This window comes from Uloborus diversus, chromosome 4 (genome assembly GCF_026930045.1).
Source record: "Uloborus diversus isolate 005 chromosome 4, Udiv.v.3.1, whole genome shotgun sequence".
NCBI classification, from domain to species: domain Eukaryota; kingdom Metazoa; phylum Arthropoda; class Arachnida; order Araneae; family Uloboridae; genus Uloborus; species Uloborus diversus.
The window spans coordinates 136,184,630-136,409,972 of NC_072734.1; the positions used below are offsets into that span (position 1 = coordinate 136,184,630).

Genomic DNA, 225,343 nt, shown 5'->3' on the forward strand with positions numbered 1-225,343 from the left:
CTAAGTACTGCGGCCGGCTCTGGTAGTAGTAGTAGTAGGCAAGGTTGACAAGTGCCGCCCCCCTGGTCTTAATAACATAACATAATTTAAATCATTGAGCATACTTTCAACATACTGCTGCAACTTGAGCTGCAAAAAAAACTAAGGAACAAATTTGAGATTTTCTTTCTTTTTTTTTGCCTCCTTACATTTTGCCATCATGAAATCTGCTGTCCCTAAAATCTGCCACCCTAGGCAGTGGCATAGGTCGCCCACCCTCAGAGCCAGGCCTGCTGTACCATGGTTTCTCCCAGATATAACATTAAAAAAATTATTTTTCCGAAAAGTAGATTTGCAATTAAAATGTTTTTGAACATTAATTAGAGTAGCACAAAGAAAAAAATGATTTCTTTTTTTTTTTAATCTGGAAAAATTGAGCTTTACAACTTATAAGTTCAGTTTGAATATTATACCTAATAAAAGCAATACATTTAAAACACCTTAAAGAAATGAACCAAACCATTCACAAATTAACATTGAAAAGATTTGAGTTAATTACCTCAGCATCAACTAATCCACCAACAAGAGCTGCAATCTGATCTGGTGGAACAGAACGAATCTGTAACCAAAACAAATTATGAGATTTGAACTTTGGTAAAAACATATTTAAACAATGTATAAGATACAATTTATAGTCACAAGATAATGCCTATTGTAACTGGAAGTATCATTAGGTAGTTTCATCTTGAAAGGCATAAATAAAATTTTGCACCACCTTTAATAGCTTTAAATTTTGAATAACCTTTTAGGCATGGGCACCCATATGCAAAGTTGCAAGGGGGGGGGGGGCTCAAATATTTTCCCAGCGGTTTAGCTGGACATTTTCCCCGTGGAAACTGATTTCAGGACAGATTAGAGTCATTAAAATTTGACATTTTTAATAACTTATTCATTAATGGCTAGAGAAGAAATGTTTTTACAATTTTGCAAAGAAAAAAGTACTAAAAACACGGAAGTTCTAATTTCGAAAGGGGGCTTGTACCCCCCCCCCTTGCCCCCCTATATGTGTGCTGTTGCTTTTAGGATGTAAAAACTTCTAATATTCGAGCACAATCATTTTAAGGGAGAAATATAAAAGGATAGATGACAAAATACCAGCTGCAAAGAATTCAATCCAATTGAGCTCAAAAAAGATATTTTTATAAAAGGAATAAAAGTTTAAAAGTCATTTATATCAATTTCCTTTGTTACAGTAAAACTTACATACATTAATGTTAACGAAAATAGCTCTGAAGCTTTCTTTTATTCTTTTTTTTTCTGAAGACTTTTTTTTTTTTTTTAATAATATTTTAATACCCATTTAAAGACAATATATTCCATATCGCTCATTTGGAAGAAGAGAGCCCCAACACAAGAAATGAAATTTTACAGGAGAAGCATTTGTAGTGTAACTCTTCAGGAAATTTGCTGTAAGAAAAGTAAATTTGCTGCGCTCTTCAGTGGTAAATACGAGGGCTGTTTTTTTTTCAACTTCCGATCGTGCCACTAGACGGCAGGGTGAGCGGCATCGACCAGCAATGCGCGGCAGTCGACTGCGCACCTCTCCCACTACAACCTCACTCGTTTTCGGACTTCCAACACCATCACCAGTTTATCTAGCGACGCATAAACATGGCTACCATGATAGAATCTCCCGCCAAGTGTGAGATTCACCATAGAATGAAATGAATATACAGTGAAAGCTTTATGAGTGACAGTGCAGTGCGTGATTGGTGTAGGAAATTTAAAGCTGTACGAGGTGACATTCATGATGAAGGGGGCCAAGGACGAAAGTCGGTCGCAAACGAAGACCTCGTTGATCGAGTTGACCAAACTGTAAGAAGCAATCGGAGGTTCACGATTACGAACCTATCTGATCAGTTTCCTGAGATTTCAAGGTCAGCCCTATACACTATCGTAACTGACAAGTTAGGCTACAAAAAACACCGTAAAAACCCATCTCAAATCACTGGCGGCAAACTTCTATGAAGAAGGTATTAAGAAGCTTGTACCCAGGTATGAAAAATGCCTCAATTTAAATGGCGATTATGTTGAAAAGTAACTAAAAATGTACCTAACTTTTGATAATAAATTTATTTAATTACTCTCTCTAGTTTTATTTTTATACCACATCGGAAGTTGATAAAAAAAACAACCCTCGTATTAGAACAAAAAATCTCATTATTTTCCAAGGAAAAAAGCATCATTTGTAGCCTTTTTAGCGAAAAAAAAAGGAAAATTAAAGAATTTAGTACTGAGGCAATCTTCTTCCAAACGAGCGATATATACCTATTGCTCCTAAAAAAGAGACGAAATTATTTCATACCTTTACCAAGTAACATTTAACAGTTAAGCTACATATGAGATTCAATGAAACCATACCTGTTTTGCTGCTTTCACTAATGCTTCTTCCCAGTCACAAGGAGTCAGAGAACCAGACTCTGATTTGCACATTGGAGTTACCAATCTTTGAGCCTTCAAGCCATCATATGCAAACCTAGTTTTGTCAGATATCCATTCTTCATTAACTTCCTGAACAAAATGGAATTAATATTGAAAATCATCTATCGCAGTGTATTTATCAAAACACTAAATAAAAATAATGGTAATACGTATTGATTTAGGACCAGCTTAGCTATTCTTCAGAACCTGTTGCTGCTCATCACTTTTGTATTGTACAAAATTAAATCAATAAATATTGAACTGGAAAACTTGAATGCTTATTGAAGAAAATTCTGCTCTCTCTGAAGATACCACTTGTAATTCTTGAAAATATAAATTAAAACGGATGTTATTAAAATTGCATTTTCTTATTGTTATGAAAGAGAAAGTAACTCTTATCCGTTGGACCCGTTCAGAATGAAAATGTGGCTAGAGTTGTAGTTTGTTACTGTTTGCTTAAAACTAATTTCATACATGGATGACCACAAAGCAAAAACAGGGATTGACATCTCTTCCAAGTTTCAAACATGTTTCCTTAAATGTAAAATTTGCAAAAAAAAAAAAAAAAAATATATATATATATATATATATATATATATATATATATATATATATATATATATATATATATATATATATATATATATATTTATTTATTTATTTATTTATTTATATATTTATTTATAGACACCACTTTTTAATTAAATTGAAATTGTAGTTTACGTAATATTGTCAACACAGTATCTTCATACTTCCATCTCTCTGCTGATGAAAATAATGCCATTAATGAGTTTAAAAAAGCCTTTGTCTTTACAGTTGTTGATAAAGCCAGTTCTAATTACTCTATCTGCTACAAAAAATTATATGCTAATATTTTGAAAAATGAACTAGAAAAAACCACCACTTATAATTCCTCCAAACTTAATGAATCCTCCATCATCAAAAAATTTGCAGCTGCTTACAAACTTTTTAAATTGCCACGTCCTGATTCTGTTAACTTACCTTACTTATATGCAATTCCAAATTTCATAAAACACCCGTTGGGTTTCGTTTTATATGCTCTGCCACCAACACCATCGGAAAAAATCTGAGTGTAAAACTTGAACAGTTTCTCAAAAAAATTCTCGAACAACTTAAACTTCAACAAAAGAATTGGTTTTGGATTGTTAATAATAGTGTAGAAATGATCAATTTACTTAATATGCTTGATATAAATAACTTGGATACATTTGATTTTGAAAACCTCTTCACCAATATCCCACTCATTGAACTTTTTTCCTCTGTGTCAGAACTTTTTAATTCGGTCAAGGATTCCCTTGATTTTAATAAATTGTTTTTTCTTGGTCTTTTTAAATTTTGTATTTTCAATAATTTTTTCAAAAATGGTAATTCATGTTTTCAACAAATTAATGGCATTGCAATGGGAGCTAATTTTAGCTCTACATTAGCCAACCTTTTTCTTTTATATTATAAGAGAAAATATTTAATTGACAATCCTTCCTCTACACCTCTTTGTTGCAGGCACATCAATGACCTTTTGTGTATAAATTTTCCGAATTTTTCTGAACTTAACAAAACTATTTATCATAGTTCATTAACGCTCAAAAAGACTAGTTCTAATCAAAATAGCTTTAATTTCCTGGATATCAACATACAAATTGACTCAAATTGTTCCACTACAATCTATGATAAAAGACGCAAATTCATTTTCACAGTTAACAGCTTACAAGATTTTTCCTCCTGCTTAAGTAAAAAGGTTTTTAATGGCATCATTGTTTCGCAAGCTATCAGAATAAAAAGAATTAGTAATACCATTTCTGCATTTAAGCAAGAAATTTTAGTACTCAAAAACTTACTTTTTAATAATAACTTCCCTAAAAATCTGGTTGAAAACATTTGCTTAAGTATAGCCTTCGATGAGCATTTCGCTTCTTTTGAAACTGTTTAACTGTGTAAATGTATGATACAACTGTGACAAACCATTTTTTATGAATCACCGGGGTGGATGAATTTTTACACGTGGGAAAAAGGCGACTTGTATGTCTCTGGATTGATCTTCTGGATATGATTTTATTTTTATTTTTATTTTTACGTTGACAACTGGAAAGGATTTCTATCAGGTTGAACAATAGAATTGGCTCTTTTATATGGATTTCAAGGTAAGATAATTTTGTTATAGGCAGGTACTGTCCCGTGGATGACTAATTATTGGAACTTGTTTTCCTAATTAGTCAAGGCGAAACCCCTTGCTTTTAGATTTAGGTTTGAGCTCTAGTTTATTGTTTTTAGTTTAGCAAGTGGTGCTTTTGCCCAATGTTACTCTATATTGCATGTACTGGAGCTTAAACATTCTCTTTTAGTTCATAGTTAAATTTTTGGTCTTTTGATCATAATTAATGAATCCTCCATGGCTGATGAGCTCTGGATTCATACTTTATCTTTTCCTATTTAATAGCTGTTTGCAATTTTCCTTTTTATCATCATTAATTATTTATAATTTGTTTAATATTTGAAATTCTGTTTGCTTAATTTTATATTTACTTGGCTTTTTAGTTTTGCTGCGTCGCGCATCTATGGACTTTTGGTGTGGTCAATATTTTTCACTTTTATTATATATATATATATATATATATATATATATATATATATATATATATATTGGGGAGGAGGGGGATTGGCAAAAAAAAACAATAAAAAAACTAAAACTTCCAGAAAAAAAAGGGACAGAAAATCACGGATACAAGAAATCTCATAGCTGTGAAAAAAAGTACGAATTTTTTTCCCCTTCCCCTTCCACTGCTAATTTACAAAACAGTTGCACAATCCTCAGATCAAAAAATTGGGCGATTTTGTACAACTGAAAATATATCTCACTTTTTCAGCTAAAGTTATATATTAGCACTTGTAAAGTAGGTTACTACAAAAAAACATCTCATGAAGCTCCTTACTTCATTTAAACGAGGGAGTATTCGCAAGACTTCTCCTGTTCGAGTGCTCACTATTATGTTGGACCCCAAAGCATCTAAAACATCGATGGATTCCGTTTTTCTAGAAAAGAAATAAGCATTCAAAATTTGTAATTTTTTTTTACTTTAAAATCTTATAATTTTTTATACTGCAGAAAACAAACTAGAAATGCACAATGAACAAAAATGTTTAAATAAAGACAAAAGTACAAAACAGAAAAACAATTTTTTATAAGAATAAATTATGTCATTGAAATTTTTAAACCACTGAAAAATTTAAAGTCTGATTAGAAACGAGAAAAAAGCAGCAAAAGATATTTCATTTTCATTGTTACAATAAAAATGCTTTTAATTCATTAATGCATGAATAAAGGTAAAATGTAATAAAAAATAATACATCACACATAGCAACAATTTTCAAAAAATAGACCTATTTATTTTTTAGTACAGTATAATATTGAAAGCATCTTACAACTAATCAATGGTTTAAAAAAGAAAAAAACCTTGCCTTGTTTCCCAAGGCCTGGCAGTAAATGCATATGGCTTGGATGTCAATGCTCCTACAGGACATAAATCAATTATATTTCCAGAGAGTTCAGATGCCAAAACTTTCTCAACGTATGTTCCGACTTGCATGTCACTTCCTCTTCCAGTAGTTCCAAGATCATCCACACCTGCCACTTCACTGGCAAATCTAATACAACGTGTGCAATGAATGCATCTGGTCATTATAGTCTTCACAAGAGGTCCTATGTTTTTATCTTCCACAGCTCTGAAAGAAAAAAAAAATACCAATGAAACTACATGATAATTTCCTCTTTTTTTTTCTTTCCACTCCATGAAAGTGGCACACACAAGGGAGGGTCCAGGGAGGTCTGGACATCTGCCATGGCCGTTGAGTTTTTTTAATTGACTATATAATCTTATGCATGTAGTACGTAAAATAATTCCAAGCAAAGGTAACAATAATTTCAGATTTAATAAATGAAAAAAGTAGAATTTATTTTCTCTTTTTCTTCCCTACAAAATCGAACTGTATGTGAACATAAATTGCTCTAGAATGATGATTTTGCTTCACTGTTTTTATTTTTAACTATGAGAAAAGTAAATATTCATTCTTGTGCTTTCTGGTATCCTTATATATTATTTCTGTAGCCTGTTTTTGGTTTCTACGCCAGATTTTCTTCAATTCTTGATCGATTTCTTTGATTTACGCCTTATTTTAAAGCTTATGGTGCTGGCTACTGACGAAAAATAGACCCATGGTCTAAAAATTGTTTTTTTTCAGTTGAAAAACCTGTTTTAAAGAACTAGAATGAGGTTTTCGGTTAAACTTATAACTTTAATTTGCGCTATGACCGACAGAGCTGAATAGCTTGATCGGCAGAGCGTTCTCTTCGTAACCAGGAGAATGCGTGTTCGGGCCCACGTCCAGACCATCTGCAACAAAAAATTAGAAAAATATCGCGCATTACATGAACACTTAGTTAAGTGTATAACAACTATGAAGAAATAGAATAAATGAGAAGGAAGCGCTCCTTGCTGATATGAAAACTTGAAGTGGCTTTGTGCTAAATTATTTCTGAATTGTACGGTTTTTTTTTCTTTTTAAGCTTTGGCTCTGGTAAGAAAATTAAAGCATAATGTAAGCGAAAATATAAGTAACAGGTTTAAGATTTCAGACTACGATAGAATTGTTTTTTGTTCAGAAAAAAATAATAAATCGTGTATTGAAATATATATTCTTCTAATGAGTTTTTGACTCTTTCTACAAATAAAAAAATTACTACCTCCATTTGAAGGGTAAAATATATAATTTTTCTACTTTTTGCAAAAAAACAAATAGCTTATCACATTTTTAATACATTCGAAAAGCTACGCTTAAAAAAGAGCATAGTTGAATTTATTTAGTATTTTAACCATGCTGTTAAATGATGAACACGTGCTACCATCTAAGTTATAACGGTTCAAGCAGCCTGCGGTAACAAATTGTAAAAATTTTTAAGAATAAAAAAATGTTTCTTCAATATCTTATCTTATATATTATTCCCTTCTCATTTTAAAATTTATCAGGCTGGCTAATGAAGAAAAATAGACTTACGGTCGAAAAATCACGTTTTAGAAAACGCCCCTTGCTGTTTCAAAATTTTGATGCTGCCTGTAGTTCTTATGCATTTTTTAAAAGCAAAGTTCTAATGCAGATTTCTATTTTTTACGTCGCTTTCGGCAAAAAAATAGCCCGTGTTTGTGTTCATATTTTAATAAAGCTTAGAAGCACAGGACTTAGTTGTTCGGTTAAATTGATAACTTTTTTTTTTCGGTAGAGCGTTCGGTTATAAACTATCTGAACTTCGGGCAAGTTTGGGATGTCCGATATAATATAAAATTTATATTAGTATTACGCATTACATGTACTCATAACATACAAACGTAATAAAATAAATGCAGTGGGAATGCTACTCGGTGTTTCGACTCCTTTATGCAGGCTACAGTTATCATTCGGATAAGTTGATTGTTAATCGAAGGGTGTTCTTCATTTTTTTTTTAAGCTTTGACTGCATCCAGACCACTCAGCATAATGTAAGCATAAAAAAAGTATTATATTTAGCTAAAGGAAATCCTTTTTGTGCAGAGAAACATTTTCATTATATGCTGAAATGTAGATGTTTCTAATAGTAGTGTTCGACCTTTTGTACAAATGAAAAAATACTACACCAAATTAAAACTACGAGTTTCACCCAGTAAACCTTTAATTTTTTATTCGCGCGAATACGATATAAAGCATTAAAATTATTATCAACTTCATTAGCAAGAAATCATTTTCTACTCCTCTGCTTTCTGCTGAAAAAAAAACATTTTGTCTACGTTCGAAAAATTACACTTAAAAAACGGACTCAGTTCAACTGGTTTTGGTTTTGAATTTTAAGTGTTCGATTAAAAGAGAAACATGTGCGGGCATTTAAGCCGTAACTGTTAAAGCAACATTTTCTATGTGAAATAGTTCAATATTCAAAGATAAAAACACTTAATTTCAATCTAATTTATTACTTCTCTAGAATGTTTGTTTCAATCGCTACGTGAGATCTTCGTCATTCTTCAATCAAATTCCATGCTTTTCGAATAATTTTAAATCGTATCATGCTGGTTAATGACAAAACATAGAAATATAATCTTATTATTATTTTTTTTTTTGGCAAAAAGCTTTTTTTGCTGTTTTTTACTACGCATTCCTTCAATGAATAGCTTTCGGAATGGAAGGCGCAATTGCTAGGTTTGTTGGGGTGTCGGGCTGTTAATCAGAATGGCGCCAATTCGAATCCGTGCTAATAAATATCTCTTCAATGTTTCTTTTTTTCCCGTCAGATGCTCACATGGGCAGGACTGTATTTGCCACAACCTGTTTTTTTACGTGCACAATTATTGCTTTTTCACGAGTCACTCAGCCACACTTTTAATGATATTTATGTTTGAATTGAAAATATGTACGACCGAAAGGTGAGCGATGATCAAATTATCACAACTTTGTATTTAACGAGGTTTTGTTACTGATGTCTTTAAATTACATGCCTTCTCTTTTGCGCTTACTTTTTTTTCGGTTCTTCTTCATAATGTTCCTGCTTTGAAATTCTTAAAAGCGAAATACCTTATGAAAGGATTTGAAGCACAGTGCGGAGTTCCGCACGGGTCGACTAGTTTTAAGTATTTGTTATCCATAAATTTATTTTATTAACTAAAGCTAAGTACATATTCAATATTATGTTTTTTAATGTTTTTCCCTAACAACTAATAAAATCAAAAGAATTTATTTAGATGCATGTTGGAGTATGATATGAGAACCTTCAAACCTAGACCCCCCCTCCCCCCCCCCTTTTTGAGAAATTCTTGTGTGCGCCACTGCTCCATGCAATCTACCAAGACACTTAGCTTAACTTTAAACTATGTAGGTAACTTGGCATTAGGACTGAAAATACACACTTGCTACATGGTGAATATAAACTATATCAAGTAGAGATTTAAAAAAAAAATGAGCACACAACTGGCAACTTTTTGATTTTTTTAAACAAATTTTTTTTTTATGTTTTTTTCTTTCCCTAAATTTTTTTTTCTGCTACATGAACACAGATGGGGTGATTGAGACAAATACAGTTTTGTTTCATTATACAACATGCTAACCAAAATAATTAAATAAGAACATATTTATTCTAAAAAATGAATTTGAATTCCAGCTCAATGCTTCTTATTGTATACAATTTTAATAATAATAGCAAATATCGTAAACTGAAAGTAAAAGATTGCAGAAAAATTAAAGAAAAATGCCAGTATTACATTTGACACATGGCACCAGAGAAACACATAAGGATCATTCTCAAGAAAACGTAACTTTTGAATGCAAATATTTTTCAATTTTGAAACCTTTTGTTTCATTCTTACATTAAAGTGTTACCTACTAGAAGTAACCATAAACAATGTCCCGGCTAAGTTTCAATTATTTTACTCATAAATACAAAAAATTAAAAAATGCTTTGTTCATAAAAATAAAAAAAAAAAAGAAAAAAACTTTTAATGTTAAAAAATTGAGGCTAATTTAATATCACAGTAGTAATTTTGTTAATTGTGCAAACAATCAATTATTTTAATGATTAGTGGGAACATAATATTAAGCTCTCTTAATTAAAAAATGGCTTAATTAGTACTTTCAAATGTATGTTAAAAAAAGTATTTAGTAAATTTGAGGATATACTGGCAATTTATAATTTTGGTAGAATGCCTATTATTGATATATTTCCCCTCCATCATTTATTTTCACCTCAGAAATTATGACATGGATAAAGTCTGTCATGGAGGTGAGATTCACAGAGGTGAGGAATTTCCATTAATATAGGCCTAATAGATACATTTTCCAAGGAATTTTTTTTCTCTTCATTGCTACAATCTGCACATGTTAAGCATATGAAAACATGCAGTACACCGCCAGCTCAGTCAACTGTATTAGCTACCAGTTTATTCGGAACTCTTAGCTTCCTTAAGAGGTTTTCCACCTCCAGCTAAGTCACTTTCCTATGCCAGGCTGATAAGTGCTAATAAGCACGAAACTGCAGTCCTCGGCTGGAATTGACTGAGCTGGCGGTGTATTTCATGTATTTCTGCCTTAGCCCTGGCTATAGGGCGGTAACTTACTAAATATATGAAAACATGTTCACTTCTTTTTTTACTTAATTTACATCCCAGAAATTCAAGTTCACAGAAATGAGAAGCAAGAATAACCACACTAAGTTTTTAAAGCAAAACCTCTTCTTGTTTTTCGACAAAAATCTCACAACTTCAACTATGGCTGAAAATAAACAAGGGGGTTCCCTGGAATCATGTAAAATAAAATTTGATGTCAATACTGCCACGTGTTAATGAGGAATGGCATTTTGTGCTTAGGTAACGGAGATGACAATTTATTGCGTGGCATGATACCTTGTCCTACTAAAACGAACTAGAACACAATATTAAAAATTAAATATACTTAAACAATTAGTATTTGAGACACTTACGAAAGGAGCAATAAATAAATAAGTACATACTTTTAATTAAACAAGTTATTACGCAACATAAACAGGCATGTCACAAGGAGTGTGACATGCCACAGAGGTGAGAATTCACATGTTGTGAACCAAAAATATACTAAAATGAAAATTATTATTAAAAAATTGTTAGCAGGTTTAAATAGATATATTTTTGATGAAATTAAAAAGCATTGTTATATGAATTCTTCCTTAAATATTTTTCTGTAAAAGGTGTGTGACAGAAAAGTTACACTTTTTGAAGAATGACCCATAAAAATATGCCAAACATGCACAGTATTCAACATGTAAAAACCGAACACGTGTGTTAATTAACATTTAAGTTGAAAGCATTGGCTAGGGCAAAAGGAGGGGGGGGGGGTCTTTTGTTTATCACAGTGATAGTTGCTACTTGATCTAATATTACTCTATTTGAGAAAAATGGCATGCAAGTATTAACTACTGAGCACTGGCTTTTTTTTTTTTTTTTCTTCTTCTTTTTTCCCCTAGGTCTATTTGAAGCCATTCCTGTTTTATTTATTTTTGTTTTACTTCAAAAGACATTGTTGAAGGCCCAATACTGCAGTTTCCTGACAAAGTTATGGGATCCGTTTTCAAAAAGGATTTACAAATAAAAGGAATGTATATCAATATACCTTTTCCCTGTGTAATATATGTCTTGAAATCTGCTGCGATCAGAACCAAATGCCATAGATTCATCCTAGAAAAAATGAGATCATCTTACTAATATTATATATGCGAAAGTTTGTCTGTATGGATGTATGGATGTATGGATGGATGTATGGATGTTTGTTACTCTTTCACGCAAAAACTACTGAACGGATTTTGATGAAACTTTGCAATAATATAGCTTATGCATCAGAATAACACATAGGGTAGTTTTCGTCCCGTTATGGGGGGCAAAATCCCCTTAGGGGGGGAAATAAAACACAATTTTTGTATAAATTCTCTAATATTGGGATGAAAAAATACTTGCACATATTTACATTATATGTCCATCGAAAGCTCTGATTTTTCTGCTGAAGATGGCACCTGTTCGAAATTTCTAAGTAGAATAAAAAACGAGTTATGAGCTTTTTAGATCCATGTTCGAAGGCTTTCCTCAACTCAATACAGTATTTAGTGTATCATCTCAACTCCCTGTCGATAGCGACAATTGTTGTATTGTTGACTTTCTTTGCTTTTCGTGATTGTTCAAGGCTTTTCTCAAGTCAAATCTTGAAGTAAGATTTTTGCACAAGATTGGCAAATAATACATGATTTGGCTGATGACTTTCCATTTAAACGGAACTTTAATGTAATTAATGGTTTTTATTATCATTTATGCTGATTGAACACTTACTCATTATCCAAACAACCAGCAGATCGCCAAAATTTTTGCAGAAAGATTTCCGTAGCTGATGCATTTGGCAGTTTTTTCAACGTTGCTGTTTTTGAAGCCGAAGAATACGTCATAATGTTTCTCAGTTTTCACCATGTAAACAAAATATCGCCAATCAAAGAATTTTCAAAAGACTTTTTTTACTATGTTAAATAATCCAGCAACTAAATTAGGCAAATCCATAAACGGCACAAAAACTTCCATTAATTTTCCTTTTTGCACAATTTCAAACAATCACCAAATTTTATTACTTATTTTGGTAACATTTCGGATGAAACTGTTTAGCGCCATTTTATGGTGACCAAAAATATCTCAGCATCTGGCGACGATATCTCTGTAACGAAAATTAATATCATATCGTTTTAGAAAGTAAGGAAAGAATGGGGGAGCATCATCGAAGGTACCCCGAACCGACTTTCGCAAATTTGGTAAAATCGCACCAAGAGCCACAATGATTGAAATTTCCCGAAATAACTAAAGCAAGTATAAGGGGATTAGGAGCGCAGCTACTTTTTTTAAATCACTTCGTACTTCATTAGCCATACACAGAAGGTTTTAGACTCCATGTTAAAAAAAAAAGTATCAAAAGATTAATCTTTTTAAACATGAGAAGATTAATTTCATGTTTTTTAAATTTGTATATGCTTAAATATAGTGCTTTCGTTTCTAAATCAATACTACTTTGTTCTTTATTCTTATTGCTATTTTAGTTTTATGGGTAAGGAAGAAACTCGATTTTTAATCACGTCAAAAAGATGTGTTTTAAATTCTTTCACTTAAAACAGAAAACAAAAGCAAGTAACGATTTTTTCTAAAAATTATTACTGACCCAGGCAACGCCGGGTATTTTTGCTAGTTAGTTTATAAAATAACAGCATAAAAATAAGATAAATAGAGTAGAAATTTTGACAGCAAACAAACACGAAAACTAATACAATGTTTTAAAAAATATGCAATATAAGAAGGAAGTCAGAACATGTATAAGAGGGCCGTAGAAGGAAATAAACAACATGTGCTGCATGTATGTACAAATCAATTATTCTTACCTTAAATTATTTACGCCATAAGCTGATATTAAATTTACCTCTGCATAAAAAATTAAACTTTCTCAATTTACTAAGCCACAGTTGTCAAAAATGCTTATATTCCACTTTAAGATTTAAGTTTCTTAAAATTTTACAACTAAATATTGTTATCATTTAGAAGATTTTTTTCATCACTGCCTTTTTTTTTGAATGTTATTACCCTACAAAGTTTTTATATAGCTTGACTACGGAGACATGGCGGATGAACCTGGAAGCAGAGACTTCATTTGTACCATTTGTTATAGGTAGAATCAGGGCGAATGCGGTTATTATTGTTTGGCATGTTCTTATTGATGTTATCTATTACAAATAATAACAAACAACCTATTACAAATGATAAAAGTGATGTTTCCACCTCAAGGTCATCCACCATCTATCTGTGGTCAAGCTTTACTATGCTCTTTAAAAAGATAAATAAATAGGGAAAAAAAACCTCAGCACTCATCTTGATGATTGCGCAGGACTATCGTGCAAATCCGGCCAGCTCATAAGGAGTGGGCTTGGTTGGGACTAGACGAAGTCTCCATGCTTTGCATCAACCACGGAAAATCCAAGTCGGACATAGAAAACAGCAAAGTCGACCGAAGACACATCATGATAGACGTAATACCTTCTTAAATAACATTGGAGATTTTTATGCTTTACTGAAGCACGTGGACGGAATCTTCTAACATTTAAGGTAGAAAACTTTTATGAACATCCCTGATTGATGAGAACGAAAACACTCAACTCATATTAAATTCTATCCACTTCCTCTTTGTGGAAAAATAAATTAAGAGCCCATGACTGAATCACCAGGTGCAAAATGTCAGCATCAAAACTAATACCAATCTACAGCAGTGGCGGGTCAAGACCAAAAAAAAAAAAGAACGAGTGAAAAAACTCTTTTTATGGTTACAGTTATTACATACGTAACTACATGACACACAGCATATTTTGCATGATCTTATCTAAAATTACATCTCAACTCTCAGAGATTTTCAACCGTGAAAACTTTCAAAACTATTTTCCACATCAGCATAAGCAGCCTGTAACTCAACACTTACATTGTGACGTCATACGGCTTCCGCCGGTAAACACCCAAGTTACAAATGATTCTCTACACACTCGGGAGTAAACATTCACGTACACCGGTTTAGGAGAGTGGGATAATTTACCAAGTTAGATACAAAAACAAGTTCCATAATTCAAAAACACTTCTTAGCTTGCTAGAAATTTCTCCAAGAACTAAAATGGAGGCATTTTTCTAACAGTTCTAATTTGGAATCAGTTCAGTAACGTTGCCAAACTTCAACATTTAAAACAGATAATGGCAGTAAATTCAAAATATGTACAACCTGTATTACATGGAGCAAGATATGAGTAACTCTGATTCGTCCTACATTGGCAAAAAGTTCCTCATAATGCTTTCAAAACAGTAAAAAATATATAAAAAAATCAGTTTTGCTGACCAGTTCAACTTAGTGAGAATTCTCAACAGCATGTGATATCAACTCTTCCCAACTGCACTTTTTACCTGCAGCAAAATTGTGAATGAGAAATTCTCCTACAGCTGATGTAACTTAGATTAATTGCACTACCCAACACCAAAAATGCATCTGGTTCAAATAACCATTTCCTAACTTAGATTAATTGCACTACCCAACACCAAAAATGCATCTGGTTCAAAAAACCATTTCCTAAATATTTTGCCACATTAAACGTGAAAATCACCATAAAAAGTTAAGATTTGCTCTAATTCTTGCAACTGGCATCAGATTAAAATCAAATTATATTCTAAAAAATATGAAGGGACGCTGTTCAATCCACATGGATCAAAGTTACCCTAAATGACTGCATTTAAAGGATATTTATTATGTCATTAACTTCAAATGATTCTTTCATTTTCCCTGAACTCCACAACATAATGCATAAATAAATTGGGAAAAAAAGTACCTGTAAATCACATTCCCCTCCTTGGTCACAAATAGGGCAATCTAAGGGGTGGTTAATTAGCAAAAATTCCATCACTCCTTCCCTAAAAAAAATTTAAACAAGTAAAGTAAGTAAATAAATGCATGCAAACAAAATAAAATAACACCTTAGAAGATAACAAAATGAAATGCAAGTTAAAAGTTATTCACAGTTAAAGTATTAGTATTTATCAATACTTATTATTTGTTGATGTGGTATGTTTCCTCATATTGATAAGTTTGAATATGTTTTGTAACCAGGCCTGGATTACCCAAAAGGTCACCCTAGGCTATGGCCTAGGGGAACAATTCGAAAAGGGCGCACATCACAGTGAAAAAGAAAATTAATAAACAGCTTGTTGAAAAAAAAAAGTGGTGCGCTAGTAAAAATGAAGAAGCAAAGTTCAACTAGAATAGATTTCAGACAACCTATTAGGCAGGAAAAAAAGCAATTAAGGGTAAAGAAGGGGTGTAATGATTGAGTCGAGTTCCATTTCTGATCAAAGCAGATAATTTTAAATGTCTTTGACTTGAACAGTATTTTCTGCAAAATAAAGCTTTGCCCAGGGGCGGACTGGATCTTTCAAGAGGGTGTCAACCTTGACTTCCAAAAGGGCGCACAGGTTCAAGGGCGCAAAAAAAAAAACAAAAAACTAATTTTTACAAAAGGGGGGGGGGGGGTGAGTTCCCGAACTAATCCCTTTCGTTAACATCATCAAAGATAACATACAATTACGTATGTAGGACTTCAGTTTGCGAAAACTTTCTGGGCGAGTTCCGAATGCCATTACTTCCCATTAAATAGCCGTAGTCTGCCAAAAAATGCATGTCTAATGCTTCAATTTCAAAAATTTCCCGGGGGAGCACCCCCCTCCAAACCCCTCTTTTGAACATCCTCAAAGTTAAACAAAGAAAAGAAGTGCATCCCTCATTTTGTCAAATGGTGGGGGGTGGGAGCCCAAAATCTGTAACTGTCACTAGATACTACTACGCCTCTGGTAATGGCTGGGGGGGAGGGGGGATGGGAGGGATACGATTTCGATAGACTTCGGATATGTGAGGTGGGGCGCAATCTTGAAGTTCGGCCTAGGGCGTAAATAGATGTTAATCCGGCCCTTTTTGTAACTGAGAATGAAAAAAAATATATTGACACACAAATTTTTGTAGTGATTATTGAAAATCATATTCAATAATGTATTCAAGGATGGATCCAGCTTTTGCATTCGGAGGAGGTCATTACCAGAAGCGGGTAAAATAAGTGTAATATTCAAGCATAAATAAGGGTGTCTAGGGCAATTTTTTGAAAAAATAATTCATTCAGTAATGGAAAATTATTGATGAATTAGGAGTAAAAACTAGGGCTGTAGAGTCATACTCAGACAGATTTTGGAGTCAGTCTGAAAAACACTCAACTTGAAGTCCAGGTTCTTTTTTTAAATTGTTGGCTCTTCTACACTTTTTTTTCTTTTTGAACTGACAACCAGTTGCTAGGTTATGTAACTCTGCATATGAACAACAACAAAAAAAAAAGTATACAGTAAAAACAGTTTTTGAATTGATGGATTTTTATTGATGAAAATCTCCAAAATCTAATATTTGAAAAGTTTTAAAAGGCAAAAATCTAATAATCTTTACTTGCTTTAAGCAAGCTTTGAAATTAATTTCTTAACTTCAATAACAATGGACTTCAAAATAAATACTATTCAGTTTGTTTTTGAGTTGAAACAAAATCACTCACAAATATAAGTTCACAAAATGTTGCTTTAGGCTGTCTTTCTTAGAGGCTTAAAGGATCATGACTCCAATGATTCCCTCTTAATCTATGCTTGAATGGATTCCATACATTGAACACAATTTATTACTTTAGTAAAGTAATAAAATTGTTGGAAAAACCATCGTCTCATTCTTTTTTCTTGTTTTAAAATCTTTACAGAAAATTATAACAAGGTTGAATTTTCACTGTAGTAAGATAAGTACTGTTATCCATTATTCACACAAATTGTTTGAAGCATAGCATTTTACTGAAGGTGAGAATTTGCTTTCAACTGAAATTCTTTGACCTATCAGAAGTGGCAATTTACATGTTTTCTGCTTTTCCTTCTAACTTCCTTTGCAGGCCTAGTTTCCATTTGCATCAAAGCAGATTGGGAATTCCAAAGCTTTAGTTACGCCTCTTTGATAGGAAATGAGACATTTAGTTCAAATGCCATGATTCTCCTTCAAAGGAAAACATTTTCAGCTGATATCTTGCTCATGCAATGGTTTTAAACCGTGTGAGAAACTTCATATCAAAACTTCTAATAAGGGAAGAAAATACAGTGGAATCTGTTTAATTGGATCAACCATTAATTGGAACAGCTGTTTATTTGGATCAAATCTCAAAGAACCAAAACAAATTTCATTACACAAGCTTAATATTGTTCACTTATTGGGACCGAAAATCCGTTTAATCAGATGAAGGAACATGAGTTTCAAGTGGGTCAATGAACTTATAATGGTTAGTGCAATAACAATTAATAAACCCAGCAATATTTACAGGGAAAAAAATGGTTAATGAAACACCATTACATGTCGACACTGTTCTGGCAGATATCAAAATTTCAGGGAAATTTCAAATTTCTTAAATTTTGTTCGCACATTCAATAATACGTAAATTCTATTTTTAAAAAATTTTGCAAAATATGTAATTTACAATTTATTGGAATTTTTAAATGCCGATTAGTTTTGTTTTGCACTAATTTTTACAATCGCACATTTTTTGTTACTTCTGGCTACTGAATTGAATGGATACTGACTGGAAGGAATAACTAACAGTCTGAACAAGTTGTTGAACAAGTGTAAGTAAGTTGTTCAAATTATTTAAAATTCTTTTAATGGAAAAATTTTGTAAACAGCAGTAGTTTTTCTTCCTTGTTAGCTCACCATACATATGGGGCTCACAATAATCGTAATGGCATTCAAATGTTTTGAGGTTATAGTATGTTCGGTGCATTCCAATGTGGTGCTATTAACCGGGATCGACTGTATATAGCATAAGATCACTGGCCATTTAAAGCAAGTTTGCAATATCTGTCATTGGAATTATAACATTTTTTTAAATGTATTTCTTTCCATTATTTTGTAACACTTACATGCTTCTATAACTCATCCCCTATCAAATATTATTCTTTCTACCATTCATATATTAAACGATCCAAGAGCTAAGAACTTTTATCATCAAAATACAGGGATACACAACATAAAAACAGAATTATTGACACAAAATGAATGTCTTTTAGCAAAACTCAACTTCCGATCTCTCTCTTCATCAGTAGAATATATTTGCACTTTTGAAATCAAAGATATATATTTTCTTTAATTTTAACCATCGGTGATATTAGCTTTATTAAATAGCGGTTTAGTAATGTTTTAACACTGATTTGTCTCCTGTCTTGCTAATTAAATCAGAATATAACATGTAACTACAGGCTGAGTTTATTACAGTAAAACTTGTAAAGTTGACGACCCTTGTAAGTTGACCACCATTTTCAGGCACAGAATTAGATCTATATCCTATAATTCAACCTCTATAAGTTGGCCACCTGTTTAAGTTGGCTACTAAAGTAGTGCACTGCAAGTGGTCAACTTACACAGGTTTCACTGCATGAAGATGGTACTCTATGATGGTATATGAAATACAAATACATGAATACAACAAAATCATAGGTTTAAAAACAACTAACTGATAAAAGGACGACAGAAACATTAACAAACCTTGCTTTCTTTGTCATGTCTGAATTTGTTTTTATTCTCCAACCATTCATCACAGGCATTGCACAAGCAGCAACAGGCTAAAAACATAGTTAAAGTTTGATTTTTATTTACAAAAAAAGAGACAAAACAAATTTCATAAAAAATTAATTGAAAATTGTGAAATGATCAATTTGAAAAAAAAAACAATCAAAAGCAATCCCATTACTAGCTTTTCAATTTCCACCCGATTAAGAGTGTAAAGGAAAAACTAAATTCTGAACTTCAGATCAAATTTCTGGAGAACACCAGTTGTTCAGTCCCAACATGTGTGTGTGTGTGTGTGTGTGTGTAATACATTTTGTCAAGAGAGTTTTTAAGGTGTCAAAAATGACTTTATTTTCTTCCTGATTTCCTTTTCCATGCAGATTTCTTTTTATTGTAAAAATCTTTGGAATAGTCAACTGATTTTTTAAAACTTTGGGAACAGATAACAAAAAAAAATATAGGAAATTTTCAAACTGAAGCAAACTTGCTTAATTTTCTTTCATTAACAACATTTAGCAACATAAAAAAAAAATTTAAAAAAAAAGAAATTGTGTCGAATAAAAAAATTAAACATGTCAGAAAATAATGTCAGTATCTAATCCCATCTCATTCATAATTTCTCTGCCTCCATATGTACTAATAAAAACTTATGAAAAACATATTTTACAATTCTGTTGTAAAAAAAAAATGGCCCGCTTTAGAAATTAAATTGCTGCCAAACAATCTTTTTTATAAGTAAATACTGACACTTAAATATCCTTGTCAATGTTTTAGATATGATTATTATTATGATCTCTAAGAGTTGTTTAAATATTAAGAACTTTTTTTGCAAGATATGGCAATAATCAAAGAACTTAAAAACAAATAATAATAATATCATACAAGCAAAGGTAAATAATAAAATCAATTTCTTTTTTTTTTCCACAGTGCTATTTATTACAAATGCTTTAAATATTATATCAATGCAAAGGCCTAGTTAAAATTAGTTATTAAAGTGAGAGTAGTAGAGAACTAAAATGTCTTTTTCCACAACTTTTTGTGCACAACTCATGAAGACACATAATGTTTTAATGTTAAAACATACAAACCTTAGGTGATTTTTCTACTTCAACTAAGCACATTCTACAATTTCCAGCAATAGAGAGTCTTTCATGATAGCAAAATCTTGGAATTTCCACTCCAACCATTGCAGCTGCCTGAAACGTGAAATGCATAAATAATATGCTTCCAGCAAAATTTCTTTTAAAAATGACATTATCAAATATATGTACTAAGAAAATAAAATTCTTGTCTGCAAAAGTTACAATTTTAAAAAAGTTTATAGAAATGTTCAGAAAGAGTAAAATGAAATGACATCATTTGTTATTGAAAGCAGGACATTTCATGTCAAATCATTTTATCATAAAGGGGACATCCAAGACTGGCAGATTTTAATAAAACTTGGTGAATCTTGGTGCCCTAGAGTAGGCAGAACAGGTGGTAGATAGGTGCATAAACCAGTTTTAATGCTTTTACATAAATTAGCTTATGAAGTCAATACATTAAAGTTATTAAAAGAAGCATATAAAACATGAATTATTTACCAGATTATCATGTATTGCATGTTTAATTCAACATTTTTCCCATACAACATTTTTTTTTAAGGTAGAAAGTCGATTATGCTTGGGTTTTGTTCAATACTAATTGGAATATTTAATTAGATTTTGAATTTTAAACATAAGAACAGCTAAAAAAATCTTAAACAAAAAAATATTTTTGCTTAAAACATTAACTAGTGGCTACAAAGCACTCAACAACATAAAGCCTATCTTGAGAAATCTTTTAACTATTATGCTAGTACAGCAAACTTCACAAGAAAAAATTGCGAAAAGTGGTGCAATAAATTTAGCAGAGATTTGGGAAATTCATTTAAAGATAATCAAAATCAAGCTTTTAAAAAATACTCAAATCCAACACAATTTTTAAACTACTAACATCATATAACATGAAATGATTAGAGTGTTTTTGTACTCTATTAACAATTATTCCCAGGGCCGGATTTGGAAGTGTGGAGGATCCGGGGCAACGAAGGAGTGGAGGCCCCTAATCAGGGTTCGAAAAGATCATCATATTTTCGAAAATATCTGAATACTTTGATATATATCCGATATTTTCGACAAGCGGTGAAAGTTAGGATATTTTGTAAAAATTTTACTGTGGGGGGGGCCCTTTGTTGTGGAGGCCCCGGGGCAGTAGCCCCGCCTGCCCTCCCCTAAATTCGGCCCTGATTATTCCCATGATATTTGTTAAAGTTATGATAAACCTAAGATGAATACAACATTAGATATTAAATTTCAATTTCAAATTTTTTAATAGTTGCATAAGTAAGATTTCTTGAAAATCCAGTTTTTTTTAAACTGAAAAGGATTAATTTGCATTCTTTTTAATGTTTAACAAATAGATGTTGATCAAATTGTGTGCTTTCAATTTTTGAAAGCAGTAACTGGGAGAAAAAAAAAAGTTTTTTTGCTAAGTCAAAAAATCTTTCTTGAGAGAGGGCAGTCTGCTCCGGTTGACACCCCAAGTTAATTTCAGAGTTTATGAAAAATATAAATACTTTCATTCTGAAAATTTTCTTGAATAATTTTTAAGTTACATTTCATCTATAAAATTTCAATGAAAAGAGGGCACTATATTGCAGGGAGAGAAGAGGTACATATATGTTTGGTTTCCGCTCAAGTAAACTTGCTCAAGGTATACATTCCTTTTACTATTTTATAACTGAGATCAAATAAAAAATATATTCTTACTTTTATTTGAAAGTAATTTCTTAGAAATGTTAGGCGACAAAACCGTTTGCTGACTATTAGTTAAAGGAAGTTATAAAACAAGCTTATTTTCTTATTAGTCAATCTTTATACATGTAATGGAACCAAATGGATAGTTAGTTTTTTTTTTAATGCAAGGAGAGTCAGTGAACATTTAAGAAAAAAAGCCAGGAGTCGGAGTTGTCATGTTTTCTAATGACTCCGACTCCTTTACCCCAAAATCCTAACCCTGACTCTTTGAAACCACAGCCCTGAACATAACCCCTGCATAAAGCAAGGGTCTACTGTACACTAATTAGACAAACATTAAAAAAAAAAAATACCTGTAAAACTGTTGTGCCTGGATCAACAAGCACAGGCTTGTCATCAATAAAGACTTCTACCTTCTTTGGTTGAGCCTGCACAGCAGTAGTTTGCTTTGCTGTAAACATTCAAATTTTATGACAACTTAAATGATATAAAACAATCAAAAAGCAAAATTTTAAAAAGTTATCTTATATGGCTGAAACACTGATGATATAAGAAAACTCATCAATCATAGAAAAATTATGTCAAAAATATTTTTTATCAGAACAGACATTGATAAGCATTGGTCTACAGCCAGATCAAAATTTAGGATTATATGGCTTTAAGCCAACGGCTTTGTAAAGATTTAGTTTAAATAATTTTCCTTTACTAAAACATGTGAGCAAGTATTAGAACAAAGTATAAGAAAAAGTGGTGGACAATGCAAAAAAAAAAAAAAAAAAAAATTGTTCTTCTACTAAAATTTTGTAAAAGAAACAAAAACATCGTTTTCACTTTCAGTATGCACTATGTTTTCCAAAACTTTAAGAAATGTACTAACTCAAATTTTTGTGTTTTTCTCCAACCAATTCAGCAAAGCGTTGTTATGGGCTCTACAAAACACTGGTGGAATTGACAAACAGAAATAACACAAAAAATGTCATAGAAGACATCAATTTTAATTATCATGTTTCAGCCAGTGAAATTCTTCCTGATTTCCTATTTTTCAAGCCGAAATCATAAATGAAAACTTGAATACATTTTTTCATAACATTGGAGTGGGTTTCTTAAAATCATTCTTTCAGCTGGAATAACACTGGTAATTATTAAACAAAAAATCTCTAAAAGGCTCTAAGCAGGAAAAATTGAGTTGAATTTCAAGTATCCAGATTCTGTTTTCAGTAACTTAGCAACTAAACTAAACTAGATTAAATTGTTTTTTTTTATACACAGCAGAATTAAATGAAAAAAAATTAGTTAATTTACACTAATCATAGGCGAAACAATTTGAACTTGCTTTGTGAAATGAATGATTAGAAACAAAAACCAGATTTTATTTTTATTGTCCTTCAATTTAAATAGGACTACTTAAAACAAAATATATTTTTAAAAAATAATGGAGCATAAATGATAAGGTTCCCTTTAACTTGGGGATATGGTTGAGAATGTCCTAGAAATTAGATAAAGGTTCGGAAAAGGGAAACATTGTAGTAAATTCTATCTAACAACAAACAAGTTCTTAAAACCACTGAATTTGTTTTACTAAAGTATGATGTGTGAATATAACTACATAAAATATCCTTAATGAACATCATAAAAGCATACTAAACTGAAACTAATAAAGACATTTTCAATTTTTACAATCAACCTTACATTTCTGTATAAGCCATGGCAATAAATTTCTATGCAGACTTTGTTTTCTGAAGACCAAAGCCATGGTACTCATGAAGAATTCTGTAAAAACAAAACCTACAAATTATTATGCGTTGATTATTAATTTTTAAAATTAGTACAATAGTAATTTTTGTGATGAACTAATAAATAAAGGGTAAATTTTTCAATGTAACTTAGAAAGGCATTTCAAATGTTTAAAGAACCTCTTTCTCAGCAAAATTTACACACTACTGATCACTGAAATTGCTACACCAGGAAGAAAGGAAGATAACAATTTATATTTGTTAGACAAATATATTAGACTATAGTTAGGGCAAACCTAACCTGGAAGCATGCCTAGACTAAGGCCCCTATAGTGGAGGAGCCGACACATCCGCCATTTTGGAGCAAACTTGATCCAATGCTTTGCAGCGATAGCATTGCTGCTGATACATCTCTTTAGCATATGTTAAATTGAGTCAAATGGGTGGTTGTTTCGGCTGCTAATTGTGCAGCTCAAAAAAAGGAATTCAACTCTTCAGATTTCCAGCAGATGCAGAAAGAAAAAATAAATGGATAATTAATTGCTGACAAAGGGACTGGTCGCCAACCGTTTTCAAAATTTCGCCAGTGTTTACCTTTGTTCTCTGGCTCTCTTGTGTATCAATTTTGGAAAAGAATGTTGTGAAGTTGAATGTAGATTTTTTGATATCTCAACTCTTATTCCTCGGAAAAGATGTTTTTATGAAATTTTTATATTGCGTTTTTTGTCCCCCAAATCTGCATACATGCAATTATAATTAGCTGCTTAATTTACAGAAATCAAGAATCCTTTTAAACATCTAACAAACTGATTCTAAAAATGTGTTTTGAAACTTGCATGAATTACAAAGGTGCCCATCCCTCTTACAACATAATATATTGTATTACTTCCCCTTTTATTTTAACAAAAAATAATAGCTCTTACATGGGGAGATTTATAAGGGGAGGGGGGCATTGCCTTCCCAGTTATTTTTGGATGCAACCAAGAAATTCATTAATAAAGTTTACTAGAGTGTGCTCCCCCCCCCACTCATTTTTCCACCTAATCATCCCAGACCCATCAATTGAAGGCTATCAACCCCCCCCCCCCCCCCCACGGCACAGGTTATGGAATGTACTCAATGAGCCAGTATATTACACCAAAACGAAAAACCACGTCAATGAGATGACATCTGCCTCTAGCTCGGTTATTCACTAATCCAGACTGATGAGTTCTAATTAGAACAAAACTGCAGTTTCTGGGTGTGATAACCAATCTGTCTGAGATATTGCATGCGATAAAAATCATAACAAAATAAGCAAAATGATATAAATTAGCAATAAGCATTATGGTTACTTAGAAGTAATATTTACAGTTGAACTTTGATATCTCGAACCTCCTTATCTAAAAACCCTTAATGTCTCGAAAACATATTATTCCCCTGCATTTTCCATAAAAAAACCCTATGTATTTTCCATAGTTATCTCGAAATTTATTTTTCAAAATCCTTGATATGTCGAAATTTTTGCACAGAAGCTAGTTTCAGTTGTCGTTTTTCTTTGGCAATTTTTGCTGTAAAACCAGTTCCAGTGACCAGTTTTCATCTCTCTTCTTGGAAACTTTGTGATTAGGGTATTGAAGCAAGATAATAAGGAAGTGTTGGTATGAAAGGGGTGCTGTGTTTTCCCCAGAGTTTAGAATCTTTGTGCATTTCTCTCGAACATGTTGTTCACTTTGAGGAAAGGGGGCTGATTTTTCGCCATTCAGTTTTCAAGTTAAAGCGGAAAATGCGTTTCTCATTTTCATCATTCTGCTTTTTTAATCTCTACAAAATGGTTGCTGAAAACTTTTTTGAATGTGGGGTAAATTTTCAGGTGAAAAACCAAGTTGAAATTGTTCATTTCAAAATCTCTTCCTGTGCACTTTCGACAATTATAAAATTTCAAATCTAGTAAAATATTGAAGACTACTTTATAGACCATAATTCAAAGTGGTCTCATAGTACATATATAATTTATACAGCATACGTGTGTGTAATTGTGAGAGTTTTTAGTGTTTTATTTATTTTCTAAACCTTGATAACTAAAAAAGTCGGTATCTCGAATTTTTTTCCTGTCCCGAGAGATTTGAGATATTATCGAGGTTGTACTGTAGTGTTAAGAATTTCACATAAAAATCTGAGTTGATTTTTAAAAAAAAAAAATATGAAACAGTTGATTTGATAAACAAAGATTTTCTCAATACAATGCAATAGATCACCCAAAAGATTTACAATCAGCTATTTGGTAATGTTTTAATTTGTCAAAATCAAATTGAAATGGTTTATAATTTATCTTTTTTTGAAGTTTAAATTCACTCATTTGCCGTTTCAACTGTTTTCAATGTCCAATGCGTATATTAGTTTAAAATGGGTACTTTTACGGCGTAAATTAAGAATTCAAAGTATTTTTTTTCCTTAGAGGAATCAGTCAAGCAAACACTGTAAGCAATTTAATCTTGGAACGTACGCTTTTGCGAGAAAGAAACGCGGCGCAAAAGTTTCCTGTTCACTGTTCAAATGATTGCTAATTAAGGTAACTTTCCCTATTGTGCGAAAAGTACGCTTGCTCCAACAGGGCTTATGCGTCGGAATCTCCAGTTATAGGGGTTTTAGCCTACACTAGTAAGATTCCCCCACACAGAAATAGTTCCTCAGGAAGTAAATCATTAACAGTATTTTTTAAAAATTAAAGATGTTTTCAAATTGAGACCCAAGTCATAAATGTTCAATTAAATTACCGCATTTTGTGTTTTTAAGGAACAGTAACAAAAAGCTTAATTTTATGTCATATTATTTTCTGACCAGCAAGATTTTATGTTTGCTTGGCGAGAATTGGGCTGTTTAAATTTTACAGCAACCCTTGTATCTTCCCTGTTGTGAAAGAAAACTGTTTGGATAATGAAAGGCAATACTTTAAGTTAATTAGTTGGTGACTGTTTTATAACTAGGCAATAAATTATAGCTTAATTTATTTCAATATATTTATTTGATAGATTATTCAACATTTGAATGGAGTTTTTAATGTTGATTTATTTAGCTGGTTGGTTACTTAAATCAAGCTCTTCACTTTATTTAATCATTCCTTTTCTTTCATGGCAAATTATTTTTCACTTTAATGGAGCTCTTAGTCTTGTTTTATTTAATTTACAAATAATGGCGGCAATGATTAAAATAAAATAATCTCCTAGATTAAAAATGCCTCACATAACATACTTGTAGCAGAAAAGTACCAAAGCAGTCTTTATGATTCTTATTTGTAGCATAAAAAAAATCAATTTTCAAATAGCATCAGACTTCTGAGGTACAACACGGCATGGGCGCCCATATGCAAAATTTTAAGGGGGGCTCAGATATATTTCCCATGGTTTAGCAGGATATATTTCCCATAGAAACCAATTTCAGTACAGATTAGTGTTATTAAAGTTTGACATTTTTAATAAATTATTCATTAATGGCTGGAGATGAAATGTTTTTACATTTTCGCAAAGAAAAAAGTACTAAAAGCAAGGAAGTTCCAATTTCTAAGGGAGGGTCTTGAGCCCCCACTTGCCTTTCAACATGGGCACCATTTTAGCATGGCGTTCCTTATAACCCTACTGATTCCTGAGAGACCAGATTCTGCAGAAAACCAAAGGATTTCGGCCGAGGTCAGCAAAAATACTATGATACAATTAACTGCAATGCCACAAAGTTACATTCAAAGCTCTATCAAAGTTAAAAACATACTGGTAAGCATTCATCCTTCATCTACAAGGTATTACAATAATTTTTCACTTTGATAAAAAATGATTTATGGATAAGAAACCTGCTGTTAAATTTCTTCAGTTAAACACATTATAAGGGGCACTTCTGCTGCCTATTTTACATGAATGCTTTGAAAATCTATACAAACACAAGTGTGACAACTAACAGCAGGCTAAGGGGCTAGCTAGGCTGGTCCTAGTCAATTTACAAACCCTAATTACAGAAAAAAGGGTGTTGGTTGGTTGGTTGAAACGACTCCTCTCGGGTTGACACATCAATGCTCAATATTGGAAAAGGAATTGTTGGAAAGGAGTTAATTGTCTACCAGTACAGTCATTTTAACCCTACTGGCACAAGGGCTGCGAAGTCGCAGGGAAAACGACCGAATCCAGCTACAACTCCAACCTTGAAAATTTTAAAACCTTCGATTTTGGCTCCTTTACCCAAAAATCAATTCGATCACGACTTTAAAAGCACTGGCAGAGTTGCCGACTTTGCGGCAAAATGACCAACTATTGGAACTTTAAAGCTTTGACTCCCAACTCCAAGCTCGATCATGTAATTTTGTTCATTTCAATTCACAGTATTTTGTTCAAATGTTGTGTCTGCAACATGACACTTTTTTGCCATAATTATTTAATTGACTGTTTGATTAGCACAAAATTTTGTTCTAAGTTATCAACATATAAACACAAAATAAAACAATGTGCTAATCAAACAGTAAATTAAAAAGTTATGGCAAAAAAGTGTCATGTTACAGACTATACATTTGGACAAAACACTGAAATAGCCCAGAGGCAATGGGAGTTCACCATACCCTACCAAAAGTTCGTACTTGGCAAAATTACCATCATTTGGTGAAATTTGGGGTTCCATTCGGAAAATTGAGAAATTCTGCATGCCGAAAAATTTGAGTTTAGGGCAGCACCCTTGTTTACTATGGTGGAATGTATTTCTAACACATAAACTTTAAAAATGGTGGCAGAAGACAATTGCAGCCTGCCTCATAGGTGATGAGCCATGTTAATGTTTTAGCGTCAAAATTATGTACTAGAGCTGTTAACAAACATAAAAAACTCGAGCCCCAATGGCACTTTAGAAAAACACAACCTGCAGTACCACAGAAAGTTGAGTGTTCGCTGAAAAAGATCGTACCTTTTAACTCATTAACTTGTTTTATATTAATTTTTTAGCAGAACTCAGCGAAACGAACCAGTTTACACCGAGCTTGGTGTATGTTGGTCCAGGGTCACATTACGAAAACAACTTCTATAACAATAAATAAAATATTGTTCAATATTTTTACTAACTTATGTTCTTTTGTGTTATGCATGGAAAAAAAAGTTTAAAAAACAATAAATATAATACATTAAAATATTAGACCAACTTCTACTTTTGCACTTTATGCTGGAACTATCTATATTTTCTCAAGAATCAGAACAACTTAGGTCTTCATCAACTTCAGTGTTGCTATTATAAGATTTTGGTTTTCCTATTCTTCTAAAAGTCTTTGTTTTTTGTGAGTTTTCTAAAAGAGGTCCAATGCACTCCATGTAATTAGTCAGAAGAAATGATGTCATATCTATTTCTTTGCAACAAAAAATAAAGAAACTACAAATAACTAGGAACTAAATACTTTTGGAGAGGAGTTCAATTTATTACTCCATTCTTCATTAAAACCATATTTAAAAAAACGCAAAGTTGCAGACTTATGAAAATTACTCAGTTCAGCAATAAAATTTGTTCAATATTATTTACGTGTGATTTTGTTGATCACAAATGAAAATAAAAAATATTAATAATCTTAAAGTTATTGAGATCGGTCTAACGTGCGCCCCGCGGTTCAAAAAGCCCCAACTCTCCCTACAATTGTAATGAATTATAAAGACAATACAAAAGCATCTTCGCTCTACATTGCGTCGAAATAAAACACAATTCAAAAATGTAATTTTAAAATTTTCCACAACATTATTCGGCTTTAAAATACCACTTAAGGTCACGTTCTACAGATAATTCATTCTTTTAAAAAGTATGTAGGCATTAGAAACAAGAAAAATCAATTGATACTTGGTATTTTCTTAAATTAGTTGCTATGCTTTCTTGAAGACAAGAATTGAAGTACTATGAGCTATGAAAGAAAACTGACACAAAAATAAGCACGGAAATTTATATAAAATTAAATTCAATAAGACAATCGTAATATCTCACCAAATATTTTGACCAATTTGTCTGTTTACCTACAAATCCAAGGTCTCCTCTTTTATAGTTACAAATACAGTGAGAAGATAATAGTTCGCTACATGGAGTCAGCATATTCACCAAATTCCAAGCCACGCTTACTCTTTTGAACACTAGGTGGCAGGGCTGCACGGGGTCACTCAAAACTTCCGGCGAAAGTCTTATTTGTATTGCTTCTTACGACGAATTGCTCTGTTTACGTATCTGTAATTTGATTGAATTTTTTAAATTAATCATGAATTTCAAAGGCGAAAAATTTTCGTAAAAAGAGCGGATGTTGTTCTGCTTTCGGGTACAGCATGAGGACAGGAGCAAATAAGATGTCAGAAATAAAGATGTTCAAATTTCTAAAGGTCCTGATGGTCGAATCAAAGCCAATGCTTTAAAGCGAAAGGATTGAATCTTAATGAATATTATGTAGTAAACACACTTTGTGCGAGGTATTTACGAGCTGGAAACACTCACCTTAATTTCATCAGCTTTGTATTTTTGCTGTAATGTATGAAGATCTATATTGATCTATATTAAATTGATTATTAGAAAAACTCAACCAGAACAATTTTTTATTTGCTTCCTGCAAAGCTGAAATTTTCCTGTGCTTTGACGGGTTTGAAACAGTTTGATTTGTGTGATTAAAGTAAAGAACCACTATTCATTACCTCATGAGAAAAAACTTCCCATAGCTCGAACTATCAATAACTCGAACCATTTAGCCCGTCTCTTGGGACTTCGAATTATTGACGGTACTTTAATATTAAGGGCTCTAATTGTAAACAAATTTAGATACTCGACAATCGGTAAACAAACACATTAAAGTTATAGTATAGTATAATAGTACAGCTATTGGTATTACATTCAAAGCAATTTTAACGCAGGAGAAAGCACTCGGAGATTAAATTTAAATTTTGTTATCTTTCATTTTTTTTATGCCTATCTTGCTACAGAAGCAAGTTGATTAAACAAAAAAAAACAAAAAAAAAAGTGATGAACAAATATGTAATAAAATATATTAAATATCAAACCTGAAAATTAGGTATAGCAACTGTAAACCAATAAGTGTGTGTGAACTGAAAAGCTACAACAGGAGAATTGATTGAATATGACACCAAAACTCCCTGTCATAGCCATTCTGTGTGAACACAGTGCAGAAAAGCTTCCATCTTTGAAAAAATAGCTTCAATTTAAGAATAGGAATTACAATTCACAACGTACTTGCAATCCAGTAGATTTGTGATTCTTGAAAGCAGACTTTGTATCAACTTTATTTCTGTTTAGGAGATATTCATAAATGCTTATCATTGAAATTGCGGCAATGATCGACAAACAAAGACTCGTTTTTTTTTTTTTTTTTTTTTCTTATTTCTGTATTTAAAGGATTAGGAAAATCAGATCCGTTGATCGACAATTTTTGAGAATAGCAAAGCCTATTATACTCATTTCATGCATTAAAATACGCAAAAGACATGACTCTACCTAGAACTGAAAGAAAACAAAATTGCCTGAACACTGTAAACATCAATCGTTAGCAATAGATTCGCCATCCATCTACTAAAGGATCGGAAAGGTCACAGCCATTGAAAGATAATTTTTAACAATAACTAATTTTGTCTTTCTCATTTAATGCATTGAAATACGCAGAAGACATTATTCTGCTTTTTAAAGAAGCACAACAAAATTGCTTTGAACACCTATCTCTAGCAATGGAGATTGGCGCTTAACCGGAAATAAGACTCGCTACTTCCGGTCTACGTCAGTGGTTTGTTTGTTTATTTAGGATATTTGGTGAATATGCGTGATCTCAGCATAAAAGGGAACGTTTGAATAGAGTTACTGGCTGAGAGCCAAGGAGGAGCCCTTGTCAGATTGGCGCCGGACACCTCCCTTCATAAAACTCTTCGGGCACAATTTCTGGCTAGACTGACATGGCCTCTGATCGGCCCTGTCAGTTGGGCCATTTTCTAAGTATGCATAAGGAAAGAAAATTATTCTTTCTTTAAGTGAATCATACTTTATTCCTTAAGTGATGTAGATAGATTTGTAAGTGTTTTCACCAGGTCCGTTGCGCAGGACCTGAGACGAAATGGGAAGATTGTGCGCCGCAGATTGAGCGTCCAGGTTTTGAGCGCTGAAAATGTTGAAATATTAACTACTGGGTTCCGAGACATCAGCTTCCTACGTGGATGAGTCACGCGCAAGGATGTCGTGCTGTTCAACATCCTGGAAGCCAGTTTTTCTTTGAAACAGCGAACCCTTTTGAATTATGCACCCCCTCCGCCCCCCCCCTCTTACCAAGAACAAATAAATCTTCAAAAAGAACGAAAAAACGTAAAAACTTTCATTGGCCCAGTGTACACCCTGATCCCTCCTCCATGGAAACTCAAAAAAAAATCTTGCTGCCAAAGATGACGTTCATGTGAAAATTAAAGCAAAAATACTATTAAAAGAAAAAGTAAAGTTGAAATAAAAATGCGAAAGAGTTGTTTTCATTGAAACGAGAAACGCAATAAATATATGTGTGTTTTTTATTGTTTGCATTTGTTGCTGAGTTATTTCTCTCGAATTCCCGAATCGGTTAATTTAAAATTTTTCTGTTTCGATTTTTCTAATTTCTGTGTTACGATTTAATTATGTCAAGTTATGCAAATCATCTACAGAATTCTTACGGATATATGGTGGTAGTTTTCTTTTCAGTTGATTGACCATTATTTCTTTTTACTTATCGAATTCTGTAAACTTACTACTATTTTATTCCACTCATGATAAAAATTAAAAATGGTTTAACTTAAAACGCGAAATCTCGCCAAGGCTACTTTGCTCGCACAATACTAAAACTATAACCCTAAACAATTTTGGCGAAACCTTTCAGCTGAGAATAAAAGGAATAAAGTAAATTCTTTCTCGGTGAAACATTTTTCATTTTGTTCTACGATAATATATTCAAGAAAATATTTTGCATACCGTCCATTTCAACTAAATGCTGCTGTAAAAGATGGTTAGTTAAATTAATTTAAGATTAAAAAAAAAACTCATATTATTACAAATTCATACAAAACAATAAAATTTTTCACCTTGTATAACGTTATTCAAGTTTGTTAATCCAGTTTTCGCTTTCACAATTTTCAATCAACTCGTATTTTAGAAGGAAATAAGGAAAACTAACATTATTTTGAGAAGATCGAGAATATACTACTAAGGGACGAATTAATTTCTGTAGCTGAAAGCAAACTAAGACTCATCGATTGCGTTAATAAATACTCAGAACAAACTGCCTGTGTTTACGTCAACAAACACACGTGGAACGCAACGTGGCAATGTTTTAGTTTCATCGGCAGTTTTGTAAATCACCGCAAGGTAGCGTATTCGAGCGCTGGAGTTCCGAATTTCAAGTAGTAGCGAGTAGCGCAACGAAAAGATGTTTATTATAATACAAAGCTTAAATACAGTCGAACCCGCTTATTAATGGAATAGCCATTTTGCCACGAAAAAATATTCTAATAAGCGGGATATTCCATTAACCGGGATCAAAATAACACATTACATTGGTTTGGTACATTGAAAATATATTACATTAAGCGGGATATTCTTTTAACCGATATTCTAATAAGCGGGCTAAAAACAAGTGCGGGAGTCTGAGTCTTCAGTAGTTCTCTTTATGCGTAAATACTCCGAGTTCCGTTATAGTGCCTAGAAGGAGTACAAGCACTATAGTTCCATTTTATAGGTAAAAAAAAAGCACGTTAAAATGAAAGTGCGGGATTTAGCATACGTGCGAGTTCCTATTTGAAAATTAAACTCCGACTAAGCACGAAGGATTTTGTGACTTCATAAGTGTTACATAATTTTTTCATAAGACGTAATTCCTAACTTTAATTAACTTTAAGTTTCGGCTTCCTAAGATCTGCAATAAAGACAGCCATCTGTCTATCTCGATAAATAAATAGTTTAGAAATTTACCCTAATAATAAGAGCTAAAACAAGGGTGCATATGTAAGGGGGATGGGGTCATGGCACACACTAAAATTTTCAGGAAAGTTCTTTTAAAATAATTTTAGTTAGTTTCTTCATTAGGGGATCGCAGTGGACGAACACTCGGAGTTATGGTCTGGGGTGGCATAGCTTATCATGGAAGATCACAATTGCAACGAATTGTGGGCAATTTGAACACTACCCGATAGATAAACTTTCAAATTATCTTTAAATAAAGTGAGAAACAAAAATAAAATAAGACACTCATTAAAATGAAATTACTTTACTTCTATTCGATGATGCAATCTTTGCCTGCGTTTTTTTTTTTTTTTTTTTGCTGCACCCTGCAGGCACGTAGCTAGAACTTTGTTAAGGGGGGTTCCAAGGTTGCACGAACTTCAAAAGAGGAGGCATGCTAAAGCAGAATTAGTAGCTGATAATTACACAAGACTAAGATAAATCCAATTAAAACTGATCATTAAAATATGATAATTAACTAAAATTAATTAAATCATTGAAATTAATAGAGTCATTAGTTAAAATTAGTTAACAAAAAGTTTATGTTAAGTGGTAATCACATACAAAGTTTCCAAATATGGGTGAACCTCTGTCCTCCTGAAAACAAGTGATATATTTTCTATTAATAAAAAGGGCACAAGAAAAGAAAAACGGAAAACGAAAACTGTTCTAGAAATTACTTGGAAAATGCATGCGAAAATTTAATAGAATATTAAAGCTTTGTAATATATTTCAACAAAATATGTACATATGTACTTATGCCATTTTATTTGAAAACTAGAAAGTCACCCGTCAAGGCATGACGGGTGAAAATTGCTTCAACTCTTCTTCATTTGAACGAAGCAATTGCCTGTTTGGTGATATTTTGATAGTTGAAATTTTAACTCTAACACCAGTGGATTAACCCTAAACTCCAGTAGATAGCGTTCATTGTTTTCGTTTCTTCATTCCTCTGATATGAGTCGTACCAGTAAAACTGTTCAAGTTACCGGATTGAGTTCAGCCTTGTCACAATAAAGCCTTTCCTTGCATGTTAAACATTACCAAAACATATTATCGAATTACATATCATGCCGTGGTGCGAATTCATTGTTGAAACACGCGGGTTACTCGATCATCGGCACTATTTATATAAGGATAAATAAATCTATATCTATGGAGTCGAATGTATAACTATATGAATGTTACATTACGTAACCCTGTCCGATTTGAACAACATTTCAGGCAAAATCCCACAACTCTCTCAACGAAAATATTAACAAGGTTTCATTTAAAAAGCTTGAATTAGTTTTTATTTATTTACATTTATAATATTCTTTTGATACCACGAAATAGAATGATATTTCCAATCTTACCCGTTTCCTAATTATCATTCCTAATCATCAATTAAAAGCTTGAACAAACTATTAACTCTTTGGGGGACGGAGGCTTCCTTTGTTGCAACCATTTTTTATATATATATTTTTTCTTTCTTCAGCCAAACTGACACAGTGATTTCAGTTAGCTGAAAAAAAAGAGAAGCAAGAAATAAATGGTGTTCTCAAGTGAAGTCGCTATTCCTCAAAGGGTGAAAGCTGTTCGAAAAAATTTTAAATATCGGAAAAGGCGTATTGCCGTTTTTTATCATTATTTTTTTCTTTCTAACGGGGCTGTGTTAGAGGCTTTAGCCTTTTGCGGAACAAGTGCGAACCAACGATATGGCATCCAGTCATTCATATGCCACCATTAAGGCGCGGATGTGAAAGTCACAGGAAAATTTGATGCCCCGTTTCCACCAGATGGAGACACCTGAGCTCTCTTCGATGCGAAACTGCAAAATGAATTTAATTTTGTCAAGAGTATTCACAGTCAACCGACCTAAGGGATCTTTTACATGCCGATTAATGGAATGTATACCTAATGAATTAAATTAAGCATCTGTGTAATTTTATATTAACAACATGTTGTTAATTTTAACAACAATACATATCATATTTTACGACACAGGTAATGATTTTTTTTCTTCAATACGATGTTAGCAAAACACTCTATTGCAAGAAATAGTAAATATCTTTAGCTTGAAGAAAATAAGTGTTTAAAAAAAAAGGCAATATATAACAGAAAAGCTCAAAAACATTTACCTCATATTCACCTTTTTTTGTTTCTTTGCTTGCAACGCAATAAATAGCGGTAATTTTCACCTAGTAATTTATAGCATACCTGCCAACTCTACTGGTTTTTCCGGGAGATTTCTAACTTTTGATCATTTCTCTTGATTGTGTATAAGATGTAAGGAACATTTGGTTCTACTAAGAAGGTTAATAAAAAGTTACTTTATTTCCTATCCAACAATGAAAAATCTGTCGTAAACACCTACTGGATTTTTTAATGATCTACTGGATTTTTTCCCAGTAGATGTTGGCAGGTATGTATATAGTTAAATGCACATGCCTGTTTTTTGTTAATTTAATGCTACCTTCACAATTTACTAAAGATGGATGCATAGATGCTAATTAAATAACTCCTTAGTACAAAGCCAGTGAATAACAATCAGAAAATGTGTTCCAATGATGCAAATACAAATATGTTTTATGGAACAACATCGAATAAGATTTTTTTTCGTCAATTAAAAACTAACTGTTTTTCTTTTGGGATCATAGAATCACAATTCAGTAAGATTTAAAAGTAATAATTTCTAATAAATTACTTATTACATGCGTTAATATGGCCGAACTTGTAATTTCATAAACTAATCACAGTAAAATATTCAAGTACTTTTCAATTTAATTTTTCTATAAAATTTTGATACCGTAAAAAGTTTGTTACATCAACTTCAAGTTTTATTTATTCATTTAATTTATTTATTTTACCTTCAAACACGAATTTTTTTTGGGCATTTAATATGTTCCATGATCACGCTTAAATATTGGGGGGAAAACATCAGTAAAAAATCTACAAATTTCTTACTCAGAAAGGAGAGAGATGCTAAAAGTAACCTAAAAGTTCAAATAAAATTTTTATCAAAATATAAAATGAATCTGAAATGAACCATGCCAAAAATATAGAGTTAAAATGCAAAAAAAAAAAAAAAAAAAAAAACAATAATTTTTCTCATCCTCAAACACACGAAATGTGTAGAATTTCTTTTTTCGCTGCTGGCTTAGAATCTAAAATTAGTTTTTAAATGAAAAACACATTAACACGTAAAATTGCTCGTATTATCAAGAAAACTTTAAAAGGGAGCACTGCGACTTAACTAGTTTGGGTAAACTTAATTTTCTTTTGCATACAATTTTGTTCAAGATATGTTTCCTATAAGTATAACGTAGATAAAAACTGCATGTTAAAACAGAAAAGAATCGGAATTCAATTACTGATTCACCAGGAACGCACCTCACTCTGGCTGTCTTTCGTACAACATGCGTCTACAAAATCCACGAAAATCCAAAAAGAAAAGAGAAAGAAATAAAGAAAACCACGCCAATGAGCCTGTGGGATACAGCGGAAGTGGCAATAAATGCTTGTTTTTACTTTGCCAATGGCAATTTGATGAACCAAGGAGAGGGGCTGAATTTCAAGGTCACAGGACCAAGCTGGTTTGAAAGTCGAAAGGGACATTTCCCCGTTTCGGACGGAGTAGGCGACACAGCAAAAAGCAGACGAAAATTGGGAACCTGCAGTTGTTGCACGAGGTTCTCGTGATCTGCATTGACTCAAGCACTGAGAAAATTGCCGATTAATGGGAATATTTAAGGGGAGAGAATGCTGCGTTTTATAAAATCATTATCTTTCGGAAAAATTTTGTTCATGCGAGATGCAACAACTGAGAAAAAAGGAGAAGGGTCTTTCGGGAAGGGGGGGGGGGGGGTCCGGACCCCATGGACCCCCCCCCCCTTGGCTACGTCCTTGCACCCTGTATACTGCCGTGCTAAGCACAAAAGTGGAATCTGCAGTTGAGCTCAAGCTGAAATATTGTGTTTTAAAGTTTGGCTCTTCCATATATTTGATTCAGATGTCATTATTTATTTATTTATTTATTTTCAGATTGAAAAAAAAAAATAGTTCTTGATTAAATGACCCCTAAAACATTTTATTTATTCAGTAATTTGAAATAGAGAAAAACTTAGTTATAATAACTCAGTGTTGTTCAAAAGTGCAGATATGACTATTTTTACTACTGTGCTTAGCACAGCCGTATGAATTAACTGAACTTCTAGTTTAAATTTTGGTTCAGCTTTAGAAACCGTTACGCAGTTTTGGTTTGTGGTTTCTGTTGGAAAGAAAAACAAAACTCAATTTAGTTTTGATTTGGACTTAGACTGGATTGGAAAAAATCAAAACTCAATAGCTTTCATTTTTAGACAGTTCAGTTACATTGTAAAAAAGGGAAAACATACTTATTTTTCTTTCAAACAATATCAGTCATGTTTGAAAGTCAAAAATTAATTATTATTTCAAGTTTCAAAGGCAATCTAAAATAGAAAATATAATTGTTATGATTAGATACACCTTACCCAATATTATTGGTTGAACAAGGACTTGACTTATTTCTGATGCTTGACCAAGAAAGCTTTCAGTTATAAAACAAGGTTTTTTTTTTTTTTTTAAACTAAAGTTACCTTTATGAGAAAAGGAAGATGTGTAAATTGCATACATTTTTAATGCTTAACCCCTTATATGTTCCAAGAAACACGGAGCTATTAAGAAACCCTATTTTTGATCATAAAAAATCAATTTTTTCCATTTTTTTTCCCGAAAACAACAGGTAAAAAATCGTTTTTTTTTTATGTTAGAGTTGGATTGAAACCTCAAGCATATGCATTTATTGATAAACTATGTACTCAATTTTGGCATGCTGCCAAACCAGCAGCATATTTAAAATCAAAGTCATGAAAACTTTGGTATGACACATTGCAGGTGGGAGGGCGGGGTCTATTAAACTACTGGGCCCCTTCCAACAGTTATTCCTGCATTCGCTCAATGCCAAACCATAAGTTTCCGTTACACAACACAGAATTTAAGAAAACTCAGTATCCAAGTTATTAACTAGATTTATAAAATAATTTTAAATTCGATGAAACAATAATAGAGAATAAATTTTTTGTGATACATGTGCAAGAAATTCATTTAAAATCAACCCCCCCCCCCAAAAAAAAAAAAATCTGAATTTTTATGGATGACTTAAAAAGAAATGGGGAAAGGAAAATTAAGGGTTGAAAAAATTTCTTTAACCAATTTTACTGTCGATTTCATGGCACAAATTCAGAAGAAATCTCCTGATATATTCAATTTGATTAATCTTAACAATTTACAAGCAGCGCCGGCCATAGCACATGCTGGGTCCGGATTGGAGAATTCTGGCGAGGCTCTTTACAGAATGATTATACAAATTTGAGAAATGTCGATTTTTCCGAAGTGGGTGAGGATTCGAAACTACCGCAATTATAAGACTTCCTTCAAATTTCTACATCGCGTTTGATTTTTACTTATTTTTATGCTAAGAAATTAATGAATGAGTATCTGCAAATAGCTCTGAATTCAGTTTTTTTGCACATTCATAGGCGGTTTTTGCACGAAAAAAGTGTGTGTGTGGGAGGGGGGTCAAAATAAGTGCAGGGGTTAGAGAGCGGCGCCCAATAGTTGTTTTTTGTAAAATCAGACAATGGGATTTTGAAACGACTGATTTTAGGCCTCCAAAAAAAAGTGGCATAAGGCCTTCAAAATCAGGACGGTGGCTACCGTAGACTTCCCGCTTCCAATTCAAAGTTCGATTTGTGAAAGAGAAAAGTCCATTTAGTTGGAATATTTAGTTCTTATATTTCATAAAATAAATTAATCCCCCAGTAAAAAATCATTTTTTTAATCGATCACGCTGAAAAGTGGAGGATAAAGACCCTTCACTCTTGGAAGTGAGTGGGCGATTGCTGTTGCTCCCCCCCCCCCCCTGTACAAGCTGCCTCTATGCTCAATTTATATCTTTGATGGTAAAGTAAAATGCACAAATTTTTACCAGCTCTAAAAAAACATTTTTAGACTGTCTTTGGGATGTCAGTAGTAGTACGCAGTTGCAGGGAACGTAAGAGCTATTCTTGGAAAAATTTCAAAATTGAAGTTTAAAAAAGCAGTTTTGGTACGGAGATTATCTTGGGGGTGGGGGCGTTAGAGGTCAGATAAACAGCCCACGGTCCAAGGAAGAGTCTGAAAAGTTGACATCTGAAATTGCAAATTTCAACAATTTTTTGTAAATTTAAAAGAAAGGTTTGGCAGGGGAGTGGAGGTCCCCTGCCAACCGAATTATTTTTTAAATTTAAGATAAGTTTAGGCCAATGTTGGTATTGATAGGGAATTGGGGGCATAAATTTTAGCCTCAGTTAGGTGATGCTTGATGAAGTTGGAGAAGAAAGGGAATTCGGTGATCTCCTGCGGAAAACTTTCAAAATAAGAGGCTTTAAGGCACAATTTCAGACTACTGTCAGTGACATTAGGGGATTCGGTAACTCTTCAAATATTTTTCAATATTGAAGTGTTAAAAACGCAGTTTTAGACCCTGTTTGGTAATGATAGGAGATAATTTTTTTCAAAACCGAAATCAATTCATGATGTCCAAAGAAAGGAAGGATTCAAGAGTTTTCTTGTGGTAGTAGTTTCTAAAAGGGTAATTTGAAACTATTGTGCTGATGCTAAGGAAAGGGGTCAATAGTTAGGAAAATGGGTTCAGACCTTCATCCGGAAATGTTTCCAAATTTAAATCTTAATATATTTTAGACAACCTTTGGAGACATTAGGGGAGAAGGGGAGGGTTGTGAAATTTATGAATCTTCCTTCCTTGGAATTGTTTTAAAATGGGAAATGTAATGATGTAATTTTTGCCAGTTTTTGTGATAAAGTTAAGATAAGGGTGGGCTTTTGAGTAGCCTCCTCCTGAATTTTTTTGAAATTGAAGTGTTGAAAAACGCATTTTCGGTCTCGTTAGAAGATATGTCAGGGTTTGGTGGCTCGGTGGCTGCTCCAGAAAATTGTCTGACATCAAATATTTAAAAACCAAATTTCAGGATTAACGATAGGAGATGAATGGAAGCTATAGGCAATTTTCGTGCTTTAGAATTGTTATGGAGATGTTTTACTTATACGAATCAAGCACGCATCATTTGAGATTTATTATTTATTCAATTATTTGTATCTCGGAATTGCACCTACGTTAATGTTAATTGTTTATTGGAGAAATTGTCACTGCTGCTGAGTTTTAGCATTTAATATCAATGCAAATAACGAAAGTTAAAAAAATAATAAAAGTAAATATGTGAAATAAATGAAATCAATAGCTTTGGAAATTCCTAAAATTTAGGGTCCTCGGGGCGATTCCTGCATTATCCATGTGATAGTAAGATCCTGGGACTTACCCGCAGCCCTTGGACCTTATGCAATCGCTTATTGTATTAATTGCTGATAGTCATAAAATTTGTGCATTGGTTCCCACCATCTAGTTCTTTTCCTTTGACCGGTATAGGGTACGGCCTTGGATACAGATTTTAAAATGTTCAACTGGCTATATGTTTTAATTATTTCTTTCGGAAATTTATTTGAGACTAGTAGTTTTGGAAACATTTTGCTAAATTTAATAGGGGTGATACAAGCTTTAGGAAATTCTTTCTACTCCCTTAATCGCACTGAAAACAATTCAATACTTCCACGTTAAATATCAGTTAAGCATATTAAAATTAACATCATTTAAGTTCATTGGAACTTTTTATTTCATTATTTTTTTCTTATCTATTTTTGTGAGGTAAGAGAAAGATTTTTTAGAGCGGGGCCCAATTGGGTCCTTTTGATCTAATCAGCTTGATCCTAGCGTCAATGACCAAACTTTTTTCTTACTCTCAATAACCGGGTACTCATTTCGAAGATTTAGAGCAGGAAAAATTTTTTTATGGCACCTCTTCTATTTAATTGAAACATTTTCTTCCACCCTCATCTTGGGAAATGTGTGTATCCTGTTTTTACTAAAAAACGAATGGCTTATTGTTTATTTTATGTTTACGTTTCATACTAAATAGCCTGTTGGAAAAAAATATGTTTCCCCAGTTTTTTGTAATACTGAATGCCTTAGGTCTTACACTTTGGTATTTATTTCATAGTGAATTCGTATTTTATTTATGTATACCAGTGATGTTCAACTTACGGCCCATGGACCTTATGGGGCCCACGAAGATCATACATGTAGCCAGTTGCATCGAAAAATATTGTCTGTAATTTTTATCCTCACTATCATTTGCTCAACCTTTGCTGTCATCTGACATTCGTAGGAATACTCAAAAAAAAAAAGAAAAAAAGACATCATATATTCCAACTGAAATATTATTTTCTACATATCGAGTGACTCGAAGTTCCGAATTCGGTATGACTAACAGTATGTTCGTACATCAACGAAAAGTCGTAATATTGTTTTACACTTCACATCAATAACAAAAGCAACTCTGGAGCAACCAAAAATCACAACTATTTTGTGTTACAGTGAAAGCTGTGTAAGTTGACCACTTGCGGTGCAGTACTTTGGTGGTCAACTTAGACAGGTGGTCAACTTATAAAGGGGGCAATTTTTTTTTATTATTTCTAGCACAATGTATTCATTTTTTGACTAATTGACACTTACTCTTTCCATTCAACTCAATTTCATTGTTTAACATTACTTTAAAACAGTAATTTAAAATGTTATTCAAATATTTTTAGAGGTTATTTTCTCAGAATGACGTATATTGTGTCATGTAAATTTAAAATTTCAGTAAATTAATCGAAAAAAAAAGAAAACATTGTTTATAAAAAGTTATTTGATATTAATAGTTCCTAAAAATTCATAGCTAATCAAAAATAACGAATTTTTCGATTATTTTTTTCTCACATACATTTAATACATTTATAACCATGATGATCTACTTTTCAACAAAATAACTCCTTATTGAAGTTTGGCGCACTTATTAGACACTAATTTTGGAAATTCCATATGTGTCAGCTAATTTTCTCTGGATTTCTTCTCCCTTTTCAATTTTAATATTTCATGCTTTTTATCAATCTCAAGTTCAAACTAACTTTCTTTTTGGAGCCATTTTATGTAAAACTATAACACAAAGAGCAACAAGCTGGACTCTCATAGTTTTAAAAGGCAGTTGAAAATGAAAATATCCTACTTCTTAATCCCTTGCACCAGAAATACTGCAATGCAAGTAACTTTTACTCTAGCACAATTCCAGTGTTGCCACAAAATATTGCAACTGGAAAAAAATACTTTGTACTTTTTTACTGATACATGTTTTCATTCAACAGAGAGTACAAAAGGTATTCTCAAATAGAACAACAAAAGAAAAACAAGTTTGGAGAATAAAAGGGTTCTTAGTAGTTTTCCAATGTGTTTAAAATTACAAGGAGGTTTAGTTATGCTGCTGTTTTATTTAGTTGGTAAAATGCTGGTCTGGCATCAAGAATATTCTTGGAAAGCTATAAAAAAATAATAAAATAAAATAATTTTCTAAATTAAGTTTTAAAAAATAAACCAAGTGATCAACTTACAAAGGGTTTTTTTTACAATACTTCAAACCAAATTTGGGGTACATTACTGGTCAAGATAAAGAGGTGGTCAAGTTACAGAGGTTTTCCTTCATTATACAAGATAGGACTAATTCCGTTTCTGACAAAAGCGGTCAACATAGATAGGTGGTCAACTTTACAGGTTTTACTGTATAACAAAACGAAATCTGGTGTTGACACGATTGATCACCTTTCGATAATTTCGAAGCATCTGATTGAATGGTAATAAACAATGGGTGTAGTGCCCTCTGAAATAAAATAATGCATTAATCCATATTATGACTACACTTAATTTCATTTAAAATCTTAATTATACATCTGTAAATATAATTTGAATAAATTTCAATAATAAGGAAAGTTTCTTCGCGTCTAAGATCTGCAGTGTGACTCGTATGTAATATGTAATGTTTTCATGTATTTATTAATTTTTATTTTTTTACGCATGGAAAATTTTTTGGCCATGAGAAGCGAGTCCAATACTTTGGTTTTACACCAAGAAAATAAGTGAAAAAAATGAATAACGAATCTTTATAAAAAAAAAAAAACGTTTATGAGGATTTTATAGAATTTTTAAGGGGGGGGGGACTTGCTTGAGAGTCCCAACTTGCTACAAATGTTCATACTTTTGAACTATACACTTCTCTAAGCCTTTAGAAGAATATTAATTGTGAATACAATGCTGTTTTCCCAATCAAATATAAATAATTGCTATGTAACTGCCGAAAACTAAATAAAATATAGGGCGCGATGTTAAGGGGGGGATGGGGAAAATGGTGGTTCATATTTTGATTCAAGGGCTGATTTATATGACAGGGTGCTGACAGGAACTGTGAAAAAAAGTTCCCAGACTTTTCCCTGATTAGGTTCACCAAATTTCCCTGATTTACTTTACCAATGATAATGGTTTTCTTTCTTTGCTCTACTTGAAATCCATTGTATGTTTGTATAAAATGCAGTATTTTAAAAGTTTTAAGTTGTGTAAAGTTATTGAACTAAAGATATATTTTTAAAGAATGCTACTTTTTAAATAAAATGGTTTAAAAAAAACATATCAAGTCAATTTTTTGGGGGAAAAATCCTACAAAATAGTATATTAAATTTTTCCACATGGAAAGATTATAGAAAATTTAAAAAAAAATACTTTACTTCCAGAAATCACTTGGCATAAGAATTTCAAGAAACTATTAAAATCACTCTTAAAAACATATGTGTATTTAATTTATGATAGAACTAAAAAGTAATTGAAATTATTTTGAACTAAATTTTCGAACAGTATAATAATTGTTGCAAGAATAACAAGTAATAGTGAAAGAATAGATATAATGTAGTTATTCTTATGTAATTAATTGACATATTTATGCAAAAAAGATGAAACCACTTGAGATCCATTCATAGGGAGCTTTTCTCTAATCAAGAACATAGATTTTAATGAATGAATTCAGCATTTTAACAATAAAAAAAATAAAGATATTTACTTAAGTACACAAGTTAACTCTATTTCAAATGATTTCAGTATGTAATGAAAAAAAAAACTTAGATTGCTTTTCTAACAAACAACTTTGAAATGCAAGAAAAAAAAAGAAATAAAAAAGCAATTACTTAATTTCAAAATATATAAAAGAAGAATACAACTTGGCTATGAAATAAAAGAATCACTTAAGTCTGAAGAAAAGAAAACCTTTATAATCTACGGTGACAACAAATAGTATAACGGCAAAAAACAAAGGTTTTTTTTTTTTAAATTGAAAGTACAATTTTAGCAATTAAATAAAAGAGGCGAAGATGTAATAAGCTTTTATAGTATTAATTCTAAAACCAAAGATTTCTTCTTGAAATTGTGATTACAGTATGCTAATTACTTAGAGACAATGGAATAAAGGCAAAGGAGATAAGGCATTAATGAAGGCTTCATCTTTGCCTGTATGGTTGTTTATTTTACGTAGCATTGAAAGCGTAAAAGGAAATTTCAAGCTAGGTAAAATAAACCACCTAACAGACACAGAAGCAATCTTAGGAAGTTCATCCTGAGGGGAATAAGTAAGATTCAATACTTTGACGTTGAGGAAAAAAGATGCACAAATATGCGGCAGTGTATAATCGCACCTCATTAATTTTACTTTTTTTTTTTGAACAGATAATCGGCGGTTAATGCATAGGGAATTAAAGTACTTATTTTTGTTAAAAAAAAATTTTTTTTTCTTCATAAAACCAATTTTCCCTGATTTTTTGTTATTTTTTCAAAATTCTCTGATATTTCCCTGACTAATCAAGTTCCCTAACTTTTTCCTGATCTCCCTGATCTGTCGCCTCCCTGCATGAGAATCATCAAAAATCCTGTCAGAAGCATTTTGAAGGGGTATTTTTTGATGTGCAATATAATGGGTACCCAGGTACCTGGTTATTGAATGTAGGAAAAAAAATTTTAAATGCTAAAAAACTCCCCCGAAAAACGATTCTTTAGTTCAGATTCATGTAAATGACAATTATTAAAAGCAATTTTACCAAGACCTAGTTAGAAAGGGTAAAAGTTATGATAAAAAGTCGCAAAAAGGTACCCGGTCATTGACACTCGAGTTAAGGCCAGCTCTGTTTACAAGTAAGATAGGGCAATAAATGATTGCGAAACTATAAAATAATGTCGGCAAAAATTTTGCTCAAATATCAATCTTGCGCAAAAAAAAGTTTATATTAAAATGGCAAAATTTTACAAAATGTTTAAAATCAGGAAATTATAAAAAATAATTGTAAAAAAAAAATCGTGAGAAATAAACTGAAGTGAGGGAGTGGGTGATTCAGGTTAAAAGCAAAAAGGCCAATTCACATGGCGACCGAACCGTCCGTCCGTTCCGATATTTTTGCTGCCAAACTGGTTTTCGGAATCCGTTGCCATGACAGCACGCCGAATTTCTCGGCTCCCGTCACGTTCTGGCGATGCTGGATTTTGACGGCCATCCGATTCGGGGAGCGAATGTGATAGCCAATCAAAAGAGAGACGCCGTTTTTACTTTTGCGGGAATATTTCTCGTTTTGTTTACTGCTAGTTTCGTACAAAATTTGTGGTTATTTTTCAAAAGACAGTTGATGTTTTTCAAAATGAGAATGCCTTAGAAGTTATATGAGGGTTATTACTCAATTATCTTTATTTTGCGTGGAATGCTTAATTAGATATAATTACGTGAAAATTTAATTTTGCAATTTTTTTCGTTAAAAAATAATTCCACAGCTCATAGTAACTTGCAAAACCAGCTTCTAACGCTAAACATTGGCAGTGGGACCATTAACGAAACCCATTATTATTATTATTATTTTTCAATTAGTCAGTAGAAGTTTTTGAATCTTTGTTTGAATAGTCATTGTTTCGAAATGTGATGAAGCAAATCATATTTTAACCAAAAAAAAAAAAATCATACAAGTTAAATCTTTTATGGTTACGCGTTAAAATGTCGTCAGATCCTAATGATATTAAACTGTATTAAACATTTGCTGGACTTTTCAAACTTTTGAATAAATAGGCTTTGCCACAAACTTATTCATGAATATAATATGTGCTATTTTGTCAGAAATGTCCTGACATTTTCAAAAATTGTCACTTTTTTGGATTTCTAGATAAATATAATAATCGAATTTTTTTGTAGCTTTTGTCATTTTAAGAGTATGCTTTAGCTCACTTCCCAGTAAAAATTTAGTTACGCAACATATTTAAGAATCCAACAACAAATTGAAGAAATCAAAGTTTTTTATCGATCATCCTGAATCGTAAAAAGAGGAAATTTGTACCCAAATTTATCTCACTATGAATATTTTAAGAACACTGTTTGTAAATTTAAGAAATAAATAGTAATTCAAGTGAAAATCCATGTTAAAATATAGAGAAAACTCCTTTATTTAAAGAACAATGTTTATATATTTAAGGGTTTTTTTTTTGCTATTTTTAACAACATTTTTTCAGTTCTTAAGAGCATTTTTATAGATTTTTTAGGCCATCAAAGTCCGGGATCTAATCATATAACGCTCAGTTATTACTAAACGATTGAAATATTAGACCAAAATTTTTTTTAAATGTTTTAAGAGACGAAGAGTGCTCCAGCTTGAACTTATATGAAATATCAACACCTATTGTAGTAGCATCGAATCGAAGTTTCATCTGCTGCATGCCTAGATTAATTTCAAACTAAATAGATTTTTTTATGTATAGTTGTCATTAAATTTTTACTTTTTTGCGAAAACTTCAACCAGCAAGTTTTTTCAAAATATTTGAACATTTAATCTTTCTCTCATATATTCTATTGAAGATCAGGGGGGGGGGAGGGAGGAGTGGAATGTAGTACATATGTTTTTTTTTATGTACAATTCTCATTCAATTTTTACTTTTTTGCTAAAACTTCAACCAACAAGTTTTTCAGAAAAAAAAAAGTATAATAATAATAATAATAATAATAATATTTCTCTCTTAAATTCTATTAAATATAAGAGGGTGGGGGAGGTGTGTAAACACGTTTTTGACAGAGATGTTGCAGACAGAAATTTGATAAATTTTCTGTTACACTACTTGCTTACCCTTATCATTCGGCCATTTTCATTTCTACTGCCCCAAATTCTTTTAAACGTTCAGAGTGATCCTACTAACCGCTTGCTTGACGTTCGTGAGAAACAATAATGTATTTTTAAAAGGCTTATTGCAATCACAGCAACATCGCTTATAACTTCTTGTTAATTTTATTTTGATTAGGAGAGCGACAAAAGAACGGCATTAGATCCGCGTTCTTCACCCCTAGCGGGTGAACACCTTCACGTGGCTATCGGACGGAGCTAGTATGAATATTGCAATATTTTCACATCCATCCGTCACGTCCGATAAATCGGAACGGGCGGACGGATCGGTCGCCATGTGAATCGGCCTAAAGTCTGTAACCAACATCGGGAAAGGCAACAACTGTTAACTTAGCTATATTTACTGAAACAAGATGAATATCAGTTAAGTCATATATGTACATGTTTTTAATTGTTTTTCACTCTTCAAAGCTAAATTTAAATTTAGTTGAAGCCGAAGACGACAGAGACACAGCTACTGCTACAAAATTAATGTTTACATAGAGGGTAAAGTAAGCTTGTTTAAATCTGGATGAACTTCCTATTAAAATGACAAATGTAATAAGACTATGGAAAAATTGACACTCAAATTTTACTCACATTAATTCAGAATAAATGCAAGAAAAAGCAAAAAACGTAATAGCGAAACAAACCCTTTACGAGATTGCAAAAACAAATGTTTCAAACATGAAAACAACACAGTTCCATCGTAAAGATGTGTATTTAAGAAACTAACTAATGACTTAATTGGACGTTAGATCTGCCAATTGTTCAATCAAGAAGCAATCCTATTCAGAGCCCTCTGTTTACCTGAATCACACTCTGCTTGCTTACAACTTAAGTTGACAGTGACGTCACGACGCCCGGAAGAAAAACAGAGTTAAAAGATAAAAAGTCACACTTACTACCTACCCTACCTGCTTCGCAAATAAGAAAAGATCCTCACCAGTCTATGAGCTACTGCCCCACCAGTCTGGTATGCTTAATTCAAATGGATGTAAAGTTCCGCACTGCTTCGCTCGTAAAATTGAAATATTTATCGATTGACAGGAATTATGACAAACGAGCTGATGTGTGCATCACATGACTTCCTTTTACTCCAATTTAATGTCATTTCCCCATTACTGGCAATTTTAATGTGATTCAATAGTTTACTCTATAAATATCACCAACAGTGGCCAGATTGAAACAGATTTAAAAAAAAAATCGTCAAATTTGTCGCCAAGTTGGCGACCAAAAGACAGACGATACATCTCCAAGAGTTCGGCAAATTATAATACCACTTGAGTCTACATCGAAATTAACAATGATCTTCCCTCAAAAAGGAACAAAAGACCCCTTTAGAAACACCCGAATGCAACCAAAAGGGGAGGTGCACAATTAGACCCCAATAGGAGTCTATGTACCAAATTTCAACTTTCTAGGACTTACCGTTCTTGAGTTATGCGACATACATACGTACATATATACATATTTACATACAGACGTCACGAGAGAACTCGTTGTAATTAGCTCGGGAATCGTCATTATGGATATTTCGTGTGTCTATACGTTCTTAGGCACTTATCCACGTGTGGTCGAGTCGAAAAAAAACTCAATATTCATTCGGAGGTGAGTAAAATGGAAATTAAGGTCGATTTTTGAGTGAAAATTTTTTCGCAAATACTTCCTTTTTTGTAAAAGGAAGTAAAAAGGTTACGTATGAGTTGGTCTAACTAACCAATCTGGTTTCCAAAATGAAGAGCGTAATTTCACTTTGTTATCGGACAAGGCACTAGGAACTATTTCCTTCGCCTGGTTTCAGCTTATTTCTCATTGTCAAGTAAGCTTGCAGTCCAGGATAACAGAATAGATAAAAAAGAAAGTTAGGGAGGGGGAGATGATATTCGAGCTGGCGCCGGTTGACTAACTTTGATTTCATCTAAAAAAGGATTCTTGCAAAAAAAAAAAAAAAAATGTCTCTTCAGTGCTGGCTGATATCTCCAAACTAATGCTTTGCGCTAAAAATGAAAGTGAAGCAATTGAATAAAATGAAACACAATTCTAGGTTTTGTTAGTTATTAGGACATTTTGTAAGCAAAATGAATTGATTTCTTTATCATCAAAATATTGCAAACATCCTATTTTTGGTTATTATTGTTTTGAAAAGAACCATTTTTATCCAAAAATAATCAAACTTGATAAAAGGGGAATGGCAATGAGGAGCCATCTACTGCTGCAACTAATGGGAAAAATGGGATTTGTTGTAACAAGTACATAGTGATTCTGGTCTAGAAAACGCCAACAAAAACCACCGATTTTCCACTCAGATATCCAGGAATCTAGTTAATGAGGCTATGCTACACTATTCTTGACCCTAAGCATTTTCTCTTAGTGAGAAAAATATTTTATTGCTTCACCCCCTTAAAACAATCAGCACCAGTTCACACAGAGGTACATACAAGTACCAAATTTTGTTTTAGTCCACGCAGTATTGTTTGAGTTAGGGTGGCACAAAAAAATGTTCAAATATGGACAGACAAACAGTACATGTACATTAGCAGCTAAAACTACAGGATCATACTATTCAATCCATTTGAACTGTAATTACTGATTGCAAACAATTACTAGCTGCTGAGAGATGAGTTGTCCCTCCTTTTTAGAGCTCATTTGCTTAACAAACTAGGATATTTCACTAATTTTTTTAAACTGGTTATGGATTCCAAGTTAGGTACACACCGAGATAATGCATGAAAATGGGACACATTAAGAAATGGTCAGGGGATAATATGCCACTGTGTAGCTGACTTTTCAAAATATGTTTAAACTTCTTCTTTTGGGAATTACACCCATAAGATATAATGCATGATTTTCATTGCTTAATCCATTAGGGGCTGAAAATTACTTTAATATCCTAGAATTAATGTAAATTCAATAATATATATATATATATATATATATATATATATATTTTTCACAAAACGGCCTCATGCCGAAAGGTCTGGACAGACTAAGTCTTGAAGAAATATTTGTGGTGGTTCAACTCAAAGAACCAATGAAATACACAACTCGATCATTAAGGAACAACTGTTGGAATAAATGAAAAGAGATCATTTTCCAATTCGAAAGTCAATGTAACTTTAATTCAGCCAATAACAAATATACATCACAAGTAACAAAATTATAACATCACAGAATAACATTGCTGCTTACTGATTTCACTTTGGTTATCCGCAATCTACACCAACATATATTATTGTAAATAAAAACTTTTTTAAATATTTGCAGATGTCCAGTGAACAAAGTTATCTTCCCATCATTTGTTACGACACATTGATGTAGTAAATAAAAGTTGCTTTTTCCCTTTTTTCTTCTTTGATTGCTTTTGGTTCTTATCTGTGAAGGGGGGAAAAATCAGAGTTTTAATTGCTACAAATTGGCGACAATAGTATTTCTTAAAGCAAGCATTCAGCAATTGGTATGGTAGAATACAAAGCAAATTTTGGTTACTATTTGCACAATAGAAGTGATACTAATGGGGACATTTTAAAACACCACAAAACAAAAATGTAACAGTACTTTAGCACATCAGATATCCTAAACTTAACCTTAAACTAAAGTAGGATTAAAAAAAAAGAAAAACTCTACCATGTTTCAAGGACAGTCAAATATTATTCCAGATACTTTTCTCATTTACTTTGTTTTTTGTGAAACTCCATGACAACTGATCAAAACGTTCCAGTCCTGACTAATGATCAAGTTAGCACAATGCACTCCAAAAAAAAAAAAAAAAGGATTTGGAAGAGGTACAATAGTAAAAGGGAATTAATTAGTCGTCAGTATGTTACAATGTGTACATTGAGGACAGCATGTGAAATCTTGACTGCCTATAACATCACCTGTGTAGTTCACTTTCTGATCTGATATGGTACTGAAAAGATCCTTCAATTGATGGGTCAAGGGTCGATCCTAGTTTTGAATTTTAAGTCCACATTTTGTGAAAAAAAGAAATTTTTGTGAACTTTTTTCTTTTGTGAAAAGAAAGAAAAGGGGGGGGGGGGGACCAACTACTGGGCATTTTTCTTTCCTCTATTTTTTTTTAAAAAATCCTGTCACATCATATACATAAGGGGCTCCTAAACTTGATCCATTTACGTTAAGAGCCATTATTTTGAAGTTCAGACAAGGTGTGGCAGTGACCATTTTTAATCTTTCTAATTTTTTTATTTGTCAAAGTTGGTCATGAGAAGTGAACATTCTGAAATTTTTAGCCTTCCAAAAAATTTTTTTCGTTCGTTAAAAATTCCCAAAGTTTGAGGTTTTGCAGTGCATTTTTAGAAAAATTCTAAAAGTCGCATTTCAGTGCGCTATAGCTCTGTACAGAAACACCACCTCACGGTTATGTTTATATTTATTGGTTGTACTGTATCTATTCATGATGACTTCATAGTTATTTTGGTTGGGGGTTGCTGTTTTCTTCAGATAAGGGGTCGCAAAGTATGGATTTTATCCATTTTCGCGCAAGTTTAGCCTGCGTTATTTCCCCCAAAAAACCACCCCCCGAAAAAAAAAAGTAACATATACTGAAAGTTAATACTATGAAGAGAGTAAATGGCACAAAATTTGTTTGAGGTTAATTTTTTTTTTAGGAGAAAAATACCCTGATATTTTTCAAAAATTGTGCTTTTTTGATTGCAATTAACTCAAAACAGCATCACTAGGGAAAAAAACCTTTTATATATTATGGTACCTGGCTATGTGTAAAACATCATGAAAAAGAAAGCAGCATGGGATCTCTTCTTGTTTTTCAGAAAATTATTTTTTTGTAGCTCATTTTATGCGTTTTCTCGTACGTAAAACGTGTGTCCAGTATGCAGATTAGATCTGCTAAAACTTAAAGGATGTAGTAAGAATATATATGTGTGTGTATAGAGCGAGAGAGAAAGAGACTAGCAATACTTTATTTTTCTGATTTTTACAAATTGATGGTATTTTTTAATAACGCAAAAACAATATGTAAATTTCAGAAAATCAAAAATATAAATTTATATCATTCGGTGGAAATAAACAACTCGGGATTAAAAGTATGGCAGTATTTCGACGTCGGTAAAGGAAAGGAAATTTCATTTACAGAAGATGCTTTATTTAAATCTGGTCACTCAGTTATTTCGGAATTCTCTCCTGCGGAATATCAACGTCTACAAAGCATTGTCAAAGCACAAAAACGATGAACATTGGACAGGGAGTATGCTGCTTCCTATTTCTGCTCAGAACCAGATTGGATGAGCACATTTCTCAGAAAAGATGACTACGAACAACACATTTACTCTGGAAAACACAGTTATGTAAAAGTAGCAACATCGTCTGATGGAGTAAAGAAAAACCACGTCAACATGCTGCAAGGACATAAAAGTTCTGTTTCTTATGGTCTTGGTCAGGCATCTACCAGTCATCAAGGAGAAAACAAAGAAGAAAACATTTTGGAAATCTCATGTGAGGGGTGGGCTCGCCCAACTTGTAAAAGTACACGATTTTCATTGAAACAAAAAGAGTTTCTTTATGAAAAGTTCCTTTATGGTGAGAAAACCGGAAAACAGACGCCCGACCAAGTAGAACATGCAATGAGAACAGAGATGATTGAAGACATAAAATTATTCCAACCGAACGAATATCTGACAAAAAGTCAAATTCAAGCTGCTTTTAGCCGATATACAAAGCAAAAAAAAAAAAAAAAAAAAAAGCGAATAATACTGAGTTATGAAGAATCGACAGCCTTTCAGAGGTATTTAAAGATGACATAAAAAATAGACATTTAGAGGAAAGTGAAGCAAATATTGTTAATGAAATTTCTTCCACTGCTATGGACATAAATACGAAAGGATTATTTTGGGATTGATGCGGTAAATCAATACACACACACACACACACACACACACATATATATATATATATATATATATATCGATTTATCGTTTTCTGATTTACCTGCAATTAAAATACCATGAATTTGTAAAAATCAGAAAAATAAAGTATATTGCTAGTCTTTTCCTCTCTCTCTCTCTATACACACATATATACATTCTTACTACATCCGTTAAGTTTTAGCAGATCTAATCTGCATACTGGACACATGTTTTACGTACGAGAAAACGCATAAAATGAGCTACAAAAAAACATTTTCTGGAAAACAAGAAGAGACCCCATGCTGCTTTGTTTTTCATAATGTTTTACACATAGCCAGGTACCATAATATATAAAAGGTTTTTTTTCCTAGTGATGCTGTTTTGAGTTAATTGCGAACAAAAAAGCACAATTTTTGAAAATTTAAAACATATCAGGGTATTTTTCTCCTTAAAAAAATTAAACCTTAAACAAATTTTGTGCTATTTGCTCTCTTCATGGTATAAACTTTCAGTATATGTTACATTCTTTTCGGGGAGTGGCTTTTTGGGGGTAATAACGCATGTTAAACTTGCGCGAAAACGGATAAACTCCATACTTTGCGACCCCTTATCTGAAGAAAGGAACAACCCCTAAACAAAGTAACTATGAAGTCATCATCACTAGATGCAGTGCAACCAATAAATATAAATATAACCGTGAGGTGGTGTTTCTGTAAAGAGCTATAACGCACTGAAATGCGACTTTTAGAATTTTTCTAAAAATGCACTGAAAAACCTCAAACTTTGGGAATTTTTAACGAACGAAAAAAACTATTTGGAAGGCTAAAAATTTCAGAATGTTCATTTCTCATGACCTACTTTGACATATAAAAAAATTAGGAAAATCAAAAATGGTCACTGCCAAAATTTCCGTTTTTTGTCTGAATTTCAAAATAATGGCTCTTAATCTTTAAAGAACTACAATTTTGCACGGCACCATAGTTTATCTCTATTATATTCTTATAAATAAGGGTGTCCTAAAAAATAAAAGTCGACTTTTCAAGTTGCAGACTTTATATTCTTCCTTTTGGGTCAAAACAATAGTAAAAAAAGTTTCATACAATTTGAACAATGGCAAACCGTGCCTACTTGAGCCTGAAAGTAAACCAGCACTATGCAAAACTGAATTTAAAAAAAAAAATTTTTTTTTGGAAGTTCAAAATTTTATGTTGATAAAACTTTGCCCCTATAGCCCCTCATGTATCACAAAAATATTTATTCAAAAGGTAATTAAGTGTCTAGCAGAAGGCCTAAAATTTAGTTATCTTCAAAAAATTGATTTTTTTTCTATATATTTTTTATAAAATGTAAGGTAAATTTTGAGAAGTTATCAAAATGAAAAATATAAATAGTAAAGTTGATAATTTGCACTAAATAGAAATTTTTGCTCTCTTGCAATAGTTAAGTTTCCCAAATGGTACTCAAAAAATGGATTTTTTCACTTTTAAGTTAAATTTTTCATTTTAAATGCATTATCTTTTTATTATACATTTGGAAATGTTAAGTAGAAAATGTTTTGGCAAATAATTTTTGAACTTGATAATTTATTTAATTGGGGCAACGTTTTATCAACATGAAATTTCGAAACTTCCAAAGAATTTTATTATTTTTATTTGGCCTTGTACACAACTAGGTTTACAATTTCTGGTTCAAGTTGCCATGGGTTGCCATAGTTCAAATTAGAAGAATTTTTTTTTTACAATTGAGTCGACCTAAAAGGAAAAATATAAGAGGGTGTGTGAAAAATCGACTTTCTCTTTTTTTCTGGGGACAAATTATTGTATATATGCAACATGCTATATCACCAAAAGTATTGTGACAATTTCAAAAATTCATTTTTATGGATTTTACAAGAAGTAAGAGACCAAATGTTCCATAACTTTTGTAACACTAAACTATGCTCTAGCTGTCATTTTCCAATAAAGATTAAATCACCCATTCATTTAGGGGACCAGCAACAAATTGAGAAAACAAAAAGGTTTTCGATCATCATTCACTGTAAATAGCTCGGAGTAAGCCATAAATATCAAAAACAAGTTTACTAACTATGTCAACTTAAGTTTTATACTTTTGTGAAAGTTCTGTCAGCTCTGCTTAATCAGGTAACAGATAAACAAGTATCCCTCCCCTCTTATATGAATAAAACCTCTCGAAACCCAATATTTAACCGTAGATGCAATGTTAAAATCCCCACTTAATCAAATAATTTCCCCGAAAAATCGAAGCAAATATTTTTGTGGAATTCTTTTGAATAAATTAGAAATAAGTGAAGTAAGAACAACTGTTCATGTAAAAATATAAAACAACATTTTTCGCCTTCAGCGCCCGAGAAGAACAGTCAATGATTGAATTAAATAATTCAAAGAAATATACACATTCCAGATAATAATAAATTGATAAATGGATGTCTCAAATGCCAATACAATTAACTCCACTTTTTAAAAAAATCCTCATTTCTGCTTTAATAGTGCTTTATCAATGCTTAGCATGTGAATTTACATTAAAGTTTTGGTTCAGTACATTTCTGACCACGTGATGGCATAAAATGTACCACCAGGGCAAATTTTCTCGTATGGATATATAACACCATCTTCGTCATAACTATTCTCTACTCTTTGTTCTATAGAGTTAGTCAATTTGGCAAGTGAGGCATCCAAATATCAAATGTAAAACACACAGACGAGAAGGAAAGAAAAGGACTTATAAAAGTATTCCCAGAAGATCTTGTAGCAAGCAACCCAATACTACAGATTTTTTTCAAAAAAATATTGTACTGAAATAAGATGCCAAAACAAACATTTCATAACTCAAGTTGAAAGTAACTTTTTTATTATTTTCACACGTACTATAATATATGTACCAATTATAAAACTATTATTTTTTTTACTTAGTTTATTTCAAAAACTTTTTACAAATGCCATTAGTTATTTCCTTTATATGGCTATTGATTTATAATAATTACATTTTAAGACAAATGTTGTCAATTTAGAAACTTAAAGAAAATTTCCCCGATGTATCGAATGATATTTCTTGGAACTGACGATATTCAATTAAGCTGGACCGACAGTAACACTTATACTTGCAAAGATATAAACATATCTTTCGAAGGTTTTCGGCTTCGAAGGAATCTGAAACACTTGCCTGCAATCGTTCAATGTGATTCACGATAAAAACAGATTATTTGCAAACAATTCCTCACGATTTGTCACCTATTCAAGAATAGTTGAAATTCGGCTCATTAGATCTTGATATCTTTCTAACTTTGGGGACATGCAGGAATTATGTTTAAAAGAGACAAACCCATTGAATAAATAATTACAGGGTTAAACTTTAAAATTTTGCATTCAAACGTACTATGCAACTTTAAGAACTATACTGCCATAGGCAGGTAAATGTACCTGCATTAATGTTGGAATTAGAAGTATTTTTGTGCTTTTTTTTTCAGCAGAAATCAAATACCTAAGCTTGCACAAAACTAAAGTGCAGTAGATGACAAAAATGCAAATATGTGAAAAATTTGCATCTACTGCCTTTCACTTGCCCATGACAGTGTATCTAAAACTAATTTCAGACACTGCTTTATGTAATGTAACAAAAAATTACAGTATAAAATTGAGATACAATGTTAGAATAAATAAGGTTTTTGGGCTCATCCTATTTAACAATTGTTGCTTGCCTTATTATTTTTAAATTAAAAGGGAGGGGGAGGGAGACTACATGGTTAGTGAAAAATAAAACATACCAGAAGAATCTTGAATCGAAACTGAATCCAGAGCCGCTTGGATAGCATCACTAAAAGACTGATGATATTCAGGTGCTGGAACATACTCATCCGCATCTGAATCATTGTTTTGCTGTGGTGGGATGGTAGGTGGAGGACTTTCTTTATTTTTCTCAAATATTTTAGAAAATGTTTTGGGGCCATCTTTTAACATCTGTAAAAAAATATGGGAATGAATTATTAAAATTTAGTAAGGGCATAAAAACTAAGATGTTTTTTTAATACAGCAATTTAGTGAAATATTTTGCTTTCATACATTTCTTTAAAAACATTTACTGTGGGAAGGGATATGTTGTTGCCTTTGCCAAATTCATTTCGTCAGTTTGGATTTCAATAGCTAATATCAGACTTGGATTGATTACAAAAACGGAATTATGATTACAAAAATGGAATTATACTTAACTCCCGATTATTTGCGGGGCCTTATCCGAAGAGCAGATCTTCCACGTTCTTTCACTTATCACTGATGATTAGTTAAAAGTAGCTAAATGCACTCATTTCAACTTATCAAGTGCAAAACCCATTTTCAGGGTTGAGTTTTGGACTGTCAGAAACTGGTTTAGGACAGGTGGATTTTACCGTCCAAAATTGCCTAAAACTTTTGGAAAGTATGCTAAAGGAGTGTCATCTCACCAATTCAAATTTACTGCAATATTCATAACACACAAATATAAATATTAATTAGATTTAATTAATGAGAATTTCATATTTTTCTCCAAAATATTCATTTAAAAAATACTTTACTTTCAAAAAATATTGCCAATAACTCTACTTCATAAAAACTTCCTTATGTAACAGTTATTAGAGTTATGAAAGGAAATTCACAACACTACCAAGACAACTAATTTCAGTTCCATTTATAACTCAAAAGAATGTTATTAAATGTGCAATATTTAGGAGCAAAAAATAAAAAAGCTTAATTTTGTAATGGTTTCTGCAAATAAGTTTTACATGATATTTTAACTAAATTTATTTTTTAAATCACAGTTTAAAGAACAATAAATTGGTGATTAAATATATGCAATTATATTTTTAAACTTGCGCTATTTCTTTTTTTAGTTCATATTTTTAATATAATACACGCATTGAAGGAGATGACGACCATCTACAATCAAATTTAGTTTTCCCATGCGGCTCATTAGTATTGACTGATTGGAAAGCTGCAAAAAAAGGACTTATTGCCCTTCCTCATTTCTTCTTGAGTGAATAGAGACATCGGGAATGGTGACAGCTCGTATGTGAAGAACTTCTTCAATTCTTCGTCAGACTGCTTCAAAACGCATATCCTGTGAAACTGCGCAAGTGAGTCGATAGTCACTTTCCTACTACCAACAGTAATAGTACGAAGAGTAGAAGAAAGAGACACAACTTTTGATTTACGCTCCAATTTAATGTCTCGTGCAGAAATTATCTCCTACAATCTTCAACATTGCTTTCTTCCCAATATCCCTGATGGCCATGTAACAGTTGACTCCTTTCTCTCCTACAAGTCTACTGTTTAAGGACATCATAACATTAACTTTACGAAATGGAGAGTACTTAAAAGAATCAGTCAAACAGCTTCTTTGTATCAGCTGCATGTATGATAAAAAAAGGAAATTGATTGAAAATTTCCAAATTTGGAGAACTTGCAAAACTTTGAAAAGTCGTATCTCGAAAACTATTAGTGCTAACAAGCCCATTCCGGTGTCAAATTGTAGCAAATTTAATCTAGTTTCAATGCATAAATAATAATGACAGTCAAAAACGTGCTTCTTCATGGTTAAAATGGGGAAAATCCAAAAAAAAGTATGAAAATTCAGCAGTTTTGGAGATTTTTAAAAGTCAGACCCCGAAGTGGTTTTTGGGGGATTAAAAATAGGAAATAAGGAATCAAAAATTAAAAAAGTAGGAAAAGTAGGAAAAAAATCACTTAAAAAAGTAGGAAAAAATAGGAAGAGATAGACCTACACACGTCAAGAAAATACAAACTTAGCGAAAATTTATTTCTAATGTAAAATAAACTAACAGTATTTTTCATTTAAAACTGTCCCAAAAATAAACTAACAGTTCTTTTGAAGTATTAAAGGGACTTAATGAAAGACCGAGTCGCAAAAACAAAACGAAAGAAACAAGCTGACAATCATAAGTATGAAAAATAAACTGGTAGAAACAAAGATATTAATTACAAAAATATGAAAATAAAATCCAAACAAAGAAACACCTTTTAACAATATAGTAATAAAAAGTTTAAGTGTGAAAGAATAAAATGCACTATAGTAATCTCAATAAATAAATAAATAAATAATAATAAAACTCATATTTTGGTGCAATAAAACCATTTTTGTTTCAGATTTGTTTTGTCAAAAACAAAAACATTCCTTCGAGAGCATCCATTTATCATTTGAAAATACTAACACTTTCAGCTCCTATTATCATAAACTATGATAAAAATATTAAATTAGTTTTAGTTAAAAAATAATCAGCAGCTGACATGCATTCTTGCATAAACAGGGGCTTATGTTTGAATTTGAAACGAAAGGAAAAAGACTGAAAATGCAGAACTAAAATTAATTTGTTCTTAAATATGGGACATAAAATTTATAATAAAATAATTAAACTAAATAAATAACGAAATATGTATTTTTAGCATTCAACAGAATTTTTTTTTTCAGGCACGTCATTTATTACGGGTCAGTTGGGTCAATTTCTTTCAGTATGCACCCTTCGCTAGCCACCCCCGGGGAAAAATCAAAATGACAGGCCAGTTTTAATTTTAATCAAGCAATAAAAACGAATATTGTTTTATTGGTTTGATGATTTTTTACTTCCTTCTTGATCCAAAATTTTTGTCACGGAAAAAAAAAAGGAAAACTCCATGCATGGTAAACATGACATTCTTATCAAAGACAAAGATCAGTTACTAATGTTTGTCTGGGCATAAAAGGGAAGGCATGTAGTTTCTCTCAATCCTCACCATACAACAAAAATATTCATTCGGAAACTGTTCACGAAATCGAGAGTGAGGGAGGAGCACCTGGGATCAAATGCCTGCATATATCCCATCCCCCCCCCCCACTTCCTTTGATCAGGCGCCTTGACTACAATAACTTACAGTAGATACACCGCATCGGTATAGTTGCCGCACCCCAAAAAGAGTAAGTTTTTAAAATGTTCTGAAATGCCGCATTGCTATAAATGCAGCTCATAAAAATGATGAGCAACTCCTTGATATTGATGATGTATCAGAGTAGAAAATACCCATTAAAAAGAAAAAAAATACAGTACATATCTGCTTGTTGCTCTATCCCCCAACTTTTAAAAATGTGAAGAAATAAAAACCGAATCTCGCATTTAAATTAATTTCCGATTTTTCACCAAAAATCAGGAACGTTTTGCCTTTTTTTTTTAATCACACTCTTTGAAAGGAAAGAAAATGAAATTTTATAAATTTTATAATTATGTTTACGATTTAGAATGAACAATTATGATATTTATGTATGAAAAAAGTTAGTTTCCACAATTCTTTTTGAAGTGGTCCGTTTTTGTGAATTTCTGTTACCTGTCGCTTTCATTTTGTACTAACATCAATAAAATATGTACAGTGTACAAGTTTTTCATTTATTGCTTCCTTACGTTCCTTTTAAGGTTTTACATTGCCGATTGCCTTTCTGTTTAAACAGAGGTCCATTTCAACTGTAATCATCTATACAAAAAATTGGCAAATAGGAAATTCAGCTTTTCCCGCACTTTTTGAACAGTTGGAATTTTACTTTAATTAAAGCTTCTAATTGACCGGTAAAGAATTTATAATTACATCAGAATATGCCAGTATCTATTTCTTCATTGTTTCGTTAAGACAGTAGGACTGAAACTGGGGCAATAAAAAGAAAAGTCGATCATAAACGCCGCAATGGCAAAAAAGTCACTTACAAAAATTTAACTTTTAAACACGCAGACGCCGCGACGTTCCTTCCAGAAATTATTGCAGTCAGTCAATGAAATGCTCAGGATCTGCTTGTTTCTTTTGCTTTTCAAAATTGAAACATGCAGACAATTATCGGTGCGGATTGTAAAAATAAGAATCAAAGCACAATTAGAAGTGCTATACTAAAGAAAGAAAAAGTAGGAAAAAAAAAGGAAAAAGTAGGAAAATAAGGAGAGAGCTCTAAAAAGTAGGAAAAGTAGGAACTCTTTGGGGTCTGAAAGTGTTCCGGGAGGTTAAGGAGGTCGAAAACTTGAATTTTGCATCTTGGTCACATTCCATACAAGAAAAAAACATGAAAACTACTGCCTCCATTTGATGCAACTTACGATGTACTAGGTTACAGGACTATTCAAGCAAACATTCAAAATTTTCCCCGCGGTTTTGGGGGGTGGGTGGTCATGACCCCCTCCCTCCCTCCCTGTATCCACCACTGACGGTGAAAACCAGATTTTACTGTAGTGTCCAAAACCTTGCCCATTTTTTGACATCAAACCTTCCAAGGACACCGAAACCTGATTTTTAGATCCACACTTTTTACTACTTGAGAGCTACACAACTTACGCACGTAAATGAGTGATCAGACCAGTTTTGCTCGAGGAAATTCCCCTCCTCGATACGTTTTTGGGGAAACATAGCTTGATCTGTTTCAATTAATCTGTCTGCACATTTTGCTGAACAAAAGAAGTTTCTTACAGAAAATTTCCTTTTTTGGCCTACCCTACTACACAGTTTTTAAAAGCAAGGGAAGGAACAAACTTTCAAATTAATGAAACATTTTTTTTTCTGATTACAGTTTTATATGAATTTTGAACATCTTATAAAGATAGAGATTAAGATAGAATTCCCCATACATCAGTTTTAGATAAATACCTGTGCAAAAGAAGCCATTGATGATGTTTCAGAAAAAGAATTGACTGGGCTGGAAGCATTATCGTTATTGTTTTCAAAATATGTATTCATAACATTCTCATCTGAAAAATTAGAAAAAATAACATTTGAATACAATAAGAAAAGGCAAGGATTAGCAAGTATGGAAAAAATTTATTTATTGCTGAAGATCTACTCTTATTATTATTTGTATTTTGATTATCTATTTTCAATCAAGTTACATGAAAAATTGTTTGTACCAGTGTTTTGTGCTTTTTCTGTACTCTGCAAATGTTTTTTCTTAACTTGCAGAAGGAAAAAATGGCTGAAAGAAAAATTTTAAAAAAATGCAGCTGTAACTTAAGCAAATTCTATTTTTGCCTCTTCGGCAAAAACTGGCAGAACCCCAATTTTTGCCGGCCAGAAAAAAAAACTGATTTCTTAATAATTTTTCCACCCATGGCAAAAAACTAGCCAACTATGATAAAGACAACTTCTTTGACACAGGTGTAAAATTCTGACAATACATCCTTTATGTACTTTACTTTAAAATTTTACAATACTTTAAAAAATCCTGGAAAACGTATACAACAATAAACCTAGCTATCTAAAACAATAAAGGTGAAAGGATACATAATACATACACTCAGATGTTTATTCAGCATAAATCAATTAATGGTTTAACAAGGTATGCGTGCTGGTTATACATGCTTCTTCAGATTAAAAGGGATTAAAACCGTTGTTTATTCACAAACAACTTTCGGAAAACCAGTTGCCTTCTAGAACAGCACGGGCTGTGGTGGCGTGTTCGGTAAGGAATCAAACATGGTGATTGGTGTGTGTTAGATCTCATGGTCACAAGTCGTAAAAACTCCTATTTCAACGCAATATTTTTGTGGTTGCTGAATCAGGATTTTTTCAGTCCCTAGAAAAATTTAAAAAAAAAACTACCTTTAAGATACCATCCAATCAATTAAACTCCCTGTAATGGTTGATACGGGGACCCTGTAGTATAGTGTACTGTAGATCATGAATACCCACCACAGGTAGGAGAACATTATCCTCCGTCTCATAGAACTGATGAAAGGAAAAAGAGAAACTGACTAATTTCACTGCTGAAATGTGCTCTTTATGTACTGAAAGGGCATTTGCACAGTGTTGAAACTTCATGAATAGTGGAATAAAATGAATGCTTTAAACAGCAACAGTCGGTTAGTTTGATCTTTGTTCAAAATGAGCTAACTTGGAAAATTAAGCCATTTGACAGTGAACTTTGTTTTTTTCCCCCTGCTACGTGGTTTTTCATGCTTAGACAAATGAAGTTGACAATCAAGACGCTTGATGTATATGACAGCTAGAGAAATGAAGAATCTCATTAGTTGAATAAATAAGTACAATAAAAAATTTTGAGTCCTGGAATGGGAATGAAAAAAAAAAAAAAACACCTTTGTCTGTTACTGCACAACTACCATCTTTCCTTGCCAAACTCGCTAGATGATTCCATAACCTTATTCAGCCTTTGGAGGTTACCGTTACTTAGAGGTAATTATAGATTTTACTGTATATCTGCATTTTTAAAAAATTTGCTACACTTAAAATTTAAAATAAAGTAGAAAAAAAAAAAGAAAGCAGAGAAAACAAACTGCAAAAAAGTAAATATTTTAATAGCTAATTCACTAAATTCAATAGTTTGATGTAGCAAAATTAAACTATATAAAACAAATACTTTCATGTTCAAGAACCAAAAAACCCTGAAATTGACTTACCAACATTTTGATTTGCTGAGCTATCAGATTTTGGCGGTGACAGTGACTGAAAGTCATTTGGATCATAAACTGGAAATTGATCAGCACTCTTTAAGTTATATGTAGCTTTGGGATCTGAAAACAAAAAAGAGTTCTAAAGGGAGAAGTTTATAAATGTTCAAAAATAGATTATGAATGAGAAAAATAAAATATAACACTGCAATGTATACAAAAGTTAAATTGTGATCCGGCCTGGATCTATAAATTTTAGGCCCCCTGAAAAAATTCAGTTAAGGATTTCCTAACCACCCAATGAATTACATGCTCCCCCAATAACAAATTGTTAATTGAGTGAATGTTATTTGTTTTTAATTGCATCAATATTTCTACCTTGAATTAATTTGGTTAGTTAGTTGCCAATTACAAAGATCACATCCTCTCCCAAATAAATGGTTAAATGATGATTTGACCAAGTTTAATACCTTTTAGTATTTTGTAAGAAGAAAGCTATTGGCAGTAATGATGCAGAAAGGGTAATTTTTTATAACAGCAAAAGCTGAATGTTCTGTTAAGAAAAAAAAAAAGATATATATATATATACACATATACCTGGATAACATGCTGTCGCCTCAGAGCAACAGTAAGATATCTAGTGTTATTTTTGGGATGTCTTACTGTTTTAAAATAAATTTGTAAATAGTTAAAACTTCATGCTTTCTGAGGAGTTGTAACTACTAAAAAACTATGTTTCTTTTTCGTGTAAAAATCAATTTTATTAAATTTTTATAGAAAAAAAAATAGAGAAATTGTTACATAGAAAAAATGACACTTTTTAAAAAAAATTGACGGAAATCTTACATTTCTAATACAGTTGTTTTATCTAATGGTTCTGAAGTTAATAGTTTGGAAGCATTATTGAATGCTGAGCAGTTGTTAGAAGCTCATCCGACATTGTAATATTCTACAAATGACTCAGCAAACATTATCTCTTGGGAGTAAAGGAACGATATCTATGTCAATATTTTAGAAACATTGACGTTTTTGTTAAAACATCGACAAAAGCAAATAACAATGTTAGTACTTGCACAAGACTTTCTAAAAAAGTATGGAAACATATGGGAAAGGCAGATCCTTTCATGTTCACGAATTATATGAGACAATAGCTCAATTTTTGAACTTTAAAAGAAAAAAAGTACTAATTACTAAACAGCAGTAAACTGGCTTACATTTTCCAAGTTTTTTATTTTCTTCTTGTTCAATGAATTTTTCTCTCCGTCTTTCATCAGAAGCTTTTTTACTGCGAAGATGTTTTCTTTTATTTATTTCACCTGCAAACAGAGTCAATAAATAAAGAACTAAAAGCTAATTTAAGAACCACTGCTTTAACTCCTTTTACTTCACAATGCTACAAGTCCAGCACAACCTCAGGAGTTCTTTAAATGAGGAGTCAGTTCTTGTGAAAACACAGAAAATGTATTTACAAGTATATCAATGCCTCAGAGCTACAGTAAGACATCTTAGTGTTATTTCTGGGAATAGATGTCTTACTGTTGCTCTGAGGTGATGATATACAAGAAAGCTGTTAACAATTGCTATAACATCCACAATAATAAAGCAAATATTACAAAGCAATGTAAAGCAGTAAATACATCCAAATACGAAAAACACCGAGATAAAAAGCACAGCTCTAACAGCACACTGAGCAAAGCTCACTCCCAGACAAGTGAAAAACTAGACTAACCAATTTCGAAGCGACTTCTTATACATAGCAATGAAGGAACATATTAATATTTGCTATTCAGAAATATTCTAATAAACTCAAGAAGTTAATGGGGTTACCTATCAGGTTATATTTATTTTGTTAGGATTGAAATACTTTTTTTATCCTATGCCCATCTGCCTCATTTTTACAATTCATCGATGCACAGCCAATAAGATGAAGAAGAACAATAATGTGAATAAAATTTAGCGTCCTTAGAGTTGTCATTTAAAAAATTTATAATGGGACAGTTCCTAATATGATCACTGTCCATCTCACCCTGGCGACACAGAGGACAACAGGGCAAATCCTTTACTCCACTTCTACACAGATATTTTGGTTGAACTACTGAAGTCAACTTGGCTAAACCCCTTAAATTTCTCGCCGATGTCATGATTAAAAGTAATGTTAGGAAAATGGGTGAGTGACCATGCGTTCCGGCACCATCCTCGCCTTTCATGGATGTGGCTACTGCACAATCGTCAAAAATGGTGCCGGAACGCATGGTTACTCACCCATCTTCCAAGTCAGAATTTCAGCAGAATGCGATGTTCCAGAATGGAAAATGTAACGCAATCTTAGGGAGCGGGGACTAGGCCAAGTTGACAATTTAAAAAGATAACATCATCATTCACTTCAGCGGATTTGCCGGTACGAGCAAAATATAGAAAATCAAATGGACATCGACATTTCTTTTTTTTCCCCCTCTGGGTTAAAAATACATCACGTATTGGACTACACGCACGTCATTTCGGTCAGACACAGCTTCTCCTCATGGGAGTATTTATTTTCCTAAATTTAGCTTGGAAAAGGCAGATATAGAGGGATTGATAATCCCCTCCAATAATCTTCAGATCGTTACATTCTCGTCCATCCACTGCGGCTCCCGAAACGCACGTCTCACTCCTATCAAAACTAGCAACCGACTCTTCACGAAAATCACGGACCCCTAAAGAAAAAACTCACACAGTCGCGTGAAAACAAGATATTCATGCGCAGCGTCACTTACCGCAGCAAATGGGAATGCAGGAAAATGACATCACAGGACCATGACCACGCCTACAGCCAATGAGCGAAAAGGTGGGAGAACAACACATCGCGGGAAGAAGGAGGCAAAACATGGCCGCCAAAAACTCGAAAATGACGCCATTAAATTACCGAAATTCAGAAAATGCAAACATAGGGAAAAAAAAACGCGAATCAATGGAAAATATATGTGATTACTATATCACAATTACCAAACATTTGGCACAAAAAGATGAATGATAGTAAGATTAAGTGAGCATTTATTACTTACTTTTAAACTGCAGAATAACTGGCTTTGACAGTAGGTGAAAAAAATTTAACTCTACAATTTGAAATTCACATGTCAAAGGCAAATGATGAAGATAGCGAAGTCTTTTTCTTAAAACCTAAAATAATTTTTGAATACTAGAGGGATAAACATGAAACAATGAAATACTTGTAAATAAAGGTAGTTACTACATAATCATATATCCTCTAAATAAATTTTACACAATGTTCAAGCTTGTTGGCCTAGAGCCATTATTTTTTGTTCTTGGAGAAATTCCTGAAGTTTTAGAAGGTTTATAAAAGTTTCCAAAACTTACTTCCTTCTTTTTTCGAACTTAGAACGTCATCCCGTTATTTTGCCGGCGCACGAATCGTTCCCCAGAGTCAATATTCCCTGTATGCGTAGCATGCGTTTGTTGACCCGCCACGATGATGTGACGTCATTGTAAAGATGTTGAGTAGATTTTTGCCGTATGCATGTGGGAAACAATTTTAAAGATTTTAGTTTTAAATTGTAAACTGTGTTGAGTTGTTTCATCAAGATAATTTACGCATGATTTTTGATATGCGTCACGCCATCGCGTAGGGAGATTGGGAATGCTATTTAAGCGAGAACTCTCAATCAATCATTCTCTTATTGTTTTACCATGTTATGACTGCAGTCCGATGTTTTGCTGAGGTGCTGAGAGTGCCTGGGAGCTGTGTGCTCCAGAGTTCCACGTTGTATAGTGGATTCTTTTTGAAAGATGTAGGATGTTTTCGTTGAGCCCAGCTAGAAATGCGGCCATGTTCCAGTTGTGCCTTGAGATGATCTTTTTAAGTGAGGGATTTTCTCTCTATAAATGAGAGTTTCAATCAAGTCGTTTTTGCTGAGAAAAGGCCTAACAAACAGGACCATTGAAGGTCCACGCTGGAGAGATGGATTGGATGTCCGTTAGATGGATGGATGGTTCCTGTTGCCAGGGAGGACAGGTTTCTTTTCTCAATTCGGCATGGTGGCATGGAATGGCCACGGACGATTTTGATATGGGATCCAAATTAGTGGATCGCGCCTTCACATTTGTGCCAGCTTTTAAGGAAGGAATAGCTTGTTTGGTATGAACTTTTAACTCGTTCGTCTGAAGTATGCTGTTTTTGGCATAGGACTTAAGGTTGAACTTGTATTAAACTAGTCATGTGAATTTTACTGGAACTTTAATGATACTATTTTAAGAAATGTTTCCTACTGATATTTTTGGGGAGATTTTTTTAGTCTGTTGTTGGGGAATGTGAATTTTTATTCACACTTGTTAATATTTCCATGTTTTGATATATTTATTGTTCAATAAAATGTTTATTTAATTGCTAAATATGTGTTTGTAAATCCTTTCTTCCCGAGCAGATCATTCCACAAATTTTCAGTTGGGCTTGCTTGATTAAAACCTGCTTTTAGTTTTTGAACTTTAGGTTTTGATTGAGCTATCAGATTAAATTCCCAACAAAGATTTACTAAGATAAGCGGAATTTTATCTACTACAAATGCATGCTTAAAGCTTTTTTCTAGAAAAACTTTTACATACATTTACAATATTTTATTCTAAAACTAAAGCATTATACTGTTAGTTACAATTATATGTCACAAAAAGCATGTCAAACATATTGTACAAAACATTTATCCCTCCCAATAAGGCAGTAAGAAGCAAAGAGATGTAAGTAGACATTTTCAAGTTTTGAGTTAAATGCATTCTGGTCCTAGGTAGGCTATAATTCAAAAGTTTTTCTTAATCATGCTGTACAACAACATCTACCAGGACTACTAATACTATCTCTTGTCTTATACAGAGGACAGGTTTACCTACCATTTGTACTGGTTATCTCCAAATTTTTAATTCTGGCACTCACATCCCTTTGCTTCTCAGTACCTCAAATGTGAAAAGGTAACCAAGTTTGGTTGAAATGAGGTTTGGGTAGTAGGTGTACGCGACAAAAGAGTTCAGATCTAACGGGTACCAAGTTCCATAGCCGTTCCTCATAGATGTTGAATAGTCCCATGTTCTTCAATTCATTTAGAGAAAACATATTTTTTACTTTCTTAGATATCAGATTTTTAACTTGGCAAGCTACTTTATAATTGGAGGAGTCAAATGTTTTGAAAATATTTCATTGACGAATAAAGCTTGCCGCAAGTTTAAAATCCAGTTTCAAAGGAAATAGAAAACCTTTTAAAATGAGATGAAGAGCACGGGACAATGCAACACTTATGAGGAACTGCTATGGAACTTGTACTAGCTAGATCTGAACTCTTTTCCCAGTAACATATACTTCTCCAAACTGCAATTCGACTGAATTTGGCTAATTTTTCATTTATGTTTTGCTGAGAAATCATTATTTTTTTAAAAGCTAAATCAAAGGTTATGTTCACATTTGGACAGTTAAATGTAAAAGCATGTGCATAAACATGACTTCTTTTTTTCCCAGCTTTTACGGTGCACTGGTTTTCCTCTGTTAGTAATTTTGAAGATATTTCGAAAACTGGGGGCTTGGAGCGATAGCAAATTTTGGCCAATAATCATTTGTTTCTGCCACTATCAGCAAGGTTGAAGAAGTACATTAGCTCTTAGTCTTTGACATCCAAAAATTTGGCGAAAATTCGAAAAATTGCTAGGAATCCCAATTCTCAAAATCTTTCGGCAATTTTTATATTTCCTGGGAGAAATATAACATGGATCATAAAATAAGCAGAATTGGATAAAACATTTCTCCATTGCCGAGATTACTGTTGTCATTTTCGCTCCTCATGCTGTAATATTATATTTTAACTGAACTCAAAAGCTTTTAAATGACTTGATATATTTGCTGGTCCATTACTTTCCATATTAATGACTTAATTCGCAATTCAAACTAACTATGGGAGGCTCTGAAATTTCTGGCTAATTATGGCTGAATGAGATAAAACAAACAATTCTAGTAACTCATAACCAGCTTTTTAGCTTAGTTAAAGACAGTACTTTTTCTTCGTGTTTACTATTTTTTAATTTTTTTAAGCCAAATACGAATGTGACAACCAGCAACAGGCACGAGGCCAGCTAGGCTGGTTCCAATCATTTTAGTAATAGCCAATGAAGGTCAATGTCCCTCTTAAAGCTAGCTACCCATTTGCTCATTACAGTTTCTTCTGGTTAGCTGTTCCAAGTGCACACAATCCTACTAAAGTAGTAATTTTTCCTAATGTCCAGGTCTGAGATTTGAATTGCTTAAAACATTGATCCTCGTACTGTTTTCTTCGCAAAAATTTAACTAGTTAACATCTTTCATTTTGATAAATCTAAACAGCTGAATCATGTCTCCTCTGACTCTCCTATGCTTCAAGCTATACTTATTAAGCCTTTTATGTCTAATACCATAATCTACATCTGAAAGTCTCCTTACTAGCCTAATAGTCCTTCTTTGAACATTTCCCAATAAAAAAATACCTTTCTTGAAATAAAGAGACCAAAACAGAACAGCAAACTCCAAGTGAGGATCTACCAAATTTCTATACAAAGGCAGAAGAACCTTCTTAGATTTGCTTGAAATAGATCAATAGAAAAACCCAAATGCAAAGTAAGCAACAAACATTGGCTTTGTTGCTTACTATGCTGCACTTTGCTATGCTAACATTTTATCCCAAAAGAGGAATTGAATGCTTTAACTCTTTGGCTAAGTTCTTAAATCACCACAAGGTGACAAAATCCAAGCCCTAGATTTGCGAGTTCAATTATTTGATAGGCCATTTTTCATTTTAACGGAACATTAAGCATTGTTTAAAACTGGGGGAATCATTGGGCATTAGAACCAGGAGAGCTTTGGCTCCCGCAGTTCCAACGCCCCTAAATGTCTAAAATGCCATTAATCATATTTAAAGTATTTAAGTCAAATTCAAAATAATGATTTTTGTGAAGACAAAAACACTTACCTCAGTCATAGATACTCTTTCAATTTCCACAATTTTGGCTTTTATGATTGGTGGAGCAAATTCTAAGGATCCGTATTCTTTCAGAAGCATACGTACATTAATATTGTGCAGATAAAGGTGCTGTCCGTCTTCAGCTAGAAATTAAAACTGATAAGCATGTTTGCTGTATAACGCAGATTTAAAAAACATTAACTGATTGATTACAGTATGTAGTACTTAATAAATAAAAGCTGTATAAAAACAAAGGAAAATTCCTTTAAGAAAATAACTAAATAATCAACACATATTTTGAAAGCTTGAATGAACATTGCAAGTTTGCCACCTTTTTCTCAGCATTAATTATAAAAGCAGGAAAATGAAATGAAACAATATCAAAATGTACTAAGCCATACCTGTGCAGAAATTTTTTTTTTTTTTTTTTTTTCAAATTTGAATTTATCCTTTGCACCTTTTATGTATCATTTTAGGCCAAATAAGTTTTGAAAATTTTAATTTAGACTGGTAAATACTTATTATGAATAATTTATTGTACATTTAAAAAAAAAGATATAAAAATCAGTAACAGCTATTTAACAGTATTAGAACCTTATTGTACAACATTTTATCTTTTAATTTCTTAGGGTTTGGGAAAACTGTTAAGAGGGTTCAAATACTGACTGAAATGAAATGAAAACAATTTCAGGCCAACTTTAGCAAAACAATCAGTAAAATTAGGTTTCACAAAATTTTTTTTATTCTTTAGGATAAGTTGACAAAGGGGGTCGGGGTACCATTTCGATACACAGTTTGAAGTTATTTTTTTAAAATAACTTTAGGGATATAGTAGAACTCAAACTATCCGAACTCCCACCATCCAAATCGCCGATTATCCAATTTCTTTCAGAGTTTAGAAAAGGAGAAAATGTACTGCTATTCACAAAATAATGATTCGGTTTATGCGCAATAATCAAACAGATTACTTTGACCAAAATGTTCAGCAAGCAATGACTTTCATTGACAGTACAGTATGTACAAATTACACTGGACTTCACTTGCAAGCAAACTTAAAATAAAAAGTGTTATCTTTTCACTTCACTAATCAAAAGTTCTTTCTATAAAAATAGAACTTTTCTTCATTTTTAGCATGCATTCCGTAATTCATTAAAATAGACCCTTTTCTTTCAGAAATATCCAATTATTTGAATGGGGTCCAATCCCAATTGATCTGGATAATTGGAGATCTACTGTGTTAACTTATACTGTGACTCCGAAAATACATTAAATGGTCTTTGTAATGTTAAAGACGCTTCAATTATTGAGGATGGTTATTAATTACCTATTACTCTTTGTTTTTAAAACACTGAAAGATTTCTTAAAACATTCTGAATTGAGGATACACAAGAAGCAAAGCATCTGAATATCAATCTTTGAACATTATGTGTTCAATCCAATAAACATGAATACAAACTGCAGCTGATTATTTTTTGGTGCCAATTATGCAAATGTTGCGCCAGTTGAATGGTTTCTTGTTGAGATTCACTGCTATATTCCATGAGATAGTCCATAGAAATAAATACAAGTCGGTGTATACATGGACATCAAAAGATAATGACTCCAGTTGTTTTTTTATGGGAGGCGGGGGGGGGGGGGGGGGGGGCTGACAAATATTTTTCTTACTAACTTTCTTGAGTACGAAGCCAGGGTTGTATGAGTTAAAAATATACTGATTATACTGAAAATGACCAGTATCCACCGCGGCTCTCTGACATAGAGTCTTAAAATTTTAGTCAAAGATTAAAAAGTATGAAACTTCTATTTCAATACATAACTAATAAGATAAGGGGAAAGAGTTATTGCTAATTTGGATATTTTGCAAAAATTCTTACCTTGGTAAAAAAAACAATTTCCCTTTTTATCAGAGTCAAGCAATGGTTCTGGATTTTGATTCAAATTCAGAGGAATTTCATTTGAAATTTCAGAGTGCTCTGTCATATCTGCGAAAACGAATAACATAGCTAGATAATGACACAGTTTGAAAACTAAATTCAATTGATGATCATATAAGTTCAATTATGCAAAATTTAATCAGGAAATTTAGTTACATGAAAATAAAATTTCAGAACTTGGGAAAGCAATACTATCAGTTTTATGCTCTGCACACACACGAAACATTTACAAATTTTTTTATACAGTAAAACCTGTAAAGTTGACCACCCTTGTAAGTTGACCACCTGTCTAAGTTGACCTCTTTTTTCAGGCACGGAATTAGCCTTTATCGTATAAATCAACCTCTGTAAGTTGACCACCTGTTTAAGTTGACCACTAAAATAGTGTGTTAAAACCTGTTTAAGTTGTATATGATAAGGGCTAATTCTGTGCCTGAAAGAAGCGGTCAACTTAGACAGGTGGTCAACTTACAAGGGTGGTCAACTTCACAGGTTTTACTGTATTACCATTTTAAGCTTCCTTTAATGGATTATTAAAAACAAATTTTTCAAAAATAAAATAACTGAAGTCAATACACCTTTCAAATTATTACAAAAAGAATCAAGATTTAGTAAATATTGACTTTGGTGCAAGAAAAGAGTTTTTCTTTATGCCAATTTTGTGTGTTTCACATTGAAATATATGAGTACAATATTATTTAGATTATTAATAAATTCAAAATATATTTGGATTATTACACATATTTGGAGCATGAATGGGACAACATCTATGAATAACAATTACACATAGGTAAGGTATTTCATTAAAATATTATTATTATTTTCGAGATTTCTGAAACATTTTAAAATGTAGAGATGTAACTTTCTAATGCTGAAGTTTTCGATTTCAGTAAGAAGCAATTTCTGTCAAGCACGTTCAAACAAATAACCTACTAATGAGGGACCATGATAAAATTGATGCTTTTAAAACATGAGAAACAATTTCCAAAATAAATCTTTTAGAAAGACTAAAACTTACCAATTTGAAATATTTCATCATGAGAATCAGTTGAACTTAAAGATTCAAGATGTTTGCGAGCAACAGCATTCTGTTGAAATAAATAAAGACAACAGTAAAAAATGATTTTAAAACGAAAAGCAATTTTTGAAAGAAATAAAATGCGCAATTTCATTTAAACTACATTTTTGTTTAAACTACATTTTAAAGAATGACAATGCTTGCTGTTACGAACATGTAACATTTCAAAATGCATTAGTTTGCCGTTCATGCAATCCTTATTAAGATTCTGAATTTTATTAAAACCTTTTTTTCTTGGTACACGGCACTTGGAATAGATTTGCAATGTAGTTAGAGTTGGTTGGGGTAAGTGGAACCCATTATTTAGAATAGTACATTTTTGAAGCCTTATAAAAAAGTTTTGAAATAAAAAATGTAAACTTGTTGATTTATTTATCTTCAACTTAAATAACAAATATGAGTTCAGCATTATTTTCTCAAATAAATAAATAAATAAAAAATAAAAAGCTTTTAGGGTAACGGCATCAGTAACAGACATGCTTAAGACATCACTCTCAGGCTAACTCAATTTTCTGAGCCTTTTAATATATTCAGACTTTGAAACTATTTTTTTCTCAAATGCAACTACATCTCATCGAACATTTGGTTGCTTCTGGATCCTCTGAATTAATGAACTCATATTTTTATTTACTCAATTTCGAAAAAGGTTCGACCGACAGTAATAGACACCAAAAATTCTGATACCCAGTAACAGATAGGATAAGGAAGGAATGAGTAATGGACAAAATTCCTGTTTTCTCTTCAAAATGTGCAAAAGTTCTTTATTTCTAGATCTTAAACTTTATTTTCTTCAAACGAACATGGAACACCAACAAACCTAGTGATGTCTGTTCATAACCTTCTGTGATATAGTAATCACATATATTTTCTTAGATTCGCATTTTAATTCATGCGTTCGCATTTTCTGATTTAATGGCGTCGTTTCTGAGTTTTCGGCGGCCATGTTTTCCCTTCTTCCTCCCGTGATGCGTTGTCTCCCGCCTTTTTCGCTCATTGGCCGTAGGCGTGGTCTCGTTGGTGATGTCATTTTCCCGCGTTCCCATTCGCCGTGCTAAGTGACGCCGCGTATGGATATCTGTTTTTCACGCGACCGCGTGGGTTTTTAGCTTGATGTCTCATGAAAATGAAAAAAGAGTAGTGTGCTAGCCGTGATACGTGACTGAGCGTGGGTTAGGAGCGCGGACGCTTGACCTGAAAATGGGTCATATGCAATGGCGACGACTGCGAGGCAAAATCTTGATGCATCGGCATAAAAAAGGATGTAAATTGTAAAATAATTGCACAGGAGCCTAAGAGCCCTGTTTCTCTAAAAAAATGATAGTTTAGTTACGAATGAGATCCTGTATTTAATCAAGATTTTCTAAAAAAAAAGATTGAAAAATGTTCGCGTCCACGTGGAAGTAGCTCCGATCATGCACGGATGAAAACCCTTTCTTTTTACTCAATGATCATTGCATATGATCAGAGAAGGCTGGTGATGCACCTGTAGCTGGTGAGACCCGGATAGCGAAAGCGGTACGCGCGGTCGACATGAATTTAGTTCTGATTCCCGCAGCGCCTTTTTTTGTCCTGAGTAATGAGATTTCTCAGTCATCGCCGTGGTATAGCGGCCAGCTCCATGTGGTTTTACGTCATCTTTCTCGCTGATGTCTCTACGATGAGTTCTTTCACTGCAACAACAGGCCACACCTTTTTTTAAGCCTCCCCATTAGGGTGGGCCGAAATAAGCCGAAATTTTTTTTTTTTTAAATCAATTTTTGGATAGTGCGCAAAAGTTGCGTAGTGAGCTAGTTAGCACTCACAAAAAATTTCTTGGATATTAAAAAATATCTAGCCGGCGCTATTTGATACTGAAAAACCGAAAAAAAAGAGAAAAATGAATTTTTGTCGAAATTTTTTTCTAAAAACTAAATTCCAAACATTTTGCTGGAATGCACCGAAAATGTTATATAATGAACCAGTTCGAGCCCATAAAATGTTTCATTGATTTTAATGAGCATTTAACCGCTCCTTTCCGACATCAAAAATTGGAGAAAAATGAAAAAATATTGAATTTCTTTAAAAACCAATGTGAAAATTATTTTTCAAAATTAAATCATAGACTAATTAATTAAATTGCGGTATTAATCATAGTAATTATTATCACGCAATAGTATCATACATTTTCTACAATTACATATAGATATAATAAACTTTTGAAAAAGAAATCTTCAAATTTGATTTATAATACCTCATGCATAATGAATATTATTTTTTGGAATAATATTGTCCTTTTTTATCAAATGATGGAAGTTCTTTCCTAGCTTAAAGTTTGGCACGAATGTATCCATCTCGTGCAGTTTCACCACGAACTTTATTGCAGCTTCGGTTATTAGTTTCACACATTGTTCCACAGCTTGCGTGTGACAGGGAAATTTTTTGAAAGTGAACTCTGTAGGCTGTTCTTTGAACATTTCTTTCAATTGTTGGTCTTTAAGATGCATTGTAAGAGATGGCTCTGTTGCAACACAGTTTGCCCAATCAACTAAATCAACATAATCAACGGCTTCAAAATTAAGTTTAGGACGCTTAAAAAATCGTACACCATCCGAGCTTTTCGTCTTCTTATTTCTAGAGTTCAGAATGCACCTAACAGCTGATTCTCGAATGTATTTTCTTGAGTAAAACAACATTGTCAACAGTAGCTGTTCAGGATGAGCGAAATATGCATTATTTGAGAGAACTTTGAAAATTATCTCCTTAACGTTGTCTGGAAACTGCCTTGCAAGAGAAATCATTTTCCAAAAATGTTGGGCACCATACTGGCAGTTCGGTTTCATTTTTATTTCAAACCACATTGGAGCATAAACTAACATTGCATACTTTAGAAGCATTGTAAGATTTTCTGATGGAGTTGGAGTGCCTATATACAAGCGTAACAAACGGTTTGCAGTTGTCAGCCATCGCGCATGACTGAGTTTGCCTGGGCTACTGTCAGCCACGCTAGAAGTAAAACTACCATCTTTTACGGCAAGACAGATTCTATACAAATATTGTTGTTCAGTACTTAAATTTTTTATATCTTCCATGTCCAAAACCAGAAGAAGTCAATTTTATCAAATTTGACCACCGGATTTTTTTAACAATCTCTAAGAAGTTGTCCGATAGGTCCAGAATATGAATGTGGTTCCTTTGTGCAACCGTCCAGTTCCAGAATAAGATGCCTCAGTGGCAACTCATTAGTATGCAGCAATTTCTTTTGCACTTTCACCAACTGTTAGTGATAAATGACCGATGTACTTGCTACCTGTTTCTTCTATCAGTGCTAGATGTGCTTCAGATGCTAATTTTTGATGGCCAGATGTCTTTTGAAGGGTGTCATCTTTGCGGCGGTCAAAATACAAATTCTTTATAGCTGCCCCTTTAACTGCTCTTAAATCCCGTTCTCTTAGCTCGCTCCTTTTTTTTATCGACTTCCCTCCTTACTTAGTTTTTATCGACTATGTATTTTTGCTTTGTTTTGGAGAAACTAAGTCGAAATCAGCGAGAACTGCTGTAGCAATTTTAGCCACTGCTCTATTTGAAGCGCCAGTTAGATCTGCTGCTAAAGCTGTATGAGGCATAGAAAGTCTCATTTGACTTGTCGTTGTTGATGGCGCATCAGTTCGCTTACGTTTTCTTGAAAGCGGATAATTCAATTTAAAATCGTCATCTGTATTTTCTGTGCTTTCTTCTGATTCAAGCTCTGTTTCAGGTTCATTCAATGTAATATGACTTTCCTTAACCTTCAATTCACTTGTGCTGGGTACTGATGTCTTTCTTCACAAGTGTTGCTTCCAAAGCAACACTTGTTTCAATTTTCTGGCATCTTTTTCCTCTTTTTCGTAGTTTCTGGGTTGTTACTTTATCCACTTTTCCAATAGCCATTTTTCTTACTGATATTGGAACCCAGGATTAAAAAACTAGCATCTTATGTAACTATTTTTTATTTGAGTGTGTGCATTTTTTAAAATTGGCGTACAAATGTCGCATAAAATTGATTGAACTTTCACTGTTTTTTCTAAGTAACGTATTGCGTAACATTTCAGTATTACTTATTTCGAAACTACTTTATTTTTTTTATTTATTTTTTTTTTTCATTTTTCCGATGTTTCAGTCTTAAAGGAGCGTAGCTAAATATTCTACGAAATGTATAAAAGTCTTTGAGTATTCCAACTAATTCACTGACAGACACTTCTAATTTTTGCTAAAACTAGCTTCAAACTTTTATTTTTGACCCCCCCCCCCCTTTTTTTTTGAAAAAAAAAAGTGCATTTTCGCCCCTTTTTTCAGTTTTTCAAGGTCAAATAGCGCCGGCTAAATATTAAACAAATTTAGCGAAATTTTTTATGGGCAATAACGGGACCATATAGCAACTTTTCCGCACTATCCAAAAACAGATTTCCAAAAAAAGTTTTTTCGCCCCACCCTACTCCCCATATACAACGCACATCCCTCTGCTGTGACAACATAATTCCCTGCAATAGACTGGACTGTGAACTTAACTTACCTTAATTTTTCATATTGTAATCTTTTATATTCCCTTCCATGTTTTGATTACGCCGCGGGAGCTCCCTAGGATCTTGATATTCATCGTGTAAGTGATAATCATCAGAATAAATTTTCACAAGTGACGCGAAATGAGTTGTGCTTATTGTGTTTCTACTACATGGGGGTAAGTCAAACCTTTTCTTTGTATTCCCCGTAGGCACCAAGCATTGAGACGTCCTGGAGTTTTGCGGAATCACTTAAAATACGATCGGCCTAAAATTGTTTTCCTCATTTTGTTTTTTTTATTTAAGTTGGTGGTTCATGTTTTCTAACACATTCGAAAGAATTACCCACATTTCCACCACTGCCTTGTAAATACCCAATGGCTCATAAAATTCACTCTGATAACACTAGATGGTTGCACCATATTCATGGGTAGCAACAACATCAGTTTTACCCGCTTCAAACTCTTATTTAAATCCAAACTTATGACTGCCAGTTACTGGACCCTTGTCTGTTATTGGTGTTGTTACCCTATATCATGTGCACCCATATGCAAAATTTTAAGGGAAGGTTGGGGCTCAGAAATTTTCCCCATGGTTCAGCAGAATATTTTCCCAATGGAAACCGATTTCAGTACAGATTAGAGATATTAAAATTTGATTTTCAAATAACTTATTCATTAATGGCTGGAAAAGATTTTTTTATTTACATTTTTGTAAAGAAAAAACCACTAAAAGCAAGGAAAATCTCATTTCTGGGGGGGGGGGAGAACTTGAGCTTTCTATTACCCCCCTATATGGGCACACTTGCCCTATATTCTTAACAATTATTTTTGAAAAATCTGATGGGTGTCCCAGTTATCCGATAAACAAGAGGGTAAGTGGGCAACCAATATTTCATTTGAATTTGAAACAAGCATATCAAAAAAAAAAAAAAAAAAAATGAAATTAGTTGCATTTAAGTCAATTATTGCACTATATGAATATTTTCTTTTGCACACATGCATAAATGTTGTAAAATTTGGTTCATGGAAAAAGAAAAAAAAAAAAAAAAAATCCTGCATACAAATTAAAATTTTTAATGAAAAATTTAATTTCTACATAGCTAGATTAAAATCTGCTGCATAAATAAGTTACATAATATATTTATACTTGAATGTTCACATTGAATAAATATATTAGGTAGTCAAAAAAATAATTTTGATACTTTTTGTTCTGTTTTGATATTTTCTCGCAAAATATAGTTTCTCAAAAATTTTTGGACATAAGGGTTTTTAAGAGGAGGGTAAGCCAACTCTGCTTTCCATTTGCACACATGGATAAACATAGGGAAATTTGGTTACTAATATATTGGGTTGTTCGGAAAGTAATTTCGTTTTTTCCCGTCAGAGGACTTAATTACGTTTTTTCGAAACCAACTTCACACTTAAGCCGCATAACCATTATATGTCTTGAGAGCTGATATTGCAAGGCTTGTGTGTGAAAAAGTTCTATTAATTCTACGCAGTAGTTTTTGGTTGGTGCCCTTTTAAATATGGAGAGCAATGAGCAGCATTTTCGTCATATTTTACTTTTTTACTTCAGAAAAGGTAAAAATGCTGTCCAAGCGAGAAAAAAAATTGACGGATGTGTATGGAGAAGGCGTGTTAACAGTACGCCAGTGCCAGAACTGGTTTGCAAAATTTCGATCCGGCAATTTTGATGTCGAAGATGCACCACGGTCTGGAAGGCCGGTCGAAGCTGACAAAGATGCGATAAAGGCATTAGTTGATGCAAATCGGCGAATAACCACACGAGAGATCGGTGAGAGATTAAATTTGTCGAATTCGACTGTTTATGGCCATTTGAAAGGCATGGGCTTAACCTCGAAGCTCGATGTGTGGGTGCCCCATGTCCTTACGGAGCGAAATTTGTGTCGTCGCGTTGACGCGTGTGATTCGCTCCTCAAACGTCAAGAAAATGATCCATTTTTGAAGCGGATTATTACTGGGGACGAAAAATGGGTTGTATACAACAATGTTAAACGCAAGAGGTCATGGAGCAGAAAAGATGAACCGGCTCAAAGTGTGTCAAAAGCCAACATTCACCAAAAAAAGGTGATGCTCTCCGTTTGGTGGGATGTCAAAGGAATCGTTTTTTTTGAGCTTTTGCCGGACAATACAACGATTAATTCAGAAGTCTATTGTCATCAGCTGGACAAATTGAATGATTCACTTAAAGAGAAGAAGCCCGAATTAATCAACAGGAAGGGTGTAGTGTTCCACCAGGATAATGCGAGACCTCACACAAGTTTGGTCACTCGCCAAAAACTTTTACAGCTTGAATGGGACGTACTGCAACATCCACCATATTCTCCAGATCTGGCGCCTTCCGACTACTATTTGTTCCGGTCCCTGCAAAATTTTTTGGATGGCAAAACCTTTACCTCAAATGAAGATGTCAAAAACTACCTGAACCAGTTTTTTGCCAGCAAGGACCAAAACTTTTATGAGAGGGGAATTATGTTACTGCCGATGGGCAACAGGTGAAGAAAGATGGCAAAAGGTGTTGGACCAGAATGGCCAATATATGAGCCGCTCAGAAGCCAATGCGGTTAAGTCCATTTTTTGATATTTTCTAATTTTTGGAAATGTTGATGAAATAAATAATAATCTTCTTAGTTATTAAAGGATTTACTCATTGGTTACTTTTTTCTAGGTCAGACAGCCCTTTTTTTAATAGCTTCTGAATATATTGTATAGTAATTTAAGAAGCCATTGTGAATAAGTCCACCTTTTATCAATATTTTTTACATAAACTTTGAAATAAAAATTAAATTATTCTTCTTCTTTCAATATTTGTTGGCAACACTGAAAAACAAGAAATTCATAGTAACTGTAACCGTTACCTTCTAATTAGAATTGTTTGCGTTTTATGCATGTGCGTCAGAACACAAAAATATTACGTTGAAGTGTTTGCGAAAATTACTGTGTTATCAAAAACATTAAATAAATTTTATTTAATAACTGTAAAAACTCTGACTTTTTAAAATAATAAAAAAGATTTATTGTAAGGGTATAAAAAAAATGTCAATGGAAATGGAACACAGTGAAAGTGAAAGTGATACGATATTTCATTCTAATTGAAGGAAAATGCACCATATTGATTCTGATAGATCATCAAATAACGAAAATATAGAAAATAATCAAAATAACGGAAAAGTTGGTAGAAAACGCAGCAGGAATCCTGGGAAATGGTCGAGAAATGTTGAGAAACAAAAAGGATACAAAGTAAAAAAATATCAAAATAGAAATGAAAGAATATTTCCTGCAATGAAATTTGATAATAAACCTTGTAACTGTTTACAACTTTGTATTCGCAAGATAACCTTTTATCAAAGAAAACAGGCGATGAAAATTTTTTACAAGCTCGGTGATCATCATAAGCAAAATTTCATATAATTGATTAAAAAAAAGGTATACCAGTAAATTAAAAAAATATAACTCAACCTATATTGTACCCTAATGGCAGAACGATTTCAAGAGAAACAAAAAAAGACATCATGTAGTTATTAAAGTATATACCTCCAATTAAACACGACTTTACAGGACATTAAGGACAACACGTGGAGATCAAGATTTACATTTAAGTAACTCGGAAGAAGATTATGTTTGTTATGATGAATAAACATAAAACTTATGACAATAAATGTTATTTTATTATTTTTACATTAATTTCTTACTTTTTTCAGCTGCCAAAAGGTATAAGTCCTAAAATTTTTAAGATGCTGTCATTATTTCAATAAATATTTACGTTTTTATTTACACATCTTGTACATATCTCGTTTTTTGCAGGGTTTACACCTCGAAAAAAGACTTTATGCACTTTTCTAATTAAATTAATAAACCAAGAATTTTAAAAACTTATGTATCAAAAAACATTGATTTTCTCATTTTTTGTGTTTTGGACTTAACCGCATTGTCTTCTGAGCGGCTCATATAATTTAATAAAATATTTATTCATTATACGAAAACTGTCTTTCATGTTCCCCAAAAAAAAAACGAAATGACTTTCCGAACAACCCAATATTTAAAAAAAAAAAAGCTAAATAAACTGATGCATACAAATTGAAGTTTTAATCAAGAATTCAACTTCTATGTAACTAGATTAAAATCAGCTGCATAAATATATTGAATGTTCTCATTGAATAAATGTTCAGTATAAAATATTACTTTGATACATTTTATTCTGTTTTTGATGTTTTCTTACAGAATACGATTTTTCTAAAAATATAGTTTTGGACACTTTCAGACAGTTTTGGACACAAGAATTTAGGACAGGACGGTAAAAACTAGGGTTTTTACCACAGTGTCCAAAACCTTGCCAACCTTGCTTTTGAGACTAAAAGTGTGGCTGGGGCGAGCATGCAAATTTGCACACTTACCCTAAAAATTTTTTTGCCGATTTGCCCAACTCGGCACATTGAAATCAAGTTACACTAGTTTGGGAAAGGCTGGTGAAAATTAATCTGAATAAGATGTCATTTGTTGTGATGAAACAGGAGCTATCCAATAATAATAATAATACGTTTTGGGAATTTACTATTATAGGTTACAGAAGAAAAGAACTGAATATACAAAAATTTACTTAGACAGAAAAAAAAAATCCCTCAGAACCCCCCCCCCTTATACAGTGCCATAAACCTCACCGTAAGCACACTCACATTGGTGTGGCAGCTACATGACAAGTGACTCAAGAGCTGTCAAATCAAAAACAGGAAAATTACCATAAATTTGCCAATTTACCCCTTCGCATACAAGCTCTGGTCTCCCCATAATAGCCATAAAATAATTTCAGTTTTGGAGGGGTGATCCACTTATCTCGACCAACCCTCCAATTTTTGGGGAAGATAATTAAATAAATCATTTTCAACTGCTTCAATTTGGTCTTAGTCTAGTGCAAAAGCTGGATCTTTGTAGCTACATACACCAAAGATATTTTTCACTATTTGATGTATTAATAAGAATACTTAATCTTTTGTATTAAGAAAACATTTGGAATAACATACATTTAAATTAGTTACTTCATCAATATGTTTTTCAGTTCCACAGTTATTGAAAATCTGCCCATCCAAGTTGTTTTCTCTTTCTTCAAGCAGCTATTAAAAGAAAAAGTTTAAGACAAATGAATAAGATTATGTCTAAAATACTTCAAGGCCAAACTTAAGCTTTCAGAACCATGTCAAATGCGATAAAACCAAAAACGTAGTGGAACAAACTCTGATTAGGCAGAAATTATTAGCAAAACAGAAAATTCTCCAGAATTTCAGGAGAAAATACAAATATTTCCCTTGATACTCAAAATTACATCAAAAAATTCCTAAAAATTCTGCAAGGGAACATATGACAAATGAGTGTCTTATTGAACTTAACACTGAACTATAAAATTATATGTTCTTTGATATAAATTTTATATAGAAAAAGCTCATTAAAATTTGTCTTTGCTAATACTTATAAAATTTGGCTAATTTATTGGCTAACAGTTTTTAATCCCTAGCGCAGACTGATACTTTACTTCCAACTGAAATTCTATTTTTTTTTACTGTATGTATAACACTAGCATGAATTCTTTTGATATCATCAATCACCCATTAGGAGGCTAATGTAGAGCACCCAGCTATGATCCACAGCATGGGAAGATCTTACTGCTCTACATAGTAATCCTAACCTCTTTATTTTTATGCAATGAAATAATTTTGTCTTTCGAGGGATATCACATCACTGGGTTGAAATCCAGTTTTTAAAACTGAAGATTGTCTATATACTTTTCAGTTTTTTTTACAAACTTGAACTCAAACTGACCTTGTAATATTAATGACTAAATTAGCCCAGTGTTTGGATCTCTACCTCAATTTGGAAATTATGTTTACAATTTCAGTATTTACTAAATGCTTATGTGGTACAAACTTATAATATTTTGCAAGCAAAACTAAAAGCGCTGGTCTGTAACATTGTTTGCAACCTGTGCTTTCTTTATTGATTTTAATCAATACACTAGTCATTCAGTTTAGTAAAAAAGAAAAAGGTTATGTAACAATTAGACAAAATAGCTTCTTAAAAATTATATTAGTCACAAGACCAACTGGTCAATTATTTCGCTTTGCTTTTTTTTTTTTACATTTTTGTCATCTTTCCTACTTTAGTTTTATTGAGCAAATATGCATACTTGGTTTCCGCTGAAGACAAAGCATTTTTTTACCAGTGGCCTTCCTCCAAATTTCAATATTGATGTTGAAGGGATATTAAACACTTTTCTTCAATTATCCCTAAAGTTCATCTTTTGCAGATATTGATCTCCTCACAGCAGTATAGTAATTAGTTGGCACGTTTTACATTTTGAATGTTTCAGTTTGGAAAAAAATAAGCATGCAGATAAGTATCAAGGTTCTTTGAAACTATTTACTGACCTTTAATGCAGATTCAATGAAGCAAGCTTCAGGTGCATCCTTCTCCTTTTCATAAGCTTCTTTTAATTCTACAAATTCTCTGTTTATGATAGCTTTAATATCTTCTCTGTTAGCCAAAAGCAGCTTTTGGTATCTTGTAAGCAAGTCATCTACAAGGGAAAAAAGTTGACCAACATGAATTTATGAAATTTGGTTATAGTACACATTTTTGCTTGACTGGCAATCATCACATTAAGGAGACTGGGGGGGGGGGAGGGGGGATCAAGAGTATTTGGTGGAATTAGGTAGAAAAGATCATAATATCTTATTTTTGAATTAATGTTATTTAATAATGATTTTTAGTATAAGATTGTCCCAATTCTTTACAAAATGCTAAAACATGTGGAACAAAAGCTGCATCTACGCCCAAAATAAAAGATCTTCCTTCGTAAGATATGATTCAAAGTGTCAATGATACTGATGGGGCTGTCAATCACTAGAAGAAATAGAGCAAAATAGACAAAATTGGTACTGACATGTCTTTGAAGAAAAAAAAAAAATATTTACACAAAGGAGCAAATGCAGTGGCCAACTTTGACAGTAGCCATAAACAATCTGTGTAACTAGCTCAGGAGGTCAAAAATACTCATTTTATAACTTGAAATCAACTACCCACTAAGGGCAGTCAATTTATTTCCATTAACATTTAAAAGACAAAATATCTTTCGGAATTAACACTCAATTTTTCAGATTTCTCAAACAAGTTATTCATTAGTTCTCATGGAATAATAACAGGCGCATAGAAGTTAACAAAATAGAATTATAAAAGACAACCACTTTAATGGAATTAGGGAATGACTCAGAAAAACATTTCTAGCATTCATGATATCAAAGTTTTATTTAACTTCTTTTGTAATTCTGAACTCTGAAGTCATATTCAATACATAATCTACAGTAATAATACATTTGAAATTGTTAGATTTTTAATTTAAACTTTCACAAAAAGTGAAAGAATCACTTAATTTGAAAAAAAAAAAAAAAAAACATTAAAAATACGTTTTTGCATCATGCAGAATCAATCCTTTTTCGATGTAAACATTGCATCACGTTGTGACGTCATGTGTGCGATCGGTTGCAATAACTCAGTCAAGTGAATGAACTTTTGGGTTAACCGAGTCACCAGTTCATTGTATCTTATAACCGCAAGAATTTTTTTGTAGATTGAGTTACTTTTTGATTGGCAACATATCTTTAACTTTCTTTCATTGGCAACACATCTTGTATTTTGCATATTCTTAATTTGAAAGCCATGTGAAGACTTTAAATACTTCGAGCGATCTTTTTCGCTCTCTCTCTCACCTCACATAGCCGCAATGTGTTGTACGTGATTTCGTGATGTCTGCCAGTGCTCTTTACTCCTGGCAGAGCGTAATACAACGTGATGTCAATTTTAAAGTTATAAAACGCCTTAAGGCCTATTTTTGTGTATTACGGTAATGCCTTATATTCCTTGGAATCAGCATGTTCGTAAACTTAATGTTTCGTTGTATATTAGCGGCTAATATTTGTTTATTTTTCTAAATGTTTTTTAAATATCAATGAAGATGTTGTTCGTCAACTTTAGAAATCCTTTGAGGATAATAAATACAGATTTTCCTTGAGGAAAAATGCTTCACGTGTTTTTCTTTTTCTCCAACTTCAGGCTGTGGACATTTTTTTTTGCAAGTTCAATTCTACTAGCGGTGTAGTAAGTCTAAATTTCACTACACTTAAAGCTCACAGAAATTAATTCTCTCTATTTGGGAAAATACAAACTAACAATCACTTGTTACTTTGGGAAAAATGAAAAATAAACAGTTCTTGTACAGTATAAGAACCCAAAACATAAGAGGAAAAATACCAATACAGAATTAAATTATAAGTTAAGGTAAGAAAAAAGATGAAGGCTTAAAACAAATTAGAAAACTTCTAGAGAACCATGTTTTTCAACAATTTTTTTTTTTTTTTTTTTTGAGACACCCTAATGTTCATAGACATATTCATATACTAACCATCCTTAATATTGCAAATAAAATGCTTTGGGCTCTCATGAGTTACAGGAAGAGGCAGCAAAGAATCTTTAGCTCGCTTCATCAAGCACATCACAATTTCATCCCCAATAACGAAAGGCTTTCGGATTGTAACTGAAACACTAAAAAGGTAATGCTTCATTAGGATATTATGCCATAAATTAAACAAAAAACACAAAGTGCTTAAGACAGTAATGAATATAAAATAGAATATGTGAATAAATGAAACACACATAAAATGGGAAATAAAGAAAATATTCAATAGATATAGCCAGAAATACTAAAAACCAAAAGAAGTTAATGAAATGAAATAAAAGAAATGAAATATGGAAAAATACTTACCTTTTTAATTCATTTTTGTGAACGGCTTCAAAACATATAGGGCATTTTTGCCATGTTCGATCAGTTAAAGACAAATAGTGAAGAATGCAAGGCCAGCAATATATATGACCACATTTAGTAATCTTTGCAGCAACTGGGATATACAAACATATTGGGCATAATGGCACTTCATGGCTAGGCAAACGCTAGAAAATAATTTCATCCCAATGAATAAAAGCTCTCGACTCATGTCAAAAACAAGGTACAGCATTAAATGCTACTCTATTCATTTTCTCCTTTGTTGACAATACAAATGACATGGGTTTTAACTCAAACCCTATTATTGTATGCAAAAATGTCGGTTCTGTAAGACAATATTAGTTTTGTGTGATTATGTAACAGAAATTTTTAATTTTGTACCGGGTCCATTACCAACTTTGCAGGTTAAGCAAAAGGTTTGTTCTCCCCTTAAAGAAAATAAGTTTGTAGGTCCAAACATGTTGTGTAGTGTTGGATTCAGCATAATTTCTTTACAGCGTACTATAATCACAATTTCAAGAAGAAATTTTTATGTTTTAGATTAATTTTGATTGTAGTTAAAAAAATACATCTTCCTTTTTTTAATTTTGTAGCTAAAATTTTATGTTACATCAAAACTAATTTTTTTTTTTTGCAATCCTATTGCAGAAATATAATATGCTGCTTCAGCTTATATGCAGATATTTTTTCTTCAAATGACCTGCAGATAATATGCAGGAAATTAAGTTATACTGTCGTACTTATTTTACTTTGGAATTTTAAAGAATTATGTTGTTTCTTTTACTATTATTTGCTTTAAGTAATTTACTTCATTTGGTAAATTAAATCTGCAGGCTACTTTCATCTTGTAAATATACATTTCAAGAAAAAATCATTAGACAATTAGAATTCCTACCAATGCAAATAAAAAATTATCTAATTTCTTACGAAATAAAATAAAAAGTGCTATTTCTAAGCACTGATATCATTAAAAAAATCAAACTTACAATTTCTTCAATCAATGGCCATTCCACAAGCAAATCGGGATTTTTCTGATGCACCAAAAAGTTCCCATAATCTCGGGCAACAAACTGACAGCTAAAAAAAGGCAATTTTTGACAAAAATACTTGAATATTGGAAATAAAACAATGAGACTCATACATTTAGTTTTAAGATTTAAAAATATCTCTCATTATTTCCCCTGTTTAGAACAAGCATTATTGATTCATAAACTTAAAAAAAAAAAAAAAAAAAACTTTCCCTTTTTGTACAATACTTCAGAGCAGTGGTTCCCTAGCTAACAGCCCGTGAGGTGCATGTGGCTCATTGTTATGGTCAATATTATGCAGGTTGGGCACCACTGCTTTAGAGGACAGAAAACAGATTAAAATTACGAAAAATTTAAAACTTACTTTGCTTGTAAGAACAACTCCTTATTGTACTTAGGAAACTTAATTTTTCGATTATATATTCCTCGTCTTCCATTTTGTACATCCCTATTATCCATGGGTGCAAGAGTAAAATTTAAGAGATGATTCAGGTTCATTTTTTTACATCCTTGTTTGTTATGTGGTTCATCTAATACATCTACATCTATCTAAAAGGTCAAAAATACAAAATCTTACTGTCATACATGAAATACTAAATCCTACTAAACAACACACACACTCATTACATATCAGACTATACAATTAATCTTGGTAGTTACAGCAGTTTAAAAAAAAAAAAGAAAAAAGATGTACCCTTAACATTAAACAATTTTTGAACATGAAAAAAAGATTAGAAAAATGATGAATCATAATATTTTTATTGAAAAGAAAATCCAACTTACAAAAGCCATTCAAACAGTAGAAAATGTGCCTAAAATTTAACAAAATATCCATAAAAAAATAAATTATGCAATTTGTAAAAATAAAATCATCTTCCACTTCCTCCGCTTTAGTTAAAGGTAAAAACGTGAATTCTTTACACATCCAATGATGGTTTTTTTCATCAGTTATACTTAGTCTATGTCAGGGGTTCTCAAACTGGGTGCCGCGGAAATTTGGGGGGTTGCAGGGAGAGACAGGGGGGGGGGGGTGTTTCTGCGAAGTGTCCATGTTATCAATATATATGCTACGTGGGCATGCCATATAAGGTTCAAGTAGAGCAATAAGCCTCCCCCCCCTCATTTTTTGATGAAGCATAGTAAAAATTAGCTGGATTGCAAATTCATCATTATCATCAGAAAGTCAAACTGGTGACAAAGCGTTACTAACAACGCTTTTTAATAACCAGACAAAGGGTGTAGCAAAAACTACAGAAGAGTGATATAAAAACGATCTGATCTTATTTTCCTATGAGTTTAGCTTCTACATGGTTCACTGTAGGTTATCAATATAAAAAAAAATGTATTTATTTTTCTTGTAGCCTAATTTATGTAGTTGATGAATTTACAAAGATAAATGTCGTTGTCTACCGTCATTTTTTCCTGTGATTCGGTAACCTAGAAAAGTAGATTGTTGGCCTTTAAGGCCGAGGTTAGACTTCTTAGCTCTCCGGTGTCCTAACATGACACCAGAATATCGGTCGGTGGATATGATCATGTACTGCACATATATATACGAATTGTACATGAGTGGCGACCCCCCCCCCCCCCCAAAAAAAATTATCCGCTGTCTTGACAATGACGATTGGTTCTTTTCTCCTTTCCATGGAAGTACATAGAAATTTTGGTAATGTTTTTGAGGTTATCAATTGTGCTTAATGTACATTGATATTAAAGACTCTTTCAATTCAAATATTTCGAAGTACTTTTCGTCTTCAATTTTACATGAAGAAATACTTGCCTAGTTTGCCTAGTTGACAGAAAATTAGGTAAAATCAAAAATTAGCAATTTTAACTCATAATTTCAGTCAATTTTTAATATTTAGATCAATTTCAAAAACAGTCAGAAAGTCTTTTAAAAAAAGTAGACTTAAGCAGAAGCACAGAAAATTTCTGGTTTGGTTTCACACCATTTCCAGGGCTGCCATTAAGTTATGATCCTAAAAATAGTCGTTTCAGTAGCTTCTTAAATGAAAAATAGTCTGCAAAATAGTAGTCAAACAAGGAAAATAATATTTAAAATTGTCCCCTACTATTTTTTAAATAGTATTAATAATAAATTATGCCTCACATACTTTGACGAATACATATCTCAGCTGCATGATATATGAGCCGGATCTCCTGGGTAAGCGGAGCTCTCTCCATTTACACACAATTGGGGTTCCCGACACGGTTTCATAACTATTTTATTTCAATAACAAGAATGAAAGTTAGGCATACATTAGAGATATTTTTAAAACAATGAAAAGATTATAGTCGGTAATTACTTTTTTGAAATGTCTCAAAACATAATAGTTTGAAAAACAACAACACATTTTTGTTCTTTCAAGTACTAATTAGCCACTTTTATGTCTTAAATGAAGTAACTTTTCATCCCTACTACTCTGTATACCCATAAAACAAAGCAAAATGTTTACCAATTTTCACCATATGATATGATGGATAACCCAATAGTCTGATAAAAAACCATCTGCTGTCTACCACATCGCACCATGGGAAGGAAAGCGACACAGCTCAAAAAAATTCCATTGGAGAAAATCAAGGTTTTACGCATTAGTAGTAATTTTAAGCGATTGAGTCTCCGATACACGCAAAAGAATTATAATTTGATGTTTACTAGTCAGCTTTTGTCATGGATGTAGGAATAGCAGGATGGAGCACAGGGGGGATTTCTGGAAGCAATAACCGTAACCGGCCGCCATCTTGCGTGTATCGGGAAGCTGTGTCTGCCATGTTTAAGATACGGAAATTGTCGAACTTTCCTATCGAATTTCAAACGGATTTCGACTTTATGGCATTTTGTGTAGCCTTCAACTGCACTAATAATGCATGCAGGAAGGACATTCTTTGCTAATTCTGCATGAATGGATAATTAATTTCTTCCATAATATATTATTCAATAACAGATAATGATGATAACATATTGTGTCGTAAATAATCCTGCATTTATCTTACTTCTAAATACAAACCAGAGTTGCTTAAAATATCATTAAAAATTAAAATTTATTGATGTGATTAGCTGCTTCTCTTCGGTAACTTATAAAACAAGTCTATCAATAAAATTGTGAAATGAAATTCGAATCACTGTCAGATGCTTTTATATTTTGTTTTTAAGTGTAAATTAAAGTTTGATTACAAATATTAATTTGAAATAGGTTGTTTTTTAAAATCATTATTCATTATTTCATCAGGTGTAAAAATTAGAAATTGTAATGCTACATACAAAGTTTAAAATCCAAGTGCTTTTCTTTAAAAAAAAATAGCAGGATATTTTATTCATGAAGGTTACTACATCCATGATTTTAAATAAAAAAATTAGCAGTTAATGTAAACTAGTAATAAATTAAGGTTTTGCATTTATTACTAATTAAAATTATGAATTTTTTTCTGGTTAATGTGTGATATTTGTTAAAAAAGTAAAGCTAGTGTAATGTGTCAGAAGATTTAATAAACATTGAAAAGAAACAAAATTTTAATTTGAGGTCTGAGCGTTTTTTCAAACATTAAAATTAATTTAGTTGTGATAAAATTCATAAGTAAGAATTTTAATTAATATTGTGACATGGTCCAATTATACTGACACTTTCTTTCATTGCATTAAAAAAATGCTTCTTTGGGAATTTTTGAAGTTTTAAATTTTTTTACTATTCGTTTGCCGAATATTGAAGTACTCTGCCAAAGTAAATATTCGGTTTGTCTGCCGATATGCAGTATACCGAATGCCAACCAAGTATTCCGTGCATCTCTTTAAAAAAAAAAGAGAAAGAAAGAATGAATAATCAAAATTCAAAGAACTGGATGGGTAGTTTTTCAAGAAGTAGTTTAGAATTTTATGCTATTTAACATTTATTTACATGGAATTTAATTCCTTTTTAAAAAACTATTTAAGTTTTGCTACAAGTTTATTCTAGTTTTACCCTCATTCTGGCAACTTAATCAAAAGGCAATTTTTCATTTATGTTATTCCTTTATTTATCTTTGTTGATTTCTAGCTGCTTTTTTTCATTGTGCTGTATTCTAATTTTATAATATGGACATAGGCTGCAAAGTTTTGATAATTCTGTATTCTTATCTATGGGGAAAGTCATTGTTCTTTTATTAATAAAAATAGTATTTTAAAACCAGTTGATCATTCATTTGTCACTAAATTAATTTTAATTAACTAAAGACATTAATTAATCAATTAGTTTATTTTTTGAAATTTAATGCTTAAAATATAATTGCATTGTGCATTATTTTTTTATTTCTTAGGTAGGCAAAAAATAAATTCATTATTAATCGGATCGAGAAAAGTAAAACACGCGAAATTTTTGCCTGAGTAATACGAGTCTTTTCCCCCTTTCTCACCAACCAACATGGCCGCCACTCTCTCACAGTTACTTCAAACGCGACAATGGGAGTAGATACAGCATGTTCCCTCCTGTACTCCTACCTCCATGGTTTTTGTTGTTTAAATTAGTAATGCATACTTAGAGTTCGAAAGTATTTGTTCCAATTTATAAAAATTTAATGATGTATCCCTCTTGGTTATATCGTTCACACGAAACCACGCAGCAGTTACGTAAGCTAACTTTGAGCGAGTTTTGTGACAAGAAAGAGCATTCAGGGCTCATAGCAAGTGGGAAAAAATATATAGGAGTTTAAAAGGAAAAATATAGGAGTTTGATAGCAAAATATATAGGAGTTTAAAAGGAAAAATATAGGACTTTTGTAGAAAAATATATAGGAATTTCGAAAAAGTGTAGCATCTAATATGTTTGGAGCACTGTATTAAAAACAGCGCCAGTATCAATACAATTCTATTTTGCATGAGTCACAGATGTGAGAGCAAATGAATTTTTGTACCCACCGTCACTAAAATGAATCATGTTTGTTTAAGACAATTTTAATTCAATTAAGCAAAATTGTTCGTGTGTTTCTTTTTTTTTTTAATATGGAATTCTACATACAATATCAGAGAACTTACGAGGTATCATTAGAAGTATACCTTGCACCCAAAATATCCATTCTCTGATTATTTTAAGAATTTAATCACAAAACAGTATGAAAAAGCAATTACAAAATTTAGATTTTAACTTATGTGCTTCGAAAAATGCATCTCTTTTTGATTGCTAAAACTAGGTAATAATTAATTTAAACATTATTTTTTCAATGTCATCAATCTACCCGTAGTCCTTGGTATTGGTACCTCATTGTTTCAATGCTAACACTAATGATGAAAAGTCTCGTCGACTCCATGTCTCGAGACAATCGTTACAAAAAGAGTGCAACACTCTGCCTCCCCCTTGTTTCACTATTTACAGGAAAAAAAACTTATTTTACTAAACAAAGTCAAAGAAAAAAAGACTGCTCTAATGTATCACGATTGTCGCGGAGAGAGAGAGAAATGGTCAGTCTCATAGGCTTGATTCATTTAAGCGGCATGTTTGATTCAAATTTTCTGCAATTTTTTTATGTTAAAACTGGATTAATGGTTTTTTTTTTTTTTTTTTTTTGAGGAATTGATTCATTAAAGTGGCTTATTCAATTACCCGTCGCTCAGTCTAATGACATTATGCATAACTTACAGTTAATGTGTGTGTATATTTATGTGTATACACATGTATCAAGTTTGACCTAATCTGCCAAATGAAAGGGGTGTCGGAAGACTCAAGTGGTGCATAGAACTATCCTTTAAGAAGAGGCTTATCCTTTAAACTTATCCTTTAGAACTATCCTTTAAAAAAAGAATCAATTATCCTCTGCAATTTGTAACCGTAACTGAGTAGACAGGAAAACATGAGCCAAAAAAAAAAAAAAAAATTCTGAGATCAGGACCGATTTCTGAAATTTTTGGAAAATCTTTTCACAAAATGGAAAAATATAGGAATGTTTTTCCATGGATATATATTTGAAAAAAAGCAGACAAAATCCGATAAAATGACACTTATTTCAGCAATATCGAGATAGTTATTTTTTCAGCAAGCTATAAGCTTTGAAACATTTAAAGTACTCAAAGTTGAATTGGTACCAAAATCTGTACAAGGCATTTTCAAAAACAATCGTTTAAGCTACAATCGGTTATTTGAACTACATGTAAGACTATATGTGACAAAATTATAAGCTTTAAAAATCTTTACAGCAGCACACTTAAAGTTTACATGTTATAGTATTAAAATTGCAAAGTAAACTCATTAAAAGAAAAAGAATTAATTGAAAACAAGTAAAAAGTTGCAAGTAAAGCCATCTATGTTTTGTATGTTTCATAAAAATAATCAAACAGAAGTGTAAAACATATGCCAACATTAAAGATGTAAGAGTGCAAAGTGCAGAGGAGAAAGAAGAAAAATGGATCAAATGTTTTTGCATTTCTGAGTAGCATTTAACATCCGACAAAAAAAAATATAGGAGTTAGTAAGAAAATATAGGAAATATAGGAGAATATCTGACAAATTGTGAAAATATAAGAAATATAGGAGATATAGGAGGACTATGAGCCCTGAGCATTTAATTTTGATTTTAAGTTGGTAGTTATTTCACTTTTCTAAAATTTTGAGTTATGTCACTTTTCTCGCCAGGGTGTGATATATCAACTGCAGCTAAAACACTTTTCTGTTTCTGAGCATTGCTAACACACCCTTGGTTTTTTTATTTTATATGGTTCAACAAACTTTTAAATTTAAAAAAATCTCTAAACGGTGTTAGTTAATTCATAATCACTTATGCATATACAGTACTCAAAAGTTCTTATTTACATTTACTTTTATTCCTCTTCACAACATTACTATTGTTATTCTGAGGTTATTGGGGGGGCCATTCATTAATTACGTAAGGTTGATTTTGCAATTTTTGACCTCCAACCATGTAAGGGTACGTAAGATTTTACAAACCCCTCCCCCCTATTCTTATGTAAGACTCGATTTTGTTTTTCAAAATAATAAAATAACGAATCTTGCATCACTGGAATCAAAATTAAATTCACTATTATTAAATTAAACCTTTTTGTGCAATGAAATATTTACTAAAATGTTGGATTAGACAGAGTGTTTTTTCGACATTTTTTTGTATATGAGGCGATACTAATTAAAAATAAAACATGACATACATAACGCGATTTTTTCATTATATTTTACACTATTCATTCTTTGTAAAACAAATAAAAAACAACTCTCCCTAAAACGTTTTTTACAATCCAGATGCAAATAAAATATCAATCCTTGTCAAACCGCTTGATCGCGCAATTTCAAATGAAAAATATAGACTTGGAAAATATTACGTAAGCATGGGTTTGACCCCCTCCCCCAAAGTAAGGGTATGTAGAGATTTTTCTAACTCCCCCTCAGGACTCTTAAGTAATTAATGAAGGGCCCCTTATTGTTCTTCTAATCGGCAAGAAATCGGATGCCTGATGGCGCCAAGAGAAAAATATAAAAACAGCTGTTTTACTTATTCTTGGCAACAAATCAGGCCGAGTTAGCCCATTTTGTGGTTTTTTGAGTAATTTAGCAGACAAAGGGAGTTCAAAATTTAAAAAGTTCAGCCAATGGAACTTGAAGCAAAAGCTTTTTTTCTTTACATTTTTTTTACATCCCTCTTATTTTTTACATTTCAGTCGCTTTTAGGCCAAAATAGTAGCAGTTTTTTTACAAAATAGTCATTTTTCGCTTATTTTCAGCTGAAATAGTCGGCATAGTCTGCAACTCTTCAAAATCGTCGCAATAGTCGCTTTTTTAGTATGCAGTGGCAGCCCTGCATTTCAAACAATAGTGGAAGGCCTTGGAAAGCTAACATCAGGAAGAAAACTTCGGAAGTCTGGGGATGTCTCAAGCACCTGAAAGCTCTATGGAATTTTTGATAATCAAAAATGGAGCTTATATCTAGTTTTGAATTTGAATTTTCATAAAACTGCAAATTCAAAAAAAGTAAAAAATAATTGCAGACAAGTGTTTTGGGGTAATGTGAAACCCTGCTAGCAGAAAATTAGGAACTTCATATACATAAAACTAAAAGAGAAGTCAATGCAATTTGCGCTTAACTAACCTAAAGTTGGGCAGTTCCAGAGATACAAGTAGGTACAAGCAGGGGCTGCGGAGTCAGAAAAAAATAGCCAACTCCTGGATTTTGAAATGACCGACTTTTTTATTTATTTATTCATTTTTCCAAATCCCTTCCCCTCATGGGAAGGGGGGAAAACCCTTATAAAGGCAGATTGAAATACAGTGGATTCTATTCTGAACACTCATGGGGCTGAACAAGTGTTCAGGTTATGCTGGTGTTCACTTTGTAGGGAAAATGGAAATGCATGCATATGCATTCCGTTGCTTTAATAGACCATGTTGAGCATTTTGCCAAGTGAGCTATGCCAGTTTTTAAGATAGGGGTGCTGAATTTTGGATTGGCAGCAAGTGTAATGTCCAATTAAACTCAGTAGAACCTAAACTCTTGCATTTCTTTCTTTCTTTTTAATTTAAAAAGTTTTAACTTAACATTCAACTATAAAATATTACAATACAGTTATCGGTACAATACCTGCAAAAAAAAAAAAAAAAATTAATTCACTTTTGCATTGTGTATTCTTGTGCAAGGCAAGGGTGCCCACAGAGGGGGGGAGACGGGGGTTCAAGCGCCCCCCCCCCTTTGAAATTAGAACTTCCTTGCTTTTAGTACTTTTTTCTTTGCAAAAATGTAAAAACATTTCTTCTCCAGCCCTTAATGAAATAACTTATTAAAACATCAAATTTTAATAACTCTAATCTGCACTAAAATCAGTTTGCATGGGGAAAATATCCTGCTAAACCATGGGGAAAACATCTGAGCCCCCCTCTTACAATTTTGCATATGGGTGCCCTTGGTGCAAGGTATGTGTTATCATTTAATTGTTAAGCAAAACGATTTCCAGCGCAGCCATGTATTGCTTGTAGGTAATTGTACTTTAAAGGTCTTGAATACTACTTAATATAATGGTTGGATTCTTGAAATACACAGTTCAGTGGCAAAAACTTGAGGCTCATATTTCTAAGCTGAATGATTTTATGCAACGCAGCACTATCCGCAAAAATAAATTTTCTTCTTTTCCTCATCCTCTTAATGCTCTTCTATCATTGTGATAAAATTGTGGAGGTATTTTGGGTTTTTTAATTTGGTTCATAGAAATTTCCGAGTAAGTTCTAATTGTGAACATGTTCAGTATAGGTAATTATTGAAGGGGGTTAAAAATAGTATTCATAATACCGGGTTGTTCATATTATAGGGCATTCAGAGTACAGAGAGGTCAGCCTATGTTAAGTCTGTGGAGTTTCGCCGGGACCATCAAAATGTGTTCATAATATCGGGGTGTTCACATTGGGAAGTGTTCAGATAGAGAGAGTTTACTGTATTAATTCCTTTTTATGAAATTTTTGTTTTGTATTTAACTGTAAACCTAAGATGCATACAACGTTAGACGTTCCATATGAAAATCAAATTATACAATAGTTGCGATTTCTAAAGTGAGATTACTTAAAAATCATTTTTAGAAAAAATGAAAAGGATTAATTTGCTCCCCTTTAATGTTCAACAAATAGATGATGATCAAATCATGTGCTTTCAATTTTTCAAATCTGTAACTTGAGAGAGAAAAAAAACTTTTTTGCTGAGTCAAAAACTTTTCTTGAGAGGGAAGATCCCCCGCCCCCTCTTGGGTGACACCCATCTGGTGAGTGACACCTCAACTTAATTTCAGAGTCTATAAAAATTGAAATACTTTAGTTCTGAAAAATTTCCCCAACAATAAATCTTAAATTTTATCTTAAAAATTTCAAAGAAAATATTGCACTAGATTGCGGGGAGAGATTGGGTACATGTACGCAGGGGTGATTGTGACTCCATAAAAAAATATCTGAACTTTTTTTCCCCCAAGAAGAAAAAGTGTTTTGAAGGGCATATATATACACGTTACATGTATGCACACATTATTTATATGCATAATTATTTGTTGGGGCTAAAACTCGAAGTTTTAATTGGACTTAATACGTCCATGTGCATGGAAGGAATGAAATTCTTTTAATTTTTCTCATTTCTTAAAATTTTTCAAAGAATGTTTTATTTCCCTCCACTGTATCTGAATCCTTAACCATTAATTACATTCATTTACTAAAAGTGCATAAAGATTTCAGAATTAAATAAGTTTGGGGCAAAAGGGGCAGCATGCATTATGATCACTGTGCAATAGAGCTAGGCGATATGCGAATTTTAATACCACGATATATCGCTCTCCAAATATCGATATTTTCGATACAGATAGGTAGTTAAATTTCAACATTTTATGGGGAGGGGGGGGACTGCAAAGACTATACATAAGCATCTGCAACCGAGAAAAGCCATAGACCATCTTGGTGAATAGCTATAGCAAGGATTTTCATGTGTTTGTGTCGGGGGGGGGGGGGGGGTGATTATGAGGCAGATTATACCACAGAAACTTTTTAAGAAATTAATTTAGAAGAATTTAAGTCTTTTTATTAGTGGGTGGCAATTCTTGAGGGCAAAGGGGGCTTGGTAAAATTGAGGGGTGCCATTGCAGTCAGGGGGGAATGGGCACCCCTAATTACATCATCTGCATATTAAGATATGCAACAGAGAAACGCTATTAGTCATCTTGAAAAGAAAATATTAAGGGGGAATATCACGTAACCCTCCTTCCTCATCTTGACTAGCCTTTATTCCGTCTCCCACCCTAGCTGTTCTTCGATAATTACCATAGAGCTTGCAAAACATGACAGTAGCTTACGCTTTATGCCAAATGAAACGTCTTCAATTTGGGCTTTTGGCGTTTCATTAAACATCAACCAAAATTTTACAAAAGTGAGTTTTTTCCTGAAAATATAGGAGTTCCGGTATTTTCGAAGATGAAGATACCGGAAATCAAGATGAAAATACCAGAAATCCGGTAAAATACCGGAACACAATCACCCCTGCATGTACGTGTGGAGCAAATTTTACACAAAATGCGCTGGTATACAGCTTTGTTACGAATAGTGTTTACTATACCTACATTTCTTGGATTTAAAAAAACATTTATATTTTATCGAATCTTTTAGATTTGCGTGCCAACACTTATTTGAATTTACCAACCACCGTCAGAAGTTTCCCGACTTGCTCAAGCAATATTCCTTTTACTAATTAATAACTGAGATCGCGGTAAAAAATATATTATTATATTCAAATGAAAGTGATTACTGAGAGAATGGTAGGCAACAAAACTGTTTGCTGACAGTTGCTATCAGTTAAATAAAGTTAAAAAATAAGCAAACTAGGAGACTGCGGCATAGGTAGCTGTTACAGAAAGTTTGATAAACCATCTAGCCAGCTGTTTTACCACAATGACAGTTATTTTCTTATTAGTAGGCTTGTATGTAAATAATTAAATTAATTAGTCATTAGTTTTTTAAAAATTGCAAGGAGTGTCCAAGAAAATTGCAGAAAAAAGAAACCTGGTCGGCCTGTTTTCAAACGACTCCGACTCCTTTACCTCAAAATCAGTCAGACTCCGAGTCCACAGCCCTGGGTACAAGTTATACCAAGGAGATATTTTACAAATAACTGCGAAGTGGTTAAAAAAGTGCATTATATTATAACTACCACTTAAAAAGAAACAATCTAAAAAGGACTGAGAGATTGTTTAGCTGAGAAGAGGTTGGGGCCACAATTTTGATGCTGACGAAGAGAGTTGTATTAGAAAAGTTGTGGGAGATGCCCATTTTGCAATTGCACTTATTTTTGCGTGCAAGGAAAAAAATTATTACCTCACTCCTATATCTTTCATAAACAGCTCCAGTCTTATTTCTTGGTCTTTTATCAAATAATTCTCTGCTTTTTTGAGGATTAGGCTTCCTCCTGGTTTCAGTACGTGGTGATATGCTCTCTCTGAATCTTGGTAAACGTAAATATTTATTGGTAACATCTGCAAAATCATAAATCAAATAAATACATGATCAAAAGTTATGGTGTATTTACAATCAGTGTATTGCAATAGGAAATTTAATCAGGCACTGGGAAGAGAATCTGTTGTTCAAATACATTACATAATTAAAATAAAAAAATGGGAAAGATCAATTTCTTCCAAAAGTTACTGCATAACAAAACACTTCACAGTGATAAAAGTATGAAAGATCATTCATGCAACTACAGAATTGGAACGGGATAAATGTGGTTTAAATATAGTAATAAATGGGGGGATAGGCATGAAATTTATTATATTTAAAATCAAGTTCAGCATCAACGCAATTAAGATTTTAAATTCATATTTCAGTTTGCTTGGAAACAAAGTTTTTTCTCATAATGCAGCAGCAAAGTGTTTACAAATTTTGTTCTCAAGTCTCTTGGATGTCGAATTTCTGATTCTTTGGCAAGCTTCTTTTCGGAAAGAAAATTTTGATCCCCTAAACTTCTTAGCTAACATTTTCCACTTATGAATTTCGCCAAATGAAATAAAAAATACATCAAAGCTTGGATACAGTAGAGGAAGATGGGGCTCATTATACTGATCTCAATTTTAATACTATTAATATTTTTATTTCTGACCTAATTATATTGAACAAATTTTGTTGCTATTTTTTTCAGTGTAAGTCTGCAACTAAGTTTTAAAACTAGTTTAATGAAGAATGGAGTAACAAATTGAAAAGTTCTTTTCCTTCATAATTGTTTGCAGTTGAGTTACTTTTGTCCCCCCCCCCCCCCCCCCCATAAAAAGAAAAATAATGTTCCAGCATTTTTTCAGACAAAAAATTGGGCAGTCAACTTTTGACATGAGCAAAATTTAAGTAAATAGCAACAGCGAAGTTGAAGATGACTCAGTTTGTGCCAATTCTTGAAAAATATTGATGGTTTAGTCATTAATAGGGCAAAAATAGAAGTTGGTTAATTTAAAGTTAAATTGGTCATTAAACTTTATTTCTTTCATACTAAATACAAAACAACATAAGTTAGTCACAATATTAGGTGATACTTATCATTAAAATTCAAATAGAAGTTGTTTTTGTAACATAGCTCTGTTAAGATTTTAAAAAAGTCAATAATTTGAACATCTTCGAAAAATCTGGGATGATGAGAATTATGTAATGAAACTCATGGTAGAAAATAGAACTGCTAATACAATTTTTGGGGGATATTTCGATAATTGGGAATCTGGCGCGGTCATCTCATTTTTGGTGTAAATAATTATATTCTGGTAACCCTGCTGGTTTATAGTAACCCTATGTGAATCAGGGTTGGCAAGTTTCTGCCGAGGCGGTTAAAACCAGTGGTAGAAACTGGTTAAAACCGGCATGGCAAAAACCACTTTCTGCTACAGGGTGGCGACAGGAACCGTGAAAAAAAAAGTTCCCTGACTTTTCCCTGATTAGTATCATCAAATTTCTCTGATTTACTTACCAATGATAATGGTTTCCTTTTTTTGCTCTACTTGAAATCCATTGCATGTTTGTATAAAATGCAGTATTTTAAACGTTTTAAGTTGCGTAAAGTTGTTGAACTTAAGATGTAATTTTAAAAAGATGTTGTTTTTTTAATAAAAATGGTTAAAAAAAAAACCTATCAAGTCAATTTTTTGGGGGGAAAAACTGCAAAACAGTATGTTAAATTTTTCTATATGGAAATTTATATAAAATTTTAAAAAATACTTTACTTCCAGTAACCACTTAGCATAAGAATTTTAAGAAACCATTAAAATCACTCTTAAAAACATGCGTGCATTTATGATAGAACTAAAAAGCAACTGAAATTATATTTTGAACTAAATTTTCAAACAGTATAATAATTGTTGCAAGAATAACAAGTAATAGTGAAATAGAAGTAATGTAGTTATTCTTATATAACTAATTGACATATTTATGCAAAATAAATGAAACCTTTTGACATCCATTCAAAGGGAGCTTTTCTCTAATCAAGAACATAGGTTTTAATGAATGATTACAGCATTATAACAATAAAAAATAAAGATATTTATTTAAGTGCACAAGTTAACTCTATTTCAAATGATTTCAGTATGTATCGAAAAAAATCTTAGGTTGCTTTTGTAACAAACAGCTTTGAAATGCAAAGGGAAAAAAAAGCAATTGGTTAATTTCAAAATATGTAAAAGAAGAATACAACTTGGTTTTAAAATAAAAGAATCATTTAAACCTGAAGAAAAGAAAACCTTTAATAATCTGCGGTGACAGCAAATAGTATAACGGCAGAAAAAAGCTTTTTTGATTCGAAGTTCAATTTTAGCAATTACATTAAAAACGCGAAGAAGTAATAACTTTTACGCTTTTATCAGTATTAATTCACAAAACAAAGATTTCTTCTTGAAACCTTGATTACAATACGCTTATTACTTCGAGACAATGAAATAAAGGGAAAAGGAGCTAAGGCATTAATGACGGTTTCTTCTTTGCCTGTAGAATTGTTTATTTTACGTAGTATTGAAAGAAAGCAAACTTCAAGCTAGGTAAAATAAACAATTTTATAGACACAGAAGCAATCTTAGGAAGTTCATCCTGTGATTAATAAGATGCAATACTTTGATGTTGAGGAAAAAATATGCACAAATATGCGGCAGTACATAATTGCACCTCATTAATTTTGATTTTCTTTTTTTTTGAACAACTAATTGACGGAAAGTGCGTAGAGAATTAGGGTATACTTCATTTTGCAAAGCAAACAAATTTTTTTTTCTTCATAAAATCAATTTTCCCTGATTTTTTCGAAATTCCCCGATTAATAAAGTTCCCTGACTTTTCCCTGATCTGTCGCCGCCGTGTGCCACATTTGCGGCAGAAACTGGCAAAAAAAAAAAATTTAACTTATTGACATGCAATAGGAAGTGCACGAAAAAAATAATTATTAACCAAAGCACAATTTAATTATGATATTACCACAATTTAAAATCAAATGTTACAATGTTTGGGCTCTGCAGTTGCTTCTTAGAAAAGGTGGTTTCTAAAATCAAAACAGTTTCTCAATCTGATATGTACAAATTAAAAAGTTGAGAATATTCCTAAAACAGAAGAGCTAGCAGGCAATGCATGAAGGAACAAGCAATGTTCGTCAAACTTTCATCCATTTTTTTTTTTTTAACTGGTCCACCATATAGTAACTGGGGTAGTGGTAGAAATTCGAATGGAAAAATAAGTTTCGAGAAATAGGGTCAATTTGTTTTGCAAAGCTGTGACATTAGGTACAAAATCTATGTTAATATTGGCAAGTAAAATTCTGGCACTTTCTTGAAACACGTGATAATTTTGATCACAAGCAATTTAGATGAAGCATATAAGTGAACAAATTAAAATTAGAAATGCCTTTTAATTCTGTATGTCACTCTTCTTTCCTGAGCACCTATATGATTTTTCGTCCTTTGTTAGATTAATCCAAACATTATCAGCATCTGCTATTGAAAAGTTCCCTTCTCGAACTAAATCAAGGGCATTAGCATAGTATTTTATTTTTTTAAATGATGAAATGAAGTTTAATTTTTTAGTTCACTTAAATGAATATCATTTAAGGTTGCACTTAAAGTAATTAAAGATGTTTTTAAGTTTTTGCCAGTTTTTAACGGTTATAACCAGTTTCTGCCACTGGCACGGCAAAAACTAGTTTCTGCCTGCAGATAGCCAACTCTGATGTGAATAGATGTTTCGGTTCTCTTTGTTTAGATTTGCAACGAAGAAAAATATCTCTGGCACAGACACTGGAGCCAAAAATTGACGCCAAGGAAGAAATATCGCCAGATTCCCATTTATCGAAATATCCTCAATTTTTTGATCAGTAAAAAATGAAAAGTAGAAAGCGGACCACACAATGTGCCTTATCTCTCTCTATGACCCTGCTATAAATGGATTAACTTAGTTAATTCTAGAAGAATCATAAAACGGTTCAAACGTATAATCCATCCAATTAATAATTTTTGCAAGTGTATTAAAGGTTTTCCAGCAGATGTATTTATTCTATTAGCAGGTAACTTTTTTTTTTCAAGAAATATAAGAAATTTTAATTTTTATTGTCCGATTTTAAACTTTCATTTTGGAAAAAAAAAATGGATTCGAGCAATGACCTTGTTTGTTTTTGGCTTGAGTTTCTGAATTTGACTTAGAAGCTGATGAACTTCGTTGATTTCCTTTCTCCATTCCGCCCACTTCTGTAAAATCTGTGTCCAGGTTTAATAATGATGAGATTAAAAGTGAAAATAACTCCTTTTGGAGCAGAGTAGCAACTTTCAGGATTCATGTTAACAATGGTTAATGAGCCATATTCACATTAAAATATTTCAATATCTGATTACGTTTCAGACTTTAGAATAGAAATATTAAAGGTAATGAAAATATTATATAAAAATAAATCCAATATTTTAAAAAAGTAATGTGTAATTAAGATAATATATCATAAAATTCCACTCAGATATTGTAAATAATAAATTTTAAATGCAAAATAGATATCACAAAGTCGCTTATCGCGACGATTCACGATTACAGCTTCCCTTTTCGTCGCAATATGGCGACAAAATGTTTTCTTTTTTCAAGAAACGAAAATGCTGCTGCCAACTAGTAAGATTATTTTAAAATTTACATATTCTTTGATTTCAGAGTATCTATATTCATTTAAAAACTCCACATTATTTCAAATATTAAAAGACATTATTTTGCCTCAAATGCTAATAAATACCTTCTTTTTTTCAAAATAATTTTTATTACTATACTTTTTAATAATAAAACTTGTATGGCAACAACATGTAAAATAAGCACATGTTGTTTGTTGACATTGAGAAACCGCTCTTGTTGTTTTTTGTATTGTTTTAAGCTATTTTTATAATGAAAATTTCGATTTTAATGTAAACTGCCATGCCACTCATTGCCTAGAAACCTATCTTTGATGCAAATTCAGGGCTATGGATTTCTCACTGCTAATTTTTTGCTTCGTAATTTCCCTCATAACATACTTCGTTTTACATTACTTTGCTTATTCATCAATAGAAGAAATCGAGGTAATTAATGCTTAAATTGCTTCAACTTCTTTCACAAGCATAAATTTTCAATAAAAATGTTTCCTTTCATTTGTTTTTTTAGGTGGACGATGACGAGAAGGAATCGTTTTCCACTTCATGTGACATAATATATGGAACTCAGACTGGAAACTCAAAAGTACATTTACATCATTTTTTCTTCAGCTAATACTTATTATAAGTGCTTTGTTTGCGTGCTTGCCAACAAACTTTTTAAAATATATGTTAAAGTGCATTATATTATGTCACTTCCATGTTATTTTAATGGATTTTTTAAAGAAATCTCAGATGACATTAAATCTATCTATCAAAGTTGTATATTTTAAACTAGAAATACTTGGTAGAACCATGTTATCTCAAGTAAGGTCGTTTAAAATCTCCCCTTTTTTTCTTCTTTGTAACTTACACCCAGTCTTCTTTTTTTCTCTCTTGAAACTTTGACCCAGTCTCCCTTTAAAAAAAAAAAAAAAATACTATTTAATAAGTTAGCAGGTCTGGTTTTTAAAAGAATTTTCTTAATTTTTAATATATTGTATTGCAGAATATTATGTGTCCAAATATATTAACATAAATGTATACATTTATTAGGTTGATTATTGTGGCCCTTTAGCAGAAAAATATGTGCAAAATAAAGTGGTGCTTAGTATACTTTTTTGAAATGAAATGTAAAATATTTCTTAAATTTTCATAAAAAGTGGGCAATATTTTTAAAGTTTTGTTAAAAATTATTAATTGCTAAATAAGTATGCATACAAAAATTTTTAAAGGCATGACAAAATACCTCTACAAAAGGCAACTTTTCCGCATTATTTACTAAGGGTTTAATAGATTTTGATCTTTTTCACTCCATCCTCATTACATGCCGTGCTTGAAATTTCAATCCTTTTGCATCTTTTAAATGTTACAATTGTAAGGTATTTTACCATATGCTGTATTTTTTCCCTCTTGATTTCAGCTATATATCAAATCAAGGCCGTAGCCAGGATATTTTTTCGGGGAGGGACATGTAATCAAGGGGGAAAATAGCATTTAAAAATTTTGTTTGTTTTTTTTGCAAAAATTAAACTTAAAATAAATTTTAAAATTTGTATCAAATAATTATTTTAATTAATTAATTAGTTCATTATTATTTGATAGCTAATTTATACTACAAAAGTATTATTCATCAGGGAATAATGACACTTTTATATACGATCTATATCACTATCTGATGACAATCCAATACTCAACAAAATAAGAGCGCTGCGTACACATATACGGTCTATAATTCATCATATAGTGTTTATTATATGTTTACAATTACAAATGCATGCGACGGGGTTTTTTTTAGAAAAACTTTCAGACAAATAAGTGAAAATAGTCGCAGTTGGAAAAGTAATCTACAACCACGACCTCAAAAAATAATTTAATATTCTTAAAGGATACAAATATGCATTAATGAATTAACTAGCATTAATTTATTAAAATCTACAAAATTATTCATTTAATTAAAAGTATGATTGGATTAAAAATGGTAGTTTTGATCATGTAAATCTGTTACGTCTCTTGTTGAAGTGTATATCAAAGAATGTTTTTTAAAGGTTATTCGCAACAAGAGTCATGGACCAAAGTGTAATAAAATTAGAACTTTTCGAATTTTTTTAAAAATATGTATGTGGTATGGAGGGGCAAGTAGAAGAAGAGGTCTGACTGGAAAAATCTTTACTAATAATAAAGCGGAAAGTCTCTCTGGATATCTGTAGGATGTCTGTGACACACCTAACGTCTAGACCGTTCGGCTGATTTTAATGAAATTTGGTACAAATTTAGTTTTGTAGCATGGGGGTATGCACCTCGAAGCGATTTTTCTAAAATTCTATTTTATTCTTTTTCTATTTCAATTTTAAGAACATTTTCCGAAGAAAAATTATCATAAGATGGACGAGTAAATTACGAAATTATCATGACGTGGAATGGGAGAGCGAATGAACATAGTCAATTGGCGAGATATTTGTCATCCATTCTTTGTAAATATACAGGCGAACTGAATGACCTTTTAATTTTCAACTATGGGCAAAGCCACACGGGTGCCACTAGTATCTGCATAATAAAGGCGAGTGAAGGAGTAGAGGGAAGAGTTTTGATTATATAGTCTCTGTTTCTGTTTTTTAGAGAGGTTAAAATTTCGGGGGAGGATTTGTCCCAACGGTCCCTAACTTGTCTACGTCCCTGTATCAAATTATTGGTACTTTTTAAATTTGAATTATTAATACAGTGGCCGCCGCTTATATGAATCACATTTGTTCAGAACAGTTAATATTCCATAAAGCTGCTAATTCAATAAAGCTGGATTTCGTTCTGGTTTTGGCAAATTTGATTCATTAAAACGGTAGATTCAGCTAAGCACTGATTCAATTAACCGGCGTCCACTGTATTTATGTATATATATAAATATACATATATTTGCATTTCAAAGCATCCTGTTATACGTAATTATCTGTGTTTGATGCTTGCTTTTACAGTGATCCTTTTTGATTTACATAGCATAACTTTTATATTCAACCTGCTCTTTTCATGCCTAAAAGAAAGAAATTAATGTTGTGTTATGATGCTGAGCAATGATTTAGATTGTCTTCAACAGAATTGATAGAAATTGACAACAATTGAAATATTAAAGTTTGGTTTAAGTTGGTCTAATAAAACTAACTTTATAGTTAAAAAAACAGAAAATCAAAAATGCCTGAATGCATGAAGAAAATTGACAAACAAGATAAAAAGTTCTTTCCATATTCTGCAATCAAAGAATTGTTTATGGAAGCAAAAGAGGGAGGTGGCGAGAGTATTGGGGCATATGCTCTGTTGATAATTAAAACAATAATGTGCTATAATTTGCAATGTTTTGCCTTTTTTCTTAGTTATTTAAATTTTTAATTTAGCATTTTGCTGAACAACTGCAAAAAAGCTTTGAAAAACTGAATTGGGAAACAGAAGTTCATGACATGAAAAACTTAGAACCAGAAGAACATTTACTTAAACAGGTTTGAATTTTTTTTTTTTTTTTTTTTTGTAATAAGCTTTGTATTTCTTTTTTGTTCTATATCTGTGTCAGTTTTCAGCAGTTTATGTTTCATTGACTTAAAATTTACGTTCTCTTCCTCTTATATATGCAGTGGAGCGCCATAAATCTGCCAACTTGAAATCCACCACCATCCGAAATCCACGTTCATTTTTCCCCAATTATTTTAAACCTTTATTATTATTATTATTATTATTATTATTTTTGATTGTGTTACAAATTTATTTTCTATTCTTATTTTATTCCAATCTATAACAATCCAAATCATGATTATTTGCCCAAAAATTTGTTTTACACATAATTTGCAGATAATATGTTCTATTTCATTATTGCATTGTACATATGCCCAGCAATGTCATCGAATAAAAAGTTATTCATTTAAAAAAGAAAAAAAATGGGGGCAGTTCTCAAAAGGTGGGAACAAAAAAGTTAACTTTGAGCAATTTCAAAAATTTTCAAATTTGACATCAATTTTGCTTTTATTCTACAGCATGCATACCTAGAACACAATATATGAACATGAAAAGACAGCAGGTATTTGTAAAAATTGTTAATTAGCAAATCAAATCAGCAGTCTGTAGGTAACGGATTTTGGACATTGTTGTCCTGTAGGTAACGGATTTTGGACATCATCATAATGTAAGTTTCACCATTTTTGACAATTGTTAATCTGATTTTTAACTTTTCCAATGAAAATTTTATTTACTACTTTTTGAATTTTGAAATTTAATAATAAAGAGGATATTAATGAAGTACTTGAATGGCTATATACTGCTCTTTACATATAATAAAGTTTTGAAATGATTTTGAAGAAATTTATGAAAGGTAAAAAAAAGCTTCATGGAAATAACTATACAAACTCATAGCTTCTTTTATTAAATAACATTTGTATTTCTCTGGATTATTAACTTTCATTTCTGCAGATATTTTCCAAACTTCGAATGTACTTCTACCAGAACCTCACTTTTTGTTCTACTTCTATGAGACATAATCTCGTGTGAGCATTAATCTTTGTAATAAATCCTTTTGCAAATAGGTATTAAAAATCAATAATGACTTTAAAAAGCATATAAATACAGCACAAATTCCATAAAAGAACTTAATTAAATTGTTTAAAAGCACTTTTTCAAAGCATGTTGTTAATTCAAAAGGCTTACTATCTCTCAAATCTCAAGATAGAATGAAAATTACCAACTGATATTTGTTTACAAATCAACTGCAGACGATTTTTTTAACTCTAAAAAATTAAAAATAAAAAAATTGCTAGCGCAGGTGATAAAGTTGCCAAAACTGGTGCAGCTGACGATAAACTACATTTGTCAAACTGGAATTCCCCTCTGGTAACCTTTAGCTTATCGTATACTGTGTTGTCGCCAATGGAGGTTTGCTTGGCGATTTTAGCGCAAAATGGCTTTTGTTACGAACATAACCAGCCATGTTTCTACTGTAATTTATGTATTGTTCAATGTGTAACGTATTAAATATGCAAAATACCAATGGATTAAAGAAGATAACATTATAATAACCTTTTTTATTGAGGTTAGAAGACAGTGGATCATCAAAAATGATGAATAAATTGACAGAATTATCGGCGTCAAGATCGTAACGCCATTTGGACATCTCACATGTATGTTTAAGAAAAACTCATTTTTCTTCTAAGATACTGCATAAAAGCTTATGAAAACACTTTTAAACAATTAAAAATTGATTCTGAGGATCGATAAATACCTTTAAAACGAAAACATCATATACTTAGTTCTCAAATAATAGCATTGTAAAGATCGTAACTTTTGGACATACATCAAATTTCAAACTTGCGTTTTTTAAAAATCGTTTACAAAGTAAATAATCTATCTTTACTTTTGTTATTTGTGTAAAATATTAACAAAAAGTTATTCAGTGTAAGATTCATACCTTTAATTTTTTTTTTGAAACGTATGGAAATAATTAAAAAAAATTTTTTTTTGATAGTACATTTGCTCAGTTAACGTTTTGGTATGTCCAAAATTGTGCCCTTTAGCAAAGAAAATATTTTTTAAAGGGCATTTGATGAGCATTTTTTCCATAATTTATGTCAATTTGCTAATTTTATGCTAAAAGATTGCTGGAAAATTATAGCAAAACACTAATATTTCACATGACACTTGACATCAAAGAAACTCAAAAATAAGTTTAAAATACAAACAATTCAGCATGTAAAAGACTTGTGAAGTGGATGATTTTGGAAATTTCCTTTGAACACAAAAACTTAACGATTAAAATAAGTACAAAGTATTTTAAAAGTAACAGTTGAAAGAATTAGTTGTCATATATTTTTTTTTAACAAATGCAAGGTGCATTGCATAAGTAATGCAACCCAATTCATTATATATATATATATATATATATATATATATATATATATATATATATATATATATATATATATATATATATATATATATATTTATTTATTTATTTATTTATTTATTTATTTATTTATTAAAAGTTCTGTGCAGCTTCAAACTTTCTATGACGACACAGTTCTTGAGAAAACACATTAGATTTATTTACAGCTATGTACAAGAAATGTAGTTACAACTGCTAAATCAATCATCAGCAATTAAGCAAATATCAATTAAACACCATAAGCACGACGGTCACACATGTATTTACTTCCAAATATGCAAAAACACAGCGAAAAAAAAAAACTAATACACACAGAGCTAAATAAATGCTCTCAGCCCAACAACCCAGACCAGTCTGACTTTGAACTCTCCGCATGGCTATTTATAAACCTCGAAAGAGATATCTCAAATATTCCACAAAGTTCCCGAAATTTCTTCCATTTTCTTTTTATTCATTCACATACCTAACTCAGAAATGGAGGGCCATATACTTCATTCGGATGTAAGAGGGCTGTATATTCATTACAAGAAACTATTTACAGATTACGTTACTACAATAATTTTTAGATGAAGAATAATGGAATAGACACCAAATTTAGCCCGATTACAACAAATTAATCATAAAAATAATTGCTATTTACAGAATTTGTAACAATATATATATTGAATATATTTGTACAAGGAATCAAAAATCTTCAGATTAGCCTTGATACACTTCTGGAGGCAAAGTTTAAATGCTTAGGAGGTAACCTGAAAGGGTTTTTTAGGATGTCTTTTAGAGCCGATGACAAGCACCTGGATGCTTTCAATCGTGCCCCCATGGCTCCTTTTGACTGAGGAAACAAAGAAAAGTCAGCGGGAACCATGTGAGGATTGTACGTAGGCTGGGGAACCAATGGGGTGTGGGTTCTGCCCAGGAAGTTGTAGCCAATGAAGGTGCTGTAACTTGGTAGGTTTTCGTGATGAAAGTTGTGGCATGTCCTTGATTTATCTTCGGCAGTGCCCAACCCTCCTTTTCATTCTTTTGAGAAACACGGTTCAAGGGAATGCATCGAACGTCCTGTCTCTCCGGCAGCTTTCAGCCGAATGAGACTGGGTGCGGTTTGAAGCTAACATCCCCCGTCACCTAACCTAGCCAGTTTGAACCAGGGCTTCCAATCCTGCTCCGAATTCATTCTCTTGGAATTACGTGATTGCACCTGGGATCCCTCAGGATTGACTTTATTCTTCTAAAAGTTAAATTTTAAAGTCAAATAAAAAAAGTTGTGCTTTTTAGGAAGGCCTTTTTGGTACTTGAATTAGTAGTTTCCTCGAATTCCGTATACCAGTTGTAGAATACTATAAAATTACACACCAATTAACAAGTGTTGTTTGGTACACAAGAATGTGCCCTAAAAAGTTCAATGGGCGATTCTGGAAAAAATGTCCCGTGAATAACGCTAAGTTTTTAATTAATTAAATATATATGCGTATAATATATTTATATATATATATATATATTAATTAAATATGGTATTAACTGTTATGCTTAGTATATTAAAGCATGTATTATAATTCCCCAACAGCATTATTTTTTGAAGGCTTTGGTTAGCTGGAAAAAATTAAAAACTTAGCGTTACGCACGGTGCGCCCAATGCGTTTTAGCAGAGCAGTGCTCTTATGGGGGGGGGGGGGGCACAAAATGATTCACTTGTTGTAAACACAAGCCGTGGTCCCACTGCAGCTGGTTTTATTGACATTAAATAAGTGGACATTATTAAAATCGATTGTAAAAGTTTCTATTAACACTACAAAAATCTGCGGTTATCCCTTGCGGGCAGTGCAAAAAAAAAAAAAATAATAATGATTCTAAAGAAATAAACAGAAAGGAAAATTTTTAAACTCCCCCCATTACAGGAAAATTCTCAAACCAAAAGCAAGAAATTTAATTTATTCATACTCAAGAAAAAAAAATGCAGATATTTCTCCTCAATGATTTCTTCACGCTAATTAAAATTGAGCCTGTGGCAGACGATAAATATCTAACTAAAAATTAATTTGAAAAATGCTTCTAACTTTTTTCCAGGTTAATGAAGTTCTCAAATTCTTTCCTATAAAACTAAAATCGAAAGAATATGATAATTATTCATAGAAAGGGCTATTTTTCATTCCCCCTATGACTCTTCTTGGAAATTTGGCTGCAATTGAACATAAACTGGATAAAACTCTTTAAATACAGGAGAATCCTCGTTTTAGAATCTGAAATGACGGGAGGGGGGGGGGGGGCTATTTTTCTTCAAATTTCCAGTGAAGTTCATCTTGTGCAGATTTTTTAAGGGCTTTTAACATACTGCACAAGTCAAACTAGTACAAACCTTTTTCAATAAAATGTTCGCAAATTTAGGGTTTTCTTTAAAATTAGAATAAAAAACATGGAATAATTTTTTTCTAAACAGTAGGTACCCTGTGTTCTACTTAGCACCCATGACAATGTGTATACAAAATTTCATGATGATTGGTTGAGTAGCTGAGGCATGAAAATGTAACAAAATCATTTTCACATTGAAATATTAGTAAAAATAACCAATTCTTTAAAACTTACATATTCAGTATTTCCTTTAGCTATTTTTATAGTATAAAAACTAATTTAAAATGTAGGATTTCATCAATTAAAGTGCCTAAAGCAAGGGGGGGGGGTGCATAAATTGAAAACTTGTATATTAAGTAAAGTGATAAAAGGAAAACTTATCTGTTTTCTGGCAAGAGAGGATACTATAGCCTTGTAAGTGGCTGTTATGCTGCCTGATTTCAAAAACTTTTCAATGAAAGCCTACCTTAGGTTTGAACTCCTACCTGTTTTACTCGAAACATAAAAATGTCCACTTATATCTCTTTGTTTCTCACTACCTCAGTTTTTCTGTAACTACTATGTGGAGTATGAAGAATATATTTTTTTTAATTTGAAAAAAAAAAGTTGATATTGTAGACGCTTTATTCAAGTTTGTTTGTCTCTAGATCCCAAAGAACAAGTTATGTATTTTTATTATTTCAACATACATTGATGGACAACCACCTGAAAATTGTACATGGTTTTGTAAATGGATTGAAGACGCTTCTTGTGACTTTCGAGTCTCTAGTACATTATTTAGAGGACTAAAATTTGCAGTGTTTGGATGCGGAAGTTCTTTATATGAAGATAATTTCAATAAGGTGAGCAATAAAATATTTTTTATTTAATTCTTTTGCATTGAACTTTTTTATTGAAAAACTTAAAGAGCATAACTAAACACTCCTGCTCCAGCTCCAGGGCAATATTCAAAATAAATGCTCAGTTTCTTTTCCTAGCATAGTTGAATATTTATAAAATGTACCTTTTCTTTTTCAGGCTTCTGTTAACTTGCATGTTGCATTAAGCAGATTAGGAGGATCACCTATTTTGCCGTTGATGAAAGCAGATGAAAATTCTTCCAGTGGAGGTATTAGAATTAACAAAGTTTGAAGTCTCCAGTAATTACATTTCAATAAATTGTTTTGGTTTGTACTCAACTTAAAATTTTAAAAGCATTTCAGAATTTTTTTTCTATCAGATTTCTGTTTTTTTTTTTTTTTTTTTTTAAAACTAAACTAGTTGAGTTTTTAAAGCTTCCCATACATAGGGTGGTCTAAAAGAAACTTCTGCTGTATACATAGCCTCACCGCCAGTCAGCTGAACTAGTCGAGCCAAAATTTTAGATTTGGTTATTTAAAGGTATGAACTTGAGATAGTAATGATTTGAAACAATGCAGTACTCACATTTACATTAATACAGGGTGGCGACAGATCAGGGAAATCAGGGAAATATCAGGGAATTGTGAAAAAATAACAAAAAATCAGGAAAAATTGATTTTATGAAGAAAAAAAAATTTTTTTTTTTTTGCTTTAAAAATTAAGTACCTTAATTCCCTACGCATTTTCCGCCAACTATCTGTTCAAAAAATAAATAAAAAAAAATTAATGAGGTGCGATTATACACTGCCGCATATTTGTGCATCTTTTTTCCTCAATGTCAAAGTATTGAATCTTACTTATTAACCACAGGATGAACTTCCTAAGATTGCTTCTGTGTCTGTTAGGTTGTTTATTTTACCTAGCTTGAAATTTTTTTTCTACGCTTTCAGTGCTATGTAAAATAAACAACCATACAGGCAAAGAGGAAGCCTTCATTAATGCCTTAGCTCCTTTGCCTTTATTCCATTGTCTCGAAGTAATTAGCGTACTCTAATCACGATTTCAAGAAGAAATCTTTGGTTTTTGAATTAATACTATAAAAGTTTAAAAGTTATTACTTCTTCCCATTTTTAATTAAATTGCTAAAATTTAACTTTCAGTAAAAAAAAACCTTTGTTGCCATTATACTATTTGTTGTCACCGCAGATTATAAAAGTTTTCTTTTCTTCAGACATAATTGATTCTTTAATTTTATAACCAAGCTGTATTCTTCTTTTATATATTTTGAAATAAAATAATTGCTTTTTTTCTTTTCCTTGCATTTCAAAGTTGTTTGTTACAAAAGCAATCTAAGATTTTTTTTTCGTTACATACTGAAATCATTTGAAATAGAGTTAACTTGTGTACTTAAGCAAATATCTTTATTTTTTCATTGTTAAAATGCTGTGTTCATTCATTAAACTCTATGTTCTTGATTAGAAAAAAGCTCCCCATGAATGGATGTCAAATGGTTTCATCTGTTTTGCATAAATATGTCAATATTTATGCAAAGTTAGTTATATAAGAATAACTACATTACTTCTCTTCTTTCACTATTACTTGTTATTCTTGCAACAATTATTATACTGTTTGAAAACTTAGTTCAAAATAATTTCTATTACTTTTTAATTCTATCATAAATACACATATGTTTTTAAGAGTAATTTTAATAATTTCTTAAAATTCTTATGCTAAATGGTGTTTCTGGAAGTAAAGTTTTTTTTTTTTTTTTTTTTTTTTTTTTAATTTTCTATAATCTTTCCCCATTGTAGAAAAAATTAACATACTCTTTTGTAAGTTTTTTCCCCGATAAAAAATTGACTTGATACGCTTTTTTTTAAACCATTTTATTAAAAAAGTAGCATTTTTTTAAAATATATCTTTAGTTCAACAACTTTACAAACTTAAAACGTTTAAAATACTGCATTTTATACAAACATACAATGGATTTCAAGTAGAGCAAAGAAAGAAAACCATTATCATTGGTAACGTAAATCAGGGAAATTTGGTGAACTTAATCAGGGAAAAGTCAGGGAACTTTTTTTCACAGTTCCTGTCGCCACCCTGTAATAGTGAACAAATCTCAAAATTTTCAAAGGATAGCAAACATTTTTCCTTACTAAAAATGATCAGCATTTTTAAAAGCCACAAAAGACATTGGGACAATTGGTATGGGACGAAAATTGCTTCTTGTCGAATTCGAGCACCATACTGAAGAAACACTCATCCCACATTCAGGAGCGGATACAAGGAGAGGGCCATCATGACCCCCCCCCCCCCTAAACTGTTGACAATATTAGTAATCCATCATTATTGCTTGTGATCATAATTTAATAATTACATACAAGATGAATGGATGTGATATATTGTGCAAATGTATTATTACACATTGTATTCAGATACTTGATGAACAAAATGTGTTTACTGTAATGTTTTTAATATATTAGTTATTTAACTTTATGTTTGAAATAATATTTCCTTTCATTGTTTTGCAAAAACTATTGAAGTTTATACCCAAATACACTTGACTGCCTCTCCCCTCCCCCCCTCTTCCTCACCGATTTGGCACTTTTTTTTTTTGAACTGAACCATTTCATGCCCAAAAATATTTTAAAGCACCCTGCCCCAAATGCTAGTTTGTATCTGCCCCTATATCTACGCTGCATTTTAAAGTGCAAGTGTTGCCATTGAAAATTTTCCAAAATTCTTCCACTGTAACCGTAACAACACAAATGCACTATTTAAATTCATCTCAATCTTGAGTGCATACCTTGAAATAACCATAGCAAAATTTGTGGTTTGGTTTGTTTAGCAAATAGGCTGCTAGAGAGTATTATATGTAGGAACCTGGATTTTCCTATTTCTGAGCTAGACGCATGCTTTGATTGGCCAAATGGGGATGTGTAAAAGTTACAAAAAGTAAAGTGAAGCACTGTTTATAGGTTTCTCTTTTACATGTTTTTATCAGTTATATGTTTTTTAAATTGGTACCTGCAAAGTCTAATACACATTAACCTGTACCTATTATAAGTTATTTCATTTGTACGCTTTTTTCATACAGTCCCTTCAAAATTGTATAAACGGTCAGGGCTCCCAAATGGTCCACTTTTCCCGCCAAAGTCCGTTTTTTATGGTAAAGTCCGCTTTAGACCACTTTTTAGCATTTTGGTCCGATTAGTCCACTTTTATATTGTTTTTACTTAAATATCATATTTTAAAAGTTTTTCATTTCGTTAAAAGTTACTGTACACCCAAACACGCCGCCGCAGCGCGTGTTAAACAAGTTTCGTACGCCCATAAAAAACCTTGAAAAGTTCTTGGGAAAAAAAAGTCATTTTCAAGTGCTTGAAAACCTTGAAAAAGTATGAAAAGTTTCTTTATTGCTTGAATTCTTTCAAAAATCATTGGATTGTGCTTGTAGTTCTTTAAAAAATATTTCATTAGTGCAATTTTCTGGACATATATATTCGCTATGATCTATCGTGTAAAATTGCTTTCGTGTTTGAGGTTTCAATCCTTTTGCAGCTTGTTTACATTTTGATGCTTTTTACAATCCAAAGTGGTTTTGACACGTGCTTACCTTAGCTTAGCTAATTTTTCGTTTAATTTCAATAATTGACATAGGAATTATTTTGGAAGCCATGGCAACATTGAACTTACTCGGACTTGACGGAAAAATGCTTCTCGCTTTTGAAATTTCAATCCCTTTGCATCTTGTAAATATTTTGATGTTTACAACAATTGGAAGTTATTTTGACATATGCTACCTTAGTTTGGCTTATTTTTCGTTTAATTTCAATAATTAAAGAAGGAAATATTTTGGAAACCATAACAACATTGAGCTTATTCGGACTTCGCGGAAAATTGCATCTCGCGTTTGAAATTTCAATCCTTTTGCATCTTGTGAACATTTTGATGTTTTTGACTATTGAAAAAATTTTTGATATATGCTACTATAGATTAGCTTATTTTTCATTTAATTTCAATAATCAACGAAGGAATTATTTTGGAAACCATGGCAACATTGAACTTTCTCGGACTTCGCGGAAAAATGCTTCTTGAGTTTGAAATTTCAATCCTTTTGCATCTTGTAAATATTTTGATGTTTTCCTCAATTGGAAGTTTTTTTGGCATATGCTACCTTAGTTTAGCTTATTTTCCGTTTAATTCCAATAAGTAACGAAGTACATTTACGAACCAAAATATTTTGGAAACCATAACAACATTGAGCTTATTCGGACTTCGCCCAAAATTGCTTCTCGCATTTGAAATTTCAATCCTTTTGCATCTTTTAAACATTTTGATGTTTTTGACAATTGGAAGTTATTTTGACATATGCTACATTAGATTAGCTAATTTTTCATTTAATTTTAATGATTAACGAAGGAATTATTTTGGAAACCATGGTAACATTGAACAACATGGTAACAATCGAATGTTATTTTCCCATATACCACCTTAGATTAGCATGTTTTATGTTTAATTTAGTAGAAAATAAATAAATTTATTTTATGGGAAAAATGCCAACATTGAATTTGGTTCGTGAAAATTTGCTTCTCTGAGCTTTCAATCATTTTGCATCTTATAAATATTTTTATATTTATGTCATTAGAAGTTATTTTGACATGCTACGTCAGAGTAACTCGATGTAATTTTTATTTAAATAACTAAAAGATTAATAATTTTGTGTTGTTTAATTCAAGTTTATTTAGTTTTCCAAACTTAAAATTTTGATTATTATTAGCCTAGTTTTGGTCATTACTGTTTTTTTTTTTTTTGTGTGGGGGGTGGGGGTGGGGGGAGGATATTAAATTTAAACAATTGAGCACATAACATTTTAAAGTCGCGTTTGAATGTGAAACAAAGTTGAATTATGTAATTTAATGAAGTTGAATTTGTGTACATCATTTCATTGTCATAATGCCTGCTAAAGGGGAGAATTTGTTTTTCCTCACATAAAATTTGGAAGCACTCATGACCCTGCAATCATGGAGTATTTTTTTCATGTAAGCTTTATGATTCTTAAAAATATACTTTCAATATAAAAATTGCAAAACTAAGCCTCATGTGATCTGCTTCTCTTTGTGATTAAGCATTTCAGACATTTTTAGGAAAACTTTCAATACAGTAGATCTGTTTGGTGTGTAATAGATTCATATCGGTTGAGAAGGGATATAATGCTATTAAGAAGCACTACAAGACATAAAAACACAAAAATAATTTTAAACTAAAGAAAGATGAAGCACAGCTTTATCTATCCTTCAGTGAGACTACCAGCATCCCTGGTTCAGTTCAAAATGTATCATTACGATTTAGTTCTAAGGAGGTTGCCTTAAGTGCTGAGCTAAATGCCTCCCCCCCCCCCGTTCCCATCCAAATGTTTGTGTAAATAACATTATTATTCAATGAATAAAAAGATCAATTGTGCAGAAGGTAATAAAGGAATTGTATCATTAAAAATCAGTATTAACAAATTATCTTCACGGATTTAGCCCAGCAGGCAGCTAATTTGCCTTTTGGTGTTTCCTTGTTTTAAATGGGAATGGTCCTCCCGAGGTCCTCTTTTTAATCCTAACTGGTCCTTTTTAGTCCTCTTTTTGATTGAAAATGGTCCTCTTTTACCCTTTTCTAAAGCTAAAATGTGTTGGGAGCCCTACGGTGCTTCACCACGTAGTTTCTTCATTTTACTTTGAATCTAACTGTCTTGATGGAGATGTTGTTAATGTTGCTTCTTGAAAAGATGAATGACTCCCTCAAGTATAGATACTCTTCCTAGAGAATTGACAATTCAATGGCAGATTTCAAATTTTATGAATGTTTTCCAACATCATACACTATATGTGAAAATAGTTTGTTTGTCAGTCACAATTGCTACTGCTGAGTTGAAAAATCTTTTACTGCATTGAAAGATATTAAGGCATCTTTAGGTTCACCATGAGTTAGAAGATGCAGAATGGCGTGAGGGATTTGCATCACAAAAACTTTAAGGTAAACCCTGAAAAGGCTGTCAATTCATTTGGATTAATAACATGCTCAAAAATATATAATAATTATATGTATCTAAATCTATTAATTGAACTTTTTCTGTATTTTGTGTACCTATTTTATTTATTTATGTATTATAGTTTTTTTTTTTTTTTGTTTTTGTAATTACTTGCATAAGTCAATAAATAAATTCGTAAAAAACTAAAAATATGTTAATTTTTCTAGATCTGCCATTGTACCCCTGTGTTAGTGTATCCAGTTTAACATGTCTATCTTGAAAATCTTCCTATGTAGAAATTTTTTAGTTTTCTTCATTTGTAGCAAAAATTCAACGTTTCTCCCTATGTTTATCTCAAATAAATTTCCCCAAAAACCTCTTTATCTCAAATTTTGATCAGACTATCATTTTCAAAGTCTATTCTCCATGATCTTTAGCAACAGCAAAACTTGGGGACAAAAGCATTATTGCTAATTCAGGCACTCATATTTTTCTACAAGTCTTGTGGGACATACATGTAGCGTAGGTAAAACTATGTACAGGGAGCAAGATTTCTGAGAATTATATCCACTTGGAACATGGAAAAGAAACATTGTCGAACAGGGGAAAAGCTTTGTTAGTTAACTTTCAAGTTGTTAAGAAGTTATTTTGTTCTATTGGTTTATGCTGTTCTAATGTTTAAATTGTTTTGACTGGGGATAAAGTAGAACATATCAAAATTTTTAAATGCTAATCTTAAGTAATAATTTTCTCCTTAAAGGTTTGCATAAATTATTACATAATCACTAAAATTAGTGATATCTTTTAATATGATTAGTCATATAATAATATGTTCAAAAATATAAATACAAAAGAATTAGTTTTCCTCTTTGACTTAGTTCCAGTTGTTAATTGTTATAAATCAGGGATGAGATTTTTCCAGCTTTTGCCGGAATTCCGGCTTTTCCTGTTGGTTTTTAGAACCTTTGATCCTTTTCCTCTTTTTTTGTCTCTTTCAAGCCTTTTTTTTTTCTCTCAAAAATCGGAAAAAAATAAGATTTTTTCAAATATTTTGTCTCCGATTTCTTATTTTTTCTATTTTTCTCCTTCGAATCTTCATCCTCCGCAATATCTGCCAAAAACGTATGTTTTGGAATCTTGCCAACGACATCAAACACGTGCTGCGCCGAAAGTTGCATGCCTCGCTTGAGATTTCAATCTTTTTGCATCCTGCAAGTATTTCAATTATTTTTAATGTTGGGTAGTTTTTTACTATATGCTACCTTATATCTGCCTATTTTATTCATCATTTCAATAATATTGGCATGGTTACTTTTTTTTGTTTATTTAAGAAAGTGTAAAAAATATTTATGGTGAATCTCAAACCGTTTAGGCTTTACAGCCTGTTAAAAGTTTTGAGATTTCATGATTAAATGAGGTGACTTCAAGTTGTTCTTGTGATTCTAAAATCCTATTCGGAATTTTTTAAAGACAAATTTTGGGTTCCAATGCAAAGAAAAAGATAATCAACCGTTTATATACATATATATTTATTTATTTTCAATTCTTACTATGAAAAATATGTTCTACCACATTAAGAAATTTTAGATTTTTCTCTCTGTTGTAAAATTTTTACTTGACAAACAGACCTAATTTTAAAATTTATGTTCTCACTTGTTTAACAGTATAAACTCTAATGTTTTTTTCTCTAAAAAATATGAACACTATTGTGTGATTGCCAAGATTGACCTCTGACTCCCCCAACCCTTTGTGCAATAACTCAGGGGTTAGAAATTGTTGCCTCTTTTTCAAAATTTAGATTCATTTATTTATAAACACTCTTGCAAGAAATGGTACAATGCAGCAAACTGTACAGAATTATTACTTACTAGCCGCCTGCGGCGACCAGCTGGTCCGCCTTTTTACGCCTTCGACGGCTGCTTAAACAATTTAGCGACGACATTAATCAATGTTTTTCTCTATAAATCAGTATTATTATTCGTATTTTTACGCCAATGTTGCCGCCATCGGCGGCTGCTTAAATTAATTTCGTGGCGGTGTCAATCAATCTATATCTATCTATATCATTAATAATTTGAATAAAATATTTTCTAGATCAGTCTCCAGTTTCGTCGTTTGGAATATTTTTAAAGGAGGGGGAGGGGAGACACAAACGACGTACTCTTCATGCAAATTTTGTCGAATAATAACAAAAAGTACTTCCACTTTTATGTGAAAGCATTGTTTTTTCAAAGTCATGGTGTATGTGGGGGAGGGAGGGGGGCATTGACACCCAATGTGCAAGCAGCCACCTACGGCGGCTGTTTGGCTAACTTGTCATTTACCTTTTTACTTCAAGTTTGCCGCCTTCGGCGGTTGTTTAAATAAATTTGGCAGCAGTATTAATCAATCCATCTCTATCTTTTTTTTTTTTTTTTGTGCCATTCACATTTTTACGCCAAGATTGACGCCTTCGGCGGCTATCTACCTTTACAATCTATCTCTACATTTTCTTATCCATCTCTATTTATTTTGACCTCTTCACCCATTTCCTAATAAAAACAAAGAACACTCAAAAAACCGCTTTTTTCATTTAAGTAGAGCAAAAAAAAAAAAAAAAAAAACAAGCTCAAATTCCCCGTAGTGTGCAAAAAGTAGCGTTTGACAAAGATAAAAAAAATCTCGCTGTTTTCATTGAATTAATGCGCACAACTATGAAATGTAACGTAATATAGGTCAAGCGAAAGGTCCAGCTTGGGGGGGGGGGGGAATGGAAAAAGAAATAAATGCAGTCCCTAAATAAAACAAAAAAAAAAAAAAAAAAAAAAAATGGAAAGAAAAAAGCAAGCGCTGCCGAAAAAACACGTGGTAAGCTATATAGTAAAAAAAAAAAAAAAGATTAACATTGCTTGCGATTAAGATTCCATCGTAAATATCGAATCGAAATCCAAGTAGTGACGTCACATTCATAAAAGATTGAAGAACGCTTTTTTCGACTGATGCGTGAAAGGACATGATGTGTTCAGCATTAAAAATATTGTAAAAAAAAAACTATTGCGTATTTTTAAGAACTTTTTTCTTCTGAAGAGGGCGAAATGGTTTTACTATTTTTAACTTAAATTTCAGAAATGAGGCTTTGATACTTCTCGCAGGATGATATTAGAAAAAAATAAAACCCAGGAAAACATGCAAATTAAAGGTTTTTTCAAAAATTCATAAAAAATACAAAAATTGCTCTATCTTCAAAACTTTTTTGTTCATCATATTTAAAATTAAATTTCCGACACTATAATATCAAAAATATTTGTCTGGCGCGAATGGTTCGGGGTCTGTGAGGATAAAAGTACTAAAAAGTGCTAAAAATCACATAAAACATGAAATAACTTTTTTTCTAATTAAAATATCAAAAATCGAAGCCCGAGGTGCACAACTTCAGCAAAAACTACACCTGTATACCAAATTTCATCTTTCTAGGCCTTACCGTTTTCCCGGGATGCGCGCCACACACACACACACAAACATCTTATTTTATTATATGTATAGATACTTAATTAAATACGTATTACCTTTAAAACTTGTAAATTAGCCTTTTTTATTGAATTTTTGAATATCATGGCTTCCAGGTTCTATTTTGATGCGGTTTTGGATATCACCCCTTTTACGAAATTTTTTTTGGATTTCTTCCTTTTTGCTCTCTGACCACTCTCATCCCTGATAAATTTGTCAAAATCTCCTTATTTCGAAATTTTCTTCGATCCTGTGAAATTTGAGCTAGAGGAGTTCAGTTGTACATGCATAAAAATATATGTGAAAAACAAATGTTAAGGTCATTAAAATATCCTCATGCAATGCATATCTGTCCATTCTAGGATTAGAAGAATCATTTGATTTCTGGCAGAAAAATCTTTTATCAACTGTACGCAGTGATGAAGATAACAGTGTTCAAAATGAGATTGAGGTATATGCTATTTTATCATTCAGTTTGATTGAAGTATGTTTTTTTAATCTATAAATATAAATTATTATTTTTCAATTTTAGGATGATGTTTCCGAAAGTAGTGATGAAAATGATGTTATGGATGTGGAGGAACTTGGCCATGCTGTTAGTAGCATGAAGAAAAACCAGGTTAGTAAGCTTTTTTTTTTTTTTTTTTTGTATCATTTTCATGTATTTTAATATTTTACCTGTACTTATGATTTTTCTGCATAAACTTCATTTAGAATTTTCCACTTAATTATATCTGATTTTACAACCATGACCATGCAATTAGCAGTGATTTCTTTCTGACAATCAGAAAAAGCTCAATGATTTCAAATTTATTCTGTTGCCAGTTTCTATTTGTTAACAAATAGGTACTTGTAATTAATTTTAGTATATAATCTGAGGCTCTTAAAAGCACTTTCACTTTTCCCTGTTGATTCTGCTTTCTTGCCTAATTGCTGATTTTCTGCAGAAATGATCAATACGGTCTGAGATTTGAGAATTATAAGAAGGGTATAGAAGAAAGTTTCATGATAGCCACTACATACTAGTAAGATCAATTATCAGCGAAAAAAAAGTGTCTTTGTTTGGAAATTCTTTTTTAACTTTAACTGTTCTTCTAAAACTTTTTAAAACAAATATATGTAGTTCTGCCATTGTAAGGTAAAGTGCAGTATCTGCAGAAATGAGTTTTTGAGATATTTGAAAAAATGCATTTTGGATTCAATACTAAATGAGGAAACTTTGGAATTAGATGTTTTTTCAAGCTTTATTTTCAGCAAAAAACAAATAAGCAAGCTTGTACAATAAAGCTAAAGTGCAATAAATGACAAAAATGGAAAAAAATTGAAAAATTCCCAAATACTACGCTTTACCTTCCCTCGCCAGAATAATTCTGGGTATGTGTTGGATACAATTATAACAGGGGGCTCCAAATTTCTGATTTATGGTACCTTTTGGGAGAGCTAGAATTTTTTCAGAACACCCTACTCTCAGACTTAGATAAAATGAAAAGCTTTCTGCGAACACAAATCCTAACTGGAAAATTTTCTGCAAATAATTATTTTGCCTTACTCAGCCTTGAATAAAAAATTAAATTTATATTCAAATATGAAAGAGACAAAAAAAAAGTACTTTAAATCATTTATTTTTTTTTTTTATTTTTTTATTTTTTTTTTACAATAACATATAGTTTGCTTATTTTTCACCAACTGAAGGAAACTGCCAAACCCATTATTTGTTTTACACATGTGCTTTAAAAGTCTTTTGGAGAAAGGCTTTAACAGAACTAAACTCTGGGATTTTCTTAAAAATTCCCTTTAAAAAAAAAGAAAAAGAAAGAAAATTTTTTTTAAATCAACGTTTGCAGTTTGAAAAAAAGTTTCTGCAGAGCCAAAAATTTTCTGCGAACGCTGTTCGCGCGTTCGTCTATATTATGCAAGACTGCCTACTCTACCTCTGATTGTGTTGATACCACGGACATTTTGTGGCACCTCTTGCCCTTTCCTGCAGCACCCAGTTTCAGAACCCCTGATTTATATTATATAATGTATATCTTTGGATGTATTCCCTTAATTTTTCAGAACGACGGCAAAGAAGTTAAAGAAATGATAACACCTATCCTCCGAGAATCTCTCACAAAGCAAGGTTATAAACTTCTTGGTTCTCACTCTGGTGTTAAGATGTGTCGGTGGACTAAATCTATGTTGCGAGGCAGAGGAGGATGTTATAAGCACACCTTTTATGGCATAGAAAGTCACAGGTGCATGGAAACAACCCCAAGTCTTGCCTGTGCAAATAAATGCGTGTTTTGTTGGAGGTATGTCATTTTTTTAAAATAATTACAGTATCATCCCGATTTACCAATTGTCAGGGGACTGGAAAAAGGTATTGGAAAAAAAAGAATATTCTTAAATCAAGGAGCATATACATTCAATACAATTAAATCCGGATCAGTGTGAAATATATCATTAAATTGGGTATCGTTAAATTGAAATTATACTGTATTTGTGTACAATTTGTTATATAATTGAAAGAGGATAATATATTTCATTGATAAGTCTCTGATTTCAAAAATTTTATTCTTAATTTTGCTGAGTCTCATTTACATAAATTACTGTTAATTACAAAATTATTTTTCTTTTCCCTTCTTGTTCTTCAATGTATGAAAATGTTTGGGGCACAGTTCAGACATCATCTTTGCATTCATTTAATGTATGTTTACGTTGCAAAATTTCAAAACTTGTTCTTATTAATTTTTGAATTAAGATGGAAAACTTGAAAAGGACCATGAATAACTTCTGTTCAAAATCACTTTTCCTGTTAATACTTGCATTTTAATACAACTAAAAGATTTTCTAAGTAATTCTTTCTGATTGTGGGGAAATTTGGCTGGAAAAGTCGGAGATTTTTGTTGAAAACTTGGGAAAATCAGTTTGCTTAGTTAGGTGCCTCCTTTAGTTGCCATTATTGTTATTGTTTCCTTTGAGGTAAATATATGAATTACCTTTTTTTTTTTTTTGAAATGATATATTAGAAATATTTATTTTTTGTAGGCATCACACTAATCCAGTTGGAACTGAGTGGAAATGGAAAATGGACAAACCTGATGAAATTGTAAACCTTGCATTGAAAAATCATTATAACATGATAAAGGAATTTAAAGGTTTGTTTCTCTAGCCTATGAATCATAACCTTAATACAAGAACTGAATTTTGAATGCATTAATTAAAGTGTTGTTGTTTTTTTTATTTTTATAATTACCTTTAAGTACATAACATTATTCACAACACAGATTATTTAGAGGTTTTTTCAAGGCTTGAAAATGCTCCTTTACATTTTTTTTGTGGAGTGAAGCATATTTCAGAGGAGTGAAATACACAAAAAGAGTATAAAGACCATAACAATAATAAATTCTAAAAAAAAAAATTCTAAGAATGAAATTGTAGATGGGTGGGATAGAAAATAAGATGCATTACCATTTTGATTTTGTGCCCATTTGAATGTTTACGATTTGTAAAATGAAAATTTGAAAAAGATTCAAATGTAATATTGTTACAAATTCTGTTGTTGTTGTCGTGTGCCAGCTAGGCTGGCAATTTTTGGGGTGCGCTGCTTCACTTTTCCAACTGTACCGTAATTTGGTGTGAAGTCCGACTTCAACAGTACACGCATGCCGTAAGGACCCGTTTATAGGGTAGGCACAGCACATTCTCACAAAGAAAGGACAAGGACAGGAGAGAGAAAGTACGTCCATGCCCGAGCCAGGATTCGAACCCGGACCTTCCTGTCGCAGTCAGACATCTCTGACCTCTAGACAAGGCAGGCGGCTACAAATTCTGTAAATAGTAATTATTTTTGTGATTAATTTGTTGTAATCTGGCTAAATTTGGTGTTTATTCCATTATCTTTCATCTAAAATTATTGTAGTAACTTAACCTGTAAATAGTTTCTTGTAATGAATATACAATTCCTTTACATTCGAATGAAGTATATTTTTCCCTCTATCTCTGAAAGATAAGATTTGAATTTTGTGGAACTTTTAAAAGTAGTATAAAAGCAGTGTGGCATTTGAATGGGAGAGTTAGTTTTGCTTTTTAAACTGTCTGAGCGTTAGCTGTGTTATTGTGTGTATTAGCCTTTGCTGTGTTTTTGGGTATTTGGATGTAAATACGTGTGTAACCGTTGAGTTTACGGTGTTAACAGATATTTGCCTAACTGCTATGGTTGATTTAGCAGTTGTAACTGCATTTCCTGTACATAGCTGTAAATGAATCTTCTGTGCTTTTCTCAAGAACTGTGTCATCATTTAAAGAAAGTTTAAAGTTGGCAGCGAACACGTAAAAATATTTTTGAAATTTCAATTTTCCTTCTTTCCTCATTTTCCACAATGCTATTCTTTTATTGAAAATGCAAAGCACGAAATAAGTTTGTCAAGACGTTAAAAATATCTGAATCTAAAAATATTTAGTGTATATCAAAACGTACTAGCATAGTTAAATAATCATATAAAACTTGAAATAATGCTAAAATTTTCTAATTATTTTGCTATTTTAGTAATATTTTTGTTCGCCTTGGATATTGAAGAAATTGCATACATTCTACCAATAAGAGTTAAATGATTTAAATGTTTTGTGAGCATGTAGTCTTTTTTCTATTTTTCATTTCTGCGAGGTAGCTATTTTAACTGATTTTTTTTACCTTTGTCTTTAATTAAAAAGTATATCTGTTGCTAGATTAATTTTCTTTCACATAAAAGGTGTTCCTGGTGTGAAGCCTGAAAGGATTGCTGAAGGCTTGGAAGTAAAGCATTGCGCTTTATCATTGGTCGGGGAGCCTATAATGTATCCAGAAATAAATGCACTGGTTGAGTTACTTCACAATAAGAAAATATCGACCTTTCTTGTAACAAACGCGCAGTTTCCTGAGGCTATTTCAAAATTAGTTCCTGTCACTCAGTTATACGTATCAGTTGATGCCAGTAATGAGCAGAGTTTAAAGAAGATTGATCGTCCTCTATTTAAAGACTTCTGGAAACGATTTATTGACAGCTTGACAGCTCTGTCAGAAAAGGTAATTATTTCATCCTGTAGTAAATTTTAAGCATATTCTAGGTTTGAGTATTATTTCATGTTTGGAATATCAAGTACAGTGGCCGCCGCTGATATGAATTATGTTTGTTCTAAATAGTTTTGATTCTGTAAAGCGGCTGATTCACTAAAGCGGCCAATTCAATGAAGTTAGATTTTATTCTGTTTTTGACAATTAGATTCAATTTACAACTGATTCAATTAATGGGCATCCACTGTATTGGTAAAAGTTTCTAGCGAGAAGCCAGGGTTTCAATTTATTCTCATACTCGCGGCACCTGCACGGCTTTGCTTGTAGTAGAAAATCAAAAGGTTCATCTGGTTCGCCTGTATATTTAAAAAATACTGGATGATGAATATCTCGCCAAATGGCTATGTTCACTTGCTCTTCCCATGTTACGGTTCCACATTATGATAATTTCGTAGTTTACTCGTGTATCTTATGATAATTTTGTTCCTTAAAATTAGAATAGAAAAAGAACCACATCGAATTTTTGAAAAATCGCTTCGATGTGCACACCCCCATGCTACAAACTAACTTTGTACCAAATTTCATGAAAATCGGCCGAACGGTTCAGGCGCTATGTGCATCACAGTGATCCGGACAGAAATCCAGACAAACTTACAGCTTTATTATTAGTAGAGATACTTTGTCGCCTCAGAGCAACAGTACGACAACTATGCCTCAAAATAAATGTAAAATATCCCATTTTTGCTCTGAGGCAACAATTTGAAGATGGAACAAAGAGGTAAAAATTGCTGACATTTCTAATAGTAAAATAAAAATGAATTGAAATTGACCAAACTAAAATATGTAAGAAAATAAATGTAAGTAAAAAAAGACCCAAGTTGTAAATAAGTCAAAGATAATTGCCTTATTTGAGAATAAAAATGAAATTAAGGGGAAACAATGTCAAAAAATTCTAATTAAAGTGCCACTAGATATAATGTAAGAGCAAAATCTGAACAACTACAATTTGATTAGACATAGATCTATGTATGAAAGTTGTTTGCTAGATGTGCCATTTTCCACTTTCTGATTTTCAATATTCATTTGAATGATTCTACTGCTTTTCCCAAAAAGATAGTGCTATTTGACATGGCTTGCCAATTGTATTTTTTCCATATGCCTTCCATATACTCATTTGTCACCTTTTGTGAGCATGTCTAAAGATTTAAAATTTTCAAATTAACTTATTTAATAGCCATATTTTCTCAGAAAGCGTTAAAACATGTGAAATATTTTAAGATATATGCAATCCAAGTTATGTTATTTTGTCTTTTTCACAGAAATATACTTCTAACTTTCATTATTAAAAACATGGATTAGTTTTTTTTTTCAACTCACGAAAAATTAACCAATTTAGTCGAATTATTGATCAACTATTAATTTTGAGTAAGATATGATTTTTGTTCATTTTTAAATCAAATGTCTTCTCAAATTCGCCTCCCCCCCCCCTTTTTTTTTGTAAATTATGAGATTTTACAGAAAGTTGCCTTAATTTATTTATTTGCTGTAGAACCTCGTTTATCTGGATTAAATATCTAGAATTAAAAAATATATATACACTTAAATAATAACTAAATTATGATCACAGGAACGAAAATATAAATACTCCAAATATTTTCTTTTCATTTAGATTCTATTCACAACTCTCACATAGTTCTTAAAATAAATTATAGTAATTTAACAGACAACATAGCATACTTGGAAGTCACTCTTGTCACCACTGCAACCACTACGAGGGTTCCATACATGGGCAAGTAAGTCACTTCGGTGACAAGTACAAGGACCCTCAGAGAGTGATGTCAACACTGCAGCTGAACTGTGAATGTAAAAGTTTTTGTGAGAAAAGATTTTCAATAATTTTTTTACCAGGCATTGTTTTTTACTGCAATAAAAGATGATAAGACTGCTTATTTAAGAATGTGTTTTGCTAAGTACCATTTCACCCACATTATAGTTTTTCATTTATCCAGATTGCCTTTGGTCCCAGTTAGTCCGGATCAGTGGTGTTCCCATACGGTATACTCCATATACGCCGTATACTCTCAAACATTTTTTAGACATATAGCGTGTACCCTCAAGTTTCATAAATTTTCATATTATGAAAATGTACATGATCACATACACAAATTGTGTGTAATGGATTACGGGAGTATACCCTCAGGAAAATTGATAAGAACATCACTGGTCCGAATAAATAAGGTTGTACCATATTTATTTTTGAATTAAGTTTGTCACACACATTTATACATATAGATGCACAAATATGCATACACAATTACACATTTAATCAAACTATATAAAAATTTCCACCTAAAAGTTTCCACTACTTGATATCTTAATATATAAAAATCTTCTGTGCGGACATTTGTCACCATAAGGCTTTTAAACGGCTGGACCGATTTTGATCAAATTTTTTGCGTGTAATTAAGTTGTGGAAAGCATGGTTTTGAAGCGCAATAGATCGAATCGGAAACCATTTTGTTAATTAATTAATTAATTTAAAAATTGGATGGCTATATCTTCCAAATGATTAATATTGATTTTAATCTATTGTTGAGCGATAACTGGAATAAATATTTAACCCGTTGCCTAAGGACAATAAGAAAGCCAGTTCTTTTGTAATGAAATTTCCTACTGTGATATGTCCATGGCCGAACTTGAGTAGGACCATGGATATGTCAATGGAGAATAGATAAAATATAGAGAGAGAGAGAGTGAAGCCTTCATTTCTTGAAAGCAGTGATTTTAGGTCCCGAGATATATTTTAAAGTAAAGAATTGGTAAAGTAAAGTTCACGCAAAACGTGTGTTCTGTCGTCGTAGTTGAACGTTGAACCATGTGACCGGATCAGTGCTTTAGGTTTTCCTAACCAAATGATCAGAAAGTACCGTCCCCAGCAACATTTGTTTCTCGGCTCAAATCCATCTGAGTTTTGGCACCAATGTCAAGAATACTTTAATAATAAACTGATTAGTTTGATAATCCTTAAAGGAAAATATGATGGAATTTAAAGACGAAACAAATTTTATTTTCATCCAGATAAATTACAGGGTAGTTCTGTACACAAAAGAGGTGCAGTGGAAGATCTTTATCTTTGGTGAAGAGAACAAATTAGGCAATATTTGAAGTTTTAAAAGTTTTCATTCAAAAAATCGGACCGCTAATCGGTCAGAGTTAGCTTCGCTCACTGATCGGCTGGATTACAGTAACGTGGTGGCTTGGCGACTTTGGCTATAAACAATAGAGTTGCGTGATCATTTGTTTACATTTTAAAGCTAATGTTAATGTAATTTATTGTATTTTTTGTTTATTTGGCGAAATATTTCGAATTGCAAAGAATTGTTTTTCGTTTTTAAATAGTATTTCGTCACTTTGATTGAAGAATGTTTATTTTACATGGTGGGGGGGGGGGTGATTTTCGCTTATTCAGAGAACTGTTTTTACCTTTATCATTTTTTTAAACGATATCCTTTCGATTGTTTTATTCTTTTTCATATGGGGGATGTTGCAGCGGGATTTTCCGTTTCTTCTAGATGGGTAGTTAGTTTTCTACACTTAATATCTGAAGACGCTTCTTATCCTTTGAGTATGGCTGAAGGAACAAACCCTCAAGTTCAGGAGAAAAAAATAGTTAATAAAAACACTGCCCTGTGGGCATTAGATAAATCAAGTTGTAATAAATGTACACATTCTGACACCAAGCAGCTTAAAGCATTTTCTTTTTACTTATTTTTTTCAACAAAACGGTTTAAACACTTTATAGTTTATTGAAGTTTTTTAACTTTTCAATTTACAAAGTTTGAACAGTCTGTCAGGTCCTCTAGTTATTGATATACTAATCTTTGTTCTGTGTATACATTTACACTATTAATGTGAAAAGTAGCAAATATTACTTAGGTATATAGGGAAAATAAATTATCTTACAGCCTTCATTATCAAAATTACTATCTGTTTCAATGTAAGGTACTAAACATAAAGTAATTAATCAAAAAAAGCATTGGAATGTAAATATTATAAATTTCTTTTCTTTATTTAATATTCTAATTATAAAACATTATTTTGGGCTAGAAATTTCAACACTTTAAATTTTTCTCAAGTAGAATTAAACTTGATCAGGGAAAAACTCATCCCCTTCCCTCACCCATAATTTCTGGTTTTTTCCCCCAACCATTCCCAACTCTAAGCATGACCACATTTTAAGTTTCTTTTCCAGATTTAGTACACTCACATGCATGTCTCAATTTTAAAGAATAATTTCCATTTTTGAAAATTATTTCCCGTTATCTATGCAATTCATTCATGCTTGATCAATTATTTTTCTTGTTAATTCCAAGGAAAGTAAAAAAAATCTTGCTTTCTCACAAGTTCCAATACATTTGTAACGTTTTACCTATCAAATGACTTAATTTTCCTCATTAAATCCTGAATTTCGGAATATCTGAACTCATTGTAATTATGTTTTACTGTATATAGATATGAATGGAAAATAAATATAGAGAATACATGTAATGTAGGTAATGTGTTACTTTTAATATAAATAGGATTAAAATATTTTTTTCAACAGGGTCAAAGAACAGTTTATCGGCTGACTTTAGTAAAAGCGTGGAACACTGATGAAATTGAAGGTTATGCTAAGCTCGTTCATGTTGGCAAACCTGACTTCATTGAAATAAAAGTAAGTAAAACTTCTGATTTTTTTGAATATATTTTTGCCTTAGTCTAGTGTATTATTTTTCTTAACATCTATCCTGTTGGGGATTTGGGATTTCTATGCAGGTTTGATTTTAATTTTTATTTTGAGGTGATCCAACTAATTTTTTTTCCCTTTTCCTTATATTTTATGCAAGGAAATTAGAAAAAAATATTTAAATATTCAGTAAAAACTTACTATTCATCTGGCTCTCTATTTGCAATACTTGTTATTCGTCCAACTTGTTCAAGTAAAATTTTACTTTTCATTTGTATGCTTCTTCGCTATTCGGACAACGTCGATGAATGGAGATTGTCAAAAACTTTAGAAATGAGCTGACAGTTGAAAAACTTTCCAGAGTAGAAATTAAAGAACTGAGTTACCATTGGAAGAAAATACGTGTCAAAACATTGCTGTGGGCTACAGGAGCATCAAATTGTTCAACGACAATGTTATTAGCCAGAGGCAGACAACATTGGATAGGTTTTTAGAGAAAGAATCCCGAGATTCTTCTAATACAAAAAAGTAACACGTGAAAGAGAGAAAACACCTGAAGGACCGTTACTTGATGTTTTTATCGAAGGTGACTCCCCTTCCAAACAATAACATCAACATTCCTCCTCCTTCTACTTTTCATTCCACATTCCACCATCAGCTCAACTCAGGGCTGGATTTGGAAGTGCGGAGGCCCCGGGGCAACGAAGCAGTGGAGGCCTCTAATTAGGGTTCGAAAAGATCATCATATTTTCGAAAATATCCCATACTTTGATATATATCCAAATGTTTTGATATATATGTATATATCTGGTACTTTCAACTGGTGAAAGTTAGGATATTTTGTAAAAATTTTTTGTGGGGGGGGGGGGCCCTTTGTTGTGGAGGCTCCGGGGCAGTAGCCCCGCCTGCCCTCCCCTAAATCCGCACCTGGCTCAACTCAGTACAAGCAAACTGCAGTTAAATTTTCATGTATGTTATGTTCAATGCTGCATATTGGTTTTTCATAATTTTCAACAAGCAGTTATCTGAATTGAAACAGGATTAATTCAATTTACATTATACAGTAGACGCTCGTTTTACGTGGGTTAATTTTATGCGGTTTAAGATTTGACACCTTTATTTTATTTTGCGTGATGAGTTTTGGTTTTAGGCAGATACAGCAATGCAAACAAATAAAATTTTCCCCTCTTTCAAAATCCAAACTCCTAAACATTGCAGATTATGCGTAATCAACTGCATTTTGGCTTGCTAATAATTAAGCTTGGGCCACTGGAGACATTTCATGCAATTGTTTCCAGAGCTCTTTCCAGAAGTAAAGTTATTAAACTCGCACAGTTCAGAACTCACTGGAAAAAGAGCTATTAGGAGTGACAAAGGAGGCTAAAACCAACAAAGATACCGACATCGGTGATGCGCAACCAAAAACGTTCACGTTGAAAATTTTGAGCCATTCCTAGGCAATAGAAATGATCTTACTGATTTGTTAGTGAAGGAAGATTCTATCATATAAATGACTTAAGTGATCATGGATGTGTCAATGCTCTGCAAAGAATTACCGAGGAAAGTTCTTAATGACTGCCAAAAGACTATCATAGCCAGCTCTTGTTTATAAACAGAACACGATATTAATTTATGTGTTCTTTATGCATGTTCAGGGCCGTATCTAGAGGGTCTACTGTATCTTGGGTGCAAAAATGACTCGCTATTTTTAGCTATTCTGCCTTCCGGGGCGAGTTGTGTACGAATAGTGAGGTTTCACTGTATTGAACTTGCAACACAACTGTTTTTAAAACTTCCTAACAACATTAAAAAGTTAAATAATAACAAAAATTAGACATTTGTTTTATTGTTAGAAAAAAACCTATTTTGCATGCAGAAGAAAAGAGTTAGTGATGGCAGAGCCGGATTTAGCTTTTGAACCACTCCGTGCAAAAGGGAAAAATTGCGCCCCTTGTGAGCTGCATGTATAAAGAGCTTTCCCCCCAACAAATAAAAAAGTACATGCTCTTTTTTACATTTTTTGGCAAACGCATAAAATGTGTCAAAGTAACTTGGCAATTAATGTTAATTGTAAATATTAATAATAATTTTTAAATCGGTTGACAGATTTCATTCTGGTGATTTCCAATTTTCCATTCATGAGACAGCATCTGAGAGAGAGAGAGAGTAGGTCCTGACTAGAATATGAGCACACAAATTAGGGGACTTGTGTTACCTATGTGGAATCTGGAATTAGTAGAATTATGCTTATGTGTTACATGTATATTACTAATCCTTTTTCTATGTTCAAATAAATAAATAAATAGTTTGAATTTTGAGATTTTGAAATCAGATTATGTTTTTAGCAATCACGAATTGCGATAGGACCCTACTCGTTAGGTTTTACTCGTTGGGTTCTACTAATGGCTCTGATCGCAACGAAAATTGAAATTCAAGACTTTAAAAATCAAATGAATGCCAGGGGCTGGTTGTTATGTGCTGAATGCTGTGTGCTAGATACTTCTTCGTGAAAAAAAGATTGTGTACCAGTCGAGAAGGTCGTATAAATAATTCGATTCCGAGGCACGTGGAAGCCTGCATTATAATAGAAAAATAAAATCAAGGGACGGACATCGTTCAACGTTTTATTGAAAACAATAAACAATTCGTGATTGCTCAGAAAACGAGCTGATGTGTGCATCACATGACTTCCTTTTACTCCAATTTAATGTCATTTCCCCATTATTCGCTATTTTAATGTGATTCAATATTTATTCTCTAAATATCACCAACAATGGCCAAATTGAAACCAAAAAAAAAAAAAAAAACTCCGCCAAATTTGTCGCCAAGTTGGCGACAAAACTTGGCGACCAAAAGACTGGCGATATATCGCCAAGTGTTCGACAAATTATAACGCCACTTGAGTTTACATCGAAATTAACAATGATTTCCCCCCAAAAAGGTGCAAAAGACCCCCTTAGGAACATCCGAAAGCAACCAAAAGGGGAGGTGCGCAACTAGACCCCACTACGAGTCTATGTACCAAATTTCAACTTTCTAGGACATACCATTTTTGAGTTATGCGAGATACATACGCACATACACACATACGCACATACATACAGACGTCACGAGAAAAGTCGTTGTAATTACCTCGGTGATGGTCAAAATGGATATTTCGCGTGTCTATACATTCTTAGGCACTTTTCCGCATGTGGTCGAATCGAAAAAAAAACTCAACATTCATTTGGGGGTGAGCAAAATGGAAATTAAGGGCGATTTTTGAGTGAAAATTTTTTCGCGAATACAATACTTCCTTTTTTGTAAAAGGAAGTAAAAAGAGCAATGTGAACATTGCGTCATGGGTAAATTTTGCGCATTAACTGGGGGTTCAGGGGTTACACCCTGGAAAGTTTTCCGAATAGTAGCTCTGAAAACACTATTTTAGACAATCTTTGATGATATAAGGAAGAGAAGGAATGTTAAGGGGACCTTACTTTGGAATTTTTCGTGCTTGAAAGCTCAAAACAAAATTTTAAACGATTCGAAATTTTAATTCTGTAAACAAAATTTGAAAAAGGGAAGGGAAGAAGGAGTTGTCGATACGTCTAGAGAGGAAAATTCCCTCCCCCCCCCCAAAAAAAAATTGTAGTTATTAGCAATCTTTGTCTTTTTTTATTTATTTCTATTGGCGCTTTGTTAGAGAGGCTTTTACTTTTGTAGACCTAATTCGATCTCCCGATGTAGCATCCATTCTTTCATGTGGCACCGTGCCACGATAATATCGATTTCCAGTTTCCGTATCAGACGGAGGTACCTGTGCTCTTACAATGCGAAACTGAGCTGGGAATTTAATTTTTCCGAGAGTACTTCAAGCCAAACGAATAATCGAAGGATCTTTCACATGCCGCATTATTATACGACTTGGGCTCTGTCCATTCTATGCATCTTGAAAATCCATCGATTGGAGCCAGGTTTGAACCTGTGTCTTCAGGCGTAAGATGCCAATGTTTAACCGTTACACCACTCGGTTGGCAAGCAATACTTGTTGAAGTAAGGAAACAGGATGGTGTCTGGGATAATCCCCCATACATTTTTCGTACAAAATACGTAATTGTAAGCCATCTTAAGAGAAGGGATGGGATTGGAGAATTCTCCATAGTAAATTGTCAGAAGTTTTAATTTCCAAAATCACAGTTTTAGACGATCTTCGGAATGTTAGGATGAGGAGAGTTAAGTGCCTATTCCTTCGGAATTTTTCAAAATTGAAATCGTTTAAACAAAAGTTGATCTTTAATAGTGGAAAGGAAAGGTTCGGAAGAACTTCCACGAAAACTTTTCAAAATTGAAATTATAACTACGCAAATTGTAAGCAATCTTTGATGACGTTAAGGGAAAGGGTAAGATTCGCGCAACTTCCTCCGAAATTTTTCCAAATTAAAGTTTTGAAAACAACTGTACACAATCTTCGATGATGTTATAGGGATCAAGTTAGAGGGTTCTAGGGTTTCCACTAGTCCTAGGAACTCTTTCGAAATTACAGTCCTAAAAACGCAACATTATTATTTTTTATACTTCAACTCTTACCTTACATTTTAATATGTTTGAATTCAAACGCTTACAGCCCCAGTAGAATATTTCATTGTTTTGGACGGAGGTGTTTTTATTTATTTATTATTTTATTTTATTTTTGACTTTTGTGTGGTAACTATGGTCATTTTTTCTACTATGTTTCATTTTAAATATCGTGCCCAATTAATCTCCTGCAGAATTCTTGTTTTAACCTTCGTTTTTTCCCTTTAACCATTTAACAACTTCTGGTGCGACTTTTTATAACAATCGTTTAAATCTCACTTCTCTCTTTCTCTCTTACTTTGATTTTTTATCTGTTTGAACCATATTTCAGTGGCACATACATTTTTCAGCATTTAGCTATGAGATTTTCATAGTAAGAAAAAAAAATGAAAGTAAGAAAAACAGAAACAGAAAAACATCAGCTCCCCAGACGCTATCTTGTTTATTTATAAATTTATACATTTTTTCTCTAAAGCTTGATATGAGTTTCCAAATTGCACTGAATACTGTAAAAGCACTTTTTTCGCGAGTCTTTAATTTTCGCAACCCCGTCATAATCGAAAATTTTAAACCTAGCGAAAAACCTTTTTACGTCGGATTTTTCAACTTTCGCTTCTGTTTACAAAAAAATCGCGAAATCACCGTTATTTTCCTTTTCGTGAAAATTACGGCTCGTGAAATTTAGTCCTATAACAGTAACTTTTTTTTCCTGTTTAAAGATGTTTGAAACGTTCATCTCAGCGACTCTTAGTTGGTTTTTCTTATTAGTAGAGATGTTGTCTGATATTTTTCTAAATATATGTATATATATTTTTCAAATTTGCATTTTGTTCTCAAATTTTACAGAAAAAAATTGTAATTTTCGTTATTTTTTTTTCATTTAAATCTTAACCCCGCGAAGGATTTCCTTTCGTTACATAAGTAAAATCAAATTGGCTGCCCGTTTTCTGAAAAGCTGGAATGGTTATCCCGCTCCCCTCCCCCCTCCTGGAGACTATGGGCATTCCGATGGTCATTGTGATCTTCCAAAAAATTCATAATTCGGCAAATTTTGCCTGACGATTCTGCAAATTTGGAGACATAATTGAAACATTTAAATTCATCAATGTAACTATTTACTAGAGATGTAAGTACATGTGTGCATATTCATAATTTATCATTCTGCAAAGTTGGAGCTCCGTTCGGCAGAGAATTTTTCTCTTCCCAAAAATTTAAGTTCGGGGCGCCCCTGCTAGTGTTGATCCAACTGATGATTCCCCTTCGTTTCAAATGCTTTTAAAGTCTCTGTAATTAGTAAAAGAACTAACACCTTTTACTTCAAACTTGTGCAGACTACGGTATAAAGGGATATTGCGATGCATCCTCTTCATTTGTTGATGGTGCCAGTATTTTTTCTAGAGAACTTAGTTTTTTTTTTTTTTTTCAGCCGCTCAGTTGCAAGTTTTTCTCATTTTGATTTGGCAATTTTGCGCCCCTCAAAAATTTTTACTCCGTGCCGGGGCACGGACTGACGGAGTATTAGTCCGGCCCTGGTGATGGAAAGATATTCAACACAAGTCATTAGTTTTTGTTGTGCTCATTGTGTCTGTTATCTACTTTTCAACGTATTTCTAAAATTGTTTTTTTTTTTTTTTAATATTCAAGTTGGTGTAGCAGTACACTTAATTGAGTAGAGTTAATACATTTAATCATCATACCATGATACTTAACCCAAATGAAACACTCCAACAAAACTGATGTTGAGTTTTATGTTGTTCCACCTGATGAAATTGTATTGGTCTATTTAGTCTAAGTTAAAATTCAGCAATATAAATCAAATGTAAATCATATAGAATTAAATCTCGATACCACTATTTCTCATATTAAAAAACGAATGAAATAAAGTAATGATAATTTGTCAGTATTTTGCAGTATAACTTTCAAAATCAAATAAAAAACTATGTTTCTTTTAATGTATAATCATCATCATTTTGGCTATATGTATTGATATTGAAAGATAATTTGATTTATGAATTTTAGGGTGTTACTTATTGTGGTACATCTAAAGCAAGTTCATTAACTATGGAAAATGTGCCTTGGCATGAAGAAGTTCGTTCATTTGGTGTCAAACTTGCCAATTATTTACCGGATTATGAAATGGCATCAGAGCATGAACATTCAAACTGCATTCTAATTGCCAATAAAAAGGTATGTATGTTTTTAAGGTTTTAGATTTATTTTTAATGCTATTAAATGCAAACATTGTTACCATTTATATTCTTCTGCTACATTTGCTACAAAAGGTTTGTTTTTGAAAATTTTGTGCCAAATCTTGAACCTTTGTAATTAAATTTCATATATGATATTTATGATGGACAGCAAATCTCGTTGTGAAAACGCACCTTTTCAAGGCACAATCCTTAATGCAATTCATAATGCTACAGATATTAAAGTAATAGGTTCATGCTATTGTATGTCTATGTGGCGTTTTTGTCATTTTTTGAGCATTTACAGTACATTAATATAAGTTATAAATTATGTAACTGTCGTGTTTTTGCTATTGTGTGAATGTTTTAAAACTCTTTGTGGTCTGTAGTCACTTGAATGATGACACACATTTGAATTGCAAATGGGCTGGTTCCATTGATATTTAGTGAGTTAGTTTTGAGCAAATTTTTTCAAATGCATTGCATATAAATAATTATGCTTTTTGAAAGTTTAATGAATCAGGTCAAGAAAGACACAGACCACAAAGTGTTAAATGTACCAATTATTCTTCTAATTGAGTTTGCATCTTTTGTGTTCTTTTTTTAGTTCCTTATCAATGGGAGATGGCACACATGGATTGATTATGAGAAGTTTCATGAACTCATGAAAGAGTACAATAACTCTGAAGGTGAAAAAACTTTCACTAGTTCAGATTATGTGTCTCCTACCCCATCTTGGGCAGTCATAGGATCTGAGGAACAAGGATTTGATCCAGATGAAACTCGATTCTTTCGCAAAAGCAAAAAAGACATCAGTGGTTGCTGAGTTTTAATGGAATCAATGTATGATATGCATGTACATATTCATGAATGCATTGGAAATGCCTTATTTTAAATATTTGCATTTAAAGCTTGGAAAAGCTAGCCATTTCTTTAAATATCATTTGTAAACTTGGAAATTGATTTCTGTAAAAATAAATTTATATAAAATCTATTTGGAAATGTTTTTTTACCAAGTAGTAGTCATTATATGAGGCTCCTACACAGGCCCGACCCTATACATTTTGGTTCCCTACCTGCCTACGAGATTTTTATGTCACAAAAGGCCACAGGCCTTTTTAGTCGTGTGGGCCCCTCCTGAGCTAAGGCAGAACTACATGCAATATACCTACAGTTGGGCTATTACATCCAGAGACTGCAGTTTCATCAATTCATTCAATAGTGAATAATCGAGACCAGTGGTGAATAACCGAGAATCCGAGCCATGGTTCCGTTAGACTCTTAAATTGAAGGCAAATGAAGTTGCATCTGCCTCTAGCTCAGTTATTCACTGTTCCAGACTGATAAGTTGGGTGGGCCGAAAAGAGTGGTTTTTTTTTTTTTTTTTTTGAAATTCACTTTTGGGTAGCGCGAAAAAGTTGTGTCGCGAGCTAGTTTGCATCCACAAAATAAGTCTTGGATATTGAAAAGTATCTAGCCAGCCCTATTTGACACTGGAAAACTGAAAAAAAAAAAAGAGAAAATTTGAGTTTTTTTTCAGAAAAATTTTTTTTTCAAAATAAATCCTAAATATTATGCTGGAATGGAACAAAAATGTTATATAATGAGCCAATTCGAGCCCAAAAAATGTTTTATTGATTTTAATGAGCATTTAACCTCACCTTTCTGACATCAATAATTGAAGAAATTTTTTAACCAACTATTGGATTTCTTTAAAATCCAATGCAAAAATTATTTTTCAAAATTAATTCATAAAATGATTGTTTAAATAGCACTATTAACAAGCTATAGTATCATACATTTTCTAGAATTACATGTAGAAAGAATAAGATTTTGAAAAAAAAAATCTACAAATTTGATTCATAATACCTCATGCATAATGAATATTATTATTTCGAATAATATTGCCCCTTTTCATCAAATGATAGAAGTTCTTTCCTAGCTTGAAGTTTGGCACAAATATATCCATCTCGTGCAGTTCCACCACAAACTTTTATTGCAGCTTCGATTTTTAGTTTCTTACAACGTTCTTGTGACAGGGAAAATTCTCGAAAGTTAACTCTGTATGCATTGGCACATTTCTTTCAAGTCTTGGTCTTTTAGATGCATTGTAAAAGGTTGTTCTGTAACAACAGTTTGCCCGATCAACTAAATCAACGGCTTTAAAATTGAGTTTAGGATGCCTAAAAAATCGTACACCATGCAAGCTTTTCGTCGTCTTTTTTTAGAGTTGAAAATGCGCCTAACTGCTAATCCCCCAATGGATTTTCTAGAGTCAATTAACATTGTCAACAGTAGCTGTTTGGGATGAGCGAAATATGCATCATTTGAGAGAAAACTTTGAAAATTATCTGCTTAATGTTGTCTGGAAACTGCCTTGCAAGAGAAATCATTTTCCAAAAATGTTGGAGACCATACCTGCAGTTTGGTTTCATTTTTATTTCAAACCAAATTGGGGGGCATTAAACTAGCATTAAATTTTCTGATGGACTTGGAGTGCCTATATACAAGCGTAACAAACGGTATGCAGTTGTCAGTCATCGTCAATGACCGAGTTTGCCTGGGCTGCTGTTAGCTACGCTAAAAGCGCAACTACCATCTTTTACAGCAAGACAGATTCGATAAAAATTCAGTAAAATTTTTTATACCGTGGCAAATCATTAGTTCGCAGCAAACATATGTTCCACTGTAAAGGTCTTTTGACATATGTCTCAAGTAAACAAATTACTCCACCTTTCCATCCCGTATTTACATTTGTTCCGTTGCATCCAATAACCGATAAGTTGAGCACACAAGCTCATACTTTTTTGCAAAGCCTATACCTGGAAAATTTTCTTTTGCATTTTCACCAGCCATTAGCGATATATGACCGATGTACGTGCTGCATATGCTTTAGATGCTAATTTTTGACGGCCAGATGTCTTTTGATGGGTGTCATCTTTGCGGCCGTCAAAACACAAACGCTTCATAGCTGCCCCTTTAACTGCTCTTAAATCTTTTTCTCTCAGCTGGCACCTTTTTTTTTTATCAACTTTCCTCCTTACTTAATTAATACTTATTTCAAAACTACTTTTTAAACTATTATTGTTAAAAATGTTTTTTTTTTTTTTTTTTTTGTTTCAATCTCAAAGGAGCGCAGCTAAATACTCTACGAAATGTATAAAAGTCTTTGAGGGTTGCAACTGATTTACTGATAGATACTTCTGTTTGCAGGAACTAATTTTAAATTTATTTCCTTTTTGACCCCTTCCACCCCCCCCCCTTTTTTTCTTAAAAAAAAGGCACATTTTTTCAATTTTTCAAGGCCTAATAGGGTCGGCTAAATATTAAACAAATTTAGCGAAATTGTTTGAGGGTGACAACAGATCTATATAGCAACTTTTCCACACTATCCAAAAACAGATTTCCAAAAGAAGTTTTTCCGGCCCACTTGTGGCGGCTCGTGCCTTGAAAAAGTGAGGGGGCCAGATCATGGGCACACTTGTCCTCCCCCCCTCCCCTTGGTTTTTGAAAAAAAAGAAGACTTTAAAAAAAATATTTTTTTAATATTAAAACTTTCTTTATTATTTTTTGTTAAATTAATAAAATTAAATTCATTTTAGCAACTAAATTAAAATCGTGAAGAAATAATAACTTTTAAGGTATATTCAAAACAAATATAAAAATAATCTAAAAAATAATGATTGCTTCTTTAAATTGTCGCTATAGTATGTTAATTACTTGAAGACAAAGAGTAAATGGAGCAAACAGTATAATCTTATGCAAATGAAGGCTTCTTCCTTTACTGTATGTTGTTTATTTTACATATCCTGAATCACGTAAGAACATTCAAGCTATGTAAAATTAAGAGCATACAGGTAGGGTAAAGGTCTCTGCGAATCCTGCTGTAAATATTGAGGTTCAATATGTTGGTGTTGAGGGGGGGGGGGGAGGGGACACAAACACACATAATTTGCACCTCATTAATTTTATACTTTTTACAGATAATCTCAATTATAAGCAGGAAAATACAGTGCATTCTGTGTGTGTGTGTGTTTTTTTTTTTTCAATTTCAACCACGTATGCACAAAAAACGGAAAATAAATAAAAAGTTTCAAATTATTGTTTTCTGAAAAAAAGTGAGGGGGCCCGGGTCCCCTCCCACAAGTCGCCACTGCGGCCCACCCTACTCCACATAACAAAGATGACGCTGCAGTCTGGATGTGGTAGCGGAGCTGTTGGTGTATTAGATTGCATGTAAATCTGTTAAAAAAAGACAAGAAAATTCTTCAAAACAATCTTTAATAATAAAATGTACATCACTTTTTCTGTTTTGTTTTCCTAGCATTATTTTTTTTGGAAAAATTTTTAGCTTTATGATTATGCCTTTGATTTTTCATCTGTTCTTTCATCTTCTTCATATCTTTTTTCATTCTTCTGTCCACAACTTTGAAACGTCCCTTCACACCAGCAGGTCTACTTACTCTACGGCCACCACCCTTCTTAGCAACAACGTATGTCACATTTGTGTCCTTTTTCGGAATAGCTTTCTTGTATATCCTGAAAATATGAGTCAAAAGTTACAGTATTTGTATGTAAAATAAATAAAGAAAATGAAAACAATAAAAAACTTAATGAAAAATAAAGAAATTTCAGTACAAAATATGATATTAAATTCTGAGATGTAGTTTAGATTTGAAAAAAATACAATAAACACATTATAATCCATTTATGCCCATTTTCATATGCATTATCAATAGTGTTTTTTTTTTTTTTTTTTAAATAGGATTACAGAAAACTGAAAAAATGACCTAAAGGGAGAGTCTTGGGAAGATACCTGGGAGAGGGACTTGTTGGTATAGAATTGAGTTGAGTTACTCAAAGTCAGAGCATATCACATTGAAGATGAACAATTAAAAAAACATAAAAACCAGTAAAACATATGTTCCTGATAATGCATACCAGTCTTCAATTTGAGAATATGAATATGTTAGGTTGCAATTCAAGACTTTTTTTTTTTTTTGGAAGAACCCTATTAATTCTTCAATAATTTATTAAACTTCAAAGCATCATAAAAACAATTTTTTTTCACCACTTTTGGCAAAAAAAAAAAAAAAAAAAGAGATAATTCACCATTTGATGTGTTGGGGGAAAAAACATATATTTATTGTTCTTTATTATGCATTGCTTCAATGTATAGTATTCAAAAATAAAGACCCAATGATGCAGTTGGTTAAAGCATCCTGCTAATAATGCATTGATATTTTTAAAAATAATTTTTTGTTCCTGCACAAAGGACAACATTTTACTTCTTACAAACTTACGTTTTTAATTCTTCTGCTTTTTCTTTTTCACTCATATCTGGATGATCTGTTACTTTCTCTGCTCTTTTCTTAGCCTTTTCAAGTCTTCTCTCCGACTAATCAAATAGAATTTTAGATTTGTTTAGAAATTTTGACATTTAACATGTATTATACTGTACTTAAACATTATACTACACTACCTGTGGATCAAGATTAAAAATAAAGACAATAAATATAATCTTCAAAAAATAACAAAGCACATACCAGAGGTCTGTGAGTATACAGAACTTAATGTTGGCTACAACAACCACATTTTCATTTATTTAATTTTTGTTTACTCATTCGCACATCATTTTCACCATTAGATGAAACATTTGTTTTGTGACATTTGAGAAAGGCATTTAATGCTATTCTTTACTATTGAAACACAGTCAAACCCTGCTATAACGAACAGTCAGTGGACTGACTTAGGAGATTGCTACAACTGAGGGTTCACTATAACTGATTTTTCAAAGTCCACACTTGCTAAGATAATTCTATAATGAATCTTTATTAGCAGGCATTTCCATAATTGATTAGGATAAAATTAAGAAAATTTTACTATAAACTTTTTTACACAGTAATAAACAAACTACAGCAATGCATATTTTAATCCATATTTATTTATGTTATTTTTGGTTGCAAGCTTTTAGATATATTTTGCTGTCATTTTTTCTGTCATCTGTGGTAAAAAAAAAATTGCAACTTATTAATCTAGTTTTGTTGCAAACAAAATTGCTCAAAACATTGATAGAGGCTAGAATAAATATAGGAAGGAAAAATGTCTTGCAAATTGAGAATAGGCATTTGCTGCTTTCAGAAAAAAAATTTCTTAATCCCCTACGGAAATTTTTTTGGCATGCCTAATTTAGCTATTGGCAGTGCGAAGTTCACAATATTATCAGAGGAACGATAGGCGAGGAATGGTTTGGACTGTGGTAGTCTGGTGAAAAAGGAGGTAACTATTGTGAAAGATTTTGTTTGACTATGGAAACATGTTAAAAAATGCAACTGGGACAAGTGCTAAGAAAAGCTGAAAACTTGGAAAATTTTTGGATCACTATAGCTGATGTTCTAGCACTTAGTGATCGTTACAAGTATTCGAAAATACATTAACAACATAGGGCTTCAGTAGAGGAACAATTGAAAAGGTTCGTGGTTCATTTCAACCAGGGGATCAACTATAACGGGGTTTGACTGTTTAAAATAATAAGTATATTGTTTTTTAAAGCAGAACTGTAAGTATAAACAAGAAACATGCCAGAAACATAAGAAAGAATTGCATTTAAACAGATATATAGCTTTTCTATCAAATTCTACTACAGTGAAACATTACCTTTCTCTTTTTCCTTGCTTTGGCTTCAACAACTTTTTTGATTGGTCTTGCATTTATTTCTTTTAGTCTTTGTTTGTATTCAGCAACCAATTCCTGTAATAAAAGGAAAAAAAAAAAAACACCATGTTTTAATATAATGTGTAATTAAAAAATATTTAGAAGTTGACTGATTTGATAAGGGCAGGGATGAAAAGTCAAAAATCAATTTTGGAGCAAGTCAAATTGCATTTTAGAGCAGTAATTTGGTTTCCATGCAAGTGTTTCTGAATCTTTTGGAAATCAAAAGTTAGTAAAATGTATTTTAATGTTATTAGAATAACGTCATACTTCAAAAAAGAAAAAATACTTTGGATGAATTTAAACCAATTCTAATAATTTAACAACTAAAAAGCACACTTAAAAATACATTTTTTTAAATAAAAAAAAGTTAAATTAACTTAAATGAAAACAATTTCTAGCATTTAAAATTATTGAAAGACTTACAAGATACAATAGAATTGAAACCTCAGGCTTAGATGCAATTTTCAACAAAGCTATTTTAATCTTTAAATTCAATCAAAATTTTGTAAACAAAAAGTATTACAAGAAGTAATTGCTAACAAGACACTTGTTTAATTCATTAAAAATTGCATTCCAGTGCATCAGTTCGTAACTCATGTATGCATTTATTCTAATTCTAATACTGAAATGTTTAAAAAGGAATATTGAATGAAGTTTTTAATGATAATAATATATTAAAAATTAAAATAAAGCATTACCACAAATTGGTTTAATATAGCATTAGCTAAAATAGCTTTCAATAACCAAAATAATTGAAATAAGGTATAATCTCGATTTAGTGATTGTCAAGGGACCAAAAAAAGTTATCATTAAATCGAGGAGCACAGACATTTTTTCAGTCAAATCCGGACTAGTGAAATGAGTCTTAAAATTGAGGATTGAATTTTGATTAATGCATTGCAATGATCAGCAATGAATTTTTCCAACTTGTATAGTAATGTACCACAACAAACAATTCCAAAGTGACAATAAAATTCTTAATATCAATATAAAGCAACATTTTTAAAAAATGAGAAATTATTAAGAACAATTCTTAAAATCAGGAGAAATAAATTGTAAAGTTGTAGAGTGGGAGATTCGGCTAAAAGAAGGAGGTCTTCCCCGCAAATTGAGAGAGGTGGCAACTCCTAATGATATTGACGATTAGGAAACTTTTACAAACTTTTGACATTGAAGCTAAAAAATCTGAAGTTCTGAATTATTTTCAATTGGAAACTTCCAAATTTCTATTTCCGGCTGCAAAATCCAAATTTATGCTTTTGGAGCAGAATGTAGACATTTTTGATATCCTATGGGCAACTTTGAGGAGCTTTTGTAAACCAAACTTTTAATTTTTAGCACAGCCGGCTGCAAAATTGGCGAATTTCATTGTTTTTGAAGCAGGATTTCAAAATAGGAGCAGTTTGGCGCAATTGGAGCAGATTTTCCACCCCTGTAAGGGTTGTCAGACCCGTATTCAACCCATGTGCCCATGGGACAAAGATAGATACCGAAAGTTTTTGGAGGGGGCAATGAAACAATGGAGCTCTCTTTCCCAGCTCATACATTTTTTCATAACAAAGTTCTCATAAGGTACATGTTTCATAAACAAAATTGGAATTTTTTTTCAAGGAGTATTCCAAGACTGTTCTAAGATAAAAAATAGGTTTTCCAAGGACTAGTTAGAACAACTATTTGAAAGTGTGAACTTTCTTACAGTTATAAAGTAATAAGTGCTCTCTCTGATTTGGTTACAGTTCATACAAAAGTTTCAGCATGAGATAAAACCTTTTAAACCACACTATAAAAGCTTTAAAATCAATCTTTAATTGTGGGCACTAAGGATCAAATTGACTACCACTAACTTAACATAACAATAACTGAAATAAAAAAAATAAAAACTAACATAGTGCAATTAGTGATTTAAAAGCAATCAAAAGTGATTTCAAAATCGTTGAAGAAATTTGCTGTGCTATCATTATCAAAAAACAACATATGATGAAATATTTTCCCAATGATTGTTTGCCTTAAAGCCATAATTTTTGAGCCACAAAAAATAGGCATCTAATACATCGTTTTTAGTCACACGTGATTTAATAGTGCCAATACTTGAAGCTGCAGATTCGGTAAAAAATGGCGCTGATTGCTATGGTCAATTAAGTAATACCCCAATTCAAATTTTTAAAGCATAAATAAACTGCTACAATAAAAAAATGAAATAAGCAATTTAAAAGTAGCACAAGTTAAAATATCTTCTAAATTTTAAAAGATGCAAAAGGATTAGCAGTGGCTGAGTTAACAGAACTAAGCCACTGCATGTAATGATTTTCGAACCATGAGCTTGATCTTGAAAAGTTTTGAAAGAAGAGATTTTTTTATAAAGTAATTAATTTTGAAATTTTAGCCAAGTTCAAGTCTCAAATAATATGCAATGAATTTGATGCCGAATTTTCAAAATAAAAAGGAAGTAAGTTTCTCAAATAATCATGTTTTTCTGGAGAGAAAAATGGATTCCTGAAGTAAACAAATAAAATTGGGGAAATTCCACCGAAAATTGACAAGCTTTTTATTTCCATTTTTAAGAAATAAATCAAAAAGTTCGAGGATTTCTAATGGTTTTCAAGCACTTGAAAATGAAACTTTTTATTTCAAGCTTTTTAAAAACATAACAGTTCATGAGGTTTCCAACCAATCCTAACATTCTTTCCCCTTTTAACTGTTTGAGGACATAAAAAAAATGAGGTTCTTACAGAATCAGATGTTAAGTTTAAAATTTAATTTTATTTATTCTCATAGAAAGTGATAAAATACCCAACCCACTTGATCAAGAGGTTAGATTTATTAAACTATAAAATATTATGTAATTAAAAAATCATAGCATACGAGTTTTACAGATGCAGCCAGAAACTATTTCTTTATGAATTTCAAAGCAGTTGTTGCTTTGTTCATAAAGCCATAACGCAGTTGAGGTATTAGTTCTACAGTAATATCTACTTGAAAATATAGCAATAACAGAAATAACTTTTGCAGAGGGCAATTAGAATCCTTTTTTTTGGGGGGGGGGGAGGGCATTTTGAGAGTCATTTCAAGCATTCATTCAAACAACCAGAAATTTTGGGGATCCACTATTTAATTTTAGAAAATTTGATGTGCCATAGCACATCACCAGCAACCTTATTTCACAAATACAATGAAGTAAAAATATGTAGAGGACATTAAACATAAGATTGCTCATCATAAAATTTTAAGTTGATTTGAAAGTCCAATAAAAATTAAAATGCATACTTACTGCTGTTACTGGTAGCTGCTTTCTATAATGCTTTTTTTCATCACTGACAAACCAAGAAGGCAAATTTTCATCATTACTTGAATACCTGTAATATTAAGGAAAAAAATCACTTCAGTATTCTTACATGGGTCTCTTCCTCAGTCTTACAAACACAAAATGTTTTCGTTCCCCTAATTAAATTTTGTCAATAGGCAGAGATTTGTCAACATGATTATTTAAATTTGCACTTCTCACAATTTTTTTAAGCACATTTAGTAAAAAAAAAAAATCTTAATTTCTTGTATATAGTATATACAGTACAACCTCAATATCTCGAATCTCTCGGGATGAGAAAATTTTCGAGATATCGAGTTTTCAAGGTTTTGGAAAAAATGCACTAGTATCCCCCAAAATTACACACACATACGCTATATACATTAAAATAATATGGGACAACTTTGCATTATGATTGACAAGTTCATCATTTTTCTAGATTTGAAGTTTATTTACATTCTTGTTTTTATGTAACAATATCTAGTATTCAATTTTTTGACTGGTTCCTGTTTAGTTGGATGTTAGCTTGTTCCAAAAAAAGCAGCCTTCATAATTTTAATTTTTTAACAATTTCTTAAATTATAGTTTTTCTTAGCAATCTTATGATTTTTTCATTGCTGTTGAAAGTGTACAGGATGAAATTTTGAAATGAACTGCAATTTTGACATTTTTTTCATCTGCAAAGTCAAAAATTTTAATTTTATCATCAATCAATAGCTACATTAAAAAACTTTTCTGCAGCCATTTTGTAGGAGATTAAAAAGCAGAATGATGAGAAATGAGGAATTCATTTTCCGTTTCCCCATGAAATCTGATGAAAAATCAACCCTCTGCCCTCTAAGTGGCAACGTGTTCCGAAGAAATGCTCAAAGAGACTCTCTCTCTGGGAAAAACACTGAGATAAAAAGGACTATAGTACCCCTCTCATATCCACTTCCTTATTCTCGCTCATGTTCCCTATTCTCAAAATTTCCAAGAAAACAATTGAAACTTGCTTTTGTGCAAAAAATTTGATATATCAAGGGTTTCCAAAAATAAATTTTGAAATACAGTAAACTCCTGATTATCTGCAAGCGGATTTTCTGCGGGGCATAGTATCTGCGAGTCAACCGACAATCAGCAACATTATTTTTAAAAAAGAAAGAAAATGCAAATAGCTATTTTTTTTTTGTTTGTCGTAAAATTGTACATTTAAACTTTTTGTTTTAATTTACTTTTTGTGCTTTCTTCATCGTATATACTTGTTCGTTATTGATGTTAAGTTCTGTTGTGCAAAAATACAAACATTTTTACTGTACTGTTTATATTTTCAGTTTGTAGTTGGTATTATGCATCAATACAGATGAGTTTTTGAGGAAAGACAATTTTTACCTTATTTGTCCCTCATTTTAGCTTTTTGCGGCTTATCCACGATTTTTATTATCCGCGACACTTGTGCCACCCAACTCCGCGGATAATCGGGAGTTTACTGTAACTATGGAAAAACATAGGAGTTTTTATGGGAAATACAGGGAGAATTTATTTTTTTTTTCGAGACATCAAGGGTTTTGAGATAGCATGGTTTGACTGTATTCAACAGCTCAGTGTCACCAAAACGAATTAGGAAGTATATAGAGAGAAATATCGCAGGAAACCAACAGAAATAGAAACAGTCATGAGTTCCTCATTTTAATTGCTGTTTTCCCAACAGGATCAGTAAAAAAGTGAGAAGAGAACCAAGAATGGAAATTGCAGCTATTTGGTTATGCTACATAGAGCTTTAACATGTATATAGAAAAGAGAGATTCATATTGTATTTACACTTGATCACTGATAGAATATCAAAAGAAATTCATCAGATTAATTTCCAACGAAGTATTATAGTTTTTGCTAGCTAAGATTGAATTGAAATATAAGATAGTTCTCTAACTTAATCAATACTAAATTTCTTAAATATAACCATACCTGTTATAAGAATTTTCTATAATATCTCTTTTCATCTTTTTAGACTGCACCATCATTGAACCAAGTGCTAAACCTTCTGGATCCAACCGCACACGTTTCTTCCTTTTTTCCTCTACAAATGAGAAGTTAGTCATAACAAATTAATAGCAAAGGTTTTTAAAATTAAATTCAAAGAATAAGTTTAGGTTTTGTAAATTATATAAACTTGTCATTGAATGATATTCTGCGAATAAGGAGACAATTTTCGGGAAATGTGTGTGTGTGGGGGGGGGGGCTAAATTTTCACGAACCTGCAGTGAAATATCCAAGAGCTTAAAAACAATGTTAAACACAAAACTTTAAAAATAACATAGTTGTTTATAGAAAACCATCAAAGCTAGATGTATCTGACTAAGAATAATGGATAAAATTGGCAATTGGCATAAAAGGACAGTTTAATTAGAATCAGTCATTAAGCTTATCCAACATATATCACAAGCAATACAAAATAAGTTTCAAAAAGTTAATTGTATGATTCCTTTCAAAAGCCAATTTCCCCGATTTCAGTTTTTAATGATGCTCTCTTAACACTGCCATTTATCAACTTATGGTTGCCAGCAAAAATCAATTTTTTCCAAAGGTTAATCATTTCACTTTTGAGCAACCAATTGACCCTTATTTATCCCCCATTCTCTAATTTTTTCATCAGTCCTCCAGGAATTTTTGTTTATTTTCAGCACAGTTTTTAAAACCTGTTCCAAATTTGCGAATATTGAACTTGCTTATGATGAGAGTGAAGGGACTGATGGTAGCTTCTTATAACCGAGTGCTCGTAAAAAAAAAACGGTTCGTGGGAAAAATCATCATAAACTAATACGTGCTTGTATTTATTTCTTTTATACAATACCAAAGTCGATTAATTTGCTTTGAAGTGTCTTATTGTTTTTTCCTTGCATTGTTGTTTTTTGAGGCAACGTCCGACTTGGAGAATTATTTTTCTGCTTATGAAAAGGAGTTGAGTATGTGACGGTTTGTTAAGGTTGAAATTCTTTACATTTTTTTGCTTTTGTTGTCACTTTCATTATTATTATTTTTTCATCTGAATTAACTTGAATTTAAATTACAATATCCTATGAAGTATAATATCTTGGAAATGTTAAAAGAGAGTTACTCTCCTGTAAACTTGACATTATACTAACCAAAGCTTTCTGATTTTTCCGCTAAATATGTGTTTCCGTTAAATTGAGTTCAGCTGTACTACACCTAACTTACACTACGACCTAACACACACCCCAACGCTGACCACAAACAGAACTCTTTGCTAAATATTCTGCACCCAAGATATTAATCCAGGGCTTAGTTTATATAGGAGGGAGACAGATCACAGAAAACATACACTAGCAACTAGCAGTGAAATATTATCTTTTTTTTTTTTTGACTGATGATCTACAGATAAAAGATTTAAAAATCCGTAATTATGTTTTATTTAAAAGAATTAAAATAAAAACATGAAAAATGTATTGGTGAGTGAAGTAATAAAATATTTTTTTTAATAAAAAGCCCCAAAGCAGAATACTACTAAATTTGCGACTTACGTCGCAGAACCGATGCCTGAGCTGCAGAACAATCCTGTTCAAATGTGAGGAAAACTGAAAAATTTCTGCAGAAATTCTGCAGAAATTGCAGTGCAGAAAATCTGCCAAAATTGCAGTGCTAAAAATCTGCAAAAACTGCAGTGCCAAAAATCTGCAGAAACTGCAGAGTGCAGAAAATTTGTAGAAACTGCATATTTTCTACAAATATCTTCCAACTCAAGATAGAATTTGCAGAAATTCTGCAGAATTCTTAAAATGAGAAAAAAATCTAAAATTCTTGCAAATAACGATAATTTGGTGGAAAGCTCGCAATGTTGCATTTGATAAGTTCTCTGTAGGACTTTCCCAATCGATCTTCATCCACTGCAATATCTGCCATGCACATATGTTTTGGAAACATGCCAACATCGAAACACGTCCATCGCCGGAAAGTGCGGTCCTTGTTTGAGATTTCATTCTCTTTGCAACCAGAAAATATTTCAATTATTTAGAAAGGTTCAAGCAACCCAAACTCAACTCATTTTATTTATTATTTTAGCAATTCCTTTATTTAGTAACGATATTTTAATTGCTCCTTCATGCCACGTAAAATTAACCAAAAAAAGTGATTTGACACCTAGCTTCGGCTTTTTATAAAAATTTTAAATTGCTCTTTCTATACATTTTAGAAAGCATAAACTATTTTTGGAGAATCTCAATTGGTTTAGGTCTGACACCTCATAAAAGATTTTTTGATTCTATAGTTTTCATGATCAACTAATTTTCCAAATTCAGTGCTCTTTAATTAGTCATTTGGTTGAAAATTGTGATGTTTTTCGAAATATCTCATTTCCACAGAAATAAATAGCAACAGTGAAGTTCAAAAAAAAAGAAAAAAAAGAAATCCTATATGAAACGATTTTTATTTTTGGCACCCAATTTGTGGAAAAGTCATGTTTTCTTGCGTACAATGCTTGAAGTATTCGTAGAACAATTTTGGTCAAATGATTTTATGTTGCAGAATATCGTAAAGTATTCTGCTTTGGGATAAAACACTAAATTATTATAATATTTCATGGTTCAAAAATAATTAAAACGGAAAACCTTGAACTCACTCTTAGAAATAGTTTCATGTTTTTTCTTTGGTGCTCCAGGGTCCGATGCCCCTGCTGCAAAAGTAAAGATTCGAAATGCAATAAAATAACAAAATACAGAACAAAAAAGGTTTAAACAAAAAGGTAATTCTGTGAAAGTTTTTTAAAAAACTTTTTTAATGAACTAATCCTGTGACAAAGTGCTTAAAAAATAACTAAAAACCTGATAAATTACTCACTGGTCTCCATATCCTCCTCCATAACTGAATTCTCAGTGTTTTCTTCAGCTGAAAAAATGATTTCCTAATTTAATTTTTGCTTTTCAAGTACTGTAGATTGATTAAAAATATTTGCATAATAACAACTAAAAAGCTTTAAAGTATGTAGTTTTCAATGTCGAGTAGATGTTTTGACTTCCATTACAAAGACCAAAATTTGCAACCCTCAGAAGTTTGTTACAATGGGATGATTATTATTTTGTATGCATAAAAAAATACATAAATAATTTCTAGACAAATATGAAAAATGCATGTTGGATCATTTTAAAAGTTCAGAGAGCTTTTTTTTCTTCAAATGAAAATTACCAGAAAAGGGGTACAAAAACATAAATGTCTCTGGCTCATACCAGCATTGTTTTGTTAAAGGACTTTTGCTGTCAGCTGGAAATTTTTGTTTTGAAATATATGTCATCAGGTTTATTTAAAGGAGTTAGCAAGGTGCTGATTCAGTCTCGGAAGAAATGAGCTCCAAACCATTCAAAGAATTTTGTCCTGACATGAACAGCTACAAAAACCTTATTTGCCACTGAATATGGGAAGGGGGCAAACTAAAATATTCCAGCCATGCTCGATGTGTTACTTCATAACATTCACTGCCATATGGGTTTAAGTATTACCATCCTGGACAATAAAACCTTCATAAGTAGTTAGTTCTAGCCAGTGGTTAATTAATTATAAGTTATTAATAAATTATAAGTAAGGGAAAAAAATTGCAGGTGGGTAGATACAACAATATCATAACTTGCATAGATAACCGGAATAGAATCTCCCCTGGTACATATTTTAATGCTGAATTGAAAAAGAGATTAGATAATTGTTAATTTATATATTATACAAAAAATTATTATACTTTTTTTTTCAGTCACATCTTTATTTTTCATGCCTTTTTCCTGAGCTCTTTTACCTACGTTAAAGAATACAAATGAATAAGTACAGAAAGAATAATTTACAATATAGTAAAATGTATATGCATACACCTCCTATCTTTCACATAATCCTTGAATTTTTCAGCAATAGGCAACAAAAGAGATTTAGATTGAAAAAAAGCAAGAGAGAGCATAGTGTTTATGAGCTTTCAAAAGTCAGGAATAAATTCTTATCAAACTGAAATTTGATCATTAGATTCAAACTTTCATACATAAAAAAAAAAATCCATAACGTTTGAATGTAATTAGTTTAACATTAGAGATTTTACTGAGAAACAAAATTGTATGTTTTACAAAGAATTTTTTACAGCTTGTCATAGTAAGCATTTAAAAAATTCTGATACGGATCTAGAAGTTTTTTTTAAAAAGGGATCTAGAAAAGTCGAAATTAGATATCATATAAGGGAAATTAGTTTATGAATTAGTACATTGTTGTGATGAAAAGCAAACATAATAATAGGAATCTTTTGGTTACAAAAATACTTCAATTTTTTTTTTTTTTTTTTTTTCAATTCCTTAATCAAATGGCCAGTAGTCCCCCCCCCCAAAAAAAAAAATCAATGGCCACAAATTCAAATTGCAAATCACTACAACGTGCTTGTACAATGCACTAAAATTAAATAAAGGCATTAGAATTAGCAATAATTTTAAAGAACTTCAGAACAATTTTATTTTTCTCAATGAATTAAATGATTATTTAATAATGATCATTTAATTCTAATTTTAAAACTTTGTGGGGAAGCAAAATCTGTAGATTTGCAGTGTGCAACAGATTGGCTACAGAGATTGACTGAAATTTGTGAAGTTTACGAAGCTAAGGATACCTACAACGCTGATAAAACTAAATTTTTAGAGTTTTGGCAAATAAAATATTATGTTTTAAAAGAAAAAAGGGCTCTGGTGAGAAAAGTTCTAAAAAACAGTTAAATGCATTACTTGGTTGTAACTTAGAAAGAGAATTTGAAGTATCACTTGTAATTGAAAAGGCAAAAAAAACCTAGATGATTTTAAATCATGTTATCAGTTCAGTGGTTTTCAACGGAAAGTCATGGATGGCTCAAAATATAATGTGAGAATGGCTAAATGCTCTTGATGGGTGCAAAAAGAATAGGAAGATACCACTATTACTTGACAATTGAAGTTCACACCCACAAAATTTAAAATTCAAGGTTGTAAAGTTTGTTGAGAGATTCCTCGTTATAATAATTTTATTGTATTTTACAAGAGAAATGCTTAGTTGAAATTGTTTTTATTTAGTTTTTGTTTTCTGAGAGCTGGCAACAAAATATCTTTAGAATGTGCGTGCGATAAGAGTTTTGATTATTAGAGTTGGAAAGAGTTAGTTTGGATGACGCATTTTGAGTATTGAGAAGAGAGAAACACTTGAGAGATTTTATGAAATGAAATAGTGAATTATTGAGTTTTATTTTCGAGTTTTGAGCATTAGTTAGGCAAAGTTGTCATGAAATTATGTCTTGTGTAAATATTTTTTTGTTATGTGCTGTGTCCTGTGAATAAATGTATTTGTGCAATATGTGTTTCAAGTGTACTGATTCGAAATCCGATTAGAGTTTTTCAGACAAAGTTGGTGTTTTCTCCAATAAACACTAAGCCTATATTGCAGCATTTAAACTGAGGCATTTTTTAAGATTTCCAAGGTGGATATGGGAAATTGTTTATACTGACTGTGATATTACCATTAGTGATTATATAGAGATTGATGAAAGTTGGTGTTTTTTCCAATAAAAGCTAAATTTATATTGTAAAATCAAAAATTATAATGATGCGTTAGGACGTATCATACAATTGGATAAATTTTGCTGATAAATGGTGATAGTAAAGGTCTCAAACTGATTAGCATATTTAATAACTATGTACAGAAAATTGTTTATAAATTGTGTGCAGCAAAATAAACCCTTGTAACAAATAACTTCAAATAATTCCTGTAAATTCTTTTCATTACTAAATTTTTGCTAAAATTTTAATTTTTTAAATTTAAACAACTCTATATGGAATATTTCAAAATTTACGTAATAAAATGTGTTTAATATTTAAGCTTAAATGTTCATAAATGTTTGTTATTGAATGAAATTGCATAATATTAATACACTATTAGTTTACCTAAATCTTTACTGTTTTATGTCCAAAGGGACACCTCTATTTAAGGGGCAACATTTCAGTTTTCCCTCATGACCTGTATAGGCAGGTTCTACTGTATATTAAAATCCAAGTGCATTTCTATCCAGGTATGTATGCCACTTAAGTTTCTTGAGAATATCAGAGATTCAACAATCAAACCAATGAGGAAGGGATAAATTACGAATCTATTGGAATATAGATTCGTAATATTTTAGGAATCATGTTAAGAAAGGTTTCATTTTTCTATGACTTAAAAACCATGTAAGGCGAATTGGCCTATCAAGTCCAAATAACTTTCCCACTCTCCACCTTTTTCCTTTCTATTTGCCATGGTTATGGCACTATGAACTTTTTTCCAACGTTGCTTCTGCCACACAACTTTTGCCGAAGCAACATGGGAAAAGTTCACGATGCAGTAACTCTAACAACCAGAAGGAGAAAAGGGTGGAGAGTGAAAAACTTATTTGGCCCTTGGCACACCAATTCTTGTTACATAGACTATAACTAGAGCAGATATTGATTTAATGTTTTGATTCTGGGTCACTTTTTCACTTTCCAAAATTTTGTTTATGCTACTATTTATCACCTTTTCCCTCCATGGCTCCTTGTTTCCAAGGTTATCGTCACTGCTTGCCAATTATGCCCGGTTCAAGCGAAATTGAGTTAAGTAACATGCGTTTTTTTTTTAATGCAATGCATTTTTTCCTTTAAAGGAAAGGTATTCACGTCCCAAAAACAACAATTAAAATTCTTTAGCTAACTCAAGCTGCCTCAGGTGGCAAGTATGGGCAAAGCCCTGCTTTGACACTTTGGAGGAAGAGCTTGGCTTCAGTGAGTTAAATAAGATGCGCATCACACCAAAAATTAATGTTCTGCTAATCAATCAATGTACCTTTACAAGAGGCAAAGTGGGGGAAGCCCCTGAAGTACACCAGCCCACCATAGACAGCGAGGTTGAAGTAGCTGACTAAACGAGCCACCCTGGTGGCAAGTAAATAATCTAATAATTGATGGTGAGATTGGTAGATGAATCTAGTTGGTATGTTTTATTTTATTTTTTTGAAAGTATCGATACATAAAAGGAAAATGTTGATATAATCTATTTTTAAATAAAGAGATTTATAATTACCGGTGCTTTTCTTTTCTAAAGTTTCAGCAAGTAAATCTAATTCCAAATCACTGTCTTCGGGAGCATTCATGAATTCTTCCTTGTCAAACCATCTGTTCACTGTGTCCTTTACTCTGTCTGGTCTATCAACAAGGTCAACAACAAGGGGATTCTTTTTTCCTTCTAAAATTGCTTCTGTAGGTTCAGCATCACTTCCAATATCATCATCACTAAGTGAAAAAAATAACAACATTCAGAGCATATATTTTGTCTGACAAATTGCATATCTTTTGAAATTATAACCTTAAATTCAGAAATAACTTTTAGTTAATGCTTGATTAATTATAAGACTACTAAATTATTTTAACAGTAACAGCAAGAACTGCTGTGATATAGAAAAATGAGCTGAATTTCAATGCTCATTTATCGATGCCTCACAAGTTGTAATTTTGCAAATTGAAATTGTTTACACATAAATTGTAAACTTGACATTGATGACTATTTTGATTTTTCCCTTTTTTTTTCTATTGCTATTTAATTTTTATCGAACTTTACGACATTAGAAATTTTTGACTCTTTTCATAATCTTTTAGGAGGGGTAGGGACATTGAGTACCTGTCCAGTTGGAAAAAGTTGTATTTTCGCTTATCCGAGATTGAAGCCCTAATAGCAATTGCGTAGTAATCATAGGACTGGTATGCCTCAAGTTAAAGAACATTTATTTAAAAACTAATTACCTGATACATTTAATCTAGTTCAATTTTACAAAATTTTTGAGTTATTTTTTTAACTGAAAAAAAAATTTAATCAAAAATTTACCTTTCAAATTCAATGTCACTACTCAATTCACCATCACTGGAATATATACTTTCTTCTTTCACAGGCTCCTCTTCAACATCTGGCTCATTTCTGTCATCTCGATTATATGGAGTATGTAATTTGCGAAATTTGACGTCAAGGACATCATTAACATCATTATTTTGAGGCTCTAAACTAAATTCTAAATTGTCATCATCTTCAATTCTTGTAAGATCCTATAACATAATTACAGAACATAATACAATTAAAATAGGAGAGTTGAATCGTTATTACATTAAAAAAAAATTAATCTTTAAAAATATTCTTTATAAAGCATCAATAAAAACACGAGAAAATAAAGTGTCATAGCACACCTTGGGATTCTTTATTTGATCCAGTTTAAACAATTCTCTATCTTCTTGAATCACAGGCTCATCATCCTTTATTATCATTTTCAAATTCATTCTATCATGAAGTTTTTTCCTCTCTTTTAATATTTTTTTCTTTTTTCTCTTAGCGTCTTGAAGTTTTGACAATTCTATATCTTCGGCTTCTTTCACCGCTTCATCAATTTCTTTTTCTTCTACATCTTCAACTGGCTTTGAAGAAACTCTACAAAATAAAAGATAATTCTAAAACAATTGTATTCTGAAAAAAAGAAGAAGAAAAGGGAAGCGTAGGGTAACGGCACCAGTGACAGACATGCTTAAGACATTAATGAACAAGTGGAAATTGCAAGAAAAAAATCAAAAGATGGTACCAGTAAAGTGAATTCCAAATGAACATTATACAAAAATTCGGGCATGCCCAAAAATTACAACATAAGAAAAAAGATTGAGATTTGCTAAATTATGAAAAAAAAAAAAGTTTACTGCAGTTTGAATTGTGGTTTTGTAAACGTTAAAAACTCATCAATTAGCATTAATGTTCGCCTTTAGTATAAGATTCAGAATTTGACCATAAATAGATTTCTCTAGTAGCCAGAAATAAATATAAAAAAGATAGATTTTTTCCCTCAACTGACATATCCACTATGACTTCCTTTTATTTTAAAACCTTTCTATTACTCCGAAGAATTTTGATCTAGTGATCCAAAACTCCAGTACATTCCCAGTATAACAACTAAGAAATTTACATTAGCATTGTAGTGCCAAAAAAAAAAAAAAAAAAAAAAAAAGATAATTTTATAGCTAAAGGAAAAACAAAGTAAATTTGTGATGTTTAGTAGAGCAAGTTATTACAAAAATTTATACTGCTTTTTCTTCAGGGTGGCGACCGGAACTGAAAAAAATTCACCAAATTTAACTGATTTACGTTACCAATGATAATGGTTTTCTTTCTTTGCTCTACTTGAAATCCATTGTATGTTTGTATAAAATGCAGTATTTTAAACGTTTTAAGTTGTGTAAAGTTGTTGAACTAAAGGTATGTTTTAAAAAGATGCTACTTTTTTAATAAAATGGTTAAAAAAAACATATCAAGTCAATTTTTCGGGGGAAAAAACCCTACAAAATAGTATATTAAATTTTTCTACATGGAAAGGTTATAAAGAATTTAAAAAAAAAAACCTTTACTTCCAGAAACCACTTAGCATAAGAATTTTAAGAAACTATTAAAATCACTCTTAAAAACATATGTGTATTTATGATAGAACTAAAAAGTAATTGAAATTATTTTGAACTAAATTTTCAAACAGTATAATAATTGTTGCAAGAATAACAAGTACAGTGCCCACCACTAATAAAATCACTGGATTATAAAATCAGCCGCTTTTAAAAATCAAATTTGGAAGAACAGAATCATCACAATATCAAAACATGTTAAAACCATCCTTTAATAAAATCACTTTCGCCGTTTTATAAAATCATTTTGGATATAATTTGCCAAAAATTGATAAAGATGCACCAAGAAGGGAAGCAATCGGCATCTGAAGATGAGGAAATATCAGAGCTGAATTTACTCTCTTAATTAGATATCAGAAAAGTGCTTGATATTATACGATGAACTTTTGAGCCAAGAGGAAAATATAATGTTGTAAACTTTCAAACGATATTGTTCTTTACTCTGCAACTCTATTAAAATATTGGCATATTGTTATTTGATTAAGACCCTTGTGCAAATTAAAAAAATGTACCTCATGCTCAAAATAACTGTATTTTGAAACACTTGAAACAAAAATGAATGAAATAATTCATTTCGTTTTTAGAGTATTTGAACTTCAAAATCGGTAATTTTTTAAAGTGAGTTTTGGTATGCCGTTTTATAAAATCAGCCGCTTTATAAAATCAAATATCTTCTGAACCAATGTGATCTTAATAAGCAGCGAGCACTGTAATAGTGAAAGAATAGAAGTAATGTGTTATTCTTATATAACTAATTGACATATTTATGCAAAACTGATGAAACCATTTGACATTCATTCATAGGGAGCTTTTCACTAATCAAGAACATAGATTTTGATGAATGAATACAGCATTTTATCATCTAAAAATAAAGATATTTACTTAAGTACACAAGTTAATTCTATTTCAAATTATTTCTGTATGTAATGAAAAAAAATCTTACATTGCTTTTGTAACAAACAACTTTGAAATGCAAGGGGAAAAAAAAGAAATAAAAAAAGCAATTAGTTAATTTCAAAATATATAAAAGAAGAATGCAACTTGGTTGTAAAATAAAAGAATCACTTACGTCCGAAGTAAAGAAAACCTTTATAATATGCGGTGACAACAAATAATATAACGGCAAGAAACAAAGTTTTTTTTATTGAAAGTTCAATTTTATCAATCAAATTTAAAACACGAAGAAGTAATAACTTTTAAGCTTTTATAGTATTAATTAAAAAAACAAAGATTTCTTCTTGAAATTCTGATTACAGTATGCTAATTACTTTGAGACAATGGAATAAAGGCAAAGGAGCTAAGGCATTAATGAAGGCTTCCTCTTGGCCTGTATGGTTGTTTATTTTACGTAGCATTGAAAGCGTAAAAGGAAATTTCAAGCTAGGTAAAATAAACAACCTAACAAAGACAGAAGCAATCTTGGGAAGTTCATCCTGTGATGAATAAGTACTTTGACGCTGAGGAAAACATGCACAAATATGCGGCAGTGTATAATCACACCTCATTAATTTCTTTTTTTTTTTTGAGCAGATAATTGGCGGAAAATGCGTAGGGAATTAGAGTACTTAATTTTGTAAAGCAAAAAAAAATTTTTTTTGCTTCATAAAATCAATTTTCCCTGTTTTTTTTTTTTTTTTTTTCAAAATTCCCTGATATTTCCCTGACTTTTCACTGATCTGTCGCCATCCTGTTCTTCCCATACATACTTCTAGGTCAACCACTACATTAATGTTACACTGAACTGAAAAATAATGCAGTATTTAATGACAGTTCATTTCATACATTCAAGGGCTTTCCTTCATTCCTTACAGCTCTGCAGTTTATCCAACATTTTTTTTTTTTCTATTTATTTACAACTAGCAGTACCCGCACAGCGATGCCCGTGCTAAAAATTTTAATGGAAGTCCGTTGAATATTGAATAAAAAAATTGACGACCCCTCCCCGCCTGATTTAAAATAATCATTTTTCTTTGTATAAAATGCGTACACACCTTTTCAAAGAAAAAAAAACTATTAAAGTTTCTTTGGAATTTAAAACTTTTCATCAAATCATTAAATTAGATTTACAGTTTTACCTTTTGCAAGTGAAGTGGATGTTTTTTCAATGGCCCTCAATCCTTCCATGATCATTAACTATGGACACGTAAACAACAACAGTAGTGTCATATAAGTTAAAGGCAACAATTTTCAACTTAATTAAAAATATGATCTTTTTTATACAGGGTTCGCGTTTACGCGCTATAGCGGGTGTTTTACGCAAATTCGCGGGAAAGGGACGCAACTTCCGCGAAAAATCGGGTCCCAGGGACCCAGAAAACCCAAAAGATAAGAACCAGAAAAAAAATGGGAGAAAATGCTAAAGATCTATTTAGTAAATGCTTTTAAGCTTCAAAATGATCAGGAGAATCAACAGAAAGGGACTAAAATGACCCTATCTGTTTATCAGCTATTCAAACACACCCCAATTGTGGACCAGTCAATGGAATTTTAGTGATAAGACTGGAGCTTACAGTGACCTCCTGGGCAGAGCTCAGGGAGCAAGTTCACAAATAGCCCATTGTACTGTATTTTAAGAATAAGCTTTCCCTCAACTTTTATCTTGAGGAAATTCCTAAAAACAGAAATGAAGACTAAAAATGAGAGAGGTTTTCAATGCAATCTTCAGGATTAATACAAGACGATTGTACAGTAAAAATATTGCAATTTGGCATTCATGTAACCAGAATTACTTTTGAAAATCATCATTTTGCATCCCCAATAAAAAGAAGGGAGAAAAAAAATGGCGAACATTTTCCAGATCGCGCTAAACACAAAGAGCTCGGAACTTTACATTTTTCTTGTTAAATTGCTTATGAATACTTGAATTTTATACAAAAGCACTTTAACCTTGTTCTTTTTCTAATAATTCATCTCTTTCTGATGGGTTATTTTTATTTGGACTTGCAAAAGTCGGGTATGAATCGATCGCGCCATTTTTGCGCGCCATTTCCAAAATGGCGCGATTTTAAAAATAGAACAAAAATCAAAACAGATATTTTGAACAAGTCAAAATAAAGTCAAATATACTGATTTAAGATTGCAAATGAGCAATTTTCACACTCATATGAGAAAATTTATTATTATTATTATGTAATTTCCAATGATAATTGGGAATGGGAGGGGGGGGGGGTCTGTTTGCTTTTTTCACTAAGAAAAATTTCCAGGAAAACAAAAGTTAAGGGAGTGCTTTTTGCTTGATCAATCAGAGGCACTTGTTTTATATTTTATGGTAAAACCCATTTTTAAAGTAAATTTTGAGTTAATCTCATTGTAACTGACCAAATAGTTTCTCACATAACTGAGTCTTGCCAGTGTATTATTTGAAAATAATTTTACAATGATAAAATCACAAAAAAATTAGGGCAAAAATAACCAATTTATTTTATTTCATGCCTCCCCCCCCCCAAGTATAAATATTTTTATATTATTCATTTACACACTAAGATTTTCTGTTTAAAATTTAAGGGACTCATTTTTTCCACCAAAGGACCCTAATCTATTTCATTAATGGGTCCCTGGGACCCATATTACGGATAGTTGAGCGCGAACACTGTTATAGTAATGAATGGACTTTAAATCCACTCCACCGCAGTCATTCCGTCAAAACGCATAAACTTGAATTTGTCAACCTAGTTTATGAAAAATTATTTAATTTAACAGTTTCTTATTATTACTTCTCTAGCACGAAAGTATTCGTCAGTTAAAAGATTGAATTGTTACACAATTTCACAAAAATATCGTTTTGTTCTAAGAAGTCCAAAAACTTGGTTCAGAAAAGTGTCATTTCATCACGGAGCAGAAAATAGGAATATAATTTTTTTTTCTCAGTCTTGTTTTTCATATTTTAACAATGAAGTGCAGAGAAAAAAAAAGGTCATCTGAAATGAAAATAATGTTACACATGGAATTACTCTGAACTAAAAGGCATTATTTTCTCTACTGTAATTAAAATAGCAGGGCTGTGGACATTACCGAACGCTGTGCATCGTTGTAAAATAAAATCCCAACAAAACATAAATGTGAAAAGGAGCCAAGTTCGATCAAAATGAGGCCCTGGGTAGACGGTGTCACTGATAAAATAATTCAGATCTGAACGGGTACCAAGCTGTTCCTCATAGAATTTGGTCTGTCCCATGTTTTTCAATTCATTCAGAAAACATTTTTTTTATTTTCTTTGATTCCGGATTTTAAACTTGTGGCAAGTTTTGGTCGTCAATAAACATTTTCCAAAACATTTGACTGCTCCAATTATACAGTAACTTGCCAAGTTTAAATGCAGGATCAAAGAAAGTAAAAAATTGTTTTCAAAATGAATTGAAGAACACGGGGCAATCCAATTTCCATGAGGAACTGCTTTGGAACTTGTTATCCGTTGAGATCAGAATCTTCTCGGTGACACCGTCTACCCAGAACCTCATTTCGAACAAACTTGGCTACTTTTTATATTGATATTTTGTTTGGATATCATTAAGTTTTGAAAGCTAAATCATAGTAATTTTCTTCTTTAGAATTAAATGTAAAAGCGCGTACAAATACAATTTCCATCCCCCCAGCTTATACGATGCACTGGTTTCTTTTCATTAGTAATTTCCAAGATATTTCAATAACTGGGAGTCTGGCGCTATCATCAATTATGGGCTATAATTATTTGTTTCTGTCACTATCAGCAAGGCCATGGTCGAAGTACAGTAGCCCTTCGTCTTTGGCGTCCACAAATTTGGCGACAATTGGGAAAATTGCTAAGACTCCTAGTTTTCAAACTCTTCCCGCTATTTCTACATTGTCTGGGGGAATTATAATAACGTTGATCGTAAAATATGCAGAATTGACGAAAAAATTTCCCCATTGCTTATAGTTCCGTTGCGTCAAGTTTGCTTACCTTTAAGAAATTAAAATAAAGCGAAGCTAAAAGACTTAACCATGGCAATGCGAAACAAAACATCAGTAATTTTAATGGAGATTAGATTTATTCGAACTTTATTTTTAACGGCTTGTAACTTTTTTTCCTTTGGAGATAGAAAGTTATTTTTTCGACCATAGGTCGAGATATTTCTGGAGTAAAAAATGTCGCTTTTTCCAACGGTGTCAAGAAGAAAACTGCGAGAATTCCTTCACTTTTTATTGATAGATTTAATGAAGAAAGTATTGCCAAAATTTCAGCGAAGCCTAAAAAATTTTGAAAGAAAAACGCAAATTGCTCCCGTCGTAACGAAGTTAGAACATTGAAACAAATTGCTTAGAACGCGGAAAAATCTACCCTTTTCAATGATATAAAATATTAATATGTGCAAGCAATTTTTCATCCCTTTTATAGCCAATAATAGGCAATTTACATGAAATTTGGACCTAAATTGGAATAAAAAAAGAACTATTCATCGAATTTTTTTCGAATTATAGCCTATGTTACTCAGTAAGAAGGCACCTTTCATATAGTGAAGGAATTTTTCAAATAGGTGCAGTGGTTCCGGAGATTACCTCGAACATATAAACACACAAAAATCCGCCCTCTCTCTTTATAATATTAGTAAAGATAATCTTAAATGAAAAACTACAAATAGCAACTGCAGGGGTAAATTGCAGTAACACTGAATTTTTCAGAAAATAAATTTAAATAATTGTTTACATAATTTTATTTTTGCCTACTCAAACTGTAAAATCTTTCAAATTTAGCTTAGGAACTCAACTTGAGTCAAACTACCAAAAATCTCAATATTTTCTAGTTTTGATAGTTAACCTCTAGTATATAAAATTAATCATAATATAGTTACATTTCTTAGCTAAAAATATTTCCATTTGGAAAAGAAAAATGCTCATCAGTTTGAGTTATTAAACACTACAATATATTTTGCTATCCAGTTTACATCAATGCTAATGGTACATATTCCATTAATTTTTTAAATATATTTTCACAGTATTTCAAAAAAAAAAAAAAAATAGTACAGGGAGAAAAAGAAAACTCCAGTACCAGTGTTGACACTCAGTATCAGTTTGTAATAAAACATGCTAGCCACTAGTGACAAAATGGGATATAACATTTAAAATATAACAAAATCATTTTCTTTTTTTCAAACAGCTTTAATTTTGAATTGGTAATTAAATATTTTTTAAAATTGAAATAATATAATTACTTCTTTTGATCATCTGCACCCAAAATAGCAAGCCTCAGTTTCTTTCTCCAACTCAAAAGAGACCTACAATGTAATGAAAAGAGAAAAAATATAAAGAATTAATCTACTACAACAAGAACAAATATTAAATATACTGTTTTTTTTAAAGTAATGAACCCTTGTACATTGTATAAGTAAAAATAAGCGATTGTCACTTCCATGAGGCAATTTAAGTTGTAAAAGAGCAACTAAAAAATGTGTAATAGATCACTGCCTAATGCTTGCAATCTTTCTGCATAAATTACATGAATAGTTTTTTCTTCTTTTTTAAACTTCAAGTATTTATTGCACTTGGATCGGAGGGGAACTTTTTTGAACAAAACTTTTCTGGTCACCGAATTTGCACGTAAGTAGTAGAATAGCACATAAGTAGATCTAAAAACCTTGGTGACCTTGGAAGGTTTGATGTCATTGGATGATAGAGGTAAGAAACAAATATGAATGTGTAAAGGTTGATTTTTCACTTGCTTGTTGAAACTGGTGAAATTATCAACATTCAGTTCATCATGGCCAAAAAAAAATTTTCTGAAAGAATGAAAAACGGCAGACAATCTTCACCACGGTAGGTCACTGATCGAGGGTTCAGTGTATGTAGATAATCGATGGTTTACTGTACATTAGTTGATAATACTTAAATAGGATGAATAAGTACCCTTTGCATGGATCTCCCAGGAAAGTCTCATGCATAGTTATCAGGTTCTAAAACTGATCTATAGAAAAATGTGTTAAAAATATTATGGTGAGTTTAAATATTGAAATATATACAGGGCATCTGCAACTTTCAGAGTTTTGAAATTCATGACTTTTACAGTAACCACCACTTATAAAATTACTTGAATATAAAATCAGCCTCTTTTTAAAATCAATTCTGGAAGGACAGAATCATTATAATATCAAAGCGTGTTAAAACCATCCTTTAATGAAATCATTATTGCTGTTTTATAAAATCAAGTACAGTGCTTTTGTTTATGTAAATTATTAATTTATTATGATAATGTCAAAATGCTTTATTTAACAGCCCTATCAGCATAATTTTTTCAGCAGTATGCAACATAGATTAAAAAACTTAAGAATAGTCCGCAAGATGCACCAACATTAGCAAACATAACATAACCAACACTAGTAAAGGCATAAAATCTAAATCATGATGATTAAAAGTAAGATGCTAAACGTAAAAAGTACACAAGAGTACAGGCTACCTGTAGATTATATACAGTAAAACTTGTGAAGTTAACCACCCTTGGCCCTGTTTATGCACACTCCGGCTTCATCCCGGGTTGAAGCGGAAGGTGGTAAAAGGGGGATTGCAGCCGGGTTGATGGGAAGAGCCGTTTCTGTCAAATCGTGGATCCTCCTTTACGTTCCCTTACGCTTTCGTTTCGGTGCTATCCCATAGAATGCTGCAGTTGGATTTTTCCATAATTTGAAGAAATTAGTTTCGAAACAAAATCACCAACGCAAAAAGAACACGCACAACAAACACCAAAATAAATGCACACGAGGAGGAGACACGTGACCACGAAATGCACTGTGGGAAAAATCCGCCAATAATTCTTCAATGTAGATGGAGGGAATTCGCTCCTGCATTGAACGCGGCTTGAAGCCGGGTTGACGCCGGGATGAATCTAGCTGCATAAACAGAGCCCTTGTAAGTTGACCACCTGTTCAAGTTGACCGCCGCTTTTTTTCAGGCACGGAATTAGCGCTTATCATATAAATCAACCTTTGTAAGTTGACCACTAAAGTGATGCACCACAAATGGTCGACTTACACAGGTTTCACTGTGTTTGGAAAGTATTTGATAGAAATTTAAAAAGACAATTGTAACGATGTTAAAAATAACAACAGTCGTAATAAATTCTGAAGTAATGTCGCACCAAAAAGTAGAGAAATTGGCTTCCGAAGATGAGGAAATTGAAGGGCCAAATTTTTCCTCTTCAATAAATGTCAAAAAAAATGCTTGATGCCATACAACACACTTTAGAACTAAAAGAAAGTAATTATAAACTTTCATAATTTTTTATGAACTTTCAAACTAATGTTGAATCTGTATTTCAAATTCTGTTAATCAAACAAAAACAGCCAATATTTTCAGACTTTTGGGTAAACAAACGTCCCTATGCATGTTTAGTCAAAACGTCAACTGTGTTTTGAAACACTAAGAATAAAATATAAATAACCATAATTCATTTCTTTTTAGAATGTTTACATTTTAAATCCTTTTGTTTTTTTAAGTATAGCCATGCCGGTTAATAAAATCAGCCGCTATATAAAATCAAATGTCCTCAGAACAAACGTGATTTTAATAAGCGGTGGGCACTGTACCATGATTCACGGTATGCATTTTTCCAGAAAAAACTTTTCACAACACAAATTTATGGCACTTGAAAATGATCGACTTTTCTAAGCTTTTGGGCAATTCCACGGAAATGGGGAACTGATGACCAATTTTTCAAAATCCTTTTTTTCTCACAAATTAGGTATCATTTTGAAGCTTATGAGTTGAATTATATGAAACTAATGATACAAGCTTTTGAACAAAGGTGTTTTCGACATGCTGCCATAGTGGATTTTTTGATATCTTGTTGAAATTGGTATTTGAAATTATAGTTCAATTTTTTTTTCAAATTGTAACTGATTCAGATGCCTGCCACAACACTTTAGAACAAATGTAGCACAAAAAATGAGACCTAAATAAAATAGTTTTGTCTTTAAAAGCTTATAACAGGCACTTTGATAAAATTACGTCCAACATTAAATTGCCTAAAAGTTTGTGCTGTATAAAATAGGATGGAATATTTTACAAAACATTTTAACTGCAAATCAGAACATCAGTTACTATTGAAAATGTGCAATCCAAACAAAATTCAAGAAAATAGTTTTTTGTTATTTTATGGTGTCGGACGTAAAACAAAAAATTAATTATGTTCAACACCACATTATGTCAGACACGAAGATTTTTAAAATTATTACCTCATTCTGATTACAGAATATCTCTGATATATAGAAGGGATAGAGGACAGCAATAATAACATTTCTTTATACTTTAGTCATTAAAATGTCTTTATTAATAGTTACTCTTACTTAAAAACATTTTTTCTAAACCATGAAACTGGTAATTGATTAATCACAACTGGTCCAATTTGTTACTCAATTTATTTTTCTTCTAGACACACTAAACTTATATGGAAGTTTTTCTTTATTTTAAACATCTCAAAATGGGGCACTTTTACAGCAGAACGAAATCCAATCTGGCAGACTGGGCACATGCCATGCCCAAGCCACAATCTTCACATCCCATATGTCGATTTTTAAAAATTCTCTCAAACTTTTGCAATAATTTTTGAAACTTTGGATTATACTAAACTTGCTGTGCATAAATTTGTAAGTACACTAAAAATATACAAGTTTTCTCAGATAGACCCAGCTTACAATTTATGCAAAGATATCTATTAACAAAATTTTCATTTATTTGAGCAGAAATTCAACAAAAAATTAACCCGGAATTTATTTGCAGTGTTCCCTGGGGAAGGAGCTGTAGACAGCATAGTTGGTAAGATAAAAAAATGTATGGCATAATGTAAAAGCTGGAAGTAAAATGACAGGGGGAGGTGAGTTCAACCAAATCAGACCACCACTGCAACCAAAGGGCCATTGTACCAGAAAAGCTGGAATAGTGTTGAGCGGTATGCGACAAGAGTTATGCATCTGTGGCTTTTTCATTAATCAGCATTGTACTTTAAGTACACATATCATCAGAAGAGATCATCCATAATTCAGCAACATTGCACCAATACTTGAGAAAATCCTTGAACTGTTTGATCACGGATTATATGGAATTGGCAAACATCCAGTTAAGGCGACTCCATCTGAATGAGGGGAAAAATAAAAATTTTATGAGCATATTCCACTTATTTGAATGAGACTGCTTAATTTAGAGGCTAACATACATCTGCAAAATCCGACATCCCTGAAAACTAATAGATGCTTCCATTTCCGCGTGCAAACCGGATGTTTACCTTTCCATACAATCCGTGGTTAGACAGTAGCACTGCATGCACTGAGTCAAAGCAGTTTTATTGAATAAAATTACTATATCAGACACTTCCTCAAAAACTCTTTTGATAGTTATTCCATTTAAAGAAGAATTATCTGACAGTGGTGCATTGGATGAGTTTGAAGATATGGAATTTGTTGCACAACTTAAAGTACATAACTGGGTTGCAGTTAACTATGAGTCTATACATTATCCAGGATGCATTCCCTTGTTAAATGGTGAAATGATTGAAGTATCTGTGATGTATAAGACAGAAGGGCACTTTGACGAAAAGAGGAAGATAAAATCTTCTATACAAAAGAAAATATTAAAAAAAATTCTGCCTATCCCAATTAGAAGTGGGTGTTAATTAACATTTACAAAAAATATTTGATATTTAATGTTGTAATTATCTAAATATCTCATTTATTGTCATTAACATATTACTCAAGATTTAAAGCAAAATTAAAAGTAATTTAAATAGGTTTTAAACATTTTTGTTTACGTTTGACACCAATATCAAAGTCCCTAGTTGGGTACTTAATACCTCTAAAATTAAAAAAAATATTTATGAGTTATTAATATTTCATCATTGTTCTTTGACATAAAAGTAGTTACATTGTTGCAGATTAAGCCATTGACCTGAAACTTAGATTTTAGTTTTGCTAGTCTCATTTTTCAGATTCAGCTCATACGTCTGGCACCGTGAGTGAAATATTTTTATTTTCGAAATAAAATTTTTTATCAGAAATTCTTTTTATGCTTAATAATTCTTCATGCATTAGTAAGTATTTTAAAAAAAATATTTTGATCTGTTTCAAAATTATTAACCAAACTATGTGTTGTTTTTTTTAAAGTCAACTTCGTGCAATTTTTACGTCCAACACCATGGAATCGCCCTTTTACAAATATTGAGAGCAAAATTTATTAATAAATGGCAATATTAGCACTTTGTATGCCCACTATAACATTAAAACAAAAATTTGTTCAAAAGTTAAATTATGTCAAATTTGTGACAATTTTTTTTAAAAAAGGATTACTTTAAGTCAGCCTTTCCAAGAACTTTGATGTCTTTACAACACTGTCTGATTTCCTCGGTTGTCAATGTATGATCTCGAATGTCATCATCATCAAATATAATCTACATAAATAAATAATTTTTTTGAGATTAGGGATTAATTCAAATTAGAAATACTTCAACTTAAGTGAAAATTACAAAATTTAAGAGTTATGCTTCTAAATAAGTCTACCTCCACAAGTACAAGATACTTTATTTTCATAATTTTAATTATAGCTAAAGAAATCAAATCTAATAAGGTTTAAAATAACTAACTGGCAAAATTCAGGTTGTGTCACATTTACTAACTTCAAAAAATTGTTCTTCATGTATTTTTTTGAGCAGATTCCTAAATTGACCTTTAATTCCGCCATTGAATTGTATGTTAAAAAAAAGAAAAAAAAATTCTTTTCCTGCTGGGAGGTGGGACTTACTTTTTTACTTTCTTAAAATGCCTACATCAGTTCTTACCATATTGTGGTATCATTATATGCATAACTAAAAAAATGTCAAATTTAACTTCAAAGACACAGGTAATAAAAAATAACCAGACAAGTATTCTTGTAGTGTGTTTTGAAAAAATTAATTTATTATGTTTTTCATTAAGCACTGCTTTAATGTATTGTGCCCCATGAGTAGTGATGTGGATCGGGTAAATACATAGCAGGTAGGTAAATATTTTTTGGGTATTTACCCAAGGCCTGGATAAATACCCAAAAACTGGGTATGTTACAAAAAAATGCAGAAAGTGAATGGGATTTTAAAAAAAAAACCTCTAAATATGAAATAATTGGTGAAACTGATACATAAATATGTATTACACAGTTTATAATATTTTTTATTGAAAGAAGATGAAATTATGAAAGAAACATATCATTAACCAAACAATCTTTCATTTCAATATCATAATTGGAAAAGTATAAGCACTTCAATACTTCGATGATGAACTTCAGGATTTCAAAATCACAATCTAGGTTAGTATTCAAAATGGGGGGGGGGGGGGGGGAGAAGCATGAGGGATGTTTGGAAGAATAAACTGAGAAGTTATTAACACTATGATCTTATTTATTTTATTGCTGTTTTTGTGATAACGTGGCAACTATAGAAACAGTTTTCACATTAATAAGCAAAAAAAAAAAAAAAATCAAAATATTATTTTCTGTAGCCTTGCTCATTTGCATTTGCTCCCCAGTACTTCATGATGAAAATTTACTCAAACTATTTTTAATACATGCAATTAGTGATGTACGGTGGGAAGGTAAATATTTTTTTGGGTATTTATCCTAAGGCAGGGTAAATCCCCTAGTAATTGCACATTTTTCAAAAAAAAATTTAGGTGGTATCAAAAGATGATGATTTTCTTTTTAAAATATAAATCGTAAAATGGAAGATTATAAATATAAAAATTTATGTATTATATTTTTTTAATTAAATATAAAAATATATAAGTTCGGGATTCCGAACCACAGTTGTGCTGCTATATTAAAATTGGACAGCATAGTAGATCTCAATATATTGAGTGTTTTTTCCTCTGTAGGTGCTTCCTAAAAATACTAAATAAGACAACAAAAATAAGGCATCATTTTATTCTATTTTTCACTGCTATCGGCAAAGTATCAACAAATAATTCACATTGTGGCTGTTTTTCAAAAAATTATCGTTGAAAAGAATTGGATTTTTGAATTACTGCTGTGAAGCAGATGTGCTTCACATGCGTCTGCTAGTAATGAATAATTAATATATGTAATGAACATAAAGTAAAAAACAACCAGGAATATAATTTCAAATTTCTAGCTTCTGTAGAAATGATTAAAAACTTGCTAAAACAAAAACCATTAACATATACGAAAAATTACATTTCATACTTACTTCTGAACATTTACTAAGTCTTTCAAGATGATTTTCGCACATTATAAAATCAGATGCTTTTAGTTGAGCATAAATTAGTTCATCATCATATCCCTCAGGTTTTAATTTTGGCTTAACGATTCGATCTATGCTGTTTTTTGTTTCTTCTGTTGCTTGCACATCCTTAAACAAATATGAGCCATCGAGAAACTTAGGGTCAATGCGATCTGGTGCAGAGTACCCTTGACAAACAATGAAAATTTCAGCAGATTCATTTCTTGAAGCTTGAGGTTTAGTCACATGGACCTAGGAATCAAAGGAAAAATGCAATTACTGTTTGCGAAGATTTGTTACACAATCCTGGTTAAAGAACAAGATTAGCAGTCAGTACTTGCCACGTGGCAGCTAAAAATATCAGTATTTTTTGCCATCATGTCGTCCCTCCCCTTACCCTCACTGTGTTTTCAATTTAATTGAATCCCAATTACTATACTAAACATTACTTAAACAGATCATTTTTACATTTTAGTAACAATTTAAACGCTCATTTGTTGATTAGTTACTGTTTTCTGCTTTACTAAAAAAAGTGGTGACTAGGAAAAAACAGGAGTGGAGATTCCCAATCTTGATCCTTAATTGAAGTTCAGCCAAAGGCAAACCCTGTTTTTGGTTTTGAAGGATTAGGGGTGGGGAGGGGGGTTATCTATACTAATATTATAAAGAGAAAGGGCGGATTTTTGTGTGTTTATATGTTCGAGGTAATCTCCGAAACCATTGCAACTATTTGAAAAATTCTTTCACTGTATGAAAGGTGCATTCTTACTGAGTGACATAGGCTATAAATTACGCATATATGTACTTATACTAATTTTTTAAACCAATACTTTGTCTTCACCACCAGTTTATGTTTCGTACCGTTTTATTGTTATAAACCTGCAGTGATAGAAGAGTCAAAGGTTCTCTCTGAACTAAGTGCTGTGGGATGGAAACACGTGAAAGAAATAAAATCACGATGTCAGCATAAGAACTGACTAAAACTTTACAGGTATTTCAAATTGCAGAGGGTACAGTCTATCAGCTTTGAAAATTGTGAACCATTAAGAGTAGCAGAATTTTTATGCACCAAAATTTATATAAACGAATTATAACTGAGATTCGCTTTGAGCAAATTAATATTTCCATTTAAGTAGTGCAGATAGACAATATTAATCTGTGTTTTTAAAAGTTGTAATTTCGCATGCATTTCGGGCTATCGTTTAAGACCTTAAGGTTTCTTATCTATACTAATATTATAAAGAGAGAGGGCTTATTTTGTATGTTTATATGCAAGGGTCTGGCCAGAGGAAATGTAGGTCCTTTTAAGGACCCTTCACAAAAATCTAATTTGTTAAAAAGGACCCTTCACAAAATTCTGATTAGTTAAAAAGGACCCTTCACAAAATTCTGATTAGTTAAAAAGGAACCTTCACAAAATTCTGATTAACCAAAATGATCCTTTACAAAATCTCGATTGACCAAATCGGACATTTCCTGGACTCATTTTTCAATAAATGAGTACGCAAATCAGAAATCTAATCTATATTGATGGATAACTTTTGGTTTACAATTTGAAATTTCACAAAAAGATTTTATTTATCACAATATTTTTTTTAAATTTCACAAAAATAGGACCCTGTGAAAAATCCTGGACAGACCCCTGATATGTTTCGAGTAATCTCCGGAACCACTGCACCTATTCAAAAAATTCTTTTTTTGTATGGAAGACACATATTTTTGCAGAGTGACATCTATACTAATTATAAAGAGAGAGAGAGAGCGGAATTTGTATGTTTATTATGTTCCGGGTAATCTCCAAAACCTTTGAACCTATTTGACAAATTCTTTAACTATATGAAAGGTTGATTTATACCAGGGTTTAAGCTGGGTTCAAAAGTTCTTTAGCATAAAAGCTAAAATTGAAGGAAAAATGTTGGCAAAATGCTAAAATGTTACACATTCTCATATATTTATATATGCCTCAGTGTGTTTCAATTCCAGCTGAAAATAAAATTCATATTTCATTTTGAAATCTTTGAAGAAATAAGTACAACAGCAATAAAATAAAAAAAGAAAACATGATTGGTGTTTAGAACATTGCAGTCCCCTCCTCCTAATAAAGCAGTTATTGGGGGGACATAATGCTGGATAAGACAAATAGTTATTGAACTTAATTGTAGTTTAAACATCTTAGCTAAGATTTAAAAAAGATTAAGTTGATTATCGCCATGCACGCTTCCTCTCTAGGATCATACATTTCTTCTTTATTTAAAAAACTAATTTATTTTTTATTTGAGCAAAAAAGCGAAAATGCATTGCTTTATTTTTGCAATTCAGATAATGTTTTCGCATTATGCGAAAAATGCGACCGTAGCGGAAACCCTGATTTATACTGAGTGACACAGGCTAAATTATACATACCTGCCTTCATACTAATTTTTAAAACTAAAAAGTTATCTTTGCTACCAGTACGTTCGTGCTATTTTCATCTTATACTAGCTTATTACCCGGCGTTGCCCGGATGCTTCTCAATGCAACATATCATTTAGATAATTAAATGGATGAATTCTATCTAAATGAGAGTAAAAAACTGCATTCACACCATTCTAGGCTCAAATTTTCAAAAGACTGTAAATAGCACAGAAAGTTGAGCATTTGCAGGAAAAATAGCATCAAGTAAAAACGAAAAAGCAATGAGACATGTTATCGGGGTTTTATCAACGATATTCTTTGGTTCTGCCGTGTCCACTGGCACGTTATCTGCGGTTGAATCAGACGGGCGGGTACATCCAATGTCTTAATGCAGAGACAAATGATTGTCTTGCATATCTTGAGGGACAACCTTTTGCGTGATGCTTCAAATGCGAAAACCATTGTGCTGCCCTTGACGGTTTTGTATACCTCAAGACATTAAAGCATGCTATAGTACTCTTCACATACATTTTATTGTGGAAAAAAAAATCTTGGAGTGTTTTCCTAGAAAGAATCGTTAATAAATTCAATGGCTTTTATCATTTACAAATATATGCAAAATATGCCACCGTTACAATATTTTCAGATATGAAAATCATTCTCAATGGCCCAAAAGCTAAACAGATGTACAGAAACACTGTACAGAAAATAAGGAATTCGGTCGTTGTTATTAATAGCCGTTAACATTTCGTTTTACGGATAATTGGCAGTGTTTTTACTTTCAAGGTTTCACGTGTTAGGTAGACTCATTTTATAATTTTTTGTAAGTGTTCAGGAATGTAAGCACATTCCGTAGAAAATGTTCACTTAGTATAAATAACTTCACAAAATGTGTCTGTTTTCCCTTTCCGTGGCGATTTAGTAGCATGCCATGGAGTAATATTAGGTAAGTGTAAATTGCATAAAAAGACGTACGTCAACTACATTTTATTTCCTATATTTATGTCAAATTTCTTTTTTCGTAGGTAAAAATGACAGTTAGATATTAATACTGGTGTCTTGCAACGATTCAAAATTTGTCTAGATTAAAATTTTATTTCAAATTTTTAAAACCTCACACTTGCCGTAAATGTTGTACATGATAACTCAAACTGATGCAGGTAGTAAGATCACTTATTTAGGTTTGCTGCTCTGAAGTATTCCTTTTAGAATATCGAAATTTTAATTTGCAGAGACACAGTAGTCATAAGGGGTAGGAATGGTTCCACTGAATAATGGTTGCCATAGAAACAGTTACAGTTATTATTTTAAGATACATAAAGCATTAAAAATGGAGTACGTGGACGCGAACCTATGAAACGAACTATATAAAACCCGTCAATTGAACTGCCTTATAGAAAAGAAATAGGCGTGCACATTTTGGTCACTATCCACGTCGTTTTTTTTTAAAATTATTTGCAGGGCAAGAAATTAAAAGAAAGAAAAAAACCGTCTTTTTTCTACTTACAACTGTATAATAGACAATTCTTTTGTTTATGTTTTACAAAAACTTGTTGCACATTCTGTCCCCCATATCCGCAAGGAAATGTATTTCCACGTTTAGAAACGTAATACAAGTACTAAAAAGTTAAATTATTCAAAATTTTCTAATTCTTAAATTTAACTCAAATCTTGCTCCTAGATACAATTCTTAGTCCTCCTTCCAGCAGCAAAATGAAATACATTTTTGAATGAACCCAACCTTAAGCATGCAACATAAAATTGTCTATATGGGAAATAGGTTAATTTCACATGCATTTAAAGTACTTAATCGCCTGCCCTTCTGACTTATTGATCGTGATACAGAACTTAAGTCTCATTGAGATTTTAATATCTTGAAGTTTAAGAATGATGTATTGAGATTAGCCGATATACGTGAGATACAAATTGTTTCACCTTATCCCTCCACTGTGAACAGAGTTGCTTCTATAACACTGACACGTACCCGGTAGCAGAAACTGCGAGACGCGCGTCGCAGATTTTTCAGCGGCCTGCAGATAATTTTACCAAAAAACAAAAGGAAAGAAAGAAAAAAAAATGAATAAATAAATGAAAGGAAAAAAGTATGACTTTTGGCAAAGATCGTTTTTTTACCGGAAATGCAATGGATGCTTCAGCATTTCAGCTAGCAACACAGTCGCCATATTTGGTCATGAACAAGATCGAAGTATAAATAAGATGCTTATAAGTGCCAAAGTATTCAAAAACAAATCAGAATATTTAACTGAAAACTAATGAAAATAACTAAAATGTGCTGCAAATCGTTTTTTTTTTTCTGATTTTTTTTAAATAATTTTTTTTGAGAAATGAAAAATTTTCTTTTTAAAATTTCACGTTATTCCCATTGCTTTGGACGCAAACGCGCTAAAAACTTTTCAAGTAAAGTGTAGTCTCATGAGGATTTTTATTTTAAAATTATTTTTTTGCAACACTTTCAAAAATGTATACCTTAATTTTTGGCGGTGTCGCCATGATTGGTCATTCCCAAGATGTTGGTACACAAGACTCTTTAAGTGCCTATGTTTTCATATACAAAAATTGGATGTTATTGCAGTGAAAACTGTTGAAAATTATGCAAAGTGTGCCATTTTTTTCGGATAATTCTTAATTATTGTCTTGAGAAATGCAAAATTTTATCTTTAGAATATTATCTTATCTTCATTGCTTTAGAAGCAAATGTGCTAAAAACTGACTATTTTGTATAATTAATTGTAGTTTTTTAAGGGTTTTGAATTTATTTCTACTTCTATGTAACAAATTCAAAAATCTATTTAAAATCATGAATTTTTCGCATAGACGCCATGTTTGGTCATTCGCAAGATGGAAATAGACGAGACTATTACTTGCCTAAGTTTCCAAAAACAGAATTGGATGTGAACCTCAATACAAACTATTGAAGATAACATAAAAGGTACAATAAATCATGTTTTTTTTTTTAAAATATTTTCATGAAAAATGTGAATTATTATCTGCACAATTGTATTTGATCCTATTGCTTTGGAAGCTTTGCCATAAACTAAAACATTCATCTAAAATGCAGTTTTCTGCCAACTTCTCATAAAAGAGTCAAAATGAATAAATAAATAAATTAGTAAATTTACTAATTTATTTATTCATTCTTTGAAAAAAAAATATTCAAAAACCTATTTTAACTTAAATTTTCCATTTTTAAATGAATATGTATTGGATAATTGTTTTTCATAGTGCGTCGAGTTCTATTTATTTTCATGAAAGTAGTGAAAATTGCCCCCTCCACCTTTTATACTTTAAAACTCAGCGACAGTCGTGACCACTAAGTTTTTCGGGTCTAGTGGCCACTGGCCAGTTGGAAAATTTCTGAGTCTTAACCTTTACAAGGAACTTGTGTATTTTATGAAAACTTAAAATAAAACTAATAAAAATGCTGCAGATTATTTTTAACTCCCCAAAATAGTGTCGCAGACAGAATAGAAAGTTTCTGCTACTGGGGACACGTATCCATTTTTATCTTACAGCATTTTTTCAATGACGGTTGAATTACTTAGTGGTAGTTACAAACAGTAATATTTTTCGATTGTTTACAATAAAAGTTATCGAACTGAGAGTCTTGTAACTGGAAATGGAGCTTTGCTTAACTAATTTCCCGATGAAGACTAAAACGAAAGAACTTTATAATGTGGCGTAATATTTCATCATGCCCATTTCAGTAGCAATCTCTTCCTGTCAAAAGTTGCCTCATACCCGCTAGCTGGTTTAAAATTATTGCTAGTCAGCGATGATGCTCCTTCAGGTGTACTATTGCTTCGAGCGTTAAAGTAATATAAAATTTCAAACGGTTAAGAAATTTGTTCATGTAAAAATGGAGACATTTTATGCATTTTAAAAGTTTAAATGTAAATTAATATTTCTTTACATTTTTCAAACTTTAAACTTTTACCCTTCTAAAACTATGAATTCCGCCTTATTAAATTTTCGTGTGGTTTCGAGTCTAAAGGTGTACAGCCTTTTACTCTACCACACATTAGCAATCCTAGTATGATAGTTTATGTACATGTAATGAACCCCATGGCTATCCCCCTTCCCATTGAAAGATAAATTCAATCTACGCTACTATACACAAAAATGATTATTTTGCAATTCATTAGCCATATTAATATTTTTACCAATGGTCTCTGATAACATGGAGCAATTTCTGTGAAACTTAGGTGAACTGAATATGGTAAATCATGGAATAGTATAAATAACATATACATATTGATTTGTTTAATGATAATACAATACTAAATTATATTTCCGATGCAATGATGTCGTTTTAATATAAATTTAATATTCTAATTGTAAAACTGTTGAAGATTGTACTTCGATAATACATATCTCATTTTGTTATTTTCTGTGCTGTTTATGTATAGAAAATACAGATCAAAATTTCGTTTACTGTTACGGTATTATTTCTTGAAAACTTATTAGCGAAATGCGCAAGCAAATTGAAGAAGAAACACCGATGGTGATTTCAATGCATCCCTGTGTCTTTGCAGAGCGCAATTTAAGAACTACTGAAAGACAGAATTTCTTTTTCGTTCGGCTTTTTTGCCAAACATGCTATACGTTTGTCGCTAGTCGACATTAACAGCCATTGTTGAGGATACTTTTTGTGTTGATTGCATTTAAAATATCTCCTGGTGGTTATATGTTGTTAACCATTTTCATTTGCTTTGAACCAAATTTCACAAATACCGATATAGTTGAACCAAATTACTTAAAGATTCGACGTAAATCAAGCAATATTATAAAGAAAATTTACAAATTGCAAATTGGTTTGATGAGGATCATAGAACATTAAATAAAATTTCTGTTGCAAGGATGAAATAGATGTGGTTTTAATAAAAGTAGTCTAATGTTGAAACAGTCGAAGATTGTACGTCAATATTGAATGCAATACTATTACCTTACTCATGTTTGTATTTTCCTGCTATTAACGGGATAAACACTGATCAAAAATTACACGCAGCCTTACTGTTGTGGATTTTATAATTAAACAATATTTTTAAAATATAATTAAACGGTAACATCAAATTAAGTAGCACCATGGACCCCAAGGGTCCATGCGTAACATCAATGGATCCCTGGGGCCTCGTAGGTCGCAGTTTAAGAAACGATGTATAGCATCATTTATTATATCTACGGCTTTCTCGCTAAACATGCTTCAATGCTCATCGCTAAACGGTATTGACGGCCATCGTTTAGGATATTTTGTGTTGATGACATTTAAAATAGCTCCTGGTGGTTATATGTTGATAACCATTTTCATTTGCTTTGAACCAAGGTTCACAAATTTAACGATTAAAGTCAATCTTTGAAGAAACTTCATCTAGGGCAGTTTTTTACGGGCTTTTCATTTAGACTAAATTTATAACTATACAAAAATTAGTTCGTGCAGAAAAGAGCAATTTTATGACTCAAAATATGAAATTAGACCTCTTTGGGTGTTTTTAAAAAATTCCAAAAACCCGCCTATATGAATTCCTGAGCAACAATTTACCTTTGTGCCAAATTTGGAAGAAATCCGACGAAAACTGTGGATTTGTATAAGAAACTTACACACATACCCACACACCCACAAACATACATCCATTTTTATATATATAGATATGTTACTAGTGGTACCTGCACGGCTTTGCCCGTAATAGAAAAATTAAAAGGTCTTTTGGTTTGCCTGTATATTTACAAACAATGTATGGTGAATTTTCTCGCCAATTGGCTTGTACCCATGTTATGGTTTAACGTTATGATGATTTCGTATCTCGCCAAGTGGCTTGTGCCATGTTAGGCTCCACGTTAGGATAATTTCGTTATTTACTCGTCTATCTTATGATAGTTTTGTACTTAAAATTGAAATAGAAAAAGAACGACATTGAATTTTCAAAAAATCGTTTCAAGGTGCACACCTCCATGCTACAAACTAAGTTTGTGCCAAATTTCATGAAAATCGGTCGAACGGTCCAGGCACTATGCGCGTTCACAGAGATCGAGACATCCTCCGGACATCGAGACAGAGAGACTTTCACCTTTATTATTAGTAAAGAAAACCAATTCTGATTGAATATTTATATCTAGTAAAAAGTCATCTTCAAGCAATATGCTGAGGAAGAAAAAAGGAATACTATTGTCAGCTTAAGAAGCATCAAATGCTTTGTATGAATGTAAGGCCATGCTTCTCAGAGTTCAAATTTTGCATACATTGCTTCAGAGATTATATGCATACGAAAATCAAAATAAAAAATATCTGCTAATGAAGTCGCATAAGTTGCATTTAGTTTAAAAAGTTCTTAAGTCAAAGGGTAATTGAACATAGTTTCCATTCATTTACAGTTAAGAGTTAAAACTTTAACGAGCAAAGAACATTCAACATGAAAGAAATCACCAAAGAGGAGGAAAAAAGAAATAAAATTATATGGAGAATTATTCTTCATTATGACCCTATCTAAGCGTTTAAAGCGAAATAACAGCTTACAAATATCTCATCGAACTAAATGATAATTTTCCGACGAAAGCGAGTACAAGAGGTTGAATGACATCCCGGAACTGAGGAAAACTCAATTCTTAATAGAATATTTCATATTCATTCTACCAGCTAATCAGATTTTTTCCATTTACAAATTATTTTTTAACATTTTTGTGGTTCTTTGAATTTTTAGAGGACTATACCCTTTGAAACTAACCTTACTTGATGCATACAACTTTCAAACTCCGCTCCTAACTCAAAAAAAAAAAATTGTAAAAATTTTACTATAACAAACTGTTTGATCTTTCTGCTTCATGGCAAACATTCAAAAAATATCTCTGTGACAGCGCATTGCAAGGAGAGTAAAACAGAAAAAAATCCAGATAAGACCATGATAGTATGAAGGGAAAAATCACTCAGGGTATTTTGTTTGCCAGCGCCGCAAAGAACCAACAAAAACAATTCTGTAACAAAATTGATACATGATTGCAACCTACTGAATACGCAGGCTTCTAATCACGCAACCAAATTAATAACTGGTCAGCGACTCACCTATGATACCAAAACGCAAAGTATTGTTTATCAGCATATTCGGTGGAATTGAAAAAAGTTTAATAAATTTAACACTGGCCAAGATCAACAAGCAGACTAAGAATGTCTGAGCAAGTGTTTTTTTTTACTAAAGCATTATGAGAGGTGTCATCTTCGCATTTGCCTGTGATTTTAATCAAACTATTTCAGTGACGCTTGCAGATACACTTCAAGCCTGTTTTAAATCATCTTCTTTTAGGAATGTATGGTCTCTGTATCTGAAGAACATTTTTAAAAGCCCATATTTATTCTATTAAAATTAAAGGTGGTATTCCAAAAATTTCGCTGCGAAACTTTAATTTGTTCTATGTATACAATGGAAACAGACAACCAAGTAAAATCAATAGGGACTAATATGATTTAAAGTATTGTTCTTACTGAAACAGCAGCAGGTCGGTCCGATCATATTCTTCGAATTTCCATCATCCTTTCGCATTTTCATTTCCAATTTAAGTTATTGCGATTTCCATTGGAAATTTCCTATTTATCACCTTCATCAACATTGAAGGTCAAACGTACAATTATGTGCAGTACGACACTACATTTAGAAGATTATATTGTTCCTGGAGAAGAAAAGGTTGGTCTCTCTTGATTAGGATCAAGAGAAAGTAAATCAATTTCTTTCAAAACTTCATTTCTATTGTATACCATGATATTTAAAAAAACAAAAAATCTGCACAATATTTATTTAAGACAGATAATTTTTCAACCCGAACAAGTTCAAGACAAGCCCCTAGTATGTGTAATATTTGGGCCCAAACGGAGGGCCTGGTGGCAAATGTTTTTAAACAATAAGTTTCAAAATGTAGCTTTAGGTTATCTTTGGTCTCTTAATGGCGGAGATCATGATCCTCTTTTAGATCAGAACTTGGATTTTGTTACTAGCATTTTATCAAGCAGAGTATTTAGTTTCATCTAATACTAGGCTCAATTCAAGCATAAAAAAAATAATAAATAAATAAATAAAAAATGAATAAATAAATAAAATAATAATAATAATAATTCTTATAATAAACTCATTCTTAAGCTACTATTCTGTATTTGCAAACAGCACAGCAGAATTTTGAAAGTGGTAAAATTTTAGATATTTTAAAAATAGATTTACTGTGAAAAGATATTTATAATGTGCATATTTGTCAACTTTTAGAAATGGACATCGGTAAAATTTTCATGTGAATGCTACTACTTTATCAAATCACTTTATGATTCACAAATACATGAATCACACATGCACATGAAGTTATTATAAGTTTTAAAAAAAGGAATGAATGCAAAATATCAATTTTTAATGTTATATAATTGTTAAATAACTAGAGCAGAGTAGTCATGAATGAACCAAGGGCTTGAATGATTCACTACTAGATTCAATAAATGTTTGAAAAAATGTTGTTGTTTGGTACTTTATTATTTTGTTATTAATAAGATTAGGTATTTAGCCAAATTATTAAAAAAGGCAGAAAAAAAATGAAAAAATTGCAAAATTTAATTATTTTCCAATATTTTCTTAAAATTAACTGATTTCCATGCTTTATAGCTACCCTAAACATTTTCAACTAGTTTTTAGACAAATTTGATTTTTTAAAATCTTTATAAACTGAAGATAAACACTGGTGAAAATTGATAATCATTTTCATAAGTGATATTTGCTTGAATCAACTTGGATGTAAATGAGCAGCGAAGTTAGGATTTCGTTTCGGAGGAGATCCAATGAAATTCGAATGTTCCGAAATTCTAGTTTGAAGTTCAATTAGTGTGATTTTTTTCCTGCATTTTCTTTTCAATTTTGGCGAGGTTCCAGATCCCTTTGAACCTTTATGGAGTCATTCATATTTACTCATGTTCAAAACAATATGTCATGTATGTATATCAATTGAAAAGCATGAATAATTATTCATGTTCAATATGATACTACTAAATTTTAAATGCCTTTGTTACTGCAAATCATTTACATAATGCAAACATAATCATAAACCAGTAAAAAATTATTATTCTTACCCGCTTGAACAACTTCTTAAAAACCCAAACTAGGGAGAAGTAATCCTTAGATCGAAATACTTTTGTGATGAACCATCCACCTTTTACAAGCAATTCAGAAGCAAGTTTCAAGGCATGCAAGGTGAGTTGATCTAATTTAAAAGAAAACACCATCAATAAATAGACTACGATTCAGACAAAATCAATAAAAAAAGCTAAGAATACTTACTTTGTGTAAATGCATCATGTAGCCAGCTTTTACCAACATTAGGTGCACCATCATGAAGAACAGTATCAACTTTAAATGTCTTCAGCTCTCTTTTTAGTGTCTGTCACATAATGATAAAATAAATAAATTCGAACACACATGCAGGCACATAATATATATGTAAAAAGAGTACATTTCAAAACTTCAAAGGGCATCATCCAAACAAATTAAGAAAAAGCTCTGTTAATTTAAGTTTTACATTTTTAGAAATATATTTAAACATATATATGTACAATATAACCACAACTTAACAATTGTTAAGGGACTGGAAACAGTTATCATTAAATCAAGAATATTGTTAAATTGAGGAGCATAGATCCAGCAGTCAAATCCGGACGGTGAAGTGTATTATTAAATTGAGGAAATAGTTCAATCAGGTATTGTTAAATCGATGTTATAATATATATATATATATATATATATATATATATATATATATATATATATATATATATATATATATATATATATATATATATATATATATATATATATAGGGATCATTCTTCAAAAAGTGTAACTTTTCTGTTACACACCTTTTACAAAAAAACTTTAAGGAACAATTTTCATTTAACAATGATTTTTAATTTCATCAAAAATATATCTATTTAAATTTCAGCATTTTTTGATAATAATAATTTTTATTTTAGTATATTTTTGGTTCACAGCATGTGAATTCTCACCTCCATGGCATGTCACACACCTTGTTTGACTGTTTATGTTGTGTAATAACTTGTTTAATTAAAAGTATGTACTTATTTATTTATTATTCCTTTCACCAAGTGTCTCAAATACTAATTGATTAAGTATATTTAATTTTTTAATATTGTGTTTTAGTTCGTTTTAGTAGGACAAGGAGTCATGTCACACAATAAATTTTCACCTCCGTTACCTAAACACAAAATGATTAATAAAACATGTGTCAGTTTCATATGTAACAGAAGCTATCGCTACACAATCAGTAAAGTCAAGAAATGTTACCGAAATAAAACTAGTGTAAATAAAGATCGTTTGAAATTTTTGAAAACACTTCCACAAATGGAATTTACATGTTTGTCTATACCATTGATTCTCAACCCGTGGTCTGGCAGCGGTTCATAGAAAAATATGACCGGTCCTCAGAGATTTTTGCAAGGCTAAGTAGAAAAATTTTAACAAAAATGATAGAATATAGGCCCCAAAGCTGAATACTTTACGATGTTCTACAACATAAAATCATTTGACCAAAACTGTTCTGCAAGTACTTCAAGCATTGTACGTGATAAAAACGCGACATTTTCCAAATTGGGTGCCAAAAATCAAAATCATTTTACATAGGATTTTTTTTTTTTTAAACTGAACTGTAGCTATTTATTTCAGTGGAAATGAGATATTTCTGGAAACATCACAGCTTTCAACCAAATAACTAATTAAAGAGCCCTGAATTTGGAAAATTAGTTAATCATGAAAACTATAAAATCAAAAAAAAAAAAAAAATTAACATGGTTTCAAACCTAAACCAATTGAGATTCTCCAAAAATAAAATGCATAGAAAGAAGAAAGATACAAAATTTTGTAAAAATCCGAACCTAGGTGTCAAATCACATTTTTTGAGATAAATACCTTTGTGCTGAACAGTCAAGTAAGAAATAACAACATAAAAAAAAGCACAAATTGCAGATTACTGCAGACACGTGCTTCAGCATTACAGGGAACGCCTTTTTCAATGCTGCAAAAAGTAATGAGCTTTTGTCAGATTTCTTTTCATCCATAAGCTCATTACATTTAGCATTGAAAAAGCCGAAACATGAGTCTGCAGTAAACTGCATTTTGTGCTTTTTTTTGACATTATTTCTTACTTCACATTTTTTTGGTTAATTTTACATGGCATGAAGGAGGAATTAAAATAATGTTATTAAATAAAGAAATTACTGAAATAATAAATAAAATGAGTTGAGTTTCGTTGCATATAATAAAACGCTTGAAAACTTTCTAAATAATTGAAATATTTTCTGGATGCAAAGGGATTGAAATCTCAAACAAGACACGCAATTTCTGGTGATGTACGTGTTTCAATGTTGGCATGTTTCCAAAACATATGTGTATGGTGGAAATTGCAGTGGATAAAGATTAACTGGGAAAATCCTACAAAGAGCTTTCTGCCAAATTATCGCATTTTGGGAGAATTTTAGATTTTCTTCTAATTTTAGGAAATCTGCAGAATTTCTGCAAAATTCTATCTTGAATTGGAAGATATTTGTAGAAAATCTGCAGTTTCTACAGATTTTCTGCACCGCAGTTTCTGCAGATTTTTGATACCGCAGCTTTCGCAGATTTTCTGCACTGTGGTTTCTGCAGAAATTTTAACTGAAATTTGCAAAATTTCTACAGAAAATTTGACTGTTCTCTCACATTTGAACAGAATTGTTCTGCAGCTCAGGCATCTCTTCTGCGACGTACGTCGCAAATTTAGTAGTATTCTGCTTTCGGGCCTATCGGACCTTTTACATTTTCATTTTTGTAGTTTGCTATGAATTTCGACAGTGTTTATTACTTATGCATAATTATTACAAATATTTATCTTATTAATAATATTTAAATATTTTTTGTAATAGTTCTTTAACATCAAATTTTATTTATAAGTTTGTTAATTCATTTATTAATTTACTGTTTTGTAAAAAAAAGGGAGGGGGCATCAGGGATAGGAAATCTCAGACAATCTGCGCAATTTTAACTGCAATTTCATATTTCTGCCTTTGCTTTTCTTTATATAAAGAAATTAATTAATTCAGAAATTGTGAGCAGGCATTGATCTCTTTCTGTGGTCCAAAAGAGTTCATAAAATTAAGTGCAAACTGTATTGCAACGCTTAGAAAAATAATATTTTAAAATTTTTGTATTATTTTAGAATGGTTTTTAAAACTAGAAACATAGGAAAACTTTTCTTACCTGTCTGCATTTTTCAGTAGTTATATCTTCTTGAAAAGTCATAACATTGGGAATTGGTCTTATAGGTACTAAATCAATACCTAATTAATAAAAGTAAATTAATTGAACACAAAATTACATTACATTTTATAATTAGCAATTCAGGTTTGGTATACTGCAAAATTGTTTACCTCAGTCAAAATTTTCATTTATGCATTTATTATAAAAGCATCAAATAGCTAAATGAGAAAATAATTGAGTTTTTTTATTTATTTTATTTATTTATTTTTTTTTTGTCATATTTTGAGCAGAGTTTGCTGATATATATTGTGACAAATATTTGACATTTATTTTGAAAATATAACAGTTTGATATTTTTGATATTTATTTTTCGAACTACGACATTTATAATATAAAGATTATAAGTATTAGTTATATTAATATTATTATTCATTATTAAGAATAATCAAAAGTAATACACTATATTTATATGATACATTGATATTTCATTAATGTAATGGACAATGACATGTAACGAGGGATATCACAGTAAAAGAAAATATTGAACCAATAACTTTTTACAGGACTTTTCTGTTAGCCTGGCGCAAGCGATAATTTGCCCCATGATTACATCCAAGGCCAAATGAATACGCTCACCTAGGTGGATTTCTACATCAACTTGGCGAATAATCGCTTGGTGATAGACGTAATCATTCGACGAATTATCGTTTGCGCCCAGCTAATGGAAAAGTACCCTTTTTTTCTTTCACCTAAGATAAATAAAAAAGAATGATTTTTTACTAAATTATATTAAACAAGTTAAAAACACATTTTTTGTAAATCAAAGAAACTCGATGCTCGAGCTCCTGATGAATTAACACAAAAAATTTGATCGACCAAATTACTAATAATGGTAAATTCTATCCTCTATTGTGCACAACTCCACCATTTGAATGCAGCAATCAAGAAAAAACGACCAGAATTGGATTACAGAAAAGAAGTTGTGTTCCATAATGATAATGCTAAACCACTCATCTTTGATACCTCGGAACAAATTGATGGAACTTGGTTATGAAGTTTTGATGTATCAACTGTATAGCCCGGACCATGGAACTGTCTGATTATCATTTATTTCGGTCTCTGCAAAGATCTCTTGATGGTTTGCGCGACCGAACAGCCACTTGGCCAAATGTTTTGCTGGTAAACAGAAGGTTTACGTTGAGGGAATTATGAAGCTACCCGAAAACGGGCAAAAGGTCATTGATAATAATCGTCAATAATTTATTAGATTAAACTTGATTTTCAATTAAAATTCTTCAAAAATTTACTGAAAAAGCACGGAGACATTTTTAATGACCTGATGTATAAAGATAGTCTATATAAGGATTATAGTATCAAAACTCAAGGACAATAGGAGGGGGTCTTGACGTCTTGAATCCTCCCCTTGGGTGCGCCACTGGTGTGTTATATATACAATCATTACAAAATATTTCTTACCAATGATAAGACTAGACACTGGCATCGCTTGATGAGCTACTTGAAGCCATCCTCCAGGTGCAGCACATAAATCAACCAAAACCCTGGATTTTTGAAGGAATTCAAATTTTCTGTTGAGCTGAATTAATTTGAATGATGCTCTTGATCGAAAACCTGCAAAGAATTTGGTATAAAAATTAATTTAATTTTTTAAAAAAATGCTAATCCAATCCATGAAACTGTAACGAAAATATAAAATAATTTTCAACGAAGAATATTAAACCTGTAACTCAAAATGAATTACTTAATATAACCAGTGTTGTAGTTGGGGAGGGAGGGGGACACAGAGGGATACTGTCCCCCTAAAACATTTGGATTTTTATTGTAAAAATAATGCAAATTGGTTTCAAACTACTATGCCTTTTGACGAGTCTTCCCTCCTCCACAACACATTATAATAGCTTTTAAAAAATCTAACTACTGTAGTGACAAAACCACAAATCAAACATAGAAGACTTAGCAAAAATAGCTTGATATTTATCAAAATTATAGTAACTGCTAAATAGGCATTCTTTAAAAATAGTTTTTGCCTCCTACTGCATTACTTAAAGTTATGTCTTTAACAGCCTGGTTTCTCATAAAAATATGTAATTTGCTGTCCTTTGTCAATATTTACTAGGAATACCGTATACTGTACCCCAACTGCAGTTAGGTCACTTTTGAGAGTTCTTTATGAGCAAAGCTTTTTTTTTTTTTTCTTAATCTAATGTATAACAGAACTAGTTCTAGTAAGACAAAGCACTTCTTCTCTTCTAAGTTTTGTCAGAGAAAGTTAAAAAAAACTTTTTATGAATTTTAATTTTAGAATAAAGCATGACATTGGTTTTTTCCCAAGCAGCTAAAACATCTGTTGGTAGACAACTTTCAAGCGTATCACTACTTTTTTTTTTTTTTGGGAATTTTACTAAGAGTTTTTAAGGAAAAGGAAAAATAATCAGAAGAAATTATCCTTCTGATTTGCTATGGAGGGCTGGAAGGTCTGTTTACTCCTGATCCAAAAGAAACAACTTTCATAACTTAGCTTTACAAGTTTTTGACATAAACACAACCAAATTTGGGTCCATGCTGCTCATAGGCAGTCTTGACAACTGCCTCCCCCCCCCCAAAAAAAAAAGAATACAAGTTGAACCGCACCAAGTCTGGGGGGTCTCGCTTACAAGATACATTTACTTCAATAACTTCGTTGACTACCAACTATGAGATAACTCAGATAACTCGTCGATTTGGCTAAATTATTTTTATTCGACACCAAAATGATCCCCCAAGTGCTATTCGGAAAAGCCTCAAGAACAGATTTAACATAAAAACCTGGGTATGGCCTTCAAAGGAAAAAAAATGCAAAAAAGATATATTATTAAAAAATGAGTTGACTGTGTCAAATCACTTTTGTGTGTGTGCCAAGGGGGGGGGGGGGGGGGGGCGTAAACTTTGGAGTTTTTCTGGAGATGTCTGCAGAGATCTGAAGTTTAAAAACCTCTGTGTTAACCAGATTGTTGGCACTTTTTCCTTTTCAATGGGATGACACCTGCTCCAGCTCAGTTATTCATTATTCCAGACAGATCCAAGGGCGCCTATATGCAAAATTTTAAGGGGGGGGGGGGCTGAAAAAATTTTCCCATTTTTAAGCAGAATATTTTCCTTGTAGAAACCGATTTCTGTACAGATTAGAGATATTAAAATTTAACATTTTTAATAACTTGTTCATTAAAGGCTGGAAAAGAAATTTTTATATATTTTTGCCAAGAAAAAAGCACTAAAAGCAAGGAAGTTCTCATTTCTAAGGATGGGACTTGAGCCCCCTCTTAGCCCCTTATATGGGCGTCCTTGGACAGATCAGTCCATAACAAGGATGAAACTGCAGTCTCTGGATGGGATAACTGGGCTTCGGTATATTGCATGCACACCTAGCCTTCAATTCACGAGTTGAATTTCACAATGTTGCAGACACCCGCTGGCGAGATAAATTTACTTTATCTACCAGTTTGTTGGCTCTCTCAGCTTCAATGAGATGGCATCTGTCTCCAGCTCGGTTATTCACTAATCCATACTGATGAGTTCTAATAAGGACGAAACTGCAGTCTCTGGGTGTCATAACCAATAGTCTCGTATATTGCATGTAGTTCTGAAGTTTCTGCCTTAGCCTTGACTTAGGTGAGGTAACTTACTGCTAAGCACATAGGCTATGTTGGCACGGAGCAATCAGTTGGTTGATGACATCTGCGGTTAATTTGATGACGCCAAGGGTTGTGTTCATAAGATCTTCTCGTTAGTTTTCCCTAGTCGGTAGCTGTATAAGAACGCGCTTGGGTAGACACTGGTGAAACCGCGGTCCACCGGTGGCTCTATGCAGGGGTGAATCCCCTCAATATTGCAGCCTCCCAATGAGAAAAATACCCGTCAAAATACCCCCTAAAAATTTCATGGCCCCTAGGTGGGCACCTATGGCTCTATGCAAATATAGCGATATAGCTTGTATCTTGTCCCTTTAGAACACCCAACGAAATTCCCATGCTTGTTCAGAAAACAAAATAATAGTTTACCAATGACTTCAAGATTAGTAAAAAAGGTCAGAAAGTGACATTGGCCAACCCTAAAAAAATTCTGTCCCAGACAGCTGCTTTTCTGCCGTATTAGAAATTTGGCAATTAGGATTAATTGGCACCAGTAGATCATAACAATCAACTCTTCCCTTTCATTCAAAAACTTTTCATAATTTTGTCGTAGCAATTGATTTTAGGAAAGATTTTTAAAAAATATTACCTGTTTCTTTGGCAAGTCTGTAAAATTTGTCCTTCCTCTGTTTTCCAACCTTCGATTTCTTCGGCATTTTTGATCACTGAAAAATTTATCAACAACTGAAATTTTAGCTAGTTCAATTAAATAATTAGAAATACATGGTTAAAAAACGTAATTTTTTTTCTTAATTATTATTTGCGTGAAAGATATTAAGCTATGACAATCGATTACGACCACGCGGCCGAAATACAGATGAAAACAAAGCATTGTATTGCCATAAAATGTTTTACTAATATTGAAAAATAAATCGTGTCCTCCATTAATCTTCTGTGGAAAAGATCCAGTTGGATCATAATTAGGCATTAAAATGCTAAAACTAACTTTACATCATGCTTATACAAGCAATACTAACGAAATTTTTCGAGTTATTGAAACTTCCAGAAGGGTTCTTTTAGTTTTTTGTATCGTATTTGAAGTTTTCTACGTTTAATCTAACTTGGCATCAGTTGGGATTTGACTTTAAAGGTCCAAGTCCGCGAGGGAGGGTCAAATGATTATTAATCTTAATTAGAATTCAGAAACTAAATACATTTGAGCAACCTGTAGACAAAAACCAGTTTCAAATAAAGTTTAATTTACGTTTATGTAAAAAAGTTAATATCGATTATATTTACTCCAATTGTAATTTTCGTGTTTCATTTTGTTTTTCAAAAACTTGATTTCTCCTAACATTTATTTGATAATCAAATCTCTATCTCTGAAGATGCCTTTGTGTGTGTTTTACACAAATGTGCCTAGCAGCAAAATATCAAAATCTTTTGAAATTAAACTTTCTGAAATCTTAGCAGATATTTTATCGAAACCACTTGAAGTATGTTTTAATCATTTTCAATTCATATTATATTATTTTTCCGACTTTGAAGTCTTGTTTCTTGCAATTTATATCTTTATATTTCAGCGTATTTCTGTCAATTTACTGCCTGATCAGAGATTAGTGCGTGGCGGCTCTACGGAACCAACTTGTTGGATTAACCTGTGGTCCATAGGCGTTTTTTCTGCTGAAAATAATCCCCGATATGCCGAAAAGCTCTATCCGTTCATAAATGCAGAATTAGGAATCGAAAGTGATAGGTATTTTTTTTTCATGTAAAACTAATTTTATTAATTTATTGAAAGTTTTTGTTTAATGTAATTTCATACAGGTGGGGTTTGGATACCCGTTTAATTTTTTCCTCAAAGAGCAAAAGTTTTTAAAAAATAATTAAAGTTTTCATTGAATGAACTTTCAAGCTAATTATAATTACAGGGGTACCCACCTAGGGAAGGTGATGGCGCAGACTGCGTCATTGAAATTTTTAGGGAAGGGTATATTTTTTTCTTTTTTGGCTGGAGAGGGGGGGTGCAGCTTTGCTTCCAGGGGGTAAACAGTAATCATCCCTGTAGTATTTCTGGCAAATGCAGTGAATACCAATCAGTGGCACACCCATGGGAGAAGGGGGAGCTAAGTATAAGCCCCTCCCAGAAGCATAATAAAGATGATCAGCCGTGACCAAAGAGAGCCAAAAATTAAATTTTTTAGTCTTGAATTTTGGAGATTTTCCAGGAGAGAACACTCAATCCCAGCCTAATTTTTCCAAAGATAACTTAAATTTTTTTTTAAGGATTTGAAAGTAAAAAAAATTTTGAAGGAGGGTTTTCCCCTACGGGGAAATTCAAGGCAATTCCGAACTGAGAGGCGAATTTGCTTCAAACAAACTTTGTAGGAAAAAGCTTTTGATGAAAAACTTGTATATAAAATATCTTTTTGATTTGAACAATTTTCCGTTCAATTTTGAACAGTTCAAATCCTTAACATTATCGCCAATGGGGAAACCATAGACTAATAATAAGAGTAGACCAAGCTATGGTAACCCTTTTGCTGCTCATAAACCAAACCATGTGACTGGTGGATATCCTAGCAACAGCGGGCATTGATTGTAGCAGACGATCAACGCCCGCGAGAAATAAAATAAATAGAATTGATGGAACACGGAAGAATGATTTTTTACGGAGTCCGATTTGTAAATTTGTTATTCTAAGTTGTAAATATTTTGTTAATATAGTGAGTTTTTCGTTTAGGTAGTACTGTGCATTTTCTTTGGTCAATATCAATAATTCTATAAGCAATTAAAGATGCAAGCACCAAAAAAAAATCAGCAAACGGTAAGATTTTCACCTAAAATTTCAATTTAAGATACCGATTAGTACATTTTTGCGTTAACGCAAAACGTTTACGCCATTACGTTCACGCCAACGCTGACGTAGCAGTTCCAAATGAAATAAAAGTTACTGAAAACTGTGATCAAAAACTAATGCCAAATTAATGCATAACTAAAAGAAAAACAGTTCAATTCCTGCACATGGAAAAAAAATTATAATGAAAATACATTACGTCTTAAAATACAGGTCGAGTGCCAAACTATAGATGATGTTGCCATCTAGCAACCATGCCGCCAAAGTATTCGCCAAGCCTTCCACCAGTCACATGATGTATCCATGAACCAATTTTTTCATTAGCAAGTCTGGGAAAGCTCGGTCTACTCTTATTATTAGTCTATGCCTCTTACCTTCTCCTTCTCTTCTGACTTTTCTCCGCACACACCCCACCACTTAGCTGTAAGCCTTAGGTTCCACCGACCGGGGAGTTCGCGTAGCGGGTCCCCCGCACGGCTGAGTGCGACAGTCGATAGTCATCTAAGCCACGGACGGTCTTGGTGCTTATTGCGCCGGGGAAGGTCCCCGTGCTGGGAGTCAGCCCAGCTGGGAGTTTACCCCTTAATGTGTGACCCTTGCTCGCCTTGAGATCCTTCTCTTCTAACTTTCCCCAAAACTGTCTAACTGTCTTTAATAAAATTTGGGCGCTTAATGTCAAAAATATTTCTAGTATGGAAACTTCTGCACCTTTCTCCTATGTGTAACATCTATACAAAATCTGTTTTAAGCCAGAGAGGTTCCGAATCTTCCATCCTCGACTCCTAAGAACATCAAAAATGATTTAAAATGTTTTTCAACCAGGTTTCTTGATTTAAATCAGTTTGATTTAAATCATGATTTATATCAAGTGATTTTTTTTTTTTAATCATTGATTTAAATCAGTTGATTTGAATCAAGTGATTTTTTAACAAAATCATTGATTAAGATCAGTTTATTTTATTTTTATTATGCAATTTTGCATTTTTGGAATGTGTTGCTCTAAGTTTAATTACACTGCATTATACAATCTTAACTTCAACAGGCAAAACTACATAGATCCCTTTTTTTTGTGTGTGAAACAGATTTTGACTCTTGAAATATTTCTTTTGTTCCAAAATTACAGTTCAATTCAGTACAGAACCAGATAAAAATTTGCAGCTTTTCTTATACACCCTCACTAATATAGTTAAGAAAAGTAATTGCTCAACATATTCTTTTATACTAAAACCTACATGATGATAAAAACCCTATTTTTAAGCAAAGCATATAACAAAATCACTTCAAATCTAAGTGTTATAACGCATTTATAAATCTTAAAAATGTATTGAATAGAAAGAGAACTTACTTACCTTAGTTTTAAAAGTAAGCTGAATGGATTCATCTACTGTATGAAATATGTTATGTTTATAAATGTTAAATAATTAAGAACTACAGATTTTTAAAGATTAAAAAAAAATCAATCTATTTTTATTTGGAAAAAAAAAATCACAAACCCTGCAATAAACCGACTCTGTCAAATTTTTTGAGGAAGACTCTCAAACCCTACCTCTTTAAAGTCACCAAACACAGCAACGAGATTTATTTTTTTGGGCTTTAATTTCAAAGCATTACCAAAAGTACCCATCTTTCTCCTAATATCTCAACATATATTCTCAGTTACCGCCCTATGGCACAGGCTGAGGCAGAAATACATGAAATACACCACCAGCTCAGTAAATTCCAGCCGAGGACTGCAGTTTCTTGCTTATTAGCACTCATCAGCCCGGCATAGAAGTCACTCAGCTGGAGGTGGAAAACCTCAGTGACCGGTCGAGTGACCGAAAGGAGTTGAACCGAATCATTGTTTCAGTCACTCGTCCGGTTTGTGCTAATTCCGTATTAGCTACCAATTTGTTTAGCACTCTAGGCTTCCTTGAGAGGTTTTCCACCTCCAGCTCAGTCACTCCTATGCCGGGATGATGAATGCTAATAAGCACGAAACTGCAGTCCTCGGCTGGGATTGACTGAGCTGGCAGTGTATTTCATGTATCTCAACATATAGTCTACATGTTAACAATTCTGAAACTTCAATATTAGAAAATTTCTGGGAAGAGTCCCTGAACCCTGACACTTCTGCTAACATCATCAAAGATAGCCAAAAATATGTTTTTAAGACTTAACAATTTATAAAAATTTCTGATTGTGGGCCCCCTAACCCCAATTTCATGTCACCACATTAGCTTCAAATTTCACTGTGATAAATTTCTGCTGGCCGAACACCCAAACCTTTCATTCCCAACAGGGGTGCCCACAGGGGGGGGGGGATTATGGCGCAGGTTGTGCCATCAAAATTTTTGGGGGGAATATTTTTTCCAAAGGTTTTTTTTCTCTTTACAACATAAAATGTCTAACTTTTGGGAGGAAAAAATATTTAAACTTATTGAACAAGAAATAGATGCATAAATACTTTTTTCACATGCTCTCTTTCCACAATTTAATTACTGTGTCTCTTTTTCAATAAAGGGAACATCAGAGATGGCGAGACGGAGTTGGTGTTTGTTTCCAAGCTGGACCAGGCGATTTGCTTTCTTTTTGATTAATTATAAATTTTCTTGAAGTAGCACAATTCCGCATAATGAATATGTGTAACAGTGATGAGAGGGAGAGAGATTAAAAATGACTAAAATAAAAAGGTTTTCCCTCTTTATTCATTGTTTGAAATAATTCTGACCACTATGCTCTAGTCTTTCATTGACTCATTTACACCTTCACAATCGTTAAGAACTAGTTTTAAAGCTTGCGAATAAGATATTTTTAATCGCTCCAGTCAACAATTACTATATTTTCTTCATAAATTAGCTTAAGTTTATGTAGAATTTTTCATTTCACTTTACTATCATTTTCTCTACCATTTTTGAACTGATTGTTTCAATTTATCATTAGTTGATTTTCATTAGAACTTTCACTAATGTTGGTTTTTGCTGATGGAAGCAGAGCAAACAGCTTAAGGTGTTTTGATTATTTTTCGTACATCATTTTTACTTTCTTCTATATCTGATATGCATAAAAGGATATTTGAATCGTTAAACTTCTCGAGTTCTGATTTTGATGTGTGCTGAATAGCTGAATCCATTTTTGAGGATTTCCAAAAAATATCTGTCACAGGGTATCTGTGTGTGATCCATCTTTTTTGGTTATGCGACTTCAATTTTGGAAAACTTCCATGAAAGTGCTCCCATTGTAATGCCCGAATAACACCCTCTTTATCATCAAGAGTCATCTAAAACTGCATTTCTACAACTGCAATTTCGAAAAATTTGTAGGAGAGAGCCCCTGATTCCCCCCTCTCTCCTTAACACAATCAAAGACAATCCTAGAATTTAAGTTTTGTAGTATCAATTTCGAAAAATTGCCGGTGGATTGGCACCGAAATTCACCTTCCACTAACATTGTCAAGATCTATCAAAACTGGATTTTTTAAGCTACAAGTTCGAAAATTTAAGTGGAACGCCCCTCTCCCTTCCCCCACTCTTGTCAACTTTGCTAATGATAGTCTTAAATTTGATTTTCAGGGCTTCAATTTCAAGAAAATTACAGGAGAGCTTCTGAAAACTCTTTTTCTTAACATCACAAAGCTCGGATACAATTGCAATTTTAGAGGATCAATTTCAAAACACTGCCTGTCCCGTAACCATAAGTAGCTTAAAATAGCGTTTTTAAGGATATACTTAAAAACGCTTGATATTTTGAAAACTTACCGGAAGAGAGCCCCGAACCCGTCCCCTCTCCCTAACACAATGGTAGTCTATATCTATAATTGTGTGTTTGAATTTTTAGTTTTGAAAAATTACTGGGAAGGTGCCACCGAACCTTTTATCCCCTAACATCACCAAAGATCGTGTAAGACTTGTTTTAAAATTGCAATTTCGAAAATTTTCCGGGGGATAAACCCCCGGACCCCCTAGCTATATTTCCGTTTCAAAGTTCATATTGTATACATCTAGTAATGACTCCATCCCCAACCAGAACGTTGAATCCACTCTCCCTGTAATTATTCATAGGTTAAAAAAAATAATAATAAGGTGTAGCAAAACTCACGGGTCTCCAAAACTTGTTTACTCAAGGTCCGTATTATCAATTTTGGGAAGGCGAGGCAGGTCAACAATCCAACAATATTTCAGTTCAAATACCCCCGGATTTTGACTGGAAATTAGACACTCTAAAAACTTATGTTTAATCCAATTTAAAATAGAGAAAATTTGGGGGGGGGGGGATTTTTACCATTGAATTTGGGACGGGGGCACCCCTGATTCCCAAAGATAGCCTGAAATTGATTTCAATTTTTAAAACAATTTCAATAGAGCCCTGAAAACCCACGGCTCCTTTTTTCTTATGTCCTCACCAAAAAACCTCTGAGTTATTTTTTACAAATTACAGTGTCAAAAAATTACTGAAGGAAAACATCACCTAACATCACAAAAAAATGGTTGAAAATTGTGCATTATTAAAGAAAAATATGAATAGTTTTCAAAGTTTAACTGAACTCTTTTTCTCTCTAAGGTTATCAGCAACAGCCTACAATGAGGTCGTTTCCAAAATTTTAAAAGTATTTTTTTCTGAAAGAGCATGCTTAAAAACATGGAATCTGACCATTTTTTAAGTAATTTCTTTAAGTTTAATATTTTTAAAAAATTACTTAAATCGGTGCTCTTTCATCGTTTAACGCTTCTGCCGATTACATCACAAATGATGAAATGCCATTCAGTGTTGCCATTAACGGTCCAAAATATTTAATTCACATCTTTACTCACGTTTATTGGCAACGATATGGTTGATAGCAAGCGTAGAGTGCAATTGTAATTCACTTCTTGATTATCATAATGTGGAAATGCAGTAGAAAGATGCGCCATAGTGCATCATTTATGACATCATGACCACGCCTTGTTTGAAGAATCGGACATTTAAAAAAATTAATTGAAAAATAACTTGCGGGAAATTGAAAGTATTTTCTGAGTCCATGTTTTTTTTTTTTGCTTATTCTATCCATTTCAGTGACAAAAAGTACTACTTTTGACTCAAGGAAGCAACCCCATTGCATTTTTCATAACTCAGTGCCAATAAGTTTCCAAAGTGGTTGCCGGGTTCCAAAACCTCCCTTTTAATCTAGCATCACTAAAGATCCCTTAAAGTTGCATTAATGGAAGTTTGCTTAATCTAATGTGAAAAAAAAATAAAAAGTAGGTGCATAAAAATATTTTAAGACGCTATAACATGTGGATGTTACCTTAGAAAATTAATTTTTCTTTTATGAATTTCACGGAGAGATTGAAAAAGTTTGGTTCTTGTCCTTTGATACTGTAAAATTCTTTCCGGTAAATATTTCCATCACAATATAGTAAAATCAGACACACACGAAAAACAAATTAAAAGTTCCATCATAAAGCCCAATTGTCTGTTTTAAACTTTCAGAATCCTTTTCAGTTTTAGGAAACAAAATCTAAAACATTAGTTTTTAAGTTTCTTTTTAAACCTGTCAGTTACCCATGCTTTAAACAAATATTAGTTTTGGGTACAGTGTTTCCAAAGCATCTTAAAACATGTAGTACTGTTTAGATGTATTTTCATATGTGTCTTATTATTATTATTTCTTCACTTATTGTTAACTTTATTTTATAGGATTGTGTTACTTTTTCATGACATCAAGCAAGAACAAGTTGCTAAACCGCTTTAACCTTACAATCGAAGCTTTGCCTGAAGTTGTGACAAACTTTATTTTATTTTTTTTATGTCCATTTAAATTTAATTATAATTAAAGAAAAAGTATGTCTAAACATATCATCTTATGGTTTTACTGTTAAAGTCAAGTTTCCCATAAAAAGTATTGATACTCATTCTAAAGCTTTAAAATGTAGCTATTGTGTAAAAGTATAAATCAGTGAATAAAACTATAATACTGTATACTTTAGGCCAGGGGCTCCTAAAATGACTGTTAGTAGGCTATGAGGTGCCACAGGAAGAGGCAATGTCTGCCGCGAAATGTGTCCATGGTGTCGGTATTTAAATACAGTGAAACCCTGGTAACTTGACCTGCAGATAACTAAACTACCCGGTAAGTTGACATTCATTTTTACAATGGTTGAAACAGTGTTAAATTCAATGGGCGAAAAACTAACTTAACACAAGTTTAATAGAATTTCTGTTGCTGTTCTAGTCTTTTCTTTTTCTCCGCATATTACCTCCTGATCATTTCTGAGAGCTTTGTATTGAGATATTTTGATAGATCAAACCTTTTCTAGAAAGACCTCTTTGGAAAATTCTTTGTACTCAGAAATCAGTCTCAACACTCTGTGTCATTGGGGCAGTCATAGAAAAGTGGTTGGAGGCAAAAAGTACTCTGGGGAATCCCCAAATGGAATGCATCAGGATATATATCTAGCCCAAACACGTGTAAGCATTGCTTTTCATTTTAATAGACCTGAAGGATTAAAACAAACTCTTTAACTATTAAGCCAGGGTATAGCCTGGAGCAAAGGAGAGTCAGAGGGGACATGATTCAGTTATTTAAATTTATCAAAATGAAAGATGTAAATGGATTAAATTTTTGCGGGGAAAGCAGGACAAGGGGTCATTGTTTTAAGCTATTTAAATCTCAGGCTAACTTGGAAATCAGGAAAAACTACTACTTTAGCAGGGTCGTGGGCACTTGGAATAGCTTACCGGAAGAGGCGGTAATGAGCAAGGGAGTGGATAGCTTTAAGAGGGCCATTGATCTTCACTGGGGACTAATTAATTGACTAGGACCAGCCTAGCTGGGCCCAGAGCCTGTTGCTGGTCGTCACATTTGTATTTGTATTTGTATAAGTATTCTGATTTGATTCAAATTTTGGAACCTTGGTAAGCTGAAACCTGCTTAATATATGTTTTTGTGTTTTCTTAGGGCGTCAAGTAATCAAAGTTTCACTGCATACATAATAAGGATAGATTTGGGTGATCATAAAAATATAGTAAATAATTTTTTAGTTATTTTTAATAATAAATTAACAATATTACTATGATTAACATACTTTTTGTATTGAAAATACCGTAGTTTTTTTTTTTGTCAAAAATACTGAATGTATTTTAAACATATTAAAGCTAAGTCTGGATTTTAATGTTTTGTATTCTGTGGGGCAGGAAACAGAAATTCCTTATTTATCTTACTAGTATTTAATACATTAATATATGAACATTGTTGTCTTATTGATTATAGAATAAACATCTTGGGATTTGGGAAAGTTCGAGGATTTCTCAATGTTTTTAACATTTTTATACTATTACTGTAAATTTTAACTCTTTAAAGATGCATTGAATATTTCATAATGAAGAACTATTTGGAGATGAAGCTTTATTGAAGTTGTCTTAATATTTACATTAGTGGCTTGGATGATTTAATGTTTTGTGGTTGTTAATTGCATGCTTGAGCTATGATGGCAACTAATTGGGTATTTTCTTGCTATTGTTGCCATTGGTTTTCTTTTGTACTTTTATAATGTTAGCATGAATACACTTTTAGGTATTTTAAATCATTGCTCATTAACTAATTACCTTATATTAACTTAAACAGTATTGTATTGGATTATACAATGTATACATGATTTTTATGGAAATGCATAGTTAAAAATAGAAGAGTTCTTATTTAAAGCTTTAAATACATGATAGTTCCAAGTTTTATGATTGTAAATATTTTGAAATATTACATTAAATAACTATACTTGTGCATTTGTTGGGACAAATCACTGGTCAGTAGCATTTCTAGGAGAAGTTCCTCTAAAGTGCTAGTACAGAACTCTCTTTCATGAAAATAATAACATGAATTTTTGTATTTAATTTTCTGAAAGAAGCAATTACTTGACATTTTAAGGTTCCAAATGAATTTGAAAATGGGTCAAATGCCTATTACTTTATTCAAAACATATGAAGTATTCTACTGAAGGAAATGTTACTGTGTGCCAAATACTAATTTTAAAATTTTACATTGAATAACTGTACTGATGCATCCGTTGGGACAAATTACTAGCCAATAGTATTTCTAGAAAGAGTTCCTCTAAAGTGCTAGTACAGAACTCTCTGTCATGAAGATAATAGCATGAATTTTTGTATTTAATCTTCCAAATAAAGTAATTACTAAACATTTTTAAAGTTCCAGATAATCTTGAAAATGGGTAAATACCTATTACTTTATTTGAAATGTATGAAGCATTCTATTGAAGTAAATATTACTGTATGCTAAATATTAAAATGGAGAAAATTTTCGGTTATTTTAACCTTATTTCTTGAAATATCAGGAGTTGGTTTTGTCCTTTAAAAGAATTTATATTGAGAGCTTGTTTAGAGAAAAAAAAACTGGTAGTTTTATTTTATATTTAATCGGGGGGGAGGGGGGAGAGCCACCGCTCAATATTTTATTTGAATTATTTTCACCTTTCTTGTATTGCCACTTCTCTTGCCCCTTTTTTTTTATAAATTTTATGCTGCAGTGTGAGGTAAGAATACTATGCTCCAAAATACAGTTCAAATTAATCGATCAAAAATTCTAGTCCTTGCCGAAAATTTGAGTGATTTTTTTTTTTTTTTTTAATGATAAAGATACAAGCATGAAAACCAACATATTAGTTTTATTATAAAATTTTTCATATAGTGCTATTTTTTTCTATCGTGTAAAGCCTTGGCGCTAGAATCAAATAAAAATGAAGCAATAGGTAATGCACAAATAAATTGTTTTGCATAGTTATTTATCATTCAAAATATTTTACTTGTATGTTGCCATTACTTTTTTTTCTTTAGTATTTTCTTGCTTGTATGTTTAATTAATGCATGATGTTTTCTTATGTATATGCTTGCGTTATTCTGTTTGATGTTAATTAGTTTAACCTTGTTATAAAATTATTCAGATTTTGTTTAAGACTTGATATGTTTGAGTTATATATAAATTTTAATTGCACTGTATATTTAAGTTTTGAGTATAGTTTCAAAACTTTTTTTCTGTAATTTTGTTCATTTTTAACAGTATAGTACTGGTTTTTATCCATTTATTCTGGATAGTAATGAAATTAGTACAAAGAAGGTGCTAGAGACAAATTTTGTCACCAGAGGCTCAACATGTTAAGTTGGTATTGTTTACTTCCAGTATTTTGATGAATTGCTTGAGAATTATATAATTATTAAATTTATATATATATATATATATATATATATATATATATATATATATATATATATATATATATATATATATATATATATATATATATAAATGAATATACAGGGTGTCCATATTTGAATGTTCATTATAAGTTTAAAGTTGTCCAGCAGTGAAACTATTGCTCAGAAATTTCCGAAATGTTGTGTACCACATTACAATAGAATGAAAGGATGGGAATTTATTTGAGTGAATAAAAATAAATAGTTCAAAATTTCCCTGCCAGATGGCTTTTTAAGCAAATATATTACTTCCGGATCATGAACCTGCAATCCATGTAATTTTTACCTTTGGAGGCATTTGAAGCATCTCATAAATCATGATAATCCTAGAACTTCACCTGATTTTAAATGATCATATCACAACATGTTTGTAGCATTTTTGAGAGCATACTGCAGTCAGATAACTATGAAGTAGGATTGTTTAGTTGTGGACAACCTGTACTTTAAAAAATGTAGTATGTTTGAAGAAATAAATGGTTGGCTTAGGAGCTGAATGCAAAGTTTTTTTTTTTTTTTTTTTGATAAAATGGGGTAGGGGGCCAAAATAGAATTACCCCAAGTAAGTACAGTTACTTTTAAACATTTAAACTGGTATTATTATTTTTTTGTTTAAATCCCGCTTTACTGTTTCTACCATACAGATAAATAATTACTTTTGAACATTTTACATACAATCACAATAAAGACTTTAAAAGTATTGGCAAACATCCTCATATAAATAATAGCCGATGATCGAGTAACCCACGTGTTTCAACAACGAGACTCGCGCCACGGCATGATAATTTGATAATATGTTTTGGTAATGTTTAACATGCAGGGAAAGGCTTTACTGTGACAACGCTGAAATCGATCCGGTAACTTAACTCTTTTACTGGTAAGACTGTGTCATTTCATGGGAATGACGAAACGAAAAAATGGTTAGCAATGATCGCTATCTACTGGAGTTTAGGTAAATTCACTGGAGTTAGGGTTACAATTTCAACTATCAAAATATCACCAAACAGGCAACGGCTTCGTTCAAATGTAGAAGAGAGAAATGAAAAAGAGGCTTTCTAGTAATATAAGAATATTAAGAAAGTAGAGGAATAATTGTATTTTTCTAATTTAGACGGAATTAAGCATTGTTTGAATCGAGCACTTTCACACTAGAGGGAACAACTATCAAGTAATTTATTCCTTTTCCCTGGTGCTTAACAGCCAATTATTTAATGCAAAAACACTTTCATATTTTGCACCTTAATTTGTTATTTCACATTTCTTTCATTGATGAAGATGTAATGTGAAATTAAAACTGGTAAACTTTCCTTTTCAAAATTATTGGTTTTTTTAAGTTACCTCTTTAAAAGCATGTATGAACAACATACTACCCTAGCCATTTTTAATTTATTTCCCAAATAATTGTTCTATCACGAAGTGTAAAAAATTCTTATGATATCTATAGCATGACTATTTTAACAACAGCATCTGTTCCAAAAACTTTCAAATTGATGCTGCATCTCTAATGGTTTCTCTTAACACCAAGCATACATGGAGTAAATGGAAGTAATTGATACCAACACCTCATTATATGTACCTTGAATCATGGAGGTTTCATGCCCCATTCAGGAAATTTAAAATGAATGTGCAAACTAAAATTATTTTAATAACTTTTAAGGAAATTAATTTTGTCCTCATGATAAAATAAACTTTTTTTCAATTACTTAAATAGTAATATCTTAAATATATGCTACTGATTTGAAATAATTTTTCCTGTTTTGTATGAAGTGGACATTTAAAATTTTGCTTCTTAATTCAACTTCTGATGATATTGTGCAAGTGTAACATATACAATAAAACCCCTCCTAACGGACACCCCTCAAAGGCGGACACCCCGCTTATGCAGACAATTTTAAATTCCCCAGTTCCAATGCAAATAACATTATTAAACCCCTATCCTGCAGACACCTCTCTATTGCGGACAAAAGATTTGTCCCGTGAGTGTCCGCATTAGAGGGATTTTACTGTATTTGTTAACACTTAATCTGGCTAACATCTGAAAATACTGAATGGGTTTTGAAAGTTCCTGAACCATTAGTTCCTGAGTCATCAAGAAAATAACATGTAGAAAGTACACATGATTTTTGTTACCAAAAGAGACTGTTAAAAGGAAAATGTTCTGCTTTTAAAGTTGAAAAAGTTTTTACTTGACTGTCTTAGACTATTATTTATGTATATTGAAATTTGCTTAAATGTTCTTTGAATGTTGACATGTTTGCCAAGAACATGTATTTTAATGAATTGACTAGTGCAAAGAGAGCAAGCATTTTATGTTTGAGCTTAATTTTTAGATAATAATATGGAATTTTATATTTTATTTCTGGGAAATTTGTGCATATATGACTTGTTAATGTGTTTCTGCAACAATTTCAAAATGGTGCTGAGAATAGTACTTTGCAATATTTTGCTCATCAGTTCCTATTAAAGTGTACTATACTTCTTTGTATAATAAGCAAAAAAAGGTGCAATATATTTCATAAAAAAATATTTAAGACATGCGTATCAATTGCAATAAAATTAATAATTTTCCAATTAGTGTATTCATTATTTCTTTAAAACTAAAAACCTACATACCAAGCCCCCACATATGGGTGCCAGAGGATACCGTCACAATGAAACTCTTGGGTGAAAATGAAAAGATAAAATAACTTAATTTTTTTAGTGTGTTACAAAGGGCCCTTTAAAGTGCTTTATTTTGAACAAAAATTCTTTATTATTTTGACAAGGTGCTTTATTTTTTTTTTATTTTTAAGGAAGTCTTTAAAATGAAAATTTTTTCTCAATTTTTTTTTAAATAACATATTTTTCTATCATTTCAAATACTATTGTTGATTTCTTTTACTGAAATTTGATATTTCATTGAGTTACTAAGATTACTTTGCTAATGATTTCAATTATTTTTTTTTCTTTTCAAAATTAATAACTATTTTCAAAAAGCTTTCCTTGCTCCCATTTTCTGTTTCCTTTCGATTCCATTTGCAAAAAATGGAACTCGGCAAAGAAGTTGATTTGCTTCGCTTTTCTCGCCAAAATTTATTAAAGGAGCATTTTCAAGCAATTGCATAAATACCCACTTTTCCTATCAAAAGTGTTCTAGACTCATGTGTCTTTTTTTTTTCCCCTTTTCCTTTCTCTTGTACTATTGTAATTTTAAATAATAACTTGAATTTTGAAACTTTCACTAACTTTTAAACTTTTAATATTCTTCAGTCTTTTCTATTATTATATTTTGCTATTTTAACATTATAATCACATATGTTTGGTTATGGGAAATTTAAGTTCTTTGTACTCAGACTCCGGTTTAGTTTATATTTTATTAATTAAGTTCTAATAATTATTTTTATACTAGTTTTTTAACTTACCAAAATACAAGCACAAACGAAACTGAAGTCCCTGGATGTGATTAGTGGTCTATCGGGTATATTACATGTACTTACTGCTAAACAAACCTTAGGTATGTCCTTTTAATAATTTTTGCATGCAATTGGTCTGCTCTGTAAAATAACAAGATGCTCTGAAAACCACTGTAGATGGTTCTTAAATCCTTGTTTAACAATTTCAATCCTGCACCAAGCTTAAATTTTGCTTTTTTGTTCTCAATATTCGTTTATGCTGCTGTTCCAGTTTTTAAATTTAATTAAAATTTATTTTCTGAGTTTTCTCATTTGTTCCTGGGATTTTCAGGAAGCATGTATAAAGAGATGATAATGCATAAACTATGAAAATATTATCATTTACCAAGAATATAAAGGAATCACTTTAGTTAGAGAAAAAATAAGGTGCTTTAAAAGTGATTTATTTTAATTTCCATTCTATAGTGCGAAACCTGTTATTCCTTTTAGGAAATATTTTAGCATCTATTGAACATTATAGCCCAGTCAATAAAGGTTTCGTGTCGCAACTAATTTAGGGAAAGCTAAATTTTTGGAGAGTGTTAGTACATAAAGTATGCAATAAAAAAATAAAGTCTCGACCCCCACCTCTCTTGCTTTCCTCCCCACCCCCTCCGAAACATTGCAAAAGCAGTACTATGATTATGCGCTTTTCGTGTCGCAACTAATTTAGGGAAAGCGGATGTTTTTCAAGATGTTAGTACAAAAAGTATACACTAAAATATGACAAAGTCCCGACCCTCACCCCTCTTTCTCCCCCCTCCCCTCCCGAAACATTGCAAGAGCAGTACTATGATTATACGCTTTTTGTGTCCCAACTAAATAGGGGAAAGTTAATTTTTTTTTCAAGATGTTAATATATAAAGTATGCACTAAAAAAAAACACAAAGTCCCTACCCCTATTGCTTCCTCCCCCGTCCCGTCAGAAACCTTGCAAGAGCAGTATTATGATTATACGCTTACAGCTCGAAAACTAATGATGATACCAGAGTATTCCTTTTTTTATTTCACTTCTTACAATATTATAAACCAGTGGTGCCCAACCTATGGCCCACGTCACATCAGGCTCATGAAACTGATCAGTGTGAACCGTTGTTTTGCGAAATGTTACAACTCGAGGACTTTGTTGCAACTGGTTTCTGAAAAACGGGTTGCATTAAAAAAAAGGCATCAAGTTATTATAACTACAATTTTTTTTAATATAAGGGGTCATCTAACAGTTCGTTAGCTTGGTCTGAAATATTGTTACAATGCATTCCACTACAGTGTTCACACATAGACGTACAGTCGAACCCAGTTTTACGACAGCTACAGTTTGTAGCACAATGTTTTACAGTTGCAAGATTATGAGTAGGAGAATTTCACTTGGAGCAGAAGTAATTTTCATGATCTTAGGAATCAGTCTGTTGCTTGAAATATATTTCCAAACCCATTTTTCTGCTGTAAATTTAAAACCTAACCAAGTTTGAATACAAGTTTGTGAAAAACAAGTATTTGCAAAAATGTCCCTTAAAGTCCACTTTTGATTTATCAAAACTTCCACTAACTTCAGGCGTCACTCGTCAACATCTTTTTAAAGTTTCCACTCGAGTTTTTAGGGTCAACACCAGATTCAAACTTGGTTAGGTTTTAAACGTCCCCCAGAAAAATAGGGTTGGCATTATACTTCATGCAACAGACTGATTCCTAAGTTCATGAAGATTACCTCTGCTTTAAATGAACTTCTCCAATAAATATCTTGCAATTGAAAACATTATGTGTTCCAAACTGTATCTGTCGTAAAGCCAGGTTCGATTGCACGTCTATATGTGGACACTGTAGCGGAATGCATAACAATATTTCGGACCAAACCAACGAAATATTAGAACATGGCCCCTAAAATAAGACTTAAAAATAATAACCAAAAGTAATTAAACGTTAATAATAGCCGCTGCGAGAAAATAATCTCAGTTCAAATATACTGTAAAACATTATTTTAGTCAACTTGTGATGATAATTTAGAAAGTAGTTTTTTGTTTTTGGGGTGCTCTTCCTCGGAAATTTTGTAATTGAAGCCGAAGTTTAAGATTATCGTTACTGATGTTATCGATAGAAAGGAGCGGGGGAAGAGACGCTCCTTCAGAAAGTTTTTGAAGTTGTAATTTTAAAATCTCAGTTTTAGACTATTTTTTGGAAACGTTAGTGGAAGGAGTTTTCTTCCCTTTTGAATCGCGATAGATAGTATATTGTTCATATTTATTTCATTTGAAAAATGTTTTTAAATATTTGTTTTTCCTTCGACAGTTAAAATGTCACACTCTTCCCGAAAAGAAAAAAAAATCATTCGGCGCGGAAAAACCCTCTATCATCTCTCTCGGCTACTCTTTTGGTGTAAGAAGTATTAAGTTCACCCCGCACATGTGCAAAGTTCCGCTTTTAGTTAAGCATTTGAGATGTTTTCATTTTCTCTTCTAGTTCTATTTTTACCAATTTTTCTACAAAATAGTCATGAAAGTATTTTACTTAAAGATCATAACATATTTTCTGAATAATTTTGTCCAATTGAGGCTCTTCTTGCTGTTCTTTCTCTGTTAATGTCAATATTTTAGAACTAGTCATTTAGAGGCTACTTTTGAACTGTAGGTACCTTAGCACGTCACGTTTTTTTGTACGTTTGACTTTGAAAGGGATAGCATAAGACCTATGCTGCAAACTGCTGGGAGAGTTATTATGACATTTTTCTGCGGTTTAGCTAATACTTGCAACTACTATCTGTATTGAAGAAATGAGGAATTTTGTGTTCCGGATTTAGTCCCCCCCCCCCCCATCACTTATTAGTTTAAACAGTCTCATCACTGCTAATTCACACGATTTCACCTTCTATAAATCAAGTTTTCAATTGAAAAAATGTAAGCAAAAACATTTAGGTAGTTGCTAACCGTTAACTTTATTTTGTGTTTTTCATTTTGAATTTGACAAAAATGGAAGCGGCCCTTTAAGATGATCAGGCAAGACGGCTTCGCCATAAAAAAGAGCTACATACAAAAATCCTTTCAACGGTAACCGCACCTTAACACATTAATGGAGTTAACAAACTCCATTAATGTGCCAACCAAGCGAAAGAAAGGGCCTTTAAAAAAACTTACGTATTGCTTTTGTTTTTGTAAATAAATGACGTGTGATATTAAGAGGTTAGTTATGGCACAAAAAGAAATTACGTACGTTGATTTAATAACGTCAAAATGCTTTATTTAACAGCTCCATCAGTACCTTTCAGCAGTATGCGACATAGATCAAAAAGCTTAAGAATAGTCTACAAGATGCACCAATATTAGTAAACATAAACAACATTAGTAAAAGCGTAAAATCTAAATCATGATGCTTAAAAATAAGATGCTAAGCTTAAAAAGTACACAAGGGTACAGGCTACCTGTAGATTATATATACTAGAAAATACGTTTCAAATTATTTTTCGCTGAATTTTAAGAATTTTTGTTCTTTAAAGAAATAAGTTTTTTCGTTCTAACTAAGAAACAGTCTGCAGACGACTACTTCAAGAATCTGCGACGTACGTCACAGCGTCGCTCTGTTTCTGCTACCACGTCTACAGCTATCAGTTTTGAAAATAATTTTTGAAAAGATGAAAGCTGAAGCGATTGTTAGATCCTTCTTTTTGAAATCATAGAGTAATTTAATACATAGTAAAATCTTAACACATAACCGGAATTCTAAATTTTCGATAAGTGTACTGAGTAGTTAGCAAGGATGTGCTAAACTGCTCCGTTTCACTGATTTCTGTAACCATTTCACTAAAATCACCTACCCTGTAATGTTGATCCTACACGTTGAATTATATTTAAAGGAAGTTTCAACACCAAAGCAGAGAAATCGTTGAGATCTGGTGATCTCAATAAAGAATATACAGAGAAATTTTCTTGATTACTGAGTTAAACGAGAGGTTTCTGCTCAACGAGGTTGAAAATCCTACTATGCAAGGATTCTTTTGAAAGAAAAAAGTGACAACTCCCTTATGTTTCTAAAAAAAAGAAAGAAATGATTGCGCTTTATTTAAAACTATCATTAAATATTTTTCTAAAAAAAAGGTAAAAAAAAATTAACAAAATTTTCAGAAAACAAAAAGTAGGGTTATGAAATACGTGAAGTGTGAGAATATCTATTTTCCTGTCGTCATTTCGTCCGTCTCCGCTTCTCTCTAATATATTTTCAGTGCATACAATTATTGGAAGAACATCCCAAGTTCTTTCCAAAATGACCTCCGTAAAAGTAGTTTCACTGTTCCTGCTGTGTCAATGCAGAGAAAACAACATGTCCTCGCTGCCCTACGGTGCTGATGGGTTCATGGGCGTGTTTTTTGCGCTCCCCCCTCCCCTCGAGTCAATTTGGGATTACTTGAAATTATCACAGCAGACAATAACCACCGATAATATGGAAAGGCAAATATCCAGTTTGTAGGCGGAAATGGGCGCATCTATTAGTTTAGAGGGGTGGTAGTTTGTTCTTTACAGATGTGCGCTTTTGCCCTTTAATTAGACGCATTTTTGTAAACATGACAATTTGTTCACAACAATATACTTTTTTTTTTTAAATCTAAACTATATTTGACCTATATTCTCACTACAAAAATTGATTTATTTTTGTACAACATAAATTTTCTCTTACCATTTTGCTTTTACATTTTCGGACGAAGTAAATATATTTATTTTTTTTTCTTTAGTTTCCATTCTTAGTCTTAATATATACTAAGACCTAATAAATACTCTAGACCTAATTTGCCCCGACTGTTGATGCTTCTGTTCTGCTTTTGAATTTATGATTTGTCTTATCTATGTACGATTATAAAATTATTTCAATGGTGTAGTTGTTCAGTAGTCTTAATATATAAAAATTTTCTGTGCGGACGTTTGTCACCATAAGGCTTTTAAACGGCTGGACCGATTTTGATCAAATTTTTTGTGTGTAATTAGGTTGTGGCAAGCATGGTTTCGAAGCGCGATGGATCGAATCGGAAACGTTTTTGTTAGTTCTTTCTTTTCTTCTTTCACACACACAGCGTTTTTGTTAATTAATTAATTTAATCATTGAATGGTTATATCTCCCAAATCTATCTTCTTAATATATAAAAATCAATGTCCTGAGATAACATATATATATATATATATATATATATATATATATATATATATATATATATATATATATCAACGCACAGCCGAAACCGCTGAAGCTTCAGACTTGAAATTTGGCAGACATGTCCGCATGATTACGAAAGTAACCACTAAGAAAAGATTTTTCGAAATCTCAATTAGTTCGGGAGAAATTAATTAAAACCCCTTAATTTCTGTGAAATTAAAACCTGTCATTGAAATTCAAATCCCTTATTTTAGAAGGCTTTCCTCCATTCAAATCATTATTCAGTACTTCATCTCAACTTTTGGTCGTAGCAAACTATAAATTTGATATTGTTTTTGTTTCTCATGTGATTCTTCGAGGCTTTTCTCAAGACAAATCATAATGTTTCTGTCTTTTGCTTTCGTTTTTTCAAAACTAGAAACAAAGTTTTTAAGAGCATCATCACAGGCGGACTATCCTTTTGAATTTAGAAGAGTGCAGTTTGCTGTTAAAGTTTGCTTTGCAATAACCATTAATAAGTCACAAGGACAGACATTAAAAGTAGCAGGGATCGATTTAAGAGAAGACTTTTTTTCACACGGCCAATGTTATGTAGCTTGCTCCAAAGTCTGTTCATCAAGCAGCTTAATAATTTTAGCACCAGAAAAAAAAACTAAAAATGTTGTATACAAAGAACTTGCTTAAACATAGGTATAACAATAAAATGTGGATGGCCTGTGTTTGCAAAGATAATCAATACTTTAAAAGGATCGTTAGTAACAGTTAAAGATCGGTTAAGGACAAGGGCATATATATAAGGAGTCCAGGGGCCCCGGGATCGTCCCCAAATTAGAAAAAGTTATAGGTAATAAGTAATTATTATAGGGGATTTTCGAAACTAGGTGCACCAAGCACTGTTAACCTCTTCTAATTCCATTACCCGAGCAATGCCGGGTACGGGAATGCTAGTAATATATAAAAATTTTCTGTGCGGACGTTTGTCACCCTAAGGCTTTTAAACTGCTGTACCGATTTTGATCAAATTTTTTGTGTGTAATTAAGTTGTGGCAAGCATGGTTTTGAAGCGCGATTGATCGAATCGGAAACGTTTATGTTAGTTAATTAATTAACTTAAACTTCGAATGGTTATATCTCCCAAATAATTAATATTTATTTTAACCTATTGTTGAGCGAGAACTGAAATAAATATTTAACTCAATGCCAAAGAACAATAAGAAAGCCAGCTCTGCTTTTTGTAATGAAATTTCGTACTGTGATATGTCAATCGAGAATAGATAAAACGTAGAAAGAGAGCGAGAGTGAAGCCTTCATTTCTTGAAAGCAACGATTTTAGATCCAATGATATATTTTAAAGTAAAGTACTGGACGAAATCGGATTTCTTTCACTTGGTTCTCACAAAACGCGTATTTTTAGTAGTAGTTAAACCATGTGACCGGATCGGTGCTTTAGGTTTTCCTAACTAAATGACCGGATAGCACCGTACATAACAACATTTGTTTCTCGATTCAAATTCATCTGAGTTTTAGCACCAATGGCAAGAATACTTTAAGGATTATCAAATTAATCTGTACATTAATAAAGGAAAAGATGATGGAATTTAAAGACGAAACAAATTTTATTTTCGTCCAGATAAATTACAACAGGGTAGTTCCGTACACACAAGATCAGTGCAGTGGAAGATTTTTATCTTTGGTGGAAAGAATAAATTAGGAAAATATATGATTTTTTCGTTCAAAAGATGACCGCTAATCGGTCGGAGTTCGCTTCGCTCACTGATCGACTGGAATGCAGGAACGTAGTGGCTTGGCGACATTGGCCATAACTATACAGTTGCGTGATTATTTGTTTGCTACTGTTATGTACTTTATTGTATTTTTTGTTCATTTGGTAAAATATTTTAAATTGCAAAGAATTGTTTTTGGTTCTTTAAAGAGTGTTTAGTCACTGTAGTTGAAGAACGTGTTTATTTTGCATCGGGAGGGGAGGGGGTGATTTTCGCTTATTCTGGGAACTGTTTTTACTTTTATCATTTTTTTAAACAATATCCTTTCGATTGTTTTATTCTTTTTCATATGGGGGATGTTGCAGCGGGATTTCCAGTTTGTTCTAGATGGGTAGTTAGTTTTTTACACTTAATATTTGAGGACGCTTTTTATTGTTTGAGTATGGCTGAAGGAACAAACCATCAAGTACGGGGGGAAAATAGTTAATAAAACAACTGCTCAGCGGGCATTAGATAAATCCAGTTGTAATAAATATACACATTCTGACACCAAGCAGCTTAAATCATTTTCTTTTTACTTATTTTTTTTTTCAAAAAAAAACCCGGTTCAAACACTTGATAGTTTATTGAATTTTTTAAACTTTTCAATTTACAAAGTTTGAACAGAACAACGTCTGTCGGGTCCTCTAGGGACATTATAAAACGCGTGCATAAAAAGCACATTACTCTTTTCCCTTCTCCCCTGCTAGATTCATTCAGATGGAATGTTCTTAACTTGGCCGATTGCCAAATTCCGTATTTTTCGTGGTCAGACTATCAACCAAAATCATAAAATAAAAAATCATGAATTTTCTATCTACAATTCAGGAGAATTCTGAAAAAGGCGGAGAATAAAGAATGCCCTTTTTTCTGGTGGAAAAAAAGATACTACTATTCATTAAATCATTGTTTCTAGTCGTCAAAACTCTCTGATCTTTTTTTACGGTACGTTGCTTCTACCTGGTTCATTGTATTTTCTTTACTTATAATAAAGCTGAAAGTCTCTCTATCTGGATGTCTGGATCTGTGACGCGCATAGCGCCTAGACCGTTTGGCCGATTTTCATGAAATTTGGCGCAAAGTTAGTTTGTAGCATGGGGTGTGCACCTCGAAGCGATTTTTCGAAAATTCGATGTGTTCTTTTTCTACTCCAATTTTAAGAACAAAACTATCATAAGATGGACGAGTAAATTACGAAATTATCATAACGTGGAACCGTAACATGGGCACAAGCCAATTGGCGAGATACGAAATTATCATAACGTATAACCGTTACATAGGTACAAGCCAATTGGCGAGTAAATTCACCATACATTATTTTTACTTATACTGTCGAACCGAAAGACCTTTTAAATTTTCTATTACGGGCAAAGCCGTGCGGTTACCACTAGTACTAATATAAAAGAAGTTGTTTACTGTTCTTGAAGTCTCATTTATGTAGTTGACGAATTAAAAAAAAAGAAAAAGAAATATATGTGCGTCAATTTTTTCTGTGGTTTGATTGTAACTCAATAAGACCTTATTAGGAGTCCAGTGACCTTATTAGTACACCTGAGGATCGAGTGCAGGTTATAATTCTGTGCTGCACATGCTGCATACAAGGGCGTGCACAGAAATTTCGGGGCCCGTCACAATTTTATGGGCTCCCCTCATACTGTTTCCTCCGATGCGCCACTACATGTATTTCACCCCTTATCTTAAAAATCTCGGGCCCCCTTCAAGCTCTGGCCGGGGCCAACAGGTGCCCCCCCCCCCCCAATCCCCTCTTGGCTGCATAAATGTGCTCGAACTATGTGCAAGAGTGACAAAAAATAGAAAATAAGAAATTACCAGTTTACTCGTGTGACGTTTGATCTTCCTCCTTTTTATGGAAGTAACCATGGAATTTGAAGTTATCAAATGGGGTTTAATATGTTTTTGTATTGATATTAAAAATTAACTTTTCAGTTCCTTATAGTTTTCGCTTTTTTTTTTTTTTTTTTTTTTAAAGCTTCAACTTTGTGTGAAGTTGGTTGAATTGCTCAGAGTTGGCCTTATTAGGAGCCCATGTTCCTGTTCCTAATAAGACCAAATCCCCGTTCTGTATTAAAACTGCTGAAAACATAATTGAAACTTAAATTTCCACTTGGTTTTATTTATTTTCTTTTATTTTTATGAGTCATCTGATGAATATGTGCAAAAGTTGGTGCAAATTCAGTCATAACCGACCGAGATATTCTATTATGAATTTTGGGGTGGCCTTGTTTCGCACATTTACCTTATATAATAGAGCTGGCCCGAGGAGCCGAGAGAAAATTCTAATTTGTCAAAGGGTGCAGTGAGTCAAAAAAGTTTGGAAACCCCTGCATTAAGAACAAATCGCTAGGCTCTCAGTGGCATGCTAAAAAGATGTATAAAATGATCGTTTCAAAGTAAAAGATGCTAAGGGAACAATTTAAATGTAGATTAAACCTAGTTAATGCATTCAGATGCAATAAAATAATCGACGATTATTTTAACGATTATTTTAAACTAGAGGATAAATAACAGATTTTTCTTCTTTTTTTTAAATACTAAGCACTTTTCGTTGTGCATTCTAAAGGAGAAAATAACTTCACTGGGTCAGAAAGGACAATTTAAGTATTCCCGTAGTTTTCAATTGTTCCAAGAAAATGACACCACGAACGAACAAAAGTGCAGCAGCTCAAGTCATGTAGAGAATTTCTTTTCATTATCTAGCCTTCAATCATAAATTTGAGTGTTTAAACTTGCATATTTTTACTTTCTTCTATATCTAATATATAGAAGAAAGTATTGGATTCGTGCAAATTTTCGAATTTTGACGGATTCGAACGTTTTAAGGTGTGCTGAGTCCATTTCGACTATTTTTGGAAAATGTCTGTCTGTGTGTGTGTATATGTGTATCACGTCTGTGTGTGATCAGTTTCTTGTGGCCGCTCTACAGCAAAAACTACCGCATGAAATCGAACGAAATTTGGTACACATATGTGCCCCTATGTAAACTTGTGCCCATTGGTTTTTGGCGCGAATTCCTCCAAGGGGGTGGAGCAATGGGACGTTTTTTGAGTTTTGCGTGACTGCTATTCCCCAGGAAGTAACTGGCGGAATCGGACAAAATTTGGTCCATATGTTGTCCTTAACAGGTACAGATCCTGATTCAATTTTGGTGTCAATAGCTCAAACGGGGGTTGAGCTATAGAACGTTTTTTGCCGTCAATTGTGACTGCTGTATCTCAATAAATAATGAACGTAATCAAACAAAAATTTATCGACAAGTAGCCCTTAGAGGGTATAAGAAATGATTCTATTTTGGTGTCAACAGCTAAAAAGGGGGTGGCGCAATCGAACGTTCTTTTTTTTCCATTGTGAGTGCCATATCTCAAGAAGTAATGCTACGTTCTGGATGAAATTTGGAATAAATATGAATCCATATGTAAACAGGCGTTGGTTTAATTTTGGCGCCAATCGCTCCATGGGGGGGGGGCTGATTTTTTTTTATTTGTGTGAATAAAAATAGCTTTTTAATTGCAACAATAAGAAAGATAAATCGTAACAGACTGTCGTCTGCGTTCAGCTCGTGCTTTTAATTGCATGGAAATGATCCGAAATATTATCTCAATGATTTAAAATTTTTAATTGTTGCCATCTTGTGTCTGTTAACAGATAAATGTTTGTAATTATTTTAAGCAAGGCTTTTAAAATAATTTTCAATTTTCATTCTTTGCTTTGCTTTTGAGATTCGCAACTCCAACGAACTATAGGGGGCACTGAAGTCACTGTCTAATGGCGGACTTAAAAACTAAAACAAACGCACATGGTAACGAAGAAAATGCTAAAAGTGTTGTGATTTTTGTTCGTACGTATGATTTTTTCGTTTTATTCTTTTTAAATTAATTTTCAAAGTCTTGTGGATATTCTGGCCCACGTAGAAAGAAATGAGAATTCAAGAAGCATTACTAAACGTCAAAGATTAATGCAAACTACGTAGTTCGTAGTTCTAAGCAGCTATTTCCACGATGTTGAATTCGATATTTATCAATTCTTGATAAAACTAAATAATAATTGTGGCCTGACAAGAATAACAATTAATGCTAGAAAATTCAATATGACATTACAAATTGTTATCGAAAGAAGATACTTTTTTGCCTTGCTTGGCTAGCGATTATTGCTTTCCATTTGTAGCTGAGTTATTTCTCTCGAATTCCCGAATCGGTTAATTTAAAAATTTTCTGTTTCGATTTTTCTAGTTTCTGAGTTACGATTTAATTGTGTCATGTTATGCAAATCATCAACAAAATTCTCACGGATCTATGGTGGTAGTTTTCTTTTCAGTTGATTGATCATTATTTTTTTTCACTTATCGAATTCTGTAATCTTACTACCATTTTATTCCACTCATGATAAAAATTAAAAATGGTTTAACTAAAAACGCGAAATCTCGCCAAGGCTACTTTGCTCGCACTATACTAAAACTATAACCCTGAACAAATTTGGCGAAACCTTTCAGCTGAGAATAAAAGGAATAAAGTAAATTCTTTCTCGGTTATTCTACGATAATATATTCAAGAAAATATTTTGCATACCGTCCATTCCAACTAAATACTGCTATAAAATATGGTAAGTTTAATTAATTTAAGATTAAAAAAAACCCATATTCTTACAAATTCATACAAAACAATAAAAATTTTTACCTTGTATAACGTTATCCAAGTTTGTTAATCCAGAATTTTCGCTTTCACCAATTATTCAGGAAATAATGAAAACTAACATTATTTTGAGAAGCTTGAGAATACTACTAAGGGACGAATCAATTTCTGTAGCTGAAAGCAAACTAAGACACATCGATTGCGTTAATAAATACTCAGAACAAACTGCCTGTGTTTACGTCAACAGACACACGTGGAACGCAACGTGGCAATGTTTTAGTTTCATTTGCAGTTTAGTAAATCACCGCAAGGTAGCGTATTCGAGCGCTGGAGTTCCGAATAAATCAGGAATTGGGATGGTCATCAATTTTTGGCATGTGTAATTTTGTTTTCGTTGGGATATTGCTTCCTCGTTAAGCATGGGGAGGGATCAGAATTATAAGCAAGATATAGAAGAAAGTTTCGTAATGGCCACAACGTACTGGTTCTTAATGGGAAAGTTTGGTTTGAAATGACTTGAACCACACTTTTTTTCATTTGTGGTGTTATTTTCTTGGAACAATTGAAAACTACAGGAATCTTTATTTATTAATAGGCAAGCCGTTTTCTTTCGGTACCGATTTCTCCTCTGTTTTTGAACCGATTTCCTTCATTCTTTTTTTTTGTTTGGTAGCTATTGCCGAATTTTAGTGTCATCAATATTTTTATTTTTTTTGAAATCGAACGCTAATTAACGGTGATATTAATAAAAAAAAACGAATTTTCGTCCTAAATGGCTTTTCTACGCGAACGGATGATCCAATTTTTTAGAATTTGATATTATTGGAAAGGTCTTTAAAAAACACTCCTAACGAAAAAATTGTCAGGACGCCCAAAGTCCAATAACCTAAATCCACTAAAAAAAAAAGTTATAAGCGTTTTTTAGTTAGCGAAACTCAAAATTTTTAATTTTTTATCTCTTTTCCATTGTTGAAATTCATTGTTGGAAGCATGAAATATTAAGTTCTAATTCATTTTAAAACAGCTTTTTCTACACGCAAAATGTATTTTAATGCTTTGGGCTTGGTATGGTTGGAAAGCTCGCGAAAAATGCTGTAAAACACGTTTCACCCGGTTTACCGTGCGAAAATCGAAACCCGCTATGTTGGCTAGAAACAGCGCTAGAAGCAATTAAAAGTGAAAATTCATTTTTATTTACTTTTTCACGCGACATAGTTAGCGTGAAGAAATTGCTGGATAATATTTTGGTGTGGCCAATTCTCGCTTGAGCATAAAGAAATGAAATTCTTGCATTTGTTTTTATTTTCGAGGCTTTTTGGGTAACTACGGGCATTTAAAATATTTTCATTTTGATTATGTTTTCGCGATTTTAATATTTAAATAAATTATTTTGCGGAGTGAGGGACGACTTTCAGTTCCAGCTCCCGATAATACCTGCATTTGCTATCACCACAAACAGATCTCAAGGTGAAAGTTTTGGTAAAACTGGCTTATTATTACGACGTTCAGTGCAATGTATGTTGCACAGTTATATGTTGCCGTGAGTAGAGTTCGTTCATTTGACTGTTGGAAATTTTATATTTAACGGCATGATCATGCCTACTTTTACAAAAAATATCGTTTGTACAGACGTTTTACCTATTAAGGGAGTTTTGCGGCATCATTTCATTCAGAACGACTTCCATAATTGTGAAATTGGCGAACTTTATCCATTTTGTCACCAATGCCAGGACGAGAAATATTTTTCTTTTGCATTCGTAAAAAAACGAGTACAGAAATGTCTATTTGCAAGAAACTGACTTCGAATGAAGTCCCTCTTTCAGGTGGCTTTCATTAAATTGTAACCGTTCGTGACAAGGCGGAGGAAATAAATGACAAGAGTAACATACAATAGAGAGAAAGGGACATCAAGCTTTTTTTTTTTTGATAAAAACGTTTATGAAAAATAGTATGATATGTGGCAAAGGGAAGATGGGGTATGGTGAAGTGTGAAACTTTGCGACGAAGGGGAGAGAGATCAAAAATTGAAAAGTGCATTTGTCAGTTTTCCCGTTCCGTAAACAAATCTCAAACACGATTTTTTAAAAAAAATTACATTATTATTGCGACGTACAGTGTTTTTGAATGGACAATTTTGTAATGTAGCAAAAAGGATTCGTTCATTTGACTGTTTGGAATTTAATAATTCTAACGGCAGAGGTCAAGGCAACTTACTCAATAATATTAAACTTATTAAAAGAAGCATTAGCATTGTTCATGCAGAAGTTTTACGTATAATCTGAGTTTTGCAGGATCATTTCTTTCGGGAAGATTTTGATAATTGTTAAATTGGCGGGCGCTCTTGATCTATTGGTATCAAATTTTCGGCACCAATTGCAACTCGAGAAATGTTTTCACTTTGCATACGAAAACAAATAGTAGGGAAATGTATATTTGCATTCGGTTGCCACAAAATAGGGGCTGTCCACGAATGAAGTCCCGCTTTAAGGTGGGGTTCACGAAATAGTAACAGTTTGTGACAAGGGAGAGGAAAGACATAATAAGAAGAGCATACAATGGGGAGAACGTGACAACAAGCCTTTTTTTAATAGGAACGTTTATGAAAAACAGCGTGGCATGTGACAAAGGGAAGAGGGGGTACGGTGAAGTGCAAAACGAACAAAGGGGGGAGAGGGTCGAAAATGTTGAAAAGTGTGACATCAGTTATGCACCACCCTTAACCATAAACAAATCACAAAGACAACCTCTTTTTAAAATTGTACTATAATTGCGACGTCCAGTGTTTTCGAATGGACAGTTATATGTTGCCGCGAGTAGAATTCGTTCATTTGGTACTCGGAAATTTATATTTCTAATGACGAAGAAGTAACTTAAATAATAATCATAGACGTTTTATAAGTAACTTTGTTCACACTGAAGTTTTACGTATAAATGGAGTTTTGATGTTTCATTTCATACGGGAAGATTTCGAAAATTGGATAATTGGTGATTTTTATCCATTGGCGTCATTTTTTTTTTTTTTTTTTTTTGTTTGTTTCCAATGTCAGCGAGAAAAATGTTTTTCCTTTGCAAGACAAAGAGTAGGAAAACATTTAGTTGCATAGGGTTAGTACAAAACAACATGATATCCAAAATAAAATTATTCAAGCCAGTAATTTGTCGACCACACCAATTTCTCAATGGGGTTGTTTCCTTCAATCAAAAGTACTAATTTTAGTCGCTGAAATAGATGGAATAAGAAAAAAAAAATGTTGAGCCAGAAAAAACTTTTGTTTTCTCAACAGTTGTTTTTTTAAAGCTTTTTTGAATGTCCGATTTTGGAAATAAGGCGTGGTCTTTATGACTTTAAGTGATGTACTTTGGGGCGCGACTCCATTTCCGCGCGAAATATTTACGGTTTGCTCTCCTCCGCGTTTTCGGGTTATGATAATTTGCGCTGTGCGCTAACGGCATCAATGAGTGGCATTTTATCGCTTTTGATGCCAAAAAATTAATTTCAATCTGCACACCGATTAAAATAATTGTTAAAAAATATTAATTTTTTTCAATTTTTTTAAAAAATGGTAAAACCTTTGTTTTTAAGCATCCTCTTTCAGTAAAAAATGCGTTGAAAATTTCGGAAACGACCGAAATATCCTCTTTTATCCATTTATTTTGAGATTAACAGATAAAAAGCAAAATTGGAATAAATTATTACTGTGGTACTGTGTGTCCGTATAAAAATGGTATGTTTTCAGATATGCAGTAAACATGAGTAAGAGTAGAAATAAAAATGTTAGAAATAGTTAAGTTCATACAAGTTTTCTCAAATATTCATTTATGAATATGGTCGAATTTCGACCACTGGGCGAACACTAGTGCTTTATTAATTGTCCTTTCTGACCTAGAAAAGTTATCTTGTCCTTTTGATTGCTATACAAAAAGTACTTTCTTTCTTTTTTTCTTAATTTGTTGTTCTGTCCTTTTGAGTACATTATGAAAAATGCTTAGTATTTTTTTTTTTTTTTTTAATTCTGTTATTTTAAAGATTTTTGTTTTCGGAAAAAAAAAGATTTTTTAAGCACTTTTCATGATAAAGTCAAACTGATGATGAAAACAATTTTCTTTGTTTTCATCATCAATTGCGCATTTGAAAAAGACTTTCTTCACAGTTTTCGGAAGTCTCCGAAACGCTGTGCTCTATTTCTTTCTCTATTTTGCTCATCCTAGCTGTTTTCAGACTACTGTGCTCCACGCTTTTTCATTCGAGATGTACGTAAGGAGTGTACCACATATTTTACATTACGTACTTATTTTATATTTACACCACTATAAAGCAGAAATTAATTATTTTCAAATAAAAAATGAACCCACTTCAAAAAAACAAAGAGGAACTAAAAATTAAAAAATAATTGGTCAAACTTAATACTATTTCCTACTCAAACGTATAAATCAAATTTATTTTACCATTCCAGTACAAAAATCAACTAAACTAATCTCCCAATTATACAATAAACACTGATTTTAATTAATATACGATTAAATTTTAATACCTAACTAATTATATACGATCTCTTAATTTTTAATAACCATTTGAAGTCGGGGCCTCCTGTAAACTTCTACCTAACGTAACTGACAACCCACCAAATCCTGAGTTAAACACTAATTTAACAAAACGCGAAAAACTTTAAAACTAAACCTACTCAGTTACGTTAGATGGTAGTTAATAGGAGGCACCGACTTCCAGTGGCGTAGCTAGACCCGACTTTCGGGGGGGGTTACTTCTTTTATATATATATATATATATATATATATATATATATATATATATATATATATATAATCGCTTGGAATTTTTTCCTTTTCTTTTTTTTTTCTTTCTCTTCTCTCTTCTTTTTCTCTTTTTTTTTTTTGAGACTAACGTTTCGGGGGGGGGGGGGTTTGTCCCCAAAACCCCCCCCTTAGCTACGCCCCTGCCGACTTCAAAAGGTTTTTAAAAATTAAGAGATCGTATATAATTAGTTAGGTATTAAAATAATTAATCGTATATTAATTGACATCAGCGTTAATTTTATAATTGAGTGATTAGTTTAGTTGATTTTTGTCCTGGAATTGTAAAATAAATTTGATTTATACACTCTGTCGAAAAAAAATATAGCACCCAGAAGAAATTG

At 32.1% G+C, this 225,343-nt stretch overlaps 4 protein-coding genes across 4 annotated transcripts in view; 1 reads left to right on the forward strand and 3 right to left on the reverse strand.

Annotated features, from left to right (window-relative positions):
* The window catches only part of LOC129221596 (NADH-ubiquinone oxidoreductase 75 kDa subunit, mitochondrial-like), a 47,227-nt gene extending 17,493 nt beyond the window's left edge, over positions 1–29,734 (reverse strand). The window contains exons 1-11 of the mRNA XM_054856115.1: positions 29,672–29,734; positions 23,658–23,738; positions 22,322–22,419; positions 20,280–20,387; positions 19,168–19,244; positions 15,398–15,479; positions 11,632–11,696; positions 5,935–6,198; positions 5,409–5,508; positions 2,401–2,550; positions 539–598 (exon numbers count right to left, since the gene is read on the reverse strand). Of these exons, the coding sequence (XP_054712090.1) occupies positions 539–598; positions 2,401–2,550; positions 5,409–5,508; positions 5,935–6,198; positions 11,632–11,696; positions 15,398–15,479; positions 19,168–19,244; positions 20,280–20,387; positions 22,322–22,419; positions 23,658–23,730 (1,077 nt within the window). The 5' untranslated portion in view covers positions 23,731–23,738; positions 29,672–29,734. The remainder of the gene's footprint in view (positions 1–538; positions 599–2,400; positions 2,551–5,408; positions 5,509–5,934; positions 6,199–11,631; positions 11,697–15,397; positions 15,480–19,167; positions 19,245–20,279; positions 20,388–22,321; positions 22,420–23,657; positions 23,739–29,671) is intronic.
* Positions 29,735–50,933: 21,199 nt separating this feature from the next.
* Positions 50,934–105,027, reverse strand: LOC129220007 (RING finger protein 10-like). Its single transcript, XM_054854334.1, has 17 exons — positions 104,583–105,027; positions 100,294–100,451; positions 88,860–89,044; positions 88,454–88,544; positions 87,450–87,634; positions 87,090–87,229; positions 85,060–85,208; positions 83,662–83,751; positions 74,044–74,113; positions 72,966–73,073; positions 71,101–71,234; positions 67,171–67,285; positions 65,341–65,442; positions 64,136–64,249; positions 62,373–62,473; positions 57,497–57,689; positions 50,934–51,208 (listed from the first exon to the last, which is right to left on the reverse strand). The coding sequence occupies exons 1-17, from the start codon at positions 104,653–104,655 to the stop codon at positions 51,129–51,131; spliced, it is 2,088 nt and encodes a 695-aa protein (XP_054710309.1). The 5' UTR covers positions 104,656–105,027; the 3' UTR covers positions 50,934–51,128.
* A 245-nt stretch (positions 105,028–105,272) lies between these two features.
* On the forward strand, positions 105,273–141,128 carry LOC129220472 (S-adenosyl-L-methionine-dependent tRNA 4-demethylwyosine synthase TYW1-like). Its single transcript, XM_054854893.1, has 13 exons — positions 105,273–105,509; positions 105,592–105,666; positions 108,443–108,544; positions 113,964–114,158; positions 114,334–114,424; positions 124,027–124,115; positions 124,197–124,283; positions 125,723–125,958; positions 126,695–126,804; positions 128,398–128,711; positions 133,303–133,413; positions 139,999–140,166; positions 140,773–141,128. The coding sequence occupies exons 1-13, from the start codon at positions 105,414–105,416 to the stop codon at positions 140,989–140,991; spliced, it is 1,893 nt and encodes a 630-aa protein (XP_054710868.1). The 5' UTR covers positions 105,273–105,413; the 3' UTR covers positions 140,992–141,128.
* Positions 141,129–144,428: 3,300 nt separating this feature from the next.
* On the reverse strand, positions 144,429–194,030 carry LOC129220124 (pre-rRNA 2'-O-ribose RNA methyltransferase FTSJ3-like). The gene is made up of 19 exons (XM_054854468.1): positions 193,797–194,030; positions 190,998–191,150; positions 189,522–189,601; positions 186,555–186,654; positions 186,347–186,477; positions 174,814–175,098; positions 172,928–173,028; positions 167,813–167,875; positions 160,398–160,635; positions 160,045–160,259; positions 159,247–159,455; positions 155,903–155,956; positions 155,014–155,061; positions 154,796–154,849; positions 152,128–152,239; positions 150,151–150,235; positions 146,823–146,915; positions 145,469–145,563; positions 144,429–144,704 (listed from the first exon to the last, which is right to left on the reverse strand). Exons 1-19 carry the CDS (start codon positions 193,861–193,863, stop codon positions 144,464–144,466), a joined length of 2,424 nt encoding a protein of 807 aa, XP_054710443.1. The 5' UTR covers positions 193,864–194,030; the 3' UTR covers positions 144,429–144,463.
* Between the last annotated feature and the right edge of the window lie 31,313 nt (positions 194,031–225,343).

Excerpts from the sequence above, each read along its gene's own strand:
- LOC129220472 (XM_054854893.1), top strand. The coding sequence starts at position 105,414 with ATGGATTTCTCACTGCTAATTTTTTGCTTCGTAATTTCCCTCATAACA. Across the intron at positions 114,425-124,026 it reads TGAAAATTCTTCCAGTGGAG|GATTAGAAGAATCATTTGAT; the intron begins GTATTAGAATTA and ends TGTCCATTCTAG. Across the intron at positions 128,712-133,302 it reads TGACAGCTCTGTCAGAAAAG|GGTCAAAGAACAGTTTATCG; the intron begins GTAATTATTTCA and ends TTTTTTCAACAG.
- LOC129220007 (XM_054854334.1), bottom strand. The coding sequence starts at position 104,655 with ATGGAGAAAGGAAATCAACGAAGTTCATCAGCTTCTAAGTCAAATTCA. Across the intron at positions 89,045-100,293 it reads ATGAAAGATATAGGAGTGAG|ATAGATGTAGATGTATTAGA; the intron begins GTAATAATTTTT and ends TTGACCTTTTAG. Across the intron at positions 71,235-72,965 it reads AAATTGTTTTTTTTACCAAG|CTGAAGACGGACAGCACCTT; the intron begins GTAAGAATTTTT and ends TTTAATTTCTAG.
- LOC129220124 (XM_054854468.1), bottom strand. The coding sequence starts at position 193,863 with ATGCCGAAGAAATCGAAGGTTGGAAAACAGAGGAAGGACAAATTTTAC. Across the intron at positions 189,602-190,997 it reads AGTGTCTAGTCTTATCATTG|GTATTGATTTAGTACCTATA; the intron begins GTAAGAAATATT and ends TTTATTAATTAG. Across the intron at positions 159,456-160,044 it reads AGTGACATTGAATTTGAAAG|TGATGATGATATTGGAAGTG; the intron begins GTAAATTTTTGA and ends TTTTTCACTTAG.